Source organism: Pleurodeles waltl, chromosome 9 (assembly GCF_031143425.1).
Source record: "Pleurodeles waltl isolate 20211129_DDA chromosome 9, aPleWal1.hap1.20221129, whole genome shotgun sequence".
In the NCBI taxonomy this organism is placed as follows: domain Eukaryota; kingdom Metazoa; phylum Chordata; class Amphibia; order Caudata; family Salamandridae; genus Pleurodeles; species Pleurodeles waltl.
In genome coordinates, this window is record NC_090448.1 from 141,871,068 (window position 1) to 142,139,374 (window position 268,307).

A 268,307-nucleotide genomic window follows, 5' to 3' on the forward strand; every position below is an offset into this window, starting at 1 on the left:
CCTCCTCTTTTTCTGACCTCATTTTTGCTGGCTTTAGGACTCTGCGCACTTTAGCACTGCTAATCAGTGCTAAAGTGCATATGCTCTCTCCTTAAAACATGGTGACATTGGCTCATAGCCAATTGGCTTATTTAATTTACTTGTAAGTCCCCAGGGCCTGTAAATTAAATGCTACTAGTGGGCTGAAGCACTGATTGTGCCACCCACATAAGTAGCCCCCTAACCATGTCTCAGGCCTGCCACAGCAGGGCCTGTGTGTGCAGTGTCACTGCCACTTCAACTTGGCATTTAAAAGTAACTGCCAAGCCTTAAACTTCCCTTTTTCTACATATAAGTCACCCCTAAGGTAGGCTGTAGGTAGCCCAGAGGGCAGGGTGCTATATAGGTAAAAGGCAGGGCATGAACATGTGATCTGTATGTCCTCGTGTAAAACTCCTAAATTCGTTTGACACTACTGTGAGGCCTGCATCTTTCATATGATAACATTAGGGCTACCCTCATATACTGTTTGAGTGGTAGATCCTGATCTGAAAGGAGTAGCCAGGTCATATTTAGTATGGCCAGAATGGTAATAGAAAATCCTGCTTATTGGTGAAGTTGGACTTTGTATTACTATTTTAGAAATGTTACTTTTATAAAGTGAGCATTTATCTACACTTAAAAACGTATGTGCCTTACAATCCACGTCTGGCTGAGTTAGTTGACAGCTCCCTTGTGCATTCCACTCAGACAAACCCCAAACACAGGATGCTCAGTCACACTTGCACACATCTACATACTGAATGAGTCTTCCGGGGATGGTGGGGTGGAGGGCCTGACACTTACATGTCAAAGGACAGTAGCCTGCCCTCACACAAAGGTCTGCCACATCCCCTACTGGGACCCTGGCAGACAGGATGGAACTGAAAGGGGACCTTGTGCACTTCTAAGCCACTCTTTGAAGTCCCCCCCACTTCAAAGGCACATTTGCATTTGGGTATTTAAGCATGGTCTCTGACCCTACCAACTCAGACACTTCTGGACAAGATACCACTGGAGAAGAAACCCTGAACCAGAACCTGCAACCTGCCAAGAGGAACTGCGTGGCTACCGAAAGGACTCACCTGACTGCTTTTTTGCAAAGCACTGCTGCCCTGCTGTCTTGCAGTCCTCTGGCTCTGCTGAGAAGTGCTCTCCAAGGGCTTGGACACAGCTTGCCTCCTGTTCCTTGAAGTCTCAGGACCAAAAAGACTTCATTCTGCAAAATAACTCCTTGTGTAGTGAAAATTCGACGCACAGCCTGCAAGAAACGACGCACAGCCTGCATCACGGTGGGAAAATCACTGCACACAGAACCAGAACAACGCAGCCTGGCTCCCCGAAGTGGAGATCGATGCAGCGCCAGCGTTGCGACGGGAACTTCGACGCACGGCCCACAGAATCGACACAAAGCCGAGCCAGAACAACATAGCCTGACTTCCTGAGAGGAATCAACGCAGCGCCTGCCGTGCAGCAGAACTTTACACGCATCGCCCACCGGATCGACGCAGCCCCTGTAACTTCGTCCTGCACGCCCAGGATTTCAACGCATCATACCCGGGGCGTCCGAAAACCCCGCAACCCGAAGAGAATCCCAATCTACGTGCGGGAAATCGACGCAAAGCCTGCCCTGCGTGAAAACTCAACAATGCATCATCTGTGTGCGCCGAAAAAAAAAAAAAAAAAAAATAAAAAAAAAATAATCGATGCACACTTCCCCGTTTTCCACACAACTTCTCCTCTGTGGTCCCTTGTGGAAAATCTGAATGCAAACCAGGTACTTTGTGCTTGCAAGAGACATTTGTTGTTTTAAGAACTAAAGACTCTTTATATCATTTTCTGTGTGATATTTCAACGTGTACTTATTGAATCTTAATCGTTTTGACCTGCATTTATCCAGATAAATATTATATTTTTCTAAACACTGTTTGGTGTATTTTTGTGGTGCTATACTGTGTTATTGCATGAGTTATTGCACAAATACTTTACACATTGCCTTCTAAGTTAAGCCTGACTGCTCAGTGCCAAGCTACCAGAGGGTGGGCACAGAATAAGTTGGATTGTGTGTGACTTACCCTGACTAGAGTGAGGGTCCTTGCTTGGACGGGGGTAACCTGACTGTCAACCAAAGACCCCATTTCTAACACTGTGACACCGGCAATAACACTAAAAGAAAACTGTGTGTAGGTAATACAGTGCCTGGGCCGGAAAACCAAATTGAAGAGAGTACAAAATATGCTAGATGCCAAATTTCTCAGAGAGCCTCTGGATTCCATACTTCACCTTGATGAAGTTTGGTTTATTTGTTTAGGACTTTCTATGGATGCGCTAGGTTGAATTTTACTCAGGGGTCAGGGAGTCATTGCTAATGCATGGTATTATTTTGCAATGACATTTGTTTCTTAACTTACATGTGTGCCACTCTCTTTCCGTGTAAACTAAACAATCACTGCTGGGGCTTACACTTGCAAACCCTTGACGATAAAAAATAAACAGGCATTGGCAAAACCAACAGGTCTCGTCTATACAAGATCTATTGGCTTTGGCAATGTTCTTTTCTTTGTTGTACACCAATGTGGCTGCTGTACCCAGGGCTAAAGTTTAGTGGCGTGGAGTGTTGTAGAGTGGAGTGGGGGAGTAGAGTGTTGTAGAGTTGAGTAGAGGGGAGTGGAGTTCAGTGGCAGAGTGTGTTGTAAAGTGCAATGGAGTGGAAAAGGGTGGAGTGGATTGAGGTAGTAGGGTGGATTGGACTGGAGTAGAGTGGGGTGGACTGGATTGGATTGAAATGGCGTGAGGTGGTATTTGAATGGGGTAGATTTGAGTGGAGTGCATTAGATTGGATTGGGTGGGTGGTTTGGATTGGAGTGATTAGGGTGGGGTGGGGTGGAGAGGGGTGGGTGGATTGGACTGGAATGGGGTGGAATACATTGGACTGCAGTGAGTTGGATTAAAATGGAGAGGGGTGGATTGGAGTGGGGTGGTTTGGATGGACTGAACTGGGATGGGGTGGATCGGACTGGTATAGAGTGGGGTCGACTGGAGTGGTGTATGGTGGATTTGAGAGGGGTGGGTGGACTGGATTAAAGTTGGGTGGATTGAAATGGGGTGGGAGTTGGACTAGTTTGGGCTGCACTGGATCAGAATGAGGTGGATTGGATTGGTGTGGGGTGGACTGACTGGAAAGGGGTGGACAGGTTTGAAGTGGGGTAAATTAAGGTGATTTGAAGTTGGGTGCATTGGACTGGAGTAGGGTGGATGTGTACATAGGACCCCCCTTCTTGTTCTGGCTCCAGACTCACTGCAGGGGAGTATGCAGTGCTTTGTGAGGGGTCAGGATACAGCCTATTTAAGTGTGTGATGCTGCGGCCAGCTCCTTCCTCCCATCCTACCCAGGATGGCCTATCAGGATGTTGATGGCCCATCAATCACACCTAAGGTGCCTTTGTGTGTGGCTATCTAGAGGAAATGCACAAGTCCAGCTGTCACTCCCCTCCTCCAAACAGATGTGTATTGGAGACTGGCTGCAGACACAAAGGGCTAAGAGTAGAAAAATGCCAACTTTCCAAATGTGGCATATCAAAATTGTAACAATAAATTCAACTTTACCATTAAAGAGGATCTCTCAGCACGATTCCATAGGTACTACATGACAGACCTAGTCCTTCCTAATCAGGAATTACAGCTTATTAAATGTAATAAGGAATCTCCAATGTTATACTATGGGAGGGATAGGCCTCAAAGTAGTGAAAAACGAATTTGAGAGTATTTCACCACCAGGGCATGTAAAAGTACATAGTACCTTTTAATGACATAGTACTCTGCCCTATGGGCTACTTAGGGCGTACCTTAAGGATAGCATATATGAAATAAAAGGTGAGTTTACATATTGGCAAGGTGTTTTAAATGCCAAGTCGACATTGAAGTGTAACACTGCATTTAGGCTGCAATGGCAGGCCTAGGACATGTTTTAAAGTGCTACTTAATATGGTGCACAATATTGGCAAGGTGTTTTAAATGTCAAGTCGACATTGAGGTGCAACACTGCATTTAGGCTGCAATGGCAGGCGTAGGACATGTTTTAAAGTGCTACTTAATTGGGTGCACAGTCAGTGCTGGAAGCCCACTAGTAGCATTTAATTTACGGGTCCTGGGCACATGTAGTGTAATTTACTATGGACTTATAAGTAAATTAAATATTGCAATTAGGTATACACCAATAAAACATGTTTTAGGGAGAGAGCACCTGCACTTTAGCACTGGTTAGCAGTGGTAAAGTGGTCAGAGTCCTATGGAATTCCCTTCCCTACCAGATCAGTCGTATTCAATCTGTTAAAGGGTTTGCAAACTACTCAAAACTATGACCCCACCAGGTTTGCCTTTTTTTGCCTGCTATGCAAGATGCTCTTTTAGTGAATACTTACAGCTCAAGAGCCTCTATTTATCAGTGACACATTTATATTCCTCCACAGCTATGTACAGGGGGTAGCGATGTATCACTTTTTCTAGGCAATCTAGCTCAGCTGCCACTAACAAACGGTGGAAGGAGAAAATGGGAGGCATCAGTGAAATGGAGCATATATAGGTTCAGACCCACAGTTCCATGACAAATGAGCACTATATGACATGCGGTTTCTCCTGATTGGGGTGATGGTGGGAAAAAGACGGACTCATTAGGAATGTGAGATCATCCCACAAGTACCTTGGGAAGCAGAAGTGTGTTAAGCATAACAGAGAGCTGGGAGTAGCACGCCTTCCCCATATTGAAGACCTGCCCAATATTATTATCAGTACCACTAGAAGGTTGTTACAATAATTCATTTCCCTGTTTTTTAGGAGAGGTTTGGGATGTATTCTAATTACTTTTTCTGTTGTTATTTGCTAATCGACTAGTTGGATCTTCATGCACATACTCACAGATAAGCTTCTATTTGCCCTTACAAACTGATCAACTTAGTGAAATATCACATTGATTTTTATTTTTGCCTATAAAAAAATATATATATTTGAGTGTAAATTTGGAATGTGCTGGGAAAGGGATAGAATGCTGTGAATCTTCAAACTGCCCTACCACAAAACAGACTGCTTAATGAATTAATATCCTAATGGCACTCTCGGCACTTTAACAGCACGCAACGGTAACCTCATTCTCCACCCATATGACCCCGGGGAGGAGTAGGGCAATCAAAAATGTAATAAGACAGCAACCTGAGAGCTGTACAGCTCCTCTTCTGTTGATTTTGGAAAGGGGATGGGGGGTGGAGTGGGTCTATAAGAATGGGGTGGGAGGGTGGGTGCTGGGCAAAAATCACATTGAAGCTGGGATCAATTTTGGTTTTCTAGTCCAAGGAGTCAAAGTAAGACATCTGGTTCGAGTATGACTGGAACCTTTACTGACTTGCCCACTTCTACTATTTATATAATGCACACCTAGCGAAAGACATGAGAGCAGACCTGGCGAGACCAAATGAGAAAGGAATATGGAGTAGTTCAGTGAGCACTCCCCTCATTAAGTCCTCAGCTATCCCAGTCCTTTAAATACGGAGGGGTCATTCTGTATTGAGTACCATTATTTCTTTAACATGAAAGAGAGAACGCCAGCACTCTCAGCAGGCGTGCAATGATTTAAATTAGAGAGTACCAGCAATTCTCAGTAGCAAACAGGTACTCTGGGATGGTAAGTACCAGCACTTAAAAATTCACTTCCCTTCTTTTAGCACTATTTTTCATTTTGCACTGGCTATTATCTTTAAAACTATTTTCCAACTAATAAACTGTAAAGAATTGTGCATGATTAATCTCCGTTCTAAAGTAGGCAACTTTGTTCTACACAATTCCTTTCTGGGTTGGGCTACATACAGCTTTAGCCATCTGAAGGGGCACACATTACAAATTCTTCAAAGATGTTAAAGTAGTAGCAGAGGGAGAGCGAATGGGCTTTGGGTAAACCACTTCTGGACATTACCTTTTATTACTCGGATGGGATCTCCATCAAGCACATGGCATTCTGAGGAGGGTTACTTTACCCCATTTGTATTCTTGTTTCGGTGAGAGGGCCTTCGTGTGGTCCCTTACCAGCTCTAGAAAAAATGTGTGTACATTGATGCAGGTACTTTGCTGACAGGACAAATTTAATTGTAGAGGTGGGCCTTTTTACTTCTAGGTATTCCCTATGGGCCACATCTTTATTGACTGGCCCAAGCATCTTCAGATTCCTTTCATTTTAGACTCTGACTACTGTAAAAAGAGCAGCCAACAAAAAGGGGAGTCTAGTTTCAGGTCATTGGCATCTCCAGTTAATTATAACTATGTCATGAAGGAATTTGTTGACGACTGCACTCCTCTGCAAAGGAAAAAGGAAAAGACCAAAGCTATCTGCTCATTGGTTCTTTCAAGGTCTATATGAAGAACAAAACTCCTTGGGAAGACTTGAGACTAAATGGAGACAATATCAACCGCCACTAAAACGCCTCAACATAAGGTCGCCAAAAGGAGCAATTAAAATCGTATTTACATGGAAAAGTCCATCCACTTCAAATTGCCTTTGGGCAACTCCAAAAAAATCGCCAACACCATCTGTTGAAAGTAGTTCAACAATCTAGTAACTACACTACACCATCACCTGTTGGCAGGGAGTTCAAATGTGATGATTTGTGAAGTTCTAGACTGAGAAGGTGAAGTCCATTGAATTTTCAAATACTGCAACATTTGACTTCCTAGTCAATTGCAACTTGCATAGAAAAGCTAAGGTGGCCTGGCCTCATTTTACTGAAATCTGGGGAGCGTGAATTGCTCAAAATTTAAGGCAAAGCGAAATCCTCAACCCACTTTACTGAAGCGGTGTCTGGGGACATTTTTTAAGCAGTTGCCCAAACACATTCTACCCTACTAGGCCACTCTAGTGAAATCATTACTTTGCAAGTTGTGTTTCCTGACCTTACCGACTTTCACTTTTTATAAGGGCTACTTTTTGCAGGGAAGCTGGCAAAGCATCAACTATCTCATCATATTCAGACCAACAACTTCCTAGATTATTTTCAATCTGTATTCAGGCAGGGGTGGAGCATCAAGACAACTTTACTACAAGACTTCATCCATTGGCTAAGGTAACTCATATCTATTTGTGCTTCTAAATCTATCTGCAACCTTCACTACTGCCACTCACTACTCAATATCCTGGAAGAAAGAACAAGCATCAGAGTAGAGATAAAATAGTTCACCCATTTTTCAAAATAAACACAAACAGTTAAAAAAGGCATCTTTATCCAGTAATGTCAGTCTGCAACAAGGGGCTTCCCAAGGTTCCATATTATAACCAACACGGTTTCATTTTTATTTGTAACCATTCATGCTTTCCACAGGAATTCAGGGATACTGTATCATCAATAAACTGACGATATCCAGGTCCACTTTAAGGCTCATTCTCAGATGCTATTTCGCTGTATTCTGACAGCTTTGAGAAAGTCCAAAGATTGATGTCTGATCATCACTCAAAACTCAATCTCACAAAACAGGGTTTCTGTTAGTCACTCCGAAGTATTCAACTTGTTGATCTATTTCTATACTCAATGACATATGGGTGGGGATTCCCACAGAGTACCGCCTAGCAAAATATCTAAAGTAACATCACTATTCATTCTGGGCATGCCTCTGGTGAAGTCATTCCTTACCAGATGGGAATTGGTGAGAACACCACATCATACATGCTATCAGTACAACCCATTCTCTTATTTTTACTGAGCAAAAAGAAACGTTACATCAGTCATCAATAATAGCTCACACTTTGCCCACCTAGAAACCCATCCAGCCAGCATTCCGTGCATGCATTTACCACAGTCTCTACCTTTACAAATGTGTGCTTATAAAATCAGTGTTCTATCATTAGGCATCATAGCTATTGAACTGCCATCCCCTCAAAATTATTGTACACCTGTTTTCCATAATAATTTTGAAAAGCACAAAAAAATTAAAGCAAACCTCAATCATACCTACATTTATATAAACAATTTATTCATAAATACAAATGACTCTTACACAACTGATTTATAGCTGGCAAAACAGATTAAATGTAGACCATATTCTATTTGTTTTGCTGGAAGGGCGTGCATCTTTTCTTCTCTTATCCTGTGCAGCCATTTATTTAGCTTCTATAGAGGTAAGAAAGCAATACCATTGAGTGGTAACACAAATAACCAAGCTGTTCAAGTGCCCCAATTTAGTACACTGAATGGAAGCATTCTATAAGCCGCTGAAGGTTATCTCGGTCTGAAGCAAATTGGTGTTTACAACTGTACACGGTTTGCAAATGTAATGTTGTATTGGGAAAAAGATGCATTGCGGTGTCTTGGAAGCTTTCTTCCAGTGATGGCTCAGTCTTACTTGATCACCACATGAAAGCAGCTCTCTCACGCAACATTCGGACTCCAAAACGTTGCCATTCTCGCTGATATATCCAAAGTTCTTGTGTTGTGTCCAGGCAAGCTAAAACCGCACCTCCCTTCCATGCAATTAATCGCGGATCCATATCCTGCAACAATTACACAAACATAAAGCCAAATGACAAAGAGTATGGACATTTCTTGGAAAAAAGTAATCACCAAACTAATATCTCTCTCTTCAGTAGTCGACAATATTTCTGGTTTGGTTACAAAACAATCGCTCTCACAGAAAAATAAACACATGCCTGCCTGAATGTACATTGCTTTTTAGAAGACAGCCAATTGAACTGACAATGCATAAGCACCATGCTTTAGAATTTCCCACTGCATCTTTTGTAAACTGAAAAACTAAATACAAAGCATGCAGAAGGGAGACCCACTGCAGTCAAGACACAAAATTAGGTTGCTGTGCCTTTTAAGCCCCCCTGGATGACTCTGCAGTCTAGAAGGACGGCCATGGCAAATGTCATGTTCTTGTAACACGGAGAGCTTAGTGGGATGTTTATGAATTCGGAATCGAATCCAATGACTGCAAAGGAAAACATTATGAAGCTTTAATCTTCTGTTTGCCAGCTGTAGGTTTGCATCCTGTATGTGCCTAACCTAGTTTTGGGCTTGGACAACTGCACGCTTTATTTCAAAAGGTTTATTGTGTCCACTGTGCATGAAAGGAACGACATTTGACCTCAACCTGATGGCCATAATGAAATCCTCCACAGACTAACCATATGTGAGTAACAGCCTTTTGGTCCAGTGCACCTATAACTAGCGGCAAAGGACAACCCACTTGCTTGTAATCCTCCTTCATCCAGCATATTCTCTCTAAATTCATAAACATTGCAATAAAATATCTTTGAATGTCTGGGTTGTTGAGATACATTTTTAAAATTATTGAGCCAGAATTAGTTGCCTGTAGAATGCTTTTGTGAAATAATTCAAGAAATCCAGCAGTCAAAATAAATCCTTAACTAAAAACATCACAAAGGGACTTTGGCCCTCATTCGGACCTTGGCGGGCGGCGGAGGCCGCCCGCCAAAGTCCCGCCGTCAAAATACCGTACCGCGGTCGCAAGACCGCGGCGGGTATTTTGACTTTTCCCCTGGGCTGGCGGGCGGCCGCCGAAAGGCCGCCCGCCAGCCCAGGGGAAAACGACCTTCCCACCATGAAGCCGGCTCGTAATCGAGCCGGCGGAGTGGGAAGGTGCGACGGGTGCTACTGCACCCGTCGCGTATTTCACTGTCTGCTATGCAGACAATGAAATACTAGCGGGGCCCTCTTACGGGGGCCCCTGCAGTGCCCATGCCATTGGCATGGGCACTGCAGGGGCCCCCAGGGGCCCGCGACACCCCCTACCGCCATCCTGTTCCTGGCGGGCGAACCGCCAGGAACAGGATGGCGGTAGGGGGTGTCAGAATCCCCCATGGCGGCGCAGCGAGCTGCGCCGCCATGGGGGATTCAAATGGGCAACGGAAAACCGGCGGGAGACCGCCGGTTTTCCATTTCTGACCGCGGCCAAAGCGCCGCGGTCAGAATGCCCAAGGGAGCACTGCCGGCCTGTCAGCGGTGCTCCCGCCCCCGTTGGCCCTGGCGGTGCAATACCGCCAGGGTCATAATGAGGGCCTTTGTCTCTAAAAAGCAAGCAGTAAAGAGAAATTTACTTACCTTTGGTAACGCTCTTTCTGGTGCATACTATCAAATCATACATTTCAAACCTTTAAACCGCCCCCCTAGGTGCCAGCCCGGAGCACCAAACGTTTAAGTAATTGCTCATTCATGCCCATAGATGTTTCCAACTACCTCCGCTGGTTTGCCTTTCCATCTCTGGGAATAATGTGCAAGCCAGGCCACCCCTCTGTTCTGATGTCAGTTTACAGCCAAGTACTGAATGCCCTTATAAGCGGAGAGTCAGTGACAGTATGAGAGTAATCTACAGTTACATAGAGTATCCGCTAGAAATTGTATTACCAAAAGTTATTAGCTTATTCTCCTGACAGATACTGCTAACCAGAGAGTCCATGCCTTGTGAATGCAGGAGCAAGAGTTTAATCTATAGTACATAGTCAAGGTGTGAAAGGATGCACATGTAGCAGCCAGGTAGGTGTACAGAACTTGAACACCACTAGATAAAGCTGTAGAGCAATTGTGGCTTTTGGAAGACTGATCCTGTAGACCCTCAGGTGCTCCTTCTTGCCCAAGGCATAGCACATCTTGACGCATAGGACAATCTATCTTGGTCCATTTTTTAAATGGCCTTGCCCTTCTTTGCATTGGAAAAATTAAACAAAAAGCCAGTCATACACTCAGTGCTCCTTAGTACAATCAATATAACAAGCATTTGCAATGCAATGGGTCTTACGTTTGCTGGAGATAGAGCTATTAGCGTTGTAAATTCCTGCCTGGACTTTTTTTTGCCACATAAATTGAAAATGAAAAGTAAAACAGTTGACATAAGCAAGGCAATTCAATGCGCCACAGCCACCATGAGCATGAGTGTGAAGGAGAGACACAAAAGAAAAAAAGTTTGCTCGCAGTCAAACGTATTAGCAAATGTGCAATTATCCAGGTAACAAGGTTCGTGGCCAAGGCGGTAACAAAACTGCCCCAAGGAGGGACAAACAAAGTATTCACCAACGATAACAAAGGATTTTTGAAAGGCAAGCCCACGAACGAGTGATAGTGATGGGCGTGCAGTGGGCGTGGTTAAAACCAAGCTCACAGATAGATTACATGTCAGGCTTGTGCGCTCGACCGAAAAAACGTAGGACTCCCAGGGATCCAACCAGTGAAACATCTCCTACTTAGATGAATGTGGCATACAGAAGCGCGCAGGGAGCATAACAGACTTCCCTACGTGGAAGGGCGAAGCCTTGTTTGGGATAAAGGATCCGAGTCCGAAATACTAACTTGTTATAGAAGATGATATAAGGGAGCTGCACTGAGAGCACCTTCACTTCAATGGCCACATGCACAAAAGTAACTGCAATGGGGAAGACTGTCTTATGGTTAAAAAACTCAGGGAATGCAGAGGAACAGAGAAGCAACATGATGAGGGTTGGAGGTAGGAGAAAGCATCAAAGAGGAGGGCAAATTGGACAGGGAACGCAATACAGGGCTTAGAGAAAAGAGCAAAAGAGAGAGAGAAGGAGGGCAAAAGTGGGTGGTAAGCAAAACGGAGGACACAGGGAGACAATAGGGAATGGTGCAGAGAAGCAGGCTGAACACAGACAGAAAAGAACACAACGAAAACAGTTTGAAATACACGCGTTCTCATGGAGTGCTTCATGTGAAATGAAAGAATTAGAGCCTGAAAAAGAAGCAATGGCCAGCAAATCCAAGCAACGGTAAAGAGGCAATGCCCTATGCGAGGGGAAAGTGCAAGACTGACAAGCTGGCGCACCAATAGGAAGCAGGCAAACAAGTGACGAGGAAAGCCAGGCAATGGGTGAGCAACAGGTGTGGTCAGGTCCCTCCAAGTTGTTTGTAAGCCACAATATATCTTGCAAAAAGACAGCACATGTGCTGTCTAGAGGCTCAACCTAAAAATATGGCTCCACACAAGCTAAATGAACCAGTTAGCTCCTGCAGAGTAGCCATATCTCAGAAACACAAATTACCAACTGCATTGTTTGCATGCAGACGACAATCTGACCATTCCTCCTTAAAATCCCCATGAGGGTGGATGCACCTACAAACATACCCAACTTCATTGGTCCTGCTAAACAGATACTGACAGACAAGATCTTCCTGCACCATTAGTGCCTTAACAGGGGCATTCCAAAATTCTCTTTGGTTCGTGAATGCACCCACCTCCAAGCCCACATGTTAATGAACGCCAGGAGGATCCATCTGACACTGTATGGCCCCTAAACACACAAAAGGGGGTGGGAGGAATGCTTCAAATAGACCAATCACTCACAATCGCTCTGATTAGCATTCAACCCCATCATTTTATACCCACAGTGCCACTTTCGACAGAGGCCTACCTTATGCATATCAGCCTGGACCCTGCTCCTCATGGGAACAGTTCATCCTGAATTGCCAGGCAAAAAGGCCCCTTCCAGAGGAGACCACGAGCAACCTCAGACCGGTTTTGGCCTTCTTAGGCCTTGCCAGTGAAGTACAGCTTGGATTATGTGGCACAGCGACCAACGTACCCATGTCTAGTTACCACTTTTGTGGTAATCTTGATAACTGAACCCTGGAGGTTTTTTTTTCGGTCATCTACTTCGATGCATGTATGACTTGTTTTACAAATATGATCATTTCATCATTTTGAATGGAAAATGTGAGTGGTTTTAGGTTTTGTATTGTTCTCTTTTAGCCATTCTCCATTTATTAACACGCCTAGAATAACAGTCATTTGAAGGATGCTGGAGGAAGAAGCTGATGTCACATTAGGGGTGTTCATTTTCAGCTGAAACATTCAAACAACATTGAGGGAATTAAACATGGCATTCCGTTCGTTCACAAAAAAACAATATTATGGTTTCCAAAGGATTCAAAATTTAAAACAAAGGTTTGACAAGCAACCCTCTCACTGAAGTTGGCATGGAGGACACATTCAAAGTATCATCTGATTGACACAAAACAGCGTTGTCCAGGAAGGTTTATTTGCTTATAATCTTATATATTTTGTAGACGTTTTGTTTATACAGGGAGTGCAGAATTATTAGGCAAGTTGTATTTTTGAGGATTAATTTTATTATTGAACAACAACCATGTTCTCAATGAACCCAAAAAACTCATTAATATCAAAGCTGAATATTTTTGGAAGTAGTTTTTAGTTTGTTTTTAGTTTTAGCTATGTTAGGGGGATATCTGTGTGTGCAGGTGACTATTACTGTGCATAATTATTAGGCAACTTAACAAAAAAAAAATATATACCCATTTCAATTATTTATTATTACCAGTGAAACCAATATAACATCTCAACATTCACAAATATACATTTCTGACATTCAAAAACAAAACAAAAACAAATCAGTGACCAATATAGCCACCTTTCTTTGCAAGGACACTCAAAAGCCTGCCATCCATGGATTCTGTCAGTGTTTTGATCTGTTCACCATCAGCAACCACAGCCTCCCAGACACTGTTCAGAGAGGTGTACTGTTTTCCCTCCTTGTAAATCTCACATTTGATGATGGACCACAGGTTCTCAATGGGGTTCAGATCAGGTGAACAAGGAGGCCATGTCATTAGATTTCCTTCTTTTATACCCTTTCTTGCCAGCCACGCTGTGGAGTACTTGGACGCGTGTGATGGAGCATTGTCCTGCATGAAAATCATGTTTTTCTTGAAGGATGCAGACTTCTTCCTGTACCACTGCTTGAAGAAGGTGTCTTCCAGGAACTGGCAGTAGGACTGGGAGTTGAGCTTGACTCCATCCTCAACCAGAAAAGGCCCCACAAGCTCATCTTTGATGATACCAGCCCAAACCAGTACTCCACCTCCACCTTGCTGGCGTCTGAGTCGGACTGGAGCTCTCTGCCCTTTACCAATCCAGCCACGGGCCCATCCATCTGGCCCATCAAGACTCACTCTCATTTCATCAGTCCATAAAACCTTAGAAAAATCAGTCTTGAGATATTTATTGGCCCAGTCTTGACGTTTCAGCTTGTGTGTCTTGTTCAGTGGTGGTCGTCTTTCAGCCTTTCTTACCTTGGCCATGTCTCTGAGTATTGCACACCTTGTGCTTTTGGGCACTCCAGTGATGTTGCAGCTCTGAAATATGGCCAAACTGGTGGCAAGTGGCATCGTGGCAGCTGCACGCTTGACTTTTCTCAGTTCATGGGCAGTTATTTTGCGCCTTGGTTTTTCCACACGCTTCTTGCGACCCTGTTGACTATTTTGAATGAAACGCTTGATTGTTCGATGATCACGCTTCAGAAGCTTTGCAATTTTAAGAGTGCTGCATCCCTCTGCAAGATATCTCACTATTTTTGACTTTTCGGAGCCTGTCAAGTCCTTCTTTTGACCCATTTTGCCAAAGGAAAGGAAGTTGCCTAATAATTATGCACACCTGATATAGGGTGTTGATGTCATTTGACCACACCCCTTCTCATTACAGAGATGCACATCACCTAATATGCTTAATTGGTAGTAGGCTTTCGAGCCTATACAGCTTGGAGTAAGACAACATGCATAAAGAGGATGATGTGGTCAAAATACTCATTTGCCTAATAATTCTGCACTCCCTGTAGAAACAGTTTGCTCTTTACAAGTGGATTGCACAATTATCAATTTTCGAACGTCTGAGATTTAATGCAACACTGTTTTAGATATCAAGTATGTTTTTGTGAAGTTGACAGTTTTGTACAGTAGATATTACCTTAGAGTAAGGAAAATTAAGTAGTCTGGAAACGATCTGAGTGCTACGTTCTGATCCAGTAATATAGCATGGGAATGTCAAAATGTCTAGCAGGAAGGGTTCAACACAAATCCTTGAACAGATCAAATCAGAAATACCTTTGGTCTTGTGATTACTTCAACATTTTCAACAACTCTTCTGAAGGAAGGGGGCATCTTGTGGAGTATTCGATGTTGTAGAAACTCTTGTGCCTTTTGAAACATAAGTCCTCCGCCCACGACTAATATAGAACTGTACATCTTCTTTTTGGTGTCCTCCGAGGCTTCAAAAATATGGATTAGTTAGTTTGTCATTCATTCCCATCACACCAGTTCCACTTAAAACAACAGAATTATGAGATTTTTTTTTGGTCAATGATTCAGAACATATGTGTACAATTCAAATATTTTTATTTGATGACTCACTAAGTACAAGACGATCATTCCATATGGTGCTTTCAGTCATTTCTTAAAATAAATCATGTCTCCCATTACAAAATACCTTACAGGAGAACCCAGTCAAACGCAGTTACTACTACTGCACTAACTTCTACTAAAAGTGTCGCCAACCCCAGTGCCTCTACTGACGTGATTATAATTCTTAACACTAGTCTTTTTGCTGACAAATATATATCTCCGATTATGTCTCTTTAGTAAGCATATGCGGTAAGTCTCAAGTTCTCACACTGAAAGACTTGCCCTGCACTCTTCAAGGGCCATCTTGCCCTTTAACCTCTTCCATCACGCCTCGCCCAATAAGCCTATGGGTTACGTTTTAGCTCTGTCTGTCTGTCATCCAAGCCATTAGAACAGTTTACCATCCCACCTATTGCAGCACTCCCTAATATCGAAAGCCCCTCCATACTTTGGGCTTTAGACACTGCACCAGGGCTTCTGATGCAGCACCCTGCTTACCCCCTCGCACAATTCCTGCAGGCCCATAGCTTAACATCACTGTAAACCTCCAGATTTTTCTCCCCCCAAACTCTCATTCGTCTCACTTTATCTTTTCAATCCACCCACTTGGATAGGTTCCCTCTTCATCCCCATATCCGCAGGCAAGAAAACATTTCAACATGCTGTACTTCACTTATAACTGCCTCCATCAGCTACTAACCATTAAAGAAACAAGGTTATCTGATGCAGCAAAAACACTTGTTAAAGACAGGCTTCCAGCTTGACAAAAATGTCACATGGAAATCATGCCTCTAACCAAAACAATGGGATTGCTGAGATCTTTCCTATAAGATCACCTTACTTTGAATGCTTTTCAACAATTTCTCTTCAACTACATTACAGATGTGGTACCTTCCATCCTCCACAGACATTTCTTAATCCCATCACAAGGACACCCTGGATAAGGCAGTGTTGGCCAGAACACACTTAAAACCACTTTTTTCATTTGAGTCCTCCACAATAAAGTTGCCTTCAAGGCCCAGATTCTAACGTATAGCCCTGAGAGGGACCTCCCCACAATTGATACAGGTCTTCCATGCTGTCCCCAGCCATACATGAACTAACCGGGATGCTATGAAATGGCATCATTGAACAGCAGCGTTCTTTGGTCATAGGCCCCTTTCTACATGTGGGACTTCCAGTATCCTCAGAGTCACATTACCCTGCAGGAAGGCAGGCTTCTCCAACAAGCCTGGTCCAAATAACCCCATAAGATAGGTTGGGGAATCTGCCTTTCTCAATTGTTAGACTCATGCCTTGAAGGGCAAAAGTGAAGAAAGAGGTACGAATACCTCTTCTAGAGTTATCTAGAAAACAGGCAGCAACTTTTTCCTCCTTCTTCAAGGCTCTTTCAGCTGGGCCAGTGCTCAAACATGGGTTTTCAAAACTGGAGCTAACATGCCATCGATAGGTAGTTCTTATTCCTCCCATAAAAGATTCCATCATCTCCATGTACAATTTGACTAAACCGAGATGTAGCTTCTATGTAAAGTGTAAAAAAAATTCTCCTACAATGCACTCGAAAGCTAAATCCAAAATGGCAACTAACAGCTTTGAGGATACAGAGGTTATCCTTCCCTTCCATATCTAGGCGAGACTAACCAGTTCAGACCAGTCAAACTGAAAATCATTCTAACACCTTCATCTGGCACTAACTCAAAATGTCCTGCATAGCAATGGATTAAACAAGTCTATCTCTGCCCTTTAATCCCAAATGAGCCACTACAGCCAGTAAAGCAAGAGCCAGTCTTTGGCACACGTTCAGGAAATAAATGTATGTGCACTTTAAATTATCCCTGCCTCACCTTGACAGTGAGCATGTGCCCCATAAAGTGTGTGCGAGGAACTTGCTTACGTACAGTCAAAAAGAGGTGCAAAAGATGTGAAACCCAATTTTTCCACGTTTCAAAAGCTTCAAAACTAAAAAGGTACCTCAAATTCGATTGCATATTGGAACTATTCAGCCTGCATTAGCTTTGGTATTGGCTTTTGAGTTTAATTGCTGTCACCATTCTGAGGTGCAAATAATAAAATTAGATTTACACTGACAAAACAAGGGTCATGAATAAGTCTGACAAATTAGTGCAGGCTCTAACTTGCATGGTTGCACTTCAGAAGCAAAAGACAAGGTGGTCTGCACTTTTAACTGTTGCATTACAATGGGCCAACTATCCCGTGTCAACCTTGCACCCTGAAATACAAAAAACAGTCCAATCCAGTGCTATACTGACTGCACTTCAAGAAATAAGCTACGTCCAATTTGCAGAGCATATGCTAACAAACCTGCAAATCGGACCCTGGTTTAAACAAGTGGCTACAATTGCAGAGGTAAAATGCAATTTTGCTTTTTTGCAACTGGTCCCGGAGTTGGTGGCAACTGCGCTGGTCCCCATATTTCAGGAGGTCCTCACTTCCAGCATTTACCCTTCTGCCTGGAAAGAAACCATTATTATTCCCCTAAAGAAGAAGGAAACGGGGAAACATGACGATTTAACCAATCTTCGCCCCATAGCCTTGCTCCCTTTTCTAGCCAAAATGTTTGAAAAATACATTAATAGAGAGTTGGTCAGTTTTTTGTCAGACTCAGAGGGGCTCGATCTTTCTCAACATGGATTCCGGAAGTCTCATAGTACGGAATCTGCCCTCATCTCCTCTTCAGACACTATTCGTAGGCTGGTTGATGAGGGACAGGGTGTCTTTTTGGTCCTGTTGGACCTATCAGCAGCATTTGACACCATTGCTCCCCACATTATTCTCAAACGCCTACATCAGGTAGGCATTAGGGATCTAGCCCTGAACCTTATTGAATCCTTTCTTTCCAACAGGTGGTCTACGGTAAGCTGTGGAGATTTTAGATCCCCGCTTACCTTTTGCCCTGTGGGGTTCCTCAGGGTTCGTCGCTCAGCCCCACTTTATTTAATATCTATGTGGCTCCTCTGGCAGAACTAATACGCTCTTTTGGCTTCATCCCTACCTCATACGCGGATGACACGCAACTCATCATCTCTATTAACAAAGACGTGGAGGTAGTTGCAGCCCGTTTTAATGCTTGTATGCTGGCGGTAAGCAGCTGGATGAAGGCTAACTGGCTAAAATTGAACTGCGATAAGACCGAGGTTCTTTGCTTTGGGATAAGTAGGGCACAGTGGTCCCCTAACTGGTGGCCTAAAGAGTGTGGCACCCTGCCTCTACCTGGTTCCACGTCAAGGAATCTAGGTTTTCTTTTTGATGATCATCTATCTTTTCAACCTCAGGTCAACCAGACCATTAAATCCTGTATATGGATTTTGAGGAAATTGAAGAAAATCTTCCCCTACATTTTAAAAGAATGGAGAATTACTGCTACCCTGGCCCTGGTCCTGTCCAGATTGGATTATGGCAATTCTCTCTTGCTCAATATGGACAAAGAATCACTAAAAAAACTGCAGCTGATGCAGAACGCAGCTGCCAGACTAATATTGAACTTGCCACAATCAGCCTCCGCTACGGAGAGCCTTAGGAATCTACATTGGCTTCCTATAGCCCAACGGATCTCTTTTAAGGCACTCTGCATCGTACACAAAGCCACTCACTGGATTGGTCCCAAGTACTTGACTACCAATTTACAGTGGCACTGACCTACACGCCTGCTGTGCTCTGCTAGCACCTTTTAAATTCTAGTCCCCTGCACCAAGAAGGTGAAGTTGGGGGACAAAGCTTTTACTATTGCCGCCGCCAGGATCTGGAATTCTCTCCCGTTGAATCTCAGGAAAGAGCACAATTACCTTATTTTCAGGAAACAGGTTAAGACCTGGCTATTTCCTCGATAGCCGGTACCTTTCTCTTTACAGACAGTGCACTGCCTCACTTTAGTTAGCGCTTCGATGCCCCCGGGCCTGAATGCGCTTTATAAATACACCATACATACATACATAAAAAACAGGAAAAAAAAACAGAGGCAGAATTTCCTAAAATTTTCTGGTGGGATTGACTTCTTGTTAATTGTTGTTTCTGTGCCTTCTATTAATTTACAGGCCTCCAATAACTGGTCTACTAGGAAAACAATGAATCTTTCTCACACTACCCAGAAAAACAGTGAAGTTCTTAGGAGAAGAAGGGAATGATCTGTCAGTTTCCTTTAGTACTTGACAACGCAGAGAATTCCGTGCTCACTCAGGAATGAAGGCAAGAAAGAACTCTAGGAGAATGACAAATGTGCTTCACAGGATATCAACATAAGCATTTCAGACCCAGAAAGCCAGGGCAGAACCAGCCTCTATTTCAGCATGGAATGAAGTTAAGACTGTTAGCATATTAATCAAATGAAAAACAGCTTCACAGGTCTGATGACATATGTGGTTCCTCTATCTTACACTCTGTGACAACAATGGGGAATAGGTACAATGGATGCCTTGTAACGACTGTAATTTATAATATAGTTCAAGAGACCTTAACCAAAGGGATTAATGAGCTTCTGAATGTTTCACTGATTTTTGGCAGGATTCTCACCTTAGTGGGATACTACGAAATTTTGGAATTATTTCAAATAGCTGGTTGTGTTTTTCCATCTTTTGCCGGCTGCGTTTGGATTATATACCCAGACTGGGAATTAGAGGCCTAAAATAAGTCAATACGGAGCTGGTGCATAATTGAACGCTTTATTTCAGGTGTGGCTAAACTATCCATCATACTATTTTCTATTCTGAAATATATCACAATCCATTTGACTCGTAAGAGAGCACAGGAACACTACTCAGAAAAAATAACATAACACACAGATAAAATGACATTCCTGATAGAAATGCTGGTCTCCGTAGGAGTTGCTAGCTTCAGTTCCGAGATGCACATTTTGCCTCTTTTCCTGTCCCACTGCTAGTGCCAAATAGGAACTTCTGTTCACTAATATAAATCGCATGGAGTGATTTAGGTCATGGGTTAAACAGGAGCGGATCAGAAATCTTATGATGCCCTAATAGAAACAACCTGTGGTAACTAGTGCAATTAAAAACTCAGTTAAACACTGCCATAATGGGAAATCTAGGATTGGGCACCTCATTTTTCAGTATCAGTTGAGAATGATTCATTCATGGAAATTCAAACATTTCTTTGGCATAATCCCTAGCAGCATTTCGACCCAACAATCACCAGCTTTATATTTTACTGGCTGGGTTTTGACCAATGAACCCCCATTGACATGCAAGAGACTAATCTTTGCTACAAAGTATTTTTCGTAGTAAAACATGTGACTACAAAGATACAGAGATCAACATGCCTTCAATGTTGCGAATTTATTTGTGATGCAACAGGGTATGTGGGAGAAATGTGTTTGCGTAATTTTCGTGCTTAATGTAATATTGCACTACTACATGAAAATGCTGTGATACACATCTGTGCCACTCAGTCTTTAAACAGACCTGGTGGGAGTTTCCAGCATAGCAACAATTTATTAACTACTTAAATGCAAGTTGTCATTAACATAAATGCTTTTTAAAGCCATTTCTATTCTGAACCAGTTTGTATTTGTAGCTAAAAGTATACCGTTGAATAAGGGAGAGGCAACAGGTAGGTAAGCGAGGAGGTTGGGGGATTTTTAAAGTACTTCCTATCACAGTAAGAGTGGCATAATTTGTGTACCTTTCCCACTAGACATGTGGGGTTACCGTTCATACTGCCTGGGTTGCTTAACTCGCCAAAAGCCCTAAGCCAGTGGAAGAGGACATTCACTTAGCCTGTGGTCTATGCATTTGATTTTCAATTACTATATTTCTGAATTAACATGTGTCTCCATGTCCAACATACATGAATTACCCCTACAACATCTCTCTCCTTCAAAGTTGCCATGGGCAATCTCCACACCAGCAAAATAATGTACGGCCTTTAACTCTTATTGTGCCAAGCAAGAGGTTACTCCTGTTCGGCAGTAGATATGCAGCACACACACGTTAACAAAATGTGATGTAAAGCAATGTCTTCCCATCTGTGCTAACTGCGTAACAGTGATATTGATGCAAAGCAGTGCATACCAATCATCAAAATGAGGATGCAAGGGTCCACTGATCATCCTACAACAGAAGAAAAAACACAAGAGAATTGCTAACTAGTGAATATATTTTAATCCCTTAATTTCGGGAAGATCAATAATGAGGAACCCAGGTAAATGTATTAAAAAAAAAACAAATAAATGTATGTGTGTTTCTGGATCCAGCTAAGGTTCGGGAAGCAAGTGAATCTGAGAAATTTAAGAGTCATTCCATAATTTATGAGTCTGCAAAGAAGAACATAAAACCAAAGAGTTCTAAAACAAAGAACCAACATTTTCTTACCACAACAGTCAATGCTGTGAAGAATGGCTTTGTCAAGACCTAGTGCTTTTCCTTCAAATTGAGAGATTGCTGTTTTCCTGCTCATATGAGCTGTTGTCGGTTCCTGCGATTCATTTCTTGAGACAAGGCAGTCATTTACAGATGATCCAAGTTCCACTTCTTGTGGACGGAGACGGTCCAAAATATCATCCGACTGGCAACGTGAGTCTCCTTCAAATCCTCCAGGCTTAGAAAGTGCTCTCCGATCAGCCATGGCCTTTGCAGACTTAAAAAAAAAACACATAACAGACAATATGCTATTTAACCGTTCAGCGAACTTTTAAATCAAAGCCTTCAGAAATGTGGGGCTATTCACACCCTCTCTTTTGAACACAAGCGCACATTATGTTACAGGTTACTAGCTCTTGGGTTTCAGCTTTTTGCATCTCTTTCACCTGAAAAAATGACGCGGTTGAATGGCCATATGAAGCCCGAAAACAACAATTTTTGGGTAATAAATCCTTCTGTTCCTTGAAGTAATGTCTGTGGGACAAGATCTGAATATTAGAACAATGCGGTTAAAAGTAAACGATCAGATGAGCTCTGAATAGGGCAATCCTAATGGGAGTAGGGTAATTCACATATGGGTTTTGTGGACAGAGACGTAGGACAGCAGGTGAACCTCCACTCAAAGAGATAGTACTATGACCCCACCTTCCCCACAGGTTTTCTGGAATGTTTTTGCTTCAGCACAGCTTCAGTTATTTTTTATGTTCTCAGCTCCACACAATTAGTGGTCCAAGGAAAGCAAAAAATAAAGGGACGCTTCAAGGGTTGATGAAGTAATCCGTTCCTCTATGCTTCTGAGTTGCCTGACTGGACTGGCTGAGAAAGAGGAAAAAAAAAAAAAAAAAAAAAAAAACAGACGCAGACACAGACATACACACACACACACATGCGTTGAGAGTCTCTCAAGAGAAAATTATTTTACTCCTGGGCACTCCCCACGGAGTGCTTTTGCAGCCTCTCTGTCCTACCATCTTATGCCTAACATGGGAGGTAGGGTGCTAAAACAGAGACCTTATCCTGATAATACAGTCCCCGTAGCTTAACAAGGACTAACCTTGAGAGGACCCAATAGGCCCCTCAAGCTACCTGGGGCCACATTATCCAAGGCAATCCCTGGAGAGTAGTGATGTCTTCACCCGTTGCGAAGGAGCAGGACATAGAACTTGCCAGGCCCCTGGATTCTTACTGGGCATTGTGAGAATTTAGGTTGTTAGTTGATGAGGTGTGAGCACTGTTCAAGCACCAACCACAAGTCCTGTCAGGGTATGGCACAAGCAAACCCCAATTTAACCTGTGCTCACCCCCTGGTAGCTTGACAAAGAGCAGTCACGTTTAAGTTGAAGGTAATGTGTAAAGTATTTGTGCAACAATTCAAACAGTAAAACAGTGAAAACACCTCACAAAAAGGATCCACACCAGGTTAGAAACCAGACCAAAATGACAAACAGCAAATCAGTCCAACTTGAGTTATAAATTTTAAAGAACAAACTGTAGTATAGCGCCTAAAAGCAAAAAGCTCCAACCGGGAATATCTGGTGGCACCGGTCCAGGACAAAGTCAATTGTTTAGACCGACCGCGAGGGACCACAATTCAGCTACAGGGAACCTGTTAGTTCTGCTGAACAAAGCACCTTAAATCCTGGTTGTGGAGTGTTGCTTGGCTACGATTCAAAGATGCGTTGCGCAGCCAAAGGTGATGTGTTGGTTCAGAGATGCGGCAAGGGTGTCGTACGAGGTCCTTTAGCATTGACGTTGTGGATCCCGTCGACGTGGCTTGCGATGCGAAGGCCAGTATCAGGGAGGTGTTGTTGGTTCCGATGAGCGGTGAAGCCGCGATGCAAAGATTTGGTGTCGCCAAAGCTGCAGTCAACAAGGGATGGAAGGACATGCTCTGAAGGTGATGCCTCAAACCCAAGATACTGCATCAATAAAAGTCTTCTGTGCTAGGTCCAATCCACACAGCAGGGGCGATGTGTTGGTTCAGCACAAAGATGTGCCGCTCAGCCAAGGAGGTGCATGGTTCTGCTCATGGATGCGCCGCTCAGCAGAGAGGATGCTTCGGTTCTGCTGGGGAATCACCTGAAGCCCACTTCCTAGAGTCCAGGACCAGGGTGGCACCACTTGGCACGGTAGACTCACAGATGGCAGAGTGCAGGTGCAGAAGCAGGGTGGTTGGAAGTCTTCTGTGTCCCTGATACTTCAGATCAGGAGGTCAGACAGCTAGCCCTTTAAATCACTCTGGGTTTTGAGTTGGAGAGCTGTAGCTCCAGACCTTCTCATTCCCAGGCAAGAGGGCAGCAGGCAACAGGTCAGCAAAGCAGGAATCCAGTAAAGTGGCAGTCCCTCAGAAGCACAGCTGTCCTTACTCCTGAAGAGTATCCACAGGTCCAGAAATGTACAAGTGGTGATGTCCGAGGTCCAGTTCTTATAACCAGTGGTGCCTTGATGTAGGAGAGGTGTATGCCTCTGAAGTACACAGATGCCCAGTCCTACCTGTTCAGGTTCCAGACTAATTAAAGGGGATAGGAAGCCCTTTGTGTGGGGACAGGACACAGTCTATTCAGTTGTAAGTGAGGCTGTATCATGCTCCTCCCTCTCACCCTGCCCAGGGTGGGCCATCAAGTCACATCTAAGCTCCCACTGTGTGTGGCTGTCTAGGGGGACTACATAAAGCCCAACTGCCAGCTACACCCAGTCATGTGGCCTGTGACAGACTGCAAGCACCAAATGGCTGAGGCAAGAAAATGCCAACTTCATAAAAGTGGCTTTTTCAGAATTGCAAGTTAAAATCGGACTGCACCATAAATTAAGATTTTAAATTGTGATTCTAGAAATACGAAACTTGAAGTGTGCATCTCTTTCTATTTGGAAATTACGCTTATAAAGTTTAATACGGCAATTCCAATGTTAACCAATGTGAGAGATAGGCTTTGCAGTGGCCTTGCAGTGGTGATAATCAAATTTAAAAGTTTTTCACACAAGTAAAATCAGAAGTACATGTACTACTATTTAAATACATTGCACCCTTCCCTCTGCGCTGTCCAGGGCCGGGCCTACTCTAGTCTGACTTATATATATTAAAGAGGAAGGTTTTGGGTCTGGCAAAAGGTTTATTTTGCCAGGTCAAAATGGCAGTCCAAAACTACACACACAGGCTCCTCAATGGCAGGCCTGAAATATCTTTAAAGGGCCTACTTATGTGGCTCACACAATCAGTGCTTCAGGTCTACTAGTAGCATTTATTTTACAAACCCGGGGCACATGTAGCGTACTTTACTAGAGACTTATAAATAAATTAAATATGCCAATTGGGTATATTTCAATGTTACCATGTGTTAAGGAAGGAGCACAAGCACTTCAGCACTGCTTAGCAGTGGTAAAGTGTGCAGGATCCTACGGCCAGCAAAAATGATGTCAGTGAAAACAGGAGGTCTGAAGGCAAAAAGATGGGGGAAACAACATCAAGGATGCCAGGCCTAACATGCAGTAAGTGCTACAAAACCTGCTGGGAGAGTTAATGGCCTCCCAATAGAAGTATTATCCTAAATCCAATGCCACACATCTTTGCCCTTCTCAGCTACAGTTTATTGACCAACATATCTATATAAATGTGCAGAAAGACTATTGACAAAGGACATATTAAAAAAAAAAACAATATGGATATAAAGACAAATAACAGGAGGTGATGAGAGAGCTAACAATACTTTTGGGATGGGATACAGGTCATTACATTGCGTTCCTTTTAAGTAAATCCTACACTTTTCATTATCTTGGGAGTAATCTTCAACTCCAACTGTGGATCAGAGAGTATTCACACTTTCTGCTTGTCTAGAACTACCCAAATGCTCTATAAGATCAGATTGTTAAACCTGGTTTATGGTTTATGTAATGGCTTATGTTCACATAAACAGGGAGAGACTCTGGGTAGGTTCCTAACCAAAACTTAATCCAGGTAAGACAACATGTACCACCTGCTTTCAGTGCATTTGGAGTGCACACCCCAATTTCGAAACTGCTTGTCATTTTGGCTCTATGGTGTTTTGCAGATCCATGATTTTCTAAGGGTGTCACCTACTGTCATTGCACAAAACACATATCTGTTTTGAAAATCTTACTGTAATGCGTTATTTGGGGATTATTTGTAAATGGTATTATTGTGCAACATTTTGTTGTGCTTCAGATCCTTCAAAAGAACCAATGGTCCAGTGTGAGGCAAAAAAATACAGTTATTGCAGGCGAAGTCCTTTTGCTATTAGCTCACGAGTCGAACATGAGCCTAAACAGCTTTTAAATGCTTCTTAAATGTATTTATTCATTCAAGTGATCATTGTTTGAAAACACCTCTTTTTGCATGGTCACCTCCTTTTCTTGTAAAATGATACTGATAGTTTTTGAACTGTGCATGCTGGGATACTGCTGTCAAGTCCTCTAACTTTCCAGTAAGGCCATTATATAAGCTAGAGGAAATACACTACTGGAATGGAAGTTAAATGTCACTTGTGGACTGCAGCACATATTGTGCCATCCATTAGGCTGGCATGGAAGACATGGCTTCAGACCCACACTCGTAGCCTGACTGATGCAGCTTTTAAACCTGTAGGCACACATGTTGAAATAACCCAATTTGACAGGAGAGACATGGGCTTTTAAATCCTAAGTAAGACACCTCTAAGTTGGTCTTGCAGCCTACGAGTAGAACATGCAAGGTTTCAAGGCTTGCATGTTACTTCAGAGACTAAAACCAAAACGTTATTTTCACTATTTAGGTGCTGTGGCTTTTTCCGTGAGAAAAGCTTAATAAAATTAAAATATTATTTTTGTAATTATGGCTTAGAAAAAGCTACAGTGTCCATTCAAAGATTGTTTCTAATATTAATTAAAAATCCAAACCCACACTAAAGTTAGATTTTTGATAAATATATCATTAATGTGTCTTTTAGAAACTTTTATGAATGCCTGTGATTCTGTAGGCAACTTAGCATTAACCTGCCTTCTGCTGCCATCCCTGTCACTACTTCCTACCCCTGCTGACGAGATATGAAACTTCTCCCACACCAGAGGCAATGCATGGGCTTTTTTTTAGCAGGGCGACATGGTTGAAACTGCTCCCAGACCAGAGATAATGGCATGGACAGTTTAGCACAATGACATGGGTATTAGGCATGCTCTTCAGCTAAGCTAAAGGAGGGTCTTTTGGGCGGGTCATACATTTAAAGTGACTAGGGTAAAGGATCCCCTTTAAGTTTTAAGTGAGACCTGTATAATAGTGGCCTTTTGACCCCAGGTTAAACAGCATTCTCACTCCATTCACAATGGGAAGCTGATCCCAGAAGCAGTTTGGTGTGGCTAGGCAGGAGGGGCCTGGTCATTACTGTGGACACACTAACTCTGGTTGGGCCACCTGATTTCTCGCAGATTAGAAGGCTTTAGTCATGTTGGAATTTACTGGGGATGGTGCACAGTGGCTAGTTTGCAGTAAGACAAACAAGATGTGCAGAAAAAAGGGATGGTATAGTTATGAGAAATGTACTGTGAAAAAGTAGTACTTCAACCTCTACTCTAGAGATCTCTGGCCATGAAGAAGCACAGAAGAGAAGAATCATGCAGTCTGTGACCTCTATGGAGACTTGTTCACACCTGTACCCTGCACTAAGAGATGGACTACAAGGATCTGTTGGCTGACCTCCTGTGTGACTGCAGACCGACCAAAACCTGTGAACAGTTATCCAGTAGCATGTAGACCAACTGAACTGGTGTCCTCTGCTGGAGTGGCTCTTGACTAAGTGCTGTCCCTGAGATCCTGGGGGGCCTAGAAGTGACCAAGAGGTACTGCTTGAAAAGAAGAATGGATGAGTCTTCAAAAATGTAAGACATCTAGGGGACCAGGACTAAACCCTCATGGCGTCACTACATCAGGCCAGAAAATCAGGCTGGTCCCACTCAGTGAATTTGGTGAACTTTTGCATCTATGGTCTTTGGCTCCAGTTCATTCTGCCTTGTTACGTCTTCCAGACTTGGCTTGCTGGAGGATTTTGAGCGCTAAAAAAAGTGATCAGTATTGGCATCACTGGCATGCAAGAATTGCAAGACAGGGATGCGTGCGGAAGAAATAAACAGTGCTTCAACCAAAGTAATATAATGGGCCAACGCCTAGCCAACGGTCAGAAGAGTATGCCACTTTACAAAGCATGTTCAAAGGGAATGCACATTGGTGATGATTTATTTCATTTAGTATATGATGACACATAACACTATATGTGTAGAAGATTTTTTTCTTTTTCCATTTAAATTACTGGCAACTGTTTTTGCATTGACATTAACTATTACTCTCACTATTCTATTCTCAAACACTTTTCAATCTTATAACATCCTGTTTGTTAATTTGGCGACAAGAGGCAATCTTAGATAAGTAATTGTGTCCACAAAATTCAAGTCTGAATTCTACACACACTAATAAATTGGCGAGTAGGTAGAACATATAGTACATCTAGCTTATCTGCATATGGGGCCCCAGTGAATACAGGGCTTTTTATTGTTTTCCAAAGAATTTCACGATTATTAAACATTCTACTAAATATTCCTCAACCTTCAGGTAGAGCACAAATGATATGATAAACTCATAGAAAAATTCCCTATTTTTACTGAGTACAGAAATACCTCATACAAATGGATAGAATCAACGGAAAAGCAATATACGCAGATAATGTGGCTTACATCATTATATATTTTCTTATTACAGGCATGGTCTGACATGGAAAAGCATCAGTAACAAGAAATATTGAATTAAAAGCTAAAACTGACATTCTGGCAGGCAAATTTACATTTTTGGCCTGTATAGTTAGGGGGTACATTTCGCCATACATAGCTTGATTTTACTTGTTAGAAATAAACTAAAATAAACACGATATTTGGAGGTAAATTCATAAATGAATGGGTCACCTCTCAGAGGACAATAGATAACCAGGGTGGAAACGTTTTATGTTTACAAAGATTATTTTGTATTATACAATTATTTTCCAGATGGGCATTCAATATTGTTTAAATTTTATTCTGCATTTGATGTATACATTGTGCACAAAAAGGCCAAAGGATGTTGCCAACCTGGTCTTGTTTACTCTGTGTGGCTAGGAGATAATGTTCATCATGAGGGTCTTCTGGGTCTCCTTGGGACCTGTACTGCAAAGTGGCCATTTTTTGTCCGACAATGCCAAAGGTTGCTGGGTAAAATAATGCCATTGGAGCCTGGTCAAAAAGAGAACAAATGTTATGAGTAAATTAAATGCATGTGATGAAAGATTAATTACCACTAAATCATGTGTTTTTTAAATACATCCAGCAAGAAAACAGATTCCCTCATGACTTCTAACTACGCATTGTAGGGCACAGATGCCATATCATAGTTACGTATACTGAGACACTGTATTAATGAATAAAGGAGAGTCGAAATTCCAATTAGTACCTTTCAAATATTCTCACCAGGGAACAAAAAGATAAAAAGGTAATCAACAGTATTTGCAGTTGCATAGCCATCATTAGTGCAGAAGGTACAGCGCCACGGGGCTCTGGAGGGTTAAGGGCTCACTGCATCCCAATTACATCTGCCTTTTACTATCCAAGCAGGGTTGCCCATTTTCTTTGCTTATGTCTGGCCTATAACACCTATCATGCCACTGAAGAACACGTTAGTCATTTCCACTCTGCAACACTCTTTCGGCTGGATACTCTATCTAACCACAGAGTCCTCATCTTATGAGTAATTCGAGGTGCCAGTCGGAATAGGAAAACTCTAAAAGCAGTGCTCCTGCACACCAAGATGTGGTGCTGTGGGACCTAGCACCAACTTTGTTTCGCTTCCAAAATGAAGAATGGTGCCACACTTAGGCATCATCCATACACGCTGATATCAGTTTATTTTTTAAGCTTGTTCGTGCCCTCAGATGCCCTTTCGGCAGATTGTAAGGACCAGTGTGCAAAACTGGGACCATTTTACATGGAAAAGGATGCCCTTCCACAGAACAGGAGAGCTGAGGGTGGTGAGGAATCTGTGGCAAGATAGAGTACCAAGAGAAAGAACATTACCAAAGGTAAGTAACTTGTTCTTTGATGGATATTTCTAACCGTGGATTCCTTACCTTGTGAAAAGATACAGAAGGTGGTAGGTAGGTCTGTGGAATGGCTCAGGTCAAAAAATCCTGCAGCACCGAACAGGAAAAATTACATCCTCATGATCCTCAGCCCGCTCGCCAGAAGAGCAGTAGCAGCCCTAGCTTTTGTGGAATCAACCCTCAAATCTGATAGAGGTTGCTTCCCATCCAATTAGTAGCAGGTCCTAGTATATAGGACTAATCATAGTGAGATAGTTCACTTCTGCACCACCTTGCCCTTTTGTGCTCCAGAGAACCCCAAGTGATGGGGTCTCTCCTTCTCTTTTGAGGGATGAGGCACAGCAAAGGAGTGACGACTAGTCCAACATGGAAATGTGTCACTAACTTTAGCAGGAATGCAGTTTGAGTTCTTAACACCAGTTTGTCTGGAGAAAAAAAGGATGGTATAAGGCAGCTGAACCGAGAGGGCCTGATGCTCACTCAACAAATATACAGGTATTACTGCAACCTTAAAGACCATGTTTGAGGTCAGGAGGTGTAACGGACAAATGTGCACTGGCTTAAAAGGGGTACACATTAGGAGAGTGAGAACCAAATTTAACTACCATTTTTGCATCATAAGGAGCTTCAGCAGAAACATATGCTGCATGTAACCCCTAAGCAACTGTAAGTCCTTTCTGGGCCAATGACAAAATAAACAAGAAATCTGGCAGTTTGGCTTGCAACGGTTTGTTGGGTGGGTACCGCAGTAAGCCACAAGCTTTTTCCAGTGTGCACAGACTTAGTGGAAGGGTGCCTGGCTGCCATGAGTACATCAACAGCAATTGCGACTGCTCAATCTCCACACCGGAGGTGTCGGATGAGCAGGGCAATGTGCAAAGACCAAGCCTGCTGCTGCAATAGAAGATCCTCCCTAAGCGGCAGCCTGATTGGAGGACACACGTTCAGGCCCAGAAGTTCTGGATACAACACTCACCTAGCCTAATTTGGAACCACTAAGATGAGTTGGGCCTGGTGCTTCCCCATCTTCTTTAGAACTTGGGGCCCAAGAGGTAAGCAATAGGAGTCTTGTGCTGCACTCTAGTCGTAATGTACCTCTAAGAGAAAGCCTTCTTGGGAACGTCAGGAGTGTTGAGACTGTGCGTACTGGGCCGTGCCAAAGAGATTGAGCCAGAGCTCTTCTCAGTACTCGAAAATAACCTGCACCACCTCCAGATGTAACTGCTATTCATGAACTGCTAGATGTCGCCGGATGAGTCTGTCCTCTTTGGCATTTAAAGATTCTGCAGGTGGTGCAAAAGCAGTGAAACGCCCTGACAATTCAGCTGGCTCCAGAAGAACAGAGTTTCCTGGCACAGGGCCCAGGAACTCACCCCATCATGCTTCTTGCTGTACCACATGGTGGTGGTGTTGCTGCCCATGAGAATCCGTACCAGCCTCCATTGGATGGCTGGCAGGAAGGCCTTCAAAACCAAGCGAACTGCCTGTAACTACAGCAAATAGATGTGGAGATGGGTCTCTGCCAGAGACTAAAGTACTCTGATTTTCACCTCTCCTCAGCCCAGTAGTCATGCTCCTGTCACCTGCAACTCTAGATTGGGTGTGGAGAGGGATATGTTGGTAGTCCAATTCCCATTGTGCTCGACCGACTAAGTCTTCACATAGAACTGCAGAGTACAGTTGGCGAGAAGGATGCAAGAGGCAAGAAGTGTCAGAGCCATCCTCACCAAGACCCAGGGCAGAGGCTGAAACATGGGGATTACGGCCTGAAAGTTTTGGACTCATACATGTGGAGGTCCAGCCTGAAAGCGCAATGTATCCAGGATGGCTCAGTTGAAAGGGAACCTCTGTAAAGGAGATTGGGATGACCACAGAAGGTTGACTGAGAACTTCAACAATAACGTTCACCATCCTCTGGAGGTGGTCTGTGAAGGTTTGTGGTGTGCCTGCCTTCAACAGTCAGTTGTCGAGGTAAGGGAAGACGAAGACCCTCTAACTCCGAAGATAAGTAGCAACCACTGCCATCACCTTTGTGAAAAGCAGAGGAACAATGGTGAAGTTGAAAAGGAGTACGACAAACTAAACTCCTTGTGGCCCATTTTGAACCGCAGGTAGCACCTGTGTGTTTGCAGGACAAGGATTTGAAAATAGGCACACTGCACAACTGAATGACCAACCTGTCATATGTGATGCTTTGCCACCCTTGAAGGAAGTAGCTTAACCAGACTCCTTCCGGATTACTGTGTGCTGTTAAGGATGCACTAAAGAGGTTTTGAAGCTGTTACCAGAGAGGCATTTGATTGAGACATACGATGATAGCCTGGAAGATTGTCTGTTGGATCCACAGACCCGATCCTAAGAGGGCTGGGAGACCTGCTGTGTAGGATGTGGGGCCTTACACTATAGGTATGCCAAGCTCCTGACAAATCCCCTAAAAGGGCGAAACTGTTGGAGGGATTGCCAGAATGGTGGTCAAAGGCCGAAAGACGATGCTGTGGATCTGCTTCTTTTAAAATACTCCAGGACTGACTGCCTTTTCACCAAACAGATGGGAACTGTAGAAAGGCATGGCCATCTGGGACGCTTGTACATCCCCAGAGAAGCCTATGGATCTCATCCATGCGCGGCAAAGAAGCTCCACACTTGTGCCAGTAGCCCTTCTTAGACAGTGTATGGAGTCTAGGACCGAACAAATAATGAACTTCATCGCATGAATGGTTTGGGCTAAGGAAGCCCGTAAGTCTTCTGCGACTATCAGAAAGAACTCACCAATCCTGCGCCAGAGTGCATGGGTGTAACATACAATTATGCAGCTGGGGTTGACCGAACTGTGCAGATCCATGTACTAATTATTCTCATCATATGGTGGGGCAAACCTTTTCTCATCACCCTCATTGTCATCTACACATGTCTGGCTCTTGTTAAAGTCGGAGTTAAAAAGTGGTTGCCATGCTTGAGCACAACTGCACAGTAATGGAAAAGTGCCAGAGTCAGAGGGATTGAGTACTGGCTACACCACATCAGGATATGGGCATGACCTCAGTTGAAACAAAGGGAGCTCGGAGTCGGATATCACAATAGGTTATGGATTCTCCTCCAGAGCTGCCCAGGGTGGCATCGATGTCCAAAAGGCCAGTGCAGATTTTGGCACTGACCCAAAATCAACATGGACACTGGTGTGGAACACAAAGCAGGTCCATGGGGCACAGATTGTGCTGAGAAAGATCCACTGGCAGCTTCCTGACTGGTAAACCCTAATGATCTTTGGGCCCAAAGAGTAGCCAAAGGGAACAGAAAGCGTGCCAAAGATGTCCAGCATGGCTTCTCTAAAGGTATTCACATGCTGTGATGTCGCAGATGGACCCAGAAACTTGGGATGCATATGGACAAATTTGGGAATCATCTCCTTGTTGGGATGGGAGCGAGACCTGGAAACACAGTGAGGCCTTCTCTGGAAAACGAGAGTGGTGGGAGGTGCAGAGTCTCACTTGAATGTCTTGGTTTTTTTCTTGGACTCGCCCCCAAAGATGTTGACTACAAAAAATATCTGCCACGAGGAGGACTTGGGGAGCGGGTCCACACTCTTGATTTGTACCTGGAGTGGGACCTGCATGAAGTCTTGTAGTATTCTTATACTTAGAGCTTCATATCTTGGATGGCTTTGGGATTCATCTGGATGAGGTAGTTATAAGCCTCGGAGTATTATGCTGAACCCAAACACCAAAGGCACATCTCGTGGCAATCTGTCACAGACATCTGTTTGTGACACCACCTACAGGGTTTTAACCCTGTAGCCTTAGGGTTTAAAATTATCTTATGCATATTTGAAGAGTTTAATAGTGAAACCCATAAAAAATATTTTAAAAAATATCTTCAAGAAATGAAAAAAGGAGTGAAGCTTAGATCCGAGTCTGAAGGTAAGAAAAGAAAGGAACTGACAACACACATGGGTGGCAAGTATATGTAGCTCCACTCATCGGTTCCAGAGAAGAAAGAAGTTTGCAACTTTGTGCAATGTGCCAACTATCAGGGCTCAGGAGCACTGCTTTTTGAGCTTCAGGATCCAGTCTGGTGCCTAGGGATAATCACAAGGTGAGGAATCAGTGGTTAGTAGTACTCATCAGAAAATATGAGTCATTATAGCTTTATAACCAAAGAGGGAACATTTAACAGACCACTGAGAAATCATGTAAAAACGAACGTCGCCATAGAATTACTAATTTTGCTTGTGAAAAATGAGTTACTGCAGACGTAGTTAACCTTGTGCACATCGTTCACCTATGTAGTGGTCATTAACATATTTCATTGTTTAAGATAAGTTCTATGTTATAATCTTCAATCATAATTCAGCTTCTACTGTAATCCAGTGAGGTAATAATAGTTCTGTTTAAGATGCAGGGAGCTTTGGAGTCACTTTAAAATTGCACTGAATGGCTTTCTTGAAATCCCACTAGCACACTTGTTTGTGACATGAGCCCAAAAAACACGTTTACTTTCATCTGCAGGGTTTCACTCCAGGAAAAAAAAAAAAGATTTTGTTTTGACATGTTATGTAATGTGTATTTGTAAAGTGCCCTATCACCCCTGAGGGTATCATATGACAACAGACACTAAGATTACACCACATAGGTACATAACATTATTTCACACCTGCCAACAGACACACACTGGTAAGCAGAGTGGGACATACAGCCATAACAGACAGAGTGAACAAACATGTATGGTTGAAGGACTAAGGCACAGCAACCATGTTCCACCCTGCTCCTCATTCTAATATTCTAGATGATGAATTATATTTTCCTTCATAGGAAACCAGTGTCATGGGTCTGATTCTGTCCCCCCCCATCCTGTGTCCTACTTTGGCAACAGGACAATGGAACCAAAATGTCTGTGCAAAGGACTGGATACTCTTTTTCACTGCACGAACTGCACTTATTTGGTACTGAAGGAATTCTTTCAAAATATCAACTATAATCAAAAAGGGTCAGCTAGCCAAACACCACACAACACCTTTTATGAATATTTTTTGACACTGTGAACCAGGAATAAATGTTATCCCTTTTTGAATTCAACAAGCGGTACACACCAGTACAGAGGGCGTTATGGCATGTCCGGAGACATGAAGTTTGTCTGTCTTGCCTTATGGAGTAGAGACTATACTTCAGGACTGAGCCAGAGAGGCCTGCTGCACTTGGATTTGAAGAGAATGAGGTGCATTGTCTTGTGAGTGGAGAAACTGCCTGATTTTGCTGAAATAACTGTGGCTGTCCAGCAGTCAAGGATGCTGCCATGACAACTGTTGATTATAGAAAGCGAAACCAGGCTATTTCATACTGCTGCCACGCCTGCCTAACTGATGTCAGGAAATGAAACATTACATTAATTGCTGCCCCTCTCTCCACAAGAGAGACAACTGCGTCATCAAAGTGTCATGGAGCTGCATTTGCGAAGGATGAGAGAACTCAAGAGCCTCCAGGATGAGCCCCTGCTTTTGAAGGAGTTGAACTTCTTCCCTGCTACTATTCGGAAGCGGGGGGTCTTCCAGTGCTGAAAGTGTCCCAGTGTAACAAGCCAGAACTCTTGTCTGCACAGAACTGTGCCAGACCCTACCAAGGACTGAGTACCCCTTTGGAATTTGCTTCAAAAAACCACAGGTGTCACTCCCACACCATGGTGTATGAACCACAAGTGACTGGGAACACTTCTTGAACCACTGACCTATCAAAGACCTAGCCACCCCACTTTACACCCACACAAGAAACAAAGACTGTAAATGCTGACTTTAACCACAGACCTGACACAGTGCACAGGTAAACCCAAGAACATTCAGTGGTGTTGTCTTAACCCCTAATATCCTCACAAGAATTAGTTCTGTAGATCTGCCACACAGAGGGAACAATTAGAAGACCTCAAGTACTGTGTTCAAAACATTAATATTTTTTACTAAATTAGTGGACTTAAAAAGGACAAAAGCCTTATACTTCTATAAAGTAATAGTACTGACTGAATATTCCAGCCTTTTGCCGTCTCCTGGAATGCAAAGTCAAAGAAGGAGTTCCTTTGTAATGCAGCAGGCTCACAGTAGCATCCTGTTTGTGCACTTCCAGAGATACCTGGCAATATTTGTCAAAATGACTGTCCTAGTGGTAACGTCCCATCAGGGTGAGAGAAGTGAGATGACAAAATAGATAATTTGCGAATGAAAAGAAAAGGCAGAGACTGAATACTCATTTTGCAAGACACAAGTGTATAAGTGTTAGACTATAACTCCACCAGTCAGGAAAAGCATACATAGAGCTGGCACAAATGTGACAGACATGTTTATGCAAGTTGTAAGTAATTGTGCTTATAGATTGTAAGACGTATATCAGGAACAGTTTCTTATATAATAAATATGGATGCAGTATGTAGAGATGTTACAATAGAACATAAATTACATACACAATGAGGGACATGGGTGAGTTGTCACAACATAAGAGTAATTAATTACCTACCCAGGTAGTTTTATGTTGCAGAAGACTTGTGAATCAGTGATCAGATGCATTCAAGGGACGCATGTTGTGGGACTGGACACTAAGAACTTGCCTAGTGTAACACACTTCCCTTAGTGTTTCAGTGAATTATTGTGGCTACTCTTACATATGCTAGAGTTAGTGTTACAAAACTTTGTTCCAGATCTCTGCTCCTTTACTCTCTCCATCAAGCGACAACATGTTACTGTACAAGGACTTGCTCAACTCTGGCCACTGCACCAACATGAAGTCTCCAGGTACTCCTGAGCACTTTCACTTTTGTCTGCTTGCTACTCTTACCAGACAAAATAGGCTTAGAGTCAAAGCTCTAGCAGTATCCATAAGGTAGTCAAGAGTTGCTAGGTGAGATGACAAGGAATGTGTTGCTGATGGGGCATGTTCAAATGTGTCCGTATGGAATCTTGTGTGGTATGATTGATGAGACGAAAAACAAGAACACACGGATATAGCACTCCCTCAAAACTAATATAATTTGGGGAAAAGGCATGTGTTCAACCTTACTTAAGTTGTTCCACATGGTATTGGGTTATGAAACATTGTCATATAACACAGTATGGTCTCGAATAATATCATATATTTCTTGGTTATTCTTGTGTCAGCTTCAATAACATATTTGAATATACATTGGCTCAGAGCTGAAGATTCTGTCATTACAAGAGCAGTTCTGCCTAAGCAATTCTGCAGCTTTTTTAGGTTCTTTGGTCCACCTTTTCTTTGCCATGTGTTCTCCAACTGCCTTGAGGTGCTCTGAAAAATTATGGAAAGTCGATATCCTACTGCAGGCCTCGGAACTTCTTAGAGGTGTGCAGGGATAATACATGGCTTGGCATAACATAGTCGGCCAACAAAATAATTAGGAGACTGATGATGCTATTGATATACATGTTAGTTTAAAGTTAGGCTAAGTATTACATATCGTAGGTATGTGCAACATAACATGTTTTTGACTTTGACTGTTCATCTTGTTTTATATCATGGCTGCTGAGAGTAATTTTCACCATTCTGACACACAAGGCTTGTGTTCTGATTATCCATAATAAATTACCAATTGTTATAAAGACCAACTGCTGTATGTGCCTACAACTTTGGGGTTAGGGTGATGACACAAAGAACTACTTCTAAGTTCTGAAGATAAGAGCATCACTGGCAGGCTTGTCAGATTCATGACACTTTAGATCTAAAATAACCTAACTCATTAAACTAAGGAAATGTTTCTGGGTGTACCCTTCGATTCACAAACCTTGATTTGTTCAGCACCAGCCTGACCCCCTCCCACCGCCTCCTTTCCCCACTTACCTCACCCCCACTTAGTGTGTTAGGGTTGTGACTTCATATCACTTCAACAAATACAAATTCATTTGTGAGGATGAAGATGAGAAAACAGGGTCCTTGGCATTGCCTATGGTTTCTTCCTATGTATGGAGGCTCTTGAGGTGCCTTTTAGAATGAAAGTCCAGTAATAGTAATTTCAGAACATTATATTTCATTATGATGCACATTTTCTATAAAGTTTGGCGGCAATTTATTTTCAGATAATTTACTATGGTATTCTTCAAATTCCCAACTATTTTTAAAGTAAAGATCTGTGCAGAGAGCTTGATGAGCAGTGCAGCAAAATCCTGCTTGATAATCAGTAGACACCCTTGTCAGTACTTAAATATTTGTACTGACAAGATTCGTGTATTTTCCATCACAGAGAGAAAACTATTTATTCTGTGTGTGAACATTTTCAAAATCATGAGAAACATTCAAGACAAAATGTAAAACACTAACATTAATAGTGAAGATTAACCATGAAAAGCTTATTCAAGTGTTTAAACTTACCTGAAGTCTTTCATCTCCTAATCGTAACTGGTATAATAAAGTTGGGGCATCCGGATGTCGAATTTGAAATTCAAGGTCCTTCATTCCAGAATTATCCTATTTTTAGCAAAAAGTAATGTGTTACTTGTCCAGAAACATTTTAAGAAGCTTTTCACATGTGCCACTACTACCACTCCCACTGGACGTATACTATTTCTAATATTAATAGAAAAAAATTACTTGCTTCAAAAGATTAATAATTGAGAGGTTACTCAGAAAGCACATTATTATTATTAGATAAGCATATAGACAAATAGCGGGCAAAATAACATACTTCCTTCCAAATGGTAAAAATGCAAAATGTTTGAGTGGTGGGTGTGATCAGTATTTTCAATAAGTGGTGCTGAGGTTGATGAGATGGCTTGCAAGTGATGTGCAAGTCATTAGGTTTCAGTGTGTGCTTTTATGAGAGATTACTGTTTTACGCCATGGCAGGCTGGGAAGTATGCACAATAGGAGTGTTTCTGCGCTGCACAATATTGAGTGAGAAAAGCAGAGTTTCTGGCCATTAGGCCCTCACACACAGAAACAGAAGATGTGCTTGTATTCATCCACCCTTTCCTTTGGTTGCACTTAGAGATGTTGAAGAAAATGGGTTAAAGGGCCAGAGGGTGGATCCTTCCTGAGCTTGATTGTTTTGCTCTGCAGGGTCAAGGGATCTAGCTCCCATTTATCAGTAAATGCTTAGCTACAATGGACCTGCAACCAGTTCTTTGGTCCTGTTGAGCAAAGTGCATAGAATGAATGTATGCACATAGGCAATATAATGGACACCCAGAAAGATCACCCTCACTCCTCTCCTGGAACAAGGGACAGAAAACACAATACCAACAGCTCTAAATTTTTAGCATCAGCACAGAAAACCAAATTAAATTACAAAGGGATTGTGGTGCACAAGACCAGAAAAACAATTACATCCTGTTTATAAGGAGTCCATAGCAAAAACATTTCCTAGGCCAGTTCTAGTATCCCGTAATAACTACAAGGGAAGTCTGGCTTCTCTCATTTGTACATGAGTACCGACTAGGTAATACAGAAAAGTGATGGCATCATCCCCCGATATGGTGGACTAGCTAATTATTCAATAGTGGCCAGTGACAGACTCAAAGCCACTTGCTCCTCTACTGAATTTCTTAGCACCCATCAGGTCTCCGAGGAGCGATCAAGACGTTTAAGGGCTAGATCCTGTGTTCTGTAGTAAGAAGGAATGCAGTACTCTCTTTCACTGTTGTCACTAAGGAGGCTGAGAAGGGCCAATAAAGGCTTTTTAAAGAAGGTGAGCAGGTCTGAAAAACAGAAACCAGATTTTCTGAACAATCTTCAGGATTAGAGGAATCAAAGTGAAGGGATACAAAAAGCGTTCCCATTCAGTCCAATGCCAGGCTGTTCCACAGGGATCCAAGAACCCTGTTCATCCAGGTGACAAGCTGCTCACATCTGCGGATCAGGTGAAAGGGGAATAGTAGGAGACTGCTGTTCAGTCTGCCATCTTTGGTGTTGTTGATTCACACAAAATAGGAGACTAACACAAATAAGCAAAGCTAGCAGGGCTACTCCCACAGATCCACGAACATCAAGCACAGCAGCTGGGAGTCAATGCTGCCTTATTTCCTCATTGAAAAAGAGGCTATAGTATTGTCCAACAGGATCACCCTCACTCACTTCATAATTGGAAGCAGGCCTTTTCTTTTAATAATTATGAAGTGGGATGATCTCACCTACTTATAGTCTGGAACAGTGGTGACTACAAGCTGCAGATGGAGCAGGCAGAAACGACACAGGTACTTAGAAAGCTGTTCTCATTGTTGCACCAGATGGAGTTCATGGTTTGTGTTAGAAATGGGGTCTTTGGTTGACAGTCAGGTTACTCCCTGTTCAAGCAAGGACCCTCACTCTAGTCAGGGTAAAAGAGAATCACCCTCAGCTAATCCCTCCTTACCCCCTTGGTAGCTTGGCAGAGCAGTAGGCTTAACTTCAGAGTGCTAGGTGTAAAGTATTTGTACCACCACACACAGTAACTTAATGAAAACACTACAAAATGACACAACACCAGTTTAGAAAAATAGCAAATATGTATCTAAACAAAACAAGACCAAAACGACAAAAATCCGACATACACAAGACAAGTTCTAAATTTTTAAAGATTAAACTAAAAAAAAGCGCTTCGGAACAAGAATGCTTCGATGAGGTGTTAACACGGCGTCGTGACGGAGTCGTTCCCAACAAGCTGACACCAGCAGCAAGTACAGTACCTTTGGTGAAGAGTGAAAAAAAAGTCGATACGTGGAGTAGGGGATCGCGGTGTTGGTGTGAAATGTTGAATCCGTGCACTTTGAGCGGCGTCGGTCACGACGTGGTGTGGCGACTTCCACGGAGTCGCGGACTTCAGCGGGGCTGCAGTGGCGTCGGGCCTGCGAAGAGCGTCGCGTTCCAGCGAAGGTCACGGCGTTGGGTGCAGGCGGCGTCCCCGGATTCGGCAGCGGCGTAGGTCTGAAGTCGATTTTCCTTGGATTTCCACCAGCTTTCTTTTCAAGGGCCCAGGGACTGGATAGGGCACCACTTGTCAAAACAGGAGTCTCTCCAGAGACTCCTGATGCTGGCAGAGAGAAGTCTTGGCTGTCCCTGAGACTTCAAACAACAGGAGGCAAGCTCTAAATCAAGCCATTGGAGATTTCTTCACAAGATGGAAGGCACACAAAGTCCAGTCTTTGCCCTCTTATTCTGGCAGAAGCAGCAAATGTAGGATAGCTCCACAAAGCACAGTCACAGGCAGGGCAGCACTTCTCCTCAGCTCTTCTCCAGGCAGAGGTTCCTCTTGTTTCCAGAAGTGTTCTAAAGTCTGTGGTTTTGGGTGCCCTTCTTATACCCAGTTTCTCCTTTGAAGTGGGCCTACTTCAAAGTAAAGTCTCTTTGGAATGTGAAATCCTGCCTTGCCCAGGCCAGTCCCCAGACACTCACCAGTGGGTTGGAGACTGCATTGTGTGAGGGCAGGCACAGCCCTTTCAGGCTTCAAGTGACCACTCCTCCCCTCCCTCCTAGCACAGATGGCTCATCAGGATATGCAGGCTACACCCCAGCTCCCTTTGAGTCACTGTCTAGTGTGAGGTGCAACCAGCCCAACTGTCAAACTGACCCAGACAGGGAATCCACAAACAGGCAGAGTCACAGAAATGGTATAAGCAAGAAAATGCTCACTTTCTAAAATGCATTTTCAAACGCAGATCTTAAAATCAACTTTACTAAAAGATGTATTTTTAAATTGTGAGCTCAGAGACCCCAAAATCCATATGTCCATCCGCTCCCAAAGGGAATCTACACTTTAATCAGATTTAAAGGTAGCCCCCATGTTAACCTATGCGAGGGACAGGCCTTGCAACAGTGAAAAACGAATTTAGCAATATTTCACTGTCAGGACATATAAAACACATTACTATATGTCCTACCTTAAACATACACTGCACCCTGCCCTTGGGGCTACCTAGGGCCTACCTTAGGGGTGTCTGACATGTAAGAAAAGGGAAGGTTTAGGCCTGGCAAGTGGGTACACTTGCCAAGTCGAATTTACAAGTAAAACTGCACACACAGACACTGCAATGGCAGGTCTGAGTCATGATTACAGAGCTACTCATGTGGGTGGCACACCCAGTGCTGCAGGCCCACTAGCAACATTTGATTTACAGGCCCTGGCACCTCTAGTGCACTTTACTAGGGACTTACTAGTAAATCAAATATGCCAATCATGGATAAACCAATCACATACACATTTTGTAAAGGAGCACTTGCACTTTAGCACCGGTTAGCAGTGGTAAAGTGCCCAGAGTAACAAAAACAGCAAGATCAGAGTACATTAACAACCTGGGGAACAGAGGCAAAGTGTTAAGAGAGACCACGCCAAGGATGAAAAGTCTAACAGTTTGTATGTTGAGACTGGTATGTGGAAACACTCCACACCCCAGAGGCTTCTGGAACTACAAGGGCGTGAGGTTATTACTGAAGTGGTGCACACTTCAAATGATGGCCATTACTTTCTCTTGACAAGCAAAACTTTTGCTAGGCTGGAGCTCACAGTCTTCCTACTGAACTGAATCTGTTGAAGGGTTTTAAACAGGACCCAGGGTAGTTCCCCAGCACTCAGGATTGTATAGAGTCCAGAGGCTTTGTGTTTTATGAATCAAAGCCTCAACCTTTAACTCTGCTTGGATAAAACATTCATGCAGGTGGGGATTGTAAGTGAACTTTATCCTTACCAGGAAGAACTCTGGATTGCTGATCTGTGCATGGACACAGATTTATTCCATCGCGCCCACCACTTACAATAACTGCCACTAAGCAATTGCATGTTTTCATGAACTACTAGAACGGACAATGTTAATGGTTTACATTATCATAAGAATTCACAGGCGATACAAGTTGAAGTCACTGAGAAATAGTCTCTTACTTGATCAAGATGCGTAAATGTCTCTTTGAGATGCTGCAGGAGGAGGCAATCCATTTTATTAGACAGTTGGCAGTCTCGATAGGGAAATCCAGCTCTCTGCATAAGCCAGTACAAACACCGTGTAACATCAGAACCACCATAGGCAAGACAAAGCCTGTATAACAGAAATGTGAAGTCGTGTCAATTTAGCATAGCAATCTTAATGGAGTGAAATTAAATCTTACTTAAGACTTAGTTGCTTATGTTACAGAAGGTCATGTGCTGTCCAAGAAAAAAATTCATCCATTAAAATTGTATATATGTAAATATTTTTCACTTTAATACGCTATGTACATACACATTTACTCCATTGCATGGGCACCTCTAGTATCCTTACTTTAACAACTCCTACCTCACCCTCTGCGGGGAAAACAATCGAAGATGGAGTCGACGCCCATGCGCAATGGAGCCGAAAGGGAGGAGTCACTCGGTCCCGTGACTCGAAAAGACTTCTTCGAAGAAAAACAACTTGTAACACTCCAAGCCCAACACTAGATGGCAGGAACAGTGCACAGCATGTGTACCTGCAGCTACACATGCCATCGAACATATATACACACACACACACACACACACACACACACACACACACACACACACACAGACACACAAATAGAATACAGACTGACAGTAATCATTCATTCAAATTGCTTTATTTGTTTTCTATTGTGAAACCTTAAAAGCACACACATTAAACATTCATAAATTAAACATTATGATCAACGTTATTTATAGAAACTCCTAATACAAAAATCATCCAGCAAACATCGTCTATTATACATTGCTCTTAAAAGTTGCACAACATTTGTTAAAACCAGCACATCTTGTAACATTTGTAAATATAAAAAAGCAGGACGAACTTGTGAAAGCTTCTCTCTTTAAATAATGTTACTACAAAATAATTTCTAGGTTCACTATAAAACATTACCAGGTGTAGGGTATCCTGCAGAAACTTGTTGTTGCAGCTGCAGGAGCCTAAGCTGAGAATGTTGTAACATCCTCTGGGAAAGGAAATGATCAAATGAAGGAGGTTAAATCTGAATCTATCAAGCAGGAATCTGTCCCTATTATTTTTCACTGCTGATAAATAAGGCTCCATTCCCAGGATTGTGGTAACAAAAACATACTTTCTAACTTGGGGTTTGCACAATTCTGTCCCTTCCCTGAGCATCTCGCCCTTTTGAGTGAATTAATTTTCTAATATGTTTATTAATGATTTTGATATACTAAATGCATAATGAATTAACATGTGAAAACGGGTGACTTTTGAAAATGGTCACCACAGTTCATTTCTGTTCCTAACTGAGCAAAAATTCTAACTAAGGGCCAAATGTACGAAAGGATTTTACCCATTCTGTGTCTATGGGAGAACGCTTTCATACATATGGCCCTAAATGTTGTAGTTATTTTCCATAATACAATGCTTACATAAACGTGTATTCAATGCTCTAATAGATGTATCGACAGCTACCCCTACTGGGTTGCTGCATTATGTCTTACAAGGTCATGTTTAACTGAATTTTTGAATAAGCTGAATGTTCTATTGTTTACGAATGTTACTAATACGAGGTTTCTTCCTCGAGGATGGAAGTAAAAGTAACAAGTGAGAAAGTTTCTTCCTGAGAAGAGAAGTTTAGACGAGATGGAACAATGGAGCTACAGACGAGACGGAAGAGGAAAACTTACTGTTGAGAACATATCCTGGTTGATACGATGATGTAGTATTTTAGGTTGATGCGATGATGTAGTATTTTAGGTTATCAATTAAAACTTCTATTGGCTGATACATAACCACCCCATGAACTGACCAATCATACGTTTTTTTGAAGATTAGTATAACAAGCTGAGTAGGTTTTTCTTTAGTCTAATTTGAGATTTTAGAATTAGAGAACTGGAGGCTTGGAGATCCTAGTCATATTAGCAGTGTGGGTTTAGCTGTTGTTAGGCCCAATTCTTCTGAAGGCATGCCTGATGGTGTCCTCTTGCTGAATTAGAATGCTTGTTGTCATCACTGGGTAAAGTATGTGATTTGTTTGTTATATATGCCTCTTTTGCTTTGCAGGTACCAGCTTCAACTTATAATTTGATTGCTGCATATTATTATTATTATTTTTTATAATAACCCGAGTTATAGAGATTTTTCCTAAATTTGTGTTTCTAAATTCTTTTTGCATGAAGCCCAACATGTTAAAGCTAATTTGTGGTTAGTGAGGGTATTAATTTAGATTGCTCATGATTTATATTGACATCTTTTGAGTGCTGTACTAATGTATACTTTGCCATTATTACCAGTTCTGGTATTATTAAAAAGTGTAATTCTTTTGGAGATTATTTGTCTGATCGTTTTGACTTAACTTAGATATATACTCCGTTCTAATCAACCATTATTAATTCTATATGCTTACCATTTGTGTTTGAGAGTTATTTTCATGACATTAGCGTTGTTAATCTAGGGAAATACATTTTATAATTCTAAGTGGTGTGGTTATTGTTTGAAGTTCGTAACCTTTCAATATATTGATTATTGTTGAGGATTACATTCCTCATTGATGACATCCTCTCATTCCTATGTCGCTTCGATCCATTGACCTCTAGCGCAGAATCCACTATTCAGTTTAAGTAATAGCTAGGATTCCGTAGCGCTGCAGCACCCTCTCTCTAAAACACTCCTATACCCATTTATAGTCCCTTCTTCCAACAACCTCTGGCTTTGAAAATAACTTGGGGCGCCTTAGGGAAAAAAGAGCATCCCTAACATATTCAACCCACAGTATTTAAAGTGCATCATACAACGACAAGCAATCACTCAGGGTTAGGCGATCAAGGAGAAGTTCTTCCTTAGACCAGATCCTGACCCATGACACTAAAGGATGAACAACTATCAAGTGAATGAAGGGGTGCTTTGTAGAACACAGAGGACACACATGAGAAACTGGTATTCTTCCGTCTGTATGTCTTTAATAGAATTGTAGCTCCAAATGTCACACCCATACAGCACTTTTGACACATACTGTTAATGCCTATTAGGGCCGTAAGTGGCCTGCTGCTTAATCTTGTGGCAAAACTAAAGACAGCATTTATGGTCTTCGTAAGGTCCTACCTTTTGTCCACTAACATTGGGTTCCAGCTCAGCTTGTTATCGAGCAAAAGCCCCAGGTAGGAGGAGCTCTGGACTTTTGTCAACAAAAGATGATTCAACAAAAAAGTCTTAGTTCTACTTGACTTTGGCCTCACCACCATAATATATGATGTGGAGAGATTCACAGATAAATCCAGATCACCCATAAAGGTCACAAAGGCATTCAACTGACTTTGCAACCCGTTGGCTGTCTTTGACATCAAGACTGCGTCACCTGCATAAAGAACAAGCATTTGCAATGCAACGGGTCTCGCATTTCTCCGAGTTAGAGCTTTTAGCAGTTGTAAACTCCCAACCGGACTTTTCTTGCCTCATTAAATTAAAGATAAGAGCGCGATCGCGCTGCTACAGTTCACTCGTAATGAAACTTATCGGCAAAAGTGCAATTATCTACGTAACCGGCAAAAGTGCAATTAACTATGTAACAGGGTCGATGTCATGCAAAGCTCTCAACTTCTGCCCAGCGAGATCGCGCTGCGAAAAAATAGAAAAAGTAGTCCACAAACCGCGAGCCCTGTATGTTTTCAGTGCTTGGTAGCTGCGCTCGAGGAGGGCTAACCACCGGAAAAGGCATGACGTATGCATGCCTTCCACTAATGAAAGCAAGCAGATTTTAAAAGGCAAGCGCACAAACCAATGAAAGACACTGACGTGACATGGACGGGGCTCCGAGCCCTTTTCTAACTACTACAGCGCCTCGCAAGCGATACGTATGCGCATGCTAGCGCAGGCTCGACCCTAAAAACAGGTACAAAATGTGTACCAATTGATGGGCAATCAGAGTTAGCAGCAATTAGAGCCTGTTCTAAACCATTCATATAAAAAGGGAAAACAAAAATGGGGCCAAAGTCCACCCTTGACTACACCCCCCCCCCCGACTCATCTTAAAGCTTTTGGTACATGATCCATTGCTCGAAAATCTAACAGGTGCTGTGGTGTTTGCATGGAGGTCTCACAGAAAATAGACTATATCGACATCCACCCCCAGCCCCAGGAGGAACTTCCATAACTTGTCGTGTTTAACGTGGTCAAACACGGCTGTGAGGCCCATGAAAGCTGGGTGGACTCACTGGTCAATGGTGTATTTACCAGATTGAAAGCTGTATTGAGAATGAGAGATGATATTATTCTCCTCAGTCCAGCCTTCAAGTTTGCCTAATATTGCCCTGCCCATGCCCTTAACAACTGAGTCTATAACCGAGATGGGCATATAGGACTGAGGAATCTCTTTGTCACCCTTCTTAAAAATCGACACGATAACAGTTGATGACCAAGATGGAGGAGGGCCTTCTCTCACTGCCGCATTAAAAGTCAAGGTCAACAGCGGGCCCAAAACTTTATGTTAATGAGAAACAGATCTGGGGGGATGGCATTTGGCCCTGGGGCTTTTTTGTTTTGTAAGGCCCTTTACACCCTTTATTATCTCATCTAAAGTGAAGGTAAGTTCAGATCTCGCATCAATTTCCTTGCCCTGTTTTTCAGAAGCTATAGACCCCACATCTTATGTGTACCCTCAAAGAGGATGACCCAGTCACATGCCACTATATGATGACACACAGAAGGGGCAAAACAAGGCTGATTAATAATACGTCAGAAGGCTACACTATTTCTCTCAGTACAAGCTTGCGGCAAATCTTTCCAGGCTGATCTCCTCAAGGTCTCCTTCCTTCTCGTCAATTCTAATTCATACTCTCTCCGACAGGATGCTATCAACAAAACGTTTTTGGACAAGTTTTAGGTGCACGTTTCAAACTGCGCAGGGCCTTGAAGCATCCTGAGTCAAACCATCTGGGGGCTATTGGGGCATGTTTTACCAGCGAAGCAAGTAAAAGGTCCGCTACCTCCTCTGCGATGCGACCAAATGCTAAAATAAGCAAATCATTGAGAGAGGAAGGACCTAAACAAACTGTAACTTCCCCTTCACACCTAGAAAAACCAGAGTGCATGAAGTTTACAGGTTCTATCATGGCCCACCTTAATCATCTTCCCTGACAGTGATGTTGTAACTTACTGTGTGATCTAATAACATGCCCTTGGCTCTTGTGCATCCGTTCTTTACTAAGCTTAAGGGCATTTGGTCACTAAATACTTGAGGAGAAATACTAAATTCAGAGATCAAATTATTTAACTGGGCTGCAACAAATATACAATCTACGTCCCCTACCCATATACGTTGTGCTGGATCCGCCCCTGGTGATATCACCATTTTCGCCATGGTAAACACAAGAATAAAATCCTTTAATAGGGTAATTAGATTAGTCCCCTCCTTAGTGTGCTCTGTATGCCCCGTTTTAGACCAGAAACACCTCTAATTCGAGCCTTGCTTAACGTTTGCACACAAATTAATACTAAAATCCCCTTCTAAAACAAAATTTGCCTGTGCTTTCTTATCTGTAGCTCACTTTGCATGTAGTGCGCCAGGGTATGGATGTCAAGGGTGTTCTGAGACCATGTTATTGCGTTATAAAAATTTACAACAAAAGACAGAAAGCAATCGATTGAGTGTTAACTTGAGGGCTCATACAGTTGAGACTGGCAGTAGCAACTCTGTAGTTATAGGTAGGATTCCCAGAGATAAGAATTCTTATGACTTTTGCTTGCTAATAACTTTGTCACCATTTGCTGAATCTCCATGAAACTTTGCAGACCTATTCCTTTTTCTACATTGGCTGATGATGCAAAGGTTTACAGTGATTAGTTATGTGACTGCAAAGAAAAAAGGGGGCCCGAAAACATGTTTTTCCACCAAGGCTTTTTCCATAGACTATTTACACAAATGTAGCAACAAATTAGCTGAGTGGACTCACATTAAATCTGGAAGTAATGTAGATTATGGTGTGGAAAGGGTCCTTTTTGTTATTTGAGCTGAATTGCTCCAGTAGTGTGTACATTATAAGGCACCAAAACTAAGTAATATATTGGTCCGCTGTGGAATGCAGTACCTTTGTCGTATTTTGTGCCTTGAGACCCTCACGGGTGAGTAGCGCGCTCTATAAATTTTTTTGATTGATTGATTGATTGATTGATGGAGATGTCAAACCCCAATATTAATGTTTATTCAAAGCCACTGCAAAATAAAAAAACAGATATATTGTTTATACAACACTTTCAAGTTTGAAAGGGGGTTATGACCTGGACTTCCCTAATCTTTTGGCCGAAAGGCTCAATATAAAAGTTAAAGAAGCATTTGCAATGCAGTAGGTCTCCCATTTCCTTGATTTAGAGTTATTGGGTTTGTAAATGCATAACTGGACTTATCTTGTGACATAAATTGGTCAACCCTGCCACATAATTGGTCCTCTCTGCTACATAGCTCCAGTGGCCCTGCATATAACTAAAGCACTTCCATTTACCTTCTTCCTCTATCTTTATCTCTATCCCGCAGAATTCTATCTCCCTGAGGTTTAGGCCTAGCCAAACACCAAACTCTGGAGGAAAGGCAGCTATCCCTCAGCGAATGGTGGTGCCCACAGAAAATAACATAAGCAGCTGTTTCAGAAACAGAAGCCTCTGTGATTTGAACCAAAATGGCATGAATATTTATTTGCCAGATCTCAGGGTTCTTGTTGGAATATAACGGGAGATGCGATGTCTGAGAAAATAAGGACCTTTATTGTGGAGAGATTTATGTACCATGCATAGGGCTTTAAAGCAGATCTGTTGTTTTACAGGCAGCCAATGGAGGGAGGTCAGTGCTGATTTGGCTGATTGATGTCTAGGTATGTTCATCAAAAGTCTTGCGACCGCGTTCTGCACCACCTGAAGTCTCTTCAATACATACTCAAGAGAGCTAAGGAAGAGGGAATTAACATAGTCTAGACGGGAGAGTATCATAATCTGGACCAGAATTCTTCTGGCTAGAGGTGGCAGAAGACTGAGAATTTTCTTTAGAGTTCTCATGAGACCAAAGCAAGAGAAAGAAATCAATTTCACTTGGTGTGCCATTGTGAGGCGACTGTTGAGCCAAAAATATAGGCTCTTTTTATGATCCTTAGGGACAGGGAGATTGGTGAAGGCCTCTGGGTAGAGAGCCAAAAGATTAGGAGGGGCACCATTGCCCACAATCATAACTTCCGACTTCCCATCATTAAGTTTCAATTTGGACATATTCATCCATTTGCCAATGTCAGCTAGACAGGAAGAAAAATTAATCGGTGAAGAATCCTTGATATTAGAAAAGGAGACTACCAATTGGGTGTTGTCAGCACATGTGAATACCGAGAGGTCATTTTGTTTTACAACTTTAGCCAGGGAGGAGAGATACACATTGAAAAGGGTGGGGCTCAAAGAAGAACCATGTGGGACACCACAGGTAAGGGGGAATATACTGGACAGAAAAGAACGTCCAGAACTTGAAAGGTTCTGCCCTTCAGAAAAGAGGAGAGCCAAGTTAATGCCTTGCCTACTATTCCTATATTAGAAAACCAGTCAAGGAGGATATTATGCTCTACTGTGTCAAAAGCGGCACTGAGGTCAAGTAGAATGATGGCTGCATGTCCAACTTGATCTAATAATTGACGGGTAGCTTCAGTAACTGCTAGCAAAGCTGATTCTGTGCTATATTGAGGTCTAAATCCTATTTGAGTGGGGTCTAAGAGTTCATGATCTTCGAGATAACATGTCAATTGCTTATTGACATGTTTTTCCAAACTTTTGGCTAGAAAACATATGGTAACAGGGAGCCTCAAATGTTTTCAGTAGTTAAGCGGTGAGCGCAAGGAGGGCTTAACACCGGAAAAAGGACAACGTATGCATGCATTTCACTAATGAAATCAAGCCAATTTTAAAAAAGCAAGCCCACGAACCAACCAAACTGATGGGCGTGTGGTGGGTGTGGTTAAAAGCCCACAAAAAGATTACAACAGGGACAGAGCGCTTTGCACGCTTGACCCTCAAAACAATCAATGCCGTCGTACGGGGTCATATCTGAGGCTTCTGTGGTTTGAAATACCTTGGCTCAATCGAGAATCTTTCGGTCCCCCTCATACTGCAAAAAACAAAAGCACTCATTAGAGAAACCAGAAAGCATTCATCCAGGCCCTGCCTACCGCAACTGAATGAAGGGGTTTGTTAACAAACACTAGGGCTGGGGCTCGGCCGCTCCTTTGAATTCTGCTGATGTGATGGAAAGCGTTGCGATTCTGAAGTGTCGAGACGGCAGGGAAGCAAGGCTCCTGGTGGCAAAGGCAGGGAGCGCAAGCCCTCATTTAATTAAGCGAAAATCACGTTTAAATGTTGATAGATTTCTCACCATTATCGAGAAACAAACAGATGCTGCGACTATGCAAATTCTAATTGAGAGAATTTTAATTACCACATCTTGTGACTTTGCTTTATAATGCAGAGAAACATTTCTGTATGTGTCGGCAGGGTTTGTGCAATAATGCTGAACACATCAATTCATTTTATTTGATCCCTTACACCCACTTCGCCTTTCTCAATTGCCAGTCTGAGGTTTTCCGGAGAGGCAGTCACCTCAAATCCTGCGTGCCAAAGCCCCACCGGGTGCAGGGGTTGAGGGAGATTTGGAGCACCGCCATGTTTCACTTCATGCCGTTCTTACATGGCTCTGTTGCATGCTGCTGTAACAAGCTGAGATTTTTCAGTGCCTTTCTCGCACTTGATTATTTAACAGGCTGCTCAGGTTTCTCTTCTCTGGTAATGTGCTCCCTAGAGGAGGAGAACAGAGCAGAACTTAAAACAGAAACCCAGTCACTCCCAGGATGGCCTGCTAACTAACGAACTCAGACACGCAGATGGACGCGCACCCAGGTAAGGATGTAAAGCACACAGAAAAGCACAAGCACAATTACTCAAAGTGACACAAAGGTTTATAAACTCACCACACAAACACGGAGACGAAAACAGACATGCGTATACAAACACAGTCATTCTCACAGACACAAATAAAAGGGGCCATCTACACATGGACAGAACACACACACATGCGCACGCTACAACAGAGCATCATTTAATTACCATGCTGGACGTACATAAGAAAAAAATAGTGCCCCACACTAAGTTATATGGCCGATCGTGCAATCATTCATGTAACAGGGAGAGTCTGCAAGGCGGCAACAAAGCAGTCCCAATTCGGGATAAACGTGAATTATTTTCCTACGAAATCAAAAGAATTCTGAAAGGCAGGCCAAGGAACGAGTGAAAGTGATGGGTGTGAGATGGGTGTGTTAAAGTCCACAGATGTAGATTACAACATGTCGAAGAACACACTTGTGCGCTGCCTAGCTCAACCTAACAATAAAGGAGACAAGGGGCACCTCAACTGGTCCCTCTAGTTACAGAGAAGCTATCTGTTAAACCCCCATTAATCAGCACTCTAGCTGAGGTCTTAGAATATACTGCCCTCTAGGCCTCCACATATAGTTTCCACCATACATAATCCCAGTGCACCCAGTCGAATACTTAGGATGCGTCAAAGCTCAGTATCGCTAAGGGGGTATCTCTAGCAACAACCAGGGTGACAGTTCCTATCAGTAAGCATTTGACGCTCCTTCATAAAGCCTTGCTGAGTTTGATGGATTACATCTCTGGCAAACTGACCTAGCCTCTTTGCCAATCTACCTGCCACAATTTTGTGATCTGTGTTCAATAATGAAATAGGGTGGTATGATTCACATTTCTTAGGATTTTTATTGGGTTTCAAGATTACTGCAATAGTTGCCTTGTAACATGACTATTGGGGGTCTGCTTTGAGAATGACATATCAGAGAGTGTTTTTAAAATAGGGCCAATCTCTTTACTTAAGATCTCATAAAACTCCCAGGGTATTCCATCTGGTCCTGACGCTTTCCGGCCGCTGATACCCGAAGTGGTCTCAAACCTCTTCCTCGCTTATTTCTTGGACCAAATCTGCCCTAGATTCCACTGAGAGACACAGCAACTGCACAGACTAAAACCATTTCCTGACCGTCTGTGGGGTAGATCTCCAATCCTCCTTATGGAGCTCCTGGAAGGCCCCATGGAATGCATTTTTAATTTCCGCTTGCTGTGTTAATTCTTGCTCTATCCCAGTCTGATTTTTAGAGCATGAAATTCCTTGGATAACATTACGAGTAGTCTGTACTCTAGCACTCCATTCTAGCAAATTACCAATCTTCTCTCCATCGTTAAAGTGTCTCATTCTCCCAGCTCTCCCTTTGTTTTTTTTTCCACAACGTCTCTATATTCCTGTTTTCGTTTTAATAATTCCTCATTTAACAATTTGTATTGACTATTCATGCTCTTATCATTAATTCTCTTTGTGCAATACTGACTCCAATTTCTTTGCTTCCCTTCTCTGATCCCCTTCTGTAAGCTTTATAAGCATCCCAAACTATTCTCCATTCGCAGCTGCCTCTATTGTTATCAAAATATTCCTTGGTGTGAACAAATTTTGTGTGAATTTGGGAACCGTCAAATACCTTCTTTCCACTGTCCACCACCTAGATCGATCACCTGATATTCACATCTAAACCGGTAAATATCTATGCCCAACTCTATTGCCCAATACTCCTAATTCCTCATCACTTTTGCTGTACTTGCTGGTGTGTGTTATCAGCTTCTTCCCCACTGTGGTCAAATACATTTTATTATTCCACATAACGTTTAGGGTGGCTGGAAATTTCAACTGGGCAGATAATCCCAGCTCTTTAAACTCGATGATCTTCATCCTCATACCCCCTTGTCTCTTCCATAGCTCAATAGAGATCTGACCTTATATGGCACAAAGCTCTCTCAAATGGAAAGGAAGTTTGTTTTCAAGGCGTTAGACAGGATTGCCTCAATTACCTGAAAGGTGTGAAAGTTCATCAGGATTTTCCTAAATTTGTCCCTGTTCCACCTAATTGTGAATGGATCCCGATGCAGCCTTTGATATTTCGGCATCCAAATATTCAGTCCTTCTTTAATCAGACTGACAACGGATCTTACTCTCCGTGCCTTCCGCCCCCTCTGGTTCATTCATAAACTTAACGTTATTCTGTTAGCCTGGTTTTCAATCCTCTCCATAGATGCTTGTACTACCCTGTTCTGTCTTTTTAGCTCCTCCAGTTCCTGAGAGTTCTTGCTCACGTCTACTGTCAGGTCCGCCATTGTCACCTCTAATGCTGCAGTTCTTTAAGTCAGTTCTTCTATCTTATCAGAGAGGTTTTGACATGTATCCTGAATCTCTCTCTGGCTCTTCTCCGAAGTTTCAAATCCATTCCTGACCTCCTCAAAAGTGTTTTAGTCAGAGTAGGTGCTTGTGTGCCCATGTTTTCGGCATAGGGCTTAACTAATGGTGTTGCCAACTCCTGTGTCAATGCCTCCGCATCAGTCTCCACCTATGACTCTGCCTCTGTTTTGGGTTTTTGAGAATGCTCGAGTCTGGAACATATAATCCATCCTACTGCTCCTGCTCTAGCTGCTCCAGCTGTGCAAAATTATGGGAGACTGCCACCACATGCGTTCTCTTACATCTCTTTTGTGCCAATGCTGTTAATACCGCAGGAGGGGTTACAGTTTTTTCAGATTATCCTTATGATTACCCACAACCATGGGCTCCATACTGTTACATTTTTTGAGCTACTCAAAAAAAAGGAGTGAGGGAGGCAGTCGGTTTCTAAGGTGCATTAGGTTTAAGAGGCTTAACGGGGCAAGTAGCTTTCAACCACTCGCTCTTTTGTACTGAGCTTGTATCACTTGCCTGCTCGGTCAGGGCAAAGCTGCTCCCCTTCTCCTTCCTACTCTTGTAGCTAGCAGAATTTGTAATCATCTGCTCATTGCCTCCTTGTTTTTTATTTACATTACCTAGATGTAAGTATGGAGATACATTAGAGCGCTATTCGGATCTATGCTGGTATCTCTCTTGGTCTCTATTTGTCCCCAGGACCCCTCAGTCTTTTCACTCACCCATCCAGACATACAATCTTCCTTGCGTTTGTCCAGTAATGGGTACTGCACTTGCTTTTGATATTGGTCCCAGCCTGTGCCCTCCTCTACGAAACCACTCATCGACGCACAGGAGATTCTGCTTTAGCTTAACCTTACAACCGGCGCAGATGGTGCGGTATTAACAGTCCTCCCATGTGTGCCTAAGAATGCCTCACATTTCTCCACCAACCTCTCTAAACTCCCCCTTAAGTTAGCTGTGATATTTCTCGATGGGGAACGCTGGTGCTAGTGCTGCCCTTTTCCCCTAAAAGGAGGTTTTCCATAACAACCGACGATCCTTTTGCAGGGCTGCTCCTACTGACATAGTGTGGGGATGGGTGTCTTAGACCACACCCATCTGCACCACTCAGCATTTTCGCATCTGGAATTAAAGAAAAACACAAGGTAAAGTACTTAAATTTGCCCAAAATGGGAGTCCGCTGGGGGGGGGAGTGGGGATGGGGCAGGGGGCTGGAGGGGGGGAGGAGAGGTCCTAAAGGAGTCTCAAATTATCGCCCTCTTAACTTATCCATGAAAGGCGGGGGAGACTCTACTCTAATCCTGCAGCCAAGATTTCACCCCCTGCCATGTTCCTCCTAGCCTGCCCAACATAAACAAAATTGGCCCTTATACTGACAATTTTATATTGTATACATAAGTGCCTAACTCTGCCCTGGATAGGTTTATTAAGTTGGCAAACACTTTTGGGATGTTTTCAGGATACCTTATTAATCAGGAAAAACAGTAATAATGGTATGGAACATTGAAATGCAGAACACCTTAGTAAAAGGAGATGCGCTATTTATGCATCCTGGTGAACTGCAAGAAAGATATGATCACAGAAGTTAACTTAAGTGAAAGCTCAGCGGAAATCAACAAGATTCTTAGAAATTAGCAGAATCTATCTATTGCAATACATGGCAGAGTTAATCTGATCAAAATGAGTATCCTCCCTAAGCTTATGTTTCTCTAAAATTGCATTCTGCTGGCTTTCCCAAAAGTCCTAGTGCAAAAGGTTCAGGGGAACATGAAAAGTTTTATTGGGGCTCAATGGGAGCTAGCATATCATGGAAAAAGCTTGGATAAAAACTGCAGGAAAGGGCCGTACAGCTGCTAGATATTCATTTGTACTGTATGGCATTTCAATTTCAAATTTTCAAGGTTCTTCTGAACACAGTGATAAGCTACGAGCAATGAAGATATGGATACAATACTTCAGGCCTCATATGATCTTGTACTGAAGAAATTGGATTCCTATACAAGTTTGGGGGTCCAAAGTTTTACAAGGCATTTAAGGTGAAGACTTTGGTTGCCGCTTTATACTTGAGCATTAGGATTAGAAAAATCTGCTCAATACCCTATTTCTATTTATATGGCCCGATCTGGGATTCACCTGACCCTCAAGAACGTTTGCAAGATAGCTTAAGTGTTCCGTTGCAAGCTGCAAGGATTCAAAATTGGAAAGACTTGCTAGGTGGTAGCACCTTAAAAACCTGGCCAGAGTTAAGCACTAAAATGGGTGGAAATCCTTCAAAATTTAAATACCTGAAATTAGTTTAATGGACAACAGCACACGAGGCAGAATTAGGAACTTCAGGGAATATTGAAGGAGCCTTGCAATTGGCCGAAGTCAAGAAAAAAGTTGCTAAATGGTATGAACTTTTGTGTAAAGCAGACGATGGAGTGATGCCACCATTCTACAAGATCTGGAGCAGATACTTGCCAAGCAACTAGTAGGAAACCTTATGGCAAGTATCCTTTCGCACTTTATATGTTACATAGGGCTTACTGGACTCTAAAGGAACTTTCAAAATTTCCTGCTACACTTGAGATGTGCTGTGAGAAGTGTGACAAGGCCAGGGCCGATGATTTTCACTTGTTTGTGCAATGTTCAGATTCGAAGTCCTTTTGGAAGAAAGTGAGTTCAGCAATGGTAGACATGACCAACAAAGTGATCGAGGTAAGCACTTGTCTAGTATTGTTGAGGATACCCAAAGAGCCCAAGGAAAACCCTTTAACCAAAACGTAAGGCACCTAATGTTTTATTTGATAATAATAGCAAGGAATGCAATTTGCAGAAAATGGCTGGATCCTGACCCCTCCCATACACCCCAAACTGGAAGAATAGCTAATGTTAATAAAGAAAGTGTATTAGATTGATGGACTCAGGAAATTGAAGACAACAGAGCAAACTTGATTTATAGTCCCTGTGATTGAATAGTTTCACGATAGACCCGGTGAAGTCCGATGATTAAGAACACCACTTGAGTGCTCTTCTTCCTCTCTCTGTGGATCAGAGCAACACCCAACGACCTGCTGTGAAAAGGAATGGCCTGCTTCCTGAGCCTTGGTAGGGGAAGAAGTATATGGTTGGCTATTCACTGATGAGAGGGTCAAGTTGTTTGGTGATGAGGGAAAAAAAAAATATATATATATATACCACACTTTCTATTATTCTTTGTTTTTACGTATAATACAGCTTAGTACTGTTTGTGTAACATACAGGAAGAAATGAGACCATTTAGGAAAGTCTGCAGAAGTAGGAAAAGTATTTTTATTGATTTATATAGTTTTTAAAAGGTTTACGATGTACTGTGCTGTTTTAGCAAAATGTTCTAGAAAGTACCATGGTAGTCACTGAAATCTAAAAAAACAATGTATATATTACAAAAAAGACACTATGACATGTCACTCCACGCTAAGACATGCTACTCCATTCTACGTCCCTCCCCTCTAAGACACTCAATGACACTCCACTCTACAAAATGCCACTCCACTCTTCACCCTGTCACTCAAGACACTATGACATGCCTCTCAATGACACGCCATTCCACTCCATGCCTCTTCACTCTACGACATGTCTCGACTCTACACCCCTCCACTCTAAGAAAGCCTTCAACATGCCATTCTGACACGCCACTCACTACTTTACCCCACTTCATGCCACTCTATTCTACGGCACTCCATTCTACCAAATGCCACTCTACGCCCCTCAACACACATGTCATTTCATGACATGCCACTCAACTCTACTGTATGACAAGCCACTCTACAACACGCCACTCCACGGCAGGTCACTCCACTACATCACCACCACTGCATGCTACGCCGATCAAATCTGACAAACTTTTCATCACGCCACTCTACAACACGCAAATCCACTTTACGACATGCCACTCCATTCTATGCCCCTCCACTCTGTGATGTGCCACTCTGACATGCCATTCCACTCTGCAACATGCCACTCCACAACACTCCACTACCCTTCATTCTAAGACATTGTACGACATGCCACTTTATGACATGCCTCTCCACTTTACAATGCTCCACTCTACTCTATGACATGCCACTTAACATTATGCCACTCTAAAACATGCCACGCAACATGCCACTCCACTGCAGGCCCCTTCACTCTAAGACAATCTATGACATGCCACTCCACTCTACAACATTCTACTCCACAACAGGCCACTCCACTCTACTCCACAATACTTCACTCTACAACAAGGCACTCCAGTTTACGAAATGCCACTTCACTCTACACCACTGCACTCTATGCTCCTACAATCTAAGACACTCTAAAACACCCCACTTCCCTCTATGTCCTTTCACTGTGCAACAGGCCACTACACGAAACAGCACTCTATGACACATCATTTCACAACACAACACACCATTTCACAATACAATATGCCACGCCACTCTATGATTCTTCAACCCAAGACACTGTACGACACGCCTCTCAACTCTACTCTATGACTTGGCACTCCACTGTACAACTCCATGCCACTGCACTTTACGGTCATCCACTCTAAGACACTCTATGGCACATCATGCCACTTAACAACATGCCACTACTCTCTGCGCTATTATAATCAACGCCCCTCCACTGTATGATATGCCATTCCATGACATGATACTTCATTCTACAACAGAGCACTTCACCGTATGACATGCCACTCCACTCTACGCACCTCCACTCCATGATACTGTTTGCCTTTACAACATGCCTCTCCACTCTACTCTATGACACAGCACTCCACTGTACGACACTCCACAACATGCCACTCCACTCAACATGCCACTCCGCTCCACGACATGCCACTCCACACCACTGCACTCTATGCCATCCCACTCCAAGACATTCTCATTCTAAGGCATGCCACTCTATAACACGGCACTCCACCCCACGACATACACACAACGAGATGTCACTTCACTCCATTCCACACCATTCTATGCCACTCTATGACATGCCACTCTACGATATTCCACTGACATGCCACTTTATTCTATGACACGCCACTCCACTGTATGTCACTCCACTTCGCAACACTCTATGCCACTCCTAATGTAGATTTATAATGTCGATTTAGACTTAACCATGAGATATGGAGCTAGATGTTTGTGGGAGTCCTAATTTGACGTCATGGTCCAAGATTTACCAGCACTATACAAATAAATAAAAAGTTACCTGGTATTACGATGAGAAATGCCATCTTCCACGCAGCACACATTTGTCTTCTGGTCTCCGACATCCACAACACATGCACTACCCAGGCCGCTTCCGAAGGTTGCACAAACAGACTCCTGATGAACCACAATGCCTACCTCCAAGCAAGGAAAGAGAGAGTGAGAACAGCATATGCATGAGAAACTAGCTAAGATAATTAAAATTTCAATCTGTCCATGGCACGTTGCATAAACGTGTATGTCTTCATGTCTCCACAGTTTTCTACGCAAATATTAAGACACTGAAGCATATAAAAGATATTCTTTAAGGACTTTTGTTTAAATTGCTCTTTTAAGGCTGTGACTGTGTCAATCACTCTTTCATCTATATAATGGTTAAACAAGAAGACTGAAACTTTATTGACTCCAGGACAAAAAGTAGAAGTTTCACTACTTCAGGATGACAGTGTCAAAGGTTCCATTACTTTAGTGATCAAGTGGGTATCATCCATGTCATTAAAGTCAAGAGCGGTTATTCTACAGTGAAACACAAACTTTACAGTTTATCGTTCAGTGTCCTTGATGATTTAGAGAAACAAACTGGCATGATGAAACAAGGTATTACAGAAACAGTTGCTTCAACACTTTTGCTTTCCCCATTAGTTTTGGCACATAAAAAGACAGATGACTTAAGGGCATTCATAGATCTCAGGTGCCTTAATGAGGTTATGGGGGTAGAATGTTTTCCCATTTCTTGATAAAAGATCATCTGAACACTCATGGACAAGCATGCTGGTACACAAAACTGGGTAGCGGGTATCACCAAGTTGTCATAAATTTTAACCGAAAATATTTCAAAGCGTTTACAACTCACAGACGTACATATCAGTTTTGCTGTATGCCTTTCAGGCTAGCATCAGCAGCATCAACTTTCTAAAGGGTTATGTCGTGGATGTCTGACTACCAAACTCGTAATGAGGGCCAAAGTCTGACAATCTGACTAAAAATTATTCTTCTAATATAAAGCAGTAGCCTGTCAGGCGATTTCCCAGTGGTCTAGTGCAGGTTTGCATAGTGTTCTAATGAACAACTAGAGTGCTAACATCTATATTGATGACAAATCTGTGGCACACCTGATACCGTTTTGATGGAATTAAAGCTGTAAAATGTATAGCACGTCCTTTAGAAAGGACTCATTAGGAGGCAGGGCATGTTGCAAAAGCTCACACCCATTAATAGTAAAGAGGATAAAGATAATTAGGTCTAGATGTAGTTTGCCGAATGGCGTGATAAGCATATACCAAACTGTCACATACACTGGATGATGTCATCAGTGGTGTAATAAATGAGGTCACTGAACATACTTCGCCGTATATGATGTAATATGTGAGATCAAAAGAAGTGCACGGCAGGGGTCAAAGTTACAGTTAGTTCAGTAAATTATAACTGGTGAATTTCAGTGGGTTTTTTCAGGTTTAAAACATGACTGACATTTTCATCTATCACTTCACTTTAACCTTTGTTTTTTTTTTAGTGAATGTCAAGGGTTTAACTTAATGTTAGAGTTTATTACTATTCCAGACCCCCGCAGACAGACAACCACTGATGAGAATCAAAGGAAGTATCCTAACTGACACATCTGATGGAAACCATTATGGCTCTTTGATACACAGAACTTGAAATTTGTTCACCCTCCTGTGCACTTTGAAAGACACGTTCCAAGACCAATGCTCAGCATTTGCAATGTGCAATGCTGCAAAAGAAGTCCTAAGCACTTATGGAGAGAATAGCTCATCACTGGCTAGTACTTACAAAAGGCCTTCTACAAAATGTGCAGTCTGCTACCAGAACCACTAAGATGTCCTATAGAGAATTAATTATAACCTTTTTTTCTAGGACAACAAATGTGAGGCTCTCAGTTTAGATCTTCACTTTGTGGATCTCATCCTCTGTATACGAACAAAAAAAAAGACTGAACCTAGAAAAAAAAGACAAGTGGAGATTTTCTTCCTGTGAATGAGGTGTCACAGATGCACGGTACAAAAAGAATGATCTCACACATAGAATATGACTAGAATTGTGCTACCTTGGATTTAGAGGTATTCTTTTGTGCAATGTGTTTATTTAATAGTTTTATATACCAAACGTAGTGCATACAGGCATTAAGATCTTTACATGTAAAATTACTAAAAAACTACATTATGGCTAAACAGGAGTAGAAGTGAGCAAACACAATGAGTAAACTGTAACTTTGATATACAAAGGAAAAGGTGGAGGTGAATTTTCAGTGTTTCATCAATGTGATACGGGAGGGTAACGTTTTTATGTCAACCAGAAGAGTGTTCCAAGCGTCGGTAGTTGTTCCAGAGAAGAATCATTAATGTCACTGAGAGGTTTTGAAGCAGGAAATTTCCTGCTGTAACAAGTTTAAGGTTCTCAGCCTTCTCTGGCCACCAGAAATGGTGAGGAGCATTTAATTCTCACTTGACTAAGAAGCCAATACCTATCTTGTCAGAAGTGCGGGAAGATGGGATTTATTGTTCAGCGAGAGGAGGATGTAATCTGCATACTTGGCAACTTTGTTTATGGTAGAAAAGAATGCTGAGGGAAGGTAAAACCCAAAGATTTTACTGTACATAAGGGTGATAACAAGAACCCATCCCTTGTTAAGCCATTTAAAACAGAGGCTTTGAATTCTGATTTGTTTTTCTTAATGAGATCAGGAGAAATTCTGTTTTTTTTGGTTTGAGGCTTAGGAAGTTTTCAGATTTTCAAGAGTCCCCAAGCAAAGCTGTTTTTAAATTAAACAGTTTATCATCCATATATTGATTAAAGGAGATACCTGATTCTTTGAAGAACGTACTTAACAATTCCATGTATAAATTTAAGATTACAGGGGCTAGGATCAAGCCATGAGGAACACTACAGGTGACTGAAGTTTTCCTGCAATACAACGCCCAGCCTTTACCACAAATGGAAACACAGTAAGACAATAAACTCAATAAAAGCCCATCTGGTGCTTCAGAGTATGAATTAGTAGTATTAGTGAGCAGAAGTCACATTAGCCTGACAAAATCATTAAGCTCTTTAAGAATTTCATGGAAAAAAAACACTCCTCATGTGAGAAAGACTGGCCATAAACTGCCTAATAAATATTAAGCTGCTCTTAAGATGACTGCAGATGTGTGGGATACTTTCTTGCCTACAAGGTCTCAGTGCCGGTTTTTGGGGAGGAGATGATGTAGTAGAGCCTACAACATGGTATTTTCTCTACACCGCAGAGACCATCAGAGAATATGAAGAAGGGTTGCCCCTTTAAAACAGAGTATCACAGTCGGGTGAGCTATTTCTTGGAGTGCCCACTATTAACCGGTGTGACAGAGAAGTGTGTAAAATATATTTCCACAATGTGCTGCACAAGCAATGGGATTTAAGGAACAACCTGTCTGTAAGCCTTCCATGGCTGTGTTTAGAATAAAATGGATGTTTGAATGGCTTTTTCAACAGTCCCAATATTTCAATCATATAGTGCTCGATTCCTAACTTATCTACTGAGAATTAATTTTGAGGATATCTGCCACCCCATCAGCAGAAATACCCATGTCAGGCATTTTAAGGTGGGAGGAAGTATATAGAGGGAAATCTTTGGGTAATTCTAGAATGTGAACAAACATCCCATGGATGTTCCTACCAAGTATAATCCTTCTCTAGCTTTAATATATCTTGGATGTCCTTCTCTTTCAAGTTCCTGCATTAAAACATTAATTTTAGAATATCATCCTTGGAAGCTTGTCATCAAAACGGAATCATCTGTGGAACATTTATATCCGGGTCATATATCTGACTGCCAGTCATCCCTTGGTGTCTATCCTTGAACTCCTGGCCCCTTGATATACCTCCGTAAAACAAATTGTTGTCCAGAGATTTTCATTTTTTATTTGTGTTTTTGCATCATTAGAGAAGTAATTTAACTTGGATAGAATCCTGGCTTGTTTATTTTCTGGACGACATTTTAAAATATGGCAGATGTGCTGTAGTGATGATGTAATATTTCAGACACCATGGGACCTACATACATCATTTTGGTGTCAAAATATAGGTTTTGGGGTTCAAGTAGTCTTATAGAGACAGAAAGTAACTCCTCAGGGTAACCCTCCCGGCATTTTCCAAAATGGCAGCTATAATAGAAAAAGAAGAAACATACATAGAAATGAAACTAATAATAATGTTTTTTAATCCGTTAATGTATACACCAAACAATGTTTATGATCTGAATATGAAAAAAAAAATTTTTATCACTCCTGTTGGAGACACATTTTCATAGTTGACTTTGTTTCAGCAACCACTCATGGTACATTTGCAGAATGTTGAACATATGAAAAGAGCATATTGCAAGTACACTTATGTGTAAGTTCTGTGGGTAGAGGCTTTGGAAATTTTGTTAGTTTTAGAATCCCATCCATATCTTCCCAACCAAATTCACACGTATCTTTCTATATATGCATTATCCAAAACATCTACACATCTTCTGATCAAATAGAACGCTCTTTTAATGTGTCCATGCACAGAATATGACATCAGTGGAAGGTCACTCAGAGGAACTGATCTCTTGAACTCACTGTACCGAAGATCGTCAAATGAGTGACAGTTTGGAACTCGTTTTCCACACACACACAATGTATATTTCTACATCTTTAAAGTCACATTCTTCTTCCGTCTCAGCAAGTCATTTTAGAAATTTAACAGGTTCAGCAATTAAAGCTCTAAGCGTTGTTCCAATTTTGCTCATAGTGTCATCACCCATAAAAATGTGTGCCTTGATAACAACACCGGGCATCTCTGGGTCAAGTTTCTTGCACAGAATATGAACCAGGATTAAGTGTATTTTCTTGCATGTTCCATAATGTATCCATAACTCTGACTATCTTTGACTCGTGAACATTGCAACACATCTAAGTAGCACAATAGTAACATCAATGTAATTTGACAGTACAATTACTTGATTAGATCCAAAAACATATAAAAAATGAAAAACTCTGGACAACAATTTTTTACGGAGATATATCAGGGGGCTGGGATTATTGTTGGATTGAAGCTTCTCATACACAGACTGCTAACAAAAGGCCTTTAAAGGCTCATAATATAAGTGTTAAGTATCCAAACAGCAACTACAAGCAGTGACAATGAGGGTGCTCTGAATGTCACAGGTCTTTCCAAGGGTTAAAAAAGGAAATATAATGCCCCCCTCCACTGTAATGCTATCTGTATTTAACCACCAACTCCATCTTGACCACTGACTCCATTTTGTGCCTAGCTTCAAACGAGGTCATACTGGTGGCGCAGGTATTTTTCCCACGCACAGCTGGTTAACATATTTGCACTTTTCTCACTAGGGAAGGGAGCATAATGTGGCGGCTGAAACCATTATAAAACCGTGCAAAGCTGAGAATGTTTATGGTAGAGAAGGGTACTGCTCGGCCTTGGAAATACACTTTGGGATCTGACCAGCTTCTAACATGTTTTTTTAACACTAATCTGGTACGGAAAAAGCTTGAATTTCACAACTTACTCAGCAGGAGGGGGTTCTAGAACCTTCCTCTTAAGTTTGTCTAAAGTATATAAGTTGAGGAAGCTTGACACTGAGGAAGAAGGAACTCCTCTCTGAGGTTGGACACACTGCTCAGAGTACTCCTATTGGGGTTATTCTCTTTTGTCTCAGTTGTCACAAGTTCCACTGCTTGATGCTGGCAGACAAAGGATGATGTTGGATTTGAGCCCCATAGTGATGCATTTTTAATCCTTAATATCTAGCTTTACTGTGTGCATGCATAAATATACATAGTCACAATATATAATCATTGATGTTTTGCATTTTCTTTGATTATTATTATTCCACTGCTGTGATTATTTTAAGAGTTGCCCGTGTGTTGCTGCATTCATATTTTGTACTCACGTTATTATCTTCATGTAACCTTGGAAGTGCCTTAATAGATTAATTACTCAGACTCAGAGTGCTGCATTGTTTACATTCCTTTCACTTCATTCCCTCTCAGTCTGAAGCAAAGCAGAACATTTGCCCCAACCCCGTCTGAGGAGGCGGACGCAGCAGCAGTATTTCCCTGAAACTTGCCAAGTTCACCCAATAGAATCCAGAGACAGGCTCCCTCCAAGTCTGACTTCACCTGAACGCTCTGTAATGGTGTGAGAATCTGAAAGTCAGATGATACAGATGTCATGCTCTAAACGGATCAACCACAAAAAGGGCAACTGTGGGTTGGAAAGGGCTTGGTGGGCAGTGGAATCAAGTGATAAAGAATGCCAGGTCATGAAAAGTGGGGGCTACAACCTTTCAAACAAGCTCAAACACTGAAAAAGCCAATAGGTCTTGTTTATAGTTTAACAAACAAACAAACAAACAAAAAACTGTACAAGACAATAGGTTTGGTTTGTACTTATGAATGTTAGCCACATCTATCTGCTTTGGCAATGCTTGAGGGAGGCCGTGACTTCAGTACAGGTCAGGTGATGCTTGTCAGCACGGTGCGCCAGAGAATGATGCGCTGCTGAGCATCACACATAACTGTTGCGTTCTCTGGGTTATTTGGGGTGCAGGACTATGGTGATGTCTCACCCTTCGCAGGACTCTGCTCTTGCGAGTGACAGCTGAACCACTGCTCTGCCTTTGTTCTTCAAGCTGAAAATACAGAGATGGCATATTGTCCCATTCCACTACTCAGGCATGCAGGAAATGAAGTAAGTATACTGTGGAGACTGATGCAAGTTATTTTAATGTATCCCTGGGGTCAAACTGAAAATTGCACCTTGAAGATGGATGCAGTGAGATTTTTTTTTTTTTTTTTAATTGCAAGTTTCTTCTCCATCCTACCAAAAACAGTCACAAGAACAGGTGCACTAGAGACTGCCCAAGAGATATCCAACTTGCAAAATCCCTTTCTGCACAGAAAGCAACTATGAATTGCTACAGGCTAACATACATGATAACCAGTGATTGAAGCTTTTCAGTTTCAGACTTATTTGACCTGCAACACAATGTAGTCTGAGGTCTCTCGCTGACCCGCTTTCCCCAACAACCGTAAGCTTCTTTCACAAAACCTTTTTGATACTAGGCACAGGATAAAGCTCCATCTGTCCCGGCAGATGGCTGATCCTAATTTACACAAAATGTAGCTAAGATAGAAAAAAGCTGTTTACCCAATGTGGATGCTAACCATTCTGGAAAAAGTACCTGAAAATAGCCTCCCTGAGTTTATCAACCCATTGCTCATCTTATTCCAAATCATCTTTGTTAATGGGAGGCCAATTAGTGGGAGTAAAAGTAGCTCCTTAATATTTTTGTCTGTGTAAATTGCTTCATTATGTTTCATATGGGTCAATTTGGAATTTTTAGTGTTCTGGAGAAGTATGGCAAGGGCCATCATTTTATTAGCTAATACAGATATCGCTACTTTATTAGCGGAATGCCAACAAGAGCATGGGGTGTTGGGTGTTTTTTTTTATTCAGTATATGCAGGTTCACAGTACCTGTATTTACAGCCAAAAGTAGCACTCTTTTTCAGAATCATTATCAAAGAAAATAAGTATACTAATAAAGTTACTAAAACAAATTACACAATTTTGGATTAAAAAAAAAGACAAAAATTAACAAAAATAAAAAAAAATTACAATATAATACTGCTATATCATAATAAACACTTCTTAGGGTCCTAAAAGCCACAGCATTGGCCATACATACAGAATCACAATGGAATGCCCAAATAAGTAAATCATTTTCGACAGCTCCACATCTTTCTCACAATTCTAGATGGTTTTAAACTAATTTGCCTTCCGACTGCTGCATAAATTTAACAAACCTCACCAGAAGATGTTACGGCTTCTGCACATTAATGAATTACATGTTTTATAAAAAGTGACCATGGCCATTTTCTGCGACAGGGTAAAATTGAAGGACAATGTAAGTCAGTAACTCAAAGTTATATCCATAAAGTTTACTTTCTTAATTGTCAACTCCAAGATAGTGTAAACAGTTGTATATTAGACGGGCGGAATTTTAAGCAGATACATTTCATCATGATCAGTATTGAAAACAACTCCATATAAAAAAAATTCACTTTTTTGGTATACGTATTATTATACAGGAAATGGTTCCTTTTTTACTAAGGCAGACTTATCGATGGAGAAGAAGTTTCCTATGTCTACTGATTAATATGATTTTTAAGCTGAACACATGGATCTGCTCATGTTTTCTGGTTCATGAGTATCTCTTCCCAAACCAATGATTTCAATTACCCATGTCTACCTTCTCTCAATTTACACCAACATTTCAGGAAAGTAGTCTTGGCTGCTAAATCCTGCTGAATTAGAAGCAATTCCAGACAAATGTGCTTGAGCAGTTCCCTGGCAAGTGGAATATCACTCAGAAAATATAGCACGGAGCTAGATTTAGCCAGTTAACAAACTTGTCAGTACCAACTTTATCTCCGTAAAACATGAGTAGCAGCAATTTTGATTTTATCAGATGCATAACTGGGGCTCGACAGAGAGGATGAAAAGCTTTAATAAATAAATTGGCAGAGAACAAGTCAGTGAACTGAGATTAGTTTATAGAGGCTCAATACTGCTTAAGCCATTCTCTGTGTACCACACTTCCAAGTATTTGTAGTGCTAACATTCTCTAGAATTATACCTAAATCACCAGCAACTTTTTTCTCGTGGTGACAACACACTGATGTTTGTTTTGTCCAAGTCCAGTGAGAGGTGGCTGAAGGAACAATAATTTTGTAAAATTAACAGCAAGTGTGTGAGGCGAATTCTTAATGAATCTATTAACATGGTAATGTCAGCTTTCTGTAAGTAGCACAGAGATTCCCCAATTAATTTTGGAGGAAAAGTATGTGACTTCGCACACATTTATGAGCAACATACAGATGAGCTAGCATTGGTGCAAGGGCCAAATCTTGATTTAACTCTAACGTAGTAGCTACTGTGGAGGAAAGATATAAATTATTTCCTCAAGTTGATCCCAATCACATGTTGTAAGTCAGATCCAAGAATATCCCATTCAGAAATGAGCCCGAGATAGTCTCTATGACCACAGTCAATCAATTCTCTGAAATTAATGAAATATGGACACAGGTCTGCCTTTTACTGCATTATTCCCTTAACTGAAACCAACAGAACTAATAGGTTGTCCGAGGTCCCAATGCCTAACTTCAGTCTAGTACCTGGGACAGAACTCAGGCTTTCAAATCACTTGGGAGTTCTATCATAATAGGTTGCCTCAATAAGAACGAGGTCAATTATACTGTAATTAAAAGGGATCAAATGGATACAATGCATGAAATATATTATTAATGTAACAAATGGGAATCTACCTGATAGCTTTATGTTCTGCTGAGGCTTTTAACAGCAGTCTCCTCGGTCCATTTTACTTGCTAATCTGGCGGTAAAACCGTCAGCTCACTACATTATGCAGCAAAAGGAGATTGTCACAATTAAGTTAAAGGAGGCATTTGGTGAATGTTTTCACAATAGGTCTAAAAACCTCAGCTGCCATGAACAAACATTTTAGAAGGTCTGTGCAGTACAGGGCAAAAAGAATCATTCTTCTTCTACTTTGGATTGCTGCTTTAAGAGTTGGAAAAAAAAAACATTATAATGTGCTGATGCTAAATTGCTTTTTTATACCAGTCCTTAAAAAGTTGGTGAACTTTTGTGATATAAAATACTATGCAACCCTTTAGTTTCTTAAAAGTGAGAAGAATTTGCATAAGTGTTACATTGCTCTGATATCTCTAATGGAAAACAGAATTATAATGTACCTGTCAATGAGCAAATATTTTTATATTTGAGTATCATAACTGGAAACAACTGGCTTCTTATGTCTGCTAGTCTTCCTGATAGTGTTAAAAGTCTACAGTCTTCACTAATTAATAAAATTAGACATGTTTATACATATGAATTCTGAAAATCTTTGTTATATCTTTGAAAGGTTGTCATTTGTTTGCAACTAAAAAACAATTAAAGCAGACCTCACTCTACTTACTGTACAAAAAATAATTTTCAAAACATAATAATTGGTCCTACGGATAAATTCACAAACGCTACTTATTTTACTCAGCTCAGTATCAGTCTTCTCTATTTTAAGGTAGTTTACCATTTACATGAAGCCTTTACAGAGTTTCAGCCTGTAGGACAGACACCTTGGAGAATTGGGCTGGTCCTTGGTTATCAAGCTACTAAATACACATGTGTTTTTGATGATTTTAACTCAACCCTTAAAAAACACTGCTTTGACTGTAGCTAATAAACTGATTTTGAGAACATGGATACACATACTAGCTCCTCCAGCTGATGAGTAGATTATGGGAAAGGCTATTTTTTCTAAATCTTGAAAGTCAAGGGCAGAATAATTGTGATGAACTGATTAAGAGGTTATAAAATAAGTTGCATCAAAAAATTAAATACCTACTGTACCTTTTTGTTTTGTTTTACACTTCCCTGTTGTGCGTTTCCACCACTTTACATGCTTGGCCATACAGAACAAACAATGTTTTGGTTATATTTCTGGTTTCACATTTTAATTATTTTATTCTTCATTGCAAATGCTTTTTGTTGTGGTATATTTTGATCTTACATTTACATAAAATAAACAGAAGTGCTGCAAAAAAGCAAACATTCTGCTGTAGGAGGCTGGCCTGGTTTGTAGTGGTACCATGGGGTACTTGCACTCTGCATGAGGTCCAGTTATACCTTATTAGTGTAGAAGAGGTGTCTAGCAGCTTAGGCTGATAGAAAAGGGTAGCTTAGCAGAGCAGCTTAGGCTGAACTAGGAGACATGCAAAGCTCCCACTATACCACTGGTGTCATATGCACAATATCATAAGAAAACACAATACACAGGTATACTAAAAATAAAGGTACTTTATTTTTATGACAATATGCCAAAAGTATCTCAGTGAGTACCCTCAGTATGAGGATAGCAAATATACACAAGATATATGTACACAATACCAAAAATATGCAGTAATAGCAATAGAAAGCAATGCAAGCAATGTACAGTCACAATAGATTGCAATGAGAGCACATAGGTATAGGGGCAACACAAACCATATACTCCAAAAGTGGAATGCGAATCACGAATGGATCCCAAACCTATGTGACCTTGTAGAGGGTCGCTGGGACTGAAAGAAAACAGTGAGGGTTAGAAAAATAGCCCACCCCAAGACCCTGAAAAGTGGGTGCAAAGTGCACCTAAGTTCCCCAGAGAGCACAGAAGTCGTGATAGGGGAATTCTGCAAGGAAGACCAACACCAGCAATGCAACAACGATGGATTTCCAGACGAGAGTACCTGTGGAAGAAGGGGACCAAGTCCAAGAGTCACACTCAAGTCGTGAGTGGGCAGATGCCCAAGAAATGCCAGCTGAGGGTGCAAAGAAGCTGCCACCGGATGGTAGAAGCTGTGGATTCTGCAAGAACGAAGAGGACTAGGAACTTCCCCTTTGGAGGATGGATGTCCCACGTCGTGAAGAAGCTTGCAGAGGTGTTTCCGTGCAGAAAGACCGCAAACAAGCCTTGCTAGCTGCAAGGGTCGCGGTTAGGGTTTTTGGATGCTGCTGTGGCCCAGGAGGGACCAGGATGTCGCCAATTGCGTGAGGAGACAGAGGGGGTGTCCAGCAAGACAAGGAGCCCACTCAGAAGCAAGCAGCACCCGCAGAAGTGCCGGAACAGGCACTACGAAGAAGAGTGAACCGGAGCTCACCCAAAGTCACAAAAGAAGGTCCCACGACGCCGGAGGACAACTCAGGAGGTCGTGCACTGCAGGTTAGAGTGTCGGGGACCCAGGCTTGGCTGTGCACAAAGGAAATCCTGGAAGAGTGCACAGGAGCAGCTGAAAATCATGCGGTACCCAGCAATGCAGTCTAGCGTGGGGAGGCAAGGACTTACCTCCACCAAACTTGGAATGAAGAGTCACTGGACTGTGGGAGCCACTTGGACAGAGTTGCTGAGTTCCAGGGACCACGCTCGTCGTGCTGAGAGGGGACCCAGAGGACCGGTGATGCAGTCTTTTGGTGCCTGCGGTTGCAGGGGGAAGATTCCGTCGACCCACAGGAGATTTCTTCGGAGCTTCTAGTGCAGAGCGGAGGCAGACTACCCCCACAGCATGCACCACCAGGAAAACAGTCGAGAAGGCGGCTGGATCAGCGATACAAGGTTGCAGTAGTCGTCTTTGCTACTTTGTTGTGGTTTTGCAGGCGTCCAGAGCAGTCAGTGGTCGATTCCTTGGCAGAAGGTGAAGAGAGAGATGCAGAGGAACTATGATGAGCTCTTGTATTCGTTATCCCAAGAATTCCCCAAAGCAGAGACCCTAAATAGCCAGAAAAGGAGGTTTGGCTACTTAGGAAGGAGGATAGGCTAGCAACACATGTAAGAGCCTATCAGAAAGAGTCTCTGACGTCACCTGCTGGCCCTGGCCACTCAGAGCAGTCCAGTGTGCCAGCAGCACCTCTGTTTCCAAGATGGCAGAGGTCTGGAGCACACTGGAGGAGCTCTGGGTACCTCCCAGGGGAGGTGCAGGTCAGGGGAGTCACTCCCCTTTCCTTTGTCCAGTTTCGCGCCAGAGCAGGGCTGGGGGATCCCTGAACCGGTGTAGACTGGCTTATGCAGAGATGGGCACCATCTGTGCCCATCAAAGCATTTCCAGAGGCTGGGGGAGGCTACTCCTCCCCAGCCCTGACACCTTTTTCCAAAGGGAGAGGGTGTAACACCCTCTCTCTGAGGAAGTCCTTTGTTCTGCCTTCCTGGGCCAAGCCTGGCTGGACCCCAGGAGGGCAGAAACCTGTCTGAGGGGTTGGCAGCAGCAGCAGCTGCAGTGAAACCCCGGGAAAGGTAGTTTGGCAGTACCCGGGTCTGTGCTAGAGACTCGGTGGATCATGGAATTGTCTCCCCAATGCCAGAATGGCATTGGGGTGACAATTCCATGATCTTAGACATGTTACATGGCCATGTTCGGAGTTAACATTGTGACGCTATACATATGTAGTGACATATGTATAGTGCACGCGTGTAATGGTGTCCCCGCACTCACAAAGTCTGGGGAATTTCCCCTGAACAATGTGGGGGCACCTTGGCTAGTGCCAGGGTGCCCACACACTAAGTAACTTAGCACCCAACCTTTACCAGGTAAAGGTTAGACATATAGGTGACTTATAAGTTACTTAAGTGCAGTGGTAAATGGCTGTGAAATAACGTGGACGTTATTTCACTCAGGCTGCAGTGGCAGGCCTGTGTAAGAATTGTCAGAGCTCCCTATGGGTGGCAAAAGAAATGCTGCAGCCCATAGGGATCTCCTGGAACCCCAATACCCTGGGTACCTCAGTACCATATACTAGGGAATTATAAGGGTGTTCCAGTATGCCAATGTAAATTGGTGAAATTGGTCACTAGCCTGTTAGTGACAATTTGGAAAGAAATGAGAGAGCATAACCACTGAGGTTCTGGTTAGCAGAGCCTCAGTGAGACAGTTAGTCATCACACAGGGAACACATACAGGGCACACTTATGAGCACTGGGGTCCTGGCTGGCAGGGTCCCAGTGACACATACAACTAAAACAACATATATACAGTGAAATATGGGGGTAACATGCCAGGCAAGATGGTACTTTCCTACATCTGCTAGATGGGAGTCTGCCTTTCTACTGTTGTGCTGGTTAAGCATGCAAATGTGGTTGTATTCAATGGAGTACCAATCAAGGTCTACTGCAAATGTTGGGAACACAAATAAATTAACAAAAGGGCTTTGTCTAGGGTGAAAACTCAAGACAATTTATAGAAAAGCTGCTGCACTCTATACAGCTTTACTTAAACATTTAAATTATAAGACAAGCTTTCGAACTCAGAAGTACCCAGGGAGGAAAGCGGTATAAATATAATTGGTATTCTGTGCAAAGCCATTAATTTCTACTAGACTGAATTCTAGACATACAATCTATGCTGGTGGCTCATCAAATTGGATGTTGCACAATGCACTTTCTGAATTTAAATAAAGACATCATTACACCAAACTACATAGTTCTTTTCTTGTTTTTTAATGTAGTTTAACAGAAATTGATAAGGGAAATTATCCTGAGTTGGCCCCTCCTTACTACTTATTTGCTCAATAAATAAATGAAACCACATTTGTAAAGCGCACGCCTACTCCAACAAGTGTCCCAATACTGCTCCACCTCAGTCAGTAAACTGCTCATAATATGACCCAAGAGAACAAGTCGGTTTTTAATTCTTTTTTAAAATAAGCCTTATTTTGGAACAACTGAAGGGGCATTGGGAGTTTGTTCCAAGCCTTGCCTGCCAGAAACAAGAAGGAACGCCCTCCAACCCCGACCAGGCGAAACCTAGGGATCTTAACCAGCAAAGCTGTGGCAGAGGGAAGAGATCCAATATATTGTAATGAATTATTGTCTTAGTCAAGCATCTGGGGCCACGCTGTAAGAGCCACAGTTGACAATGTGTAATGCTTTAAATAGTATTTTCATCTTGATGGGTAGCCAATGCAATTCCTTCAACCTAGACGAAACCGAATCAACTCCCAGATAAGCCCAAAATCACACAAGATCCTGTGTTTTCGACTATCTGCAGTTTCCTGGTCTTATAATCTGGTGCTCCTATTTGAAGGCTAATTGAGTAGTCTAGTCTAGAAGTTATAAAGGCATGGACTACTGTTCTGCAAGTCTCACCAGGTAACATGTCCAAAAATGATCTTATAGATCAGAGCAGAAAATAGCAGGCTGCGGCGACTGACATAATCTCGGTGTTCATGAAGGGAATATTGTCTATCTTTACTACTAGATTCTTTACTACCCTAATTGTTGGGGGAAGCGATGGACTATCTGCAGGCCAGCTGAAGTTGGTCCAGAGGCTTCTGGCCTTACCAAACAAAAGAATCTCCATTTTGTCCGCACTGCACTGAAGGAAGCTCTTACGCATCCAAGTCAGGACACCCTTTAGGCAAGGGACAAAGGACTAGATTTGATGGGAAGCAGAAAGATCAAAAGTAAGAAGTAATGGAGTACCATCTGCATACGAGATAGTTACTACACTATGAGATTAAATCAATGTAGCTGAGAGGCAGGGGGGCATGTAAATATTAAATAGGGTAGCATTCAATAAAGAGCCATGCGGCACACCAGAAGCAAGCCTCTTCTGTGGCAAAGAATAAGGGGCCAGCCAGCTCTCTTGTGCCCTGCCTTTAAGAAAGGATTTAAACCAATGCCCTGCTGAACTGCCTATGCTTATTTCTGCCACCCTCTTCAAAAGCAATGGAGTAGCCACGGTACCAAAGGCTGGCTATAGGTCTACCAAAATGAAGGCAGCAATTTTCCCCTCATGAAGAGCAAATTTAATAATTTCTGGCGCTTCCTAGAGGGCAGATTCGGTACTATGCTTTGGCCAAAAACCTGACTAGGCACTATTGAGATTGCATACCGGCCTCTAAATAATTAGATATATCAGCTAATATTTTAGTAGTGACAGGTAGCAGTGAAACTGGCCGAAAATCAGGAAAACAGCTAGAACAGAAAAAAGGCTTCCTCAACAAAAGAATCAGTTTGGACCCTTTTCCAACAAGCTAGCAGAGATACATCCAGCGAGTGGTTGAAAAGCTCAATAAGAAGTGGGGCAATAGATGAGGCAATAAGGCGAAATAGGGATAGGGAAACCAGGTTCAAGGGAGAGCCAGAACAACAGTGCATTAAAGCGGTTTGCGTTTCCCACAGAGAGATGTGCTTGAGTTTATTCACTGAGCAAAACAGTCAACCTCATGCTGTGATAAATGGCGTCACAGGGGTTGCTACTGAAGGGTGGTAGATAACGGTCATGAGACTTTAAGAATCTTATCCTCAAGAAAAAAGGCCAATTGTTCTCACAAGTCCTCTGAAGCATGGACAGATGGATTAAAGGCTGTGTGATGCAAATAAGATTTTACAATTTTGAGAATTTCCTTAGAGAAACTAGTGGCATCAATGTGATCCATATACTGGGGTCGCTTAGCATTTTTAATAATTATATGGTATTTCCTTAGGGCTTGTTCGTAACAAGCTTTACAGAGCTAATCCTGATGCCACAGTCGTTCAAGCTGTTTGCTGTGTTTCTTAATACCTAAAAGCCATTGGTGAAAACCAGGGAGCAGAAGGGACTTTACCTATGGGTTGAGTCTTTTTGGTGGGGACAAGTCGATCTGCTTGAATCCACTTGCTGAACAGCATAGTCCTGTCATCCAGATCACCTAAAAGAGCTGGTTAAGCGGACCTCAGAAAGGAGTATATTTTGGTTACCTTTGCTTTACTCCAAAGCTTCACTTCCAAGGGTCCATTGGGGGGCGTGCAGAATTTCCTTCAAGCCAGTCTCCCGAGAAAATGGAATCGGAAAATGGTCGGCGGTAAAGTGTATTGTCACTTTGATGTGTGCCATGTTTAACATACTGGGATCAATTTAAAGCCTGACAAGCTTCTGCCAAAGTTGGCCCAGAACTATTGGTAGGCATATCCACATGTAAATGAAAAGGTTCGGATTATCCTTCTTAAATCTTTACTGCAAACACAGCAGCCATCAATGAAATAGTTTACACATAAAGACGGCTAATCATAACTTTCCATACTGTCATGGTTCTATCCAACTGTCACTTTTGATAGTCCTTCAAATGTGAAAGACATCATCTTACTGCCTTTTTCTTTGCTGCTGCAGCAACTGAGATAGGTGATAGTATTTGGTTCTAACTGGCGATTGAATATTGCATTAGTGATGGCTTATTATGAGGCTTCGATTGATTATTCATTATTTGATTGTATATTAAATACTACCAGAATGATTTTCGCACCCTTGTTGATCCTTTCGAGTTTCCCGACCATTGGCAATGTGAGATGCGGTCCATGCTCATGCTTCATACACTGGGGGCTTGCAGCCTGTTTTCTTGTAAAACTGACTGACTGCTCCAGCGGTCCTACTGATGGTGCGGGAGGACAGCATCCGGGCAGCTGCTTTGCCGATGAGCACAGCCCTCTTCTTGTGACTATATCGCGAGCACGCATGCATTGAGGCTGAGCAGCTCTGCATTTAACAACGTGGAGGTGACACTCCGTGGCTTGTGTTCACTTCAAAACGAGCCAGAACACAGCTATGGTGATATCACTGCTAATTTTCAAGACTAGCCTATTATTATTTTTTTGAACCCCTGTCGACACTCTTGCTGACTTATGAACAATGGTTGCAATAATTAATATTGGGAGAATATCCTGGGAGCCTAAGTCAACTCCCTCCATGCTATAACTTAAGCTAACACGACAAGCCTTCTCTCGGTTTGCGCCCCTCTATTACCTTTTTCGGTGGTAATCACAAAACAAATTGAGGACGTAAGGGCAGGGCCACAGCCTTTCGATTTAGATGAATACCACGAGTACTAATAAAAGAACCCTTCTGAGGGCTCCTTCGAAGAGGAGATGGTGGAAGCACAGTACAACTCAGTCCAACAGTCAGTGAAATGGGTTTTGACCTTGTCTCTCTCTCTCTTTTACAAGCCAATTAAGAGTTACGTGTAACGGTAAGGCAGTGAGGATGCCTCAAACCCTGCCAATCATTTTAGGATTGTCTCTGACACTAGACTTTGTAAGGCTAAGGATACATCAGAAAGATGGACACATACGGAGGAGCCCTAGAAAAATTAATCCAGACCTACCTTTCGGACAACCTCCAATGCACGTCGTGGTTCATGATCACCGGTTAAACTGGATGATAATGGCTCTACCCATTCAGACACTTCTCAAGAGCCACTTTTCTCTCAGCAAGGTAAATATAAAGCCCAGTAGTCACCAACACACCAAAAGCTCAACTAGTGTTCCTGACATTTGTCTCGGAGGATATTAGCAACCTAAAATAAGGGGACTGGGCACAGATACCAGAAATGCCTGAGTATGTGCAGGCCAGACTGCCTAAAAGCTTTGAAAAAGGGATGTGTAATCACCTTCTGGAGGCATGTACCAGACTGGTTCTACCTGGGAAAATCGAGGACACGCCATATGTTGATCCCAACATGGTCAATCTTCTTGAGGAAGCGTTCTAGGAACTCGAAGAAGGGTTTTGCTGAGTCCTTAAAGGCATGCCAGAACAAGCTGTCCGATTTATCATGTATTTTGACCAAAATATTGCATATCAAGCAAGGGAATCAGGGCTTCCTTTTGACCCAGCTATGCTCATGAGTTGGACTCGAAAACAAAGATGAGGTCAACACTGACGAAATAGTATTGTCACTGAGGTTGTTTAGCCAAGATTGTGGGTCTGTTGGTCTCACTAATCCAGGCAATCTTCCAGGGCCCTCCACATTGCAAGGTCTTGCAATGTTTGAAAATACAATATTTGCGCTGGGGCCTGTCATATGCTGATCAGATGAGTTTATCAACAGAGGTCACTAACTATTAAGGTGGATGAAGCCATACTTGGCTTCCAGCCAGAGATCATTATCGAGTGGGAGGCTAGCAGGTGGAGCCTGGGAGCCAGGTGTGGTCCAGTCCTAACGGGAGGCAGATGGTCGGAGGCACAAATGAGCTTCCAAATCAACTGTCTGGAGCTCCAAGCAGGTCCATGTGCCATCAAGACATTTTCACAGTCTCCTCAGAGAGTGCACTGTTACGTTTTCTTGAGGAGGGACAATTAATCTGGTGTCTGCTACCACAACAAATTAGGGGGAAGGAGACTGAGGATTTTTAGCGGTGATAGACACAGACTTTTGGCACTACTGCCAGCACATTGCTGAGGAAGCAATTTCATTTTGAGACAGCGGAAGGTGGTAGAATACTGGAAAGCCAGTTATTTGAGGAACAACAGCAACTAGAGACTACATTCTCAGCTGTTTCAGTCTCTGAATTGGATGTTTAGCCCATTTACTATGGGCCTGTTTGCATCCAAGCTGAAAAAGCAACTGGAGGAATTCTTCAGTTGGGGAGCAGACATAGAGGTAAAGGCGACCGATGTGGTCCTTCAAGATTATAATTGGAAACATGGTTTGCCTGTTCATGGTGATTCCGAAAGTAGCACCACAGGTGATGAAACAGGAATACTTGATTCTGGTGACTCCAATATGAAGGCCCAGTCAAGATTTTGAGTCTTTTTGGTGATGTCTTGCAATCTTCCAATCGAACTTCCAGTATTTCCGGAGATGCTGACCAGACGGATCAAACACATTCACTAATGTAAACATGTCATCTGCCACTCATTGCTTGGATGGTTTTGTGCCAAGTACTTGGAACTTCGCAGGAAGCTTTTTTTCTGCATTTCAAAGGGATAGGTATTCAAGACTTACAAAAGAGCTTTCAGACCTGGAAAAGGCAGATGCACTGGTGCAATGAATGGGGTATGGGTCCTTTTAGATGCACTCGGTAGAACATTTCTTGTCAGAAGAGGCTTAGGGTACAGGTCAGCAAATAATTTTGTTCTCCAAGTAATTGAGTTTTTCCTTGGTATTCTACTTTATGGGATGCAGATTTGTAGATACGGTGTTAACGTTTTTTTTTAGTTTTTTTGTTTTTTTTTATTACTGGCTGGACAATTACGACTTAATGAGGAAACAGTTGCCAGAAAAGTTACCTATGTTGCTGTGCTTGTGTTCCTGCAGAAAAGTCTTGGATGTAGGAACTCTAGATTTACCAGGTAGAGTTTTTTCTCCAGAAGGATTTTCCATGTTTACAAAAGCACTAAACCAAATTCTAGATGTATTTCATATCCGGTTTTTGGAAATGAAAATAATTGCGTGTGGTGTGATGCTCGAAATCGTATAAGGATAGCACCAGAGAACTTTGAAAGGATGGTAAAAGGCAGTTACTCGTTGCTCTTCAGAACCCAATCAGGCTGGTGTCCTCAGCAACTCGGGCCAGATGGATATGATGACTTTTTTTTAATCGAAAGCAGGAATTGATACCTCCACTTTTAGTGTGCACTACACTAGAGGAGCAAAGGCCTTGAAAGCTTACTCTTTGGGTTCTAAACTGGAAGACATTATGAAGGTCGCTGACTGGACCTTAGAGTCAAAGTTTAAAATGTTTTACTTTAAACCTATTCCTCACGTTGCTTCTGTAGAAGTGGGAAAGCTCTAAATAAGCATAGTCCGAACTTCTGGTACCGCCACAGAATAAAACATTTTATAGCTATTGCGTCAACCATTTTCCATTCTTTTAAAGACACAGATGTGAGGATTATCCCGGGCATGCACAAATTTCGTAATAACTGCATTATGATGATGGAATAATTTTCAATTAAAAATGTATGATTGCCCTTCCGATGTATTAGCGAAGGCTGTAAAACTAAATAGAAGCAGCAATTACATCCGGGTTTCTATTTCAGAAAAGGTACAGAAGCACGAGAAAGCAACGACAGGTGACTGGACAGGATGGATGATTTCCTCCAGGATATGGAAAGCTCTGCAGGGTTTGTGTAGGAAAGTGGATTATTATTTGGTGTGGTTGTAAAATCTCACAAAGTAATAATGTCACAATCTTTATTAGCTGCAGTTAGGCCTCTTTATTCATACCCTTATCTCAGTCCTGAAGAGCTGTGGCACAGAGCTGTCAGTCTTAATCAAAAGAGCAAGCGTAAAGCATTTAAAAGTACCAAAACAGTCAATAGGTGTGAAACACAAAAAATCCGGCATCACTATTTTATAGATTATATTTTTATCTTAAAGTAGACACCAGAAGGACAAAAATCAAATGAGTTAAACTGTAGAAAAGAATTTTCAAAAGTAAGTAAATCACTACAGTTCACATTTAGGAAAGTGGTAAGTGGGTTAGCATTTTTTACACCCAGCTGATTAGAACAGTTACTTCACTTCCACTGGATGGGCCACAACTGGTTGGGGGCCACTCATAATGATCACTTAGGTCCAAGCAGAGAGTTACATGTCGGGTCCAGCCATCTCAGGGCCCTCGGTGCACTTTCCTTGTTTACCTCTGCCCAGCTAAGATGTGGTCCTGATTTTGGAGATATAAGATGCTGAAGGGATGTGTTGAGTGTTCCTGGGGCCACTCTGGTATGCACTGGCATCAGGGATCGTCTTCCGTCTCAGGACTCAATATCCTACAGTGCAGCAGTGGAGTCTAATGCGGGTCCAGTAACCGCTGGTCAACTGGCGTCCAAGCCAGAGCGGTCTCAGTGTTAAGCAAACCTTCTTTCAGGGGACCAGAGTTCACTTTGGGTTCGGCAACAGGTCTCACGGAGGCAGAGCCACATCGGGAAGTTCAGGACTCAGTCTCCCAGCAGCCACTTCAGCGTCAAACGACAGCCAGGGATACCTGAGGGGCTGGGCTCTAAAGGAAAGCAGGCACAGTCCTCTTTGTGGGTCCCTTGGGTGCAGCATCTGCAGTCTAGTCTTTGGTGCAATCTCTCTTTGCTGGGTTCTTGGGGCAGCAGGGCAGTCCTTCTTCTGTCTTCATTCCAGTCCAGTAGTAATCTGAGGACTGTGTCTGGGTTGCCACTTTTATACCACGATCACACTTGTGGGAGTCAAGGACTAAGTAGCCAATGGAGCAATAGTTCCTACGAGGCAACCCTTAACACTCTACAACACTTCCTTGCGGTTTGTCCACCAAACAATCCCAGGATACCCCTCTCTATCCAAATCCAAGACGATGCAAGCCTTTTTACCCTCTGAAGAGCTCTGGGCACACCCCTAGGGTGTACTCACCATAATGAGCAGCCACTCCCAAAAAAACAAAACGGTTCCGCATCTTCTTTTTTCACCCTCTGGAGGAAATGCCAGCCTGTCTGCCTGTCAAGGTGTGATCGTCATTTGTTTCAATGAAGAGACAACCTCTCTGAAGATGGGCCATCGGCGGCCACCGTCTGGTAGTCATCCCCCTGGAGGAGGTCACACACCCTCCTACCAACGACTTTTTGTTCCCCGTTCCCAGGAGCGCTTCACGCTTCCTAGCACGGGGTCAGCATATATGTCTCATGTGACAACTGCTACGAATAAACAGGAGAGGCTACTGGAGATGGAACCATGACAGTGTGGAAACGTATGATGAGGAATGTAGTCTGTATCTTTAAACTGTTTTCATTTGAGGATGATGTGATTTGCAGTGAAGATTTGAGAAGCATAATCCTTCTCTGTGTTTCCTCAATAGAACTGAAAATTTTGACGAGATAGCTACAAATATTTTTTATTGTGAAATCAAGAAACTTTCCTTTCTTTCTGTGGTACCCGGCTAAACAGCTAAAATAAGTTCTGGACAGGTCAATACTGCCTACTTTAAACCCTAAGCAGAAGGGTTAAACCTACGCAGAGAAATAAAACTCACTTAAGCAAACCTGAAGGTGCACTTAGAAAACACAAAAAAGGGGGATCGAGCACCTACTCTCAATTTGAAAGAAGCTGAAAAAACGGTTTCCTGTAACTCAGGCTCTCTTTGTCTGCAGAGAAAACGTAGTGTTAATAGGCCACCAGGTGTACATTAACTTTTTGAAATACATTCTACACACACCGTCCCTCTCGCTAGTAAGGACCGGCAGGCCTCCTTGACCCACTCAGGTTTACAAGATAGGAGTATAAATATATTGGGCTAAAAGGGGCAAATGAGGAATACTATTGGCAACAGGCTCCGGTCATATCAATGGAAGTACCCTTCTTAAAATATGTGTAACTAAGCCTCACATTAACTGTACACTTTTATGGGATGAATTATTAATTCTAATTATGTCACTTCGTATGATAAAATAGGCATACAGTTATGACTTCAATACAGACAAACACCAATGATCTGAATAAAGAGATGCCATGGGCAAAAGCTGGTCATCAACATATTTGGGGGGACTGAGGAAATTCAATTTTGTATTTAAAAAGTTCACAATATTTATGGCCCTTTAACTACAACATAACTGAACTATTCAGAATTGTTAAAAAATAATGACCCCGGTGGACATTTCTCTGAACGTGGTGACATGGAAAAGTGGGTCAGGGATTGTGCTAATGAGTGTTGCGATCCCAAAATCAAAAATTATTCCATGCAATGATGTAGCAAGTTCTCTTTGCCTTTTTGCTGAACCGGATGTAACTTACTTAAGTATAGTCATTCTAAAATGGCTAAAATTACAACGTGCCGTAATGTATATATGTGTGATTGGTCTTCGTAGTTAGAACCTAAACATCATGTACAAAACGCACACTGGGATAAATTCACAAAGGGGTCCCTCATTGAAACGAAACAATCCCCAGTTAAATTATTTTTTATAACAGTTTTGTACGATTGACAAAAAGAGGGTACACTATAAAATGCTTACCTGAAAACCCCATGTTCATGAGAGTCATGTTGACCAGCTCTTTCACATGCTGCCTATTGTAAATGTCTGGGACCAGTAAAATGCACCTGTAGTACTAGACAGACAAATGTACAAGTCAATAATGTTGAAACGACTTTTGCATTTTGCTACTCGACTGCGACCCTGTCACCATCTTTCCTCCAGTTGTAAAGAGGTTGCTATGCCTACGTCTCATGCAAGACAAAGCAAGTAGACAATGTTTTCTAGAGCCTTTTTGCGAAGCTATCTCCATTATTATCGTATGATTATTTCGCCACCTAGTGCACAAAACCAGTAACTCATGCTTACTGCAAACAAGTGCGTGCAGCCATCTAATTCGTTGCAGTCAATCCTTCGCATGCTCCCTCTGCATATCTCATGTCGCTGTGAATTCTTTTCGCAGACTGAAACAATATGGTACAAATGAACGGTTTCATTTTTAGGTTTGACTGAGGTTACCACTGCGAAGACCTTGTGCGGTTGATATAAACAGGAATGTGGATTAGTATCTCGACTTGTGAGGTGGAGGCGAAGAACACCCAAGTAATGTAGATTTTGACAATTGAGGCATTGGGACTGGGACATTCTTACCCTTTTTACCGCATAGGGATGTACCAAAGGAGTTAAACCTGAGCACAGGTATGGTGAGAAACAAGGAGGAGGACACAGAGGGAAAATATTATAGGACCGCATTAGCATTTTATGACCAGAAAAAACTTTAATGCCCACACAGACCAGGAAATGGTAAATAAAATTAGCAGACCGTCAGCCTCACCTACCTGCGTCCTGTAATGTGACAAAAATATATGCAACAATACCCAGATTGCCAGGTGCCAGCAGGGAACCCCCATGATAGCCGCCCAAGAGGTGCACACCACCTTGTGGATCTACCCTGCACCAGACCTTGAGTAACAGAAGCAGAAGCCTAGTAAGCGACTATATTGGCCAACCTACTTCAATGACACTGCGCTGCCAAGAGAAGGCACTAGTCTCTGTCTCCCAGGCAAAGTGACAAAGAGCAGCAAATCAACCTGTTGGGAGGCAGCTGTCCTAAGTTTTGTGCGTTACATTTCCACTATATTTAAAAAAATCTGACTTCACCATAAGATCAGAGTTTTATTATAAATTCACAAATAAGTCTTTGAATGGAGTATGTATATAGTACATGTCAAAGGTTAAACCTTAACATATATAATCTATATTTTGAATTTTTACTATGTAGTAGTTACAGCCTGATCAAGGACAATACCATTTGGAGCCTTGTGGTTGGGAGGGGTGGTTTGGAGGCCATTTCAGATGAAACACATTTTCCACTCTTAAATGTTATGCAGCCTAATATGGTGGTGGAAAGGTGTGCTTAGGGGCTGACACTTAAAATCTTAATAGGCAAAATATTGATTTGGACAGGTCTGGCGCGCAGGAATAAAGAAGCTGCGGTCAGGCTATATATAGGACAAACCTGAAGCCATGTTTTCACTCCTACAGTAGTGAATTACACGAGATTTCCTGAAGTCCACAAGTAGCTAAATACTTATATTTAATATTTAACTGTTTAACTTTCCATGCCATGGGTGTATTTCTGCACCAAATACTATGGCCTATGTCAATCTCAAAATGTTTTAGGGGTCAGAGAAGACTGACAACCAGAGCAGCCTAGGCATATGCAGAAGGCAATGTGTAGGATCACGTGCAAGGTCACGTGCAGAGTAACTGGCAAACGTCAATGGTTTATAGGTTATACCTCATCAGGTTATGACCAAAATCTTAAGTCTTGAGCCACTTTCTTTAGTTTTCTAATATTACATCAGAAAATTGTCTTAATTTCATGTCATTACCTGAAGGCCTTGTTTCATTTGTGAATGTGGTATACCAAGTGCATGAAGTAAACAACCTGCCGCTTTCATCTACAGTCCACGGCTTACGTTATCTTCCCAGACCGCTGTTTTATCAGCACTAGTCAAAACAGCACTGTGAGGTGCTTGCAATACAGTGGTTCATGTCAGATTCCAATACTCTCAATGTAGAATTGTTTTCAGCCCAAAATGCATTAAAAGTCGCAAACAAGTCATACTAAAAGGGCAGTACTCAACTACCTTTGTATAAGATAAACATTTACATTTGTAGATTTATTGCATGCTGCTTTACTACAATTAAAGCTTTAAAAACAAAATTGTAAAAGAAACACGTATCGGTAAACAAATACTTACCTTTAAATCTTTTAAAGGTATTTCCAAATATTTCTGAATCGCGTGGGTCCAAATGGTCTCTAGATCCGCAAGGACTGCAGTGAGTGAACCACCTGATCCTGAGTGGAGGTTCAATTGGCCTCTTCGGATTGGGTAGTGAATATTGTAGCAGTCAGTCGGATTAACATACAATGCCTGAAGTGGAAAAAGTTAGAATACAATATGTTGATCCCACTCATCATTTTTGTGCAGAATAGCCCCTGCAAAGTACAAGACTTGAAGTATTATGCCAGTGTAAATTTACACACTATGCACTTAGTCACAAAATGTCATTTTCTTTAAAAAAAAAAACTAAAGTATATTAAAGTTCCGTCTCCTACAACAGATCCTTCATTAACATCAGTACAGACATGCAAAAATTCACTTTTGCGTATATAAATTAACACCTGTTAGACAATGGCAGCCATACTAGACAAACTAAGTCTGTCCCAGGATTGCCCTGTTATCCTTAAGATTTATTCAAATTTCAATTTTTTTTCACAGCACAATGCTCAAAACATACATAAATAAATCAATGTTTTATACATCTTAGTAAAATCAGAGGGTTTTCAGTGTTTAACTGTATGGAGAAACAGTATTTTTTCCATTCAGTTCCAGCGACCGACGCAAGAATATAAACTGAAGTGTGGCAGATTATATACATAATTAATCCTTTCAGTGCCATAACGTGTAAACCCCTATGTACAACCTATTTATAAATTTCGTTTTAATAAAATGAGATTCAGATCCTAAGGGAAGGCAATTTAATTAAAGTCAAAACAACAAAACTGCAAGACACAAAGACATCGAGCCTTAAGACAGTTAGGCCTCCACAGCCTAACCACGAGCTGGAGGAATAGCCTACCCAGAGCCCCGCTTATTCTCATTGCAGGAGAACCCCCGCAAGAGGTGGGATTCTTGCCTGCTGTCTTAATTTTAACACCCAGGTTCTCAACAGTGTGCATGGCATGGCCACCGCCAGCATCTTTAGTTGGTGAATTCTGGTTCAAGTACCAACACACCTTACCTCTTCTTATGGAAGGGGTAGAGGAGAATGGCCTTCCCTCCTACCACTGACTCTTGAAAGATCCTTGCTGTCTTTATTTCAACTCAGTAAGGTAGTTTCCAACTTTAAAGAAGCACTAGACTAACAATACTAGCTGGTACAATATTTGGAAATGTAATGCTTCACTTCTGTAGGCATATTTAAAGCATGGCCCCAGCAAACAGGCCTCAACCTGGGCAATAAACAACCAGGTAAATTATGCTAAAATCTGGACATCTCTCTCTCAACAGGCTAGATTCTTGGACACTGCCATTTCACTTTCACTGGTCTCTCTTGTCAGGTGAAAATTATTCCTAGATCTGGTTGATGTGACAACCTAAGCAGCGTGTCCCATAATCACCAGTGGAATTGCTAGCAGTCAGGGGTGCTATATACCCGCAATCCTGTAACTAAGAATCTAGACAGATTTTGCTTGAACAACAAGGCAGCCCCTTACAATGGTCTCTGCAAAATAAGTCAATGTCTGTATAGATCAAGAACACGTCCCAGTGAACTTTACACTCAAGAGACGTCTTGCTTAACTCAGATCGGGGATGGATGCACTATTCTGAACCACTGTGGTTTTGAGGAAAACAAAAAGAGTTACTGAGGATTAGCCTCAAGTTGTCTTAAGGGCAGCTAGGGATCTTTTAGATTTGGCTTAGGGTTCTGGTTCTTGGGGATGGCTGAATGTCAAACTGATTTTACTTCTTTGTAATGTGTGTTAGAGGGAAAGCTTGTAACACCGTTCCGTGTGGTGTACTTGTTCTTTTGTCAGAGGGAACCTAGTACTGTTGCCTGTGCTTTAATGAAAATGTCACTTACCCAGTGTACATCTGTTCGTGGCATCAGTCGCAGTAGATTCGCATGTTCTGCAATAGCTCGCCATCTGGTGTTGGGCCGGAGTGTTACAAGTTGTTTTTCTTCGAAGAAGTCTTTCGAGTCACGGGACCGAGTGACTCCTCCTTTTGTCTCCATTGCGCATGGGCGTCGACTCCATCTTCGATTGTTTTTCCCCGCAGAGGGTGAGGTAGGAGTTGAATTGTAGTAATAGTGCCCATGCAATGGAGTGACTAAGTATGCACCTATTTAAGGTTGAGATGATACATATATAAATAATTGAAGGTAACTTCCAAACTGCTACAGGCTTCCGGGGAGGTGGGTGGGCACATGCGAATCTACTGCGACTGATGCCACGAACAGATGTACACTGGGTAAGTGACATTTTCAGTTCGATGGCATCTGTCGCTGTAGATACGCATGTTCTGCATAGACTAGTAAGCAGTTATTTCCCCAAAAGCGGTGGATCAGCCTGTAGGAGTGGAAGTAGTGTGAAATAATGTCCTTAATACGGCTTGACCTACTGTGGCTTGTTGTGCGGATAACACGTCTACACAGTAGTGCTTGGTGAATGTGTGAGGCGTAGACCATGTGGCTGCCTTACATATTTCTTGCATTGGGATGTTTCCTAGAAAGGCCATGGTAGCACCTTTTTTTCTGGTTGAGTGTGCCCTTGGTGTAATGGGCAGCTGTCGTTTAGCTTTAAGGTAGCAGATTTGGATGCATTTAACTATCCATCTGGCTATACCTTGTTTTGAAATTGGGTTTCCTGCATGAGGTTTTTGAAATGCAATAAAGAGTTGTTTAGTCTTTCTGATGTTTTTTGTTCTGTCAATGTAATACATCAATGCTCTTTTGACATCTAATGTATGTAGTGCCCTTTCAGCTACGGTATCTGGCTGTGGAAAGAACACTGGAAGTTCCACTGTTTGATTTAGATGGAACGGGGAAATAACCTTTGGCAAAAATTTAGGATTGGTCCTTAGGACGACTTTATTTTTGTGTAGTTGTATAAAAGGTTCCTGTATAGTAAACGCCTGAATCTCGCTTACTCTTCTCAGGGAAGTAATGGCGATGAGAAATGCCACCTTCCAGGTTAGGAACTGTATGTCGCAGGAGTGCATGGGTTCAAAAGGTGGACCCATAAGTCTAGTTAGGACAACATTTAGGTTCCATGAAGGAACAGGTAGTGTTCTTGGTGGTATAATTCTCCTAAGGCCCTCCATGAATGCTTTAATGACTGGTATTTTATATAGGGAAGTTGAATAGGTAGTCTGCAGGTATGCAGATATTGCTGCAAGGTGAATCTTAATGGAAGAGAAAGCTAGGTTAGATTTTTGTAAGTGAAGCAAGTAACCCACTACATGTTCTGGAGTTGTGTGTAATGGTTGTATTTGATTAATATGGCAGTAGCAAACAAACCTCTTCCATTTACTTGCATAGCAGTGCCTGGTGGATGGCCTTCTAGCTTGTTTTATGACTTCCATACATTCTTGGGTAAGTTGTAAGTGCCCGAATTCTAGGATTTCAGGAGCCAGATTGCTAGATTCAGCGATGCTGGATCTGGGTGTCTGATCTTTTGGTTGTGCTGTGTCAACAGATCTGGCCTGTTGGGCAATTTGATGCAGGGTACCACTGATAGGTCTAGTAGCGTTGTGTACCAGGGTTGCCTTGCCCAAGTTGGTGCTATCAATATGAGTTTGAGTTTGTTTTGACTGAGTTTGTTTACCAGGTAAGGAAGGAGAGGGAGAGGAGGAAAAGCGTAAGCAAATATCCCTGACCAGTTCATCCATAGGGCATTGCCTTGGGATTGTTTGTGTGGGTATCTGGATGCGAAGTTTTGGCATTTTGCGTTCTCCCTTGTCGCAAACAAGTCTATCTGAGGTGTTCCCCAGAGTTTGAAATAAGTGTTCAGAATTTGGGGGTGAATTTCCCATTCGTGGACCTGTTGGTGATCTCGAGATAGATTGTCTGCGAGTTGATTTTGTATCCCTGGTATAAACTGTGCAATTAGGCGAATTTGGTTGTGAATTGCCCAATGCCAAATTTTTTGTGCTAGCAGGCTTAACTGCGTGGAGTGCGTCCCCCCCTGCTTGTTTAGATAATACATTGTTGTCATGTTGTCTGTTTTGACGAGAATGTATTTGTGAACTATTATTGGTTGGAAAGCCTTTAGTGCTTGAAAAACTGCTAGAAGTTCTAGGTGATTGATATGCAGTTTTGTTTGATGTACGTTCCATTGTCCTTGTATGCTGTGTTGATCGAGGTGTGCTCCCCACCCTGTCATGGAAGCATCTGTTGTTATTACGTATTGTGGCACTGGGTCTTGGAAAGGCCGCCCCCTGTTTAAATTTATGTTGTTCCACCACAGAAGCGAGAGGTAAGTTTGGCGGTCTATTAACACCAGATCTAAAAGGTGACCCTGTGCTTGAGACCACTGTGATGCTAGGCATTGTTGTAAGGGCCTCATGTGCAGTCTTGCGTTTGGGACAATGGCTATGCATGATGACATCATGCCTAGGAGTTGTAATACCATCTTTGCCTGTATCTTTTGTGTTGGATACATGCGTTGTATGATGGTGTTGAAATTTTGAATTCTTTGTGGACTTGGAGTGGCTACTCCTTTTGATGTGTTTATTATGGCTCCCAGGTATTGTTGTACCTTGCGTGGCAGAATTTTGGATTTTGTGAAATTGACGGTGAACCCTAGTTTGAAGAGGGTTTGTATGATCTGATTTGTGTGATTTGAGCACTGTTTGAACGAATGGGCCTTGATTAGCCAGTCGTCCAAATATGGGAACACATGTATTTGCTGCCTTCTTATGTGTGCAGCGACTACCGCTAGACATTTGGTAAAGACTCTTGGTGCGGTTGTTAATCCGAAAGGCAGTACTTTGAATTGGTAATGTATTCCTTTGAATACAAACCTTAGGTATTTCCTGTGCGATGGGTGTATTGGTATATGGAAATAAGCATCCTTGAGGTCTAAAGTTGCCATGTAGTCGTGTAGTCTTAGCAATGGCAGTACTTCTTGTAGTGTGACCATGTGGAAGTGGTCTGATTTGATGAAAGTGTTCACTACTCTGAGGTCTAGGATTGGTCTCAGTGTTTTGTCCTTCTTTGGTATCAGAAAGTACAGTGAGTAAACTCCTGTGTTTATTTGTGTGTTTGGCACTAATTCGATTGCATTCTTTTGCAATAGTGCCTGCACTTCTATCTCCAGGAGATTGGAATGGTGTGTTGTTAAATTTTGTGCTTTTGGTGGTATGTTTGGAGGGAATTGTAGAAATTCTATGCAATAACCATGTTGGATAATTGCTAGAACCCAAGTGTCTGTAGTGATTTCCTCCCATGCTTTGTAATAATGGCCTATTCTTCCCCCCACTGGTGTTGTGTGGAGGGGGTGAGTGACCTGTGAGTCACTGTTTAGTAGTAGGGGCTTTGAAATCTTCCTCTATTTCTAGGGAATTGCCCTCCTCTATATTGTCCCCGAAAACCTCCTCTATACTGTCCCTGGTAACTGGACGGTGTGGCTTGTGAGGTGCTGGCTTGTGTGCTTTGACCTCGAAACCCCCCTCGAAAGGGCGTTTTACGGAATGTGCTGTAATTCCCTCTGCTCTGCGGGGAGTAGAGTGCGCCCATGGCTTTGGCAGTGTCCGTATCTTTTTTGAGTTTCTCAATCGCTGTGTCCACTTCTGGACCGAACAGTTCTTTTTCATTAAAAGGCATATTGAGAACTGCTTGTTGAATCTCTGGTTTAAATCCAGACGTTCGGAGCCATGCATGCCTTCTGATAGTTACAGATGTATTAATTGTCCGTGCAGCTGTATCTGCAGCGTCCATGGAGGAGCGGATCTGGTTGTTGGAAATGGTCTGTCCCTCCTCAACCACTTGTTTTGCCCTATTTTGTAAGTCCTTGGGCAGATGTTCAATGAGATGTTGCATCTCGTCCCAGTGGGCTCTGTCATAGCGCGCAAGTAGTGCCTGGGAGTTCGCGATGCGCCACTGGTTTGCAGCTTGTGCTGCGACTCTTTTACCAGCTGCATCGAACTTGCGGCTCTCTTTATCTGGGGGTGGTGCATCTCCAGATGTGTGAGAGTTGGCCCTTTTCCTAGCTGCTCCTACAACGACAGAGTCTGGTGGCAGCTGTGTAGTGATGAAAGCCGGGTCTGTAGGAGGCGCCTTATACTTTTTTTCCACCCTTGGTGTGATTGCCCTACTTTTGACCGGCTCCTTAAAGATGTCTTTTGCGTGCCGGAGCATACCAGGGAGCATAGGCAGGCTTTGGTAGGAGCTGTGGGTGGAGGAGAGGGTGTTGAATAAGAAATCATCCTCGACCTGTTCTGAGTGGAGGCTTACGTTGTGAAATTGTGCTGCTCTAGCCACCACTTGAGAATACGCGGTGCTGTCTTCTGGTGGAGATGGCTTTGTAGGGTATGCCTCCGGACTGTTATCTGACACTGGGGCGTCGTATAGGTCCCATGCGTCCTGATCTTGGTCACCCTGGCTCATGGTGGTGTGAGCTGGGGAGTGTGATGGAGTTTGTGCTGGTGAGACGTTAATCACAGGCGGAGGAGAGGGTGGTGGGGTAACTCTTTTCACCACTTTTGGTTGTGGTGTCTGTTCCGTCTGGAACTCCAACCTTCTCTTTCTCCTAATGGGGGGAAGGGTGCTTTTTTTTCCTGTCCCCTGCTGTATGAAGATACGCTTTTGCGTATGGTCCACATCAGTTGCTTGCAGCTCTTCCTCAAACCTATGCTTCTGCATTTGGGAGGTTAGCGAGTGCTCTTCTGTATAAGAGCCTGAAGCTGGGTCGCTTGCAGTTTGTTTCGGCATCGAAACCCTGTCTGCGTGTTTTTTCGGCTCCGAGGTGACTCTTTTCTTTTTCGGGGCCGAAACCTCTCGGCGTCGATCTGTTTCGGTGCCGCTGTCTCGGCGTCGAGCCGTGTCGGCACCGGCATCTCGGTGTCGAGGCTTGTCTCCAGCACTTTCTCGGTCCCGAGAAGGCTGCGTGCCGGTGTCTCGACCGGAGTCGGACGATCTCGGCACTGTTTGGGCCTTTTTCGGTGCCGACGGGCGGTCACCGAATTTATGGGTGGAGCCATGGCCTGGTGGCAGTGGCGTCCCCTGGGCCTTGTAAATGTTCTTCTGAGTGGATTTCGACGTCTTACTCACGGTTTGTGTATCGTCGAATCCTTCGGAGTCTGAGTCTTGGATCGAGAAGGTACCTTCTTCTTCCTGTTCCTCGAACTCCCGTTGGGCTGTCGGTGCGGACGCCATCTGAAGTCTTCTGGCTCGACGGTCTCGGAGTGTTTTTCGGGACCGGAACGCACGACAGGCCTCGCAGGTGTCTTCGCTGTGCTCAGGTGACAGGCACAGGTTGCAGACCAAGTGTTGGTCTGTGTAAGGGTACTTATTGTGGCATTTGGGGCAGAAACGGAACGGGGTCCGTTCCATCGGCGTTCTTCAGCACGCGGTCGGGCCGACCAGGCCCCGACGGAGGATCGAAAAACTACCCCGAAGGGCACCGGAGCTCTTCGATCTTCGATGCGGTGTGGAATCAAAGTACGCCGATCCCGAACGCAACAATACCGACGAAAATCTTCCGAAATTAGCTAATTTTCCGTTCCGAAACTCGGAGCGACAGGAACACGTCCGAACCCGATGGCGGAAAAAAAACAATCGAAGATGGAGTCGACGCCCATGCGCAATGGAGACAAAAGGAGGAGTCACTCGGTCCCGTGACTCGAAAGACTTCTTCGAAGAAAAACAACTTGTAACACTCCGGCCCAACACCAGATGGCGAGCTATTGCAGAACATGCGTATCTACAGCGACAGATGCCATCGAACATACACTTTTGGGCACACGCCACAACTAATGGTTGGATGGTGAAGGTTGGAGTATGCTGCTGCGCATATCTGATCTGACAAGTTATCTTTGAGTTTAGACACCATCTGCCAGATATGGATCCAATGGTCTCAGACCTTTGGTGGGGATAAAAGTAAACTAGGAAGCCAGTTCCTACTGATTGTCACAAAGATTGACAACAATTTTTTGGTGGCTCAATCGCAATATTTATCTGTTCTGGGATAGATTTTCAGGTAGTAGGGATCTTTTAGACAATGGGGACACCTATGGTAATACACGATGTCAACTGTAACCACTAGAGATTGAACAGATTAAAGTGAAGTTAGACCACACCCACAACCAGTGATATCTTCAGAAATGTTTAGATTACAATAGTTGAGACGGTTCTGAAATCAGCATACACTGTTCTTGCTACTGACTCCAGAACTCACAAGTGTGAAGAACACTTGATCCTGGTTCACTGGTGTGAAGGAGAGGTGAGCAGCGCCACACTACAGGACAGGATCAGTGGTGAAGCAGGCTCACTTTTCTAGATGCCTCAAGGGGAAAGAGCAGTTCCTCAATCCAGCTGCAGTTCTTGATTTTCCAAGAAACTTGGCTAGGGCGACCTCATAGCTATAGGGACATTAAAGTTACTTGAGCTATTGTCGTAACACTCCTTATCGTCACATGGGCTTTAGTCAGCCTTCCCTCGGGTATTTTGATGCCTGGTAGACACAATCCGACTCTCCTTTGAGGCAGATAGGTCTCACTTTTCCCTTCAGGTCAAGCATTATGGCAACATTACAGGCTTTTCCAGATTTAGGCCTAGTCTGGTCAAAGATCTTCTTTCTGTACATGTGTGTAAGCCTTCTCTGTGTCCTGGTGATTAAGATGAACCAAGTAATTTCTGGGAGAACTGTCAGAGCCAACCAATGAAACAGCTACATTTGGAAGTTCCAAAGAGCTGCTCTATTCTTAAGGGAGCATTTTTCTCCACGCTTTCGTGGGGTCGTTTTGTCGGATCCCAGTCCAGTGTCCAAAATGAGACCAGTTTAATGTGAATTGTATTTGCCTCAGTCTAGAGGTTCTGTTTTCAGGGGAGATAGCTAGAACACATAATACTGGGAAGGTGACAGCTCAGCATAAAGGATAGCAACCTTTTCTTGGAGCACAGGTATGGGTAACAGTGGATTTAGGCATTTTCACTCGTTCAGTCACCCACAGACAAATACACACACACACACACACACACACACCACTACACATTTCAGATAGCTTCAGACATTTCCAGTCCTGATGGAGACTAAGGGACCCCTAGTTATGAGAATGGAACTGATTTTTCATGGAGTGGTCTCCTCACTGGGGTGGAGGCATAACAGCCTGTGCCCAGTCCTGAATCATGTTGCCACATGCGTCAGCCACCACATATCCTTGTTTGAGAGTGTGATAACCAAACTCAGAGGCCGTGCATTATAGCAACATATGATAGCAACATTAAAAATAGGGAGGCTCCCAAGTGTGCTCGTATGATTTGTGAGCTAGTAGGAAGAACCACACAGGGTTTCCCCAAGAAATACAGGGACTGGGCAGCACAGCATGTCCAAAGCCATGCATATGACTTTTATTCAAGCACCCGGCAAGGTTCTCTCAGCCTTCCACAATTTTTGGGTCAATAAATTGAATGCAACAATATTGGGAAATGGGAACACCTGTTACCTGTAAAGATTACAAACAGCAGAAGTGTGGTATGACATTCTAGATAAAAAAAAGTTACCATCATAAATAAAAATGTAATACTGCAGCCCTCCCCTTCTCTGTCGCCTTTTAATTTTCTTGAACAAATTCTTCATGGAAGGAAGGTGCTTTTTTTTCAACCAAGGAGAAGCCAGCCAGTGGCTGGACACCTTAGGGGGATAATCAGGCAGCGCCTCCTGTGGAACAGACCTGCCAAAATTGACTACACAGAGACAGTCCGCCCGCCCACTGTCGCCAAGAGGCTAACCACAGGAGCAACTTGGATGAGATGCAGTCACCATGACGAATTGTGGTCTGTCCAGACAATAATCTATGCGACACCGAGGTCCTACCGTACTCGGGGTACTCCTTCCAGGGGCACTGCAGTGATCCTGAAATAGCCAGAGAGAGCACAGACATGGGTACAGCTTAACTTCCATTTAACTGACTGTAAGTACTGATACCCAAGAGAGACACTGGGATTGCCCGAGTGGTGGAGGTGCTCCTTTTTTGAGTGGGGCTGCAATCCTGCTGGTAAAGGTGGGCTCTGTGATTACTTGGGGACTGAAACTTGCGCCACAGGCAAATTGGGATCATCTTACATGCAATTTTTTTATATATATATATATATGGAAAATGTCACTTACCCAGTGTACATCTGTTCGTGGCATGAGACGCTGCAAATTCACATGCTGTGCATTATCCTGCCATCTAGTGTTGGGCTCGGAGTGTTACAAGTTGGTTTTCTTCGAAGAAGTCTTTTCGAGTCACGAGACAGAGGGACTCCTCCCTTTCGACTCCATTGCGCATGGGCGTCGACTCCATCTTAGATTGTTTTCCCCTCAGAGGGTGAGGTAGGAGTTGTGTATATAGTAAAGGTGCCCATGCAATGGAGTAAATATGTATGTACATAATGTGTATAAAACTAGTAAGTATTTACAAAATTTACAGGTTTTATTCAACTTATAACGGCTACAGGCTCCCGGGGAGGCGGGAGGGCGCATGTGAATCTGCAGCGTCTCATGCCACGAACAGATGTACGCTGGGTAAGTGACATTTTCCGTTCGATGGCATGTGTAGCTGCAGATACACATGCTGTGCATAGACTAGTAAGCAGTTATCTCCCCAAAAGCGGTGGCTTAGCCTGTAGGAGTTGAAGTTGTCTGAAATAATGTTCGTAATACAACCTGTCCTACTGTGGCTTGTTGTGTTGTTAACACATCTACACAGTAATGTTTTGTGAATGTATGAGGCGTAGACCATGTGGCTGCCTTACAGATTTCTGTCATAGGTATATTTCCTAGAAAAGCCATTGTGGCGCCTTTCTTCCTAGTGGAGTGCGCCTTTGGCGTAATAGGTAGATCTCTTTTGCTTTGATATAGCAGGTCTGAATACATTTCACTATCCATCTGGCAATGCCTTGTTTGGATATTGGATTTCCTGCATGAGGTTTCTGGAAGGCTACAAACAATTGTTTTGTTCTATCAATGTAATACATTAGTGCTCTTTTAATGTCTAACGTATGTAAGGCTCTTTCGGCTACTGAGTCTGGTTGTGGAAAAAAAGACTGGGAGTTCCACTGTTTGGTTTAGGTGGAACAGTGATATAACTTTTGGTAAGAATTTGGGATTTGTACGGAGAACCACTTTATGGTTATGTATTTGTATAAAGGGTTCTTGTATAGTAAATGCTTGTATTTCACTTACTCTTCTAAGAGATGTGATAGCTATTAGGAAGGCTACTTTCCAGGTTAAGTATTGCTTCTCACAAGAGTGCATGGGTTCAAATGGTGGACCCATGAGTCGTGTTAATACAATATTGAGGTTCCACGAGGGGACTGGTGGTGTTCTCGGGGGTATGATTCTTTTTAAACCCTCCGTAAATGCTTTGATGACTGGGATTCTAAAAAGTGATGTTGAATGTGTAATCTGCAGATAGGCAGATATTACTGTGAGATGTATTTTAATAGAAGAAAATGCTAGTTTAGATTTTTGTAAGTGTAATAAGTAGTTTACAATGTTTTTTGCGGAAGCATGTAGTGGTTGAATTTGATTATTATGGCAGTAATAAACAAATTTTTCCATTTGTTTGCGTAACAATGTCTTGTAGTAGGTTTTCTATCTTGTTTAATGACCTCCATACATTCTTGTGTAAGGTCTAAATGTCCAAATTCTAAGACTTCAGGAGCCAGATTGCTAGATTGAGCGATGTTGGATTACGGTGTCTGATCTGTTGTTTGTGTTGAGTTAACAGATCTGGTCTGTTTGGTAGTTTGATATGAGGTACTACTGACAGGTCTAGTAGTGTTGTGTACCACGGTTGGCGAGCCCAGGTTGGTGCTATTAGTATTAGTTTGAGTCTGTTTTGACTCAATTTGTTTACCAGATAAGGAAGGAGTGGGAGAGGGGGAAAAGCGTAAGCAAATATCCATGACCAACTCATCCATAACGCATTGCCCTTGGACGGAGGGTGTGGATACCTGGACGCGAAGTCTTGGCATTTTGCGTTTTCTTTTGTTGCGAATAGGTCTATTTCTGGTGTTCCCCAGCGTAGAAAGTAAGTTTGTAGTATCTGGGGATGAATTTCCCATTCGTGTGTTTGTTGGTGAGCTCGACTGAGATTGTCGGCCAACTGGTTTTGAAACCCTGGGATGTATTGTGCTATTAGGCGAATGTGACTGTGAATCACCCAATGGCAAATATTTTGTGCTAAGAGACACAGCTGTGATGAGTGTGTCCCTCCTTGTTTGTTTAGGTAATACATCGTTGTCATGTTGTCTGTTTTGACAAGAATGTGTTTGTGGGCTATTAGTGGTTGAAATGCTTTCAATGCTAGAAACACTGCCAACAGTTCTAAATGATTTATATGCAGTTGTTTTTGCTGAACATCCCATTGTCCCTGTATACTGTGCTGGTTGAGGTGTGCTCCCCACCCCATCATGGAAGCATCTGTTGTGATTACGTATCGAGGCACTGGGTCTTGGAATGGCCGCCCTTGGTTTAAATTTATAGGATTCCACCATTGAAGCGAGAGGTGTGTCTGGCGGTCTATCAACACTAGATCCTGAAGTTGACTCTGTGCTTGTGTCCATTGTGTTGCTAGGCACTGTTGTAAGGGCCACACGTGTAGTCTTGCGTTTGGGACAATGGCTATGCATGAAGACATCATGCCTAGATGGTTCATTACAAACTTCACTTGGTAGTGGTGGTTTGGGTACGTGTTTAATATAACATTTTGGAATGCTTGTACTCTTTGTGGACTTGGAGTGGCAATCGCTTTTTGTGTGTCGAGTGTTGCTCCCAAGTATTGTTGTATTTGACACGGTTGTAGATGTGATTTTTGGTAGTTTAAAGAGAACCCTAGTTTGTGTAGGGTTTCTATGACGTATTGTGTGTGTAGAAGACACTGTTGTCGAGTGCTGGTTTTTATTAACCAATCGTCCAAGTAAGGGAATACGTGCATGTGCTGTCTCCTGATGTGAGCGGCTACTACTGCAAGGCATTTTGTGAATACCCTTGGGGCTGTTGTTATCCCGAATGGTAACACTTTGAATTCGTAATGCACGCCTTGGATTACAAATCTTAAGTATTTCCTGTGGGAAGGATGTATGGGTATTTGGAAATATGCATCCTTGAGATCTAATGTTGACATGTAGTCCTGTTTTTTGAGCAAGGTAATCACGTCTTGAAGTGTTACCATGTGAAAGTGATCTGATTTGATGTAAAGATTCAGTGTTCTGAGGTCTAATATGGGTCTCAGCGTTTTGTCTTTCTTTGGAATTAGGAAATACAGGGAGTACACACCTGTTCCTTTTTTGATGATTGGGTACTAGTTCTATTGCTTGTTTTTGTAACAATGCTTGGACTTCTAGTTGTAACAGGTCTAAGTGTTGTTTGGACATATTGTGTGCTCTTGGAGGCACATCTGGTGGCAATTGTAGGAATTCTATGCAATAACCATGTTGGATAATGGCTAGGACCCATGCGTCCGTAGTTATGTTTTCCCAGTTGTGGTAATATGCGGTAAGTCTCCCCCCCACTGGTGTTGAGTGGTGGGGGTTTGTGACATTGAAGTCACTGTTTGGTTTGCGGGGTTTTTGGGCCCTGGAATTTCCCTCTTGTCTTTGGGAACTGTCCACCCCTATATGTTCCTCGAAAACCTCCTCTCTGATACTGGCCCTGATATGTGGGTCTGACTTGTGATGTGGAAGGCTCTGTGGTTTGGGAACGAATCCCCCCCCCCCTAAAGTGCGGCTTTCTAAAAGTGCCTCTGCTCTGTGGGGAGTAGAGCACGCCCATGGCTTTGGCCGTGTCCTTTTTGAGTTTTTCTATTGCCGTATCCACCTCTGGCCCAAACAATTGTTCTTGGTAGAACGGCATATTCAGCACAGCCTGATGGATTTCAGGCTTAAACCCGGAGCTCCGTAACCATGCGTGCCTACGAATGGTTACTGCAGTGTTCACGGTCCTTGCCGCCGTGTCTGCTGAGTCCATAGCCGACCTTATTTGGTTGTTAGAAATAGTTTGTCCTTCCTCAACAACCTGTTGGGCACGTTTTTGGTACTCCTTGGGAAGGTGCTGAATGAGATGTTGCATTTCATCCCAATGTGCCCTGTCGTATCGAGCCAGTATAGCCTGGGAATTGGCAATCCACCATTGATTGGCTGACTGTGCTGCCACCCTCTTGCCTGCTGCATCGAATTTCCGACTTTCCTTGTCGGGCGGTGGTGCGTCTCCTGAGGATTGGGAGTTCGCCCTCTTTTGGGCTGCTCCCACTACCACCGAACCAGGAGTTAATTGTTGTGTGATAAACACAGGGTCCGTTGGGGGAGGTTTATATTTCTTCTCCATCCTAGGCGTGATGGCTCTGCCTTTTACTGGGTCCTGGAACACTTTTTTTGGTATGTTTTAACATGCCTGGTAGCATTGGCAAACTTTGGTATGAGCTGTGAGTGGATGACAAGGTGTTAAACAAAAAGTCGTCCTCTATGGGCTCTGCATGTATTGCTACATTATGGAATGTAGCTGCCCTTGAAACCACCTGCATATATGCAGTGCTGTCCTCAGGTGGTGACGGCCTTGCCGGGTAGCAATCGGGACTATTGTCTGAGACCGGTGCATCGTACAAGTACCATGCATCCGGGTCATCTTGCGTCATCCCCGTGTGTGTCGGCGACTGCATCATTGGGGGTGTCGCTATCGGGGACAGGTGTGGCGAATGCAATGGAGATTGCTGTGGCGAGAACCTTGGTGGTGTTTTGTCTTTAGCCACTTTCGCTTTTGGCTGCATTTCCGTCTCCTGGAATGCTAGCTTTCGCTTGATTTTTATTGGAGGAAGAGTTTGGATTTTCCCCGTGTCCTTTTGTATGTGCAGCCTCCTCTGGGTATGGTCTGGCTCTCCCATGCCCAGTTCTTGTTTAAATCTGTGCCCTTGCAACTGACTTGAAAGGCCTTGCTCTTCTGTATAGGAGCCTGGTTTCGGCTCCGAGGCTGCATGTTTCGGCACCGAAGCTTTTTGTACAGTCTTTTTCGGCTTCGAGGACACCTTCTTGACTTTTGGGGTGCCGAACTCTCGGTGCCGAGATTGTTCGGAGCCGGTATCTCGACCGGAGTCGGATGTCTTCGGCTGCTGGGAGGCCTTTTTCGGTGCCGATGTTTGGTCACTGTGTTTTCGGGTTAAGCCATGGCCTGTTGGCAGTGGCATCCCCTTGGCCTTTATTATTTTTGAGTGAGTCTTTGCCGGGGCTGGTTTACTCACAGTTTGTTGCTGCGTCTTCGGCTGCTCACTTTCGGACTCATCCAAGTCCGAATCTCGAATGAAGAATCTCTCCTCTTCCTCGACGTCGATCTGCTCGGCCGGTGTCAACGCCATCTGGAGTCTTCGAGCTCTTGGATCTCATAGTGTTTTCTTGGATCGAAATGCCCGACAGGCCTCGCAAGTATCCTCCCTGTGTTCCGAAGATAAACACAGATTACAGACCAAGTGTTGGTCTGTATAAGGATACTTTGCGTGGCAGTTAGTGCAGAAGCGGAAGGGGGTCCGGTCCATGAGGTTTGAAGATGGACGCGGTCGGGCCGACCAGGCCCCGCTGGAGAGTGGAAGCCCCGAAGGGCCGCCGGAGCGCTTCTTTCTTCGGTGTCGATGTGCTAACACTAAACCGGTACTGAGCGTGAACAATACCGTAAAATTTTCCGATAACTAACTAACTTTCCCGAATCGAAATACGGAGCGAAGAGGAACACGTCCGAACCCGATGGCGGAAAGAAAACAATCTAAGATGGAGTCGACGCACATGCGCAATGGAGCCGAAAGGGAGGAGTCCCTCGGTCTCGTGACTCGAAAAGACTTCTTTGAAGAAAAACAACTTGTAACACTCCGAGCCCAACACTAGATGGCAGGATAATGCACAGCATGTGTATCTGCAGCTACACATGCCATCGAACATATATATATATATGTATACACATCTATACATACACACATACATATGCGGGCGGAAGCTAAGTTGAGAGGGACACAGTGGAGGAGCAAGGGCCTGCTCTCTGGTGAAGTATACAAGGGTTGGGCATTCTTTTTTACTAGATTTAAACTGTTTTTTCATTGATTTATGGCTTGAAGATTGGGATTAGGGCGGCGGAAGCTGGTTCTTGTCTGACCTGTTGCTAAGCTAGATATTTGGGGATGCCCAGAGGGAGGGGGAGTTGGGGGGATGGACACAAGTTATGTATAGGTTTTTACAGCTGGTGAACTTTGAACTGCTCTTCTATGTGGTCTGAATCTGTGCTTCCATATGGACTGGATGGAAGGTGGGTGGTGGGGATCACCTTCTGGCTGAAGGGTCAATCAAAAATTAATCATGACAGGGCATGCATTTAAATTAATGACATGGAATGTCAGGGACATCGCTCCATACGAAAAATGTCATAGGGTGTTTGCATATCTGAAACGTTATAACGCATCTATAGCCTTTCTACAGGAAACGCATTGTGCAGGGGGACTGTATATACTGTCTTCGCAAGCGATAGATGGAACAACTCTATGCCACATCTTATTCTGGGCTTGCCAGTGGTGTATTAATATGGGTGCCCCCTCGGAGCACCCTGTCCACCACAGGGGTCATATACTAGGCCCGGAGAGTAGATATGTCTGCCTTCATGACAATCTGTATAAACGTGAGCTCTGTCTTGTGAACATATATGCGTCTAACGCCGACTACCCAGACTTCTGTAACACAGTAGCCACAGCTGCTTCACAGTACCTCGCGGCGAACATTGTAATGGAAAAAAAAAAAACTTTCTTGAACAAAGGACACTGCAGATATCACACTTGATATGGGGGAATTGAGCAGATACATGACTATTCCTAAACCCTACACCCTCTTGGAGGCAACTTAGTTAAACTTTTAATACATTTGCAATAAACCTAAACATGACAAAGATAGAACTCTTATTGCCAGCAACACAAATCAGACAAGTATTAAACAAGTAAACCACTAGAGCACTAAAATGATACTAAAATGACAAATGTGAGCGTTACCTTTCTATGCTTTCATACATGTACCGAATAAAGTCTTTACCAGCATAAAAAATCTAAACATACACCGGAGAAATCAGAATCAGGTCCCTATCAACTGGCACTCAAATGATCCTTATCTGAGTAATTGTTAGTTCAAAGAAACATGGTCGCTGGCAAAGGAATTCAACTGCAGCTTTGGACAAGGTAACAGGTTAAACTCGACCGACAAAAGCAGTTACCAATGGAAGAGGATGAACATTTATTGAGGCCCCAGTAAATCTGTTGAAGCAAATCGTTGCACTCAGCTCACTACTACAACATAGCTCATAAAACAGGAGTTTATCAAAGAAAGATAATATTCTAACCTGTGTACAATTCACAATTGGAATAACACGCGAGCACTTACCTCCTCCCCTACAAGAAATGCTGGATGATGTGAGGTGTTGGTCCATTTTACGCCAGAGCTGTGATCTAAAACTGCAGGACGGATCTGTTTATTGTATGCCCGTGCCTGCAATGACAATGCAATATCATCTGAATAAAGAAATGATTGAATATTTTAGAACCCAAAAGTGTATTCTCATTGATCGGTGAGCTTGTTGTGTTATACAATGGATGGGCTTTAATAATTCTCGTTTCTAATTTGTGAGTCCACTATTTGAGGTACTGAATGCATTTTTCACTTATAATAGTAGCTGTCCTATTTGCACAGAGTAAAATAATCTGAGCAGTGATTTGCTTTTAGGAGAGCTGGCGTAGTGTGTTGCACTCTGATCCTATGCTTGTGTTCTTTAATGTGCACAGTGATCAGGTGAACGTGTCCTTTTTATCCTCCCTCCGCTACTGTTGGGATGTATTGTATTTAATGACGTACTTACATGTTTTTAGACCTTTGTGCATGTTGAGGAAGCTTTTGCAGCCCCAGAGGTCCATGCCATTGCGGTAACGAGCATGAAAACAGAAAGTCACTGTCTGACATATTTGTCATACGTGTTCAGCAAGCGGGCAGGCCAAGATTTCAAAATAATGTGAATTTATTTTACTAGCACATTTCCCTGTGTCTCCAATTTTGTTCCTGGGTGCTGTTAGTAAATAAATGTCCTTTTTAAAGGTGAGCATGCTGGTGATTAGGAATGGATCAATGTCTGATTCTCAGCTTTGTCTGAAGGTATAAAGCCGTGGCAAAGGCACTTCTCTGACTTCACTTTCCACAAAAGGTATTTAGACACTGGAGAAATAAAATTAGTGCGCCATATTTCTTAAGGAAGGGGGATATTGCTGATGTATTTCCTTGCCCCTCTGCATCCCGTTGCTACCATAAGTATCTCACTCATATTTAACATATATTACCTTCTTTTCTGAATGTTGTCCTACATTTCAATTGCCATCAAGCTGTTTATCCTGCAGTGCCTTCTTAACAGTGCCCTTTTCTTTTTGGTTATTACATCATAACAATAAGAACTCAACTATCCATCAACACTTAATAGTGATGGAGGATTAATATGCATGTACCCCTTCAAAACGGAGGCCCAGTAAAAAGGCAGCAAAGATCCAAGCAAACACTGTGTACACAATGAGGGTCTCAAATGTCGATGGCAGCGACATGTTTGTAAAACATAACTGTGGTCATTTGCCACTTGGTGGCAACCAAACGTTATATGGCATCTGGCGAAGCTGACTTTTCAGCATGAAAACTGTATCCATCGTAACATCCTAACATGTATGCTTTGCTTATATTATGTAGTAAATGGGTGGACGTACGTTACCTTTCTACAAGCCTATGTTACTACCAACATGAGAGCTGAGCCGCAAGGCAGGATCACACATATCAGTAAAGGAAGAATGAAGCATTGATCACAGGCTTCCTCACTTTGAAAGTTGGAAACAAGGCTGTAGTTGGATGCACCAACTACTTGAGTTGTAAGAAATGAACACAGATATAATTTCTCCTTATGTATTCTTGTTTCTCAAGTTATGGTGTAGAGGTGTGGTGTTAGATGGGTGGAATTCCTGTTATGTTTTATTTAGTGTCTGCCCTCAAAATCACAACTTTGTAATGGGAGTTGTGAGCCGTGTCTTTTAATATGGGGTAGGTTACAAGACTCATTTTACAGTGCAAGACGAGTAGGAAAAAGCTACAAATCTGAGGCTTAAATATAGATGTTCTGAAACAAGGAAATTGAGTCCAGCTGGTTCATACTTCTACTGAAACAATTCTGGAAAAATGGATGACAAAGTAAAAATAAGTTAAGAAAAATACAGGTAAGAGGTTTAATTACTACATACTAAAGAATAAAATGCACATTTGTTGACTTTTGGAAAGGAAAGAGGAACAAAATAGGTATATAAAATGTGTCGGGCATGTTTTCAGTTATCAACAAAATATTGTATTTGTGTAAAACTTACTACACAGTGTATGATTTACAGCAATAAACCCAAATGACAAAGAAAACATATTATTTTGTGATAACTCTGACTTTAATTAACTTTTTGTTTTTTTATGGAAATAAAAACGTTTTTCCTTAGAAAACACCAAAACTAACACCTTCACTGACAAAACATTTTGTTTGTTAAAAGTATACAGATTTATGCAGGGAAAGTGCCTAGTCTGCTTGGCATATCCCATCCGTCCTATGCCACTACTGATTACTCCACACTAACATTTGCCAAATGGTAAGTTTTCCAAAGCAGTGGTTGTGCCCGGGACTGTTGCATGATGCATACAGTGCAAACTCCCTTCATGCATTTGCAGACACAACGTTTTACATTAAAATGGCAGTCAGATATCACTATCAGGTCACAAATTGCAAAGCCGTACGGAAGTTAATGGTGCGGCATACACTAAAAGAATAGAATAAACAAAGACAATGTTTTCATTGGCTTATACAGCATAAAAGAGGTTTGGTGAGCTAGGACAGGAACACACGATTTGTTTATTTGAAAAATAAATGGGTAACCAGAAAACAAATACAAAGCATGCTAAATTCTTATACTGAATGAAACGATCCAGGTCAGCTAGGCAGTGTTTTTCTAATAGAAAGTAGGTAATGTGGGGGACTGGGGAGATAGGCGCTTGCACCGTCAGGGTGAGAAGGAGGAATCTGCCACATCTGTACAACAAATAATGTGTTCTTCCATTTCTGTTGCACACAGAGTGCCTCCTTACCACACTGAAATTGCCTGCCAGATGGGAAGTCTGCGAAGACACACCCAGTGGTTCTTAATCTTTGATCCAGGGACCCCTGGTAGGCCACGAGGCCTACTCAGAGGGTCAACCACAGCTTATGAAATTAAATAATATTAAAAGATTAATAAAATGTAAATAAACAGAAAAGCAAAACTGGACACTTTAAAACGTTCTGTAAATGTGAAGGACTTTGAAACTGGAGGCAAAAAATTTAGTTAGTATTCTGAGGCTGATTCGTGGAAGCAGTGCAAGAGCATCAAAAAGAATGTATACTGATGAGTGGCCTCAGTTGAATTTAGAAAAGGTCCAAACCTACCACTAGAAATTAGATGGTTTTTAATTTGTTTTTTAATTAAATAACGTTTCATCATTTGTGTATTAGTTTGATGAACGTTTGTTTCTTTATTTTTTCTGTACTGTTTGGCAGTTCAAATAATCAAAAATGCTTAGGCAGGTTTCTCCGGCTTCCAGTAATGATCAGTACGGACCCCCGATTCCTGAAGTTATTCAGTGGGTGTCCCCGGTTTCCAATAAGGATTAAGTGGGGGGAATGGGGGGGGGGAGGGTCAAGAGAATTTAAAAGGTTAAGAACCACTGTTCTAGTCCATACAGACTTTCTCCTCCTCAAAGACTGATCAGGGATGTACCTGGCAAACCCTGGGTTGATTCCGCCTATTACAACCACATCCTTCTGTGCGCAACAAGCCACCGTTTAAATAAAAGTGCAGATTTTATTCAGACACATACAACTAGAAAAATGTTGTTTGAGAATGCATTTGGCTAGTTATGTCTCAATGTATACAAAGTAGCTGTATTTGAGCAGACTGGAACATGGCAAGTGTAATACCAGAGGCGTTTGATGATTTATCCAAGCAGGCTGTGGGCAATGTTCTAATGACTATGTGTCAGCGGCTTTTCATACCACTGACCACCAGGTGCTATTAGAGTGCCTGGAGGTTTTCTGTATTAAAGATACTGAGCTCAAGTGGTTTCAGAGCTTTCTGTCCAGTAGATCCATGTTGGTGAAATTTGGTGCCCGCATGTCGATATCATGTGGAGTACCACAAGGGTTAGTGCTCCCTCCCATATTGTTCAATCTGCACATGGTACTAATGGAGCATCTGATCCATTCCTTTGGCTTAGGTGCATTACTGTATGGGGACAACACACAGATCCCTGTTTGACCCTAACACAAGTGCTGCAAATCTGTCACAAAATCATTTGAAACTAAACAGGGAAACAAATTAAATTATCTGTCAGTTTTGGCAGATGTCAGGAATCGTGCATTCTGACCTCCTTCAATGGGTCATAAACCCACCCAAGTTCAGAGTAAAGAATCTTGGGGTCATTTTGGTTTCAGACCTGAGTATATAAAAACTGTCACCAGGAACTTCAAATCCAGAATCCATTTGTGTCTGCCAGGCTAGACTACAATAACTCCTTTTCCCCGGATGTGCCCGCAAAATCCTCGAACAAAATGCAACTGCTTCAAAACTCGGCAGGAAGGCAGATTCTGAATAAAAAGATTGAGAATATATCTCCCATATGTTAGACAGATTACAATAGTTCCCTGTTAGACAAAGGATACTGTTTATATCCATATGACTTGCTACACTGGGCACTTTATAAGTTGCTTAACCCCTTGTCAAAGAAATTCCCGCTCTGTATACGCATATGATGTCCGAGGTTAGAGAAGGTGCATTTGCTGAATGCTCCCAGACTATAACGTGCTAAACTGGGTGGCAAAGCATGTTCTGTGGCAGTGACTAGGATTTGGAATAGCCTTCAGCTAAAACTGCATTCGAAGTCTATGTTTTTAAACCTCAGGGAGTCTCTGAAGACTTGGCTATTTCCTGTGAGCCCTGGAGTTTAGTGTCCGTTGCTATGATGTTTTATTGCCATGGAATCAGTCAAATTAATTAGAGACAGGGGTTAACACCATTTAGCATGATATTTTTCCAACTTGAAACTCACAGATTTGTTTATTTTATTTACGTTTATGAGATCTCTCATTTCTGCATGCAATTAACAGTGATTAGCTAGTTAGATATATTTTAAAGAGACTGAGCCCTGACTGTGAGCTGTCGATTGACAAGTTCACTCTGCTGTTTGGTTATCCACTAGAATGAGTGCGAATTTTGACAACAGAAAAACAGAATGATGAAATGAAAGCAAGGGAAAGGGTGAAGAAGAGAAGCATATGAGAAAGTATTGTGGGGCTGCATAAATGGCAAGGAAAGGATAAGGGAGCAAAGAAGCACAGGAAGAAGTAATATTTGATAAGTGGAAGGAAGGACAGTACTGGGCAAAGAGGAAAAAAGGAAGGTAAGAGAGAAATTGGCATGAAGGTATGAAGGTGAGGGGAGTATTAGGAAAATAAAGACAAGAAATAACTCATGAAGGAGAGGAGATGTGAGGCTAGGTGGCATACTGGCCAAATATTCAACTTTTTAGTCTGGGTTACAATCTTAGCATCCAGACTAGGCCATTGGGAGGTCCTTGGTAAATCACTTTGTGCCAGATTCACAAAGCTTTTTGTAGAGTTTAAAAACTGGAATAAGCGTTGTTATATCGTGGGAAAGGTACACGCCCACATTTTCATAATGGCATAAAAGAAGAAGGGTGTATGAAATTGTTGTGCGAGTTGAGGGGGTGAGGACCAATCTCAAACATTAACTGCAATCCTTGTCAGGGCCATTAGTCAACAAATTAAACTGAGCTTAACCCCCTTATAGCTATAGCAGTGAAGTAAATTGGAGCCAATGTGTAAAGAGGAACTCCAAACCAATTCAGACAAACAGAGTACATTTTAATTAATAAAAGGACACAAAAATGACAAAAGTCCAGTACAGGAAAGCAAGAGTTATGAACGTTTAATGTTTAAAGTTCAAAGTTCAAAATAGTGCAAAAGATCATTACTTGCAAACGGCAGTCATCTGGTTGTGCTTGACTGGTACTTAGGTCTCTGAAATGGAAGTCAAATGTACTCAGCAGGGCAAGGCAGGAGGCTTGTCCAAAGAGGGCTCCACGTTATTGGGACGCCATTGGACGAGGTCTCTTGGAAGCTGTTGACTTTTGACAGGAAAGTTCTGAGAAGGAGACATTTGAATTTCATGCCTCGAGATGGTTCCTCCCTGCCCGGACACTTTGGCACCTTTGAACGGTGAAGATCGCAACCGTCAGATGTAACCACTTTTTTGATGCTTGTACCCTTCCAGCAATGCTGCAGGCTATAGCCGATGAGGACATTACAAGACTGCATACCATTGTAGGTAGGTCCAGCTGACAAGGGTTTGCTGTTGTGGAAATGCTCGGAGCGAAAGCTACAGCAGTCTTCGGCCCAGCAACAACCCACCTTCCTAGGATCGGCTGGACAGGTTGGTCCCTATCCTCTGAAGCCAAACATTTTCTAAGTCCTAGTTTCCAGGAAAAGTTAGACACCAACCAAGTATCCAAGACCTTGGAGACAATACTGGGGGGGTGAGGGATGTCAAGACTCAATTCCAGCAGAGGTCAGGAGGTCAGAGGCAGGGTTAGGAGCAGGTCAAGTTGGAACTGGTCAGCTAGGCAGCTGCGGAAAGGCCTCTTACAGCTTGCTAAGTCCCTGTAGCTTGAATAGGAGGTCAGCCTTATGACCCGTGGAGTCTAGTTCTTTGTCATGGTACAAAAGGAAGAACATACCAGTCTTCTGGGCTTGTCTCAGGTCACAGACAGCAGGTTCAGTTCTCTTCTGTTCTTCCACAGGTCCATAAAGTTTTCTGAGGAGGGCACTGTGCATGTCAAATAAATACCTGGAACCAGTCTGAGGGTGGGGGAAAACTCCTGGCCACTCCCTAACCAATGGGATAAAAGTTCCCATGGGTGACCCTGAACACTTTGCAGAAGGCAGACATGAAATGCTGTAAACAATCTCACAGTGCCACTCCCTACCTAAAACCAAGATGATATATTTGTCTATAGTGCAGAGTCCCTGTGCCCACCCCAGAGGTGTGACCAAGGAAACAAGCAACCCCTTCTCTGTGGTCCCTCTACACCAGTTCTAGAGGTAGCTCCTCTCCCCTTAGGATTTGTTCCTGGCTGCCTGGGGGAAGGGGGGGGGGTTGAGCAGGAAAGCAAGAGGCATGACTCTCCTCTGCAGACTGTAGAAATTGTGAACTTCAGTTTATGCAACATGGTGAGCAGAGCTACCCACACTGCTGGTTACCAGCTAGATTTGTCGTGAATGTGTGTTACATCATATGCGTATATGGAGAAGAACCAATAACTTTTGTTATTTAATCGCTTATTAAGAGGATTTTCCCACCTATTTCCTAATTCCATTTTCAGGAGCATCACTTTTTTGGGCCCGCTATAGAATCCTGTGGTAGAAAACTATAAACTGGAGCAAAGATTGCAGTCATATTTAAGCCTGAGACAAAACTCCTTCTCTCCTATACTCAACACACAGTAATGCTGGGAACAAATCTGGCAAGATTAGAGGATGAAACAGGATCACCCTGCGTAATTATACACAAAGGAGAGAGGGTTGCGCATTATGGGAACTGTACACCCAATACTTAATGAGGAGGAGGGTTTCTTTGAGGTACTTCTCTGTAGCAGTGGAAATGGAGCAATTTTCTTAAAGGACCCGACGGAAAGGGCATGGAAAAGATCCATTGGCCTATGTTTCCTATGACTGCAGGGAATAGAGCATTCCACCGTTTTTTTCATGGTGCTTTTATGGGAGCTTACAGACGTTACAACGTCCTTGCTTTACATAACAAGGACTAATGAAAGGTAGTCTAATTCAGCTGCATTTGGATTTTCAGGGTAAAATCATGTGGTTCCTTAAATAGAGTACCTCATTGCAGTATTTTTGATTCATTGTGTTGAGTTCAAGTGATTACTGCGTTAGAATTATTCATACATAAGCAAAATCTAGTGTTGGTTGGTTTTTTTTCTGGCTTACTCCAATGGTTTGGGCCCTCATAAAGAAAATTAGGAGCCTGACCTCAGTATAAACGGATTTAAGAAAATGTCAATAAGACTGGAATGATTACAGACTTGCTCTCATCTTCATGTCACTAGATAGCTCGGCATTTAGAGTTGGGCAATGGCTGCGAATAAGACTAATTAAATTGTAACAATGTAAGAGGAAATTGAGAGAAAACTCTAACAGAATGCCATAAGGTGTCAGTGACACTCATGATTGACAGTTCTAGTGATATCTTATACAATGAACTCCTACAAATACTGGAATTACTTCTGGAATGTTTCAACAGACCCCACTACAATCGTAAAAGAGTTTAAGTCAATCTAGGCTACCAAAATATCCCCATGACAACCAGCCTAGAGGTTTCCATTGCATTTCGTGAAAATGTACTATTAAAAATCACCTTACTGACACGGGAGACTTTCCTACAAAATGTCAGCATCACCCATACAAATAATTTACCTGATCTGGAGACACTGGGATGCGCCTGGTGCCGTTCGACATCTTTTTGGACCAGATTGCCTGATCTACCATTTTCAGCCCATTCTGCCTTTGTTCATTACTCTCTGGCTTCTGCAAATAAAATATGCACAATAAATGAAAAATTATAGCCAAATTACAAATTATGTATATAAATGTTCTAGTGATATGCATCTAATCTAGTGATAACTGTTCAAATATCCTCCCTTCTAAAGCCACTGCGAGTGAAACTGCACAGTCAATACATCAATGGAAAAGTTAAGTGAGACTGTGTATGGTACTTTGTACAGTGTAACAAGCTCAGGTAAGTAGTTTAAGTGAGTTAAGGGAATAACAGTATTACATTATAGATCACTAAAGTCCCCACTGTGATACAAGCACGAGTTGCAATGCAAAGCATGCTCATAAACACAAACCTTCAGGCACAAAAAACAAACTTGATTCAGTTGAAATGAACTAATATTTGTTGCAATCTGAAGGATGGGAAGCTGAAACTTCACAGAAATGTGTGTTACTGAAACCAATCATACAATGGAAAAAATTCTCAAAGTCGACATATGTACAAATACATAGCGTTCACGACAACAAACGGTCTCTTTTAGGAAAAGTGATGGTGTTGAGAAAGTCAAAGTTGTTTGGGAGCTACATACAACAAACACTGGCCCATCAATGTCCCGCACAGTTTTTTTACTAAAGAATGTAAATAAATCTTGTCATTTCCAGCTCGAGTACTCTTTACTATTTTAAAATATTGTGTTATTAAAGTACATTGCACAGAAGGACTCAATGATCAAAAGTGACCGCTGTCCTTTTTGATTAATAATAGCACGTCATGCTTTCCAACAAACTGTTCTTAAATTCACATACATTTAGTCCATCTCTCAGGAGCCATTTGTCCCTGTACGTAGGCTGCCCCGGTTGCTTGTGTCTTCTTGCAATGACATGAGGAATATTTACAGGAAGCGTGTCTGTGGCCCTTCCAATTCTGAGAGTAGTAGACCCAGGGTTGATTACAATGATGAAGTTACTCTGTATTTGCTGGAAGCATAAATAAAAAGTACATTCATTATTAAAATCAGAGACAGTGGTAAACCTGAACAAAAGCTACAGTAGTGTAAATGTGTAAAAGACAACACTTGCAATAAATGGAGCTGGTTAATAAGAGTATTTACAGTGCAGTTGACTTGCTTTCTACTTTAATAATACAGAACAGTGAACAAGAATCAAACTCTCGCTGTACAGCGGACAGCCACAAAGTTTGACACTGCGATCACTATGACTCACTTTATTTTTTAAGAACTAAGGACCATATGTACGAAAGCTTTTTCCCATCGACACAGAATGGGTAAAATCCTTTGGTACATCTGGCCCTAAGACACTTCTACTGAGCATCAGTTCTGCACACTTCAACCAGTACCTGTTCTCAAGCAATTAAACCAATAAAGAAACATGAACAAAGCTGTAGAATTGTACACGAAAGATGGTTACTCAATTATAAGCATAGTATTTGGTTCATCCAGTCTTAATGCAGTCCATACTACTGAGAAGTTGACTGTTTTATCTAGCAGTAATGCATTACAGAATCACTGTATTTCACAGAACTATTTTGTTGAATTTCTTAGTTATCAGAAACATACAACAATTTAGGGGTTTTCTTCCTCTTTTTTGCTGTAATTACTACTAGGCAAGAAACTGGTACTTTGAACATCATTCTGATGTCAACCCCCAAAACACTTAACATTCAGTAAGGTAGGGGGAACCTGGACACTCCTGTCATAATTGGGTCAGAAGATCCTCGGGGAACAAACAAAGTCTCAACTTCCATTGTTGGCAGTTGGGTTAATGTAGGTTCCAGAACATTTACAGGAAGAATAGAGTAGTCGTATTACCTAATCCTAAAAACTTCTTTGACCCTACTTTACAATAGAGTTATAGCATGTTCATTTCCACACTGAGCAAAGGTATGATACAATAAAATTGAACAGAGCCTACACTTGACTGAAGGTGGGGCATCTCTGTTTTTGATGACAAATATTAAGTCAAGCCAAACACATGGGACAGTGACTTTATTAGGAAACATGGGAGAATCTAGCAGTAGTTTAATTTAGTCTCCAGATGAAAATATAAAACATGCAATTAACATTCAGGACGAGGTCTGAAATTTCAATCAATCATTCAGGATTTATAAAGCGCAGCTAATCACCGGATAGGGTATCCAGGCACTTGCAGGTCCCAGAGGCTTATTAGAACAGCTTGGTCTTGAGGACCATTCGGAATTCCAGAACTGAGGTGATGGTCGGGAGGTGTGTGGGGAGGCTGTTCCAGGTTTTTGCTGCAACATGAAGGAAGGAGCGCCCTCAAAGTCTGCTTCAGTAGATGCTGGGAGTATGGGCAAGTGACAGGGAAGCAGAGCGTAGTCTTCTCGATGGTTGGTGGAAGTTCAGGTAGTGATTAATGTACGCAGGACCTTGGTTTTGTAGAGCGTTGTGTGCATGGGTCAGCAGTCTGAATTGGCATCTCTTCTGTACGGGGAGCCACTGGAGTTGAATGAGGTGGGGTGTGATGTGGGTTCGTCGGGGAAGGCCGAGGACGAGTCTGGCTGTGGCATTCTGTATGGCGTGAAGTCTTTGTAGGAGGTGTGCATGATTCCTATGTAGAGGGCGTTGGCATAGTCCAGTCGCCTGGTGGTAACGGCCTGTGTCATGGTGTGTCTTGTGTGTAGAGGTAGCCATTAAAAGATCTTCCGTAGCATGCGCAAAGTGAGGAAGCAGGCATAGGAGACACCGTTGATTTTAGATTTCATGGTGAGCTTGATGTCAAGGATGATTCAGAGGTTTCTGGTGTAGTCGGAGGTAGTGGGTGTGGGTCCTAGGTCTGACAGCCACCAGGAGTCGTTCCATGTGTTGCTGCTGTTGCCAAATATCAGTTCTTCCGTCTTGTCTGTGTTCAGATGCAGGCAGTTGAACTTAATCCGATCAGTGATGCTTGTCTGTAAAAGCTGGTTCTGGTGGTGGAGGGGGCGTCGATGAGTGAAAAGATGAGCTGAGTGTTGTCTACGTAAGAAATTATGCTGAAACCGTGGGATCTGACAATGTTGGCCAGCGGGCCATATATGCATTGAAGATTGTGGGGCTCACGGGTGAGTCCTGGGGGAAATCACATGATATGTGGTTGGATACAGTGTTGAAGGCTGCCGAGAGGTTGAGAAGGACCAAAGCTGCTGTTTGTTCTCAGCCGAGATTCAGATGTCATAGTTAATTGCGATTAGGGAAGTTTCGGTGCTGTGATTGCTGCGGAAGCCAGATTGGGAGGCACTGAGTAGCTGGTACTGCTCCAGGTATGTCATGAGTTGCTAGTTGATGATCTTTTCCAGTACCTTCGCTGGGAACGAGAGCGGGAGATTGGCCAATAGTTTTGGGGTTTGCTGGGGTTGGCATAGGGTTTTTTGAGTAGTGGTCTGGCTTTGGCATGTTTCCAGGCAACGGGAAAGGTTGTAGTGTTGATAGAGGTGTTAAACAGGATGGTGAGTTTCTGGCCGATCCTTTGGTTTCCAAGTTCGAAGATGTCGTGCGGGCATGGGTCTGTGGGAGCTCCCAAATGTATTTGCTTGCTAAAAAATGTAATTACCCTTGATAAAAGTTATCATGGGTAGAGGCATCTTAAGAGAACAAATGAAAGTGGTATTTATAGATTCCCCATGACGCTTACATTCAGCACGTTACTAAATGTTTTACAATGCTGGTCTTCCCCTCACTGGACACTGGGACAATCTCACTTTTGGATCAGAGATTTGATTCTAACATCAAGTTAAATTAGCAGTAATTTAACTTTCCAGACTTTCAGGCTAGGTAGTATAGGTGTGCTTTCCAGTAAGTTAATTCAGAAAAATGATATCACCATACAATGCTGCTGGCACAACATGTGCTAGGCATTTCGAAATTATGCTCAACCAATCACAACTACAAATAATATTTAGGTTGTCGAGGACAATTACCTGTCACATGCCCAATGTTAGTACACAAATTAGCTGCTGTATTGTAATAAATGGTTGATACAGCTAGGGAACAGCCAGTCACATGCCAAGCTCATCTCTAAAAAGAAGGCACAAATTGGGCAGAGAAGCAAATGTCAGGAGGACTTCTGAAATGCTGGCAAGGCAGGAGAAGAGTTAGTCACATACTATGTCTGGCTGGGACACGTCAGTAGAACAGAATAGTAGTGTACAACTCTATAATTATTTCTCAAAATAAAGTAGAGCTAGTGTAGCTCAAGATTAGTAGGGCGAGGAAGATCAACAGAACAGGATCACCTCTGAAAGGCACACTAGGCAGGGATAACTTCAGTCATATGCCTGTCTCATCACTAAAAGACTTGAGGCAAATCAATGGGATCTGTAGTTGATACCACCTAGCAGATGCCTTATTGTATTTGTGACCAGGAGTCATTGTGTGTGTGGATGCATGAGCTTGCAATCCATAAGATAAAATGCAGTAATCTTCATTACCAGGTTAGAGGGTGTGCTGTTTTGTGTGACAGTCTGTAACTCAATCCCCTGGATGTGATGTCAGTATATATAAAGAATTCTAATAAGTAGGGATTCTTGCATTTTGCAGACAAAATCCATCAGGGTCATATAAGACGTGTCACAGGACCTTTGTGTCCAAATTTTCATGAGAATGTCCCATCACTCATCTAATATAGTATACACTGTATTTATTACGGATTAGTCTTATCACTGTCATATGTAACTCATCGAGACCTTATGCCTAAAAAAGCTAGAACACACCACTCGTATTTCTTGAGATTTCCAGCCACCTTTGCCGACAAGTACTGTACCAGGCGAACTGATTCTGATTTACCAGTTGACAACTGCAGTACTTAGTGCCTCATTATATAACGGCCAATAGTAATTAACAATGTGAGGGTCTCTATTTAGACTCAATGTGCCTATAGTTTATAAATAACCTATCTGACATCCATTTATAGCTTACTTTTTCCATGTATTAGTTACCAGATAGCTACCCATTCTAGCCAGTCTCACTTTAAAGACTTTGCATGGAAGTTTTTCTATTTCATCATGACCACTTAGTCTCCCGTTAAAAATCCTTGATTGCATGTTTATTAAAATTACACCCTGAAGGAGCACATAGATGATAATCACATTAAATACTGTTATTAACTACATAAATCTATGGTAGCTATTGAGTCCAATAACAGAATTTTAAAATAACCAATGTCTATCTGTTATGGTGTTTTAGATGATAAGTCTTATTTACAATTGTGAATGGGCGAGTGAGAAATGTATTTGAAAAATAATAAAGTTATTCTGGATAAGTAATTAAAATGAAATTAGGTAATTACCGTGGATTAGGTAATTAAATGTATGATTTGAATCTTTAGGTATGTGATTTAAGATAATTACAAAAAACGATACTCGAAAAGAATAGTGTGATTTAACTGTAGCAATCACGTAGACAAATAGAACATATGTAAGAAGTCAGACATACCGTACTGATATTCGTGGTGGTTATTACCTAATACAAGAGGGTATCTGTACTTAGCTCTGATTTTTCTTTATTAGTGATTGAGGACGTTTTGTCAATAATATATAAAGCATAGCACAAATGAGGAATGTAAAGAATTATGTTTAGAATTTACTATCGCTTTGAAAACACAAAAATGTTTGCTATATAAATTAATCACTTAATGAATATTTATTTGATAAATAATAGTTAGCATCTTAGCATATTGCTGGATTTGAAGGGTTAAGAATCTACACGAGGGATCATTAACAGTTTAGCATATGCATAGCCTCGTGCTTTAATCTGACTGATGAAATATCTGTGAATATTAAGATACTAATCTTAATACATTTGTATATTTCTTCTACGGCCTTGAAGAAACCACAGGCTTGCTAACCACCTGTTGGTAGCATGTGTGCTTTTGAAAACATTCTATTTGGATGTGAAAAACGATGGGTAAAAGAACTGTTCTGAAATAAACTCGGTTTGAAGAATAAACAAGTTTAAATAATAATTGGATTGTACATGTAAATTATAACCATAAACCTGGGAATTAAGGCTAAAGAAAGATTATGCCATTGAAGATTCTTAATTTGTGCTTAGTTGCTTTAAGGTTGATATACACATGGATGCTAAACAATGTGTTACAGCATAAACAGATCTACTAAGCAACAGAAGTGTTGTACACAAGGGTGCATAGTAAAAAACTGGCACTGGAGTGCAATGTCTAGGCTGTACAAAAGCCTGTCTGCTAATATTTTGCCAGAAGGCACCTGCAAAATGAACACCAGGCCAGATTATAACTGAGACAACATATTTGTATATGTGTTTTTTTTGTTGTTGTGGGTTGTCTGCTGTTTAGAACATGTTTCGTCTGTCCACTGCAACTGCAGATAACTAAAACAAAACTGACATTTGTGAATAAAAATGTGGTGCTCCTACGCAGCAATGGCCACAAATGAAGGAGGATCCCTACTGTCCTAATGACAATGGTTATATTTATTATTTTGGGTCCTGACCATGCTCGCCAAGGGCCTTACTTCTAAGGTTCTATCACCTCTAGGACAAATAGATCTGAAACAATGCTGCCTGCTGAACCGACCCACTAGGCGCTATGACGGTCTAGCTTCCTAAGCATTCTTTCTGACATTAACACGCTTTATTGAAGGCCATGAGTCAGGGACGAATGGGCAGGTTAAAATTACTGAGACGAGGTCGATTATTGTTGTGGATGTATAACGTCCTTCAAAGCCCAGTAAAGCTTCCTTGTGTTTCTGTAACTAGAATCCAGAGTGAGGTCTACCACCTTCTTTCCATAAGGCTTTGTGAACTAACGAATGATTTGAGTGTACTGTATAAAGAGGCACTTCCTCTGGTAGCTCTGAAAAATAGGATATCAATTAATAGTTACTGGTGCCAGAGGCAGATTATATGCATGCCTCTGTATGCTTTGGATTACATTCAATGCTTTATGTAGTACAGGTAATCACTCTTCAGAAGTGCTGGCGCTCTCCCATTAAATGTACTGAAGCAGTGATGAGAAGCGCAGGTACTCGCCTTTCAAAATTAAAGAACTGCAGGCACTGCTTGCTCGTTTAAGCACTGGTTACAGCCACTCCTTTATAGAAACATTGGAATTTTAAACCTCGGGCTTAGGGAGAAGATGACACTACACTATGCCATGCGATTTTAAAAACAAGCCACACACACATTTGCATAAGAGAATGCACGTCTATACTAGTATTAGAGCCCTCCCACATTTGAAAACACAAGCATTCTTTTTATACTGTAGGCAAAATTGAGGGTAAAAGGGTAAAAGGGGAGCACACTTGTTCGCTGCAATAGTGGTATTCTATCAAAGATCTAACTGTCTGGAAGAGGCTTTTCTCTTTATTCAGAAAAGAGACAGTTCAACTTTGCAAATGAGATTTGTACTCGGAGGACAGTATTTTTCTGTTGAAGCAATGTCAGAGTTTTAATGGGGTGGGGTGAATTACACTCTCCCCGGTGGCAAAGGCGTAGGAAGTGTGGGAGACACGGGGATGTATCCCCCCCCCCAGATTTTGGCGTATGTGGGACACAGGGGACAAGAGTGGGGGGGAGACAAGGGGGCAAAATAATTTCCCCTCTCACTTCTATCTTGCAGGGCCATTTTGTTCCGATGTATTTTGACATTTTTAGAAACACCTGCACGCACTTTCAGAAGCACGTTAATTCCTTCTGGGCAGCATGAAAGAGGGTTTCCGATTGTACATTTCTGCTGGCCCAGGACAAAGGTTGCAATTAACAGGCCATCAGGCCTTCTTTTGTTTGATTATTCTAGCTGGAAGCTGTCTGGAGCCTCACACTTAGCTGCTATCTAGGAAACAAAAGCACACAGCTTGCTATTACTTCACAGGTATCTAAGAGAGACATGGTTTTCACTTTGTTCAGTCCCTGCATATAAGAGATAGGTATGCAGTGTAAGAATATCAGATGTGTTGGTCTGACCCAGTATTTACACACATAACAATTTAAATACCACTATTTTGTTGTATTTCTTTTATAGCGCTACTTAATCCAATTCAGGGTGTCCAAGCGCTTTACATCATGCACATTATTATTATTCCCCAAGATATACTGGGCACACAAAGATCTCTTCAGCAGACGCCTTAACCCCCACAAGATATTTTAAAATGCAGATTTTGCACCAGTTAAGCAGAGCTGATTTACTGCCACATTTCTCCCTTATGCCAATTTATGGATGGCAGAGCCTCTAAAAAATAATTTTATAAATTAAGGCTCAGATTTTGTGTCAAGGTTGCCTAACTTTTTTGGCACAACCCCAAAGCAAAATCTCATTTGTTAAATATGGTAAAGCACTCAAACATACTCATAATAGACCTGCTGAACATATGTCTTGAGGTGTCAAGATCTGATGCCACCTTCTTTGAGGTCATGGGTTATGATGCCAAGTGCAATGTCACACGCCATGATGTCATGCATTGTGATGTCACTTGCATACTGCCTAACTTGGTTAGTCCCCCCACACTTCTTTTTTTAGGACTTGTGTCCTGAGTATCTGTAGTTGCCTAGGATCACACCATTCACTGAAACAGGGAAGGTGAGATTTTATCTTTTCACAATATAAAATTTAGCTACTAGAAGGGTATCTCTTTCTAACATTTACACGTAACGGAGATCCCCCCAAGTGCAGACGTAAAGGTACTACTTGTAAATGCCCTTTGTGAGTTCCCAAAAATCGTAAAATTAGATGTTTAGTCTAAATTTAGACCAAATGAACAAGTTACTTAGCTTCAGTAACGTATTTTCTGGTAGAGACTATCTAGCTGCAGATTCCTTACCTTTGAATTCCCTGGTGTCAGCTTCGAATCCGGAACCTTTTTGCTGAGCAATACCCTGCGCGTGCTGTTGTTTGGTTCGGCATGCGTCGTCCGGCTCTGCGTGGCTTTGTCAGCGACGTTGGAGCTGCCTATGACGTCACAGTCATCTTTATAGACGCCACCTTGGCACGCATACGCCAGTTCTTTTATCCACAAAAAACTTCCATGCCAGAAGCGCAGAGTCGTGGATAGAACCAACATTGTCTGTGCAAAACTAGGGCCCTGAGAAGGGAAAAAACCCTAACCCTACTAGTCATATCCACAGAGCGGGAGGCATGGGTAGGTGTAAGGAATCTGCAGCTAGATAGAGTCTCTACCAGATAATGAGTTACTGAAGGTAACTTGTTCATCTGATATACTTCTAGCTGCAGATTCCTTACCTTTGAATAGATACCCAAGCCACAAGTTCTGAGGACCACTTTGTCTGGATAGTGAGATACGATGGCCTTGATGACAGGGCTTGCATCTCACTCACTCTTCTGGCAGATGTTATTGCCACTAAGATGGCTGTCTTGATGGTGAGCAGCCGGAGGGGGGACAGTTGTATAAAGGCTCGAAGGGATCACACATGAGAAATGTGGGGACAAGATTTAAGTCCCATTGGGGCATAATAAAGGGCGTAGGGGGGAAGCATATGTACAAGCCCTTTGAGGAATCTATTTACAATGGGAGATTTGAACAGTGAAGGCTGATTAGGCAGCTGAAGGAATGCCGATAAGGCAGAAAGATAGCCCTTGAGTGTACCAAAGGCAGAAACCTGCTGGGCTGGAGACAGAATGAAAAGAAGAATGTCAGAAAGAGAAGCAGAAAGAGGGTCAATAGACCTTTCTGTACAATAATATACAAAGCTTTTCCAATGGCAGGCTTACACTGTTTTAGTGGCGGGACACCTAGCTGCCAAAATAACTTTACTGACTTCGTGAGGAAGGTCAAAAGCCTGTGCCAATTCACTCTACCCTACTCTAGTCTAGGCCACTCCACTCTACTCTGCACCACTGTAGACAACGTCCATGCACTCTACACCACTATACTACACAGCACTGTACTTTACTGCAGCACTCTACGCCACTCTATTCCACTCTGCACTGCTGCACTCAGCACCACTTCTCCCTACATCACTCTACACCACTGCAATCTATGATCCCCTTTGCACAGTAACACTGCACATTACGCCACTCTATTCTACTCTGCGCCTGTACTCGATGTTACTTTGCGACTGCACTCTACGCCAATGCACTCGATGCAACTCTACTGTACACCACTGCCCTTTATGACACTCTACTCTGCAACAGTGTACACTTTGCCACTGAACTCTACACCGCTGTACTCTGCACCACTGCATTCTATTCGCCACTGCTCAACTTTGTGCCACTCTGCTGCACTCTTCACAAATGCACTCTATGCCACTACACTGTACACCCCTCTATGTTGCATCACTGCACTCTACGCCACTCTATCTTGCAGCACTCCAATCTACCATGCACCACATTACTCTACAACACAGCACTCTGCACCACTAATCTATGCTGGACCACTCCACTCTGCGGCTCTACACTTCACCACTAGAGTAGTGCACTCTACTCTAAACCAGTGCCCTCTACACCAATGCACTCTACACCACTTTACTAAAAACCAATGCACTCCATGCCAATCTACTCTGTACCACTTCACTCTAGGTCACTCTACAACACTTGACTTTACGACATTACACTCCATAATACTCCCTTCCAACACTCTACTCCATTAAACTTTATTCCACTCTGTGCCACTATACAATACTTTACTCCACCTTGTGACTCAATACATAATTGCCTCTACACCACTCCATGCCACTTTACTCCACTGTATTATATCCTACTCCACTCTATGCCACTCCATGATATTCTATTCCACTTCAATCTACAATATTCTACTCCACTCTATGACACTCCATGCCACTGCACTATACCACAATGTACTATGCTCAACACCCTATTCAACTCTCTCTATGGCACTCCACATTACTTTACTTCACTCTATGCCAATGCACTCCACTCTACGACACTCTACTCACTCCTCAACACTCTATGCCACACCAATCAACACCACTTTATAACATGTCATTCTCCTTTATGCCATTAACTTACAGCCACGCTGAACAGCAGCCGTGCTAGTTTACAACACGGCTACAACACACTAGCAGAGCCAATAGCTCTGTATAAGTGAGACCTATTGGTTTTGCCAATGCTTGTTTATAAAGTATGGAACTCCAAGATGACTTGCAGTATCCTTATCATCTGCGCCAAGTGGTACACTAGCCCATATAATACCACACCATCAACTTACCCACAAGCCACTTAAAACCTTAGTGCAGCAGTTCCCAACCTGTGGTCTGAGGCCCCCCCAAGGGTCTGTGACACATTCCCAGGGAATCCGCAGACCTGGGCCAGCAGAAAGGCACTTCTCCAGTTGGGGCATCTAGAAACACATGTTTTATATATTTATTACTTCCTTTGGGCAGCAGTTTTAAAAGCACTGCAAGGTTCATTGTACATCCAGCAGCAGCAGCTCCTCCGCCAAGGAGGAGGAGCGTTCCCCTAATGCTCTGAGCAGTGCATAAAAGGAAAAAGAAAATGAGAATAACTTTATGTTATTATAATTTATTTTTCAGTGTAGAGCCAGGTCAGGGTAGGCTGGGCTGTGTCACATGGAGGAGGAGTGGAATGTGCACCATAAGTGCGCATGACGGTTTAGCCTGCCGTCTTGAGCTGGCCAAACAGAAATGCGCACTTAGTATTTCCCCACCCGGCTGTATTGCACAGCCAGGTGGAGAACATGAACAGGCTCCCTCTCCCTGTCTGAATGCTCAAATAGGCTGCTCAGACCAATTACGACGCTTCTGTCATGCTGGTGGCAGCTGCGTTTTGATTGGCTTAGGTGAGTCTGGGAGCCTGTGTGCTTCCGTGCTGCCGGGACTCAGGGAAGAAGAGGACAGAGGAGAGACGGCAGCCATACAAAGATTAAGTGTTCTTTTTTTCTTTTTTCATCCCCCTGCCTCTCCAACCCTGTTTTTTTAGCAGTCAACAGAGGCTTTCGGGCAAAAATAAATGCATCAAGATAACTGGTGATTAATGTACCTGTTGGAGAGAGGTAGGGGTTTTGTCTAGTGGCAGTTTTGTCTTATCTAAGGTAGCGCAGGTGGTTAATATGCCTGCTGGAAAGGATGTGGATCATACAAAGATAGTATTTTATGTGCTCCAATACCTTACACTGGTATGAGAGGTGCTATTAAACAAATTAATTATACGTGACAGGGAGGCTATGGAGAGTTGCGAGGCCCTTATGGTTTACTTCCTTTCCCCACCACATATGTGTGTGAAAAAGCCTTTTCAGATCTTACGTACCTAAAAAATAAAAACTATAATCGCTTGGGAAATGTAGAATCTGACCTGAGGATTCAGCTTTCCTAAATAAGACCTAACAAAGAAAAGTTAGTCACCTGAGATGCAGTGCCAACCTTCCCATTAAAGATTTTTGATTCTTGGATATTTTTTCAATATAAAATAATTAGATCTTTAGTAATTTTAGTGTTTGGTGTGAACTTGATTGTGTATTTTTTGTAAATTACTGTTTTAATGTTTGAAATTTAAATTATACCAATTACTTGGGGTTCCCCGGCTTCCAGTAGTGATTCATTGGAGGTCCTCAGGAGTCAAAAGGTTGGGAATTACTGCCTTAGAGCATTGCTTCTATAATTTTAAGCTATCAAAACAGAGCACAAAAAAAACAGAAAAAAAACAATGTTCCATTTGTTGCTTTAAACAGCTGCTTTCATTGTGTTCCATGTCCTGACCTGCCTTTTACCTTGGCTGCTGGCTCTGGCAGAAGGAAAGTCAAAACTTGACTGTAATAACCTTATAATAGTCAAGTTCTGACTCTTTTCTTTATAATCAGTGACTTGATGCATCAGAAGTAGCTGATTAGATAGAAATTAATGACTGCTGTTTATACAGGGATCACAGAATCCCATGTATTAAATAATCTGTAACACCAAGGGCTTCTTCAGTGTAAATGCTCACAGTTTTGACTGATGTGGAGATGACCTGTCAAATATCGCACAGAGGAGCAGAAGTGTTATTAGAACTATGGTTTCAGAGCAGAGTTTACAATTATTGTACCTGATCGCTTGTGATATCTCTAGTGCCGTTTCAATTTGCATGAGGTGAGAGGCATGATCAGTGCAGGCACAAAAGGTACGTTCTTCCTTTTCTCCCTCCAACCTTTATTTGCTTGGTGCATGAAGATGCAAGGTTAATTAACATGTTTTTTTCACATTTGGTATAAATACTTGGAGAATGTAAATAACAATATAACATACTTTCAAGCTGACAACATGGCTTCTTTTCTCACTATTTCACGTCCAAACTATAGGATTGTGTACATTTATCGGAGCCTGCATTTCGCAAACAATGGGCGATTTGTATAGGGTGAATTGAGAAGTCCCCAAGTCTGTCGCTGCCCCCCCCCAGAAATGTATTGTCTCCTACGCCAGTGCCCGGTGGGTCTTCCGCTTTAGGTTTCCAACACTGGTTACCTCTTGCATAGACTCCTGCACAACGGCCGGAACAATTGGGCGCTTTACTCCAACGCGCTGCTCTTTCTCTCGCTCCTTCTCCTTCCCGTTCTCCGGGTCTGCCTTCTCCGCCTGGGTCATGACTGCCACTATAACCACTTCTTCCCATTACAGGACACACCGGCAGTCACAGAACAGCACATGCGTCACGTGGACATTAACGTACACACTGTAATCTCCTCCCACGTCGGCATGCTAAAGACAGGGTGTTCTCTGATTGGACTGCTGTTCAGCCCTTTGGTATTCTAATAGGTTGGCCGAGGAGGCGGATAGAATCGAGAATAACGATAGAGAGAAGCGAGCGACAGAGCGTCGTTGCTCCTTTTCCCGGAAATAGAAGGCAGACTTAAATAGTCTAATACGGGTTGTGTCAGTCTGTGCGCTTGTGCTATTTCTATCTCCCTTGACCCGGAAGTAGTGGGCGGCTGTTCGTTCCTTAGTACTGGATACAAATTAAGCATTCAAATGAAAATAGCGGTTCTCAGATAACTCATATATAAGGTGACCCGACGTCCTGCATTTTCTCGGACAGTCCCGGTGTTTTCAGGGAGTGTCCCAGCGTCCCTACACTCTTTGCTGCAATAAAGATATGTTCCAGATTTTTTGAGAGGGTCGGAATAGCGCACACTTTAATCACAACGTGGTGCAGGCTCATGTTTCCTCCGGTCCTCTCTCAACACCAGGAACAGAGGTTGGGTTGTTTAAAGAGCTCTGTCTTCACACTACTATAATGCAGTGTGTAGCCTTGCGACCTCGACGGTTATTCTCTACACAGTGTTTTGAAAAAATGCCTGCTGCGCTGCCTCGCATCTCATGCAGCACAGCATGATTTAAGGAAGGGGTGAATCGGTGTCCCATCACCACAAGGCAGGCTCATTAGCAGCCCGCTCCTGGGTCCCATCACACACGGGGGATATATATCCTCTCTTAACACCAGGAGCAGAGGTTGGGTTGTTATAAGAGCTCTGTCTCCACACCACTAAAATTATACAGGGTTTAAAAAGATGCCTGCTCAGCTGCCTCGCCTCACTCATGCAGCACAAAATGATTTAAGGAAGGGGTCCCAAAACAGGCTCATTAGCAGCCTGCTCCTGGGTCGCATTATACATGGGGGAAGAAATATATGTGTGTGTATATATGCATATAAATATTTTTAGTGTAGTCTTTCAGTGACCAACATGATCTGAGGCACTGGTCAAAACAATGTCCCATTTCTATTTCAATGGCCGTCCCGGTTTTTCATTCTGAAACTCATGCTATGGCGGTAGTCAGGGGGACTAGCGTCACCTTTTTTTATGCTAGTCCGGCCCTGTGCAGAACTAGCATCAAAAACTTTTGACGCTAATCTTGCAAAGCACCCAGGGGCCCATTGAGCACAATGGGAGCCTCCTTTTAACGCCTGCACTTAGCAGGCATTAAAAAAATTACAATAAAAATGGCGCAAAAGACTCATAGATTCCTTTGCGCCATTTTTAAGCCCCCCCCCTAGCGCCAGAATGCCCCCCTTGCATACATTATGCCTGGCGGAGGCATAATGTGGTGCAAGGGGTTACAAAGTGGCACAATGCAAGAATTGCGCCACTTTGTAAATATGGAACAGCATTTTTGCCCTTCCAACACCACATTAGGGTAAAAAAAATGATGCTTCTTTGGCGTTGGAATGGCGCTAGGCCACCACAAATCTGGGTCATAGCCTGAACATCAAAAAAAAAGTTCACAAAGATTGCTTTGTAAATCACGTATGCACAGGACCGACGCACACCTAGGCATATGTGATGCGCCTTAATTGCCAGATGGCCGCATGTCATATTTGACACTGTCAGCCAGACCCACATCAGCCTGAAGTACAACTTCAAGGCACAAGTAACTCCACACTTGAGAACTGTGGGAGAACGAATAGCAGACTGAAGTCTGTAGCATGAACTAAGACTATGTGCAAATGACCTCCAGAAGTGAAACGTGAACTGAACTGTTGGACACATATACGCCTTGGAGGTGACTGAGTGAACTTCATATGTGCCTGATCAGTGCCGTAACCACAGATTAGAAGCCAGAGACAACACATACCGAGTACCGAATAGGCATAGCTGCCAACTTTTCAGACTGTGTATGTGTGACAATTTTATGGTTTCAGTTGGCATAAGAGTGACATTCCACTGTCAAATGTATGACTCTTTGAATGACGTTTGCTCACAAATAAACAAAAGCAATGATGATTACCTGAGTGCCTCTCTGTGAATTATCTGTTACTGCCTCCAGGGATATCACACAATGAACATACTACTAAAACAAGACAGACTGATTGGTGTTGCCAATGCTTGTTAGCAGCATCAGATCCATGAGTAAAAACAATGATTTTGTTGTGAATAACTAAAACTTAAAAATGTTAAATTCCGAGAATATTAAATTGAATTAAATATTGTAAATCCATGGAATGGGTAGTGGCATTCTGAGTGCCTAAAATGCTCTTGTTCTTCCTTTCCCTTCTGCAGTCTCTCGCTCTGACACTTTTCTCCCAACATTTTTCTGAAATCCTCTATCTGCATATCTCACAAGTCATCTTCCTCTTCAACACTGTCTTATCGCTCATCCTTTCTTCATTTGCTCCCTTGCATCACCACTACACTGTTTTCTCTCTGTCTTCCTCTTGCCCTGTAAATACAGCATTTCTGTTTCCTGAGTTTGGAGCGGTTAGTATTTCGACAGCTGGTGTACAGCAATTACAATTGGCATATGTGAGACAACTGCTGTGTGTACTCTGCCGAGAGGCTACAGTTTGAATGCATATGTAGTCAAATAATTTTATGATCCAGCTGTAGACAGTGTGAGAAACTCTTACTTATGTGAAAGTAAGGTAATCTACTTAGTTAATCTCAGGACGATTTAATTAGCAATGAGACACCTCTCCTCAACCTAGGCCTTGCTCATAACCACTGCTTTGAGGCAGAACATTAAGCACTAGCTGCTGAGTTTATCTAACCTTTTGGAGCACTGTGTTGAGTATGGAGGAGCTATAATTATCTGTGATATTAGCATTTTAGTGTCATACCTTGAGAAAAAAAGTGTTAGCTTGGAAATATTGTGAATAGCCTACGAAATGGCAGTGCTCAGGTAAGGCTTATCAGCAGCCCTATGCTAACAAAGTCCGCATTGAATTTTTAAGGGGAGTTCTGTTTCCATTCTCCTTCACATCATTGTTTGTTGCTCCACCATGTAGCCAAAGGAATGCAATAAAAGCACTATTGCAATCTGTAGAAGCTGCATCCTCCCTCCATCTTAAACCTTGCTAAATAAGGGGCCTTCCAAAATGGCTGAATATAACTAGAGTCCTACTACCATACATGTTCTGAACCCTCACTGCACATTTACATTCTCAACATGCACATGGAAGGTAAAGATCTGGGGTTCACATAAAAGCCAGACTTTACACGAAAGGACTCCATGGACTACTGCCTCCCTGACAGACAGAAAAGGCCTGATTACTTGATTCACAAACTTGGTGCTCTGCCACCACTGGTTTATGTCTCTCACCCCAGTCATGGACAGGAGTCCTGTGCCCTCCCAGAAGAGTTTGCTTTGTTCACACCTCCAGATCTAAAAACAGACTCTGTACCTTGCATTATCAGGAGCTGGTCTAGACCTCTGTGTTCATGCTAAATTGACGCCAGGGCCTAAATAAAATTCAGGATAACTCTTTCACAAGCGTTCAGGCACTCAGGGCACAGGTACGTTCCTGTTCACCATGCAGGGAACATCCCAACACATACGACATGAAAATAAAACTAAGAACTCTGGAACATAGTTTGTCCAAGACATTAAGGCAAATATTTATGCTTTTTTAGCGCCATATTTGTGCTGCTTTTTGATGCAAAAGCAGCGCAAACGTACAAAATACAACTGTTAAGTTTGCGCTGCTTTTGCGTCAAAAAACGACGCAAATGCAGTGCTAAAAAAGTATAAATATGGGCCTAAGAACGGCCAAGGTCAGGGAGACAGGAAGAAATGGGGAAAGAGACGGGGAGCCAAAGAGAGAGGGAGATTAGAGGAATGGAAGAGTTAGAAAGAGAAAAATAGAGACAAGTGATTGAAAGAAGGAGAGATATGAAGAGAGAGAGAGATGGAGAAACAGGGAGTGAAAGACGATAGAGACATGTAATTAGAGAATGAAAGACAGGGACAAATGTAGAAAGCCAGAGAGAGTGAGAGATACGGAGGAAGACAAAGACAATTAGAGAGAGATAAAAACACAGAGAATTAGAGAAAGGTGGAACTATCGGGTGAGACCCGGGAGAGAACGAGAAAAGAAAGATGGGACATCAAGGAACTTCACAGTGGTGTGGCCATTGTGGAGTGCAACATGTTGCTCATTTACAGTGCTGACACACAGCAACACTACTAATCCTCAAGGCAGCTCAATGCCAAAATGGGGTTATAGTGCTTGCTATGAATTACAGAAGGCAGTCTGGAGTTTAAGAAGACTTAGGATCTTTCTTGGAGGTATGTACTCCATCCCAAAGGAGTATACATACTGCCAAAATAAAGGCCCACCCACTCAATTTAGATGCAGGCGGACCATAGGTTTAATCACAACGGAGACTCCTCCATCTGCGGAGTAAGGGCCTCTAAAGGCAGATCTCTCATTCAGCCCACCTGATTTAGATTGGTAGAATTAGAGATCAATTTTTACTGCCCATCACCGCCAGAACAATTCTGGTGATAAGGGGCAATGAAAACTTCAAAATGATCCCCTCACCAGGGGAGATTACTCTCATGGTGGGTGGAGCATTTTCTTTTTCTTTTAAAAAAGAAACCAGTTTGGTGCAAGGCTCCATTATTTGGATGGAGCCGTGCACCAAACCTCAACACACTTTGAGGGAACCACTGTGACGGTGGTTCCTGCCACTGCTTTAAGAAATGACCACCTGCATGCCAGTCATTTTTCAATGTGGGGGGTGGCACCTCTGTCAGGATGCCAGAGTAATTCACTCCATCTCCCTAACAGAGAAATGGGCTGCCTGCCAACTTCTAAATTAGGCCCTCAGTTTAACATGGTGATACAACAAGCCCTTTTTACTCTCTGTTGATCATTCCAGCTTCAGCCACAGAATAACTGTCACTATCAACCAAATGCTTCATGCACACAAGCTAGAAGGATTACAAATTGTGAGACAGTCGAATTCTAAAGCATGACACATATGAGTAACTACAGAAAAACTTCACATCAAGGCACAGTGAACCAGAACATATTCCAAGACATGACAGAAAGAAAGGGAAAGACAGAGAATGACAGGGAGAGATGGGGAGAAACAGAGAGGGAGAGCGACAGACAGCTAGGGACAGGGATATAGAGAGAGACAGGGCAAAGCCATAGCAAAATAGAGAAAGACAGGCAGATATTTAAAGAGAAAGTGAGAGCCGTAAACCCAGGGAGAAGAAAGCTAATGACAAAGGAAGACAAAAGACGTGGATAAGTTAAAGACAGGAATAGACATAGAAAGACAAAGAGTGGGACAGAGATAAACAAAGAGAAACTGGGAGAGAGAAACAAACACAACGAAGGACAGACAATGAAAGACAGAAAAAGTGAGAAGGAGAGATAATGAAAGAAAGAGTAAGAGAGCTAGAGATAGAGAAAGTAATAGGTAGAGCTGGGAGAGAGACTTTGAGAAAAGGACAGATACACTGATTGAAAGAAGAAGAGACAGAGAAAGCGAGGGAGAGAGACAGAGAGAGAGAGGAAAAGGCAGGGAAAAAGAAGTATTGAATAACGAAGACAAATAGCGACAAAGTAAGAGAGATGGGACGAAAGAGAGAAAAAGACATAGGAAACAGATGTCACACAAAATGAGAGGCAGAAAGACATAAAGACAGTGATGGATAAATACAGAGACTGGAAGAGGGACAACAATACAGAAAGCTAGGGATAGATGGAAAAAGATGAAGACAGTGAGACAGGGAGTCTGTGTGCTTGTGTGAATGCATGTATGTAGGGAGTGGGGTGTGTGTCCTGGCTGTGTGTGTATGTGTGTATGAATGAGTGAGTGAGCGTGGATGTGTGCGTGGATGCATGTAAGTATGGTATGTGCGTGCTTGTGGTGGGGTGCTTCGCTGCTTGGGGGGGTTGGGAGGCTTGTGATGGGGTCAGGGGGCCTCCTACATGGGGGGGTGTTGGGGAGTCCTGTTGTGGTGATAGGAATTTGAATTCCTGTCACCGGTATCCTTTCCACCAGGGATTTCGTGGCAGGGCTGCTGCCACAGAATCCCTGGCAGAAAGGATACATGCAATTCCGCAGAAGGTGTTAGGTTGACCGCCGGGTGGAAGGTGGTCAACCTTTGGCCAGGCGGTCCCACCACCCTGGCAGTACAGGAGGTGAACTGGCTGTGATGCAGCCAGTTCACCGCCGCAATCAGAATTTGGCTGTCCTGCCCTGCACCACCGGCGTGGCGGGGCAGGACCTCCAAACTCATATTGACCACCATAGTCTCCAGAGTGACTTGGGAACCGGCAAGCTCTCTGACTACATGCTGCTGTCTGCACTGGAGCCGCGGTCCCCGCTGAGTGCGTTGACTACGACCTGCAGCACAGGCCTGATGCTGCCACATCGCCTCCAAATTACCGCCACAGCGTGAGTCCCAAATGCCATTTCACTGACATCCATGACACCCGGTCTCCGACTCCACCGCAACACCCCTAGCCCTGTGGTGTGATCTCAACACCGCAAAGTCCATGCCTTGCATCTTGACCTGCTGGATTCGTCAACCCCGCCTTGTCGTAAGGAACTGAAACATCGCTACTGATGCTGCATAACCTCCCTGCAACCGTAAGGAATCAACGCCTCACCTGGAGTAAGGACCCGATCCTCACCTCCCCTGTAGAAGTAAGGAACCAACGCCGAACCGACTCCAGCAATGCCTCACCTCTCTAACTCCGAACAACATCTTTGTTTCCTCATCATTTTCCAATGTACTGTATCTGGGATTTGTGCAACTCTGTGACGAGCCCGCACTCCCTCATGAGTGGTGTCAGGCTGTTGGAAGTGACTCTGTCAAGATGCCATGATAGCCCCAGTTTGAGCTATTGTATTTCTAAACACTAAACTAAGATTTAATCTTCGAAAATTCATATGTTCACTTTTGTATGTTGGATTTTGTTGTTTCCGTCTTGTTTTACTCAGATAAATATTGGCTATTTGTTAGGCCTGGGCAGAGTTCACGGAGTTCTGGTACACAGAACTCCACCTTGCTACCTGGAGTTCCGCGAGAGGCGGATTTTGGGTAAGTCACGCTGTTCGCACTGATTTTCAGCACAAGGAGTTTCTCCTGCACTGTAAAATCAGAGGGAACGGCATCACGTGGAGCGCCAGAGGGTGCTAACTTGTTTCTGTTGCTTGAGTAGATTTTCTACTCGAGTGGCAGCTTCCTCAAAGCGAGCAACAGCTTTCTCATCGTGAGCGGTCATGCCTTACTGTGACCGCTTGTGTGCAGAAATCTCGCTTGCACTCCCCAACTTAGTGATTTCTCTCAATCACGCTCGCCAACTTAATGTTGGCGAGCGTGAGCAAGAAAAGAACTCCACTCTGTGTCGAAGCGCGGAGTGAGGAAAACTCTGCGAACTTCGCCGGCTGAGCGAATTCTTCACCCAACCCTACTATTTGTCTCAACTGGTGTGGGGAACTTTTGTGGTGTTTTCACTGTGTTACTGTGTGTGTTACTTTTAGACATTGCCTCTGAGATAAGTCAGTCTGTTCGTTCCAAGCTACCAAGTGGGTGAGCAGGGGTTATCTTAGCTGTGTGACTCCTTTACCCTGACTAGAGTGAGGGTCCCAACCATTGCCAACGAGAGATCCCATTTCTAACACTATCTATCTATCTATCTATCTATCTATCTATCTATCTATCTATCTATCTATCTATCTATGCCTCTTTTTGCATTATCACCCCCATTTATTTGGGCTGACGCTGCTGCTGTTGTTTTTTACTCTGTGCACTCAAACTCTGCAAACCAGGCCCCAGGGAATGTATTCTGACCCCTAAAACATGTTGAAACAGTCTTTACTCCTAATTGGCATTTTTAAATTACCTTTAAGTCCCTGGTAATATGGAACATAATGTACCTAGGGTCTGTAAAGTAAAGGTCCTCAGTTGACTGCAGCACACATTGTGCCACCAGTAGAGTGGCAGTACAAAATCTGACTGCAGGCCTACCACTGTAGCCTTTCTCTGCAGTTTTAAAACTGCATTTTCAGCTTGTCAAGATAAACCTTTTGAAGAGGCCTAAACCTTCCTTTTAAATATTAATAAGTCACCCTTAAGCAGGTTTTAAATACCTAAATGGAAGGGTGCATTGTATTAAAAAGTACAGCATATAAAAGGTTAATATTAAACGTCCTTACAGTGACAAAACCCCAGTAGCTATTTTCACAGTAGCAGACTTAGATGTTCCTTAGGGAAGCAATGAGATACAATAGTAAAATTAGTACTGTTATCCCTGCCTACGGAACAGCTACCTAAAAACTCATTGACCATTTTAGAATATTTATCACAAGGACCCAGGAGGCAGAGTCCACAGATGGTGAGGGCACCAGTGGGACAGAGGGCGAGGGGAGCACCACGGCAGAGACTGGAGGGGACAGTTCGGACACAGATACCTCCTCTCATGGAAGCTCCCTGGTGGAGGCTGACACTTCTGTGACCACCACAGCTACAGGTACAGCCGCCACCCCCGTACCAGCACCGCCCTCCCAGCAGTCCCTAATAGAGTTGCCCGTGCCCGCTCACCCAGGAGGGAGGGCATCTTCTTCACCCCAGGCACCTCAGGCCCTGCCCCGGTGAGCCCTGCTGACCTGAGTGAGGAGGCTATTGACCTCCTGAGATCCATCTCTGTTGGGCAGTCAACCATTGTGAATGCCATCCAGGGGCTGGCAGCACAAATGCAGCAGACCAATGCATTTATGGAGGGAATTCACTCTCTGGATTGGTGGCCCAACGGAGAACAATCCAGGCTCTGGCCTCCTCTGTGATGGCAGCCATTGTCCCTGTTTCCACCCTCCCCCTCCAACTTCATCTTCCAAATCCCATTCCCCTCAACCCCAACCTATCCCAAGCACACAGGCAGACGAGCATGCACACAGGACAACACACAAGAGTGGCACAGGCAAACACAAGCACCACATTTCATCCCAAAGGCACTCACACAAACCCCATCTCGATGCAGACATACCAACATCCACTGCCTCCACTGTGTCCCCCTTATCCACCACCTCCCTCCCAGTTGCGTCTATGCCCACACCTGCATGCACTACATCCTTATCCACTACCACCATCACCAGCACACCTATCAGAACACACACCTTACTGGCAGACACGACCACAACAGCCACCCACATATCCCCTATGTCCTCTCCCACTGTGTCTGTCCCCCCACTCCCAAGGTACACAAACGCAATCACTTAGACACCCAACAGCCATCCACCTCACAACAGCATCCAGCCTATGCACCTGCACCCAAGCACAGCAGACAGACATCTCCCACAACCACTCCCTCTTCCTCCACTCCCAAACCTTCTCCCTCTTCCTGCTCCAATGTCCCTAAGCAGCTTTTTCTCCACACCATTGGCCTCTTCCTACACCCCACCTGTCCTTCACGTCTGGCCAGGGTGACTAGAACCCAGTCAAGCACCTCAGCCACCTAGTCCACGGGCCCAATAGTGTCCACACCCACTTGTGGTGGGAAACGATGCAGGGCACCAGGCATCCTCAAGGAAAGGGTGCCTGCCCCAAGTGCTGCCCGAAGGGCAAGGATCCCTCCCCAGCTGCTGCCCTGAAAGCCAAGGTGCCATCCCCAGCTGCTGCCAGGAATGTCAAGGAGCCTGCCCCAAGTGCTGCCAAGAAGAGCAAGGAGCCATCCCCAGCTGCTGCCAGGAAGGGCAAGGGACCTGCACAATCAGGCAAGAAGGACAAGGGGCCTGCACCAGCAAGCAGGAAGGACAAGGGTCCTGGTGCTGGGACTCAGTCGGAGCCCCCAACAACAAACATGGTTGTGCAGCCGTCCGAGGCTGCAGGGGATGGGTAGGAGCTTACCCCCACAACCACCACCAGCAGCAGCAGCACCACAACCAGCAGTGGACAGCCGTCTGAGGCTGCAGGGGATGGACAGGAGCTTCCCCCCACAACCACCAGCAGCAGCACCACCAGCACCAGCAGTGGGCAGCCGTCCGATGCTGCTGGAGATGGGCAGGAGCTTCCCCCCACAACCACCATCAGCAGCAGCACCTCCACCGCCAGCAGTGGGCAGCCATCCGAGGCTGCAGCGGATGGGCAGGAGCTTCCCCCCATAGCCACCACCAGCAGCAGCAGCACCACCACTACCACCACTGAGCAGCCATTACTGCTGGCGGACGGTCTGTAGAGCTGCCTCCATGGGCTGTTGTGCAACCTGCCCCCTGCAAATCCTGTGGGTATGACACCCACCTGAGAGACTGTGACCTTGCACTCCCCAGGATCAGAAGCACAGGGCATGATGCCCCCTCCAGAACCAGTGAGTATGGCACCCACTCACCTCATCCTCAGCAGGATCAGAAGCACAGGGCATGATGCCCCCCCCCAGAACCAGTGGGTATGGCACCCACTCACCCCATCCTCAGCAGGATCAGAAGCGCAGGGCAAGATGCCCCCTCCAGTACCAGTGGGTATGGCACCCACTCGAGAGACTGTGGTCTTGCACTTAAAGGACCAAGCACAGGGCATTTTGCCCCCTCCAGAGCATGTGGGCAAGTCACCCACTTGAGAGACTATGGCCTTGCACTCCCCAGGACAGAGCACAGGGCATGTTGCCCCTCCAGAGCATGTGGGCAAGTCACCCACTTGAGAGACTGTGGCCTTGCACTCCCCAGGACAGAGCACAGGGCATGTTACCCCCTCCAGAGCCACTGGTCCTCTATCCTCTGCTGGCCGAGATGCCCCTTCCAGTCCCCCGTCCCCCTGAGGTGCCTGCCTGTTTTCCAACTGATGCCCCTGCAGTGTTCTCTCCATGTTGTTGCAGGAGACATGTGGGGCCTTGGACTTTGTCATGTGGCCCTGTGGCCCACGCACATTGAGGACTGGGCAGTGTCCCTTGAACTGTACATATATATATACTTTTAGATTGAATGTTTGTATTTTTTACTGTATTTATATTATTGCACTCACTTTCATCTGTTCGTATTGTCCTTGCATTATTCCTGAGGGGTATGGGGTAAATATATTTAATTACTGCATCTGTTTGTGTGTATTGTGTTGGGGGTGGGGAGTGTGTTGTGCCTATGTGTGTCACTGTTGTTTTCTCCCTCCCTCCCCTGTGTGCTAGGCGGCTGTACTCACCGTGGTCGTCTTCGCCGTTGTTGGTGTTCGTAGTGGAGCAGGACGTAAAATATCATAGGGAAGATTTGCAGCTCAGACTCCATGGCGTCGTGGTTGTTCCCTGTGTCTCCAAAGGTGAGTCCTTTCCCTACTGTGCTATGTTTCCGCCAGGCTTTTGATGTCATTAGTACCGCCCCGGAAAAGGTGGTGGATTCGTGTCTTGGTGGGCGGAACATTGTCATGTCTTGGTGGGTGGAACATTGACTTCTGCCTGGCTGTAGGCAGCTACCATTGTGGTGCCTGTTGTTTCTGCCCTGGCTGTCGGTGTGGTAAAGTGGCTGTCTATCTGAGTTCACACCGCCATGGTCATAATTTGGCGGTACTTACCGCCAGCCTGTTGGCGGTATTACCGCCACTTTATCAACAACCACCAGGGTTGTAATGAGGGCCATAATTTATACAAGTATTATTGCTGCTTGAGTTTTACGCCTTATAACCCCCGTTCTCTTATGTAACATTTCCTGTACATTGATACTTACCTGTATGATTTATTGCACCTCTGTGTGTAATGTAAAGAACTCTGAGATCCTACACTGGGATGAGTAGTGCTATAAAGGAATTCAATTAAAAAAGTTGATGCAATTTAAATCAACATTTGTGTAATTACTTATACAGACAGATACATCTTGCATTCTTACAGTGCAACCATATCTCTTGCATTGGGAGTTGAACAAAGTTAAAAACCTGCCTTCAATAGTTTCTCTTAAGTACTTGTGAAATGGTAACAAGCTATGTGCCTTTGTTGCTTTCAATGGCATTGTTGTCTAGTTGTTAGGCTCCAGATGGCTCCCAGTCAGGATGATACTTGAACAAAAGAGGGGCTCATTGCCTTTTAAATAAGGCCTTTGTTTTAGGCCAGCTGGATGTTAAAATGAAAAAGTTCCCTCGCTGCCTGCAGATTATTGGTCCAAACAGAATGCAGACAACAAAATGGGCACGGCTGAATTATGTCTTGTGCCAGAGAGTGACACTAGGAAACATTCTGCATGTTTCCTTGGGTCAACTGGATCCAAAATCAGGCCCAGAAATAGCTGCTGGAACTAGGATCTGGTTGAACCTGCTACTTTCCAGCACTGCTGCTCATCTAATGCTGCTATTCATTACTATGGGCAGCACAGATCTGCTTGACTTTGCACATTGTACATTGTTCACTTCTAAACCCTAAACTTACCTTTATCTCCCTTTACCACTACTCACCTTTAACCCTAGAATTACTTCTAACCCCCTTTACCTCTAACCACCCTTAAACCTCGAGTTACCCTTGCATTTCTTTAACACTGCCAAATCCCAAAACCATAATATTACTCTAACCCAGTCGCGGCTCGTGGGTGTTAAAAGGGGCGGGGCGGGGTCGCGTGCGCAGGGAGTAAGCGGGGGGCAAATAAAATGTAAATAAAAATACACTTACCTTTACACTGTGCAGCGCTGCACTCCGCTCCTCTGCTGGCTGGAGGCAGGCACAGGCTCCCAGCCTGCCCTGCGGGCAATCCTGATGCTGCTCAAAGCAGTGTCAGGATTGGCTGGGAGCACCCAGCCAGGGTGCTCCCAGGCAGACTGGGAGTCTGTGCAGGCTCTCTCGAGCCCCGCAACAGAGAGCCCACTTTGAATGTGTGTTTGGCCGGCCCGAGACGGCCAGCCAAACACACACGTGCTCTGAGGGGGAGTGCTGAGCTCCCCCTCACACTCGTCACCCCTGTGGCCCCACCCCTTTACCAGGAAACAATAACAAACACTGTTTGTTATTGTTTCCTTATAAAGGTTTTGCAGCTGCAGCTGCTGTCGGGGGTGGCACACTCCTCCACCCTCAAGGAGGAGCCACCCCTGCTCTAACCTCCATTTACTACTGCCCACTACTAAACCCTAAAATTACCCTTATCACCTTTGCCACCACCCACCCCATAATCCTAAAAATTACCCTTAGCTCTTTTTATTATGACCCACCCTTAAACCTTAAAATTACCTTTTAAATCTTTTTACCACTACCCACACCTACACCCTTATTAAAAATAACATAACAATTATGATATTTAAAAAAAAACAAATCCCTGCATGTTAAAAGTTCCAAATACCTGTTTAGTACTAACCTGCAGGGTAAAGGAAGCATTGTAAAGGCATTGTATGGTAAAGACACTGTTGTAAAGTTCCCCCTTCCTGATAGCCCACGGAAAGAGTGACTCCTCCCAATAGTCACAAAACCACCCTGCACTTAAGAAAATATAAAAAAATTATCAAACCTTTTTGGATAACAGGGCTTTTTCTCCCGTCAGCCATTTTGGTACCATGGATCCAAAGGCGGATCCGCTGTACCAAACCATTCCGATTGTCTGGCTGCAACACAGAGGGAAAATATTGTGGCCACCATTACATGACATGGGGAAGGTTTTAAAAGAAAAGGCACATAAGGAGGCAAGGTGAGGGTACCGCGGCCCTCATATGCCCATGTGGGTGGAGATTCCCATAAGTGGCCCCTTCTAAATAAATTCGAAAAAAACATGTTGATTTTTTATGGATTCTGAAATTCTCAACAGCTCCCAGTGTGACCCTCCTCAGTGCCACAGACCCACTCTTGGATCTGGAGCTCTCTCAAGCTTCACCGACCTAGTGCCATGAAACCAGACCCCTTGATAGCCTATTGGCTGGTCAGTGGCTCTGGTTCTCAATCAATCAATCATTGTATTTATAAAGCGCTCTACTTACCCGCGAGGGTCTCAAGGCACTGGGGGGGGGGGGGGGTGCTGCTATTGCTCGAAGAGCCAGGTCTTGAGGCCTCTTCTGAAGGTGAGCAGATCTTTGGTTTGAGGTAGGCTGGTTGGGAGGGTGTTCCAGGTCTTGGTGGTGAGGTAGGAGAAGGGTCTGCCACCGGAGGTCTTACGTTGGATGCGGGGAACGACGGCGAGGGCGAGTTTTGCGGATCGGAGCTGTCGGGTGGGGGTGTAGAACCTGAGTCTGTTGTTCAGGTAAGCTGGTCCGGCGTTGTGGAGAGCTTTGTGTGCGTGGGTGAGGAGCTTGAAAGTGATCCTCTTGTCGACGGGGAGCCAGTGAAGGTCTCTCAGGTGGGGGGGTGATGTGGCTGCAGAGGGGCACGTTGAGGATTATTCGGGCGGAGGCGTTTTGGATGCGTTGCAGGCGTTGCAGGTGCTTGCCCGGGATGCCTGCGTAGAGTGCGCTGCCGTAGTCTAGCCTGTTGCTAACGAGGGCCTGTGTCACTGTTCTTCTTGTTTTGGTCGGGATCCACTTGTAGATCCTGCAGAGCATGCGGAGGGTGTTGTAGCAGGAGGAGATAGCGTTGACCTGCTTAGACATGGAAAGGGAGGAGTCGAGGACGAATCCAAGGTTGCGTGTGTGGTTGGTCTGGGGCCAAAAGTCCTGTATAGGTCCTTAAAGCTTGCCAAAGGCCCTACCCTTGAGCATTTGTGGTTCACCCCTGCTGCGACCTCCTGCATAGGGGGGTCAGGCTCAGGGCAAGGTAGTGAGTGGGGTGTCTTGTGCCTCACCCCACTGCGTATGGCCGAAGGATGTGGGTTGCAGTGGCTGGACACCTACAGAGGTTGAGGAGGAGGGCCATACTTGAGGCTAGGCCTTGTGGCTCACTCCAGCTAGGCACTTCACACTGTATTTTTTATATGCGGTAACCAGAAAGGAAGTCCCACCTCCTTGATCTCATAAGAGTGTTGCAACACAGTAGCATTGTTTTTATTGGTGCCAGAGAGGATCCTCAAATCGTTAAACACAAGAAAATAATTGCACTGATTGGTTAAACAATGTAAACTATGTAAAAAAACAAGCTCACTGCTTCAAGAAACTAGGAGCCCAACCTTTTGAGGGCAGCATTTTATGTGTGCTATTTCACAGTGCCAGAAACAAGTTTCATCTATCTGCATCATGGCATTCCACCAGAGTGGAGAAACCCATGAAACTACAGAAAAATGTGTTAGAGAATCTCCTTCACAAACCCAGCAACATGATGATGTTATGGCACCTACATCATGGGCTCATGCTGCACCTTATCTCGAGAAAGAGTTTTTGGTTTGGAAAACCTTGTACACACCCTGCCGGAGAAAACATGTTAATGCCAGCAAAGCCATATCACCTGTGGGCATGTGTCATAACCAAGCATTAAAATGCATGCATCCACATGTATATAACTAGTGGCAAGATAAATCATCTGTGGTTCATGCATGTGAGGAGGGCGAGGAAGAGACCCTTCACCAAGAATCACAGAAACAAGCAGAAGAGGAGGATGATCATCACCTGGAGTTCTTTCGAAACCACACATATGTATTACATCAAAGTAGTTTGGCTGGCAGTTCATTCCATAATTTTGGGTCCAGGTAAGCAAAAGACCAGCCTCCTTGTCTTACCCTTTTGAATCTGGGGATGATGGCCAAATTAGAGTTATTCTTTCAGAGTTCATACTTTGGGATGTAGGGGTATATTAAAAAGCATATGTAGAAAGGGCCAGTCTGATGCATGGTTCTATGAACGTAACACAATATCTTCTACTTAATACGTTGACTATACGAAGCCAGTGCAGGTGGTGCATATGTTGAGAAACAGAATCATTGTGAGGGATGTGGCATGATAAGAGGGCTGCCACATTCTGAAAGGTCTGCAGCCGCTCTAGGTGGAACTGTGTGGCATCCAGAAGTAGCACATTGCCATAGTCAAATCTTGAAATTATTAAGGCTTGTACCACAGTTTTTTTGTGTCTTCAAAGTTATGTATCACAGGACCTTTCTTAAACATTTTAACAATTCAAAACAGCACACCACTACCTTGGTGATTTGCCGATCCATACTCAGTTTATTATTTAGCCAGGAGCCCAAGTCCTCAATTGACTGACTGGGAGTAGACCATGTGCCCAGCTCGACAGGTCAACAGTTAGGACCCCACAACTGGGGTTGATTTCCTAGGGTAAGCATCTCTGTTTCACTGTAATGTAATTTCAGTCAGTTGAAGCACCTCCAGCCTGCCACTTCCATAGGCAGGGAACCAAACTAGAAGAGGTGCTGCTCTCCGATGCAACGAGTGAGATAATAATTTGTGTATCATCTGCACAGGAGTTCAGAGATAGATGAAACGTTTCCAGTATGTCTACCGAAGGTCGTGCATACATATTAAAAAGAGTGGGGCTCAGAGAAGAACTCCATGACGCAGGCTGAAAAGTTGCTGATTTAGCAGATTTGGCAGTAACCTGGGATGTGCAGACATCCAGAAAAGACTTAAACCAGAATAGGGCTAAATCTTAAACCCCGACCATGGCAATTCTCTTACGGAGCAACCTATGAAGGACGGTGGTAAATTGGCACTTAGATCCAACAGGATCAGAGTCACCATACTTCCTTTACCCAGTTCCTGCCTCAAAATTTATGCAATGCCTAATAGAGCAGACTCTGCTGCTCAGCACCAAAGGCAGATTGGGAGAGATGTACTATCTTATATGCTTCTAGAGATGTGGTAAGCTGACTTGATGCACGTCTCAGAAATCTCACTGAAAGAAGAAGGAATAAAAATGGGGCGGTAGTTAGCCACATTGGTTGTCTCCATGTTAGCCTTTTTTTATCAGTGGGGGTAGCATAGTACACTTCTATACCATGGGACCCTCAACATTTGCCAAAGAGGAGCTCAGCAAATAATACGAGTAGGGGAAGCAAATCGATCACCTTGTTAAATTTATCTGGTGGTAGAAATTGGGAAAGCACGCCTGATTTAATGGCTTGAGATAGAACTCGAAACATCTCAGGTTCAAGAAAGCTGCAAGAGTGAGCTAAAGGGGCAGGGAGTGGCTGTAAATGGATTAAAGAGGCCCGAAATGGCTTCAGGATTACGCTGCCTCAGTATTCAGTGCTCGCACATTTAAATGCAGCAGCCGCGTGTTTCAAAAGAGAGCTTTGGGAATCCGCACTTTTTTATTTACAAATTAAGCACTGTCAGTATCTCAGTTGGAATCTTAAAGATAGAGGTAACATGATGTGAGGTAACTAAATTATCCAAGGTGGAATGGATAGAGGCTACTTTGTTACAAAAACATTCTGCCAATTCATTACAGTCCTTCTGAGAAAAGGAGAAACGTGGCCATGTGAGGGGCCCAGAAGAGACTTACCTATCTGGAAGATGTCTTCAGGGGCTCCTGGCTGCATCAATTCTATTTGAACAGGGGGCCGGCCAGGCAGATTTACAGGCTATATGATAAATTCTAGTAGCTTCTTTGAGATTTGTTGAGCATTTGGCAAATAATGCTCTCGCTATATACGCTGTAATCATTTGAAAGTCCTTTAAAGTTAGGAGTGTCTCAGTGAACCATGGGGCGAGAATGAATTTTCCTGATTAACTGTAGTGGAAGTATTGCGTCTACAGTGGATTGAATCCAGGACTCAGGCGCATCCATCTATGGAGCCCTGTAACTTAGGTGCAATGTACCTGTATCTCATGGGCAACCGATTCCCACATGAAAAGAATGCCAAAAAGATATTTATCAAAGAATAAAAAAAATAAGATTTTTTTTTTAAATGTTTCAAAATACTGTTTAAAAAATGTTTCTGAAAAAACTTGTTTAAAAGAGATTAACAAAAAAACAAAAAAAGGGTCCAAAATAATAACCCTATATACAAATAAATACAATAAATAAATGTTTTCTGCTTGTAGTTGGTTGTCTCACAGACCTAGCTGCGGCTTAGGCCCTGTAGCTCAACCCTGCTGTACATGACCAAAGGCTGTGCACAATGGGTCGACCCACCTGCCACCAGAGGGTGGATTTGCAGCTGATGGGGCAGAGTCTATGGCAGTGTGCACTGGGGTCAGATTCCATGGAGAGTGGTATGCAGGCCCAGCAGACTCACATGCCCTTGAGGATGGTGGGCAAGTACTGTTTCTCAACACCCCTTCATGCAGCCAAATAGAGTGTGCAGTGAAGCCTGATCACCTGCACCCTTTGGGAAATCAGTCTGGCTAGACAATACCAAGTAAAGGTAGGGTACAGGGACTTGCCACAGGTAATGCTCTGCAGCCAACCCCAGCTTCACATGCCATAAAGGAATCTGCTGTAGGGGTGAGCTTCCCCCTAGAGGTTGTGTACAGTACCTGCAGCCATTCCATACTAATCAGCGCCTAAGTCTGTGGATAGTGATGGTTAGCCGTAAACAGGAGGAGGTTCAAAAATTACAGGTCCATGTGAAACATGATAAAAAACTCAGCAGAAATTCACTGAAAAAAACAAAGGTTAAAGAGAAGATGTGGTAAGATTTGCTTATAACACAGTAAAATGTTTAAAAATCCTTTGACATTGGCTGAAAAAAAACCACGGTTAATGTGAAGCTAATGTTACAAAATAAAACCTATAAACCACTGAAATTTACCAGTTAACATGAAATGGCAACATTAGTGACATTACTAATGGCATGTTCATTGACATCACTGATCAATCACCCAATGGTACCACTGTTCTGGTCATCTCATTTTAGCATAATTATTGTAAAGAACCACATTATTTACTAAATGTCTAACTACACTATTGGTATAACAAATAATAGAAAAGTTGCAACGCTATTGAGCCGTTGCCTAAGAACACGGCATGCAATAATATTGTATACCAATAATGCTGTATGCCCTACCGAAAAAATATTAAACATTTTTTGACATTAATAACTGCAACCTTATCAACAATTAATTGACCATACCTGTGCCGCTTTGGGTCCAGGGCCTAGTCAGAAAAAGGCAATGCAGCTAACTCCGCTATGGTTGCCTGCAAAGGGTTGGGAACAGGGTCTGGACATAGAGAGCTTGTACCACCCTTACCAAGCAAGAGATAAAAAGTCAGCCTCCTCATTCATTGGTTCTTGTGTCAGCCACATGCTGATCAAGTTTACACTGAAACTCCTGAGTGATAAAGCTGTCATTCCTGACACACACATTTTTATTTCTTTACATACAAATCAGTTTTACATTGGTTCAGCAGATATATAAGCAGTGTGTCCCAAAGTAGCCCATATCCAGACATGGCCAGAATCCTCCACAGAGGGATCCTCCATGTAGTTGCTGAGCAAGCAGTGCTCAATTTGTGCTTCTTGTTTCTGATGTGGACCACCTGCACTTATTTTTGGGGGCCGGCGCTTGTTTTTCTGCCTGGTGCATTTACTGCGAGCAAAAGAAACATATGGGAAAGACGGAGGAAGAGAAAACAAAAAAGGGTCACAAAGGGGAAAAGAAGAACGCTGTAAGAGTGCGCTGAAGGGGCAGGGAGTAGCTTTAAATGGATTGCAGAGGCCCGAGATGGCCTAAGGATCAATCTGCCTCAGTATTCCGTGTTCACGCATTTAATTGCAGCAGCCGCATGTTTAAGGGAGGGCTTTGAGCACAGGCGCGTTTTTATTTACAAATTAAGCACTGTGTGCACGGTGCGGGTGATGCGACTGGAACAGTTGAGCCCCGCACGTGCCTTTCCATGAGCGTTTGCAGGGCCCACTCAGATTGTGTATATTAAGTTAGTAGTCGTATCCTTTCCCACGTGAATAACCTGATTCCTGACAGTGTCTTTGTGCTGATGATTCTCTATTCCGATTCATTTTATTTTGCTTTACTGTCATTGTTGCTGTGGTGTACTGTCATGTTATTAATTTGAACCGTTTTCGTGTTGAGTAGTCATTTGCCTGCGTTGTTTTTTTGTGAGTTCTGTAATTCATATACCTATTACACCACATGCTGCAATTCTTTCATCCCAAAGCAGCACATTTAATTAACATTCCAGTGAAAACAACCACGTACCACTGCCAAAGCTGTTAACATGCCCTGCTCTTCAAGTGTTTAACACCAGCCTGCCCACAGATATAGCAGACACCATGCATTTCATTATTTATTCCCATGCTCACTTTATATGATCCAGAACTCTATGCTTCTCGAATATTTGAATATTTGAATATTTTTCTACCCCCGTTAATGTCTGCCCTTTGATTGTTGATTGTTAGTCTTGGTGGGTGTATTAGCACCGACGCCACCGATGTTGCTCCGCGGTTTAAACAACTGGAATCGAGGAGAAGTATTCCTAGCAATCCCAGACCTAGCAAATTCGTTAGTGCACTTTATAGGTATAATATGTGCTATTCTGAAAGGTTTGTATGTGTTCATAAAGTGTATTTTTGTGCAATTTTGATTTTTCACGTGTGAGAATCTAAGTGTGTGTATATGGTGTTTCTTTATTTTGTGGCTTTTTGTTGCAAAGCCTGGGAGCCTTTTTCCCTGTTTTCTCTTATTTGCAATATATGATACCAACATTTTTTGTGTTATGGTACTGATTTAGAGGTGAAATCAACCAGCGGGATCACCTCTACTCTAGAAATAGCGTGGGGTAAGAAATTCCGCTGGTGATTTCTCCTCTGATTATAGCAGTTCCTCCAGAAAGGTGAAGATGTTCTATTACCGCCAAGCTCTCAGTGAGGCAACATGGACGACAAAGCAAACATCTAATAAACATTTCCTAATAATTACATCGACTATCACTATAATAAATATTAGAATACGTGTTTGTAGTTATGAGTTCTAATTTCCATTAAACATATTAATAAATGTTAATTGCGAACTAATACTCCAAATTGGAAATGCTTGTAAAATAATAGCATTAATAGTATTAATAATGCAACTAAATATAGTAGACTAAGCCCAAGGCATTGAGCCTGCCTGAAATGCAGGAAAATTGGTTTGCTGGCTTGTATCTGCGAGAACATGCACGTATTTAATTAGGAAACATTGGATTTAGCAACATTTAACCTTTTGTAATAATGAAAACTATGTAAAAAGTGCCATCCTGTGGTGGTATCCCATATTGCAGTCTAAGAAGACATGCAAGGTGAAATTCACTAGGTTTCATGAAATATGTATATGAATATACAAGCTGCTAGCAAGTTATTGTTTCATTAACTTTCCAGTTTCACGTTAGTCTTCTTAATGCATGTAACATATGCTTTCTTTCAGCCCCATATAAACAACTTCAAATGATTTCACAATCAACTAGCATTGCAAAATCAATAGACTTGCCCATTTCAAGCACGTGTAATGGTTAAATGTTGTCTTTATTTTTTTTATTGCAAGCATATGCCACAGAATCAAATAAGAAAACATGCCTGAATGGGGCGACCACATGCTTGCAATAAAAAACGGAAACATTGAAAATAACCACTTTATGTAATTGTAATTTGACACTTGGGGACTAATGTATGAAGCTTCTTGGAGGTTGCAAATGTCCATACTCACAGAATCAGGCCAGACCACAAAAAAGCTTTTTATATGTACAAAATCAAATTGCAAATTGGTAACTTGTTACCAAATCACAGTTTGGTTTTGCGATTCGGTATTTGGAAGGGACATGTTTAGAGCGTCCTTTCCCAATAGTGATTCGCATTGGTGGGTATTAATGATTTGCAAATGAATTCTGGCTGCAAAGCATTACTATTTTACAGACACCTTGAGAAAGGTGATGATCCAGATGCAAATGGGAAGGGGTCCCCAAAGGACCGCCTTCCCTTTGAGAATGTTAAACAATCAAACTTAATTTTTTAATTTATTAATGCATCCTGATTTCCTGTGAGGAAAATGGGCTGCATTTAAAAAACATAAAGTTTGCTTTACCATCCCTGTGAGTGTTGTGACTGCTAGTAAGTCACAAATTGTGACCTACCTCATCAATATGTATGTTGCAATTTTTATTTTTTGTACAACTGGCCCTATAAGTGTTTCCTAGCAGGCAGGTGTACTTACAACAAGTATACAAACCTTTTTCTAATTTTATTATACACTTCAGGAACATATAATTTTTTATAGACTAAAGGGAAACTTATGCTGTAACCTCAAGGCATAGGATATATAGAGTTTGGCAGAGGTGGACAAGCTGTCTTAAGCTGGCTGGTCAATTGTTCACCACCATGTAGGGACAGCCCCACTATTTAGAGTTTGGCAAATTGAAATGCAAACGTCTGTCATGTTGTTAGAAATGGGGTCTCTATTTGGCAGTCGGTTTGCACCCTGTCCAAGTAGAGACCCTGTTAGACTTTTCATCCTTGGCGTGGTCTCCCTTAACTTTTTGCCTCTGTTTCCCAGGTTGTTGATGTGTGGTGGACTCTGATTTTGCTGTTTTTGTTACTCTGGACACTTTACCACTACTAACCAGTGCTAAAGTGCAAGTGCTCCTTTACAAAATGTGTATGTAATTGGCTTATCCATGATTGGCATATCTGATTTATTAGTAAGTCCCTAGTACAGTACACTAGAGGTGCCCAGGGCCTGTAAATCAAATGCTACAAGTGGGCCTGCAGCACTGGTTGTGCCACCCACATAAGTAGCTCTGTAATAATGTCTCAGACCTGCCACTGCAGTGTCTGTATGTGCAGTTTTTAACTGTAAATTCGACTTGGCAAGTGTTCCCACTTGCCAGGCCTAAACCTTCCCTTTTCTTTCATGTAAGGCACCCCTAAGGTAGGCCCTGGGTATCCCCAAAGGCAGGGTGCAGTGTATGGTTAAGGTAAGACATATTTATATGTCCTGACAGTAAAATACTGCTAAATTCGTTTTTCACTGTTGCAAGGCCTGTCCCTCTCATAGGTTAACATGGGGGCTACCTTTAAATATGATTTAGGTGTAGATTCCCTTTGGGAGCCGATTGACATGTGGAGTTTGGGGTCTCTGAGCTCACAATTTAAAACTACATCTTTTAGTAAAGTTGATTTTGAGATTGTGTGTTTGAAAATGACACTTTTAGAAAGAGAGCATTTTCTTGCCTATACCATTTCTGTGACTCTGCCTGTTTGTGGATTCACTGTCTGGGTGAGTTTGGCAGTTGGGCTGGTTGCACCTCACACTAGACAGTGACACAAAAGGAGATGGGGTGTAGTCTGCGTTTCCTGATGAGCCATCTGTGCAAGGAGGGAGGGGAAGAGTCGTCACTCACACCAGAAAGGTCTGTGCCTGCCCTCACACAATGCAGTCTCCAACCCCCTGGTTGGAGTCTGGGGCCTGGCCTGGGCAAGGCAGGATTTCACATTCAAGAGAGACTTTGCTTTGAAGTAGGCCTACTTCAAAGGAGAAATTGGGTATAAGAAGGGCACCCAAAACCACAGACTTTAGAACACTTCTGGAAACCAAGAGGAACCTCTGCCTGGAGAAGAGCTGAAGAGCTGAGGAAGAAGAGCTGCCCTGCCTGTGACTGTGCTTTGTGGAGCTATCCTGCAGTTGCTGCTTCTGCCAGAATAAGAGGGCAAAGACTGGACTTTGTGTGCCTTCCATTCTGTGTAGATCTCCAAGGGCTTGATTTAGAGCTTGCCTCCTGTTGTTTGAAGTCTCAGGGACAGCAAAGACTTCTCTCTGCTAGCACCTGGAGTCTCTGAAGAGACTCCTCCTCTGCCAAGAGGTGCCCATACAGTTCCTGGGACCCTGAAAGGAGAAGCTGGCAGCCTAAGGGGAAGAAATCCATGCACAAAACTCCATGCAGGGAAAAGATCGACGCGACTCCGTCCTGCAGCTGAAAAATTGACACGCCGCCGGCTTCGCGGCTGAAAATCGACACTCGCCTGCAACGCTACCAAAGAATCGATGCACGGACCTGGAGAAACGACGCGCAGCATCGCTGACGGAGGCTGGGAGATCGCAACCCACGCTGCGTGGTTTTTGGATCATCGTATGGCTGGATTTCCGACGCAAATACCACTGGGCGTATAAAAACAACGCAAGGCCTGCCCGGACCCGAGAGTGCTGACCGGATCGGTGCATCGCTCTCCTGCCGAGAGAAGAAACGACGCGCCCGACCCGACAAAAGGAGAAATGATGCAAGGTCTCGGTCGTGAGTGAAATCGACGCATCGCAAGCCCTTTTTGACGCACACTCGCCCATGCGGGGTTATTTTGGACGCACCCAAGGTACATTTTCACACTAACAGTGTTAGTGTGTGTTTAAAATTACATGAAGATTCTTTTTGGCATTTTTATTGATCACTTGACTTGTGAATTGTGGATTTTTGTCATTTTGGTCTTGTTTTGTTTAGATAAATATTTTTTCTTTTTCTAAACTGGTGTTGTGTCATTTTGTAGTGTTTTCATTGAATTACTGTGTGTGTTGGTACAAATACTTTACACCTAGCACTCTGAGGTTAAGCCTACTGCTTGTGCCAAGCTACCAAGAAGGTAAGCAGGGGTTAGATGAGGGTGATTCTCTTTTACTCTGACTAGAGTGAGGGTCCTTGGTTGGATAGACTGACTGCAAACCAAAGACCCCATTTCTTTCATTGGTGATCAGCGTTTGGGATTGGACTTGTATTTGTACTTGACATACAGAAATTAAGTGTACACTACTATTTTGAGTGCAGACCACTATGTGACCACATACTGCTTGTCTTGTGATCTTTGATTTGTTCTCTTTTGCTTGGATTTTTCCCTGCATCCATTTTTGTGGTAATCTTTGATTGACTTCTGAACTTCATTTGGGAACTTGTTTTCTGCTTTTTGGAACTTTGCACTTTTTTCTTTTACTTTTCATCATGTCCCAATCTGGAGATGCATCATTTGGAGCTGCTTTTGACCTGGAGAAATTGGAAAGCTATACCAACGCTCAGTTAAAGCAGTTCTGTAAAAGTTGTGACTGTCCCATTAATAGCTCATCCAAGAAGAAGGAGCTGCAAAAGGTGCTGAGGGCCTGGGTGACAGCCAAGAGCACTGAAGGGCACACAGAAGATGAGGAGGATGAGGAGGAGGAAGGGCAGTACATACACAATGGTATTGTGGGTGGGCCTGTTATGTCCAGGGAGAGGGTCTCCAGGGAAGGTAGCAGTGTCTCATCTAAGGGTCTGACCCCTGAAGAATTGCAGGACAGACAGGCAGAATGGGAGCACCAGAGGGAGTTGGAGAAAATGAGGATGGCCATTGAACAGAAAAAGTTGTTGTTGACTCATGAGCTCAGCTTGAGGGAACTGGATCAGAGGAGCCAGTCAAGTAGGGATGGTGGCAGCCACATCACAGTGCAGCCTGAAATGATGGTACACATTCCTAAAGATGTTGTGAAGGATTATAAAAGGGAGGACGGCATATACTTGTGGTTTAAGGGGTATGAGTCTGCTCTCCATATGAATCTGGTCCCTGAAGCTCATTGGGGGGCCGGTCTGTGGAAGCACTTTGAGGTAGAACGGAGGGATACACTGACAGCCCTAGGGGAGGCTCAGAATCTCACCTACTCTAACATGAAGGATGCCTTACTCACATGGTCTCACCCCTGAGCAGTACAAGGATATGTTTAGACCCTACAAAAAGAAGGAATCCCAAACATGGTTGGAATGTGTTGATTTTTATTGCAGGTCACTGGATGGTTGGGTGAAGGGCAGTAAGGTAACTACGTATGAGGGGCTTTACGATCTGATTGTTTGGGAGCACTTGTACAGTTTATGTTTTCCAGAGCTGTGCCAGCACCTAACTGACAGCAAGCTGACTGACCCCAGGAAGCGGACCGCTGGGAGACCACCAGGGTCCAAAAGAGGTATGGGGGAGACTACGCCAAGGGTGGGCATGGTCCCTCTCAGAAAAAGGGGGGGGTAAGGGTAAACGGGGAGTTCTCTAAAGGGCCCCAAACTGATTCCCAGGGTAAGGATTCCCAACCCCCCAGTGAGAAGAAGCCATGGTTCTCCAAAGGGAAGCCAGTGGCAGGTGGTCCCCCACGTAAGTGCTATGTATGTGACCAGGTGGGTCATGTGAGGGGGACCCCAAATGCCCCACAAGTACACAGGCACCCACTGGTGCGCCGTCCCAGGGTTTGGCCAGTGCAGCGCTTTGGGAAGAGTTGGTTCCATGTGGGTGGGAGCCAGCTGAGATGACCCTTTCTCACTAGGGGACAGTGAGATGGTCCAGAGAACCCTCGTGCCTGAGAACACTAGGAAGTACAGGCAGTGGGTGGAGCTGTCATAGTGGCAGCAGGAAGGGGGGCCCACCAGGGAAGCATTCTATGCAGCACAGAAGACATGCCCTACTCTGGAGGGTTTGCAGAAGCAGGCTGCAGACCAGGCGGCTGGCAAGGAGCCAGGATCACACCTGATTTATTGGGAGGATGACCTCCTGTATAGTGAGACTAAGGTTCCTGAGCCTGGGTCAGCCCGTGTGTTGGTGGTACCCCAGTGCTTCAGGGCCTTCCTACTGGGGTTGGCTCATGATGTGCCTTTAGCTGGACATTTGGGGCAGGACAAGACCTTTGAGAGGCTTGTCACCCACTCTGGGGGTGGTAAGGAGTAGTGAATTTGTAGTTCACTCCACATGGCCTTTACGTATGCGGACATAAAGTTGGTACCCCGGTCAGATACCACCTCCTTGGGGAAACCCATGGGGGTAAAGATCCCTATCAGTGCCTGGGCCACAACAGGCGCCGTCACTGTCCTCAGAGGGATAGCTTCCGGGTACCGGGTGGCATGGTCTACCAAGACCAGGATGAACCTGTTGCCTAGGGCTGTCTTGTGGTCCAGAGGCCCCACTATGTTGATGCCCACCTGCTTAAAAGGAATGTTCATGCCAGGAAAGGGTTGGAGAGGGGCTTTACATTTCCCTCCACTTTTTCCACTTGCTTGGCAAGTCTGACAGGATACACAGAACGCATCTGAATGCTTTCTCATTTGGAGCCAATAGAAGTGGGTTACAAGCCTTTCAAAGGTCTTGCTCTGCTCCAAATGCCCTGCCAGAAGCACATCATGAGCCAAACCCAGTAGGAAGGCTCTGAAGTGCTGGGGTAACACCAGCACACGGCTGCCCCAGGCTCACCAGCCTTAGGCTCACTATACAGGAGATCATTCTCCCAGCAGATCAGGTGATCCTTGGGCTCAGCGCCAGCTGCCTGGTCTTTGGCCTGCTGCCTAAGACCACAAGAGTAGGGCACACCCTCTGCTCTACGCAGAACTCCTCCCTGGTGGGACCCCCTTCATGCTGCCAATGGGTCAGCTCAGGTAGTTCTCCCAAGAAGGCCACTTGTTCCCCTGTAGGTGCCGGGGCATCTCCTTTGAGTTGTCACCGTTTCGGGCGGGTCTGATCAGGATTCTGGTTGGTACACCCCTTGAGGTCACTGAATATCCTAAGGAGGTAGTGTACTGGGGCAGAAGAGCAGCTAAAGGCATACTCGGAAAGGACAGCTATGGACAGGCACAGGAAACAGGAAAGTAAAAGCAAAGCAACCCTTGTGTGAACAAACAGGAAACGGATTACTAATGGACAAACACGCCTCTGTGCAATTTGCTCTTACAGATTGTAACCCTGCAAGCCTCATAAAAAGGAGGCAGCAAAAGTGATTCTGTCTCTGGACCCTAGAGCACAAACAAGGACAGTACTTACATACACAAGACTCTTTTGAGTCCAGCTGGAAACACAGTGGCAATTCCTGGAAAAACAGCAATAGCACACTGTCACTGTTAGGCACTAAAGACAAAGTATAACACTAGACAAGGAGGGGGGCCAGGAGCCAACCCAGTACAAAGAAGGACACTTATACACGGGTGAAGACTGATAGAACACTTACCAGATACAAATACTGAGAGGAAACAGAATCAGAAGGGACAAACGAAGAGACAGAGTCAGGAACTGGGAACAGGCTCAGGCTGAAGCAAAGGCAGGACTAGGAGTGGAAAAATGGGTGCAAACGCCTGGCTGGAACAAACAGAGACAGGACTGGGAAACAGAGAGCAGGTTCTGGATGGAACAAGCAAGGACAGGGCTGGTATACAGGAAGTAGGAATATGCAGAAAACAGGACTTGGAAACAGAGAGCAGACTCTGGCTGGAACAATCAGGAACAGGGCAGAGAAACAGGAAACAGGTTCAAGCTGGAACAGAACCGGAACAAGACTGGAACACCATCCGATAAGGGGTCTGTAACACAAAGGAATCAAACTCCAATGCACGACAAGGATCTTGAGGAAATGGCTGCTTATAAGCAGTTCCAAGCTGCAGAAAACCCCAGGTGGAATCACATGACTGGGCTGCACAGGAGAGGTCTCAGGAGTGTGTAGTTTCAGACACTCGCAAGTCCTGGAAGAGAGGATCTGGTGAAAAACAACAACTGGACTTCTCCCATAAAAAACAATGTAAAACAGAATCCAGGCTTTCCTGACTACCAGGCTGTGCATTATGGGATTTGCAGTCCCAGGAAGCAAATGTAATACTACAAAAGCATACCATGGCAAAAAGAGAAACAAACGGGAGTCAGCAAGGGACTCTAGATAATTGTTCAAGGTGATTCCCAGGCTTCCGACAGTCCCCTTACAGCGCCCCCACTAGAGATGGGACGACCGAGTCATAACACGAGTTCAGCCTTCTCCCGAACCATGGGAATTTCTCGGGTGGGTTTTCCGCACCCCTTGACCTTTCTCTTGGCAGTCACCTGGGCCACTGTTTTAGGCTCCTTGTCTGTCTGACCACCCTGTCTGGCTTCCATGGACCTAATGGTCACGCACGCCCACTCTGGGAACCCCAACGTCCCCAAGAGCGACCAGAGCTCCACCTCCTTCCAGGCGGAAATCTCCATGACATTGCCCAGCAGACAGTTAACTGGCATGGAGGGTCTCACAGCTACCCTCAAGGAACCCCAGACCCCTCCCCACTCAAAGGGAACTTGTGCCACCTTACATTGGCGCTCAGACTTGTCCACGAAACTACTTGGTGGAATACACCAGGGACTATTTGCTCTTCAGGCACCAGGTGACACTGACCGTGGTCACACTGGCTTCAGTATCTCTGAGAGCTTCTACCCTCTGCCCATTAGTGGTCACCCATTGCCTGTATTTCTTAGGGTTATCAGGCATTAGGTTTCACTGGACCATCTCACCGTCCCCTAGTGAGACAAGGGTCATCTCTGTGGGAGCCCCACACCCACCTGGGACCACCTCCTCCCCAAGCGCTACACTGGCCACCCCTTGGTCTGCCCACCACTGGGTGGTAGTGTCCACTTTGGACATTTGGGATCTCCCTTCCTGTGACCCTCCGGGTCACATGCAAAGCACTTACGGTGCCCTGCCTCTGCAGGTTTTCCTGAAGAGGTCCATGGTTTCTTCTCTCCTGTGGGGTGGGATTTCTTATCCAGGTTACTAGATTGGGGCCCTATGGAAGACTCCATTTGTTTACCCTTGTTGCCCCTTCTCTGTTTCTGGGAACCCTGTCCACCTTTGGCAGAATCTCCCCCATATACCTTTTTGTGGACTCTGGTACTCACCCAGCGGTTTGCCTCCATAGCAAGTTTCCTGGGGTCAGTCAGCGTACTATCAGTCAAGTGCTGGTGCAGCTCTGAAAAACAAAGACTAGACAAGTGCACCCACGCAATTAAGTTGTATAGCACCTGAAAATCTGTCACATTACAGCCCTTCACCCAACCATCCAGTGCTCTGCAGAAGAAATCTACACATTCGAACCATGTCTGGGAATCAGTTTTCTTACTCTGCCTAAACTGATCCCTGTACTTGTCAGGAGTGAGACCATACCAAGTGACACAGGCCTCCTTCATGTCAGCGTAGGTGAGGTTGTACCTCTTACCCAAAGCTAGCAAAGTGCCCCTCCCCTCCTCTGTGAAGTGGTTCCACAATCCTGCCCCCCAGTTCTTCTCAGGGACCCGATTCATGTGGATGGATACTTCATTTTCCTGAAACCACCTCTGTATGTCGTCTCCCTTCTTGTACTCTTTCCCTACATTCTTAGGAATGTGCACAATTCTGTCTGACTGCACCGAGGAATTGCTGCCACCATCCAGGCTGGACCTGCTCCTCGCATCCAGCTCCTTTATTCTGGGCTCATGGTCCAAAAGCATCCTTTTCTCCTCCATGGCTCACTGCTCCCTCTGAGCTTCCATTTTTAATCTCTCCAACTCAAGCTGGTGCCTCCTGGCTTCTCCCCTGTCCTCCAGCTCCTCTGGAGTAAGCCTTTTTGATCCACCACTGATGCTTGACCCAGCGGGTACCTCCCCCGCTAGCAGCTCCTGCACCCTCAGCACATCTTCTCCATGATTTGTGCCTGCTGAGTCCCCATTTTGATCCTCAGTCTGCCCAGTGGCAGTTGTGGCTGCTACCCAGGTCCTCAGCGCCATCTGTAGCTCCTCCTTTTTGGTGAGGCTTCTGACCTGAACGTTGAGGTTTTTACAAACTGCTTTTAATTCCTTCACGGTGTAAGTTTCAAACCTATCCTCCTAAAAAAACAAATCCTGGGATGCAACTGAAGATGCTCTTGAGTGAGACATGATGTTGTTTGAGTTCACTTGAACTCAAGATCAAAAATAGGTCAAAGAGAAAAGAAAATTAAAACAAAAATCTGTTTGTGGCACATAGTGGTCTGCGATATGGTAGTAGTGTACACCAATCACTGTAAGTCAAATGCAAATGCAAGTCCTATCACACCGCTGTCATCCAATGGTAAAAATGGGGTCTCTAGTTGGCACTCGGTTTGCACCCTGTCCAAGTAGGGACCCTCACTCTAGTCAGCATAAGGGAGATACCCACTCATATAAACCCTGCTCACCCCCTTGGTAGCTTGGCACAAGCAGTCAGCCTTATCTCAGAAGCAATGTGTAAAGCATTTGTCCATAACACACAGTAATAAGTGAAAACACTGCAAAAGGACGCCACACCAGTTTTAGGAAAATAGCCAATATTTATATGTGTAAAACAAGACCAACATGATAAAAATCCAACATAAGGTGCTAAAGATATGAATTTTGCAAGATTTACTCAAAAATACAGTTCCTTGAAGTCGATAGCTCCACCTGGGGCTATCACGGCTTCGTGATCAACAAAACCAACAGTTCAGGCCAGCCGCGGCATCGCGGGCCACCTATGCTGTGGGGGAGATCTGCAAACAGTACCTTTTGAATTGCAGGGCGTCGTGATTCTCACGGTCAGCCCGGGAGAGTGGTGTCGCTGGCGTCGCAGTGTCGGTTCCGGAGTCGGCGCGCGGGTCGTTGGGCCCTTAAAGTCACACGTGCTACTGATCGAACTCCAGGCGGATGAAGTCAGGAGCGCTGGCGTTCATGGCGTCAGGGCTGCGTTGTGAAGCGGGATGATGCAACGTGCGGTGCCCACAGGTCACGGTGCAGGCAGCGGCTCGGTGATGGCGTCCAGCGGCATCAGTGAGACTAGGGCTGCGGTGTGAAGCGGGGCAGTGCAACATGTGGTGTCACCAGGTCACGGTGCAGGCAGCGTTGATGTTGTTGCTGAAGGGCTGTTGTCGGTAGGCCCAAGCGGGCGGTGCGGGATGGGACGGTTCTTCGTGACCCTCATGAGTGGTGTCCACAAGCCACGGTGCAGGCAGGGATGCCTGGTGACGACACAGGAGTCGATAATGCTGGCGTCGGTGGACCGGGGCTGCGGTGCTGGACAGGACGGTGCTTTGTGTACCTCACAAGCAGTGTCCACAGGCCACGGTGCAGGCAGCGGTGTCGGTGTCAGCAGGAGCGGTGTTGTCAGGTATGCCCAGGCTGCAGTGTGAGCAGGCGATGCCGGAGTGCTGGGCCCACAGGTCGCGGTGCGAGCAGCGGCTTGGTGAAGTCATCCAATGACAACGTCGGTGAGACCAGGGTCGTGGTGCAGAGCGGGGCAGTGCGGCGTCAGCAGGTCACGGTGCAGGCCAGCGGCATCGTTGAAGGCGTTGCAGTGATTTTTCTCCTTGAACAGCACAAAACACACAGTTCAGAGTGCTGGTGGAAGAGGAAACTGAAGTCTTTTATATCCCTGAGACTTCTAACAGGAAGCAAGCTCTACTCCAAGCCCTTGGAGAACTTTCTCAAACAGGACACACAGCAAAGTTCACCCTTTGCACTCTTTTCAGGCAGAAGCAGCAACTGCAGGCCAGTACAGCAAAGCAACACAGCAAAGGGACAGTACCCCTCCTCCAGCTCTTCAGCTTTTCTCCTGGGCAGAGGTTCCTCTTGATTCCAGAGATTCCTAAAAGTCTGGGTTTTTGGGTCCTCTTCTTATACCCCTTTGTGCCTTTGAAGTTGGCAAACTTCAAAGCAAAGTCTCAAGTGTTTGCAAGATCCTTCCTTGTCCAGACCAGGCCCCAGACGCACACCAGGGGGTTGGAGACTGCATTGCCTGAGGGCAAGCACAGTCCTTTCAGGTGTAAGTGACCACTCCTCCCTCCACTCTAGCTCAGATGGCTCATCAGGATATGCAGGCTACACCCCAGCTCCCTTTGTGTCATTGAAAAGGGGAGGTGTAAACAGCCCAACTGTCAAACTGACCCAGACGGGGAATCCACAAACAGGCAGAGTCACAGAATGGTTTAAGCAAGAAAATGCCTACTTTCGAAGTGGCATTTTTAAACACACAATTTAAAAACAACCCTTACAAAAAGATGTATTTTTAAATTGTGAGTTCAGAGACCTCAAACTCCGAGGGGCTGGATTTGCTTCCACATGTACCCAAGACTACGAAATACACTCAAAGACTCCATTGGCTAATCTACTGTGTGGCTACAGCTACACAAAAAGCTGTAAAAGGCCTTTCTCTGGAGTATTCAGTGGCAAGTGCACCCTGACTGTACTGGTGACCTCTGCTAGAGGGGGTCCTGGGCTCTAAGGGCCAGATGTATCATGGAGGCCTTTTGCGATTCGGAAATAGCGATTTTTAAGAAATCGCTATTTCCGACTCGCAAAATGCCATGTATCACATTTGCAAATCGGTAATAGCGATTTCTTAAAAATCGCAAATGCTATTACCGAATCGCAAATTGCGATACAGGCCCCATTCGCACCTATGGGCCTGTTGGCCCATATCTGCGAAATTTTTGCATTTCCAAAATTGTGATTTCTTAACCAGAAATCGCAATTTTGGAAATGCAAAACCCCAGGGTGCTGGGGGCCTAAGGCCCTCCTCTGCTGCACCCCAAAATTATTTTTTGGGACATGTAAGGTGCACACATGTCAAAAGGGCATGTGTGCTTTACATGTACATTTTAAAAATGCATTTAAAATGCATTTTTAAATTTTGCACATGGTTACCACCAGGTTCAACCTGGTGGTAAATAGCGATTCCTAAATGCCCAAATCGCATTTAGGAATGGCTTCATACATGTGCTAAGAAATCGCAAATAAGGAATCCTTATTTGCGATTTCTTATTTGGAGAGTCGAAATTTGCGACTCTCTAAATAGGGTCGCAATTTTAAGGAATCGCTATTTTAGCGATTCCTTAAAATTGCGTTCAGAATGTCTTTCATACATTCTGAACTGCCTTTTTGCATTCGCAAACGGGCATTCGCACCGTTTTCGAATGCAAAAAAACATTGATACATCTGGCCCTAAGTGTTTTGGGAGTCTTACCAGTGGCCAAGATGGGCAATTCCTAAAAGTTAGGACTTAAAAAATGTTTGACCTCCTATAGACTACATCTAACCACCCAAGGCTATCTGACCAATGTGAGACCTTGGTGGCAAGAAAATCAGGTTAGTCTCACTCTGAGATTTTGGTGCTTAAAAAGAGAATTCAGGGGACCCTCAGACTATGGTGTCTGGCTTTGGTGTGACCTGCCTGCCTACAACTTTCAGGCTTGTCTTGTTGGAGGGCTTTAAGATCCACAAAACAGATTACATTTGAAGTCAGAAATTTTGACCAGACGAAGGTGCAAAAAGTATCCAATGGGTGCTACTTTTGTATTTTCCAACTAAAAGCTTTTTCTGGCAAAACCAACCGCTTTAGGGGGACCTTGTTTCAATGGCTACCTGACTTTGAGATCACTTCATTGAACAAAGCTTGAACCTTTCCCACTGGAAGATTTCAACGTCCATAAAAAAAGACTAAATCAGAAGGTAAACTTGGACTGAGATGAACTGCTTGGTGTATCCAACCTCTGTTCAATTGTGCTCACCATAAAAAAAAGACTAAATCAGAAGGTAAACATGGACTGAGATGAACTGCTTAGTGTATCCAACCTCTGTTCCATCGTGCTCACCCTTAAATTGCTTCTAGGTCTCAGCCAACTGTGATCCGGGACTTCTAGCTGACCTTTTACTTTTTCTTTTTTTTTTTACCTTAAAAATGTAAAAAATCATATCTCCAGTTCCCCTTATTGGATTTTAGTTATATAGGTATCATTGTACTTTTAAAATTGTTTGTGAATTGTTAGAAATTAGATGTGGGGTTTTTAAGATGGCAACAGGCTGAAGTTGTGAAGCCTAGAAACAACATCATGTTACAGTTCGTCATTTGCCCTTGCTAGATCAGCATAACGTTTTATACTGCTTCACAGTTGGGATGACACATTTGCTGGTCACCTTCAGAGCTTCTGCCTGAGGGCAGTTAACATCAGCATCCTTCGAAGTGTCTGACTTCGACTGATCGCTGCTTCGCTGCCCAGATTTCCTCAGTGTCTACAGTGTCTTAGAGGACCATGCTCCCATTCAATGGTCTCAAAGCCCTACACTTGTGCTGACAAGAATGATCTTCTGCCTCCAATGAAGAACTTCCCAACCAACCCAAAGTAAAATGGCTAAATGTTTCACTGTGCTTCTACCAGGGCACTATGGCCAACATCTCACTATGAGTACTACACTCAAGGGACAGCTATTGACTGAAAAACAGGATAAAGTGATGGTTCTCTCAGGTGAAGCTTAACCTCTGCTTCTTAGTTCTGTTAGATCTATAGGACCTGCTCTGCAAACGATGGATACAGCTGTGCTTTCCTTGGCTCTGAGAATCCCACTCTGAATTTATGCTCCAGCTCTAGTTTGCATGAGGTAACAACCCTAGCCCCCCTTGCACCTCTGGCCCTGGAGAGTACTTTAATACGTGCTGATCTACTTGATTTCTGTTTTGAAAACTGTTGGAGGGGGGCTCTGCACAAGGAAGCTTAATGCTGCATAGGGCTGCTGAGGGGACTGCAGCTAAGGATAACAGAAATGCTAATAATAATGAAAGCAATGATAACAGCATTTCTACTGCAAGTATAACTTAATGTATATGATATCAAGGCTCAGTGCACTTCCTTTATGAAAATAATTCTATCTTCAATATTAGTGACAGTGATTTTACTAGTAATCTTAGTTGTGTTAGCTGTGCAACTGTGGTGCCCCCCTCGGTCCTTCCAGTACAGACAGCATTTATAAAGATATTTCTAGATTTAATAATGGCACCAGCACTGGGGCAAGGAGCCTGGAGATGCCTGAAACTTTCTTCTCCCTGTCTAATATATCAGAATGATCTGTCAATCTAGTCTCTGATGCTAAAACTCAGGGGCAACCCCTCCGAAATGGCAGAGGAGCGTCTCCCCACTGCAGAGGAACAGCAGGAAGCAGAAAAATAATATGATAATAAAGTATTTTATTATCATTTTATTTTTCCGCTTAGCTAGGGTGGAGAAGGGCCAGCATCCTCCACGTCAGCAGGGAGGAGGAGTGGTACATGCACGCTAAGTGTGCATGCCAGTTTGGCTGGCCGTCTTAAGCTGGCCAAACCAACATGCGCACTTGGAACACTCCATCCGGGCTGTGTTGCACAGCTGGGAGGAGACCAAGCACAGGCTCCCACTCCCTCACTGAGCGGCATTTTAGCCCACTCAGGCCAATCCTTGTGCTTCTCTCATGCTGGGTAATAGCATCAGAAAAGCGCCTGGATTGTGTGGGGAGGGAAGCAAAGCAAGTACAGAAGCACTGAGGTGGCGGGAGCTGTAGGGGCACAGGAACACACAGGCGGTAGGTAAGTGTTATTTTTTTTTCTTATTGGCCCCCTGTTACAAATAGGGTTTCTGGTTAGCTAGGGTATGCACGCCAGCCAGGCAGAACCCACCACTCTTGTCAGTACAAGGGAGTTACATACCTAAGATAACCCCTGCTCCCCCCCTTGGCAGCTTAATATGAGCAGTCAGGATTATCCCAGAGGGGCAATGTGTAAAACGTTTGCACAACACGCACAATAAGTACACCACGAAGGAAATGCTACAACAAGTTATACAAAAATAAACTGTATTGCACATAGATTATTAGACCAAATACGACATGTATCAGTAATACCCTGCTAGACAAGCAGTTGTCAGAACATCACACAGGTTACTAGTACTCTGCGAAAGCAAGCAGTAGTCAGGTAGACACATAGGTTATTACTATATTGCAACACAAGCAGTAGTCAGGGCATCATTATCACCAAAAAGGCACATATCATACATTATCATGAATGCTAAGACATCATATGCACATAGCATGAAAACATTCCCCTCTGCTTATATCATGGAGCCTGAGAGAATACACGGCCCCCCAAGAAGGTAAGCACAACCTATATACCTACACCAGGGCACATTGTTTGGTACAACACTTAAGTATGGAGAAGTATGTGGTACTAAAGAAGCATACGTCTACTAAGTACCACTTTGAAACAATTGTGCTCACGAAGCATCATCTTTTTATATTGTATTTGCCTATTATTTCGCATTTGGATAATTGGCTAGGAGTGTTGTACTGTTCTTGAAACTAATTTACAGGTAAAATCATGGTAAGCAATGGTAAAAAACGGGGCTATGTCTAAGCTCCCCGGTGATTCACCTTGCATACCTCAGATCTGCCTGCATATATAAATATGGTGAGATCTTTTCCTTTGGTTTATGTCAGGAATTCTAGAATTTGTAATCTCCAAGAGTCACAACCAGTATAATAGGATACAACCACATTTCCCACAATACAACCACACAATGCAAATATGTTATTGGCTGGTCTTGAAAACCATGGCAGACGGTCCACCAGTGGCTAGGGAAGGAAGGAGGGTGGAGTAAACAATGTCACTTCTGGGCAAAGTCTGACAAGGCAAGGCACACTGCACTTTTGGGTATAAACATGAGTTGCTTGGCAATAGTAGTTGATGGGTTCTCTACTCCAATCGACTAGTTTGCATGATTTGTTCCCTGCATCTTTTATGTTTTGTTCTCTTTCAGTTCCTTCATGTGCTTAGGTAAGCTCAGATTTTCTTTTCCTTATACAGACTCTGAGCCTTGCTTGCCTCCATTCATGAACTGTTACTCTTCTATGAACTCTCCTAGTCCTCCTGGTAACCGGCATCTCTGCGATTGGAGGAAAACCTTCACACTAGGTTCCTGGACTATATTGTGGTCTACTGGGGCCTAGTGATGGCCTCACCATTTCTTTATCCTGGTAAACCCATTTTACAAGACATCACAATCTGTAGCATCCAAATGTATCCAAATTAAAGGTACCTTGCCTTGTAGGATTACGGGGGATTACCAGTCATCCATCGAAGACTGAGACCTTTTCCACATGCCTTCAACCATTCTGTACTCCAGACATCAGATGTCCATTGAGCTTATGGAGTTTCTTTTTTATGTAGCTCTCCTTTTCACCAATACAATCTCTTCAGAGTGTGGTATTCTATGCAATTCTCATTTGACTCAAAGGGCAAGGCATGGGTTTAACATCAGAGCATCCGACCTGAATATTATTGAAATCTTGACATATCTGTAATAACATATACATATGATTAAGTGATGTTAGTCCTCACACCAATTGATCTGCAGAGACAGCTAACTGCATTAGTAACTTATGCTGCTAACAATAATCTGTGGATCAGTCTGTGGATCAGTCTATAAAAGACCAAACGTATGACCATTGTTAGACAAGGTCCATCAAACTCTTGATTAAATAATGAAAAATAGAACCTGTATGTGATTATATGTGACCATATGTACCTCAATGTTCAGTTGCACAGAATTTACCTTGTAAATCACACACATCTGCTTAGGAGGCAAAATGATATTCTGTATGTATGGAATCTCATAATTCTTTACATTAGTGTGCTGAGAAGATTTCTCAACCTTGCTTTGCATTTGTAATGAGGAAAAAACAGAATTTGCTTTCTCTGTAATGGAATGTCAAACTTCTCAGGATTTAGGGCATGATGCTAAAGCGGAAGATTATTTACAGCCTATTTGACTATATGACAATTTATATTTGTAAAGGAATTTTCTTTGGATTTAGGGCTGGAGAGATTAAGGTTGGTATGGGTGCCGAAGTGGAAATTATTGTTTTGATTAAAACGTGCACCTTGATCAGTATAGGGAAAGGTGCGGAAGACATTGTGACGCGAAGGGTTAATTAGTTTGAACAGTGTAGATGAGCGTGATGCCTGCTGAAATCTGAAACAACGTGGAAAAGTCCATGATGTCGTTTTCAAACTTGTTTTCCAACATTCCATAGATAAAATTATCCGCAGCTGCATGTGTAAGAAGCAGGATGTGTAGGAGAGAGACACTAAGGTCATTCTAACCCTGAGAAAGGGAGTACAGGAAAAGGACGAAAAAAAACAATGGCTAGGGAACGACAGAGCAGCCAAGGGACATGCGCTGATAACATAGCTAGAAGATGCGAGAAAGGGATAGCATCCAAGCTTCTGGTTATTTAAGCACTGAAGCGCGGGTGAGGGTATTGAAGCTCGCAAATGGGGTTGTGTAAGCTGCCATCGCCAAACCCACAATGCTGCCTCCCTGGTGTGCTGTTCTGAGACCGTGACGCTCGAAGGGGAGAGAGGTCCAAGCAGGCGGTAGAGGGCTTACCAGCATTTGTGGATAAAGTTAAGTTCCACCCAGGGATGAAAGCCTTTGTTTCTCTGCTCTATTATGATTGATTATTATGCTTGCACTATGTTTATAATCTGAAGTATTCTGCTAATTTATATTTTGTTTCCTGAACGTCTTAATGTGAGCATGCTGCAATAATTGAGATATGCGTTTCGTATTACTGCTAACTAATGCATACATCTGATAATGAACTCTTTGCTCATATATAAATAGATGCTCTTTATTGTTGGTTTTCATTCTACTTCGTTGATGTGCCAAATGCATACATTTGTTTTTCTGAAATTCTAGTAAAGCTAAATTGTGTTCATAATTGGCGCGTGGTACCTCTTGAGCGTCCTTATTGACTTATATCGAACAGATCAGGTGTCAATCAGTCACCTGGATAAGACAATTTGGTACCAGGAGTGGGGTGTAAGTCAATAATGCATCCTTGGGGACATAAGAAAATTGGGACAGAGAGCGGAAGGCAGCATGGGGCAGAAGCCAGGTCCATTCCCGGGTGGTTAGCAACTGACCTGTTCTCTGGTGTGGCAGGACTCCTGAACTGGTGGGCAGTTCCGGTTTTATGGGAAGCACTAGATGAGAAAGTGACTCCTCTCTTAGTGGAAGATGCGGTCGTGAGTGTGAAACTAAGAGGGACGAAGCTGGAGCTGAAAGCAGCAGGGCAAGTGGGATGTCTTTTCCTGTCTGCGCTCCGTACGGTATACAGGAAAACATTAACCCAAGATGCAGAAATAAGAAAGATGCGGGATGAGGTTGCAGCCTTGCAAGAAAGGCAGTTACTTATGAAAGAGACTATAGAAATACAGTGACTCGGGTTGATCAAATGGAGGCAAGGTGCACCGCATTAGCAGTACGAGTAGCAAAACGGAAGAGTAGACAGAAGCCTAAAATACCATCAGCTGTGCAAGTGAGGGCATTGGCACGCAAAGAAAACTGGGATCCTTAGACTTGGGATGGAACAGTCTCAGATAATGATGATGACTGGAATTGGGAGGATGAGGTGGAAGTACGTGTAGCAGAACGAGGTGGAGTTGAAAGTAGGGAGGGAAGTGTAGGTGAAGTTGAAGGTGGAAGGGGAAGTGTAATGGAGGTTCGCCCACTCGTGCAAAACAAATCAAAGGGAGGGAATGGTGGGCAAATATAGAATTCTCGTTTAGTAAGAGATTAAACACAGAGTGAGTTGTTGGAGATAACCCGTATGTTTAGGCAAATGTCTGCAGAGCCTTTGTTTAAATGGTTGGTGAGATTGTGGGACACCCGAGCAGATGGTACATATTTATCATCATGAACTTTTGAAAATGGGATCAGTAATTACACATGCCATGTTAGGGCAACGGTTAAGAGGTGCACAGGGGCAACAAGCTTTCTCTCTAATGGGTTGGTTGATGGAAGGAGTAAAGCAATTGTATCCAACTGCTATAGATGTGGAAGAGAGTGAGGGGCCCTTGGCATACAATTTCAGAGGCAAACGAACAACCACGAGAAATGGGGATGCAGAACGCAGTGTATTCCCAACAGTTTTTAGGGCCTGACGTTGAACCTGTGATAGCAGGGATCAGGGCACGACTGATCAGGAATGCCCCTCCGCATATGAAAGGTGCCTTGTTGGCTCTTCTAGGACCAGCTCATGGAAGACCAGTGGGGGATGTGGTATTATTAATGGCACAATTGGAAGGGCTTGACAGGCAAAAGTCAGCAAGAGCCGTGGGGCAAAACAATAAGTATAAGGGAGGAGAGTCTACAATAAAAGTGACCAGACAACAGATGTGGATAGATTTATTGAATGTTGGGGTGAAGAAAGTGGAGATTGATGGGAAGCCTACCCCTTATCTGCTTAATAAATAGAAAGCATTGCAGCGTAGACAAAAAGAAAAGAAGGTATTCGATGAAAAGCAGCCCTCAGCACCACCAATGGAAGAGTCTGAGAAAGAAAAAACAGAGTCAGATCAAAATAGGAAGGTGCCTGTCTCAACTCTATATCCTGACTTGTCCAGCGATGGCTGGGAAGTCCCAGACCCCTTATTATGAAGGTCAGGCCAAACCCCAGGAGTCAGAGCAGTGCAAGAGGTAAGCCCCGGGGATAGGCGGCCATATGTGCCAACATGTACACAACATGTTATGGCACTGCTCGATACAGGTGGAGAAGTAACTCTGATAAATGGGAACCCTAAGAGGCTGCCAGGAAAAGGTGTGATAATTAATGGTTACGGAGGTGCTGAGACAGAGGCTAAACCCGTTAAACTAAAATTGTCAACTGGTAAAGGACCCCCGTTCTCGGCAGAGGTATTAATAGCTGAAGTACCAGAATACATTATTGGCATGGATTTGTTACTAGGCAAAACTATTGACACACAATGAGGAACATTTACTTTTGAGGAGCGTGCATATAAAGAAATTTATGACAGTTCTGATTGGGCAGGCAAAGTGGAGCCCATTACATGTGCCTCCTCCAAAGGAGCCAGTGTGCATTAAACAGTACCGCATACCTGGAGGTCACAAAGAGATTTCAGAAACCATTCAAGGGCTGCTAGATGCAGGTGTGCTTAGGCCGGCTGTGAGCCCATTTAACTCTCCTATATGGCCCGTAAAGAAACCAGATGATACATATTGAATGACTGTTGACTATCGACAACTGAATAAAGTGGCTCCACCCTTGGCAGCCACAGTCCCAGACATCATCACGCTAGTGGAACAGGTGAGTAAAGATGTGGGGGAATGGCATGCTGTAATTGATTTAGCAAATGCCTTTTTCTCAATCGACATTGATGAGGCAAGTCAAGACCAATTTGCAATAAGCTGGCAGAACAGACAATTCACATTTAGGAAGTTGCCCCAGGGATACGTACATAGTCCCACCTTGTGTCATGGACTAATGGCCAGAGATTTAGCCAACTTCTCGGCAGGAAACACCGACTTGCACATTACATTGATGACATCATGATCACTGGGGAAACCAAAGAACAAGTCTCAGAAACACTGGAAAGGTTAATTGAGTACTTACAGCAGAGAGGATGGGCTATTAACCCGAAAAAGGTCCAAGGCCCTGCACAAGAGGTGAAATTCCTGGGTGCTATTTGGTCAGGGCCGGTAAAAAGAATACCAAAGAAAGTGATTGATACGGTACAGCAGCTAAAGATTCTGTCAACACCAGGACAGTGCGTGCTCTATGGGCAACCAGAATGCAAAAACCCAACACTCTCAAGATAATGTAATTTATGCATTGTGATGATATGTTATTGTTTAACCTTTTGCATTGCAAAATTCAATCCTGAAGAATCATTTTTAAGGTGCTTAAAAATACTGTCCATTTGCAATGTATTGCTGCAAGCTTTCAGAGTGAGTCAGGGTGTGGTCCCTTTCCAGGGCCTTCTAGAAGCTTTCCCTGCAGCATGCCTGGGTGTGGTTGTGGGCTGGGCCAAGACTCTATAAAAGGGAGCCAGCCCAGCTCCGCTTGCTCACTTTTCAGAGGTCCCGGTGCAGAGCAGCAGCAACTTCCTAAGCTCCTGTGCCAGTGGCCTACTTTGATTTTCCAGGCCTCGCTCTTTCACTCGTAGGGTGATTCTTGATCAGGGCGGTAAGACGGAGGTTGGTCTGGGCCCCCGACTCCGAATCAATGATGCTCGAACTTTTGGGCCTAAATTTGTCTTGCTAAAATAATTTGCTCTTGCGTGTGTGAATGTGCATTTGGACTTTTCCATTACATTTGCATGGTGGCATTCGAAAAGGCAAGACGCGCAATTCTTTTCTTGTGTACTAATTCTTGATATACATTGTGCGCAACCATTCCTTGGCAGTTTCATGGTGGCATTTGAATCAGCAAGACACGTAATTCTTTTCTTGTGTACTAATTCATGCCATACATTGTGCGCTACTATTCCTTGGCAGTTTCATGGTGGCATTCGAATCGGCAAGACGCGCAATTCTTTTCCTTGTATTCTAATCCATGATATTCATTGTACGCTACCATTCCTTGACAGTTACAAGGTGGCACTCGAATCGGCAAGACGCGCAATTCTTTCCTCGTGCTTAATTCATCTTGTTCATTGTACGCTACCATTCCTTGACAGTTACATGGTGGTTTTCGAATCGGCAAAACGCGCAATTCTTTCCTCGTGCTTAATTCATGTTATTCATTGTGTACTACCATTTCTTGGCAGTTACATGGTGGCACTCGAATCGGCAAGACGTGCAATTCTTTTCCTTGTGTTCTAATCCATGATATTCATTGTACGCTACCATTCCTTTACAGTTACATGGTGACACTCGAAGCGGCAAGACGCGCAATTCTTCTCTTGTGTACTAATACATGATATACATTGTGCGCTACCATTCCTTGGCAGTTTCATGGTGGCAATCGAATCGGCAAGACGTGCAATTCTTTTCTTGTGTACTAATTCATGATATACATTGTGCGCTACCATTCCTTGGCAGTTTCATGGTGGCATTTGAATCGGCAAGACGCGCGATTCTTTTCCTTGTGTTCTAATCCATGATATTCATTGTACGCTACCATTCCTTGACAGTTACATGGTGGCATTTGAATCGGCAAGACGCACGATTCTTTTCTTGTGTACTAATTCATGATATACATTTTGCACTACCATTCCTTGGCAGTTTCATGGTGGCATTCGAATCAGCAAGACGAGCGATTCTTTCCCTGGTGTTCTAATTCATGCTATTCATTGTGCACTACCATTTCTTGGTAGTTACATGGTGGCACTCGAATCGGCAAAACGTGCAATTCTTTTCCTTGTGTTCTAATCCATGATATTCATTGTACACTACCATTCCTTGACAGTTACATGGTGGCACTCAAATCGGCAAGACGCGCGATTCTTTCCTCGTGCTTAATTCATGTGGTTCATTGTACGCTACCATTCCTTGACATTTACATGATGGTTTTTGAATCTGTAAAATGCACGATTCTTTCCTCGTGCTTAATTCATGTTATTCATTGTCCACTACCATTCCTTGACAGTTACATGGTGGTTTTCGAATCTGCAAGACGCGCGATTCTTTCCTCGTGCTTTATTCATGTTGTTCATTGTGCGCTACCATTCTAAGGCATTTACTTGGAAGTATTTGAGTTGACAAGTCACATCATTTATTCCTTGAATCTACGTGGTGTTATTCATGGCGCTCAATCCTTCTATGGGGGTTTAAATACCTATGTGGAAATCTACAATGTGCGCAATTCATGTTTCAACATTTAGAGAGAACAAAGAAGTCCAGAGTTCTAGATGAAATGTCATGTGTTCCTAATATGTATTCTTAAAATAAAAATTATACGAAGGTTCAGAATTTACTCAGATAGTTTTCCTGATATTCATGCTAAAGAAAGTACTTGAATCTGAAAGTTATATTTAACTCCTCTTGTTTTCTCCCACAGGTATTCAGTCATCAAAAAAGTCTAGTCTTTATAAGATTCATTCTTAAGGTTATTCATGTATTCAAAGTGATGATGCTTAGAGTCATAGTATAGTACTGTTTTCATGAGAGATTATTTTTTATGCTTGAGTGTTTTAACCTTTTGCTTCCTACAGGTATCCTTCCCAGCTGTTCCCTTCCTAATCCCCTTTTCCCCACTTGGACTATCTTAGACTCTGTGACAAATCTAATCAGAGTATTGGAGCTGTCTTGTGGTGGAAGTGTTGGGAGCGTGCACAGACCCGAGGATCTGGTGACTCTGACAGATTCCTACAACTAAGGCAGAAGCACAACGATTTATTGGTTCGATGGGATTCTGGAGACAACATATCCCTCACTTAGGATTAATACTGAGACCATTATATCAAGTCACATGTAAAAAGCATGCTTTCCAATGGGGACATGAACAGCAAGAGGCCTTTGAGGTGGCAAAAGATGCATTACAGAACTATTTTGCGTCCGTCACAGAAGGAGACCCGTTTGAGCTGGAAATGATAGTACAGGATGATGTAGTAATGTGGAGCCTATGGCAGAGGCAAGGGAAAAAGAGAGTGCCACAAGGATTCTGGTCAAAGAGATTAACACCATCCATGAGCAATTACACCCCGTTAGAGAAAGAACTAGCAGGGGCATATTGGGCATTAGTGGAAACGGAACGAATAACTGGTGACCAGCCGGTTACCTTAAGAACACGGGTCCCCTTACTGGGCTGGATAAGAGAAGGAGGGGCTGGCAATAAAGTAGAAAGGGCGCAGGAGTCTACCATCGTAAAGTGGAAATGGTACCTGCAGCAGAGGGCAAAGCCGGGGCCAGCAGGAGTGTCGAAGTTACAAGAAGATATGCTAGGGGCAGTGGACTTGCAGGCAATGGCCCCCTTGCCAGAACCTTCTGAAATGGAATCTTCACTGTTTAAAACTGCCCCACCTTTTGAACAACTTACTGAAGAGGAACGACAAAATGCATGGTTCACGGACGGCACTGCCCGGTACCATCAAAGAAAAAGACAATGGCAAACAGTCGCATTCCAGCCTGCTACAGAAACGCTGTTGCTCAGAGGAGGAGTGTAGTGAATCCTAGTTTGTTTTAACGGTATAACAGGAGTTAGCTTAGCCGTAGGCTTGTAAACTCGTGCCCCCGTCACCCAGTGACTTTTAACCTACTTAGCTTGCTCTGTCTTAGTCCATTTAATTATTTATTTCCTTTAAGATGGCGGCCTTGTTTATAGTTAGGCCACTTGTAATGAGTTCTATTATCAGTGTCACTGCGCCAAGGCGTCAAGATCAATCACGAAAGACAAACATACAGTAGGTATTCACACTTAGGGATTTTCCCTCTCTATACTTTCGAGGGATTGTTGATATTAATTACCGTCCCAAGCATGCCTGTTATCTATTGTTATGAATAACACTTATGTCAGGGGACCTTGTAAGTCTGTATAAATACATCACACTTTAGACAGATAATCAGAGGGATTCCGACCAGAGGGCATCGCCACCATCGCTGATACCGATGCTGCAGTCATCTTGACGCTGACCCAGTCTTCGTGTCCCTGCGGAGTCTGAGATAGAGACCTCATTCCAAGGTAACGAGGCTTGGGGGCTCCTCTCATGGACACGGCTTTGGCAGATTAGGTTTAACGAACCCAGCTCTCCTTTTAGGTAGGAAGTTAGACCTAACAGGGCCCCACATTGATTTTCAGTGTCTGCTTGGCAGACACTGAAAATCGCGACGGGTGCAACTGCACCCGTCGCACACCAGCAACTCCGCCGGCTCCATTCGGAGCCGGCTTCCTCGTTGCTGGTGCTTTCCCGCTGGGCGGGCAGGCAGCCTTTTGGCGGTCGCCCGCCAGCCCAGCGGGAAAGTCAGAATGACCGCCGCGGTCTTTTGACCGCAGTACGGTCTTCTGGCGGTTCACGCCAGGCGGGCGGCGACCGCCGCCCGCCAAGGTAGGAATGACCGCCTTAGTCACCTACAAACAAAAGTACTGTCATCCTGAGACCAGCAGTCTTGCTCAGAGCAACAGTCCAAACTACAACATGGCGCCACCAACGATGGTGTTTAGGCACTAATTTACGGATACCCTGACTATCACTGTCTCACAGACAACAAGTACCCTCAGTACCAATATACGGAGACGTCCGTGGTCTTTGGGAGAATCCTCCTCAGCTGAACAGGTAACACCTAATTAGGCTGTAGGTTGTTCGAGCTCGAACTCATCAAAAGGAAAGAAGCTTCCTCTATTTTTTGGTGTTCCGTTTCTCTAAACAACTATGGCTAACACCATAGACATTCCTGCAAATGCTAGACATGCACTTACACAACATTTATTAGCGCGTGGCCTTACAGAAGAAGGCGGGGATGTTACTCTGATTATAGAAGCGACTGAAGCCTACCAAACAGAAACGTTTTACTGTTGGGTTGCCTTTCCTGAGGCTGACCAACGAACGCACACATTTCATACATATGACATTGCGAACGTACCCGTAAGATACGAAGCATACCAGTATCATGAAATATCGCTCACATATCAAGAGCATCAGAACTGGTTTGAAGGCGCCCTACCACATGTACTACGACAGGTGAGGCTAGGTCCTTTGAGTAATGAAGGGCCTACATGGCCCATGTTTGCCACATATACACCTCACCCAGGCATACAGACTATGCCGATCGCAGATTTCCGAATATTATATAATGAATTAGTGGCATTATATAGACGATTGGCTCAGTTCGTAATGCGAACATTGAACACTACACCAGCGCGTCCAGCACCACCAGTAGCTGGTGGATATCAATTGGCTACTGGGATTAATCCACAAACAGTGCATACTATTATGGGTAAAGTGCCCACGGAACGGGAAAAAATACCATTCTGGATTGCTCAGAAAACAAATCAGCTGGAAGCTGTGTTCCCCCATACGGGGCCACAGGAAAAACATAGACTGCTCACTATGTGCTTGCCGTTTGGGATGGTTCCCTCTGTGGATGACTGTGCCACTTGGGGTACAGTCTTCGCTGCCGTTTATACTACCACACAGGGTACCCCTACACTTGCCAATTTACCGGAAGTGTTAAAATAAATAAAAAATGAGCATGGGGCTGCACCAGCCCTGGATCTGGGGATGAAATTAATGCGTAACTTTGACGCCGTCTCCTTGATAATACTAAGTAATATTAAAGGGGAAGCGGTGGCACTGGCAATACGCCAACGTCTCCGGGAAACTCCAAATATGGAACAAGAGAGACAGCTACCGAAAATAATCTCCGATACCTATACTAGTATAGGACGGGATGGTTTGGGAGCCAAACCAAAAAGATTGGACATACCGACTACCACCCATAAGGAAGGTACAAAGCAGGCACAAGAGGGCTCTAAAAAGCGCTGGGACAAACAAAAAGATTTCAAAGACAGGAGAAATAAAAGAGCTGATTCTCCACATCCGGAGTACTCTGAAAGGAGGTATAATCTCAGGAATAGGGATAACATTAGAACTCCAGACAGATATACTGATTCACGTCCCTCTCGTTCCTTTCAGGACGCACCGGATAGACGTAACAAGAGAGGGGGCCGTCAAGATCGACGTCCGGAATACGTAAAAGAAAAGAAAGACTTGCCACAGTCTACCATTAAAAAAGAAGAAAAGACTCCTCAGCAAAAGCCACAATTTAAAAAGAAGAAAGTGGCAGCACTGACCGTTAAAAATGCCAGTAGTATTGAGAACACTGTTGAGGAACAAGAGGTGGGCAGTGACTCTGTTGGACAGCGCGGCAGAGGTCACGATATGTCGCCAGAGTCTGAAAGATCATCTGGTTGCGACAGCAACTAGCGATTACATCGCGGTTGAGACAGCGGATGGCCGCGTTCTCCCACCCGATCGGGTTTATGATTTAACAATTCAGATAGAGGGAGACGTGGAACGCATTATTAGTGTAATATTTTGGGATGAACTTACTAGTGATATCCTGTTGGCCGAGAGACACTGGCCACCTGAACATGTCCGCAAGCTCCCACATGGGGAAGATGTCATTTTGCCTTCTTTCTCCGATCTTGTTCCGGAGGCAGACAAAAAAGCCTATGCTGCTGAATGGGCTTTAGCGCAGGCACCTGCGTTATACCGTAATCATGTAGGTTGGGACAAGGACTCTCCTTGTCATGTTATTCCCGTTAGGTCTACGCCGCACCCGCAGCCACAATACCCTGTTAAACATGAAGCGAAATCTCTAGTGACGGAGATACTGTCACAACTTGAATACCAGGGAGTGATTGATCCCTGTACATCGGCAATGAATGATCCATTATTTCCCGTTGCAAAACCTGATCATTCATATAGAATAGTGGTTGATTATAGACACTTAAATAGTCCAACACGCACATATGCTATACAAAATTCACACAGTACAGCGCTGATAAACAATATAGTGCGTAAAAAATATAAAACTACATTGGATATATCTAATGGGTTTTTCTGCCAGAATTTAGCACGTGAAAGTAGGGACCTAAGTGCATTTTCCTTTGGCTCTCAGAAACGCTTTTGTCGTTTACCACAAGGCTAAAAAAACAGCCCAGGACTGTTTTCAGCCTGTGTAACATCAATCTTGCACGAGCTTGATTCTGATGCATTATCCTATGTGGATGATATCTATCTCACTGACGACGCCCTCGACATTCATCTTGCGAGGGTCGATCGGACCATTTTGGGATTTGCAGCTTTCGGTTATAAATTTAATTTTAAGAAAAGCAAGATAGCCTTTCTTTGTGTATTGTTCCTAGGGTATGAGCTATCAAAAGAGGGGAAGAGCCTGGCCCCGCACTTCCTAGAAAAGTGTGCTCAGCTACAGCCTCCGAACACGCTTAAGAAATTACAGTCATTACTGGGTTTCTTTAATTTTGGTGAACATACATTCCAGATTATGCTGAACGCATCAAGCCACTTCATGACTTGATTCAGCCCAACTTTTCTAGCAGGCGATGGACGATTGAACACACACACATCCTTAGGGACATACAACGGGACATGCTAGAATCTAGACACTTATACACACGTGACAATAAAACAAATTTGGTCATCAGAATAATAGCTGGTGCCCTTGGATTTACCTATGTCACCTTTAATGAGGGTGACATGGTGCCGATGGCGTACAAATCACATTTGTACTCCAATGCTGAGAAACGTTTTGCTCCTACAGAAAAAATTCTGACAGCAGTTCAGATGGCCGTCATAAAGGAGAGGCCACTTGCCCGGGGGAAACGCATTATTGTTGTCTCCCCGGTGCTGGCCTTAGAGGCTGTCACTAAAGCGAGTGTTCCAAACGCTAAGGCATTACATCCACGCTGGATTCAATGGGCAACGTCTATGACCGCCACTGATGTTGATTATGTGTTTGACCCAAGACTTCAGACACAGGAATTTCTCCAGTATGAACAGGAGTACCCCGCTCCTCTACATATATTGCCAATAGACAGTTATAATACCATCATTTATACTGACGGATCGGCACAACCAGCTGTGGGTACTAAACATCAATACTCGGCAGCTTGCGCAGCCGTGTGCGGGGTAATGGAAGACGGAGTTTTTCATCCTCACAATACCTACACTCAGACCTTAGGGGACTGTACAGCCCAGTTGGCCGAGCTTAAGGCTCTTCTATTAGCGCTCGAACATTCTGAGCCAGGAACACAGACTTTGATCGTCTGTGATTCTTATTACTGCGTCCAGTCATACAATGAATATCTTAATCATTGGAAACTGAACGGGTTTAGAGATTCTAAAGGGAACACCATTAAACACAAAATGTTGTGGGGAAGGGTGGCTGATCTTAAAGATAAGCTTCCATATGTCCATGTAGTTCATACATTAGGACACCAACGTGTAGGAATACACGTTGCCGGCAATGCATTGGCTGATGAAGCAGCCAAAGCATCAGTAGCTACGGCTTCTGTGGCTGCAGTGACTCGTTCTCGGACGAGGTTGGATAATGAAATACTGATTGCCTTTAAAGCTTCGGCTGCAGGCAAGACCCTTCCGAAAGGATACCCTACGAACTATACTTATCATATCAGTGCACAGAATGTTGCTTTTGCAACGATTCCTGAGGTAGGTGATCGAGTGATCCCTAATGAAGACCAAAGATTGGAGCTGATTACAGCTGCACATGAGGGTGTTGCTTCTGCACATGCTGGTATACAGGCCACTATCACAATTCTACAACAACGATACTGGTGGCCTGGTCTATGCAGACGGACTAAACAGTATGTCCTTTGCTGTGACATTTGTCAGCAGATTAAGGGCTCAAATATCAAACGCCCTCCGCAGACATCTCTCTTAGTGTCAGACAAGCCACTCCATTGTGTATACTTGGACCATTGTGGTCCCTTGCAGCCTGATGGTGCATATAAATACATTTTAGTGGCTGTGGATTCCTGTTCTAGATTCCTGTGGGTATGGCCACAGCGGTCGGCTGACGCCCGGACTGTTATAAAAGATTTGCGGATCTTTATCGGTACATATGCGGTTGCAGTATTCCATTCGGACCAGGGCCCTGCATTTGCCTCTAAAGCTTTCAGGGACACCATGAGAACGATGGGTGTTGAACTCCATTACTCCTCACCATACCATCCCGAGGGAAATTCGGTCGTGGAGAGGCGGAATCGTGATCTAAAGCAGTCCTTAACAGCCTGAGTATTAGATTCAGGCCGCAGTTGGTACATCACCTATATGGGGTCCAGAGAGCACTGAATAATCTGCCAAGACGGTCCTTGGGGGGAAGGTCTCCATATGAGGTTCTCTTTGGGACACGTATGTATGTTCCCGATCTTGATGCCCCTGGTATGGTGGCAGCAGAAACACCATTTGACATAAAAGAACGTCTCACTGTTTTACAGGAGCTTCAACAATTCCGTGATGATAAATCATTTGCAAGTGCTGCCACCTTGGGAATAAGGGAATTGGCGAAAACTTCGACTGGCTGGATTCCTAACGCTGGGGATCTGGTTTGTGAGAAGATCGCTGTGAAAAAAGAGTTTGGTCCATCATACAGAGCACCTGTACCGGTCTTGGGGATAAAAGGCACCAGGACTGTCATCCTTCCACCATTGTCCGGTTCCAAATCAAACAGATTTATCTCCATTGATGACATCAAATTACACCATGTGGACGATTCTTCACAGTAGACCAGGAGGTCCCTTGGGTAGTTCCCGATCCCCTCTCACTACCCAACAAGACATCCATCTACATAGTAGGATGAATATCACTACTACTGACTATGCAACCATGTCAACTGCTGTTCCGGATACTTCCTCGACCATGGGGAGGGCAGAAAATGAACTTTTGTTGGTTCCAGTAACAACTTCGGTGACCACCCCGCTTCAGGATTTGGCTGTATTTTACACGAACACTTCCACGGCTAATAACGTTGTCTATCAAGAACTTCCACGAGCGGTGGATGAAAATTCACCGGGTCCTGTGTTTGCAGAGACTTCCTCTGGCTATTTTGTAGACATTGATGATTTTTCTTCGGATTCATCCTCAACTGAGACTGACAAACTTTTGAGAAGTAGCAAATTGTATCGATGGCTTCAGAAGAACTATTTGATATATCCATGGAACTATCTATGGTTCTGTTTGACATTTATTGCATTATTTTTATGGATTGGTTTTGTGACTGTTTTCTTTTTACTGATTAATGGTCACTATATCGCTGATCGCTCCTCTGTGGAGCCTGTTGATGAAATTTTAACACCACATCATTCTTCACATAAGGTCCGACGTGATTTGTCCCCTGTCAATATTACAGCTATTCCAATTCCTGATGGGATTGTGTGGGACAAAGTTCTGTTCGATATATACGGGCCTACAGAGATAATTCAAATACCATACGTATTCAAAATTTCGATGTCTGATGTTATTACACCTAATGTTGTCTCTGAGGATTGGGATGTCCAAACAGTTGATTCAATGCTAACTGAAATGAAGGACTACTCCGCTTTTGGAAGTGATGATGTATATGACTTTACAATGAATTATGGGGAAATGTTCTGCTATAACAATTGGGGACATCACTACCTGCACCGTGCAACTAGATATAGGCCTCTCTTTAACTACACACAATGGGAACACTGTTCAACACCACAGGTGGGGAGTCCAAAGTATTACAATGACAAATTCACATACTTTTCTGGGCATGATACAAAGAAAGCTGAATCGTATTATTTTAAATTACCTCCAGCACAATTTAGGAAACTTTTGCTAACAGATACGAAATTGATTTATTCAGATCCCTTTGTTTCCCGGCTCTCAATTGAGGGTTACGAATATTGGAAAAACACTATCGATTTGAAAAGTTTATGGGGGACACAAGATTGGCAAATACAGGGTAGGGAAGCTTTGTTTCGAGCATGCTTGATTCCTGTGCAAATGATTTTTTTAAATGACACTGTTGAGCAGACCTCATGTCTGGGGTTAGCAAAAATTAAAGATCAGAACACGCCCAGTATCCCTACTCCGACAAAATGTAGAGATTGGCAACATTTTCTTAATGTTTCAAAGGACAGGCTAGATGCAATGGTTAAGGCTGGTGCTTATAATTCTTCACTTTCCCGTCCCAGCGGATGGTTGGTATGGCCCACCGACACTGATGAGTGTCAAAAGCGTTTTTGGAACTCTTCAGGGGTTTTTTCCATTCATAGGCCAGACCCTCGCTTTCTATCAGGTCAACATACTGGTATAATTACAACATACAGTGTGGGTAAGCTGTGCCAGCAATGGGTGCAGACAAACACTTTAACAGTGGTTAAACAACACCTGAACACTCTTTCTGACAGTATAGACTTACAGGATTTCCTATTAGGTCCTAGGAAACAACACTCAAAACGGTTTTTATATAATATGTATAATGAAATTTGGAAACTTTCCCAAATTGAGGCTGCTGCATGTTTAAGGCAACTTGATAAGGAGAATTTGGAAAAAACATTGGCTGTTGTCGACAATGGCATGAACACGCTGTCCAACAGGATTTATTCACTGTCAAATATAGTGTCATCTGCTATTGATATCACTCAGACTGATTTGTCCCGGTTATATCATGGGCAAACACAGCTACGTTCCATCATGCAGCTGGGTTGGGCATTGCAGACACTGAGAAGTGGCCACATTCCATGGAAGTACATTAATGGGAGTGAACTATTCGCTGCTTTTAATTTTTCCAGGGAACAAGAGACAATGGCTAAAAGGGAGGCTCGTTTCACCTTGCTTCAAGTAGAGAAGTTAGAGAAGTTGCCCTTCACGATAGCAGAGAGTCCTTCAACTATCTGGCTCTTACACGGCATTATTAATTTACCGTTTTCGACCTTTCGTTTCTCAAGCTGCCTGAAACATCTTGCAGCGGGACAATATGAACGGCTTTATTAAGGAAGATTGGGAGTTACCCTTTGAGTATCGATGTTTGAATGGTGAACAGGAGGTCTTTCTTAGCGGAAGTGAATGTGAGACTGCTGTTCGTCATTCCATGATATGCAAACAGGTGTCTCTTCACGGTCTTTGCAATGCGGGGGTCGCAAATTTGGCCTGTTTTCTGAAGGGTACTCCCGTCCCCTTGATTCGTTCGGTGTTTCATGTACTTTCTAATGGGAGTTATGTTCTACTGAACGAAGACAGCTGTTGCGGCTTGCGACCTGGAATTGCCTACGCAATCTCAGTCACGAAGGTCGTTACGTGTTGTGGCCATGTTTTGTTTCCCCCCACACGAGAGATACAAGTATCTGAAATATGGCCCCACATAGATACTATTAATGTGAACTATGACAAGTTGAGTAGACTGAAGGCGCTATTGTTTCAGAAACAGGTCGCCTTGACATCCGCAAAAGAGACGTATGCTCTCCAGATTGCGAGATCATCAGCCGAGATACAATCCCTTTTAAATAGCGATTTCCCCAAACACTTTGGAGAGTTGGTATCCAGAATATTCAGTGCTTCAAGCACAACTGGGATTGTTCATTTCTTTAATGCTGTCGGGTCTGGTTTCGTGTCCATCTTCCAGACTGTCTTCGGAGCCATCCCATCAGCCATCCATTCTCTCTTTTCCAGTGTGTTTGGTGGCTTTCCAATTATTTTGGCTTTAATTGGCGGACTGCTACTGCTATTTTTTCTGATTCGCGGTGGTTGTTTCTTTCCAGCGACACAGAGCAATGGAGCCGCTCCCGTCAACCCCGCTGTGCCGTGAACGCATGGTTCGGATCTTCGGTACACCTTTGCTGGTGGAACTGGAATTTGACTGGTCATTATCATTCCGGCCTCTACTATGGTGTGTACAACCGGTATTCTGCTGCATATGGTGTTTCTTTGAACATCTGCCTATGGTCTGTCTTGCTGTTGCACCAACATCTCCTGTGGACCACGAACTGCTGATGTCCCCGATGAGGGTTCATACACGGTCATGCCCCTTGAGACTGAGGTTGCTCCGCGAGGCCACCTATGAGCCTTCTGTTATAAGATCTAACATGGATGAGGACGCTGCAGCGAGTATCGATACACCGGTGAATGTGGCTCACTTCTGCTCTGTGGATCCGTTTGTCCGTCCAGCTCTCGATTTCACTTCAGACGATGTTGACTCGTTTTTAAGATCCTGGTGACTTCGATGACATTCTTCAAGATCCTGCATATAACACATGATTTGATGAATTTGCTTACCAGTTCCCGATTCCAAAATAAGCGATTATACTAAAAGTTTGCTATACTTGTCATGGCTGATATTAACATCTCTGCATGTTTTTTAAACGAATTTTAACACACAGCAATTATTTTGTCATTAAGTTTAGTTCAGTAGCAGCTTTTTTAGCGCTTGGGTTACTTTACCTTCATCATACCTGTTACGGCAATGGGGAGGGTGTAGTGAATCCTAGTTTGTTTTAACGGGATAACAGGAGTTAGCTTAGCCGTAGGCTTGTAAACTCGTGCCCCCGTCACCCAGTGACTTTTAACCTACTTAGCTTGCTCTGTCTTAGTCCATTTAATTATTTATTTCCTTTAAGATGGCGGCCTTGTTTATAGTTAGGCCACTTGTTATGAGTTCTATTATCAGTGTCACTGCGCCAAGGCGTCAAGATCAAGCACGAAAGACAAACATACAGTAGGTATTCACACTTAGGGATTGTTGATATTAATTACCGTCCCAAGCATGCCTGTTATCTATTGTTATGAAAAACACTTATGTCAGGGGACCTTGTAGATCTGTATAAATACATCACACTTTAGACAGATAATCAGTGGGATTCCGACCAGAGGGCATCGCCCCCATCGCTGATACCGATGCTGCAGTCATCTTGACGCTGACCCAGTCTTCGTGTCCCTGCGGAGTCTGAGATAGAGACCTTATTCCAGGGTAACGAGGGTTGGGGGCTCCTCTCATGGACACGGCTTTGGCAGATTAGGTTTAACGAACCCAGCTCTCCTTTTAGGTAGGAGGTTAGACCTATTCTCCTTAGGGTATTAGGGTTTATTCCATCTTCTACATATACAAATATTTCTTTCATATATTGCACAATGGTGGGAGTCTTTATAACAATGACTCTCTTCTTCACAATACTGTTGCTTGGTATATTCATTATCCTAATCATTGCAGTTCATGCAACTTATCACAAATTGTGGTTATGTTGAATAAAAACTATTATAACTTCACTGCATCTGTGTTATTGCCTTTGTTTGAATGAGACATAATAAATCTGGGAGAAAAGGGTAATTTCTGTTTAACCACGACAACCCTGAGATATTGTACTTTGAGTCCATGCGTAAGCGACTGCTACAAATCACCTTTTACTATTGTGTTTCTGGTGAGGTACTGCTAGTAAGCCGGTAAGGTTTGGACAACAGTTACAACTAGTTGTAGGAAGAGACTTAGGCCCTCATTCCAACCCTGGCGGTCTCTGACCGCCAGGGCGGAGGGCAGCGGAAGCACCGCCAAGAGGCTGGCAGTGGTTCCAGGGCTATTCTGACCGCGGCGGTAAAGCCGCGGTCAGAAAAGGGGAACCGGTGGTTTCCCGACGGTTTTCCCCTGGCCCAGGGAATCCTCCATCAGCGCCGCCATGGGGATTCCGACCCCCTTCCCGCCAGCCTGTTTCTGGCGGTTTTCACTGCCAGAACCAGAATGGCAGGAACGGGTGTTGTGGGGCCCCTGGGGGCCCCATACAGATTTTCACTGTCTGCTTGGCAGACAGTGAAAATTGCGACGGGTGCCACTACACCCGTCGCACCCCTGCAACTCCGCCGGCTCCATTCGGAGCCGGCATCCTCGTTGCAGGGGCTTTCCCGCTGGGCCGGCGGGCGGCCTTTTGGCGGTCGCCCGCCGGCCCAGCGGGAAATTTGGAATGGCCGCCGCGGTCTTTTGACCGCGGAGCGGTCATTCGGCGGTAACCGCATGGCGGGCGGCGACCGCCGCCCGCCGCGGTCAGAATGACCGCCTTAGTCACCTACAAACGAAAGTACTGTCATCCTGAGACCAGCAGTCTTGCTCAGAGCAAGAGTCCAAACTACGACAGGAGATAATGGATCAAACCAGCTTGCAGAACTGCAGGGGGTAGCAGCAGTGATCGAACAGGCCCCCATCGGTAAGAAAACATTTGTGTAAACCAACAGCTGGGCCACTTACCAAGGATTAGTAAGCTGGGCCCGACTTGGCGCAAGGCTGGATGGAATATTAAAGGCACCCCCATCTGGGGAGGCGAGCAGCTATGGGAAGAGATGTGGGAGATAGGGCAAAAATGTCAAATCTATGTGGGACATGCGGATGCCCATTGCCCATCGGACACCTCGCTTGCATCTCTATTCAACAATATTGCAGATCAGATGGCCAAAACCCCAACAGTGGTCATCAATGAGGAAGCTGAAGCTGCTTCAGCAAACTGGGCCCATGCAACATCCGGACCTCTAGGAGAGAATGGCACTTATGCATGGGCACAGCAACGACAAATTCCAGTTACTAAAGAACAAGTGCAACAAGCAGTAAAGGAGTGCCCCACATGCAACCAGATTAGACAAATGCCCCTGGAAAAGAAGCCTAGTGGCCATATCAGAAGAGGAACTGCAGCTGCTACGGTGTGGCAATTGGACTATATCGGGCCGCTACCAAAAGTAGGAGGACAAAGCTACGTATTGACCATGATGGACACCTACTCTGGCCTTATGTTGGGTATGCCTTGTAAGTCTGCAGACCAGAAGTTGCGAGGGCTAAACTACCTGAGAAAACATTATGGGGTACCTGATGAGATCCAAACCGATAGTAGCAGGGCACACATTTTTCAGGGAAAGCAGTGCAGGACTGGGCTCAGGAACTGTCAGACTTTGGAAGCGACGTACTGTTAAGTCTTGGCGCGGTCTTAATCACGCCTTTTGGAGTCCCTGTTACACGCTCCCTTATGCTGGATCACTTTCCTCCCGCCCTCTTTGCGGTAAGATTCATCTGCCTGGAGGCAGCGCCCGATGGTGGCTTCATTGCCCTCATCCTACACATACTTTGTCCCTGGAACTTCATGTCCCAGCAACCTCCAGTGACAACCATCTTTAGGGTGTGGCCACTCTATAAAGGCCAGCCACACCCAGGTTCCAGTGCTCACTATTTTGGAACCAACATTCGAGCAGCTTCCTTCCTGAAGTCTCCCAACCTTTGATGCACAAGGAGCTTTTAAAGCAAGTGGTCGAACTCGCTCCTGGTAAGCTCGTTCCGACGGGGCTTTCCACCCGCCGGTGCTTATCTGTGCAAAAGCTGTTATTTTGTTTCTTGTTCATTTCCCAGCCAGCTGGAGTTGAGCGGTTGCTCGTTTCTATGGTAACCGTCTCATTTCCTCCCGGCAGCGCGTTCTGAAAGATCCTTTCTTGATACATTGTAATGTTTCATAATTTTGCTGAGGAATTGTGAAATATCTATGTTGCTTTGGCGGCAGAAAGATCGTCCATGACATTATTTTGTTTTGAGTGAATATGTTACATTCCTAGTGTGAGAAACTTTAGTAACATTATTTTCTTTTTAATGTTTGCAAGATTGAAGAGTCTTAAAAGGAAAATCGAGTCAAGTCAGCACGGAACTGTGTTACTCGTTTTGATGGATATTTGAGTTACGAAAGTCAGTTCTCACTTTGTTGTACCTTGAGCTCCTGGCATATGCTCGCTGGTAACGTTTTGGTTTTGGTCTGGAGTGCCATTCTTGTGGGTTCTTTGCGATATTTGAGAATTCAATTTTGTTTACTATGTGGAAAGAACGCAATATACAGTAGCATGACACGTTTGATTAATGACTAATGCTCCTGGTATTTTTTCTTGTATCTAACCTTTTTCTTTTCAGATCTCCCTCCAAGCCGTTCCTATCCTGTTTACCCTTCCCCCTGCCTGGCCTCTCCAATTATCAGTGTTGTTTTGACAACTGAGTTGGTGCTGCCTGGAGGTGGGCCTCTAATCAGCAACGCACAGATCCCGAGGAATTGGGCCGTGACAGGAACAGGGAATTCGGTGGATTTTACACCTTAGTTATTATCCACAAGCTGCAGGCAGGATTGAGAGATATAATGGATTGTTGAAAGAACAGCTAAAAAAGTTATCAGCACATCAGACTCTAAAAGGGTGGAGTAGCAATTTAGACAAAGCCTTATTCGAATTGAACAACAGACCAGTTGGGCAGCAGACTCCTTTCATTCGGATGACAGGGCATGATAGAGAAACCACCCATACAATGATTGTCTGGAAAACGAACCCTCGAGCTTGATTACCTTTGCAGGCTACTTCTGGCAGTATAGGACTGGACCTGTTTGCTCCAGGAGAAGTACCTGTAGGACAGGTGAAAACTGTTCCCCGAGGAATAGGAGTAAGAGTACCACCCGAAACATATGGTAGAATTGCCCCTCGATCCAGCCTAGCCATCAAGGGAGTGTCAGTACTAGGGGGAGTCATAGACTCAGATTATAGAGGAGAAGTTACAGTAGTATTGTTGAACCAAGGAAATGCTGCTGTATCATATCAAGCACATGACAGACTTGCACAATTGATTTGTGAACAAGCGTACACCCCCCATATTGAAGAAAGATCTGCCCCCCCCGATAACACCCAAAGAGGTGAGGGAGGATTTGGAAGCACAGGAAGAAAAGTATGGGTGCATCATCCAGGGAAAAAGCCAGAGGCAGGAGAGATATTGAGTCAAGGGGTGGGGAGTACGTATATTGTACTTTTAAAGAACTCTAATGTACCTGTGTTTGTACCTGCAGTGAGACTTACCCCACAGTCGTAAATGATGACATCTGATTCGATGACGTGGTTCCTGTTTGCGGTCATAATTGCAACCGGAAGAGGTGTTTGGGTTCGACCGAATGTAGCAGAGAATGTCGTTACAGACCTTCATGTCACTTGTGCACCTCAACCCGCTAACGTAACTGATGACCAGGGAAAGATTTCACTTTGCAACATAAAGGTACCTGGAGGCAAGTGGATGACTGCCAAAGCTGTGACCCGGAAGGTAACCGGACAGCAAATCTGACATGCTAACGGACCAAACGAGTTGCAAGGGACGCCAGCAACAGTACAGGCTTTGAATTATACCCTGAACATGATATGTAAATATTGTGATACCATTGTACCTTTTACACCAGCACAGGCATATCCGTGCAAACCCTATGATTGTTCTGACAAACAAAGTATTTTACCAGGACATATGGTGGTTGTTACAATGAACAATGGAACCAAAGTAGCTCGATATTCCAAACCACCAGCCTTCATGTTTTATGTAGCTGAAAGACGCATGGTTGGCAACTTAGGCAGCGTTTCCATAGTTCGATATAGGATAGGATGTAAGCAAGCTTTGCATGCAAGCATAATTAACCGTATTGTGTTACAGATAAATATTGCTAAGGGGAATGTCTCAAAGTATGATCCATTATGCGCACCATGGACACCACAGTTACGGCCCTTGCCAAAGCTACGCATTAGAAGAGATCTGGGATCCTTGATAGCCGGGGCCACCGGAATAGGGGTAGGGGCCCTGAATTCTTTTGATATTGAAGCCATTAGGAATAAGCTATCCTCTACAGGATATAGTACAGGAGAGGCCATACAAAGTAATTTCTTAATGGGGGCCCACACACTCACAAGAAGTATGGAAGATCCTATGAGGGTTGTAATGTGATTGGCAATGGCATAACTTTACTTATGAGCAATTTGGAAAAAGTTTTCAAAACACACAAGCAGTGTCCAAGGGCATCCAGTGCATACTATGGCAAAGTATTGTTAATCAACAATATGCAGACTTTAACCCCTTCCCCGCCACGGACGTAATGGTTATGTCCATGGCAGCGCCCGTGTGGCGCCATGGACGTAACCATTACGTCCTGGGACTGGGGCCACCCCCCCACCCCCCCAGGCCAGGGCTGAAAGGGGAATCCCTTCCCTCTTCACCCCCACCCCCCCACCCCTCCCCATGACGTCAGCGCGCGATCGCGTGCTGATTTCATGGAAAGGGGGAAAGACGCGCTGGAAGCCATTTGCTTCCAGCGCGTCTAAGGGAGAAGGTGAGTTTTTCACCTTCGTGCGGGGGGGGGATGCTCTGAAAGAGGCATCGAGGGAAAGGAAAGGGTTTTCCTTTCCCTCGATGTCTCTTTGAGCATTCCTGCTGCCCGATCGCGATGCGATCGGGCAGCAGGAATTCCCACTAGACACCAGGGATTTGTGTATGTGTGTGTGTCTGATTTTTTATTGTGTGGGGGAGCGACCCCTTGGGCAAGGGTCGCGCCCCTTTGGGGGCAAATGTATTTTTCGTCGTTTCTGCCCCCCCGGGGGCAGATTGGCCCTATTTTTAGGCCGATCTACCACCAAGGGGGGCAGAAAGCCATCAGACACCAGGGATTTTATTGTTGATTTTTATTTTTTGTGTTGGGTGGCGGCCCCTTGGGCAAGGGTCGCCCCCAGGGGCCCACATGTATTTTTGGGCAGTTCTGCCCCCCTTGGGGGCAGAGAGGCCTATTTTTTTTAGGCCTTTCTGCCCCCAAGGTGGGCAGAATCCCAATAGCCCCAGAAATAGTATGTTTGTATGTGTGCTTTGTGTTGGGGGGTGGCCCCTTGGGCAAGGGTCGCTCCCCCTGGGGGCGCAATGTATTTATCGTCGTTTCTGCCCCCCTTGGGGGCAGATTGGCCCTATTTTTAGGCCGATCTGGCAGAAAGCCACTAGACACCAGGGATTTTTTTGTTGGTTTTTATTTTTTGTGTTGGGGGGCGGCCCCTTGGGCAAGGGTCGCCCTCAGGGGCCCCCATGTATTTTTGGGCAGTTCTGCCCCCCTTGGGGGCAGATAGGCCTATTTTTTTTAGGCCTTTCTGCCCCCAAGGGGGGCAGAATCCCAATAGCGCCAGAAATATTATGTTTTGTATGTGTGCTTTGTGTTGGAGGGTGGCCCCTTGGGCAAGGGTCGCTCCCCCTGGGAGGACAATGTATTTATCGTTGTTTCTATTTTTAGGCCAATCTGCCCCCAAAGGGGGGCAGAAAGCCACTAGACAACAGGGATTTTATTGTTGTTTTTTTTTATTTGTGTTGGGGGGCGCCCCCTTGGGCAAGGGTCGCCCTCAGGGGCCCATATGTATTATTCGGCAGTTCTGCCCCCCTTGGAGGCAGATATGCCTATTTTCCCAAGAGCGCCAGGGATATTATATGTGTGTATGTGTGCTTTGTGTGGGGTGGTGGCCCCTTGGGCAAGGGTCGCTCCCCCCAAGGGTGCAATGTAATCTGGGTGATTTCTGCCCCTGGGGGTAGATTGGCCTATTTTTTTTTTAGGCCCATCTTCCCCCAAGCAGAGAACACTAGACACAAGGGAAAATTAAAAAATGGTTAGTGGCGGAGTGTTTGTCAACTGGTGAAGTATTTGCTTTTATGATGATAACAGTTTTTCTCCTTTTTGTTCTAGTTCAAAGCTTTTGCTGACTTTGCTGTGGCTTGTTGCAGTTTTGGCAGTAGTTGTCCTGCGGTTTGCGTAGTTGCATGTTTTAGGTAAGTAAATAAATTCACTCCAAGTGAGTATTGTTGCCATGCATGAATGACATGTTTGTAGGTGGTGTACTGAATGCAGGATTGTGTGTGAAATTGTCCTTAGATTTATGCACAATGATTATTGTGTTGTCTTATGTCTAATTTGCTTTTTTGTTCTCTTTTTAGTGGGATATCGTTGGGGATTGCTGTGGCTGTGCAGAGTAGTTGCTGGTGAGTCAAGCTTTTTCAGGCAAGTGAGCAGTATAGTTTTTGAGCTTTTGACTCTTAGTGATAAAGCTATACTTTGTTACTTATCTTACACAGTGCTGGTTGTTGGTGGTGTATTTGTCCAGTTAATTTTTGTAGGAAGGATCATGGCTAGCCGTAGGATGACCGCTCAACAGGTTGTTAGTGTGATTTTTGAGTCATCTTCTGACCATGAATATGAGACTGACTCTGCATCTGAGGCAGAGAGGAAGTGCAGGATTCTGGAAGTGAATTTTCTGTCAGAGATGAATCATCTGATGATGAAGCCACTCTCAGTGCTGATGAATGGCCTGTTTTAGAGGAGGACAGTGATGTGCCAATGGTGCAGGAGCCAGCGGCTGAAAGGCTTCCCATTGGAAGACCTAACACATGGGTTGCACCAAACATGGAGCAGCCACAGTTGCCTGCGTTTACTGGTTTTCCAGGGTGTCAAGTTAATATGGAAAACTTTTTGCCCGTCAACTTTTTTGAGTTGTTTATGGACGATATATTTTTGGAAGAGATTGTTGAGCAGACTAATTTATATGCAGAGCAGTTTTTGAGGGACAACGCTGCCAGACTTAGGCCACACTCTAGAGCTAGCCGGTGGATTCCCACAAATCTGGAAGAGTTGAAAAAGTTCTTGGGTTTAACTTTTTTGATGGGGCTGATAAGGAAGCCATCGCTGTCTTCATATTGGTCTATTAGTCCCTTGATGGCAACTGCTATATTTCCTGCCATCATGAGTCGTAACCGGTATGAGCTTCTTCTTCGGATGTTGCATTTTGTAGATAATGCTTTAGCCTTGCCACGAGATCATCCTGTTTCTGACCGTCTTTTTAGGATTAGACCTGTCCTTGATCATTTGGTAGATCGGTTTTCAGAGATCTATGTTCCAGGGAAAGAAATATCTGTAGATGAGTCTTTGGTCCTGTTCAAGGGTCGTTTGGTTTTTAGGCAGTACATTCCTAGCAAGAGGGCACGGTATGGAATTAAATTGTATATGCTGTCAGAAAGTAGTACAGGATATGTTTATAATTTCCGGGTCTACACTGGTAGGGATTCCAATATTGACCCCCCTGGTTGTCCACCCACTTTTGGAGTTAGTGAGAAAATTGTGTGGGAACTTGGTAGACGACTGTTTAACAAAGGTCACCATTTATATGTAGATAACTTCTACACTGGAGTTCGGTTGTTCAAGGAGTTGTTCAGAGTGGACACTGTTGCTTGTGGCACAATCCGCTCTAATCGGAAAGGCTATCCAAAAGAGCTTGTCTGTAAAAAACTTGAGAAGGGACAGTGCAGTGCCTTGCGGAATGATGAGCTGCTAGCTCTGAAATTTGTAGACAAGAGGGATGTATACATGCTAAGCACCATCCATGATGAGAGTACTTCACCTGTGGCTGTTTGGGGTCTGGTTGCCGAAGTGCGCAAACCTGTGTGCATCTTAGACTATAATAAGCACATGGGTGGTGTTGATAGAGTAGATCAGAGGTTAGAACTTTACACTGCTGCTCGTAAGTCTTATGTTGTGTTCAAGGATAGTTCTCCAGAGTCAAGGATGACATTTGTGAAATTTCAGGAGTCTATCATAGCTAGCCTTGTTGTGCTGGAACAGGCAAGAGTTCCTAGAGAAGCAGTGGTGGAGGATGTGGCTAGATTGAAAGATCGTCACTTTGCTGAGCACATTCCTCCCACGGCCAAAAAAAACTTTCCTGCTAAGAGATGTAGAGTCTGTGCTCGAAGAGGTATCAGGAAGGAGACTAGGATGTACTGCCCTGATTGTCCTTCAAAGCCTGGGCTGTGTGTGGGTGGCTGTTTCAGGAGCTACCACACACAGAAGAATTATTGGGAAATTCCGTGAGCGTAAACTGCTGTTTTATATTTTTATATGTTCGGTTTCACTGTTGGCATTAGTCATGTAGTCAGTTAGAGCTTTTGTGTTTGTAGTTTTGTACTAATTTATGATTAGTGGTTTCTTTGTTGTTTAAAAACAAAAAAAAAGGGATGGTATGTGTAGGGTGGCGCTTGGCTGGCGGTGTGCGTGGGGTGGCGCTTGGCTGGCGGTGTGCGTGGGGTGGCGCTTGGCTGGCGGTGTGGGTGAGGTGGCGCTTGGCTGGCGGTGTGGGTGAGTGGCGCTTGGCTGGTGGAGTGGGTGGGTGGGGTGGCGCTTGGCTGGCGGTGTGTGTGGGGTGGCGCTTGGCTGGCGGTGTGGGTGGGGTGGCGCTGGGCTGGCGGTGTGGGTGGGGTGGCGCTTGGCTGGTGGTGTGGGTGGGGTGGCACTTGGCAGGCGGTGCCAGCCAAACGCCAGTCCACACACTCATCAGCTGGTGTGATTGCTGTATCAGGCATGTGGGCGTATGAAAGTGATGGGCCCTTGACTGGCGCTGTCTGTGGATGCGAGTCTTGTAATGTGCTGGGCCCGTGGCTGGCGGCGTGAATGGTCTTGTGCATGTCATGTATGAAAGGTGTGTGAATGGACTGTAAAGCGGTTGGTGCCTTGTCGTGGCTTTACAGCTCACGAGCTGTGAGTCATTGGTTCAGTTTTTGGCCTTTCAGTTATTACCAGTGCATTTCACTTTTGTGAAATCTCTTGTTAATAAAATTTGATCTACTGAACCATCACTCACCCTCGTGCCAAATCCAACCAGTATGTGTGGTACAAATGACAAAACCTGCTCCGCTGTAATCAGGCGTCGCAGCACACTTGAGACACGCTAGGTGTCTCAGGTGGGACCCCGATGATGAAGCATGCCACCAACTTGGTTGGTGGGTGAGGGGTCTTTTTCACATAACCTAAGTGCGTTTCTTTTCACAATTTTAGTGTTTGGCACATCACAGACGTATGTGGACACATCAAAATGATATATTACAAAACTACCTGTGTTTGGGGGGTAGGGGCCACCTGTATTTTTGGTCCTGGATGCGGCCTTCATCTAGGGAAACCTACCAAACCCAGACATTTTTTTAAACTAGACACCCCAAGGAGTGCAGGGAGATGTGGCTTGCGTGGATCCCCCAACATTTTCTTACCCAGATGCCTCTGCAAACCACAAAATTTGCTTAAAAAAGCATATTTTCCTGAGTTTTGTTTGTACGATCACCGCTCCAGCACAAAATTCCTACTCCCCAGTGTTCCCCTTAGTCTCCCAAGTAAAATGACACCTCACTTATGTGGGTCCCCAAAGCAGAGTCAGTCTAAAGATGTATAAAAGAATATGTCCTTATAAACTTGCTGTGCTAACCCCTCTATCTCTACAAGTTCTGGGCCTTATTCTGTTGCAGGCACCTGGCCCACCCACACAAGTAAGGTATCATTTTTACCGGGAGACTTGGGGGAACGCTGGGTGGAAGGAAATTTGTGGCTCCTCTCAGATTCCAGAACTTTCTGTCACCGAAATGTGAGGAAAACGTGTTTCTTTAGCCACATTTTGAGGTTTGCAAAGGATTCTGGGTAACAGAACCTGGTCAGAGCCCCACAAGTCACCCCATCTTGGATTCCCCTAGGTCTCTAGTTTTCACAAATGCACAGGATTGGTAGGTTTCCCTAGGTGCCGGCTGAGCTAGGGGCCAAAATCCACAGGTAGGCACTGTTTTCTATGAAAAAATGTGATGTGTCCACGTTGTGTTTTGGGGCGTTTCCTGTCACGGGCGCTAGGCCTACCCACACAAGTGAGGTATCATTTTTATCGGGAGACTTGGGGGAACGCTGGGTGGAAGGAAATTTGTGGCTCCTCTCAGATTCCAGAACTTTCGGCCACAGAAATGTGAGGAACATGTGTTTTTTTAGCCAAATTTTGAGGTTTGCAAAGGATTCTGGGTAACAGAACCTGGTCCGAGCCCCACAAGTCACACCATCTTGGATTCCCCTAGGTCTCTAGTTTTCAGAAATGCACAGGTTTGGTAGGTTTCCCTAGGTGCCGGCTGAGCTAGAGGCCAAAATCTACAGGTAGGCACTTCGCAAAAAACACCTCTGTTTTCTTTCAAAAAATTGGATGTGTCCACGTTGCGCTTTGGGGCGTTTCCTGTTGCGGGCGCTAGGCCTACCCACACAAGTGAGGTATCATTTTTATCGGGAGACTTGGAGGAACGCTGGGTTGAATGAAATTTGTGGCTCCTCTCAGATTCCAGAAGTTTCTGCCACAGAAATGTGAGGAACATGTGTTTTTTATTGCCAAATTTTGAGGTTTGCAAAGGATTCTGGGTAACAGAACCTGGTCAGAGCCCCACAAGTCACCCCATCTTGGATTCCCCTAGGTCTCTAGTTTTCAGAAATGCACAGGTTTGGTAGGTTTCCCTAGGTGCCGGCTGAGCTAGAGGCCAAAATCTACAGGTAGGCACTTTGCAAAAAACACCTTTGTTTTCTTTCAAAGAATTGGACGTGTCCACGTTGCGCTTTGGGGCGTCTCCTGTCGCGGGCGCTAGGCCTACCCACACAAGTGAGGTATCATTTTTATCGGGAGACTTGGAGGAACGCTGGGTGGAAGGAAATTTGTGGCTCCTATCAGATTCCAGAACTTTCTGCCACAGAAATGTGAGGAACATGTGTTTTTTTAGCCAAATTTTGAGGTTTGCAAAGGATTCTGGGTAACAGAACCTGGTCCGAGCCCCACAAGTCACCCCATCTTGGATTCCCCTAGGTCTCTAGTTTTCAGAAATGCACAGGTTTGGTAGGTTTCCCTAGGTGCCGGCTGAGCTAGAGGCCAAAATCTACAGGTAGGTACTTCGCAAAAAACACCTCTGTTTTCTTTCAAAAAATTGGATGTGTCCACGTTGCGCTTTGGGGCGTTTCCTGTCTCGGGCGCTAGGCCTACCCACACAAGTGAGGTATCATTTTTATCGGGAGACTTGGGGGAACGCTGGGTGGAAGGAAATTTGTGGCTCCTCTCAGATTCCAGAACTTTCTGCCACAGAAATGTGAGGAACATGTGTTTTTTTAGCCAAACTTTGAGGTTTGCAAAGGATTCTGGGTAACAGAACCTGGTCCAAGCCCCACAAGTCACCCCATATTGGATTCCCCTAGGTCTCTAGTTTTCAGAAATGCACAGGTTTGGTAGGTTTCCCTCGGTGCCGGCTGAGCTAGAGGCCAAAATCTACAGGTAGGCACTTTGCAAAAAACACCTCTGTTTTCTTTTAAAAAATTGGATGTGTCCACGTTGAGCTTTGGGGCGTTTCCTGTCGCGGGCGCTAGGCCTACCCACACAAGTGAGGTATCATTTTTATTGGGAGACTTGGGGGAACGCTGGGTGGAAGGAAATTTGTGGCTCCTCTCAGATTCCAGAACTTTCTGCCACAGAAATGTGAGGAACATGTGTTTTTTTAGCCAAATTGTGAGGTTTGCAAAGGATTCTGGGTAACAGAACCTGGTCCGAGCCCCACAAGTCACCCCATCTTGGATTCCCCTAGGTCTCTAGTTTTCAGAAATGCACAGGTTTGGTAGGTTTCCCTAGGTGCCGGCTGAGCTAGAGGCCAAAATCTACAGGTAGGCACTTCGCAAAAAACACCTCTGTTTTCTTTCAAAAAATTGGATGTGTCCACGTTGCGCTTTGGGGCGTTTCCTGTCGCGGGCGCTAGGCCTACCCACACAAGTGAGGTATCATTTTTATCGGAAGACTTGGGGGAACGCTGGGTGGAAGGAAATTTGTGGCTCGTCTCAGATTCCAGAACTTTCTGCCACAGAAATGTGAGGAACATGTGTTTTTTTTTGCCAAATTTTGAGGTTTGCAAAGGATTCTGGGTAACAGAACCTGGTCAGAGCCCCACAAGTCACCCCATCTTGGATTCCCCTAGGTCTCTAGTTTTCAGAAATGCACAGGTTTGGTAGGTTTCCCTAGTTGCCGGCTGAGCTAGAGGCCAAAATCTACAGGTAGGCACTTTGCAAAAAACACCTCTGTTTTCTTTAAAAAAATTGGATGTGTCCACGTTGCGCTTTGGGGCGTTTTCTGTCGCGGGCGCTAGACCTACCCACACAAGTGAGGTATCATTTTTATCGGGAGACTTGGGGGAACGCTGGGTGGAAGGAAATTTGTGGCTCCTCTCAGATTCCAGAACTTTCTGCCACAGAAATGTGAGGAACGTGTTTTTTTAGCCAAATTTTGAGGTTTGCAAAGGATTCTGGGTAACAGAACCTGGTCCGAGCCCCACAAGTCACCCCATATTGGATTCCCCTAGGTCTCTAGTTTTCAGAAATGCACAGGTTTGGTAGGTTTCCCTAGGTGCCGGCTGAGCTAGAGGCCAAAATCTACAGGTAGGCACTTTGCAAAAAACACCTCTGTTTTCTTTCAAAAAATTGGATGTGTCCACGTTGCGCTTTGGGGCGTTTCCTGTTGCGGGCGCTAGGCCTACCCACACAAGTGAGGTATCATTTTTATCGGGAGAATTGGGGGAACGCTGGGTGGAAGGAAATGTGTGGCTCCTCTCAGATTCCAGAACTTTCTGCCACAGAAATGTTAGGAACATGTGTTTTTTTAGCCAAATTTTGAGGTTTGCAAAGGATTCTGGGTAACAGAACCTGGTCCGAGCCCCACACGTCACCCCATCTTGGATTCCCCTAGGTCTCTAGTTTTCAGAAATGCACAGGTTTGGTAGGTTTCCCTAGGTGCCGGCTGAGCTAGAGGCCAAAATCTACAGGTAGGCACTTCGCAAAAAACACCTCTGTTTTCTTTCAAAAAATTGGATGTGTCCACGTTGCGCTTTGGGGCGTTTCCTGTTGCGGGCGCTAGACCTACCCACACAAGTGAGGTATCATTTTTATCGGGAGACTTGAGGGAACGCTGGGTGGAAGGAAATTTGTGGCTCCTCTCAGATTCCAGAACTTTCTGCCACAGAAATGTGAGGAACATGTGTTTTTTTAGCCAAATTTTGAGGTTTGCAAAGGATTCTGGGTAACAGAACCTGGTCCGAGCCCCACAAGTCACCCCATCTTGGATTCCCCTAGGTCTCTAGTTTTCAGAAATGCACAGGTTTGGTAGGTTTCCCTAGGTGCCGGCTGAGCTAGAGGCCAAAATCTACAGGTAGGCACTTTGCAAAAACCACCTCTGTTTTCTTTCAAAAAATTGGATGTGTCCACGTTGCGCTTTGGGGCGTTTCCTGTCGCGGGCGCTAGGCCTACCCACACAAGTGAGGTATCATTTTTATCGGGAGACTTGGGGGAACGCTGGGTGGAAGGAAATTTGTGGCTAATATCAGATTCCAGAACTTTCTGCCACAGAAATGTGAGGAACATGTGTTTTTTTTAGCCAAATTTTGAGGTTTGCAAAGGATTCTGGGTAACAGAACCTGGTCAGAGCCCCACAAGTCACCCCATCTTGGATTCCCCTAGGTCTCTAGTTTTCAGAAATGCACAGGTTTGGTAGGTTTCCCTAGGTGCCGGCTGAGCTAGAGGCCAAAATCTACAGGTAGGCACTTCGCAAAAAACACTTCTGTTTTCTTTAAAAAAATTGGATGTGTCCACGTTGCGCTTTGGGGCGTTTCCTGTCGCGGGCGCTAGGCCTACCCACACAAGTGAGGTATCATTTTTATCGGGAGACTTGGGGGAACGCTGGGTGAAAGGAAATTTGTGGCTCCTCTCAGATTCCAGAACTTTCTGCCACAGAAATGTGAGGAACATGTTTTTTTAGCCAAATTTTGAGGTTTGCAAAGGATTCTGGGTAACAGAACCTAGTCCGAGCCCCACAAGTCACCCCATCTTGGATTCCCCTAGGTCTCTAGTTTTCAGATAGGTTTCCCTAGGTGCCGGCTGAGCTAGAGGCCAAAATCTACAGGTAGGCACTTCGAAAAAACCACCTCTGTTTTCTTTCAAAAAATTGGATGTGTCCACGTTGCGCTTTGGGGCGTTTACTGTCGCGGGCGCTAGGCCTACCCACACAAGTGAGGTATCATTTTTATCGGGAGACTTGGGGGAACGCTGGGTGGAAGGAAATTTGTGGCTCCTCTCAGATTCCAGAACTTTCTGCCACAGAAATGTGAGGAACATGTGTTTTTTTAGCCAAATTTTGAGGTTTGCAAAGGATTCTGGGTAACAGAACCTGGTCCGAGCCCCACAAGTCACCCATCTTGGATTCCCCTAGGTCTCTAGTTTTCAGAAATGCACAGGTTTGGTAGGTTTCCCTAGGTGCCGGCTGAGCTAGAGGCCAAAATCTACAGGTAGGCACTTTGCAAAAAAACACCTCTGTTTTCTTTCAAAAAATTGGATGTGTCCACGTTGCGCTTTGGGGCGTTTCCTGTCGCAAGCGCTAGGCCTACCCACACAAGTGAGGTATCATTTTTATCGGGAGACTTGGGGGAACGCTGGGTGGAAGGAAATTTGTGGCTCCTCTCAGATTCCAGAACTTTCTGCCACAGAAATGTGAGGAACATGTGTTTTTTTAGCCATATTTTGAGGTTTGCAAAGGATTCTGGGTAACAGAACCTGGTCCGAGCCCCACAAGTCACCCCATCTTGGATTCCCCTAGGTCTCTAGTTTTCAGAAATGCACAGGTTTGGAAGGTTTCCCTAGGTGCCGGCTGAGCTAGAGGCCAAAATCTACAGGTAGGCACTTTGCAAAAAACACCTCTGTTTTCTTTCAAAAAATTGGATGTGTCCACGTTGCGCTTTGGGGCGTTTCCTGTCGCAAGCGCTAGGCCTACCCACACAAGTGAGGTTTTTTATCGGGAGACTTGGGGGAACGCTGGGTTGAAGGAAATTCGTGGCTCCTCTCAGATTCCAGAACTTTCTGCCAAAGAAATGTGAGGAACATGTGTTTTTTTAGCCAAATTTTGAGGTTTGCAAAGGAATCTGGGTAACAGAACCTGATCCGAGCCCCACAAGTCACCCCATCTTGGATTCCCCTAGGTCTCTAGTTTTCAGAAATGCACAGGTTTGGTAGGTTTCCCTAGGTGCCGGCTGAGCTAGAGGCCAAAATCTACAGGTAGGCACTTCGCAAAAAACACCTCTGTTTTCTTTAAAAAAATTGGATGTGTCCACGTTGCACTTTGGGGCGTTTCCTGTCGCGGGCGCTAGGCCTACCCACACAAGTGAGGTATCATTTTTATCGGGAGACTTGGGGGAACGCTGGGTGGAAGGAAATTTGTGGCTCCTCTCAGATTCCAGAACTTTCTGCCACAGAAATGTGAGGAACATGTGTTTTTTTAGCCAAATTTTGAGGTTTGCAAAGGATTCTGGGTAACAGAACCTGGTCCGAGCCCCACAAGTCACCCCATCTTGGATTCCCCTAGGTCTCTAGTTTTCAGAAATGCACTGGTTTGGTAGGTTTCCCTAGGTGCCGGCTGAACTAGAGGCCAAAATCTACAGGTAGGCACTTTGCAAAAAAACACCTCTGTTTTCTTTCATTTTTCTACATATAAGACACCCCTAAGGTATGCCCTAGGTAACCCATAGGGCAGGGTGCTGTGGAGGCAAAAGGCAGGACATGTACCTATGTAGTTTACATGTCCTGGTACTGTAAAACTCCCAAATTCGTTTTTACACTGCTGTGAGGCCTGCTCCCTTCATAGGCTAACATTGGGGCTGTCCTCATATATTGTTTGAGTGGTAGCTGCTGATCTGAAAGGAGTAGGAAGGTCATATTTAGTATGGCCAGAATGGTGATATAAAATCCTGCTGACTGGTGAAGTTGGATTTAATATTACTATTTTAGAAATGCCACTTTTAGAAAGTGAGCATTTCTCTGCACTTAAATCTTTCTGTGCCTTACAATCCACGTCTGGCAGTTGACAGCTCCTTGTGCATTCACTCAGACACACCCCAAACACAGGATACCCAGCCTCACTTGCATACATCTGCATTTTGAATGGGTCTTCCTGGGCTGGGAGGGTGGAGGGCCTGCTCTCACACAAAGGACTGCCACACCCCCTACTGGGACCTTGGCAGACAGGATTGCACTGAAAGGGACCTGGTTCACTTCTAAGCCACTCTTTGAAGTCTCCCCCACTTCAAAGACACATTTGGGTATATAAACAGGGCCTCTGCCCCTTCCAACTCAGACACTTCCTGGAGAAGAAACTTGTAACTAGAACCTGCATCCTGCCAAGAAGAACTGCCTGGCTACCCAAAGGACTCACCTGACTGTTTACTGTGAAGGACTGCTGCCTTTCTGTTGCCCTGCTGCCTTGCTGCTCCCTGGCTGTGGTGAAGAAGTGCTCTCCAAGGGCTTGGATAGAGCTTGCCTCCTGTTCCCTGAAGTCTCAGGACCAAAAAGACTTCTCTCTTGCAACTGGACTCCTTGTGCGGCGAAAATTCGACACACAGCTTGCTAAAAACGACGCACAGCCTGCCCCGCGGTGAGAAATTCACTGCACGCTGAACTGGAACGACGCAGCCCGACTTCGCAAGGAGAAGATCGACGCGGCGCCTGCGTTGCATCCGGAACTGCGACGCATGGCCCACCGGATCAACGCACAGCCGACCTGGGACAACGCAGCCCAACTTCCAGAAGGGAAATCGACGCAGCGCCTGCTGTGCGGAAGAATTACCACGCAACGCCCACCGGAAAAGACGCAGTGCTTGTGACTCTACTCCACAAGCCCAGGATTCCACGTACAGACCCCGGGGGTCTGAAAACCCTGCAACCTGATGAGGATCCACGACTGAGCGCCAGAAATCAATGCACAGCCGTCCCTCCGTGGAAACTAAATGACGCATCACCGTGTGCGGCCCAAGAAATCGACACACACCCCCTTTGTTTCCATGCTTCTCCTCCTCTGCGGCCCATTGCAGAGATTTTTCACACAAACCAGGTACTTTGTGCTAAAAAGAGACTTTGTTTGCTTTTAAAAAACTTAAGACACTTTGGCCCTCATTCTGACCTTGGCGGGCGGCGGAGGCCGCCCGCCAAAGTCCCGCCGTCAGGTTACCGTTCCGCGGTCGAAAGACCGCGGCGGTAATTCTGACTTTCCCGCTGGGCTGGCGGGCGGTCGCCTTCAGACCGCCCGCCAGCCCAGCGGGAAAGAGGCTTCCACGATGAAGCCGGCTCGGAATCGAGCCGGCGGAGTGGAAGCTGTGCGACGGGTGCAGTTGCACCCGTCGCGTATTTCACTGTCTGCGCAGCAGACAGTGAAATACATGTAGGGGCCCTCTTACGGGGGCCCCTGCAATGCCCATGCCAGTGGCATGGGCACTGCAGGGGCCCCCAGGGGCCCCGCGACCCCCCCTACCGCCATCCGGATCGCCGGGATCTGGATGGCGGTAGGGGGGGTCGGAATCCCCGCGGCGGTGCAGCAAGCTGCGCCGCCGTGGAGGATTCAATGGGGCGGCGGTACACTGGCGGGAGCCCGCCAGTGGTGCCGGTCCGACCGCGGCTTTCCCGCCGCGGTCGGAATCCCCATTGGAGCACCGCCGGCCTGTCGGCGGTGCTCCCGCGGTCCACCGCCCTGGCGGTCTTTGACCGCCAGGGTCAGAATGAGGGCCTTTATATCACTTTTCAGTGATATCTCTACAGTTACTTATTGCATCTTTGATCGTTTGACCTGCAAATATCCAGATAAATATTACAGATTTTTCTAAACACTGTGTGGTGTATTTTTGTGGTGCTATATTGTGTTATTGTATGATTTATTGCACAAATACTTTACACATTGCCTTCTAAGTTAAGCCTGACTGTTCAGAGCCAAGCTACCAGAGGGTAGGCACAGGATAATTTGGATTGTGTGTGACTTACCCTGACTAGAGTGAGGGTCCTTGCTTGGACAGGGGGTAACCTGACTGCCAACCAAGGACCCCATTTATAACACCCCGTAGGTCTAACCACACACAGAGGTAATTACAGGCACACAGCTGCGAGGAGCGCAGCACAGTGGTGAGGGCCGCTCAGGTCCAGTTGCCCGAATAGAAAGTATCTTCAAGGCTGCAGGGGGAGTAGTTTCCAGTATGGAGCTCCCGCTGTGGTGCTGGTATGACAATCTCTTGTTCAGCTCGGCCGGGTGCAACTTGGGCGGCAATGACGTTGGCGCTATCCTTTGCTGTCACATCACCCCAGCAACCAGTAGAGGAGGGGTTGCGATGCTCGGGGAAAGGCCTTGATGTTACTCTTGGCACTCTGCCGCCACTTGAATACAGAGTGTGACTTCTGGGCAATAATTGCACTTCGAACGGCCCCTGCAGAAGTACAGAATCAGTAAGTTGTACTGGGGGAAGCACAGCCCACTGAAATCCAACAATCGGGCAGCACTGCAGTTCCCCAAATGCAGGCAAATAATCGAGAAGTAGGAGACGAGAACTTTGATGTCCCTGAGCTCTTGGGAAGAACAAGGGGCAAGCCAGCAGGCCCTTGGAATCACTCTGGGTGTAGTCCTTAGTTCGTTTTTGGCAGGGAAGAGGTCAGCAGGCAGTAGGGCAGCCCAGCAAAACAGGGCAGCAGTTCCTGGGAGCAGTCAGGCATGTCAAAGTGGCAATCCTTTCAGTGCAGCAGCATTTACTCCACCAGTTTCTTTCAGGTCCGGAAGTGTACTGATTTCAGGGGGTCAGAGATATCTGGCCACTTCTGGTGGCCAGACTGGTTATGAGAACCAGACCCTTTCCCCGGTTAGTTTTTTTGAGGCCTTTGAGAACACCTTTTTAGCTCCCCCTCTTTCTTCTGTTGAGATCCCCTGACCACCGTTTTGGGAGTCCCCCCCCCTCATACCTTCTTTGACACTCTGGTCCTGGCGCAGATGTCCGCCTCCTCAGCATACTTATGAAGTCAGTCAGTTTGCTATCCACCAGGTGTTGGGGCAGCTCATGGAAAACAATCATCAAGCATGTGCTCCTTCAAAACCAAGTTGCACAGCCCTTCAAGATAAATCAATCTTGCTGCCCCTCAACCAGCCCTTCAGTGCGTTGCCAACATAGTCCAAGAAATCCACCCATGTTTGTGTAGAGAGTTTGTGACTAGCCCTGAACTGTTGCCTATACTTCTCAGGTGTCAAACCAAACTTACTGACTAAAATGGTCTTCATGGCAGTGCAGTTGGTCTGGACCTCCAGCACTAGTGTAAGGAGTGTGTCTCCACACCGTGGGCATGTACTGCCTAAGACTACGCCCTAACCCCCAGAACTTCTCTCGGACCCTGTGCACTTTTAAAACCACTTCATAGGCTGGCAACTATTTATGTGTGTTATCCCCCACAATGTAACTGGGCACCATATCTTTTGGGATATGTTATCTGGACTCACGTGCAGACACTGCATGTATGATGCCACCACTACTGCTGTTGCTGGACCCTTCATATACGGCTCTGATGTCCAGCTCTCTTAGGCTCAAGTCCTGAGCAAACATCATCTTCTTCTCCTCCATAGCCAATCTTTTTGCCTCCATCTCTTTCTCCAATTTGAGCTTAGCCAGCACCAATTTTAATTTCCTCTCCTCCCTTCTATCCTCTAGCTCTCTAGGGACAGACCTTTGGGCGACATGCTGCTCTCTGCTCTGGAAGGGGCCCCCATTTCTGGGAGTAAGTTGCTCTGCTCCCCCTCCTAGGCCCTGGTCCAAATCAACCTCCAAATCCAGTTCGCCCTCAGCCTCATTCTCCTCTGAGGTGTCCTTCAATACAGCATGGGCTTCCTCCATATGCAGCAAAAAATGAAAATGTTGCTATTTATCATCTTAATTTAAATCTGCCATGCTAATTCCGAAAGAATACCACTTTCACCACCCCACTATCAGAGCTGCTGACTGGCTAAAACAACTCCCCAAAAAAGACAGATGACAGCCACAGAGGAGAAATACACTAGAAGGGTCACCCAAAGATATCAAGAGTGTTCAAACAGTCATAGTGTAATAAGGGTGTTAAGTTGGCCTGAATCATGGTCATAATTGTAATAAGGAAAGATTATAAAAAATATACAAATATCATATAAACCTTCATCAGAAATACACTGTTGACATTAGACTGTAATGCTCAAAACAGCCCCTAGAGGGCACCATAACAAAAATATAATTTGTAAGAATCATGGTCATGTAAGCATATCGTTAGCCCCTAGAGGATATGACCCCATAAAAACAAACTGAAGAGAATAATGCAGGGTAACCATATACTCAGCCCCTAGAGCGTGTTTTTAGGACTAGCAGGCCTACTGCAATGATATTACAAACTAGGCCTTTAAAACAAAACTTCTCCCAGGGTAAAGGAAAAGTTCTAGCCATGAGAAAGCTTAAAAGACATTGAATGGTGGGAGGGGTTATTATTTTAGGGTCCCCACTAACCTACTGTGGGGACCCAGAGATGATGTGGACAGACAGAGTGTTTTGAAGGTGGTCCCATTGTCCTAGGACCACCACAGGCTGAGTTGTGAGCAAAAAATGTTTTGTAAAGGTAATGCTCTGCAAAGCATTATCGGGCAAGTTTCAGTGCCACTAATATTTTAGTATGTTGATATGACTGTAACACTTAGAACAACCCCTCAAAGACACCACAATGAAAACAGCATTTGTTAGAAACATGCTCATGTAAATATATAGTTAGGCCACCAGAGGGCATAACCACACAAAAAGAAAACAGCAATAAATAATATAATGTAACCATATATTTAGCCCCTACAGAGGATATCGCATTACACATTTTCAAGGCTACCAGACATACAGCAATGACATTACAAACAAGACCTTTAAAACAAAACTTCTCCCAGATGTAAAACAAGAGTTCCAGCCGTGAGAGCACTTAAAAAAAAAAGAGTAGGAAGGGTTTTGGGGTCTCCACTAACCTAGTGTGGAGATCTAGGGATGACCTAGACAGAGTGTGTCGTGCTGAACGTTTCGGTGGTGGTCCCATTGTCCTAGGACCACCACCGGCTGAGTTATGAGCAATCATATTTTGTAAAAATAATGCAGTGCAAAGCATTAGGGGGTGAGCTTCCCAAGAGCGGTGAATACTGTAGTATCACTTTCAGGATTTCTGTTTTATGTAAAGCATTTACCAATTCCAAGTGTTTTAAGGGGAGAGCCACAAGAAATGACTGATTAGGTAACAGTGAACAATGTGACCAGCGCTCCACTACCGCCGATCGAGTTCACGCTGTTGTGCCTGTTCACACTTGGACTACCCTGGCCACCATGCAGCATGAAGGGGAGAGAGACAAAAGGAAAAATTGTTTGCCCACGCTTATTATATCAACAATCGTGCAGTAATCCATGTAACAGGGGCAGTGTGATAGGAATCTAAAATTTTCCATCCACAAAAGTAGAGATAGAATTGAGTTCCTGGATATTTGGATAAAGAGTCATAACCTTCAGTTAGAAGTATCCTTATATTTGGGTCTGGTGGCTTAGTGGACTAATGCGTCCACTGTAGAAGCCTGTGTTTGACCTCATGGTCACAGGTTCAAATCCCGGCAGGTTCACTCAGCCTTTCATCCAAAGTTCTGAGGTTGATAAAATGAGTGCCATTGAGTTGGGTAACAATAAACATCTGTTATTCAGCGCCAAGATGCTTACGGGTGAACGTGTGCATTACAAATACTTATGTTATATACTAAACCTACGGCAAAAAACACTATTTTGCATTTCGATAGTTACCATCCTAGGAGCCAAAAACAGGGTGTTCCGTTTAGTCAATTTCTACGGATTCGAAGGAACTGTACGAAATGTAGTGAACACGATCTAAACGCTGATGTACTTCAGAAAAAACTTCTGCTAAGAGGTTACCCCAAGAGACTGGTTAGGGAATCTTACAAAAGAGCGAGGTATTTTAACAGAGAAAGTATGTTCCAACAGAATGCGAAAGGATCTAAGGGCCAGATGTAGCAAAGGGTTTTACCCATTCAGTGTCTATGGGAAAATTCGTTGGTACATATGGCCCCAAATCTCAAATTGTTTGTGTAATTCAACATTCCAACATAAATGACAAAGTTAGAAAAATAATAAACAACAACTGGCAAATTTTGAATTGCGATCAAACTTTAGTACCTTTAGAAAGACCACTGTTGGCTTTTAAGAAAAATCAGAATATTCGGAACAAACTAGTTAAAGCAGCTCTACCAAGGGACAAAGATTTCTGTCAGAAGTCCATCACTGGATCATTTCCATTTAAAGGCAATCACAAATGTGGGACATGCAAAGCATGCACAAGAGCAATTGTTGGTGATTCTCTTGTCTGGAAACAAAGAAAGTATAATCTGTTAGATATGACAAATTGTAAAACGTCTAACTGTACATACCTGATAACCTGCCCCTGCCCGACTGGGTATGTTGGTGAGACTGGACGTGAGATCAGAGTTAGGATCTCAGAACATCTGTCCAATATTCGAAACAAGAGGGAGGGAGCTCCACTTGTACAGCACTGGTTGAAGGAGAAACATAATTTAGATGACCTCCTTTGGACGGTCCTAGAAAAAATTAAAGACGTTCAGGGAGAAGAGGGAGTTAAAATCAGAAAAAAACGTGAAGTTTTCTGGATTTTTACCTTGGGGACTCATGGTAATTGACTAAACGAGTACATTCCTTGGGAAAATGCTCTGGTTTGAATTCCACCTTTTTTGTCCATTTGTTAGTGCTTGGATTGTAGTATATTTTCCTTGAGGGAACATAGAAGTTGTGACCTTTTCTCTGTTTGCTTTTGGTCTTGTTATCTTTTTTCTCTCATTACTGAATGTAGACTGAAGTTTTACATTGATTAGAGTTCGGAGTGGACAGACACTGTTTGAAATGTTTTGATATGTATATATTTTTAATAGAAATGTTCTGTGCTGTTAAGTTAACTTACCCCCTTTTTAGCTTTGTAGATTAGGGAATTGTAATTTTCCTTCCCACGTTTTTTGGCACGATTAGACCATTCCAATATGGCTGCTTGCTGACTTCCTCTCATCTCGAAGCGAGTTCTCGCGGTCTCCCGCGATATCTCTTGGTCTTTAAACCGTATCAGGATAGGAGATTTGGATGGAACTGCTGATATTTCTACCATTTAGTACAAATAAAAGAAGTTGGCCATTATAAGGTTACAGGCTTCTAAAACGGAGAAGGAATGACTCTGAATGGTAGAACAGGTCTGTGTAAGGTCTTGAAGAATGTCGGGCTATTTGGTAACTGTATTCTTTTTACATCTCGTCCTGGAGGGATTTCACCTCTTCAATATGGCCGACAATGTTGCTCTTCCTTTCTCTCCTTCTTCCTGATTCAGCAAGATCTCGCGATAACTTGCAATGCCTCACGGCTTTTTGTTTTTAATTGTGATGAGATGCCTGCTTTTAAAACGGAAGGCGGTCTCCCCAAAAAAACTTACTGTTGCCGCTACGAGCTGAAGAGTAGAGAATTTTTGCTAAGGATGAGGTAATGCATTTTCATGGACAGGAAGATATTGGCATGAGAACTGGGAATAGAGCCAAGCTATTTTTTGCTTATCTAGACTCACATGAAGCTTTTTTTAAATACGTGGAGGTCGTTCAAGGTGTTTTATAAGCAGAGGAAAGGTGCTTTTACAGTAAGCGCTATATGTGCCAATGGTATGTGAGCCAAGATACTGATTTGGGGTCTTTAGATGTGGCATTATGTAGTATGTACAATTCGATATGTGAAGCCATAGACTGTTCTCTAGGTCGCATTATTTTGTAAACGATCGACCGCATGTTGCCGTATCATGCTATAAAATCCCTTTGAGTTGAGTATGTACGGTTTGGTATGTGAAGTTATAAATTGTGCTAGAGGTGTTATTATTTTAGAAATGATGGACCGCGTTTTGCTGCACTATGTCAAAAAAATCTTTCTGATTTGAGTACCTTTGTGGCAATTTTCCTATTTTTCTGTAGAAGCTTTGAGGTATAAAAACAATGGAGAAGATGCCCTGGGTGAAACTTTGTCGGAAAATCGACTACCCTTAGTGAAGCGGGAGGCAATTTCCCATAGCGGTAGGTCTGTGTATTACTATACATCTTTTATAACAAAATGATAGTTGGACTGTGTTTAGTGATGGTTCGGAAAAGGAGAGTGGTAGTTACATGTAATTGGTGTCTCTTTTTGGAAGGAGTATTGGTTGAACCGGCTTTGGAACAAGAAATTCTGGTATTTTTTAACTGCTTTTGGACGTTACTTATATCTTCGCCTTGACTGCAGGTATATATTTGCAAGAAGTGTATGTGTATATTGCTTGTTCACTGTGTGTGCATGTTTTATTCTTTTGAGCACTCTTTTCTACTTCTTTTTCATTTTTTATTTTTTATTTTTTATTGATTCATATTTTTTCCCAATTTTCATGTTTATTTTAGGTGAATGTGGTCACACGGGTATGGTTACTGGTGGTTCACCGTATCTCAAGAGCATATATTTGTTTGAATTAATATGTCTATTCATTATTCTTTTATCAGGTTATTGATGCTTGGGAAGGATTACTAAATTGATGAAGCCTGCCATTTCTGTATCATAAAGTATTTAAGGAACTGCCCTGATGAAGGCGGCCTCTCAGACGAGAGGACTACCGCCGAAACGCGCGTAGGCTTGGTTCCTACTTTTGCTGATGTAGAGAAATTATATTTTAGTGATTATTAGACTATACTGAGTTATAATTGCTGATTGAAACAACAGGATTATGTTATTTTGAATATTGTCAGGGTTTTTGTCGATAGAGGAAATACTCATATTCATCTGTAATTAAATATATCTTTGAGGTTTTAGAGATTTATGTATTTATTGTGGTGTTATCACTATTGTATTGTCCTGTCTTGTGTGGCACTCTGTCCTTGTGAGTTATTTGTTTACCTGTACTCATTGTATTGAACTGTTTTTTAACATTTATGTATGATTTAGGCTTATATTTGTTTGCTTCCCTTTGTCATATCTGTATATCCATATAATCAAGATATGTTAGTTTTGTTTCACATTCACACTTAATAAATATCATTTTTTGAATTTATTGCTAAAAAAAAATTTTTTGTATTTGTTTGATAATATTGAACATTGATTGTAGCTCAATTTCCTCTTGCTTGTACTCAAGTCTGCAAGGTGTGACAAAAACAGCCTCAAGTTGGGACAAACATGAAGTATTTACCAATGATATCAAGTGAATTTTGGATGGCAAGCCCAGGAACGAATGAAAGTGATGGACGTGGTTAAAAGCTGACAATACTTATGACAGGTCAAAGCGCTTGCGTGCTCGACCTAAAAATTAGTTTTAGAGTTTTTCATCACCAGGACATGTGAAACGTAGAGGTACATGTCCTGCCTCTTACTTACATGGCACCCTGCCATATGGGCTACTTAGGGCCGCCCTTAGGGGGAAACTGCACACACAGGCTTAGACATGCTTACAGGACAACTTAAGTTGGTGGCACAATCAGTGCTACAGGCCCACTAGTAGCATTTAGTTTACAGGCCCTAGAAATAGAGGATACCACTTTACAAGAAACATACAAGTGCATTATATATGCCAATTGTGGATACACCAATGTTACCATGGTTAGGGGATAAGCACTTTCACTTTAGCACTGGTTAGCAGAGGTAAAGTGCTCAGAGTCCTAAGGCAAACAAAAAGATACAGCTAAAAACAGGTGGTGAAAGGCAAAAAGTCTGGGTTAAGACCACCCTAAGGATGCCAGGTCTAACAACAGCAATCCATTTGAAGGCTTTGGCGCAGATTTAACAAGACTTTGCATTGGGTTTGAGTTACTTTTTTAAGGCAAACCTGGCGGAGTCTACTGATGGGATTTACAAATCCAACTTAATTTCCTCTTGACTTACTACCTGCCACCTTCGTCCATGCCTTTCAACCTGGGCCTCAACAAACTGCCATCCTACCTGATACACCTGCTCATCAGCGACAGCTTCCCAAAGGAGTGGTCAGTTACAGCCCTCTTCTTTGAAGTCCCTAGCACCACCCCTCTGACCATCCCACCAATGACATCTGCCGTGGTCACTGGACTACACCACTCGCCAGAAAAACCCAGGGAGGAGCCGGTAGGGCTCAAAATCACCCACAGTCCCAATCCTCTTTTTTAATTTATTGAAAAATAGGCAGTGATTGTCTACCCTTTGGTCCTTGTAATGGGTCACTAATGCGGGTTTACCTTGCTAAGTGGACACACATCAGTGATACAATATGAGTACATATTGACATCCTAGTGAAGAAAAAAGTATTTTCGACCATGCATCAGTTTATCAGACTGCCACAAGCCCCTCTAACTGGAAGATGGCAATTGTGCAGGATCAGAAGCACTCCGCCTTATTATTCTTATGCCCCTTGCGCATAGAAGCCTGCATTACACTATGGAGCGTGGAACAATGGCATCAAATAAGTCCCACGAAACCCTGAAGTAGAGACGCAACGCCCTGCCCCTCCCGTGGCTGTAAGAGCGCAGTGCAATCTGCAGACAAGGAAAGGCACCTGAGAGTTCAACTTTGGAACTTTCAGGCTCATGAATTTAGACATCATGGACCCCCCTCTGACAGCAACATTTTGTTCTTAAAATGTAAATTTCAATAATTCTAACTACCGGATAGGTGTTTAATGATTTGACAGAATGGGCCCAAAACCCTAACACTGAAAACACTGTATACAACTGTGAAATGAATGAAGCAGAAAATAATTCTGCACACATAAAGGCGGTGTTTTGCATTTAAACGTTTACATTACACTTGCAGACTTTCCATTTTTACAGTGGTTTGCCACACTTTAAACAGTTTACTATATTATGTGACAATAACACAGCTGTGCGTCGATAACTATGCAAATTGGTGGCAATTATTGCTAAGGTAAAACAGACCTATCAAGTTTAAATTCCACAGAGTGGGACTTTGTCAATTAAGCTTCTTTGCAGAGAACATTTTATGGAATTCCACTCCGAATCTGAAAAGAAGAGTGTTTTCACTATAACACATCCTCACTAGGAGAGATATTGTTTCGCTAATTTTAACATTTCCAGCCTACACATAATGAATTTACATCACATTCACTTCCTGTTTCTCAGCTTCATAAGACCCAGAATAAAGATTGTACTACTAAAGCTGAATTAAGTGCCACTTATAGAGAGGTAAGGCTGCGTCCTCGTGCCTGGTACGTTGGGAGTGAAAGTGAAAAGATGAAAACTGCACTGAATAAATTACTAACTTGATAAATAGAGATGTCTATAACGGTACACCAAAAATATGAAAGTAGCAAAGCATGCCAAGTTTTCCAACAAGTGTTTAACTTCACTGCTTCTAGCTAATGGTGCCTTCATAACCGTTAAATTGGCAAAGGTTCAGGGAGCACATAAAGTGTTTGATGCCCATCGGGTAAGCTGCCTTTTTTGCTTTTATGAAGTGCATCAAAATACAGGTTAGCATAATTCTCTCCAGCGGGTACTTAACAGCGTTAAAACTTTCACATGCCAAAGCAAGACATTGTCAACATGTCTTCCAGTTGCACTCCTGCATATAGGGATTTGGTTGCCATGGTCTCTCTCACAGAGTGGGAACCAAACCCTCCATCTTCTATTCACGCCTCTCTTATGCCAAAGCTGCAGAGGATTCAGGGACAAAGGGTTTGACAAACAACATAAGGGAGCTGCCTCATGGGCCTAAACTCCCTCAATCTATTATAATATCCCATTATTCACAGAAAGCTGTGCATTATTAGGAAAAGAAGCATACGAAATGGAACTCGTTGAGTTCTTCACCCTTCTAACAACCACATAAGTGACTCATTTTGAAGTGAACATCCTCACATCACGTTATAAAGCCTTAACATTGGAAACTCTTCGCAAAGCAAGAGGGCTGATTTAGCGCACAACTGTTTCCTAGCATGATCGACAGTTGAAAAGGAAATAAACATCCCATACAGAAAAATAATGTGACTCAGGGGAGGGATAGGGGGATTGGAGGACCATGTTGCAAATTCCTATCTGATGTTTTCTACCCAAAGGGTGCCCCCTCTTGAGCCATTTGTAATGGGACTGTGTCCAGCCAAAAGCGCTGACCTATAAGAATAGTTCTAATGGCCAATCCTGACGCTGCCCAGTGTGACAAGAAAAACGCTAATCTCCTCTCCATCAAATCTCACAGGATCCAGATCGATTTCGGAACACCAAATAACTTAATTGTTACAGCCCGATTTGTATATCTTCTTAGTTCCAATGGCCCAACCTTTTTAGTGTAGAAAGAAGCTGTTGTTGACATTCCTGGGACTTTCTACTGCCCTAAGAAAATTGCCATGCCATCAGATAAAGCTGTCTGGATTCGATCAGGGAATGGACCTCCTCTCACAAGTTCATCAGAAGTCTGTTAAGCTGGAATCTAAGTTGCTATGACCATTTCTAAAACCCAATTTGTGGCTTCCATTCAGGGTTATTAAGACCAAAACCACATGTTGTTTCCTGACCCGAGTTGTAGCCCAAGGGGCAGTGTAAAGGCATTATGCAGCTCCCCTGTCCAGTCATGAAAAATGCATATGTGGTAAGCTGTAATGCTATCCGTATTTAACCACCGACTCCATATTGACCACTGACTTCATTTTTGTGCTTAGATTAGCTTCATATGCCATCACATTGGTGGCACAGGTATTTTTCCACGCGCAGCTTGTTAGCATGTTTTTGCTTTTCTCACCAGGGAAGGGAATATACCGTGGGGGATGCAATGTAGTTAAGAATGTACAAGGATGTAAAATAAGAATGTTTATGGCAGAGAAGGGTACAGCTGGGTCTTGGAAAGGTATCTTGGGACCTGGCCAATCTCTAGGGTGTTTTTTTCAACACTGACCCAGTACGGCCAGCGTTTGAATTTCACAACTCACTCGATGGGAGGGGGGTTTCTAGAACCTTCCTCTTAAGTCTGTTTAAGGTATACAAGGTGGTGAAACTTGACACTCAAGTACAAGGAACTCATTTCTGAGAGTAGATACATTACTCAGAATAATCCTGTTGGGGTGGTTTCTTCTGTCTCAGTTGTCACGGGTTCCACAGCTTGACGTTGGCAGACAAGGAGGATGTTGGATTCAATCCCCATGTTGATGCATTTTTAATTCTTAATATCTAGCTTTACTGGGTGCATGCATAAATATATGTAGTCACTGCATATATATTAATTGTTGATGTATTGCATTTTCTTTGATTATTATTTAATTGAGGTGATTATTTTAGTAGCTGCACACGTGTTCCTGCATTCAAATTCAGTGCTCACATTATTCTTTTCGTATATCTGTATTTGAAATCTGGAAAGTGCCTTGATAAATTCATTACTCTAGTTAAACTGGGATCGCAAAATCTGTGACTCAAATATCTGGGAATCCACAGATTTTTTTAGATTCCAGTGATGAAGCAGTTAAAAAGGTAGGGGCCAGCTTGAGCCAGACAATCTGAAAGTGGTTCACACACAGCCAATATTTAATTGAAAGATACAGGGCACGCCACAGAATCTGGCAGGAATTGAGATGCACTCCCTACAAGATTACACCCAGCAAGAAGTTAATGATATTATAGACAGATTCAAGCAGAGATCTGGGGAAACATTACTTACATGGATGGTGCAATTATTTGACACAGGAGCCTACGGAGTAATGTTAGGTATAGGAGACGCTCCTATGTTTTGTACTCTCATTACTTACCCCATAATACAGGAGCAGTTCAGGGGTTATCAGGATAACCAACAGATTACCCTACTGCAGCTAGCAGTCGTGGGGTGTAACCATAAGTATCCTACAGAATCAGATTTGCCACACAATGAAAAGGCTGATACACCTTAAGAGATGCACTGCAGAGAATTGAGGAGGGAATGAAAACTGCTATTTTGCTGGGTGGTGCTCACCGTCTGTTAGACAGTCCCTCTCTGTGTCAGTGTGAGATAAAATCATTTGCCTTGCTCCTCAAGTTTACAAGCATGTAATAATGACTCTCTTAATTAACCAGACAGGGCTGGCAATGAAAGATGTACTGGAGGCAATTAGTGAGTTAGGAGAGCTTGGAGACTGGACAAAACCAGAGAGAGCCTTGAGGTCTGAGGGTCGCACAGATAATAATAGAGTATCTAGGAGAGACATGTTTATGGCATTACTGAAGGATGGTGTCAACAGGGAGCAGATTGATGGGAAGATACCCAAAGCTTGTGGGAGATGTACCGTAAGCGAGGGCTGGACAGAAAGGAAGGCAGCAGGAAAGTTAACAAGCAAGATGATAAACAAGTGAATCAGGGCCAGCTACAGATGCAGGAGGACGGAAAAGAGAGAAAAATGTTTCTTCACAAGGGAAAGGGGAGGAAGATTTGGACAGTGATTGGTTAACTGCTGAGAGCAGGGAAGGAGAGGAATCTGCTCACAGATATGAAAACATATATCCAGACCGACTTGGGTAAAAGTTGACAGGTTTAAATCAGATTAGGAAACAGGGCAAGCTCCGGTACAGGGATGGGCTTGTGAAGATAACAGACCCCATGTTGATTTAGAAATACACTGGAAGCACAAAAATGTTCAAATGGTCCAGGCATTAGTCGACACCGGAGCAGAGGTCTCTTTAATTTATGGAAATCCAAAAAAGCATACCTATCAGCACTACAACACAGGAATGGGTGGAAAACAAACCCCAGCTGTGCAAACTACTGTTCAAATGAAAATAGGACGAACACCAAAAAGACAATAAACTGTTTTGATTCTGCCCATCCTGGAGTATATACTGGGAATTGACATTCTGAAGGGGATGATTATATATCTGGATGATGGTTGCTATCAATTTGGATCAAAGAGATACATTTCAGTGACAGCAATGAGGGTGGGTCATCTGAAGACACCCCCAGTGAAGGTGCCCCCAGCAACAAAGGTGGTTCGTTTGAAACAATATTGAATTCCAGGAGGGGATGAGGAAATAAGTGAGACTAGACTATTGATCGAGGCTGGAGTACTGGCTCCAGTGAACACTGAATGTGTATAATCCTCTGTGGCCCATGCGCCGACCTGATGGGAGCTATTGGTTACAGCGAACTGAATAAATATACACCTCCTTTGACTGCTGCGGTCCCCGACACCATCACTTTGATTAAAGAATACAAAAACATAAAGGGACCTGGTATGCAACCATTGATATTGCTAATGCTTTCTTTTCTATACCATGGGCCCTGAGAATCAGAAGCAATTATGTTTCTCGCACAGTGGCAGGCAATTCCGGATGCTAAGACTCCCCCAAGGCTATGCACATAGCCCCACCATCTGTCACCGGCTGGTGGCAGAACACCTGGATGAAGTATCTGTAATTTCAGGGGTGTAATTACCCATTATATTGATGTTATGATAATTCAGGGAGAGATACAAGAACAGGTGCTGACTCAGTTGGACCAGGTTGTGGAACTCTTGCAGAGCACAAGGTGGATATTTAATCCAGATAAGACACAGGGACCCTCTCAAAATGTGAAGTTTCGAAGCATTCAGTGGAATCAGGGACATAGAGAGGTGTTGCAGCAGGCCAAACAAAAAATCTTAGAATTTGCCACTCCTCGCACTAAGGAGGAGACTCAGTGATTCATCGGATTGTTTGGTTTTTGGAGACAGCATATTCCTCACTTGAGTCAGATTTCGGCCCCTTTGTACAAAGTGACACAAAAGAAACATGAGTTTGAATGGGGTGAGCAGTGTGTGTTTGACCTGGCAAAGGAGGCGATTCAACAGGATTTAGACTTATGGCCAGTACAGGAAGAAGACATTGAGTTGCATGTAACCGTTCAGGGACAATATGCAAATTGGAGCATGTGTCAAAAATGGGGAAGAACGAGGGTGCCCCTGGGTTTCTGGACTAAAAAGCTACCTGATGCTGGAGAGCGATATGCTCCCTTTGAGAAACAGTTACTTTCTTGTTACTGGGCTCTAGTGGATACTGAGCAAATGACCCTAGGTCAAAATGTGATTCTAAGACCTGAGATTCCAATAATGCAGTGGGTGAGTTCACCTAAAACTCACTGCATAGGACATGCACAGGAGACCAATATTATCAGGTAAAAATGGTACATACAGGACAGGGCTAAAGTGGGACCAGCAGCTCTACATGAACAGGTGTCACAAGCCCCTGTGCAGGATGATGAGAGGGTGCAGGAGGTACCACAGATAAATGAGTCACCAGTGAGATGGGGTGAGACATTTGAATCCTTGTCCCCTGAGGATACGAAGCATGTATGGTTTACCAATGGTTCAGCCAAGTATGTGGGTGCCAAAAGACATTGGAAGGCAGTGTCATATAACCCAGTCACCAAGAAGGTGTTATCTACTACAGGAGAAGGGAAGAGTAGTCAATATGCAGAACTGTATGCTGTGTATCAGTCACTGCCTGTGACTTGTCACATTTATACTGATTCTTGGTCTACCGCCAATGGGTTAGCCACCTGGCTTCCCACATGGCATGCACATAACTGGCAAATATATTCTAAGGAGGTGTGGGGCAAAGAGGTGTGGCAAGAAATTTAGGAAATGCTAGAGCAAAGTACTGTTACTTTATATCATGTAGATGCTCACTGCCCCACCGACTCACTAAAACAATGGTTTAATTCCCATGCAGACGACAAAGCCAAACTCTCAGAGGCAGAAGTGACGATACAGGATTCTGACTTGGTGGGGATGGCTAAGTGGAGCACCAAAAATGTGGACATCTGGGAGAGAAGGCCACTTACAGGTGGGCAGAGATTAGAGGAATGCATATTTCCCTAGACTTGATAAAAGCTGTGATCATGGAGTGTTCTGTTTCTCAACACACACAACAGAGATCTCTCCTGCAAACAGTCAAAGATCAGCTGGGGAGAGGGAAGTTGCCAGGAAAGATACAGCAAATTGATTACATTGGGCCACTACCGACTAGTCACGGGTGTCAATACGCTTGCACAACAGTGGACACTTATTCTGGTTACCTGATTGCTGCCCCTTGCAAACGTGCCACCCACTACAATACCATCAAGACTCTGGACATGTTAATGTTATATTAGGGAGTCCCACTCAAACTCCAGAGTGACAACAGGTCACATTTCAAAGGAAAATTGGTACAAGATTATTGCTCACAACACAACTTTGAGTGGATTTGGCACATTCCATATTATCCACAAGCTGCAGGACTGATTGAGAGAATGAACGGCTTGCTGAAAGCCCAATTATGAAAACTATCAGATGGAACTTTGAAAAACTGGAGAGAGCATTTAAGTGAAGCCCTCCAAATCTTGAATGACAGACCATTGACAAACGCAGAGACCGATTTAAGGGGGTTATTAACCCCATCATTACAGATACAACCCCATGTAGTGACTAACACCATCATGTATTGGGGAAATAAAACCCTGAGCCTTATCTCCTTACCAAGCCATGCCAGAATCTGCAGGTCTTGAGCTACATGCCTTAAGAGCCTACACATTGAAACCAAGAGACATGGCACTCTGTGAAACAGGTGTTGGAATACACATTCCCCCGGAGCATTTCGGATTGATTGCTCCCAGATCTGGGTTGGCACTCAAAGGTATTCAGGTCTTGGGGGGAGTGATCGATTCAGAATACCAAGGAGAAATCAAAATCATTCTCCTGAATAGTGGGGACACTGACTTGATAATACAACCTGGAGACTGAATTGTGTAGATTATAATTATCCCAGTGTTTGAAGAAATAGTGAAAAAGGGGACTGCCCCAGCCCTTCTTACAGTACATGGGGAGGGAGGTTTTGGCTCAACTGACAAAAACCCTGGGACTAAGGTATGGGTAGAATCCCCAAATCACCCTCCAGGACCAGCAGAAATCATAGCAAAGGGCAATGACTTCGCCCTGTTAGTCATGAAAAGAGGAAATGAGAGATAGTAATATGTACCACCGGATAAATGTTATTTGTGAGAATGATCATACTTGTCTCTTTTACAGATAATACTATGAGGTGTCTGTGTGCTAGCTGTTCTGCGTGGTCTCCCTTCGGGCGTGTGTGTGTAGGGTCGGGAGGGACCGAAAGCCCCCAGCTCCATAATGATTTACTGACCACGCCGATCAACACCTTAACTGCACTTGACCAAAAATGTTTGGACTCATCTGGCACAGGTCGTACTCAACAGGTCAACTCAACAGGTCTGACTTTTGTATGACTCACATGCAAAGTACGGTGGACCTGCTTGGTGACTATCCCAACTCCAGCTAAGGTTTTATTACAAAACTTTAATGCCACCAGCAAAGATGGAGCAGTTCAAGGAAGTGACGGGTTATGTCCTTTTAATCCCTACTAATATTGTAGGTTTTGCCAGGAGATAACGGATGAAAAATTGGACAATTTGACCTATGTGATTACTTACAATATTACCACCGGTGATGTTTGTTACAACTTAACTTGTGAGTCTCACAACATCGGAAAATGTGCTCAAATGCGCATATAGGGAACAAAGGGGTCTCCTCAAGAGATACCATGGGAACAACAAACACTGTGTCAGCATAGAAATGATAAACATTGCAAGAATATGGATAATAGCATGTCTTCTCTCTACAGTGTGACTGCTACTAGTCACAACAAGCATGTCAAATCACCAGTAGGAGGTTGTTCTCTTGTGGAAATACCACTTTTACATACATTCCTGCTAATATAACTGGTGAACTGTGTGCCTTTACAACATTAGGTCCCATGATGTTTCCTTTTCACTCTGTACAGTTCAATTAAGTGAAGACTGTGGGGGTCATTCTGACCTCGGCGGTAAAAGGCCCTTACCGCCGGTCAGAAGACCGCCATAACACCGCCGCGGTTAACCGCCACGGTCATTCTGACCCACAACGGCCAAACCTCCAAAATTCCGTCCTCCATTGCAGGCCGCCACATCAGCGGGCAGCGATAAACTGGAGATGACCAAACCTCCACCGTCACGCCAACAGAAATACGCCCATGCCATTACGACCCACGAATCCACGCGGCGGTCATTCAACCGCGGTATTCCATTGGCGGTACACACCGCCGCGGTCAGAATACACACACATCACCAAAACCCAGCCACATTGGACAATTTGAAATACACACACCTGATACACATACACACACCACTCCCACACAATCAACCAACTATAAAACACACACCCACATCACCCACAAACCCCTGCGACCAGAATTACTGACAGAAGGAGAGAGAGACACAGCAGACAATTCAAAGCAAGACACACTGAGGCACACTACACCATCACACACATCACATAGTAGCACAAAGCACCACTCACCAACATACTTATCATCACATACACCACCCCACACCACACCCACACCACCCCATGGCACCCCAAAGGCACCCACGCTTTTCTGACCAAGAACTCCAGGTCATGGTGGAGGAAATCCTAAGAGTGGAACCCCAGCTCTTCGGCTCGCAGGTGCAGCACACCAGTATAGCTAGGAAGGCGGAGCTATGGCAGCGGATCGTGGACAGGGTCAACGCGGTGGGACAGCATCCCAGGAATAGGGAGGACATACGCAAAAGATGGAACGACCTACGGGGGAAGGTCCGATCGATGGTCTCCCGGCACAACATCGCGGTCCAGAAGACTGGCGGCGGACCCCCACCCACCCCTCCCGAATTCACATTGTGGGAGCAAGACGTCTTGAACATCCTGCATCCTCAGGGCCTCGCAGGAGTATCCGGAGGAATGGACTCTGGTAAGTCCAATCTCAACTACTATATCCCCCCCCCCACCCCACCAGCATGCCAACCCACACCCCCACCCTCACCCCCAACCCCCCAGCACACATCCTCCCTGACAATGTCTCACCAGCACAACCCACCCATCCCAACACCAACTCCTGCATGCCAACACAAATCATGGGCACCCATCACCTAAGCATGACCACTGCACTAACCCCCCCCTAACTACCCTCACAACACCTCCCTCAAGGGAATGCCTGCACTGGGGGACAAGGGCACCCATAACACGCACGCTATTGCACACACAGAAACAATAACCAAACTCTCTTACCCCATGCAGGACCCGAACGACAACACACCAGCCAGGAGGGTCCAGAAGTGTCCATCCCACCCCCGGAACAGGCCCACACTGAGGATAGCAGCTCTGTCGACAGTGAACCTGATGACCAGCCCGGACCATCGGGGACCTCTGGGCAGTCGGTTCCCCTCAGGCAGCCACAGGCCACACCAGACCCGACCCCCTCTGCCAACACCAGCACAGCTCCCACCCAGCGGGCCCATGCCTCTGTCTCTAGGACAGCTCAATCAGCGGTGTGTCCGCCACTACAGGGCACCCAGGCTAACCCAACACCCCAACAACAACAGGGACCTGGGGGCAGTGGTAGCGGGCACACCGGCCAGGGGACAGAGGCCGGGGGAAACCGGGCAGCTCGGAGGGCTGCTGTGCGACAGGGGGGGGAGGAGAGGCCCAGGGAACCCACTCTCCAAGAGGCCCTCACCACCATCATGGGGGCATACCACCACTCCCAAGAAACGATGGCGACGGTACTGGCCAGGTTCACTGAGATCCAGGCACAGCAGGAAGAACGCTACATGGGGTTCAGGGAGGAGCTGAGAATCATCGGGACCGCAATGGGGACCATCGTCCTGGCCCTCCACAGGATAGAGGACGCGTTGCGGGACCATGGTGCACCACACAGGGCCCCTGTCACTAGGCCGGACCAGGAACAGCCTACCACCTCCGCCGGCGCTAGTGGACAGGAGGTCCCAACACCTCGACAGCCCCCCAGAACCCCACCTCCTGCTGAAGAACAACCACCCCGTAAGAGGAGCCTGAGACCAAAAAAAAAGACAGAGTAGGATGTCAAGACCCCCGCCAGCAGGACATACCCCCTCAAGTCTTCCCACTGTCCCACATTGCCACCCTGTCCAACCATGAACTGCCTATGCTCCATCCTTCCACAGGCAAAAGAACAATGCACCTGTGAGACTGAGAACTGGACTCTGCCATGGATATTCCTCCACCCCCACCCATCACCCTTAGAATCACATGTACCGATATCTAGCACTGTAAATAAATCACATTTTGCACACAAATCTGTTTTGAGTCATGCTGTATTATTAACAAATGTATTACATATTACTGTTCAATTTCTGTTCTGTCAATTAGTCATGACAACATACCAATGTCAATACGCTGTATTTCATGGGCGAACCAAGCAGAAGTCAGGTACTGAGTCAGACAGCACTGAGAAGGGAAGGGAAAGGCAAAAATTAATGAAAAACATCTGTGGGGAACTACAGAATGTACAGATGCAGGAGGCTATAAGCAATTGTGAAATGGCGTGGGTGATTCTTACCTGGGTGTTACTGGAAATACTGTTGTATCACTCTGTCCCTATTGTCTGTGTCGTCCTCAGAGTCTTCCTCCTCTTCACTCTCCACAGGCTCCACGGCTTCTACAACACCACCATCTGGACCATCCTCCTGCAGGAAAGGCACCTGGCGTCGCAAAGCCAGGTTGTGGAGCATACAGCACGCCACGATGATATGGCACACCTTCTTTGGTGAGTACATTAGGGATCCACCTGTCATATGCAGGCACCTAAATCTGGCCTTCAGGAGCCCAAAGGTTCGCTCAATCACCCTCCTAGTACGCCCATGGGCCTCATTGTACCGTTCCTCTGCCCTGGTCCTGGGATTCCTCACTGGGGTCAATAGCCACGGCAGGTTGGGGTAACCAGAGTCACCTATTAGCCACACACGCTGTCTCTGTAGCTGTTCCATCACATAGGGAATGCTGCTATTTCGCATCACATACGCGTCATGCACTGACCCAGGGAACTTGGCATTCACATGGGAGATGTACTGGTCAGCCAAACAGACCACCTGGATATTCATTGAATGGTAATTCTTCCTGTTCCTGTACACCTGTTCATCGTCATTTGGGGGGACTAAAGCCACATGGGTTCCATCAATTGCACCAATGATGTTGGGGATGTGTCCAAGGGCATAGAAATCAGCTTTCACTGTAGGCAAATCACCCTCCTCTGGGAAAATGATGTAGCTCCGCATGAGTTTCATCAGGGCAGACAACACTCTGGATAAGATCTTGGAAAACATAGGCTGAGACATCCCAGATGACATGGCCACTGTTGTCTGGAATGAGCCAGTTGCAAAGAAATGGAGGACTGACAGAACCTGCACCAGAGGGGGAATTCCTGTGGGTTGGCGGATGGGGGACATCAGGGCTGGCTCCAGCTGGGCACACAGTTCATGGATGGAGGCACGGTCAAGTCGGTATCGTAGTATTATATGGCGTTCTTCCATTGTCGACAGGTCCACCAGCGGCCGGTACACGCGAGGATTCCTCCTTCTCATCGCTAGTCCCAGCGGACGGTGCCTAGGAAGGAGAATATGGAGTACAGAGTCAATCCACTCACAGGTACGTACAACACAGCTTGCACAGTACAGGTAAATGTATGGTTTGATATGTTTGTATGTGTGCCATTGCAAGGCCTAGGCCTGTGTGACGCATTAGAAATTAAGCCATGTGGGCCCTTGAAATGGTCGATGCCTGACCTGTGAAGTGGGACAATGGGATGTGAGGTCACTGCGCTGGCGGGGCGCACCGTGGCGGTAGGCGGTCGAAGACCGCTGTGCGAAGACGCATTGGTTAACATTGAAGCCTATGGGTTTCAGGAGCCAATGACGATGTGCGGCGGCGGTCGCGGGACGCACCGCCGCGGTACGCACCGCCGCGGTACGCACCGCCGCGGGCGTGACCGCCATTTTCTATCAGCTCAATCATTCGAGACCTGATCATCCACAGGAGAGGACCTATACTGCAAGTGCTGCTGTGAACTCGGTCTGGAAGTGACAATGGCTGCTGCGACTGGGGAAAGGGCCCCCGCCTTCAGTTCAGAAGAGTTGGAGAAGCTCGTGGACGGGGTCCTCCCCCAGTATGCGCAACTCTACGGTCCTCCAGACCAACAGGTGAGTACACTCAGTGCACATTGAATGGGTTATGCCTGTGTGGAGGGGGGGGGATGTAAGTTGGTGGGGTGTGGAGGGAATGGGGAGTGCAACGCACGACAGATGAGAGAATGGGAACCATGACAAGGTTGGGGAGGGGGGGGCATGTACTCCAAACATGCAGATATGTGACTGTTTCTCTTTCCCACCCTGTACATGTCAAACAGGTGAGCGCCCACCAGAAGATCGATATTTGGCGTGCCATCGCCGAGGAAGTCCGGAACTTGGGGGTCCACAAGAGACGGGGCACCCACTGCCGCAAGAGGTTGGAGGACATCCGCCGCGGAACGAGGAAGACCGCAGAAACACTGCTGGGGATGGCCTCCCGACCTAGGAGGGGTGCCAGTCGCACCATGACCCCCCTGATGTCCCGGATCCTGGCGGTGGCCTACCCTAATTTGGATGGGCGCTTGAGGACAGCACAGAAGACACAAGGGGGTGAGTATCCGCACATTCTCCCATCTGTATGCGCATTGGAGGCGTCTGGGGGGGGGGAGGAGGGCTGTGGGTGACATTAGGCCCGGGCGCTCTCTGTAGTGTAGTCCGCTCCCTTAGGCATGGCCCTGTGCTCCCGCCCCCCACCTCTGTAGGGTGCCAAGTGCAGCTACCCATGCTCCAGCATCACCCATGTGCGCGTGTGTTGTCCCTAGACCTGTTTGCCTAGTCAGAGGTACTGAGTAGTGTACCCCAAGTTCGCGACTTAGTGCACGAGGCACCTGTGTCTGTCCTCTCCGCAAAGGGTATTGCTAAGGCATGCACTCAACTTTGTTTAATTTCTCCCCCCAACCTAAATCTTTGTCTTCTTGTGTTTTAGCATCATCCGGCGGAGGAGATTTGGCGTCGGAGCAGGAGGGAGCTGCAGGTCACCAGGCCCCGGTGGGCACTGACACAGACACCGAGGGCACCAGTGATCCGGAGGGCGAGGGGAGCACCACAACGGGGGCCGGTGGAGACACCAGCGACACGGACACGTCCTCGTTTGGGAGCTCCCTGGCGGGGGCGGCACCATCTGTGCCCCCCGCAACAACAGGTACAGCCGCCACCCAGTGCACCAGCACCGCCCTCCCAGCAGCCCCTCAGTCTTCGCTCCGTGGCCGCTCGGCTAGGAAGGCGCGCGTCTCCTTCGCCCCAGGCATCTCAGCCCCTGCCTCTGTTACCCCTGCTGCCCTCAGTGCGGAGCTCATTGACCTAGTGAGGACGCTCATTGTTGGGCAGACTACCCTTCTGAATGCCATCCAGGGGGTGGAAAGGGAGGTGCATCGGAGCAATGCCTACCTGGAGGGCATTCATTCGGGTCAGGCTGCCCATCAACGAGCGTTCACTGCTCTGGCCTCAGCACTGACGGCAGCCATTGTCCCTGTCTCCAGTCTCCCTCTTCTATCTGCCTCCACCCTTTCTCTGTCTCCTGTACCTCAACCTATCCCATCCACACCATCAGACCAGCCTGCACACACCTCAACACCCAAGGCCAGCTCATCCAAACATAAGCACCACAGAAAACACAAGCATTCACCCAAGCAACACACAGATGCAGACATATCAACAGTCACTACCACCTCTGTGTCCCCGTCCTCCTCGTCTCCCTCCTCCCTCCCTGTGACGTCTACACTCACACCTGCATGCACCCCAACATCAGCCAGTTCTTCCACCACCAGCAAACCCTCCACTACAGTCCGCACACCTGCAGTCACCACCCCCACTGGCATTTACACGTCCCCTGTGTCCTCTCCCACTGTGTCTGTCACCCCCTCTTCCAAGACACATAAACGCAGGCAGACACCCAAACAACAGCCAACCACCTCACCACAGCCTACGTCCCAGTCACCTGCACCCAAGGACAGCACACCTGGCTCTCATACAACCACATCCTCTTCCTCCACTTCTCTCACCACTACTCCTACCCCTTACCTTGGTCCAAAGAAAAATTACCTCTCCAGTTTTGACCTCTTTCCCTCCCCCGACCCACCCCCTCCAACTGGGAAAAGTCCCAAGGGCACCTCAGCCACCACCAGCCCAACTACTACAGTGCAAGTGGTGCATGGCATGTGGAGCCCACCCTTTGGCGGCAGTAACACTTCGGTGAGCAGCAAGGGGACAGCCAGCCCCCCCCCCAGGCAAGAGGACCCGGAAATAGAAGGGCCGCCGTGAGCGGACAGAGACGGCTGCCCCCAAGGAGGTGACTCCGGCCACTTCACCGGCCACAGCAGCCAGGGGAGGCAAGGGCCCGAGAGCCCCATCTAAGGAGCGGAAGGACAGCAGGGCGGACAGGACAACCACCAGGTGCGCGGAGCAGGAGGGCCCCACAAGCCCCATCCCGGCTGCAATGGACAACACCAAAGGGCCCAGGACTCACTCCCCGAAGGGGCCTGACACAGCACGGTCGGAGGGCGACTGAGCAGGGTGTCCAGGCCAGGTATGACTCCCTTGACATACTGCAAGAGCACCGCTGAAGAGGGCCCCGCCGTGAAGACAGGTACCGCTGAAGAGGGCCCCACCGTGAAGACAGGTACCGCTGAAGAGGGCCCCGCCGTGAAGACAGGTACCGCTGAAGAGGGCCCCGCCGTGCAGAAGAGCACCGCTGAAGAGGGCCCCGCCGTGCAGAAGAGCACCGCTGAAGAGGGCCCCGCCGTGAAGACAGGTACCGCTGAAGAGGGCCCCGCCGTGAAGACAGGTACCGCTGAAGAGGGCCCCGCCGTGAAGACAGGTACCGCTGAAGAGGGCCCCGCCGTGCAGAAGAGCACCGCTGAAGAGGGCCCCGCCGTGCAGAAGAGCACCGCTGAAGAGGGCCCCGCCGTGAAGACAGGTACCGCTGAAGAGGGCCCCGCCGTGAAGACAGGTACCGCTGAAGAGGGCCCCGCCGTGCAGAAGAGCACCGCTGAAGAGGGCCCCGCCGTGCAGAAGAGCACCGCTGAAGAGGGCCCCGCCGTGAAGACAGGTACCGCTGAAGAGGGCCCCGCCGTGAAGACAGGTACCGCTGAAGAGGGCCCCGCCGTGAAGACAGGTACCGCTGAAGAGGGCCCCGCCGTGCAGAAGAGCACCGCTGAAGAGGGCCCCGCCGTGCAGAAGAGCACCGCTGAAGAGGGCCCCGCCGTGCAGAAGAGCACCGCTGAAGAGGGCCCCGCCGTGAAGACAGGTACCGCTGAAGAGGGCCCCGCCGTCTCAAGCACCGCTCCGCTGGGCCCTTCCTGTCAAGCACCGCTCCGCTGGGCCCCGCCGTCTCAAGCACCGCTCCGCTGGGCCCTTCCTGTCAAGCACCGCTCCGCTGGGCCCCGCCGTCTCAAGCACCGCTCCGCTGGACATCGCCATGTCATGCACCGCTGCGCTGGGTCCCGCCGTCTCAGGCACTGTTTATGGTTCACTGTGCCCACCATGCCTCCTCCTTGACCAGTGGACTCTGTAATCCACCTGAGAGACTGTGGCTTTGCACTCCCCAGGATGGTACAGTGGGCAACCCACCCACTGTAGAGACATTGAGAGACTGTGGCTTTGCACTCCCCAGGATGGTCCAGTGGGCAACCCACCCACTGCAGAGACTTGAGAGACTGTGGCTTTGCACTCCCCAGGATGGTACAGTGGGCAACCCACCCACTGCAGAGACTTGAGAGACTGTGGCTTTGCACTCCCCAGGATGGTACAGTGGGCATGGTGGCTCCTCGTGGATCTGGCGTCGTGGACTCATATGGCTGTGGTGGCCACCCCTTCCCTTCCCCCTGAGGTGCCTGTAGTTTTGACATCGGATGCCCCTGCAGTGTTCTCTCCAAAGGACTCAGGTCTCGTGTGTGGGCTTTGCCCTTGTTTCGCAGAACCTTGGCCCACGGACATGTTAGATTCGTAGGATGTGCAGGACTTGTTACTTCAGTGATACACTGATGTGTATATATTTTTGGTTTTTGTAAATATTTTTCACGGTTGCTCAATTATTTCCAGGTGCTTTTTTTGAACATGAAAATTTATTCAAAATTTGGTTGTGTCATTGTATTTTTAAGGGTGTTTGTGTGGTGTCACTGTGACTTCCTGCTCTGCATTGGTGTGTACATATTGGGGGGATGGGGGGGTCGCATATGTATATGCCCGTAACCTTTCTTCCTCCCCCCTCCCGTGTGTCATAGGTGCAGTACTCACCGTTGACGTCTGTGCCGGAGTTCGTACTCGTGGTAGATGAGCAGGTAGACGAGAGCAGGTATGATGTTCAATTCGGGTTTGTTAGAAATGGGGTTTTTGGTTGGCAGTTAGGTTGCCCTCTGTCCAAGCAAGAACCCTCACTCTAGTCAGGGTAAGTCACACACAATCCAAAATCAGCCTGTGCTCACCCTCCGGTAGCTTGGCACGAGCAGTCAGGCTTAACTTAGAAGGCAATGTGTAAAGCATTTGTGCAATAAATCATACAACACCATAGCATAACACCACAAAAATACACCACACAGTATTTAGAAAAATATATAATATTTATCTGGGTATCTTCAGGTCAAAACGATCAAAGTTGCAATATGAATTTGTAAAGATATCACTGAAAAGTGATATTAAGAGTCTTTAAGTCTTTAAAAAGCAATAAAGTGTCTTTCAAGCACAGAGTACCTGGTTTCTGGTGGGAAATCTCCTCAGAGGGCCACAGGAGAAGAGATGCGTGGAAAAAGGGGTGTGTGCGTCGATTTCCGCTCAGCACACACAGACTTGCGTCGTTCTTTTCCACGCGGGGAAGTCGGGCGTCGTTTTCCGGCGCGCAGACAGTCTCTTTTTGTGGATCGCGAGGATTACCAGATGTCCCGGGTCTGTGCGTGGATTCTCCTGCTTATTTTCCGGCTGCGCGTCGTTCTGCGGGGCTGCGCGTCGAAGTTTCGATCTCACGGTAGGCGTCGCGTCGATTTCTCCTTGGAAGTCGGGCGGCGTTGTCCTTGCGAGGCCGTGCGTCGAAATTTTGGTCTCACGGCAGGCGTCGCGTCGATTTCTCCTTGGAAGTCGGGCGGCGTTGTCCTTGCGAGGCCGTGCGTCAAAGTTTCGCACTCACGGTAGGCGTCGCGTCGATTTCTCCTTGGAAGTCGGGCGGCTTTGTCCTTGCGAGGTTGTGCGTCGAAGTCTCGATCGTCCCGAGGGCGTCGCGTTGATCAGCGTCGGTGTGCGGCGTTTTTCTCGCCGCAAAACAAGCTGTGCGTCGAAATTTTCGGCGCACGGAGCGTCCACGTGAAAGGAAGAAGTCTTTTTGGTCCTGAGACTTCAAGGAACAGGAGGCAAGCTCTATCCAAGCCCTTGGAGAGCACTTTCACAGCCAGACAAGAGTTCAGCAAGGCAGCAGGGCAACAGCAAGACAGCAGTCCTTTGGAGAAAGCAGACAGGTGAGTCCTTTGAGCAGCCAGGCAGTTCTTCTTGGCAGGATGTAGTTTCTGGTTCAGGTTTCTTCTCCAGCAAGTGTCTCATGAGGTAGGGCAGAGGCCCTGTTTTATACTAAGTTGTGCCTTTGAAGTGGGGGTGACTTCAAAGAGTCTCTAAGAAATGCACCAAGTTCCCTTTCAGCTCAATCCTGTCTGCCAGAGTCCCAGTAGGGGGTGTGGCAGTCCTTTGTGTGAGGGCAGGCCCTCCACCCTCCCAGCCCAGGAAGACCCATTCAAAATGCAGATGTATGCAAGTGAGGCTGAGTACCCTGTGTTTGGGGTGTGTCTGAGTGAATGCACAAGGAGCTGTCAACTAAACCTAGCCAGACGTGGATTGAAGGGCACAACAAGATTTTAGTGCAAAGAAATGCTCACTTTCTAAAAGTGGCATTTCTAGAATAGTAATATTAAATCCGACTTCACCAGTCAGCAGGATTTTGTATTACCATTCTGGCCATACTAAGTATGACCTTCCTGCTCCTTCCAGATCAGCAGCTGCCACTTCAACAGTGTATGAGGGCAGCCCCAATGTTAGCCTATGAAGGGAGCAGGCCTCACAGTAGTGTAAAAACGAATTTAGGAGTTTTACACTACCAGGACATATAACTACACAGGTACATGTCCTGCCTTTTACCTACACAGCACCCTGCTCTAGGGGTTACCTAGGGCACACATTAGGGATGACTTATATGTAGAAAAAGGGGAGTTCTAGGCTTGGCAAGTACTTTTAAATGCCAAGTCGAAGTGGCAGTGAAACTGCACACACAGGCCTTGCAATGGCAGGCCTGAGACAAGGTTAAGGGGCTACTGAGGTGGGTGGCACAACCAGTGCTGCAGGCCCACTAGTAGCATTTAATCTACATGCCCTAGGCACATGTAGTGCACTCTACTAGGGACTTACAGGTAAATTAAATAGTCAATCATGGATAAACCAATCAATAGTACAATTTACACAGAGAGCATATGCACTTTAGCACTGGTTAGCAGTGGTAAAGTGCTCAGAGGTCAAAAGCCAACAACAACAGGTCAGAAAAAATAGGAGGAAGGAGGCAAAAAGTTTGGGGATGTCCCTGTCAAAAAGCCAGGTCCAACATGACCCCCCACCAGCCTAAAGCAAGGGGAGAACAATCACTATCCTGATGTACTTCCCTGTTTGAGGCGACAGAACAAGGACCCAGGCCCACAACAGCAGGGGCATGCTCCAGTTCTTCGCCTTCCTGACTCCAATTGGATCCCTCTGTCCATACTCTCAGGGCCCACTAAGCCCATCCATGGGGAACCTTTCTCCTTTCCTGCGGATCTCATCTGTGCAGCACCTAACCTTACATTGCTCACAGATGTATCCCAGGAGCAGGATAGTACCACCAGGACCAACCCAGTGGTGTTGCCCATTCTATCCCCGGGGTGTGACACTTGTCCCCTCCCCAGGGATAACTCTGTCCACCCGGACAGCAAGCCACTGTGGTTACTGACAGTTGTCAGGGATGAGAGCCAGGCCCCAGGCCTCTCAAAGCTCTCCCACCACTGTGGCTGTGGAGAGTGGGGGGCGGTAGCCCCAGGTGCTGGGCACCCTTTAACCACTCTCCCTTCCACCAGGTCAGGGATGACAGCCTGAACCGGGTCCTCCCCTCTGGGGCTCTGTACCCTCCCTCCTGGAGCGGTACCCCCAGAGTCCACCATGGTCAGGGTGCTTATAGAAGTCGCCCTGTACCATTCCTCCACCAGTGCAGGGCTGTTAACCTGCAACTGGCCCTCCAACCTGGGGTCTGTACCTTCAGGTTGGACTAGGGCCCGGGGTGAGGCTTCCCTCCCCCTGCCCTCCCTTCTGGGGTCCAGCACCCTCCAACTAGGAGTGGCCTCCTCAGAAGACAATAGGGTAGGGGCACTGTTATCAGTAGCCCCTCTCTCCAGGTCCGGGGGGACACCCTGAACCTGGTCTTCCAGCCCAGGGTCTGTACCCTCAGACTGGATCACTGCCTGGCAAACCAGGACTTTCTGGGAGGCACACCTACCCCCCACCAGGTCAGAGTTTAACCTCTGCACCTGACCATTCAACTCAGAGTCGCCACCCTGAAGTTGAACAATTGCCTGGCACGCCAGGACTTCCTGGAGGGCACACTGATCCTCCACCAGGTCAGAGTTTAACCTCTGCACCTGACCATTCAACTCAGAGTCACCACCCTGAAGTTGAACAATTGCCTGGCGCACCAGGACTTTCTGGGAGGCACACCTACCTCCCACCAGGTCAGAGGTTAACCTCTGAGCCTGGTTCCCCAACCCAGGGTCACCACCCTGAGGTTGGGCAATTGCCTGGCACACCAGGACTTTCTGGGGGGCACACCGACCCCCCACCAGGTCAGAGTTTAACCTCTGAACCCGGTTATCCAACCCAGAGTCAGCACTCTGAGGTGGAACAATTGCCTGGCACGCCAGGACTTTCTGGAGGGCACACTGACCCTCCACCAGGTCAGAGTTTAACCTCTGAACTGGGCCATTCAACTCAGAGTCACCACCCTGAAGTTGAACAATCGCCTGGCACGCCAGGACTTCCTGGAGGGCACACTGACCCTCCACCAGGTCAGAGTTTAACCTCTGAACCTGGTTCTCCAACCTAGGGTCACCATCCTGAGGTTGGACAACTGCCTGGTACACCAGGGCTTTCTGGGGGGCACACCTACCCCCCACCAGGTCAGAGGTTAACCTCTGAACCTGGGTATCCAACCCAGAGTCACCACTCTGAGGTTGAACCATTGCCTGGTATACCAGGACTTTCTGGGGGGCACACCTACCCCCCACCAGGTCAGAGTTTGACCTCTGAACCTGGTTAGCCAACCCAGAGTCACCACCCTGAGGTTGGGCAATTGCCTGGCACCCCAGGACTTTCTGGGGGGCACTCTCACCCCCCACAAGGGACACGCCGTCCCCAAGGGCCACACAAGAGTCTGGTTGGCGCAGGTCTCCCGACCTCTGCCCATCCGGCAGAGTCTGGGTTTCCCCCAAACCAGAAACGGTCTCACCTGGGTCATTCCTGGGGGGCTCTGCTCTCAGAGCTGACCCCTGACTTTCAAGATCCTCCACTGGGGTCTGCCACCCCCTCTCAACCCTATGTCTGGACTTCTGCACCCCCTCACTAGGAGTGGTACTGCCAGACACCAGAACTGTTGGGATGCTGTCTACAGTCATCCCCCCAAGTTCTTCTGACACTGCGGGGCTTCCCTCAAAAGGTGGCCCTACGGTACAGGTTAGGCTCTGAGACCTACCTGGGACACTACAATCCTCTCCCACCTCACCTGGTCGTGAACCACCTAGACCACTCCCTTCAGGAGCACCCCCAAATGCCTCTTCAGACTCTCTGGTACTCACCCAAAAGTCTGCCTCCACTGCAAGTTCCCTGGGGTCAGAGAACTTACACTCCACCTGGTGTTGGCGTAGCTCTGGAAAATAAGGACCAGACATATGCTCTCCAGCAATTACATCACTCTGCCCTTCACATGTATTAACCACAGTACCCTTCACCCAACCACCCAGTAACTCAACCTTGGAAAAGCACTCTACTTCACCCTCCTGAGACTGGTGAGACAGTATCTGTCTGTCCCTGACACTCAACCCAAACTCTTCTGGGATGTCTCTACACTCTATATCCAGGACGTCCACCAGGGGGGAACCCTTTTCTCTGTCACTCTCTGCTAGAGTCAGTAAAGTGTCCCTCCCCCCAGTAGGAATATGACTCCCTGTGCCAGTTCCCCAATCCTTCTCAGGGACCCTGTGCATAACGGGAACTACCTCATACCCTTGAACTGCCTGGGGTGTGTCAACTCCCTTCTTCAAGTTGGGCACCACATCTCTGGGCTTGTGCCCTTCTTCAGCAGTACTAGATGAGATTTTTGCTGCCACCATCTGAACTGGACTCAGCCCTTCCGGCCTCCAGTTTCAGCTCTTTACAGCTCAGCTCTTGAGCTGCAATCTTTTCTTCTTCCAGGGCTAAGAGACTTGCTGCCTCCGCCTTTTCAAGAAACTCATCTAGCTCTTCCATCCACCGTGCTTGAGCCATGAGCCATTCTTTTTTCACTGGGTCTCTTTCCTCATCTGAGTCGTCTTCCTCCTCATGTGAGTAGTCCTCCTCCTCCTCTGAGGGGTACTTAGTCATTTGGTTTCTTGCTGCCTCTCTCTCTGCCCATCTGTCTTCCTCCCAGACTATGTAGGCATGTAGCATCTCTGCTTTAGTAGATCTCTTTGCTACAGGAAGGCCACATTCTCTGCAAAGCTTCCTTAGGTCAGCCTTAGTGAGGTGGTCAGTAGGCAAAAAGAATAAGTAGGTAAGCGATCCCATTCTGATAGGATCTTACCAGCAAAAACCAAAATCCAAAGTCCAAAATATCAATAGTATATCCAGGGGGACATCAGAGACCAAAAGTCAAAAGAGATGAAAAATCAAGTTGACCTTCAACTGTGGGTAGGTAGTGAAATACTTAGCTACTGTATGTCACTGCACAAACACAAGTCCTATCCTCACCGCTGATCACCAATGTTAGAAATGGGGTTTTTGGTTGGCAGTTAGGTTGCCCTCTGTCCAAGCAAGAACCCTCACTCTAGTCAGGGTAAGTCACACACAATCCAAAATCAGCCTGTGCTCACCCTCCGGTAGCTTGGCACGAGCAGTCAGGCTTAACTTAGAAGGCAATGTGTAAAGCATTTGTGCAATAAATCATACAACACCATAGCATAACACCACAAAAATACACCACACAGTATTTAGAAAAATATATAATATTTATCTGGGTATCTTCAGGTCAAAACGATCAAAGTTGCAATAAGAATTTGTAAAGATATCACTGAAAAGTGATATTAAGAGTCTTTAAGTCTTTAAAAAGCAATAAAGTGTCTTTCAAGCACAGAGTACCTGGTTTCTGGTGGGAAATCTCCTCAGAGGGCCACAGGAGAAGAGATGCGTGGAAAAAGGGGTGTGTGCGTCGATTTCCGCTCAGCACACACAGACTTGCGTCGTTCTTTTCCACGCGGGGAAGTCGGGCGTCGTTTTCCGGCGCGCAGACAGTCTCTTTTTGTGGATTGCGAGGATTACCAGATGTCCCGGGTCTGTGCGTGGATTCTCCTGCTTATTTTCCGGCTGCGCGTCGTTCTGCGGGGCTGCGCGTCAAAGTTTCGCACTCACGGTAGGCGTCGCGTCGATTTCTCCTTGGAAGTCGGGCGGCTTTGTCCTTGCGAGGTTGTGCGTCGAAGTCTCGATCGTCCCGAGGGCGTCGCGTTGATCAGCGTCGGTGTGCGGCGTTTTTCTCGCCGCAAAACAAGCTGTGCGTCGAAATTTTCGGCGCACGGAGCGTCCACGTGAAAGGAAGAAGTCTTTTTGGTCCTGAGACTTCAAGGAACAGGAGGCAAGCTCTATCCAAGCCCTTGGAGAGCACTTTCACAGCCAGACAAGAGTTCAGCAAGGCAGCAGGGCAACAGCAAGACAGCAGTCCTTTGGAGAAAGCAGACAGGTGAGTCCTTTGAGCAGCCAGGCAGTTCTTCTTGGCAGGATGTAGTTTCTGGTTCAGGTTTCTTCTCCAGCAAGTGTCTCATGAGGTAGGGCAGAGGCCCTGTTTTATACTAAGTTGTGCCTTTGAAGTGGGGGTGACTTCAAAGAGTCTCTAAGAAATGCACCAAGTTCCCTTTCAGCTCAATCCTGTCTGCCAGAGTCCCAGTAGGGGGTGTGGCAGTCCTTTGTGTGAGGGCAGGCCCTCCACCCTCCCAGCCCAGGAAGACCCATTCAAAATGCAGATGTATGCAAGTGAGGCTGAGTACCCTGTGTTTGGGGTGTGTCTGAGTGAATGCACAAGGAGCTGTCAACTAAACCTAGCCAGACGTGGATTGAAGGGCACAACAAGATTTTAGTGCAAAGAAATGCTCACTTTCTAAAAGTGGCATTTCTAGAATAGTAATATTAAATCCGACTTCACCAGTCAGCAGGATTTTGTATTACCATTCTGGCCATACTAAGTATGACCTTCCTGCTCCTTCCAGATCAGCAGCTGCCACTTCAACAGTGTATGAGGGCAGCCCCAATGTTAGCCTATGAAGGGAGCAGGCCTCACAGTAGTGTAAAAACGAATTTAGGAGTTTTACACTACCAGGACATATAACTACACAGGTACATGTCCTGCCTTTTACCTACACAGCACCCTGCTCTAGGGGTTACCTAGGGCACACATTAGGGATGACTTATATGTAGAAAAAGGGGAGTTCTAGGCTTGGCAAGTACTTTTAAATGCCAAGTCGAAGTGGCAGTGAAACTGCACACACAGGCCTTGCAATGGCAGGCCTGAGACAAGGTTAAGGGGCTACTGAGGTGGGTGGCACAACCAGTGCTGCAGGCCCACTAGTAGCATTTAATCTACATGCCCTAGGCACATGTAGTGCACTCTACTAGGGACTTACAGGTAAATTAAATAGTCAATCATGGATAAACCAATCAATAGTACAATTTACACAGAGAGCATATGCACTTTAGCACTGGTTAGCAGTGGTAAAGTGCTCAGAGGTCAAAAGCCAACAACAACAGGTCAGAAAAAATAGGAGGAAGGAGGCAAAAAGTTTGGGGATGTCCCTGTCAAAAAGCCAGGTCCAACAGGGTTCCATGCTGTCCGTATTCCGCGTGGAGTGTCTCGAGGTGAGCGTTTTCCATTGGAAATGTCTGTTTCCGCCGTGTTTTTATCGGCGGTGCTCCCGCCCCGGAAAAGGTGGCGGATTGGTGGGTCGTGATAGGGTGGGCGGTACATTGTCTGCCGCCTGGCTGTTGGCGGTGACCGCCGCGCTGTTTGTTTGTTCCGCCGTGGCGGTCGGAGTGTTAATGCGGCGGGCTGTGTTGGCGGTTCCCGCCAGGGTCAGAATTGCCTTTTTTTGACCGCCGGCCTGTTGGCGGGTTGGCCGCCGCTTTATCACCGACCGCCAGGGTTAGAATGACCCCCTGTGACTCTGAAATTCAATTATCATCTAAATCAGAATATGTGAGCTTAAGCATTTCTATAGTAGGAATTCCAGGACTAGCTGTTTATAAAAAGTTATTAACAAGTTAGCATGTTTAATGGTTAAGAACATCAATCATAACTCCATCGCTTTAGCTGAGTTATTGCTAGATATACAAGGTACTAGAAAAGCTGCATTCCAAAACAGGGCCTCCATTGACTATTTACTGTTAAAGCGCAATCATGGTTGCTCAGAATTTCAGGGAACGTGCTGTTTTAACTTATCAGACCACTCTAAATCCATTCAGTCTCATATTGACACCTTACATGAATTGGTAAAAGGAGTAAAACAAGATGTGGACCAAGGGTGGTGGGACTGGTTATTTGAATGGATACCTGATTTTGGACACTTCCGCAATATTTTAGGTGGTATACTCGTAGTGATTTGTATTATAATCATGCTATGTTGCTGTGTACAATGCATACCTAATCTATTTACAATGTTTAAACTAAAAAAGGGTTACTTTTAAACCAGTATGTTATGGAAGTCACTTTTCAAAGGGTGGAGTGTAATGTTATCTGTATTTAACCACTGACACCATCTTGACCACTGACTATTTGTGTGCTTAGCTTTGCTTCAAATGCCGTCACATTGGTAGTGCAGGTTTTTTCCACGCAGAGCTTGTTAACATGTTTTCACTTTTCTCACCAGGAAAGGGAACATAACGTGGGAGATGCAATGTAGATAAGAATGTACAAGGATGAGAAATGAGAATGTTTATGGCAGAAAAGGGTACAGCTTGATCATTGAAAGACACATTGGGACTTGGCCAATCTCTTGAGTGTTCTTCAACACTGACCCAGTACGGCCAGTGCTTGAATTTCACAACTTACTTGATGGGAGGAAGAACCTTCCTCTTAAGTTTGTTTAAGGTATTTAAGGTGAGGAAGCTTGACAATGAGGTAGAAGGAACTCATTTCTCAGAGTGGACGCATTGTTCCGAATAATCCTGTTGGGGTGGTTCCTCCTGTCTCAGCTGTCACGGGTTCCACAGCTTGACATTGGCAGACAAGGATTTTGTTGGATTCGATCCCCATGGTGGTGCATTTTTATTTCTTAATATCTAGCTTTATTATGTGCATGAATAAATATACGTAGTCACTGTACATATATTCATTGTTGATGTGGTGCGTTTGCTTTGATTATTATTCTCCAATTGCGGTGAATAATTTAGTAGTTGCACATGTGTTGCTGCATTCAAATTAAGTGCTCAAGTTATTATTTTTGTATATCTGTATTTGAAACATGAGAAGTGCCTTAATAAATTAATTACTCAGATTAAGAGTGCTGCATTCTTCGCATTCTTTAGCGTTGTTCCCTTTCAGTCTGAAGCAAAGCAGAGCAAGAGCTTTCAAGCCTCGTCACCAGATGAAGGACCAGAAAAGCTGATGATTCAAGTGAGATCCAAATTGAGCTTTCTTGCATGGTCCCCAACTGTAAACACATTTCTAAAAGAAATGAGGATCCATTCTCCAAACACATACATCCACCAGAAACCTGGAGTTCTAATCCACCACAGGAATGACCTGGGTCAGGACGTACTCTTCTGCTACTGATATTTTGTGATTGAGGCCCTAATCCCGGAAATTCTTGGCTAGATCGGCCAAGAAATTGGATATAGAAACCACTATCTTGTTTCGGTATAGGAGTGCTTGCATACTGTCCATCTTCAGCAGAACACATCAGCCTGTTTTGTCGTTCACTAAGCATTTAACTGCAAAGGAGCCTGCCAGGAGCTCAAGACAATTTATTTGCAATTCTAATGTCTTCTTTGATCTTTTTCCTCAGGTTTAAAGACAGCTGTATTTGCACCCTTATACCTTCCTACTAGCATCAGATCCTAAAATTACATCTAGCCAAGAACCGAAGATCAGTCTGCCATTCCAATATTCCACATAAGCAACAACAGCTTCAGTTCCTGTGTGATCTCCAATGAAAGCATGACCGAGTCAACATATGCCAGTCCTTTCCTAGCATGGACAATCTGTAGTCTCTAAAAGGCCCTGGAAGGATAACTTGAAATGGAAAAATGAAAGCAGTCCTACAATCTTCAGTATTTGTCTTAGGGATATGACAACCTTGAGATATGTCTTTCCATAGCTCCATATGATCTTTTCCCCATAATTTGAAAGGGTGCAGAAACCCAAGAAGTTCATCTACTTCTTGAGTACTAGATCTGCTTTCAGTCCTTTGATGATGAACCACAAGGGGATCCACTGCCACTGTTTCAATAAACAGGGGAGTAAATACAAATCATTTAATCCAAACAAATAATCATGCAGATCCCAAAGACTCTCAGGTGTTTGATCATTAGTTTGGTACAGCAGCCTGGTACTGTTAATAGGTTTGGGGGAAGAGCCTTGATTTGCAGGTGTAGTGTCTCCACCTGCATTTTAGAAATATCCAATAGGGTTGTAATAGAGGATCCCTGAGGTACGTATCCTCAGGTCAAAACAAACCATCCAGTCCACTTATTTTAGAACATCTTTCAAGAGGTGTATCACATCCATCATGAAGTGCCAAAACAGAATGTATGAACTTAGGTCTCTGAGGTTTAGCAAAACCCAAACTCTTCTGTGTTTCTCCACTGAGAGGACAATGCTGATAAAACCACTGGGTTGAGAATCTGTGTTCATGTTTTTCCAGTAGAGCCTTGAGTTTTACCAGAGCTTATTCTTGTTGTGAAAACAGATGTTGTGTTGGGGTCTTGCAATGGATGGTAGACTAGTAATAATCAGAAGAAAGCCAAGAACTGTTTGAATAGGTAAGTAATCATTTTTATATGACTCCATTTGCAAGAGAAGTGTCTTGTCCAACCCACTAGTCTTATATAGGAAAAGGAATAAGGCTCAGCTGTGAATCCTGGCTGGTTGTTGATCCATCCTCCGTTGCTGCACCTAAACTGCTCCCTGAAGGCTCTGAATTGGAAAATGTGGTATCAATCAATCAATCAGTTTTTGTAGTGCAGAACTACTCACCCTTTAAGGTCTCAAGGCGCTGGGTGGGGACGGGGGTATGGACAGAGCCTCATCTGAAGAGCCACGTCTTGAGGTTCTTCCTGATGATGGTGAGAGGTGGGCTTTGTCTGAGGTGTATGGGTAGGTGGTTCCAGTTCTTCGCTACGAGGTAGTTGAAGGACCTACCTCCAGCGGTGATTTTGCGTATGCGTGGGATGGGAGCCAGTGCCTGCTGGGTGGCATGGAGGGGTCTGGGAGGGTTATGGAAGGAGATGCGCTGATTTAGATAGGCTGGTCCGATGTTGTGAATGGCTTTGTAGGTGTGGGTGAGTAGCTTTAAGATGATTCGTTTCTCCACCAGGAGCCAGTGGCAGGTCCTCAGGTGCTGGGAGATATGTTCCTGGCAGGGGAGGCAAGTTAAGGTGACAGTGGTCTCAATTGCCTTGCCACTTAGCATTTGTCTGCCTCTAAGGCAACTGCTTGGAGAACCGGCCAGTGGTGCATCCTATGAATCAGATTACCAAACTCAAGTAGTCTTTTTGAGTTGTTTTTGTGCTTCGTCAAAGTCAGTGAAGGGTATGACAAAGACAAATCTGCCTGGCAAAACACTGACTTCAGATCTGAGTTTCTATGTCTGGGATACAATAAATGAGCTTGGGTTCACATCTCTCTGTAGAGGTGGCACAATGCCCTTTTCCTTGAAGGGAGATGACCTATTACACTTTGGTAACCAAATGATCCAGATACAGAGAAAAACTGAGTTGTCAAGAATGCCTAGTCCAGGGTAAACATAGCAAGCTAGTGAAGTTCAGGAGCTTGTACTAGCAGGCTTGCCAAGTTGTGTTGAAAACCCCTCTTAGGCTCACTCAAGAAGTGGCCTTGAAAGTAAACAAATAGTCCTCGAACTGATGGTCTAGCTGAGATCTTGCCCTGCAGGTAGAGTCTGCAGCATTCTACCACTGGTAGTTCCTGACCTCTTTGTCAGTCAGCTTCTTCAAAATCATCTGCATTTATGCAGCTTTCCTAGTGGAAGGGGTCCACTCCAACAACCTAGGTTCACCTATGTTGTTGTAAAATACATCTCTTCCACAATGCACCTCTGAGAAAAAGAACTGCCACTCTGACAGTTCTCCGCATCTTCCTCAAGGTCGGCCACTCTTGGCCTTTTTACTGATATCTGGTGCCAGAAACCTTGGCTTTACATCGCAGAGTCGTCAAACACTTAAGATTCTGATAATGCTTATTCTTTTGATAATAGAGCCTGTGTGCCATAGAGAAGATGCTCATCCCCATCAACTAGAGGCAAGCAAAGAATAAAGAAAGCATGCACACTAGAACGAATATCTTGTGTTCTTGAAATGAAAAACATCCTTTAACTTCTCAACTTATCCCAGTGGCAGAATGGGTAGCTCAGCACTGCACCAAACTACTAATAAAGTAATCAATTGGAGGTGAGGGGGAAGGGTGTGAATCCAAGCTTCTTGGTGGCACGACAGGGGCATAACGAGGTACCCAAAATAAAAGACAAAGTAGTTTTGTGAAGCTGATCCACTTCACAATCAGTTGCAGGCAGTCAAGTGTTCTGTTCCCACAGCTGCACAAGTAAACAAGTAAAAAAAAAAAAGCACCAGCACAGCCATTACGACTGGCTTTGGCAGGTTGGTGCAATGGTTATTTTTTGTTATTGTTTATTGCAAGAATCTGCAAAAAAAAGAAAAAAAAAAAAACAACGTTTCCACCGACACCTTTCCACCATATGTTTGCATTAACCTTGCAAAATGTAAAAAAAAAAAAATCCATTATGTGACCATTTTAGTAGTGTTATTTTATACAAAAGCCTTTTAGTCGTGCCTTACATTTCCCTGCCTTTATTTGTAAAGACAAAAATAAATCACCAGCTATTGAGCATTCAAATCACAGGCAGGTGAATGTCATAATATCATCTAAACACTTTGGGGGTCATTCTGACCCCCGCGGGCGGCGGGCGCCGCCCGGCTGGAGGGAGCCGCCATATGGCCGCTCCGCGGTCGAAAGACCGCGGAGGCCATTGTGGCTTTCCCGCTGGGATGGCGGGCGACCGCCAGAAGGCCGCCCGCCAGCCCAGCGGGAAACCCCTCACCACGAGGAAGCCGGCTCCGAATGGAGCCGGCGGAGTGGGTATGTGCGACGGGTGCAGTGGCACCCGTTGCGTATTTCAGTGTCTGCAAAGCAGACACTGAAATACAAAGTGGGGCCCTCTTATGGGGGCCCCACGACACCCCTCACCGCCATCCTGTTCCTGGCGGTCGGAGCCGCCAGGAACAGGATGGCGGTGAGGGGGTCGGAATCCCCCATGGCGGCACAGCAAGCTGCGCCGCCATGGGGGATTCCCAGGGCAGCGGAAAACCGGCGGGAGACCGCCGGTTTTCCTGGTCTGACCGCGGCCAAACCGCCGCGGTCAGAATGCCCTGCGGGGCACCGCCAGCCTGTTGGCGGTGCTCCCGCATCCCCGGCCGCGGGGGTCGGAATGACCCCCTTTATTTTCTAAAAAGGAGACCGAAAGTAAATCAGCATCCAATTCTGCACACTAAGTGAAAGCAAAATAAATAGACCCAACAAATGTGGCTGAGCACATTGTCTAAAAAACTGGTGTCTGCGGAACCTCATGTTTCTGCCAGCGAAAGCCTCCTCTTAATGTACTGGAGAGAACCTAACACCGAAGGCCCAACTGATTGGGGCCGTCGGTGTAAATACATACAACTGTCTATCTTATTTAGACAGTCCTGAAGAGAATAAAAGAAGAATTTGCAATACAATGGGTCTTGCGTTTGCTCGAGTTAGAGCTATTAGCATTGTAAATTCCTAACTGGACTTTTCTAGCCACATAAATTGAAAATGAAGTGTAAAACAGTTGACATAAGCACGCCGATTCAAAGCACCATGGCTGCCATTAACACAAGGAGAAACACAAATGTTTCAAATGTATTGGCAAACGTGCAATTATCCATGTAACAGGGTGGATGGCTAAGGCGGTAACAAAACTGGCCCAAGGTGGGACAAACGTAAATCAATTACTAATCATAACAAAGGATTTTTGAAAAGCAAGCCCATGAACCAGTGACAGTGATGGTTAGAAGCCCACAGATTGATTACAACAGGCCAGAGTGCTTGCACGCTCAACCTAAAAAGTATCCCAAAACACTGGGAGATAATTCCCAGTGTCTCAGGATCATTAGTATTTTTTTGTTTTACAGAAGTAAACTCTTTGGGAGTTTGTTTTTGTAAAACAAAAAAGCCGGCAATGCCTTTAGGAGAGCCGCTATCGCAGTGGTTCATATGAAGGCATAGAGACCTCCATCAAATAAGTGTAGATCTCTAAACATTACGTCTGATAGGCTGCCAGGGCAGCGGAGATTATTACTTCCACACTGACAGATATCCGGTAATCCACCAACCATTAAATCAGGACATACATCCTCCCATTCCTGAATTGCAGGCCCTGTGAGGAGACCTGCAGAGCACCTTCAACTTATGATCATTCACAATTCGAAAACTGCATCTATTGTGCTTGCACAAATGCTTTTTTTTTCAGAGCAAACACAAGCTGAAAAATGGCTACTTTATTTGGGATTCCAGATTATATATTCTTTCATGAGCAAGTCCTGTACCCATAAGGGATCAGATTCCAATCTTGTTCTTTCCTTACCTCCTGAGTTCAAGGCCATTCATGTCCCTGGTCCTCCAAAAAAAAAGGTGCGGAGATTTAGCAGATAATTTTCAAGAAAACTTTGTATTCTCTCAAATCTCTGGAACTTGTTCCATTTCCCTCAGATGACCTTTTTCTGTTTTAAGATCTGCTTACTGCCATCTGCTACTTATAACGGAAGTCTGGAATACAACCCTTCAGGACCTGCAGCATCTTTTGGACACACTCTTTGAACCAAGCTCTGCTAACGTTAACCTACTGGTGGATTTCGATATTTCAGTAGATTTCCCCTAGTGGATAGATACCTCTCTAACCTAAATGAATCCTGCACATCACTGTGTTGGCCAGCTTGTAGCTGAACAAACGCATAATAATAGTTCACTACACTTCATTTGCAAAGATCAGGCTGCCATTCTATTTCTCTGGAATAATCCAAAACTTCGGTATATCATCTAAAACTCATATTCCAGTATAAACATGGGCTTGGGATACTATTAATTCTAATAATCTTTCTTCCGGTCTGTAGTTAGCATCTCACTGTTAGGATGGTTAAGTGAACGAGTCATGTAAATTACTGATAACTTGCATTGATTGAGGCTGCCCCTAATAACGCCTTACTCGTTGTGCCGTTGCACCAGTTCTACACACTGGTTTTCTCCTATGCTCATACAGAGGTTTTATTTTTTTTAAACTGAACACTCTTTGAGGATGAGTTGTTTGCTAGATAGACATTGTTTACCATTAACAAAAACGGTCAGACACTCTTGTGCAGTCTACGGCATCGCCTGCACATTTCTAAGGCTTAATCTTTCTAAATGCTGTCCTTCCATTTGTTCCATAGCATTTTATGTGATTCACGTTCTAATTACTTTCATGATATCTATAACTTCTTTCATATAGTAGTGGACCAATATCTAGATCAGTTGACAAACTCAGCTGCAAAGCAAAGGATCCCTTTTTTTTTTTTTTTTTTTAAGAATGTATTTTTTTAATTTTATTAGTGTTAAACTCGCAGTACATCCAAAACATTGTACCATAAACAACCTTGAACATATAAGCCAGTCCCATCCCCCCTTCCCAACCAATCATCCCAGAAGCAGTCCCTCACACAAATCGCCGGGTTACAAAACATCTGTATCAGATGCAAAGACACTGTGTTCCCCTTAGTACTAGAACTGTTTTCCGTATAACATGATTTGTACTATGGTTCACTCCGAGCCCCCCTAGATACGTCATGGCCGGCTTCTTCTATTTCCTCTATCCGTTCGAGTATCCCCTGCCATGTTTGTATTTCTTCCTCTATGCGATCGTCACGTCTGCCCTGCCTTAGCCGTGTTTCTTCTGCCACTGCCCATTCCTGTATTTGCTTAAGCCATCCCTTTACACAAGGCACCTGAGTACTCATCCAAACGATCACCACTCGGTCCTTGGCTAACAATACAGCTAGCTGCATAAATTTCCATTCCATTTTTTTACCTTTCTTTTTTTAATAGAGCCCAGTAAACACTTAATGGGAGTCAGTTCATGTTCCACCCCCTATACATCTTAAAGTTTGGACCACAAAGCCCCAGAATTTTTGCACTGTAGGACAATTCCAATCTAAATGTAGGAAGGTTGCTGGTCGAGTGTGACACCTTTGACAGCTAACAGCCTTACTATGGTCAATACTATGTAGAAAGACTGAGGTAACATATGTGAGATGTATGTAATTAAAATGAATTAGCTTAAATCTAGCATTGTATATCCCGTGTCGGAGCAGAGCACATGTTGTCTTCCACTGTGTCTCCTCCAGTGGCATGTTCAGCTCAGTGTTCGGGAATCCCTGGCCCGTACGATGTGCCTGGGTGAGTCTGCCATCATGGCCCTGTAGATGTGAGATATAATGTGCTTGCCCCCTTTGTATTCCAGGAGTATCCTAAGCATTGCTGATGAGGGAGGGGGCTCAGGGTATGTGGGCCAAAATCCCTCTTACGATATTGAGTATGCTGGCATAGATCAAAAACTGTCCCTGATTCACTCCGAAAGTGTCCTGAGCTGCCTCAAACGTTACAAAAGTCCCCCTGGGGTAAAGGCCCAAAACCCACCCTCTTGCCAAGGTCGAACATCCACCATAGTGGTCAAGTGTCAAAATGCCGGAAGGTCACAAAAGTCTAATTCATGAGCAAATGGTGCCCGCTGTAAGACCACCTTCACCGCACACATCTAGAGTGTTGTTGTATGTTTTATTATGTATGCAAACTTGTGGCACCCTCCTCCCAGAGTGTGGAGTAGCTGTGCTAGTGTTTCTTTCAAGAGTCATCCCTGAGAAGGGTTTTCTCCCAGTTGTCACCCTCTGCTAACCACCACGCAGCATGCTGTAATTGGGAGGCTAAATAATAATACTCTAAGTTGGGCAACGCCAATCCTCCCTCCTCTAATGGGAGGTGAAGGGTCTCACATTTCACCTTACTTCAGCCCCCGGACCACACCAGGGGCAGTAAGCAGGAATGTACACGCCTAAATATCAAGCAAGGAAGTGTGTCCAGGGAATTCTGCAAATATATAGGCATCGAGGCAGAAATACCATTTTTGCCACTGCTACACGCCCCATGACCGACCAGGGGAGGGTGTTCCAGAACTGTACAGATCCCTTTAACCTTGACAGTATTCTCTCAATGTGAAGCTGATTTCGCAGTGTGACTGTCTGAGCCACCATAATTCCGAGATATTAGTGGTCAGTTTTCCTTCTTAGGGGCATACACGATAATGTTTCCTGTGGGTGTCTCGAAAGGCTCCTCAGTGGGAATATTAATGATTTTTTTACATTAATACATAGGCCAGAGAGTCGCCCAAAGGATTACAGCTGTCTGAGCAAAATAGGAATAGAGGACCTTGGCTCTGCTAAGTAAAAAAAGAGTATCATTCTTGTACAGAGACAGTAGGGGGCACATCTTGCTCACTGTGATGCCTCATCTCCCCATGCCTGTCAAAGACTCTGCCCCAATGACTCCAAACCGATCGCAAAAAGCAACAGCTATAAGAAACACCCCTGTCGTGTGTTCCACTCTATTTTTAGTCTGTCGGAGCATTGTTCCCCCATTCGGACCCTAGCTAAAGGTTCCATGTAGAGAATTTTGACCCATCTCAGGAATTTTGGTCCAAACCCCGCCTTTGTGAGGAATGGCAAGAGATAATTCCAATTGACGGTGTCAAACGCTTTTGCGATATCTATTGAGACTAGTTCCAATTCCTCCTCCCTATCTCCCACCTCATGGAGCACATGCATCAATCTACAGGTATTCATAGTCATGTTCCATTCAGGTATAAACCCACTTTGGACAGGATCGACCAGATGGGCCATCCCTGGGCCAAGCCGTGTTTCGAGGATCTTACTCAGTATCTGTACATCTAGGTTGATCATGATGATAGGCCGGCAGGCCGCCGGATCGTCGGAGACCGCTCCCAGCTTGGGAATCATAGCAATGATCCCCTTCCACATTGATTCTGGTAGTATATCATCAGTAAATGTCTTGTTATACACTTCTAAAAGCCGAGCAGCGAGTTCAGTCACAAATGCCTGATAAAGCTCGGCTGTAAAGCCATCACTGCCAGGACTCTTTGTCACGCCGCGGCGGCCGCGGACGCAAGCACAGGCCGCCGCGGCGCGGCATTCGGTAAACATCGCGGCCTGCATGCAAGCCGCGGGGGAAGCCGCGGCTTGCAGGCGGGCCGAGGGGGAAGCCGCGAGTCCGGCCAGGGGTTGCGGCACTCGCCGCGCCCCCTTCTTTCGTTTCTGCCGCAAGGGCAGACGCGGCAGGAGATGAGACCCCGAGTTGGGTCTCGAACCTGCCGCGCATAGCGCATTTAGTGCGCTTAACATTCTGGCATATTAGGAAACCCTCTTTTCCACCACTTACCGGCCATACAAGCAAAAGCCGGATGTTTGCACATGATCCTCTTTTATACCTTGCCTTCTCTTTCCCATTATGCTGCTCACTTCCTCTCTTCCCAGCATGCATTGTTTCTCTTTGTTTGGACGCATGTTCTTTATTCATTGGTATACTCTCTTCCCCAATCCAAGATGGTGGTGTTTCTACTTCCTGTTTCCTACTTCCTGTCTAGGGGTATATAAGGGGAATTCAGCTTCTTGCTCATTGCGTTGCAACACTCCTTTGGTGGTAGTCACGCTCCGGCTGGTTTCCTCTTGTGGATCCAGTTATTCCTGACCTGTCTTGTCTCCAGTTTTCTTGTACTCTCGGATCTTCAGTTCTAACGTCCTTGTGTCCTCCTTCTGTTTCAGGGAGTTCCTGTTGGAGGTTTTTTACCCTTTTGCGGTTTTTCCTCTGGGACTCCTTCTGGAGGGCACGGACTGTAGTGGCTTGCTATTGTCAAACAGCACCGTGGCTACCGGAAGGGGTCGCCCCTACCTCGGCCAGAGCAGAACCTGCCGGAATCGGGGTCGTTCCCCAACCCTCATCAACTTCGACGGTAAGCCCAGTGAAAATCGTGACAGATTGCAACGCCCAAAAATCCAGTTGCAGTCTGGAACCATGGATAATCCAGTGGCAAATACGGAACCCACCAGCCAGACCCTGCTCATGACTATACAACAACAGGCTCAAGAACTCCAACAGCTACGTACTGAAAACACCGTCTATCGACAAGCCTTTGCATCCAGGACCCCTGATGTCCCCTCAGTATCTGCCACTACACCTCGTTTCTCCGGGGATCCTAACAAATTGAGAGAATTCCTGGATGCCTTGACGGTTTATTTTGCCTTTCGCCCCTCACAATTTGTGCAAGACAAGACCAAGGTGGGGTATTTGATTAGCGCTTTATCGGGGCCAGCCTTGGCTTGGGCCACTCCTTTAGTGACAAGAAATGACCCCTGCCTGTCTAATTATTCCAACTTTGTCACTACCTTTAAACAGATGTTTGAGCGCCCTGGACTCGAGTCTTCAGCAGAAGAAGCTTTCTGCGATATCCAACAAGGAAATCAAGATGTATTACAATACATCACCCGTTTCAGACAATTAGCAGCAGAAACATCCTGGGTGGAACGTACCTTGGTGACACTGTTCCGCAGGGGTCTCAGAGAGGACATTAAGGACGAACTGGTGCACTCTGCTAGAATAGAGAACCTTAAAGGATTGATGGATCAGACCCTGACGATAGAATATCGGTTGAATGAGCGAAGAATGGAGAAAAAGAAGAGTCGTTTGCCATTACACTCAGTGACGTCTCGCACCTTCCCTCATCGTACCGAAGAAGTCCGTACTGAACCTAAGGGGGCTACCGAGGAAGAGCCGATGCAAATTGATACGGCTCGAGGACCTTTATCAGCTAGTGAAAGAGAACACAGACGAAGGAAGGGACTTTGTCTGTATTGTGGTGCAGCTGGTCACCTAATTCGCACCCGCCCCGTTCGTCCAGCCAAGCCTTTGGGAAACGCCAACTCCCGTCCTCAGTGAGAAGGGTGAGGACGGGATATCGTGAAATACCTTCCATTTGTTCTTCCAGGGAGGAAGGAACTGCTCTTTTTCTTTTACCAGTTATCCTTCACTTAACTGATGGCTGGGAAGAAAGAACCCTGGCTTTATTGGACTGCGGAGCCAGTGGCATCTATTTAGATGAAGCATGGGCCAAAGAACGACAGATAGCACAAATACCTAAGGAAGTACCAGAACAAGTCCACACGGTGGATGGATCACTCTTGGCCTCAGGACCCGTACAGTATACCACCCCTACTTTCTGTCTACAGTTTGGGAAACACCAAGAAAATCTTTTGTTTGATTTAATTTCATCACCACACCACGTCATGATCCTGGGAATTCCATGGCTCACATGGCACAACCCTTACATCAACTGGGAAACAAGAACTATTTCTTTATCCTCTCACTTCTGCCAACACCACTGCTACCTAGCAGGGGATTATTGGTCCCCAAAAGGTCTCTTAGCAGCACCCCCTAAGATGGGATGCTCCATTAACGTCCTACAGGGAGTACCCAGGCATTATCATGAATATGCCGATGTATTCCAGAAGCCAGAAAACCCTGAACTGCCACCCCATAGAGAATACGATTGCGCCATTCCTTTAGAACCAGATACAGTGGTTCCTTTTGGGCGAATGTACTCTCTAACAGAACCTGAGAAGCAGATTCTTAAGGAATACCTTGATGAGAACCTACAGAGCGGATTGATTGCTCCCTCCTCTTCACCTGCAGGGGCTCTTTTCTTCTTTGTGCCTAAGAAGACGAAAGATTTGCGTCCCTGTATTGATTTCAGAGGATTAAACAAGATCGCTATTAAGGATCGGTACCCGTTACCCCTTGTTAAGGACATCCTAGAAGCAGTCAGAGGGGCAAAGAAATTCACCAAGCTGGATCTCAGAGGAGCATACCATCTTTTAAGGATCAAAGAAGGTGATGAGTGGAAGACCGCTTTTAGAACACCCTTTGGTCACTACGAATATCGAGTAATGCCATTCGGACTCACCAATGCCCCTTCCATTTTTCAAAGGTTCATGGATTCTATTTTTTCCGATCTTCTGCAACAAACAGTGGTGGTTTATCTCGACATTTTAATATTTTCTGTCCACCCAGAGGAACACTCTAAGCAAGTTCGCCAAGTTCTAGAGAGACTCCGACAACACCATTTATTCTGCAAACACGAAAAGTGCGAGTTTGATCAGACAGAGGTAAAATACTTGGGATATTGCATTAACCAAACTGGGGTCACCATGGATTCAGACAAGGTGCAAGCTATATTGGATTGGCCATCTCCCTCTTCCATCAAGGAGACTCAGTGTTTTTTGGGATTAGCCAATTTCTATCGAAAATTTATAGCAGACTTTGCCCAGAGAACCAGCTACATTACTCAAACCCTTAAAAAAGACCATCTAAAGAAGGGCTTTTGTTGGACACAAGACGCAGAGTTAGCCTTTCAAGACTTAAAGAAAGCCTTTATTCAAGCTCCCATTCTACGACACCCAGACACCAGCAAACAATTCATTTTTGTCGCAGACGCATCCGAAAGAGCCATTGGGGATGCCTTACTGCAAAAACAAGACGATGATGATTTAGAGCACCCTGTATTCTACCTGTCACACATTTTATCCGATTCAGAACGGAACTATTCAGTGCTAGAACGTGAATTACTCGCCTTAAAGACCACGTGCACAGAATGGAGACACTTTCTGATGGGCTTGTAAGAGCCCTTTGAAGCCCGGACAGACCACAGAAATCTACAATGCTTGAGAAACTTTCAGTGTCAGAATAGCTGGCAGGCTCGATGGGCTTTCTTTTTCAGCCAATATGACTTTTATATCAAATACATCCCTGGTTCTCAGAACATCCTGGCGGATGCCTTGTCCTGACGTTACCCTGAGTGTAGCGATTCTCCTGTACAGAACCTATTTGACAATAACAAGATCATTGGTTTAGTACAGACTTTTTTAGACCAAGTCAAGTCCGAATATGCCCGTCTAGAAGATACAGAGCTGAATAAGTTGCGTCCGCAACTTCATATAGATCAAGGGTATTATTATCATGATAAGGCCCTGTTCTTACCCACTAAGCTAGTACAGACTGAAGCCTTACGTATGTGCCATGATTCCCCCATCGCAGGTCATCGAGGACTGAAAGCTACCCAAGAACTTCTGCTTCGCTCCTTCTGGTGGCCAACTCTCCAGACAGATACTGAAGATTATGTATCATCCTGTCCTATATGTGCTCAAGCCAAGACACCTCGTACTAAACCAGTAGGATTACTTCGCCCACTACCAGTGCCCCCAGGTCCATGGCACACTATCTCCACGGATTTCATGTGCTCTTTACCCTCTTCAATGGGAAATCAAGTAATTATGGTAACCGTGGACTCCTTCACTAAAATGGCTCACTTCACGGCCTTAAGAAAGTTACCGACGGCAAAAGAATTAAGCCAAGTCTTTACACAAGAAATCTTTCGACTTCATGGATTACCTCAGGTCATTATATCGGATAGGGGTCCTCAATATATCTCCCGATTCTGGAAACAATTCTGTAAGACCTTGGGAATCAAAGTGGCCTTATCATCAGGGTTCCATCCTCAAACTAACGGACAAACGGAACGACTCAATCAAGGCCTCGAACAATATTTACGTAGCTTCTGCAATGCTACGCAGAGTAATTGGTCTACCTATTTACCACTTGCAGAATTCTCCTACAACAACTCCATACACAGTGCCTCGAAAGTCTCCCCTTTCTATGGCTCTTACGGTTTCCATCCTAAGGCCTTCCCGACTCCCCTGAAAGATACCTCCAATCTTCCTGCCATCTCCTCTTATGTTCGACAGCTACGGGGTGTCCAACGTGTTATCCGTTCAAACCTTGTGGCCACTAAGTTACGCATGAAAATGATGGCTGATAAGAGACGTTGTGAGGCTCCTCACTATCAGGTAAATGATCAAGTTTGGCTTTCCTTTAGATTTCTGCCTCTCCGTCTTACTCAGAACAAATTTAAACCCCGTTATTATGGTTCCTTCCTGATTCTCAAAAAGATTAACCCAGTGTCTGTGCGTCTTCGCCTGCCCCAGACTTGGAAGATACACCCTGTATTCCATGTCTCTCAACTCAAACCTTACCTTCCTGATCCTTTTCACAGACAATTCTCCTGTCCTCGCCCTCTGTTGATTGATAATGTGCCTGAGTACAAGGTCCAGGAGATCTGTGACTCTCGGTTTTTCCATGGCCGCCTCCAATACCTTATTCATTGGAAGGGCTACCCTATGAGTGACTGTTCCTGGGAGGATGCCCATTCGGTTCATGCCCCTCTTTTGGTCCATCGCTTTTTTCGGCTTTTCCCTCACAAACCTGGGGCCTCGGGGGGGACACCTACTGTCACGCCGCGGCGGCCGCGGCCGCAAGCACGGGCCGCCGCGGCGCGGCATTCGGTAAACACCGCAGCCTGCATGCAAGCCGTGGGGGAAGCCGCCAGTCCGGCCAGGGTTCGCGGCACTCGCCGCACCCCCTACTTTCGTTTCTGCCGCAAGGGCAGACGCGGCAGGAGATGAGACCCCGAGTTGGGTCTCGAACCTGCTGCGCATAGCGCATTTAGTGCGCTTAACATTCTGGCATATTAGGCCACCACTTACCGGCCATACAAGCAAAAGCCGGATGTTTGCACATGATCCTCTTTTATACCGGTCCTTCTCTTTCCCATTATGCTGCTCACTTCCTCTCTTCCCAGAATGCATTGTTTCTCTTTGTTTGGACGCATGTTCTTTATTCATTGTTATACTCTCTTCCCCAATCCAAGATGGTGGTGTTTCTACTTCCTGTTTCCTACTTCCTGTCTATGGGTATATAAGGGGAATTCAGCTTCTTGCTCATTGCGTTGCAACACTCCTTTGGTGGTAGACACGCTCCGGCTGGGTTCCTCTTGTGGATCCAGTTATTCCTGACCTGTCTTCGTCTCCAGTTTTCTTGTACTCTCGGATCTTCAGTTCTAACGTCCTTGTGTCCTCCTTCTGTTTCAGGGAGTTCCTGTTGGAGGTTTTTTACCCTTTTGGGGTTTTTCCTCTGGGACTCCTTCTGGAGGGCACGGACTGTAGTGGCTTGCTATTGTCAAACAGCACCGTGGCTACCGGAAGGGGTCGCCCCTACCTCGGCCAGAGCAGAACCTGCCGGAATCGGGGTCGTTCCCCAACCCTCATCAACTTCGACGGTAAGCCCAGTGAAAATCGTGACACTTTTACCCACTGGGAGAGATTTAATAGCCGCTTTAACCTCTTCGAGCATAAGATCACAGTCCAGCTCCTGTATCCCCGTCTCACTCGGGCGTGGGAGGACCCCTCCATTTAAGTATTCCAGCAAACTATCTTGATCTGGGTCCCCTGTATTGGCATATACTCTCTCAAGGTGGTCCCGGAAAACCATAACTATATCTCGCTGTGTCCCCTCCTCGCCCCCCCGGGTGATTTGTGAGGTGAAGCACTAAGCAGGGCAGCTGCTCCCGTCAAAGGATCCATGCCAGGAGCCTCCCCTATTGGTCGCCATCTCGATATAGGAGCTGTCGATATGATTTCAAAGTGTGCCTTTCAAGTCTATCTCTGGTTTTCACAAGTTGTCTGGTGAGCCGAGTTTCCTCCCCCTTATTACATCTCTCTCACATTTGGCGTTGTTGGCACTCCGTCAAAGCTTCCTCCCTCTGAGCAAGGTCTGCCTGTAGTGCTTTCCACACTCCACAGGTAAGCCCCACACATCTTCCCTGAAGCACAGTCTTACATGCCTCCCACTCTTTCGCCTGTCTTTGTGTAGACATCCAATTATGTGTCATATAATCCGTTATTGATTGTGCAATCATGTCTCTGCCGATAGGGTCTTGGAGAATCTCTGATGGTAATCTCCAGCTATATGGGGTTCGGGAACTACCCCCCACCCTACCCCACCGGAACACGCACGTCACTAGGGCATGATCTGATAAGTATCGTGTTAGATGAGATACTTCCTATATCTTGGGGGGCTGTGTGTTGCGTAAGCAATGTCTGATCTAATCTACTGAAAGTGCCATGCATATTCGAATAAGAGGTGTGCACCTTGAGGCCCGGGTGCATGTCCCTGAAGCCCAATTGTGACATTGTGGCTTTCAAACTCGTAGTCATTCGTGGTTTGGTGTCCTGCCTAGGAGGGTGTCTATCCAGGGCCCCACCCATAATGCAATTGAAGTCCCCCACCCAGAAGGTATCAGCTCCCATGTATTGATAACAGTTCCCCTAAGCAGGATGTATCTGGCCTCGATGTCTGCCTCGATGTCTGCCTCCATAGAGTGGCACTCCTGGAGCTATGCAGATGAGCACCCCCCTGGCGAATGAGGAGAATGTAGCCTAGTAATTATGTCCCCTCCATTGTTTAGCCAGTTTCTGCGCTTCAGTGTCTGTCAGATGGGTCTCTTAAAGACAGGCTGTACTGACCCCCCTGTGCCTAAGCAGTGACATCACTCTATATCGTTTCGTAGCATTACTGAGTCCTCTCACATTCCAGGTGAGAAGTTTATATGTGTTGTGTACTACCATGGTGTTGCATAATCTAAGCTTACCCTCTGAGGGGTCATTTCCAGTGTGACACGGCCATATTGTGCATAACTAAACAATGTAATAAACAAAGTAAACCTAACCCACAACAATCCCAATTCCCTCCCTCTCCCGCTGACAACCGTAGCATCAACATTAGTCTATCGGAGCCCACCTAACTTCGTATTTGGACATAAACACTCCCCCTACTGGTCTAAATGGGACCTTTTACCTTACATTTGCTGCTCCCCCAGTTGCAACATCTACTATACTCATGCACACCCTGGTAGCCGACCACACTAAAGGGGGGAAAGTGAACAATGGTGGGATCCCCGTGTTATTTTCAAGTCAGGTCTGTGTTATGATGCCATAGATCTCCTAATGATTAGGGAGGGCTGCTTGTAGTCTCAACATGCTGGCCAACAGTTCACTCCTGTGCAGGTGGTGCCCTAGAGTATAAAGTAGGGGAATACTATAGTTCCTCTCTGGCATTATGGTCGTCAACTCTTCTGGAGTCCCCCCTCAAACGGGGTTGTGTCGGGGACAATCTCCAAATCGGAGCACTGACTATGTGAGACGACCTCTCCTGAGGACGCCCACTCTGGAGACCAGCCAGTCTCTCTGAGGAGGTCAATTGATTTAAATGCATAGCACCATCCTCTTCTATGCAAATTCTATATGGAGGTGACAAGCTGTGGTCTGTGCTCTCCCTGTTAGTGTAAGCAGTTGCTCCGAGTGCGCGAGCCCTTCATGGTCTTCTCCATCGTTGACCCTCCCCACTCCAGCCTGCAGCCTCGGGAACTCCGATCTCGAGCCAGTCCCAAACAGCTTGTGGCATATAAAAGAAATGCACTTTACCATTGTGGATGACTTTCAGTTTGGGAGGGTACAATAACATGTAGGTCAGTCCCATGGCCTTTAGTTTTTGTTTGGCTCCCAAGAAGGATTTGCGCTGTTCCTGCACTTGTTTGGTATAGTCTGGGAATATGGCAACCTTACAGTTCTCATGCTGCAGCACTTCCTGTTCCCGGGCTGCTCTCAGGATGCAGTCCCTGTAGTTAAGGACTTTCGCTATTAAGGCCCTCAGAGGGGCACCCAGGTGGGGAGGGGGAAACAGGGTTCTGTGCACCCTCTCAATCACAAAAATCTCTGAGAGGCCCTAGGGCTTCAGGGATGACCTAATCCAATCCTCCAGAAAGCGCTCCGCCAAGGCACCACCTGCCTTTTCTGGGAACTCCGGCACTCAAATGTTACTATGGCATGAGCAGCCCTCTGCATTCTCCGCCCTCCTGCCCAGGTCGGCCACCTCAGTACTTACTACAGTCATCTGTCTCTTCAGGACTGCCAGGTCCCCCTGGAGGGTCCCTATGTTGGTCTCTCCTGCAGAAACTTTGTGCAGGTCTGCCAGTAGCAAGTTGACATAGATAAAAACAGAGAGAAACAGTCTCTATCTGGCGTTCCAATGCTGATTAGAGTCCCTGAATAGCCTGCAGCAAATCTGCCCTGGTGGGCTCCGTCGTGTCCTGCCCCCACCCCCCTCCACTCCCCGGAGGTCCCCATCCAAACCTCCTGTCTGTTGTGAGCCGTTGAGTGGGTTGTTTTGGGGTGGTGTATTGCGTTACGGAGTGCGAACCGGCCGCCCGCCACCACCGTGTCCTTCCCCATAAGGCTTGCGGATCCGTCCCTTGAGGTGGAGTATGATAGTCCCTTTAGCAATCTGGTGAGTGTCCTCAAAGACCTTGCAAGTCCTCCCACAGAAGGCCCGCCAGCACCCATCCAGTGTTCTCAGACGTGCCAGTCAAATAGACGTTATTCAGTACCCATCAGGCAGCCACCAGTCCCTTCCTGCCAGCATCTTCTAGGCACACAAAAGGGCCGTTTATTTACTTCCTGCCGGTGCTGCTAACGCACACACATTTACCGTACCCCAGCCACATTCGTCGTCTCCCTTCCAGCAGGCAGCGCAACCCCCAGGAAACCCCCAATCTCTCCTCACCTTGCCCAGCCATTGAGAGGGGGTCCTAGTGCTCCAGTCCCCCGCGGGGCTTCATTATTTCCAGGCCATTCAAGGCTTCACCCCCAGCCAGGCCGCCGGAGCTCTCCCGCAGCGATCGCGCCCCTCGCCAGCACCAAGCTAGGGCAGTGCTCGGCGCACTTTACCCTCCGAGTCTCCCCCTCTGGATCCAGCAGTTTTTTTCTGAAGTGGACGCTATGCTCAATCTGCCGGTATCACCCACGTCCTGCTCCGTCCAGGCGTCCCCTCCGGCGTCTCTCACACAATCTTCTGCTCCCAGGACCCACCGCTCAAAGCGACCCGCGGGAGTCCTGGGAGTCCTTACCGGTAGCATCTTGTGCAGGGCATCTAGTTCTGCTTCTTATGCGTGCTGCCTCTCGGACCGCTTCTCAGGCCGCCCCTGCAGGCCGATTTCAACCTCCGCAGGAGCTCTGAAGGAGGGCCGGCCTTCAGTGCAGTCCTTTCACTTCCCGGGCCTCCAAGGGTTGTTGCGAGGTGCGCGGCTCCCCTAGTCGCTCTATCGGTCATCGCAGCTTCCATCCTGGTATTATTACAACCGCAGGATATTTTCACGTTCCGGCCCCCCAACAGGGTGTGAAAAACAGGAGGATTCTGCAGGATTTCACTCTTTACCGGGGGAGAGCCTGGGGACTCATGTCCTTTCGGCCATTTTGTCAGACCACACTTCCCCCAAGGATACCCTTTCTTAGTGAGTTTAGTCTGTTGAGAGTAAATAACTGCTACTGCTTGCTACTAAATAAGGCTCACATCTTGAATAGTGCTTCACACTTATTTTGCATTTGTGAATTGCTATTTTTAAGCATAGCCTCACTGAGCTATAGAGAATGTCTCTTACCTCCAGGCTAGTTCCCACTGGCTTGAAGCAGGCTCCAATTGTTCTCCAGAAAAAAAACCTTTGCTGGTCTATCAGTGCAAAGTGATTTTAGACCGAGGACTCTTTTTTTTTAACTATCCTGAAATAATCTCAGAAAAATAAATCAACACTTGATAATGTGCTGTTCTTCATTTTGGACTCTGCATAATCTGGTCTCCTCTCCACCCCCTTGAGTTCACAGTGTCAAACTTTTTAGAAACCCTTGATGAATTTAGAATTCTTGAGTATGAAGTGGATGCAGTCCACTGATTCCTATGTACACGTGTCAGTATTCAATACAATGTCTATTCTCAGTTTGCACCCTTATGGCATGGAGATCTGTTACAGAACACTTGGTTTAATCACATATTGTCTTGCAGCTCACTGTGAGCTTGCTTATTTTCCCCATCGCAGTCTGAATTTAGGAATATCATCCAGAGAATGCTTTACGGTTCTCCTCTCAGCCCCACACTGCTTAACGTTTATATCTCTACTCCTGGAAAACTTATGCAGGCCTTTGTGTCTTCATTACCTCTTCTGCGAATTTGAGCCCTAGCAGATCATCTATTTATTAATATTTAATAATATGGTTAATCTAAAAAATTCTCTTAATGAGACTGGGTCTTGGATGAGTGCCAGCTTTATAATGCTGAACACCAGCAAGACAAACGTTTTGATTGTAGGCACAGTCTTTGTTCTGGACTTGCAAATGGTGGGCAGTACATCTGGGACTCCTCGAATCTTGGTTTCCTCAGTCTGCAATCATGGTTTCTTTTTCACGTAGTCACTATCTCTTTTAACTCAAGTCATTAAATTGTCTTCTTCCACTGTCAGCTCATCAGACTGTGGTCCAGGCAATCATACTTTCTCAGCTTCATTACTGTAGTACAGTTTATCTGAGACTTTCTTTCTATCTATCTCCTCCCAGGCTCCAAAAAATCTCAAATGCCCCAGCTTGCCTAATCAGCTGACCTCTTCATCACATTCATATTTCTCCTTACTTGGTTTCCCTTCATTGGCTGTTCACAGTGTTAGACCTGCTTTGGCAGTGGTGGTTGGGTGGGGAGGCACAGGGCAGACAGAGGTTACTGCGTCCTAACTGTAACAGTTGATGCTGTTTGCCACTGGAGTCTGTCCTACTACGACTATGCATACTGTGCCAAATATACCCTTTCTCTTGACAAGTGGTAGTGAGAGTGCTTTGTTACAGGCTTATAATGGAGGCAGTGTAGGGGCAACAGCTCAGAATGCAAGTCAACTAAAAGGTACACAAATTACAATTTAAAGCCAAGTGCTTGTCTTTAGTAAAGAGAAAATACTTTATTTTAACAGCAAAGTGTAATGCAACCTAATTCCACTGGACTCAGAGGTAAAATTGTGATTGCGCGTATGTGAGTAGAAAGACCCATCAGCAATGGAGCCATTTCCCTCTGATGCAGTTCACTATGTTCCCACTTAGTCTACTTGTGGTTTAGTTCAATAGCTTGTTCCAAAATTAAAGGGATCATTTAAGCAACAGTAACCGTTCGCGCTGTAGAACGTGGTTTTTATGTTTGCTGTAGTCTGTCCTTTGATGCCCTATTCCCTGCTCATATTATCACGGCTGGCTGGAGCTCCTCAGTCTGGACATCTCAGTGGCATCTCCACAGACATGACACCACAGCAGTGGATTCTCTGGGGACTGGACCTGCAGTGAGGCTTCAGCTTATGCAGTGACGACAGCACCTCCCTGCGATTCACTGGAGGGTTATGCAGCAGCACCAAGACTGGGTGTTGTGTGGGTTGGTGGGGGAGGCATGGGGATAACGTCTAGGCTGGCTTAACCTTTATAAGCAGCCTATCATTACCTTTCCTGAAGCAGTAATTCAGAACAAACTAAAGATCAGGCCCTGGCTAAAATCCTCTTCACCTTAAGGCTTAAACAACGGAACTCCAGCCCCACCATCCATCCATCCATCCATCAATCAATCAATCACACAGCAATGCTCTGGATGAATTAATCAGCAACCCTTTACTTTTATGGAATTTTTAAAGGTAGCATTGCCTTCATCCTTCTTTCAGTGTCTGTTTCAACCCTCTAACCAAAGGTATGCAGGCAATTTATTTCCAGTGTTAGGGAAGTTATCCTCATGTGCCATGTTAATCCAGCAATATCCAAAATTAATCCCACTGGCTCAACTACCCAGCCTCCTAGAACACACAGCCCTACTACTATATATGTGCATTTTACCTATACACACTTGTCATACACATGGAATGTCAGCATCATGTCCTGGGTTTCACATAACTTCACACAAGACAGGTCAGTATACCATGCTCCCATTGAGACACAGACCACTACAACCACTTTACACAATGTACCCACAGCTAAGACATCAGTCTATTGCCTAATATGCATCTAGTGCACCCCTCCAGGACACGCATCAGGTCCTAGAACTGCATTGTCAGGGAGAGGCCTAGGTTCTGAATATACACTAGATTAGCATTATGCCAAAATAAAAGTCAGGATACCAGTTACACATTAGGTTGGACTTTCAGGGAAGGGACAAATGTCAGTATGCCATGCAGGAGTCATTGCTGCCCTATCTCTGGCCTTTAAGCAAGCTGGTCTTGTAGATTTTCAATCTCACACCCTCTTGTAGATGCCTGGTCTTTCTCTTAGGTCAACCTTCGCTAGAATACTGTTGCTTCCACAGTTTAGACAGGTTAGGTCAAATGGCTGACCTTCCTCTTCCTATCCATTTGCTAGATGACCATCTGGCCTTAATGAAGACACCTAAAAACATCCTGGCTTTTTTTATGCAGTCTAAATTTTTCTACTTTTGAAGCTTTCTTGTTTCACCTCAACTTCCCAATCACCTAACACTAGAATACCCTTATAGGGGACAGAAGGCACTTTCCAAATGTTTTGTTCATTTAGTCATCTATCCATTCATGCACAAACCCATACTTTCAATTATTTATTCATCAGATAACAGGTAAAATAGAAAACAGGGTGGTTGGTTATGGGATCAGCATGTGAATCTCTCAGTGCTTGAATTGAATTGAAAGTAAACACATTGGAAGAACAGTTCAAGATCAGAGAGAAGGCTGTTGATCAACCTTATTCCAGCCAAGAGTGCACCACAAGGAGTTTCTATCGATCTCTAGAGGTTTCCATTATCAGGATGGAGGGAGAAAGCAAGAGAGGAAGCCAGCATTAGAATTGTGGGGATTCTGCCCACCTGGAAGCTGCACTTGGATGTGCACGGAGAACCTGTCTTCCTGAAAAGTGCTAGCAAACTGGTATCCCACAGCTGGGTTATTGCCCCTGGTGCTACCATTAATGTGCATCAAGACACTGAGGAAAATGATGGAGAAATTTCAAGAGACGTATAACACGGGAATCAAGGCTACAATCTGGTGTTCCTCAATAAATGAAAGTACAATATGGCAAGAAGATCTTGATGCTCACCTAGTCGAAGCAGAAAATATTTATGGCCGGCATAATATACGCTGTGCCATAGGGTGTTAGCTAGCCAAGCATTTTGACACAAGGTTATAAGTGGGCTCATCACAATGATGAGTAATACTATAGAGCAACTGTTTTCTCTCCATGCACAATTCCTAACTAAGAGGGGATGATCCAATGCCTATCAAGAAACAGGACATCCTGCATCTGATTAATAATTTAAGATGATGCCCTCCACCTCTTCCACATGTGGTTTGTTAGGAGAGTTTAATTACGCTGCTTAAATGCAATGCTGGTTAAATGTGTTAAGTATGCATTGCATCCTCTAATGGAATGGATTTTAATGTTACAATCAATAAAAGATTTCCAATTTAAAAAAAGTCTATTTCTCCAAGAAGAGATTGGGTAAGGGCAGTCAACAATCGAAATAGCCCACAACATGATCATCCACAGATAAGGCATACCTCAGTTTTATTGGAATTCAACTTAATATGGGTGCCGAACAATGCTAATGAAACCCAGATATACATAATGCATATGTGTTGGGGTAATAGAGTTATGTAGCCTGGTGCCACATCCCCCACTACCAGTCAACACTGGTATGTTGTCAACAAATTAAAAATAACGCAAGATTAACTTAACCCCTTCTGTGCCGCGGATGTAACGGTTACGTCCCACGGCACAGTGCTCCTGTGCCGAGGACGTAACCATTACGTCCTCGGCACGGAGCCCGGAGGGAGCGCTCCCTCCGTGGGGTTCCACCCAACCCCCCACCCCCTGTAATGACATCAGCGCGCGATCGCACGCTGACCTCATTACCCAGTGTCGGTCGCACTGGAAGCCATTTGCTTCCAGTGCGATTCACGGAGAAACAGGTAAGTTTCTTCTCTGGCGGGTGGGGGGTTTGGGCCAAAGAAGGCTTTTCCTTTCCCCGGTGTCTCTTTGAGCATTCCTGCTGCCCGATCGCATATTTGTAAAGTCTTGTATTGGGGAGCGGCCCCTTGGGCAAGGGTCGCTCCCTTTTGGGGGCATCTTTATTGTGGCCACTTCTGCCCCCCTTGGGGGCAGATCGGCCTATTATTTTTAGGCCGATCTGCCCCCAAGGGGGGCAGAATCCACTAGACAACAGGGATTTTTTAAAACTATGTTTAAAATGTTTGTATTTGGGAGCAGCCCCTTGGGTAAGGGTCGCTCCCTTTTGGGGGCATGTTTATTGTGGCCATTTCTGCCCCCCTTGGGGGCAGATCGGCCTATTATTTTTAGGCTGATCTACCCCTAAGGGTGGGGGAAGAAGCCACTTAGACACCAGGGAGAGAGGGAGAGAGGGAGAGAGGGAGGGAGGGAGGGGGGAGAGAGAGAGAGAGAGAGAGAGAGAGAGAGAGAGAGAGAGAGAGAGAGAGAGAGAGAGAGAGAGAGAGAGAGAGTGTGTGTGTGTGTGAGAGAGAGAGAGAGTGAGTGAGTGTGTTTTTTTTTTTTTCCTCCTTTTTGTTCTAGTTCAAAGCTTTTGCTTTCTTTGCTGTGGCGCCTTTCAGTTTTGGCGGTGGTTGACCTGCGGTTTGCATAGTTGCATGTTTTAGGTAAGTAAAAACAATTTACTCCAAAGGAGTATTGTTCCCATGCATGAATGACATGTTTGTAGGTGGTGTACTAAATGCAGGTTTGTGTGAAATTGTCCTTAGATTTGTGCACAATGATATTTGTGTTGTCTTATTTCTAATTTGCTTTTCTTTCTTTCTTTTTAGTGGGATATCATTGGTGATTGCTGGGTCTGTGCAGAGTAGTTGCCGGTGATTCAAGCTTTTTCAGGCAAGTGAGCGGTATATTTTTGAGTTTATAACTCTTACTAATAAAGCTACACTTTATTACTTATCTTACACAGTGCTGGTTGTTGGTGGTGCATTTATCCAGTTAATGTTTGTAGGAAAGATCATGGCTAGCCGCAGGATGACCGCTCAGCAAGTGGTTGATATGCTTTTTGAGTCATTGTCTGATCATGATTATGAGACGGACTCTGCATCTGAGGCAGAGGAGGAAGTGAGGGATTCTGGCAGTGAAGTTTCTGCCGGAGAGGAATCTTCTGATGAGGAAGCCACACTCAGTGCAGATGAAGGGCCTGTTTCAGAGGCGGATACTGATGTGCCATTAGTGCAGCAACCTGGGGCTGAAAGGTTTCCCGTTATAAGACCTGAACTCTGGGTTGCCCCAAACATGGAGCAGCCAGAGTTGCCTGCCTTTACTGGTCTCCCAGGGTGTAGAGTCAATACTGAGAACTTTTTGCCTGTCAATTTCTTTGAGTTATTTGTGGATGATGTGTTTTTTGGAGGAGATTGTTAAGCAGACTAATTTGTATGCAGAGCAGTATTTGAGGGACAGCGCTGCTAGACTTAGGCCGCACTCTAGAGCTGCCCAGTGGATTCCCACAAATTTGGAGGAGATGAAAAGGTTTTTAGGTTTGACTCTTTTGATGGGGTTGATAAGGAAGCCGCCACTGGCTTCTTATTGGTCTACTAGTCCCTTGATGGCAACAGTGATATTTCCTGCAACAATGAGTCGTAATCGGTATTTGCTTCTTCTTAGGATGCTGCATTTTATTGACAATGCATTAGCCTTGCCACGAGATCACCCTGATTCTGACCGTCTTTTTAAGATTAGGCCTGTCCTTGATCATTTTGTAGATCGGTTTTCAGAGGTCTATGTTCCAGGCAAAGAAATAGCTGTGGACGAGTCTTTGGTCCTCTTTAAGGGTCGTTTGGTTTTTAGGCAGTACATTCCTAGCAAGAGGGCACAATGTGGAATTAAATTGTATATGCTGTCTGAAAGTAGTACAGGATATGTGTATAATTCCAGTGTCTACACTGGTAGGGATTCCAGTATTGACCCCCGTGGTTGTCCTCCCACTTTTGGAGTTACTGAGAAAATTGTGTGGGAACTTGGTAGACGACTGTTCAACAAAGGTCACCATTTGTATGTAGATAACTTTTACACTGGAGTGCAGTTGTTCAAGGAATTGTTAAGAGTGGACACTGTTGCTTGTGGCACAATTCGTTGCAACCCGAAAGGCTATCCAAGGGAGCTTGTCTGTAAGAAAAAAGAAAAATAAATAAACTTGAGAGGGGACAGTGCAGTGCCTTGCAGAATGATGAGCTGCTAGCTTTGAAGTTTTCAGACAGGAGGGATGTCTACATGCTAAGTACCATCCATGATGAGAGTACTTCCCCCGTGACTGTTTGGGGCCAGGTTGCTGAAGTGCGCAAACCTGTGTGCATTTTAGATTATAACAAGCACATGGGAGGTGTAGATAGAGTTGATCAGAGGTTGGAACCTTATACTGCTATTCCTAAGTCTTACGTTTGGTATAAGAAGTTAGCAATTCACCTCTTCCACTAAGCAACTTTTCATGCTTTTATTGTGTTTAAGGATAGGTCTCCATAGTCAAAGATGACATTTGTGAAATTTCAGGAGTCAGTGATAGAGAGCCTTATTGTGGTGGAACAGGCCAGAGTTCCTAGAGAAGCAGTCGTGGAGGATGTGGCTAGATTGAAAAATCACCACTTTGCTGAGCACATTCCTCCCACACCCAAAAAAAGACTTTCCAGCTAAGAAATGTTGAGTGTGTTTTCGAAGAGGTATCCGGAGGGAGACTCGAATGTACTGCCCAGATTGTCCTTCAAAGCCTGGGCTGTGTGTGGGTGGTTGTTTTAAGAATTACCACACCCAGAAGAATTAATGGGAACAACCATGAGTGTAAACTCATGTCTGTTTTGTATTTTCATGTGTTCAGTTTCATGGTTAGCATTTCTGTCATGTACTTAGAGCTTTTGTGTTTGTTGTTTTGTAATGATTTCTAATTAGTTAGGGGTTTCTTTGTTAATAAAAAAAAAAAAAAGTGATGCCATTGTGTGTGGAGTGGGGCTTGGCTGAGGGTGTACATGGTGTACATAGTGTACATATTGACTTGCTGTTGGCTACTGCAACACACTGCCAGCCAAACACCAGTCCACACACTGCCATCAGCTGGTGTGATTGTTGTATCAGGCATGTGGGCATATGTAAGTGATGGGCCCTTGAGTGGTGCTGTCTGTCGATGTGAGTGTTGTAATGTGCTGGGCCCGTGGCTGGCGGTGTGAATGGTCTTGTGCGTGTCATGTATGAAAGGTGTGTGAATGGACTGTAAAACGGTTGGTGCCTTGTCGCGGCTTTACAGCTCACGAGCTGCGAGTCATTGGTTCAGTTTTTTGCCTTTCAGTTATTAATAGTGCATTTCATTTTTGTGAAATCTCTTGTTAATAAAATTTGATCCACTGAACCATCACTCACCCTCGTGCCAAATCCAACCAGTATGTGTGGTAAAAATGACAAAACCTGCTCCGCTGTAATCAGGCGTTGCAGCACACCTGTGACACGCTAGGTGCCTCGGGTGGGACCCCAATGATGAAGCATGCCACCAACTTGGTTGGTGGGTGAGGGGTCTTTTTCACATAACCTAAGTGTGTTTCTTTTCACAATTTTAGTGTTTGGCACATCACAGACGTATGTGGACACATCAAAATTATATACAGGGAGTGCAGAATTATTAGGCAAATGAGTATTTTGACCACATCATCCTCTTTATGCATGTTGTCTTTCTCCAAGCTGTATATGCTCGAAAGCCTACTACCAATTAAGCATATTAGGTGATGTGCATCTCTGTAATGAGAAGGGGTGTGGTCTAATGACATCAACACCCTATATCAGGTGTGCATAATTATTAGGCAACTTCCTTTCCTTTGGCAAAATGGGTCAAAAGAAGGACTTGACAGGCTCAGAAAAGTCAAAAATAGTGAGATATCTTGCAGAGGGATGCAGCACTCTTAAAATTGCAAAGCTTCTGAAGCGTGATCATCGAACAATCAAGCGTTTCATTCAAAATAGTCAACAGGGTCGCAAGAAGCGTGTGGAAAAACCAAGGCGCAAAATAACTGCCCATGAACTGAGAAAAGTCAAGCGTGCAGCTGCCACGATGCCACTTGCCACCAGTTTGGCCATATTTCAGAGCTGCAACATCACTGGAGTGCCCAAAAGCACAAGGTGTGCAATACTCAGAGACATGGCCAAGGTAAGAAAGGCTGAAAGACGACCACCACTGAACAAGACACACAAGCTGAAACGTCAAGACTGGGCCAAGAAATATCACAAGACTGATTTTTCTAAGGTTTTATGGACTGATGAAATGAGAGTGAGTCTTGATGGGCCAGATGGATGGGCCCGTGGCTGGATTGGTAAAGGGCAGAGAGCTCCAGTCCGACTCAGACGCCAGCAAGGTGGAGGTGGAGTACTGGTTTGGGCTGGTATCATCAAAGATGAGCTTGTGGGGCCTTTTCGGGTTGAGGATGGAGTCAAGCTCAACTCCCAGTCCTACTGCCAGTTCCTGGAAGACACCTTCTTCAAGCAGTGGTACAGGAAGAAGTCTGCATCCTTCAAGAAAAACATGATTTTCATGCAGGACAATGCTCCATCACACGCGTCCAAGTACTCCACAGCGTGGCTGGCAAGAAAGGGTATAAAAGAAGGAAATCTAATGACATGGCCTCCTTGTTCACCTGATCTGAACCCCATTGAGAACCTGTGGTCCATCATCAAATGTGAGATTTACAAGGAGGGAAAACAGTACACCTCTCTGAACAGTGTCTGGGAGGCTGTGGTTGCTGCTGCACGCAATGTTGATGGTGAACAGATCAAAACACTGACAGCATCCATGGATGGCAGGCTTTTGAGTGTCCTTGCAAAGAAAGGTGGCTATATTGGTCACTGATTTGTTTTTGTTTTGTTTTTGAATGTCAGAAATGTATATTTGTGAATGTTGAGATGTTATATTGGTTTCACTGGTAATAATAAATAATTGAAATAGGTATATATTTTTTTTTTGTTAAGTTGCCTAATAATTATGCACAGTAATAGTCACCTGCACACACAGATATCCCCCTAACATGGCTAAAACTAAAAACAAACTAAAAACTACTTCCAAAAATATTCAGCTTTGATATTAATGAGTTTTTTGGGTTCATTGAGAACATGGTTGTTGTTCAATAATAAAATTAATCCTCAAAAATACAACTTGCCTAATAATTCTGCACTCCCTGTATTACAAAACTACCTGTGTTTGGGGAGGGGGGGGGGGAGGGGGGGGGGGAGGCTTCGGGGGGGAGGCACCTATGTTTTTGGTCCTGGGTGCAGCCTTCATCTAGGGAAACCTACCAAACCCAGAATTTTTTTTAAACTAGACACCCCAAGGAGTCCAGGGAGGTGTGGCTTGCGTGGATCCCCCAACATTTTCTTACCCCTTCTCTGCAAACCTCAAAATTTGCTTAAAAAAGCATATTTTCCTGACTTTCGTTTGTACGATCACCGCTCCAGTACAAAATTCCTTCTCCCCAGCGTTCCCCTCAGTCTCCCAAGTAAAATGACACCTCACTTGTGTGGGTCCCCAAAGCAGAGTCAACCTAAAGATGTAAAAAAGAAGAATATGTCCTTATCAACTCGCTGTGCTATCCCCTCTACAAGTTTTGGGACTTATTCTGTTGCAGGCACCTGGCCCACCCACACAAGTGAGGTATCATTTTTATCGGGAGACTTGGGGGAACGCTGGGTGGAAGGAAATATGTGGCTTCTCTCAGATTCCAGAACTTTCTGTCACCGAAATGTGAGGAAAATGTTTTTTTTTTAGCCACATTTTGAGGTTTGCAAAGGATTCTGGGTAACAGAACCTGGTCAGAGCCCCACAAGTCACCCCATCTTGGATTCCCCAAGGTCTCTAGTTTTCAGAAATGCACAGGTTTGGTAGGTTTCCCTAGGTGTCGGCTGAGCTAGAGGCCAAAATCTACAGGTAGGCACTTTGTAAAAAAAACACCTCTGTTTTCTGTCAAAAAATGGGATGTGTCCACGTTGTGTTTTGGGGCATTTCCTGTCGCGGGCGCTCGGCCTACCCACACAAGTGAGGTACCATTTTTTATCGGCAGACTTTGGGGAACATAGAATAGCAAAACAAGTGTTATTGCCCTTTGTCTTTCTCTACATTTTTTCCTTCCAAATGTAAGACAGTGTGTAAAAAAAGACGTCTATTTGAGAAATGCCCTGTAATTCACATGCTAGTATGGGCACCCCAGAATTCAGAGATGTGCAAATAACCCCTGCTCCTCAACACCTTATCTTGTGCCCATTTTGGAAATACAAAGATTTTCTTGATAGCTATTTTTTTACTCTTTATATTTCAGCAAATTAATTGCTGTATACCCGGCATAGAATGAAAACCCACTGCAGGGTGCAGCTCATTTATTGGCTCCGGGTACCTAGAGTTCTTGATGAACCTATAAGTCCTATATACCCCCACAACCAGAAGAGTCCAGCAGACGTAACGGTATATTGCTTTAAAAAATCTGACATTGCAGGAAAAAGTTACAGAGTTAAACGTAGAGAAAAATTGCTGTTTTTCTCACCTCAATTTCCATATTATTTTTTTTCAGTTGTTATTTTCTGTAGGAAACCCTTGTAGGATCTACACAAATTACCCCTTGCTGAATTCAGACTTTTGTCTACTTTTCAGAAATGTTTTGGTTTCTGGGATCCAGCATTGGTTTCACGCCCATTTCTGTCACTGACTGGGAGGCTGAAAGCACACAAAAAAAAAATCATAAAAATGGGGTATGTCCCAGTAAAATGCCAAAATTGGGTTGAAAAATTGGGTTTTCTGATTCAAGTCTGCCTGTTCCTGAAAACTGGGAAGCTGGTGATTTTAGCACCGCAAACCCTTTGTTGATGCCATTTTCAGGGAAAAAACCACAAGCCTTCTTCTGCAGCCCGTTTTTCCCATTTTGTTTTTAAAAAAAACACAAAAAAAAAAAAAAAAAAAAAATTTCACTGTATTTTGGCTAATTTCCTGGCCTCCTTCTGGGGAACCCACAAAGTCTGGGTACCTCTAGAATCCCTAGGATGTTGGAAAAAAGGACGCAAATTTGGCGTGGGTAGCTTATGTGAACAAAAAGTTGAGGGTCTAAGCGCGATCTGCCCCAAATAGCCAAAAAAAAGTCTTGGCACAGGAGGGGGAAAAGTCCCGGCAGCGAAGGGGTTAACTATGCTTTTAACAACTTCAGCATTATTAGGGCATATATTAATCTATCTCAAATCATAGTCCAAAAATGCACCATGATCCAATGATTTTCCGTAATGCTATTTGTTAATAAATACTCAAATACAAACAGTACAGTTTTGTCAGACGTGATATACTTGCTCCTAGAGCTGACACTTGTTTTACAAAGGTTTGAAATTCAAATATTGAACTTTGAGAGGCGCTGGATCACGTGAGCTGGCTAAGGCATGAGAAGCTTGGTTATTCTGATTGCATTTAATGGGAGGCGGCCATCTAGGTCAGTTGCTTTAGAGTCGCAGTGACAGTGGCACAGAACTGCTGCGAGTGGGCGTTATAAATTTGGGTGCCATCAAGCTTGTTGAAGACATTAATGAGCTCCATTCAAGATACTTATTCTAAGATGTGGTCCGAATAATAGGCCAGATGGCATATTTACTATCTTGTCCAGACCTGCATTCAACAGTGGGTACGGAGCAGAACACTTAAGTTAAGTGCTACCAGCACGAAAGATCAACTTCTTTAATTTAAAATGCAGTAATAATACAATTTTGTATTTTGCACTCCAAAAGTTTGATGAACGTCATGGATTACAGCTAAAAAGACATTTAAATGGCTGCTCCCCTTCCAAAGTAGAGCAATTTTCTGTGGAAATGCAGAATCAACACTGAAGTCATCTGTCTCAATAATAGGAAAGAGAAGAAGTAATTAATAGGGGAATTAAATCCATTGTAAAGCGAGCACAAAACATTATGAGAAAGGTCGGGTTTTGCATTACTGTAATAGGAAGCTAAATTAAAATGCGCAAGCAAATGAAGTAGGTGCAGAGTAAACACCCAGCGTATTCAGTGGCAATGTTCTACTAAACTAATGGGACCCTGCCGTGAAATAAATGTGCTGTTTCTGTAAAACGTAAACAGTTCTTGCATGAGCAATTAAAAGGACATTGCAGATGAGGTTTGGCAGAGAGAACACAATAATCCAGGGATTTTGATGAAACTGCATAATGCTCTTACAGTCAGACATTTTGTAAATTTGTGTTATTTTTTCCTAGAAGGAAAGCTAGTTTCAGACTGAGTAATGTAATACGGATATAGTGATAGTGGAGACAGAAAAAAAGAGGAAAGCCGAAATGAAGGAGGTAATTAATTAAAATATTACTACATAAATGATTTAAGAACTTAAAATTGTATAGTGCACAAATGCGGAGGGTAACAAAAAAATAAAAAAATAATACCTACCTACCTTCTACTCCAGCTAACAGCTATGGTATACTCTGAAGGTCAGTGGTTAATTTTGTACATTATAAGTGTGGACCTCCAAATGGCCTTCTGTGGGCCTGATAAAACTGCTTACTTTCCTACATATGGCTAACTATGTCCATGTCTGGTGCATGAGTGTCAAATAGTGCTGTCTACGAATAGCAACTACTACTCCTGGATTGCCCTTTGCTACCCCTATCCCTGCCATTACTATCCCTTGTCTCATGGAGAATGTAGGGCAGTGGCTGGAACAAAATCTAACCTTTGCTTTAAGAGTGGTTTCATTTCAATAGTTTTCACTCTTTGTTCTTCCTCAGGCTTCTCAGTATCTAATACACAGTCTGTTGTTTTGCAAGGGTGAACACGTAGCTAAACCTGCGAAGGCACTTGGAGCCAATGTTTCATGTCATGTCATCCTTTCTGCCTTGGTGAATCGACATTGATGCTCAAATGTACAACAAACGAAAGGGCTATGTCATGGATGTGTACTAGACCCACATTCATTTATAAATGACCTGGTTGGGGTAATCTAAAAGGAGATGTTGGATGCTTCCATCCTTCCTATTGCAGGTGATTCTGCTCTAATTTTGAAAACACCCAGGGAGCTATGAATTTTTATGAATACATTTCAGTGCAGAAAAGGAGTAGGCCAACAGAAATGTTTGTATCGGAATAGAGTTGCATAAGCCTTACCATCTCCCAGACACAATCATTAATCAAACAAGGTAAGATCCTTCTCTATTAAATCAATCAAATTTAAATATAACCCTTAAGGTTATAAAATGGTCCTCACCCGCAAAACGTTACGACATGCTTCATCGCTGGACCCTCAGCCTATGAATAACTCTGCATTAGAGTGCTCTCAACCAGGGATCTGGTACCTCACAGATATTGTGGGGTTAAAAAGAGATAAAAAAATAAAAAAAAATATATATATATATATATATATATATATATATATATATATATATATATATATATATATATAAAATCTAGGATTTAAGCATATACAGAATTATTTTATGATGGTCATCCTGATAAGATTAAAAACAAAAAGTACTATAATAGTACGTAGGTGGCCATTTGAGGGTGGTAATGGCTGATAGTCATCTATTTTGGCCTACGTGTCACAGCGATGTTGAGATGCACTAATGGGTCATGCAGCCTTCGTCCAGACCAAGATATCCCTAAACAATATGTAGCGGATTTTGTTGATAATTCGCCCCCCCCTTTATTTAGGTGAAAATTGCCATGTCTATAAGAATGCACACACTTATAACTGTGGGAGGGTACACTGGTCATCTGTTACAGCAAGGTAGGGAAAGAAAACTTCTAATTTTCTTGTGAACAGTATCTGTGAACCACTGCAAGAGTGTTGACACTGTACACTTAAGTGGATGTGGTAGTGAGAAAAGGTGTATATTTGATTGTACAGAAATAGACAGATGACAGTGCAGAAACTCAATGTGCTATGTTGGTATCTGTTACAGCCTTTCCCTTTCCTCCCCCCCGCCTCGCCTTCCACCCCCAACCCTTCCATCTTTCACAGTAGCAACTCTCATGGTCAAGCATACTAATGTATCTTAGCGTCTTGCGTCTTGCGTCACACCGCCATGGTTGTGGTCCCGGCTCCTATTGTATGTGCAATCATTATTGTGCTTTGTGAAATAGGCCCGATTGGCCATAACTCATGCATGATATAATTTCCTGTCAAAAAACAGAAAAACCAAGTCCACGTACAGGTGCATAAAATGAGGTCTAGTACATTCAAGGACGAAATCTTGAGGTGTCATATTCCCCATTCAAAAGGGATCTCTTCTAGAACTTCCAAGTTTTCATTTGTGGAAATCTTGTATAAAAAGCCTCTATCCATTCGGATAAGAACATCTTCCACAGGGCTGAAGGTAAGATCATCATCAATGACGTTCATGAACTCTGAACTTGTTTTCTTAAACAGTTTAGCTATTTTGTCCTTCGATCTCCACTAGTCTTTTTATTGTGTGTGTTTTCAAAGATCGAGAAAGCCACCCGTGGAGGTCCCTGAATGGTTTTAGATGTGGCTGATGTACAAATCAAGGATTTAGCCCACCACTGGCAAGTCAATAACAGAAAAATTCTGAGACTGCAGATTAAGACAAATACATCCATAAACTCACCCAGGGTGGGTATTGATTTTCATCAAAGTTATTTACAACTCTGGTGAGACTTTGCAAATCTGATAGGAGATTATAGAATCTAATGTTAGTACTGTAATGCATACACTAGCCATTAATGCTCTCAGGGGTGGTAGGAGGAGTGATATAGGAGGTGCCCTTGGAATGAAGTATAAAATAAAAAAATATATATATATTAAGAATTATTTTAAAAACATCTTAACAGAGGAGTGGGTGGTGAGAGGAGAGCAATAATAATAATAATAATGAAAAAAGCACACCAGGGAGACAACAACGTGGAGACAGGGAATGAACATGAAAAACATGGGGTACTGGTGTGGAGAAGTGAAACATGAGAGTGAGTAACAAACAAAGAAGAAGAAAGCAACATGAAGGTCAGGGGCAGGATTTTGGCAGTGGAAAAGCACATGAGGGGCAAGAACTGGAAAACACATGCATGCTCATGGAATGCTTGACCAAAAAGAAAACAGTAGTTCCTAAGAGTGAACAGTGGGAGGATACTGGATTGCACTGTGTGGTAGGCAAGACCTAAAAACTACTCATGCAATAGTGGTAGAAGCAGAACCATGGTCTGAACTAACAAAATTGGACTAGAGTTTGGCAGCTTCCACAAGCGCAGAACTAAGAATGCATTGTCATAAGCATGAAGAAAAATTAAATGTCCAAGCAGCAACTCACTTGGCGGCTCCTTTTACTCACAAGAGCGCACATCTATTAATTTTCAATAGGAGCTCAGCCTACAGTTGGCTTCCTGCAACTCTAAAAATCTACTGCCTTACATTAAAACAATGTAAACTTCCCCTCACATTTTTTTCTGACTAGCTGGTTTCATATCTGCACTAATATGCATTTAGTTTTGTCTGCTTTACAGCAAAGGCTTTAAATAAAACAGCTGCTAACCAACAACAAGGTGTCCAAAATATATATAATGTTGGAACTCTAGTTCATCAGAACACTGGTGAAGCAACCGTAGAAAGTTGGTGAAATCAACTGACAGACTAATTCTACTGTTGAATGCAACATTTCAGTCAGCATTGTATTTTCTAACATGGATGGGGAAGATATTTAAGAATTTATAGAAAATGTGTCATTATGTTATCATTATTGAGCACCAACCATCATTTCCATGACATAACGGACCTCCTCATTTTTTAGTTTCCTGAAGTCTC

General features: G+C 44.7%; 1 protein-coding gene across 1 annotated transcript; it reads right to left on the minus strand.

Annotated features, from left to right (window-relative positions):
• Positions 1 to 8,004: 8,004 nt before the first annotated feature.
• Positions 8,005 to 124,003, minus strand: ACTR8 (actin related protein 8). Its single transcript, XM_069206444.1, has 13 exons — positions 123,772 to 124,003; positions 111,161 to 111,331; positions 110,276 to 110,386; positions 102,061 to 102,165; positions 84,651 to 84,824; positions 82,426 to 82,519; positions 59,109 to 59,241; positions 42,547 to 42,700; positions 38,070 to 38,165; positions 28,709 to 28,849; positions 21,560 to 21,824; positions 14,922 to 15,085; positions 8,005 to 8,542 (listed from the first exon to the last, which is right to left on the minus strand). Exons 1-13 carry the CDS (start codon positions 123,889 to 123,891, stop codon positions 8,399 to 8,401), a joined length of 1,872 nt encoding a protein of 623 aa, XP_069062545.1. The 5' UTR covers positions 123,892 to 124,003; the 3' UTR covers positions 8,005 to 8,398.
• Between the last annotated feature and the right edge of the window lie 144,304 nt (positions 124,004 to 268,307).

Coding starts and splice junctions, on each gene's coding strand:
- ACTR8 (XM_069206444.1), bottom strand. CDS start 123,891: ATGACCCAGGCGGAGAAGGCAGACCCGGAGAACGGGAAGGAGAAGGAG. Junction 82,520..84,650: donor TACCTTTAAAAGATTTAAAG/GTAAGTATTTGT, acceptor TTGTCTGTCTAG/TACTACAGGTGCATTTTACT. Junction 42,701..59,108: donor ATTTCTCATCGTAATACCAG/GTAACTTTTTAT, acceptor TCTGTTATACAG/GCTTTGTCTTGCCTATGGTG.